The 232,925-nt window shown below is 50.4% G+C and overlaps 2 protein-coding genes across 12 annotated transcripts in view; both read right to left on the minus strand.

The window, feature by feature from the left end:
• Positions 1–14,376, minus strand: part of RBL1 (RB transcriptional corepressor like 1) — a 73,017-nt gene extending 58,641 nt beyond the window's left edge. For 2 of the 5 annotated variants that reach the window (XR_004647813.1, XM_034787101.1), the window contains exons 1-3: positions 10,199–10,894; positions 6,140–6,273; positions 3,408–3,608 (exon numbers count right to left, since the gene is read on the minus strand). Coding sequence is in view for 4 of the 5 variants with exons in the window: in XM_034787101.1 (XP_034642992.1) it covers positions 3,408–3,608; positions 6,140–6,273; positions 10,199–10,462 (599 nt within the window). In the remaining variant the exon portion in view is untranslated. Of the gene's footprint in view, positions 1–3,407; positions 3,609–3,842; positions 3,987–6,139; positions 6,274–10,198; positions 10,895–14,094 lie in introns of those variants that run through there. The other 3 variants (XM_034787098.1, XM_034787100.1, XM_034787099.1) reach the window with 3 other exon arrangements.
• Positions 14,377–22,383: 8,007 nt separating this feature from the next.
• On the minus strand, positions 22,384–217,738 carry CHD6 (chromodomain helicase DNA binding protein 6). 7 transcript variants are annotated; one of them, XM_034787626.1, is made up of 39 exons: positions 217,656–217,703; positions 184,738–184,791; positions 143,453–143,508; positions 120,153–120,643; positions 106,314–106,461; positions 105,009–105,158; positions 102,114–102,179; positions 101,117–101,175; positions 100,316–100,433; positions 98,243–98,329; positions 97,291–97,425; positions 96,477–96,598; positions 91,304–91,547; positions 88,776–88,952; positions 86,878–87,021; positions 85,066–85,321; positions 84,486–84,696; positions 81,657–81,852; positions 80,746–80,910; positions 79,163–79,342; positions 76,851–76,961; positions 64,475–64,677; positions 63,809–64,008; positions 61,154–61,313; positions 59,427–59,516; positions 57,766–57,869; positions 56,725–56,854; positions 55,892–55,952; positions 52,897–52,951; positions 51,958–52,177; positions 50,118–50,326; positions 46,544–48,085; positions 45,678–45,826; positions 44,937–45,143; positions 43,483–43,929; positions 40,900–41,091; positions 37,234–37,353; positions 28,058–28,162; positions 22,384–25,900 (listed from the first exon to the last, which is right to left on the minus strand). In XM_034787626.1, the coding sequence occupies exons 3-39, from the start codon at positions 143,483–143,485 to the stop codon at positions 25,007–25,009; spliced, it is 8,181 nt and encodes a 2,726-aa protein (XP_034643517.1). In that variant the 5' UTR covers positions 143,486–143,508; positions 184,738–184,791; positions 217,656–217,703; the 3' UTR covers positions 22,384–25,006. The 7 variants fall into 7 exon arrangements, with proteins under 7 accessions (XP_034643517.1, XP_034643516.1, XP_034643518.1 ...); XM_034787625.1 differs by lacking the exon at positions 217,656–217,703 and adding an exon at positions 188,122–188,292; XM_034787627.1 differs by lacking the exon at positions 184,738–184,791 and having other exon boundaries at positions 44,946–45,143; positions 217,656–217,734.
• Positions 217,739–232,925: the final 15,187 nt, after the last annotated feature.

Below are 232,925 nucleotides of genomic sequence, written 5' to 3' on the forward strand. Positions count from 1 at the left end.
CCCCAAAAAAAAAAAAAAAAACAGAAATGCTCCCTCCCCCCCCCCCCCCCCCCCCCCCCCCCCCCCCCCCACACCGGACTTGATCTCTCATATTTCTAATGTAAAACAATCAGAAAACTTTTTTTAAAATGAGTATTTTTGTACATCAGGAAGAAGCACATAAACCCAATTAAAAAAAGAACTATGTAGGATACTTGACAATGCATAACATTACGCACCAATTCAGAAAAGTAAAACAATACTGTAGCCATCTGAATCTAAAGGAATCATTTCAGAAAGACTAATTACAAGAGATAGTATTTGACCAGGACACTGAGGCCAATACCCCTGCTCTTGAAAAAAGTGCTATGGGATTTTTGTTGAACACAAGTAATCAGAACTTTAGCTTTAGGTTTCATCTGAAGAATGGTATCTTCTGCATCACAGCACTTAATGCTCACCCAAACAAGGGACTAGAGTTGGCCAAAGTCCTAGTATCTTGCAACCAATTGCATGCAGGATGACCAGGGACTTATGCAGAGCCCCACTGACATCAGTGGAACTTCACAGGGGCATACATGCGACTAAGTGCATCTCATTGCAGAACTGAACCCAAAAGTGACATCATCTATCAAGTCAACACTTTTTCAAAGTATAAATCATGGCCTTACCATTGCTTAAACCGAAGTTTTCAGAAGGGCTGTCAAGGGATTAAAAAAATTAATCACGATTTATCGCACCGTTAAACAACAGAATACCATTCATTTAAATATTTTTGGACGTTTACTACATTTTCAAATATATTTACTTTAATTACAACACAGAATAGAAAGTGTACAGTGCCCACTTTATATTTATTTTTGATTACAAACATTTGCACTGTAAAATAAATAGTATTTTCAATTCACCAAATACAAGTACTGTAGTGCAATCTCTTGACATTTTTAAGTTCAACTTTCATGATAATTACGTACAAAAAATAACTGCATTCAAAAATAAAACAAAGTCCACTCAGTCCTATTTCAGCCAATCGCTCAGACAAGCAAGTTTGGTTACATTTGTAGGCGATAAGGCTGCCAGCTTGTTTACAATGTCACCTGAAAGTGAGAATAGGCATTCACATAGCACTGCTGTAACTGTAAAAATGCGGCCTCTGGCAAGACACAAACTGAGAGTATCAATTCAGGACAAACTGCTTAGAGCAGGGCACTTACAGCCAAAGGCTGGGTTTCCTCACACCAAACCATCCAAACAGAGAAGACTTCGGTTTTACCCCATTGGCTAACCAGAAGTCATACAAGCAATTCCCTTAGATACTCCAGTTCCCTTCTACCACCACTAGCACCGCTTCTTATGGAGATGAATGGTTATGAAAACCAATACCCCAGTAAAAGAAAAAAGGTTCTCCCATCCCAAAGGGCCAACCCCCAGACCCAGGTCAGTATACAAGTCAGATCTTACCCACAAATCACGCTGTTGCCAATCCTTTAGATTTTTGATTCTAAAGGTTTATTCATAAAAAGAAAGAAATATAGATGAGAGTTAGAATTGGTTAAATGGAATCAAATACATACAACAATTGCAAAGTTTAGTTCAGGCTTGATGGAATTACTGCTGATGTAAACCAATCAAGTCTCTGGAGTACAAACATCCCAGCTTGGATGGGTCATGTAGTCCTTTGTTTAGAGCTTCAGTTTCAAGCAAAGTTCCTCCAGAGGTAAAAAGCGGGACTGAAGACAAAATGGAGAGGTTTCCAGGGCCCTTTATATCCTCTCTTGTGTGGAAGGTAACCCCTTTTTTCTCCTGTGCAAAATCAGAGCAACAAGATGGAGTTTGTAGCCACCTGGGCACGTCACATGTCCATGAATGATTCGGCCTTTTGCAGGCCGACGCCATTGTTTACATGTTAGTTTGAACGTTCCCAGGAAAGCTCAGATGTGAATTGGTGTCTCCCAAAGTCCATTGTCATTTAAGTGTTTCTTGACTGGGTACTTACTGAGAATAGTCCTTTCTCAAGAAACTGACCAAATGCTTCACGGAGGTTACTTGTATCTCAGTGTGTTTGATTCTAAGTACATAGCCAATATTCATAACTTCAAATACAAAAATGATACACACATATAGACGGCATAATCATAACCAGCAAACTACAACCTTTTCATAGAAACCCCACTTGACCTCCTCTGTACAATATTTGCTGCAAATACATAACACTGGTTGCAACAATTATCCATAGGGTCACAGTTCATGTCAACAACATCACAACAATGTCGCAAGATCTTTATGGGCCAGATGCGCTAACCACCATTCCAGAGGATATGCATGCATGCTGATGACGGGTTCTGCTTGATAACTATCCAAAGCAGAGCGGACTGATGCACGTTCATTTTCATCATCAGAGTCCAATGCCACCAACAGAAGGTTGATTTTCTTTTTTGGTGGTTCGGGTTCTGTAGTTTCCACCTCAGAGTGTTGCTCTTTTAAGTCTTCTGAAAGCATGCTCCACACCTCGTCCCTCTCAGATTTTGGACGGCACTTCAGATTCTTAAACCTTCGGTTGAGTGCTGAGGCTATCTTTAGAAATCTCACACTGGTACCTTCTTTGCATTTTTTCAGATCTGCAGTGACAGTGTTCGTAAATCAAACAACATGTGCTGGGTCATCATCCGAGACTGCTATAACATGAAATATATGGCAAAAAGTGGGTAAGACAGAGCAGAGGACATACAATTTTCCCCCAAGGAGTTCAGTCATAAAAAAATAGTATGTTAATTAAATTTAACGAACATCAGCAGCATGGAAGCATGTCTTCCGGAATGGTGGCTGAAGAATAAAAGGGGCATACGAAGGTTTAGCATATCTGGCATGTAAATACCTTGCAATGCCGGCTACAAAAGTGCAATGCGAACGCCTGTTCTCACTTTCAGGTGATATCGTAAATGAGAAGCAGGCAACACTGTCTCCCGTAAAAGTAAACAAACTTGTTTGTCTTAGCAAATGGCTGAACAAGAAGTAGGACTGAGTGGACTTGTAGGCTCTAAAGTTTTACATAGTTTTGTTTTTGAGTGCAGTTATGTAACAAAAAACAAATCTACATTTGTAAGTTACACTTTCAAGATAGACTACAGTACTTGTATAAGGTGAACTGAAAAATATTTTTAAATCATTTTTACAGTGCAAATTTGTCAAAAATATAAAGTAAGCACTGTACACTTTGTATTCTGTGTTGTAATAGAGATTAAAATATTTGAAAATGTAGAAAATCAAATATTTAATAAATTTCAATTAGTATTCTATTGTTTAACAGTGCAGTTAACTGCTATTATTTTTTTTAATAGCAGTCAATTTTTTTGAGTTAACCACACGAGTTAACGCAATTAATCGACAGCTTTACTTTTCAGTAAAATCATTTAAATCTCTCAATATACCTCTGTTTTCTGCTCCTTTGTGGTTTAGGTGTTTCTTCGTAAGGGTTTTGAAATACATCCAAAAATATTGGTTCAAACTTTCTGAAAATGACAGTCGATACTTCAAAGTTTCTCTCTAGCCTCTCCATTCGCTCCCGAAATTCCTGCGGCAGGTCTGACATGTCCATCCACTTCTTCATTTTACTAAAAAACTGAATTAAACTTAAAAAGAGCAACATTTGATTATAATTTAATCTCCAGCCATGAAACAGATCAAATAGTTTAGACTAAGATTCCCCCGCCCCCACATTCTTGATCTTTTCTTAAAAAGATGGACTTTTGATGAAAACCAAATCTGATTAATTTATTGCTTAGTAACTGCTTTAATTCCAGAAAAGGATAAACACACTTTGCTAGACTCTAGTGCTGAGTATGTTTCACACAGTTAACTCTTACTTGTGGATTTCCTTTGGTTTCCACACCCTTACATGGATTAATTCAGATCAGAGAAGGTGGCTCTCTTTGGTGGGGTCAGAGAAACAGAAGAGTTGAGGGGCAGGGAAAATGTAATTTTCACAACTGGGTGCTTAACCAGGACACCTGTATTGAAGAATTAGGTGTTGAATTAATACTGAAGTGCATAAATACTTATGTAATTATACATCTCTAAGCACCCAAGCATTCATCTGAGTTTCATTGTGAAATGGTCAGCACTTTCAATTTTGAATCCAACAATATGACTTCAAAACTCAGTAAAAAAATGCCATGTATTTAGTTTAATGAAGAAAGATGACTTGATTCATGGTCTGTAAATATCTATACGGGGAAAATAATAAATACTAGTTGGCTATTCAATCTATACAAAGGTATAACATGATCCAATGGCCAGAGACTGTAGTTGGCAAAATTAAAGCTGGAAATAAGATTACTGGAAATTTTTAAATCGTGAGGGTGGTTAACCATTAGAACAGATTATCAAAGGAAGTGGTTAATTTTCTATCACTCGGAGTCTTTAGATCAAGATTGGATCTCTTTCTAAAACATAAGATCTAGTTCAAACAGAAGTCACTGGATTTGATGTAGAAATCACTGGATTCTCTGGCCTAGGGATGTAAACAGGGTGGATAAAAATCAATGATTTAAAATAATATTATATATAAAAAAATCATTTTTTAAAATTTAAATCAGATTTTTTTGATAAAAATGCTTTGAGGAAAAAACCTATCTAAAGATAGTTTTAATTAAGATAAGATATTTTTGAGCTATAATGTATCATGGAATAGGGATTATAAATTCTAATTCTATAGTATGAGACAATATATTCATGTAATGTTTAAGAAAATTTTGTAAATGAGTTCCAATAGTTCATGGATTAGGGACCCAATCTTAAAGGGTTCCAGGGGCTTCTGTATAGATTATTTGGGTTAATCTTTCTATCTATCCAATGGGAATCAGTGCTCAGTCTAGAAAATACCATCAGAGATGCTTAGTTTTGCAGTTCTCAAACTGGATTTGTGTCTCCAGAGGTAACGTGCTTGTTAACAGCAAAAATGTTTATAAATAAATAAATAAATAAATAAATAAATAAAGAAAGAAAGAAAGAAAGAAAGAGGTGAGAAATAACAGACTTCAACTCTATTGTCCCTCTGTAAATTTGTGTACACAGAGTCAATCCCTTATCTCTCTCTAAAAGTGCAAAGTTTCAAAAAGTTAAATGAATAGAAGATTGTTGGGGGTGGAATAGATCTGGACAAGGAGCAGAAGTCTGGAGATAAATGTGAGAAGTGAAGGACATATGCTTGTTTTGTTATAATATTATATGCTTGCTGTTGAAGAAAAAAATTCAGAATACTTAATGATGTTGTTTTAGTTAAATAAAATAATTTAAATGTCTGTCTGGTGATACAGCATGGGAAGAAAATCCTCCAAATATTAACCTGTTGAATTGGAAAGAGTTCACCTCTCAATGACTTCATAAATATCTGCTTCAGTTACCTTTGGTAAATGAAACAACCAAACAATCATTCATTTTCTGGTATAGCTGTAAAACGAATCTGAAAAGTTTTCAAAATAAATCACTGTTTAAAAATGTATAGGGTGTACCTTCTAAAAATGAAACCTACATCTGTCTCTGAGTTGCGAAGAATATGTATTAAGGTTATAACAAACAAAAATGCACTTTTATGTAGATAGCCATCTAGTCTTCCTGAGTAGTGATTTAAAATCATTATTTAAATCAAATCCACCCTGGATGTAAATATTGTTTAAAAAAAGTTAACCGTTTAACCATTTAAATGAAATATTTTTAAAGGGCCGGCCCGGGCCCAGCCAGCGCAGGGCCAGACTGGGGTTAACGGTTAAGGCAGGTTGAGTGGGGCCGGCTGGCACGGGGCCGGACTGGGGATTAATGGTTAACGCTTACCTGTTTAACTGGTAAGCAATAGTGTTACCGGTTAATAGGTTAACATCCCTACTCTGGCCTACGTTATGCAGGAAATAAGACTAGAGGATCTTAACAGTCCCTTCTGGCCTTAATATCTGTGAAAACTGGATAATGTGCTGGATTTTATATTTGTGCAATATCAATGATGCCCTTCTTCCACCACTATGAGGAAGGTGCCATTCTGCTTTCAGTTAAAATGTAAGCAAAACAGCAGTTAAAAGAGACCAGATCTAGAATAAGGAAAAGAAGCTGTGACTACACACAGATGTTTAGATCTCTAGAAAAAAGCAAAAAACAAAACACAAAGTACCTTAGTTTGGCTGACCGTAGTATCCTAGTCAGTGAAACGCAGTTTCCTTCCATAAGACCGCTTCCAACAGTGGGAAGTATGCTTTTACGACAAGCAACATATAGAGCACAAGCCAACCAATGCACCACTTCTCCCTGTCAAACCAGAAGTAAACAAATCAATGGACAAACTTTTCCAGGGCAACAATGCTCAATTTGCGGTCTCAGCTTTTCATCTACTTCAAGTATCTCTAAAATCCTTTGGGACAGTAACAAGAACCAACATTTACTCAGGGTTGGATGATTATTTTTTTTAAAATCTATCTGGAACAAGGGAACCAAAACTACTTCATAGGAGTGGAGGACTATCCTTAATTTGCATGGAACAGAGCAGACTGCAGCTGATTGCTCCTTTAAAAACAGACACTACGAGGCCTGCAATATGATTTGGCCACTTAGTTCACAATAAACCATTGCAGCTTGCAGAGCCCTGAGGTCTCCGCTGTCTGCACCTCTGTATTAAAGATAACTATATGGTAGTAACTCCACGAGGCCACAATCTGGCCACTGATCAGCTAGAAACCCATTATCTTTTTTGCAACATCAGTGAAGCCAGCCCTGTCTATTTTATGCCCCTACTATCACCTTCACACAGAAGTTCTTCCATGCTTCCTTACGGTTGGAATGCCCTCTCCAAACTATTGTTAAAGCCCATGGGAGCCAGTTGCATAGTTTTTGGTGGTTCCCAGAATGGGTCCAAGCAGAGCCAGGGCAACCGCCCTGGCCCTGCGCTTCAGGGGGACACGGGGTCCGGGGGGGCCTGTCGCCGGCAGCAGTGAGCAACCCAGCCCCAGCCCGAGCCCGCCCTGCTGGCTCCCGGTATCACTCAGGGGAGGGGGCGGAAGCCGGAAAGAGGGCTGGGGGGGGGGAAAAAAAGAGGTGGAATGGGGGCAGGGAAGGGGCAGAGCACGGGTGGGGTGGGGGCATATTCAAAAGAGCTGTGTCATTATCATGTATAGACAGGAACAAATGTACTTAAACACAGTATGTCATACGTAATTAGTACTAATAAAGTTGATACTTAGTTAAATAAATTTCTTACGATAGCGATATTGTGCAATATAGAGAAACTGTTAAATGCTTAATATTTCCAGTCCATTTTTATTTTATATATATATATTTTTTTAAAATATCGGCTTACAAGGCAGGTATGGGGGCGGGACTTGGACCCAGGGCCATCCCTAGGGAGGTGTGGGGCCCAGGATAACCCTTCCCTCCACCCCAGGCCATGCCCACACTCCACTCCTTCCCCCAACCCCCCACCCCTTTCCAGCTTCCACCTCCTCCCCCAAGCAATGCTGGGAGCCAGTGGGGTGTGGCTGAGCAGGCTGGGGCCAGGTCACTCACTGCTGCCAGCAACAGGCCCCCCGCTAACCCTTCAGGCCACCCTGGACCCCACGTCCCCGTGAAACACGGGGCCCAGAGCAGTTGCTCTATGGACGGGATGGCTCTGAAAATATAAGCCCAAACTTTGGTGGAGCTGGGCCCACATTCCTGAATATTGGTAAAGCATGGGCACCACAGACCCATATAATTCACCGCCTATGTTAAAGCCACTTGGTCCTCCTTTAGATCTCCCAAGACCCTCTTCTACTGAGACACCTGTGGTCAATTGCCAGCTTCTACACTGATTTACCAGAAGAGCTTCAGTACATACAACCCTTCAGAAACTGCCTTTCATAAGTTATTTCTGAATTGCATAAGCAAATCTTTTCAAAATAGAAGAATCACGATCCTAAAAATCTAAGCATTGCCTCTATCTTATTGCCAAGACACAGATTAATCAGGTCTAAATATAATTTATTTCTTTTAAAAGTCCTATTTAAACTGTATCTTGACAAGCTCCTCAAACTCAGTAGCTCCAAGCTTCCCATAGCTTAAATCAGGACAAGTATTAAACAATCCCTCTAGTCTGTCCTGCAAGTAGTAGGTGGTGTCAGTAAGCCAGCAGACCTGTCCAAAGCAGACATTATCTCACTGTGGTGGTATCTGGATTCCTAAAGGTTTTTGCTGTCTGGCAAAGGAGAAATCCCAGAAGCATATGATGATTTCTTCCTCTACTTCACCTCTAGCATTCCATACCTAAGGGTCTTCCCTCCTCTCTTTCCAGGGGGTAGGTGTTTTGCTTGTATAGTAAACCTCATCTACATGGGAAAGTTACACTGGTTTAACCGAAGGTGTGAATTTAAATTAGTATAGCTTGGACCCCAGAAAAAGTATGTCAGAAACTCTCTTAGCTAGCAGTGTTTGCGCAAACTAAAGGCCGGGTCTACAATACAAAGTAAGGTCAATGCAAGGCAGCTTACATTGACCTACTTTTGCATGTATCTACATTTAAATTAGTCTCCTACCCATGTAAATGCATCATTACACCAACATAGAAACACCACCTCCCTAAGCAGCACAAAGCCATGGTTGATGTACTTTGATTGACGCAGTGTGAGTGTAGATACTGTATTAGGGTATGTCTACATTGGAAACTTCAAAGCACTGCCATGGGAAGTCTGTGTGGTCACATGCTCTCCCAGCGCTCCTGGTAATCGACCTCCATGGGGGGGTGGGAGGGGATTAGCTGCGAGTGCGGCTCCCAACATTCGGAGCCTATCTACACTAGCGCTTTAAAGCACTCAGACTTGCTGCGCTCAGGGGGGTGATTTTTCACCGCCCTGAGCCAGCAAGTTAGAACGCTATAAAATGTAAGTGTAGACAAGTTATGTTGACCCTAACTATCCCCCAGCAACCATCCCACAATGCCCCACACTGATCGCTCTGGTCATCATAGTGAACTCCCCTGCCCAGGGGTCAGAAAGACTGGAAGCCACCCTCTCGCCTTTAAAGCCCTACGAACATTTGAGATTCCTTTTTTCTGATTGCCCGGCTTGGTGAGCAAACTAGCAGCTCTCCATTGTTGATTGCAACTGCCTAGTTAACTATGCCATCCACACACTCCAGATGTGCTCCTGCTTGGAGTAGACTGGAGCTATTGGCTCTCCTGGGCTTGTGGGAGAAGAGACTGTTAAGGCACAGCTCTGATCCAGCTGTAGAAACATTGCCCTCTACGAGCAGATTATTCAGGGGATGTAGGAGAAGCGGTATGACAGGGACCAGCAGCAGTGCCATGTGAAAGCCAAGAAGCTGCAACAGCATACCAGGCCAGGGAGGCTAACAACCAATTTGGTGCCAAGCCACAAACCTGCCGCTTTTACAAAGAGCTGCATGCCATCCTCAGCGGAGATTGCACCACCACCCTCAACAGCACCATGAATACCTCGAAGGAGCCTAAGTCACAAGCCCCTGCCATGAACAGCAGAGAGAAGGAGATGTTGGACAAAGAGGAGGATGGGGGACAAGTGACCAAGGGATCCAGCTGTGCAGTGAGCCAGGACCTATTTTTTACCCCACCGCAGTCCAGCACAAGCAAGCCCAATGCAGGGGAAGGAACCTCGGTTACCAGTGTACATAAATTTTCAATTACAGAGTTGTTCCCACCCCCAAAAGCAGCAGGACACAATCTTTTCACTTTTCATTAATTTACCCCTGCTAGAAGACGTAGTGGTACAATCAAGAGAGGTAGAGCTGCTATCTGATTTTCATTCCCCTCTAGAGCTAGGGACCATGCATAGCAGTTTGTTTATGTACACAGGGATGTCCCTTGAATCCTCCTGAGAGATCTCAATGAAACTTTCATGGAAGTACTCTGCAATCCTCTGACGGTTTCTAGGAAGGGCTGCCTTGTTTCTTCCTCCAAGGTTGGACACTTTCCCATGCCACTCAGTGATAACTTCAGCAGGTACCATTGCAGTACACAGGCTAGCAGCACACGGGCCCGGGTGGCTTTGGCATGCCTGCAGCAGCTGCGTGAGAGCCTTTTTGTTACCCTTAGAGTGAGATATCAGCTAAAATCACCATCTACTGTGGAAAGGGTGCCAGTATTCATTGTCATTGTCCTATATACTATTAGAATCATGCAACCAAGCAATTCCCTCCTCATTCCCCTTATCCCCCAGTAGGCCATACTCACCATGGCTGGTGCAGTGATTGGTGCCAGGCACAAGAAATCCCAAGCAGAAGTGAGACTGTAGTGCTTAAAACTTTTGGGGAGCAAGTTCAACATTGTTTCACTTTCTGTAATGAATGCACCAGCAATAGTACCTCGGTGTGTTTTATCTTCAGCTGTTGCCATTGTGGCCCTCCACACCTGCGGAGCCACATAAGGTGGAGGAAGAAGAGGACTCGGGATAACATGTTCCAGGACATCCTGCAAGCCAGTGCTGCATCGGACCATAAGCACAGGGCCTGGAGGATGAACACTGCAGACAGTCTGGAAAAGGAAAGAGTGGAGAGGAGAAAGGCCCAGGAGTCCCAGCAGGAAAAGGGAGGAAGATGCACCAGGGTACAGTGGAGCTTCTCAGGCAGCAAACAGATGCAGCAAACTCTGGTGGACTTTCAGATTCAACAATCCCAGGCTAGCCTCCTTTTGCAGCCCATTGAGAACTCCATATTGAGACATCTCATAATCACCACCATCCCCCCAACATTCTACATGGCTTCCGGAGTTGTTACAGTACCCTTAATGTCCATCGGAGTAGATTGATAAGGACAATCACAGCTTCACATACTAACTCTGACTTTCACAGATCTGTATCTGTGTAGCTGAAATGGTCATGAAAATTCTTTCACTCTTCATAACTAAATTTATTAAGTTTTTAATGTATTTGTTGTGAAGTTACAATTTTTTGCACTGATTTTGTTTCAATAGAATTTTATTTTGTAACACAATTCATCTTTATTAGTTCACAAGATATGCTACCTACTACTCAGCAGTTCTGAAAGCAACAATTTACCTGTTACTTCACGTCACACAACCCCCACATGACCATTCACAAAACAAATAGGTGAATTAATGTTATATTCCTACATGTACAGCAATCACCACACAATTCCTACCAGGCCACAAAAGAGCACACTACAACACCACACATTACTCTGGCTCACTATTAAAATGGTCATTCAAAGCCTTCCTGAGACATATAGCTCTGCCTTGAGCCCTTGTATCTGGATGTTCAAATTCAGAAGACAGCCACGCCACCTCTGCCATCCACCTCGGCAGAAGCTTTTCCCCCTCCGCCATACATACATTATGCAGGCCAGAGCAGACAGTTATAATCATTGGGATATTTTTCCTCACTGAGGTCCTATCTTGTGAGTTAACAACGCCAGCGACCCTTCACAACAAAAAGCACATTCAACTGTCATTCCACACTGGCTGAGCCAGTAGTTAAATTGTTCCTTGGTGCAGTTGGGGTGGCCAGTGTATGGCTAGGTGAAAAAGGTGTAGGCTGGGTCCCCCAGAATCACTACTGGCATTTCAACATCCCAACAGTAATCCGCCAGTTGGGAAAGAAATTCCCTGCTTGTAGCTCTATGAACAGCCCTCGGTTCTTAAAGATGCGAGCGTCACGCACGTTCCCTGAACAGCCCACACTGATGTCAGTGAAGTGTCCCTGGCGATCCGCCAATGCTTACATAACCACAGAAAAGTAGCCCTTTCTGTTGATGTACTCAGTAGCATGGTGGCCTGGTGCCAAAATAGGGATGTGCGTGTCATCCATTGCTCCACTGCAGTTTGGGAATCCCATTGCTGCAAATCCACCCCCTACGTCCTGCACACTGCGAGAGCAGGAAGCAATTAATGGCCCCGCACATTTCCATGACAACGGCCCCCTTGGTAGATTTCCCAACTCTGAATTGATTCCCGACTGACAAGTAGCAATCGGGTTGAAACTTTCCACAGTGTGATTGCCACTCACTTCTCCACTATCAGTAAAGCTCTCATTTTGGTGTCCCAGTACTGGAGGGCAGGTGCAAGCTCGGCACACGAATCCAGGAATGTGGACTTGCACAAAGTAGGGATGGAAATATTGATTAAAAAAGTTAACCAGTTAAACGATTAAAATTATTTCGGTTAACCAAGGTAGCTGGGGGGGGGGGGGGGGCCGGGGGGCCAATCTGGCTGGGGTCCAGCACAGGCAGGGCTGGGGTCGGGACAGCCAGGTTCGGGTCCCTCCCACCGGCCCAACGCAGGGCTGCCGGGGTTAATAGTTAACTTTGGTCAACTGGTAAGCCTAATGCTTACTGGTTAACCTTTTATATCCCTAGCTGAAAGATCTGCAGCCACTGCTCATCATTCCAAACCTGCATTAGAATGAGATCCCACCAGTCAGCGCTTGTTTCTCGAGGCCAGAAGAGCACTCCAACATCTGCAGCTATTCTATGAACGCCACCGACAACCTTGAATTGATTCTCATGATGTAGCACAGCAATGTGTCAAAAAATCATCATGTTCCCCACTGATTTGGTTTTTCAAGCACTTCTGCAAATATTCCAGGATCACGCACCCTGTGCTTTCAATGTTTGTGAAAATAATGCAAAGCTATGCAGTCTCCATGCTTCTGTCAGAGAAGACAGACAGCGAGGAGGGTCACGTGGGTTTGTGGAGTTTTGAAATAAAGGCACAAAAATTATGGGATACAGATAACTTTATGAGATGTAGACAGTTGCAAACTGGGATGTGGACCCCATGCTCCCAGTCACTCCTGCGAGACTCATTTTGGCCCTATCATGCACTGCCAAAACTTCCTAAGACAGTGCACTAGAGGGGCAAGTTGCATTGCCAATGTAACTTGAGTCAACATAAATTTGTAGTGTAGGCATGGCCAAAGTACCTCCGGCTCCATCCAACTATCAATAACAGATTCTCTGCCCCAAACCAGGTTAGATCAAACTTGGGGGCTGCTCTAACTTGTGCAAGGGAACTAGGGATCATATGGCTCTAGCTCTGGAGTGGGCAAACTACGGCCTGCGGGACCGTCCTACCTGGCCCCCAAGCTTCTGGCCCGGGAGGCTAGCCCCCGGCCCCTCCCCTGCTGTCCCCCCACCCCTACAGCCTCGGCTCGCACACTGCACTGCAGGCACAATGCTCTGGGCAGCGGGGGGTGTGAGCGCCTTGTTGTTTTTGTTCCAGAACAAGGCACTCTTGTTCCAGAATAAAAGTGTCACATGTGGACTCCAGCCCTGAATAGTTTGGCCTGGTCTTAATGCTTATATTGGCATAACTATATCCACCAAGAGTGTGAATAAATGACACCCCCCCCCCCACACACACACACCTACCAACCAAGCAACATAGCTATGCTGACTAAACCTCCAGGGTGGATACAGTTGTGAAGCCAGACGAAGGCTTTCGAGGGCATAGCTAATATTGTTTGGGGAGGTGGTGTTCTGGCACCAGAAGTCCTCCTGTCTGTCTCTGTACACTACACCTGCACCGGGGGCCGTACATGGCACTCTGCGAGGGAGACACAGCCTTCATGTCACCCTAACAAGTCACCCTTTACGGAACCTGAAACGCGTTTGGCCAACTCCCATTGGCAGAGCATTCATCTCCGGCCCGGCGGAGTACCAGCCCGGGCAGTCCGATCCGCGCAGCCGGACAGGAGCCCTGGGAACACAGGCACACAGCTGAGCGGGGGTCTGCGCCAGGCCTCCTGCGGGCGCTCCACGTCTGGGTACAGCCTGCAGCCCCTCCGGCAGGTCCCCGCCCGGCGCAGCGCTGACCGGTCTCCCACGGAGCCGAGTCTGCCAGCACGAGCGCTCGCTCACGCCTCCGCCCCAGAGCCAGCGGGCACCCCGGGCCCTGCAGGGCCGCGGGCGGCCCAGGAGCTACCTCAGCAGCCCGGCCCCAGGGGCGCCCCGGCCGGCACGCAGCCCGCTTGCTCGGACACCGGGGCGGAGCGGCGTTTGCCGGCACCCTGGAGCCTCCTTGGGGTGGATCCCGGGGCAAAGCCAGCTGGGCCCGGCGCCTGCCCCCTGCCCCGTCGGGCTCCGGGCGGAGCCGGCCACGGCCCTGCCGCTCACCTCCAGGCTGTACGTGCCACGCAGCGCCGTGAAGTCCCGCAGAGCCTCCGCGGCACTGGCCGCGTCCAAGTTGAGGTCCTGGCAGAGGCGGTCGATGGCGGCGCGGGCAGAGCCCTCCCCGGCCGGGGGCTCCTCCCGGGACATGGCGGCTCCGCAGCCTCCAGCGGCTCCGTGGGCCGAGCCCACAAGCCCCTGCGCCCTGCGCGCCAAAACCGTTTCACCCGGCCGGGCCCCGTATCCCTCCGCCCGGCGGGGCCCCGCTGCCGCTCTTCCCTCGGAAGTGCCCTGCAGGAGGAGGAGAAGATCGCCCCCCCCCCCTTTCCCCCGCTCTGCGGCTGTTGCCGCTTCCCCGGACCCCGCGAGCGGCGCTGACAGCGGGCCGGCCGCGGAGGACTATGGGGCAGCGGCGGGTGCAGCACTTCTCCGCGTGACACGGCCGGGGAGCGGTTTGTGCCAGGTGTAGTGCGAACTGCTCCTGGTACAGGGAGAGCAGATTGTAACGGGTAGCAGGGACTGGTCGGTAAGTGGGGGTGGGTGTTATTTGCTGCCTTGTCCTAATTTGCTAAATCTTGACAGTGGTGTGGGATGGAAGCATAAAGTCTTCAGCTTCCAAAGGTCCCTCCACGCGGGTGTGTGTGTGTGTGTGTAGCTCTCGCTCTAAATTACCTTTTACTAGAGTGAGGTAATTTAAACATCATTTGTTTTGCAGCTTCATTTACTGTGCTAACAATGTAGCATCCGGCCATTGATACTTCTGCCCCAATGATCATTTCCTCCTCAGGATAAGTCCATCAGCTATTAGCCATAATCAGGGATGTATCCCTACCTCTGACTGCCAGACGCTAGGAGTGGATGGTGAGATGGTTCACTCAGTGATTGCCTGTTCTGTTCATTGCCTCTGAAGCCCCTTGCACTGGCCCCTGTCAGAAGACAGGATACTGGGCTACAGGAACTATTGGTCTGACCCACTATGGCAGTTCTTATGTTCAGCAAAAATTACAATGGGTTTTATTGAATATTTGAGACTCTAGTTCTCTACACAAGCAATGGCTTGTGGAAAAACACTACAGGCTAGATTGAGAGGCAAAATAACAGTTGCAAAAGGCAATCACCATTGGTGGATTGAATGAAAACAAAAGTTTTGAGACAGGGCTAGAAAAGTCAGACTGGAAGTCACATGATCTAACAGAATAAAACTTGTGCTCTAAAAATAAGAAAAAAGTTATAATTAAAAATTCCAAATTAGAAATCACAATACTAGAAAGAGATGCCATTGCTAAAACTACAAGCAAGTACTATGCTACTTGGGCTTTGCTGGCCACATAGGACAACCAGGGCCCTGTGACTAGCTCCCTATCTCATCCTGGTCCCATGGCTACCTGCTCAAAAGTGCCTAGGAAGGCATTGGGGTCTCTGCAGGGCCCATCTTACAGAGTCCCAAGCCCAGTGCCCAAATGCCATCCCCACCATGGCACTCACCATCTTCTGGAGGAGCTGCTACTGGATGCTGGCCTGCTCTCGTATAAAGTCCTGCAGACTCTTCCCCTGCTCTGCTTGCCAGCTAAGCAAGGCCTGCCTCTCCAGCTGGTGGGACTTCTGAAAGGTTTGCATCACTTTTTGCGCCTCTTCCTGCTGCTTTACCAGTCACTGCAGGGTCTCCTCCCTCTGTGGGCTGCCATAGTCTTCCTCTGGCACAAAATCCCAGCCAAGCCCCCAGGTGTAGCAGTTTATGGCAGGTCCTCTTTGCTCCTGCCCCCGCTATGCTGACAAAGTCACTTGGAGATCTTGGGGTGTGGTAACCACTGGTGCTTTTTATTTACAGGTTGTGCTCCCACCACCTTTTCACCATACACAGCTTGCTTCTAGTGTCTGCTCCCAGGAGGGAAGAGCTATCACTCTGCTTCCTTCCCTGCAGTCTTTATATAGCCCCAGGCTAACTGGGCAGGCAGGTGTCTCCTATTTACCCATTAGGTGCAGGTTTTCTCTAGCCAGCTCCAATTTGCTTCCCATAATGGGGGCTGCTTTGACAGAGGGCCAAGTCAGCAGTTCTTGCCCAGCAACCTGTCACACATATATAAATAAAATGGGGTTCAGATATGAAAGACTCAAGATCAAGTCCCTGTTCTAAATCAGTTAGAGAAGGATTTGAAAACAGGTCTCCTACATTCTACACAAGCTCCTGAACTGCTGGGCTATTGGCTACAGTGGGATAGGAGGTGGTCTTTATCTCTGTGCACATGAGAGAGAAGACTGACTTGGTTTAGGCACCTAATTCCAGGACAGGATCCATGGCTGTGAATCCCAACTGGAGATTCATAGATTCTAAGGCCAGAAAGGATTGCTCCAGTATGGCACAAGCCATAGAACTTCCACATCAGAATTTCTAGAGCAGATATTTCAGAAAACAATCACATCATAATTTTAAAAAATTGTCAGTGATGGTGAATCTACCATGACCCTTGGTAAATTGTTCAAATGGTTAATTACTCTCAACTATTGAAAAGTTATGCCTTTTTTCCAGTCTGAATTTGTCTAGCTTCAGCTTCTAGCGATTGGATCATGTTAGACTTTTCTCTGCTAGAAAGAAGAGCCCATTGTTAAATATTAATAGTTGGGGTTGGTCCTGCTTTGAGCAGGGGGTTGGACTAGATGACCTCCTGAGGTCTCTTCCAACCCTAATCTTCTATGATTCATTCCCTATGTAGGTACTTCTACACTAATCAAGTGATCCCCTTAACCTCCTTCTCTTTATTAAGATAAATAGACTGAACTCCTTGAGTCACATTCTGGTGTGCAATACAGACCAGTGAGAAGTTGTGTCATCACCTGCCCTGTAATCCTGAGTGCCTTAAAATGCTCTGGTGCTGCAACTTCCTTGCCTGGACATTCCCAGCCAGCATACAAACATGCACTGAGTGTCTGTGTGATATTCAGCCATGAACCAGCAGCTCTGCTTGTTACACCACAGCCACACTCTGCCTCCACCAGCCATGGTTACACCAGGCAAAATGACTTCAATACCACTCAGGCCTGAATCTTCCCAAAACCATGTGCTCTGAAATGTCCAGATCTTTTCCGGACCATTCAGAGGAATAAGGTTTGTTTGCTCCTCTAAAAAGACAACCTGCACAGTTTATCACCAAAAATGGAGTTAGCGATCACTTCAGTTCAAGCACAGCACTGAGTTGTTTTAGATCCGTGGTTCCCAGACTTTAAAAATCTGTGAATCCCCCTCGCGAACCTCCTCCTAAAAAAGAATATTTCCAGGGATTTTCTCCTTTACCTGAATATAAATTATAGAAGCGGTGATCTTGAAAATAAAAAAATTGTTTATGACATGCTTATTACACACTAATTATTAATTATTTATCATTACAGTATTTTTATTATATTATGAAAACGGCAACACTCTTTCAAGATCTCACTTTCGTAGCTTGTATCACTTTGAATAAGCTTGTTATAAGACAAGGCTCCTATGTTTCATCAAGAAGTATCAGATGTGAAACAGCATGAAGGTATCTAAGAAGCCAACTCAAAGATTTCCTCTTATACAAGCATTCAGGTCTTGAGCAGTTCAGGCAAACAACACACGTTACAATAAAGCTTAAACTTGTTCTTCATAATAATGTTAAAACCAATACTAGCTGCCTATTTAATTTTAAAAACAGCAAAAAATATCTACCTCCCTTTCCATTTCTTATAATGAGTCTTGAAGTTTAAATCTCCTCAATGTGATAGATAGGCTTGCTTTGATCTGCTTAGCTCTGGGAAGTCCAGGGGCTCTGGGCTGCTGGTCCATGCTGCCCGGGGTTCCTAGGGACAGCTCTGTCTGCCATTAGGGAATTTTTTCCCCCAAGAACCCCCTGTAACATTTCACAAACCCCAGTTTGGGAACCATTGTTTTAGATTAAAAGTAAAACAAGGTTATTAATAAAAGGAGATAGGATTTTAAGCAAGTTCAGGTACAGAGGGTAGAGTTAGAAATGGTTCCAAGCAAATAAAAGTGAAAAATGCTTTCTAGAGACTCAGACTTTAACAAAACTACAGTCTTGGTTCAAGGTAAGATTCTTATAATACTACCTTCCAGCAAGATGGTTGACCACCCCTCTTCTCAGGATCTCCCACAAAGTCCAAAGTGCTCTGTTCCTTTGTCTTCATAGGTGAAAGATAACTTGGGATTCCTTGTCTCTCTTTTATAGCCCAGTGAATCTTTGAAATGGATTTTTCCGAAGGTAACCCCCAAAGTAAAGTTCATTCATGCTGTGTGCAAGGAGACCTGGCATTTCTTGGTGAAGGCAATTCCATGCTGGTTTCTTCTACTGCTGGTGTTAGATTGCTATTCAACTGTGATGACACCTGCCTGGAGGTGTCGGCCTGTCCCTTTTCTGAGGGAAATTTGTTTACCTGACAAGTCTGGGGCATGGGTAAACACATCAGTGTGTTATTAGTTTTCCAATGATACCTTATATGGCACATCAGAGAGTTTATGACGTTAATGAATTGGGGCACAGTGAACTGCTTACACCAGCTGAAACTCATTACCAGATACCATTGAGCCCCTTGCCCTGTGACACTAGGATGCTGTTAGGACTGAACACTCTAAGGCATGTTTTCTAATCCTTTAGTCATTCTCGTGGCACTTCTCTGAACGGTCTCCAATTTATCAACATCCTTCCTGAATTGTAGGCACCAGAACTGGACACAATATTTGGGCAGCAGTCGCACCAGTGCCAAATACAGAGGTAAAGTAAACCTCTCTGCTCCTACTTGTGATTCCCCTGTTTATGGATCCCAGGATCTTTTTGGCCATAGCATCATGCTAGCTCAGATTCAGCTGATTATTCACCATGCCTCCACCCCCCGAATTTTTTTTGCAGCAAGAGTTGCCGCTCTCAATCCTGGAGTTAATAACTTAAGCTTTGAGGGGCAGGGCTTAGACCCCCTTCCTCTCCTTAGCATTTCCTACTGGCTAGCTTAGGCAGCTCAGCAGACTGGCACCTGTGGATCCCATTCTTAGGCATCTAACTCTCCCCGTGTCTTGTATAGGGAACTGGGTACCTAACTCAGGGCTTGGAGGATTCCACTGGGTAGCAGGGCACATAAAAATTGTTGTGCTGCCTACATCCCTTTGTGGAGCTTGCCCCAAGACAATTTTTGTAAGTCAATTGGACTTGGGCATTTTGAAAAATGCCCACTGCCTACAGATAGCTCTAGGTGGCTAACATTAGACCTCTATATTTAACATTTTGGGGCTTTTTCTTTTCTAGATCTCAGTTTTCCCACTTACAAATTGTAACTAGCACCTCCCTGCTAGGGGTGTTTGTAAAGTGATTTGAGCTTGTCTAGAGAAGGGAAAAGTGGAGGTGGGAGAAATGAAGCTCCAGGATGAGTAAGAAATGTGTTTAGTGGTTCAATAAATAGGACACACCCAGTCAAGTAAAAACAAAAATCCCACAAAGGGTTTTAGTTATTCCTCCAGTTCCCAAGATTTGCGCTTTATAACCTTTTGCTTTTCCTCACAGTAGGAGTTTTTTCAGTCATACCATCCACCACTGTGACCCCAATAGATCAAGCTAAGTAGGTAAGGCTGAGTCAGTATTTGGGTGCAAGATGCCTAGAAAATACCTTGTTTGCTGCAGGAAGTGGGGGTGGTATTTTGTAACTAGTGCTCTTCTCTCTAACTTGGTATGGATCCAATGCCCCAGGATAATATTGAGGAACAAGAAGGTGCCTTCTTTCTGAAGAGACATAAAACACATGTGAAGATGTCACAGAACTTTTGTCAGGGAGGGTGTTAGCCCAGATGACCTGATCAAATTTCATTTCAGGAAATTACACTCTACCCCCTGCAGTTTGAACTGGTGTGATGGGATGCAACTCACCAGTGCAGCACCTCCTGCTGGCTGTCCCAGGGATTAGCTCTACTAGCCAGTGCACCCTCTTCTGGTAGTGTCTTGCTACCATCACTTCTGCTCCAGGACCCCATCACTCCCAGGACCATGGCATGCTCTCCATGACACAGCCCTATGGCTGTGCCACGCTCTGTTCTCCCCCTTTTGGGGGAACTGCAGTCCACTGTCCAGCCACTTCCTTCAGTGGCTACTTCCTCAGTGGCAGGGGGACAGGGGGAAGAGACAGTCTGCCTACTATTCCAGTCCCAGCCCAGGGACCCTGTAGATGGCCACCACTTGCTGTGTCCCCTCTAACTCCTCAGTTAATTTCCCTAGGCCACTTCCCCTTGGCCCCCAGCACCTTTTTTGCCCTTACCTCAGGGCTTCACCCCGCCAGTCTTAGCAGCTAACCAGGAGCTCTCTCTAGCTTCCTCCATCCCTGCTGGCAGCACTGTTCTGTCCAGGGTGCTAGCACTGCCTTCTCCTGCTAGGAACCTGATTTTGCCTCCTCAAGCTCCTCTGCCTTGCAGCCCTTCTTAGAGGGGCCTGCCCAGCCCCATTGGCTGCTCCTCACAGCCCCTCTCCTATTGGCTGCTTTCTGTGCCACGTCCCTAGGGCTCCATTAACCCCTTACAAGCCAGTGTAAGGTGGATGCCCCATCACAGCTGGACACAAAAATCTTATTCACTGCTTTTCCTACTTGTGTGCTGCTGTTATATTGGGGGGAGGGATAGCTCAGTGGTTTGAACATTGACCTGCTAAAGCCAGGATTGAGAGTTCAATCCTTGAGGGGGCCACTTAGGGATCTGGGGCAAAATCAGTACTTGGTCCTGCTAGTGAAGGCAGGGGGCTGGACTCAATGACCTTTCAAGGTCCCTTCTAGTTCTAGGAGATAAGTTAATGGAGATATCCTATGTCCTACTTCAGTGCAATGGGGGAATTTATACCGGTATGTATAAATCCTGTTAGCATCTGTGAAAGTCATTTGTGTAAATTTCCATCTGCTGTGTGGAGAGAATACACCCTTTAACCTGGGAAGCACTGGTGCTTACACACTGTAAAATAAAATTTAAAAAAGCAACACTAACACCAATGGCCAAACTTTGTTCAATAGCTGTATGCGTTAGCTCAGGCAAACCTGGGTGTTAGCTTACTCCTAATCTGCATAAAACAGGGCGGATTGCACCCATCCTCAGCTTTACTATGAAGGTTCAGTCCATGGTGAGTATAGGTTCCAGCTCACAAAGCTTCATCTTATGTCTAGTAACAGTCTGGCATTACCTGTAGCTGTTGTGGTAAAAATTCTGTATGAAAAATTAATACAGCTGCAGGCTGTACTGTCAAATTCCATTTGCTGTATTTAGCCACCCCAAACTTAAAGGGACTCTCAAGAACAGATGTAAAATGTGATGTAACTTGAGTTTTTTTCTTAAGGCCATGTTCAAACTTCATGCTATTCCTTGGAGGTAGGCTCTTTTTCCTCTACCACTTTGATACTTTTTGTCCCTGTGCTTCCCAAAATAAACCTACATCAAAACAATGGCTGCAACTGAGTCCTGGAGAGCAGCTCTATTACACCACCCCAAGGTATGTTCATATTCCAGGGAACCATGATCAGAAAACGGCTTTAAAATTTCAAGATTCCAAAGAATGGAGTGTGTCCAATGGTTAGGGCAGGGCCTGGGAACTAGGACTCCTCTACTTGTTGCCAATGCTGTTGCTGGACTTGTTTATGACTGTTGATAAATCACCTTAGTTTTTCAGTCCATCTATTTACCTAGCTGCAAAATGGAAATTCCACTATCTTTCTAAAGCATAATGAGATCCTTTGATTAATTACAAGCATTTATTTGGCACCTACTAACATGGCTGTGGAAGCAGACATGATACAAAGTTTAAATGGAGACACTTAAGATCTCTAGTTTCTCCTATTAACACTGCTCCTCTTCTGCGGAAAGGTGGTGCTGTGCAAGTGCAAAGGATTTATTACTGGTTCTTTGGATTTTATGAACAGTTCTCTTGGCTCCCACTGATTATCTTAATGAAGCACCTCAGTGTAGAGACTCTGTGTACCACCAACTGCCTGTCTGCCATTCAGTTGGGTGCATTTAAGCCTGCTATGTAACTTGGGCTGCTCCACTGCACTAGTTGTTCAAGCAGCATGGCAGGTTAATGTGTGCAAAATTTAAGAGGAAGCAGCAAACACTCACTGACACAGCTGAGGACGTAGTTGGTAAACTAGCTAATTTTCTTGAAAAGTCTGAATCAACAGCAATTAGTCAACCCCTCCCCGCCCCCCACAGTAAGCACATGAAGGATGATCTGACAAAGAGGGTGTGCTGTATATAACAACCATGGATATTGTTCATGCTGAGAAAAAAAGCAAGTAACGTTTAGCACTGAGTCAAGTGAATCAAACATTCACATATATTTGCTGAAAAAATTATATACATCTGTGGCAAGGCTCTGCCAAGTTTGAAAGATAAGCATCATCTAGTCACTAAATTAAAAAAATAAAAATTTGACTTTTAAATCTTTTTCTTTTTATCCATGTTCAAGAGCACAGACAGTTTATTTTGTTAGCACATTTGGTGGAAAATGTATGTTTGTGTGAGTGTCCATGAAAGTGGTGAAAACTGGGTATTTGTTCTAGGATATGATGATGGAAAGTAATAAGAAGCCACTTATGCCTTACAATGTAAATAATCCACAGAGTTTCTCTATCAGATTTCAAAAAGGGTCACACAATAGCAGCCAAAGAGAAGCCTAAACACCCAGAGACTTAACATACATGTTTGATAAGTAAGAACATGCTGGCTAGTTAAATACATTTCATTTTGAACCCTGTTCCTTATGAGTGCAACCCTGGAAAAACAACCATCCCATATAAGAAATGGACTCTGCAGAGATTTCTATACCCATTCACAGTAAGGCTTTGAAGATATATGAAGTTTTATAGCATTTGTATTTTAAGGATTTAGGGCAAGTACATGTTCTACTGAATAAAAAGAAAGTTAGTACTTAAAAGGTTCAAAAATATATCAATCAAGTGATTTTTTTACATAAATAAATTATATTGATTTTGGATTTAACAGCTGAAAAAACCCTTTCTGCTTCCACTGGAGGCAAAACTGAACAAACTGTTAGTTAAATAGAGATAGCAGCATTTCTAAGAAATCTGTCGATAATGATACAGTATCTATGCTACAAGGGTGTTATTAAATAGAACACATTTAATGATCTGACTTTTGTATTATGATCAGTTACATAATTTTTTTTTAAAATCACATCCAATTCAATAAAGTGGGAATAAATTCCTTGAAAATATAATTTTTTAGGTCATGGGTAACAGACTTCTTTGAGATGCTAATTGTAACATGTACATAATTTATAATCCCAAATGTATAAAAGACAGTGACAAAAAGCATCATAAATAAATAATGCAAACTGAAATAGTTATGTCAAAACATTTGGACCATCTGATAAATTAGGAAAACTGTAACAGAAAATAAGTAAAAAATACAGTAAATGGTGACAATCAAATGCAAAACTGATTACTAGCACACTTCAGCTCCCTCAAACAGTCTGCCATTTCACTGCTGCACCACTAAGTGTTTATTTCAAGTCTCAAACCATGAGCTGCAAATAAGAACAAGCCCAAGTGAAAGAAAAACTAAACAGGAGCAGTGAGGAGAGAGGACGACATGGAGTTTACCTGTGGAAGTGTCTCAAGACACAGAGTTTGGGGGACTGATCACATTAAAAACCCGTTAATTTAAAATGCATACTGTAGAATTATTTGCCAACGGGACTGCTGGGAAACACTGTTCAACAGCAAATAGAACAAAGAGGAATGGAAAGAAGAAGCAAAAATAATCTCTTCACAGTCTAACCCTAGAAAAGGAAGATGAACACAAGCTTTGAAAACCTCAACAATCCTTCTCAAAGGACTCACAATTGTAAAGCCAGCCCAACAGCTTTCTGTCTGTTTATTTTGTTTTGTTTTCAGAAAATATGTCACTTATGGGGGGAGGAGGAGAACTGTAAAAAAAAAAAATTAAAAACTCAAAAGCCTCAGTATTCATATAAGAGCATTATATGAGTGGCCTGTTCATTGTTGGAAAAACAACTCTTTACAGGACTTCTGATGCCATAGATGAGAACTGAATACTAGCAGACCGGTGAAGTAACTGGTAGCTTTAGGTACAAGAACCTCAATGAAAGACATGCAGATGTGCAAAACCTTTTCAGCACAAGCTGGAAAAGTTCTTGTAACTAACAAGGAAAGGGCAACTGAAAGTCCACTAAACATAAAAAAAACCTTTGGTTTAAAAAAAAATATAAAATAAAGTCTACGTAATCTTTTCACTTACTGCAGTTTGTCTCCAAAACTCCGAGGAGTGAAAGGGGGGGAAATTATATCACTACCAGTTATGCTTTTTTAAAAAGAAATTAATATATGCATTTTCAATCATTAGTTATATACTTCTGTCTATACTACTATTCTAGTAACCATGATAAAATAGGGAAATACTTTAAATCAAAAATACACATTAGCACTTACTATAGCTGTGCTTTTTACCCCAAAATACAGTTTTATTCATTCAGTGTCACTGTAAAAAGGAATATCCTTGTCTGCTTTGAGATCAAGAGATGAAAGTACTTTCTTTTGCTCCGGTTCTGCTTTTTTCTTTTTCCCCAGATAAATGAGCAATTTTGGGGGTGACCAAGTGCTGGATTTACTATTGTTGGTTGGGATGAACAACTGGATAACAGAAGAAGAATTCTGTGCCTCCCATACTAACTAGACAACACTGTTTATCTAATAAAGTGGCAAGACCCTGCAACTATTAACATATAATATGTCACCATAGTTTTCTTACAGGGAATTAGGTAGATAATATTACTCATGGAAACACAGGTTTTATGAAGGTGAAGAGGGGGCAGGAGGGTAAGTAACAAATATTTATGGGATAAGAAACTTACAAGCCACAATCTTTTTTCTTAATGAAACAAAAATTCTAATTGGTATTGTTAATTTCTTTTAACTCCTTCTCTTCCACTTGTAGGTCATGTTCTTTCTCTGATGACAAAGATTGGGTTTGCTCTGTACAGTTTTGACTGTTTGCAGCTTCTTTTTCAGACAGTGAGATAGTTTCTGGTTCTGGATTTGTTGGTTCCCCTTTAGCTTTCTTTCTCTTCCGCTTCTGGCTTTCTAGATTTGTTGCCTCAGAGTGTCTGGTTTGTTGTATGCCTGGCAATGTCATGCCAATACCAGGGGAAAGAAACATAGATGGATAGAGCAGTCCAGGGGACATTCCTGGGATAAGAAATGGATTAAAAGCTACAGGACTACTGGTAGTTATTGCAGATTCTGTCTGATCAGAAAATGAACTAGGACCAGGTTTGTCTTCAGACAGAGGTTCATTTTTCACATCCTGGCTACTTTGTTTGTCCTCAGTAGCTTTTTCCATATTTGATGTACCACTTTTAGTTGTGCTTGTTAATGAAGCTGGAGCAGTTGAAGTACAAGTAGTTGTCATTGGTGGGTTGAGAAGTCCTCCAACACCAAACATCTGCGGTACAGTAGCCATGCCTGGCAGCATCATAGGCAACATACTTAGGGTGCTTTTGACATCCTCACCAGCAGGCACTGCTGCAAATCCAGCAGGAAACCCAACCAGCCCAGTTAAAGGGATGCCTTGCATGTTTCTCATGTTCTGAAGTCCCACTAGATCCATTCCAGCAATAAGTCCATTCATGAATAACGGTCCCATTCCAGAAGAAGAATCCGATACAACACCAGGGGCTTTAATAAGTTCGCTTCTTGGCCTCCTCCCTCTTCGACGGGGCCCGGTGTCTCGGAGCACAGGCTCAGTTAGGATACGATTGAACTTGCTTTCTGGGAGGAATCCCTGAAAGTGACAAACAAAACAGAAAAAGCCCAAAGGTTATTGTAGCCCCAAAGAAAACTCAGCTTGTTGTCATGTGCTTACACCTGTGTTCCCAAAGGTAGCAACACACAAGCCCCTGTTGGTATGGTTCTGAAGATGGGATTTGAAAGGGACAGAGAACTTTCACCAAAGGGATGCTGTCAGTGCAAAACACCTCCCGCCCTGCCCCTGGCATGACGCTGCAGAGAAGTCCAAAAGCTCACGGGGAGGAGAGGAGAAAGCACTTTTTGCTCTGTCTAGACAGTACAATTTCTGCTTTTCCTGAGCTTCCTGGGTGGGTGAGTTCTGTTGCTGAGAACTGACATCTTTAATAACATCAAAAGCACAGGGGCAGCCCAGAGTCAGTGACGCTAAATCAGTTCCCATCCCAGCTTGAATTCTGGCTGCATCACCAGGTGAAAAACATTATTTTTTAGACTTTAAGGGACAAATTTTCAAAGCCCTGCACAACAGCAAAGCTGCAAAAAATGCACATGCAAACAGTGTGTGCTTATTTTCTGGAGCTCACCCATTACTTAGAGCTTTAATGTATGGCTCAAACCGTTTTGTATAGATATTAAACAATAAGGGTCTTCTGGACCCCCAGACATAGGGCTAACCTACACACACAGACTGGTGTGACTGTGTTTGTTTAAATTACAAAATAACCTAGGAGCATCAACAGAATAGAATTAAAACCTGTTATCCAGCATTCTTAGCACAAACATTTTAGTATCTTTCCTCTTACACTTAATTCTTGGGGTTTCAGGATAGCAAATAGGTTGCAAATGATGCATATTTAAATGGAAACATTTTGCATTTAGACTTGAAAAGGGTAGGAGCTCCATGCACTGCATGTGTCCTGCAGGCTGGATCAAAATATGCTGGAGGTTCACATGGAACAACTACTGCACATAAAAGGGTAAATTTTCTACTCAGCCTCCACCTGTGCTTGTGGCAAACTGTGTGCGCACATGTGTGTGCCTGGACTTGGGAGGTGCAAACATCGCCCCATGCTAACGCTTGCTTGTGGGAGTGCAGATGCTAACAGACATGCAAGTGTTAAGCTAACTGAAAGGATGCACACAACAGTTAGCAGGCATGAAGGCCTTGGCATCAGCAAAGTGTGGGCACAAGTGGAGGTTGTCTCTTGAAAATGTATACAATAAATGCCAAACCCAGCCCCTGAAGGAAGCCTAATGACTCAGTGTGAGATAGATGTTGCACTGGAGGCTTGCTCTCTGGGCTGGTGGAGCTGGCACCATCCTTGCCTGGCTGCTCTTTGTTTCTTGAGGGAATGGGTCAGTCTATCACTCTCTAGTGCCAATTGTAGAGCAGCATAAACCTTCAAACTGCCCATGCTCTCCTCCCACCTCCCAACCCAGCATGAGTGCCACACACAACTCCACAACCAAGAAGGGGGGGGGGGAAGAGAGAATGGGGCCACATGAAAATGGAGTAACCCCACCCAAACACCAGCTGAATCTCCTTGCGATCCCTGTCCAAGGGAAGTAAGAGCTCCCACCCATGGCAGTTTGTTGCTCACTGGGGCAGTGACTCAGAGATTAGGAACAGAAAAAATAGTGGGGCAAATTTTGAAAAGTGCCTCCCTGCACATAAGGCCTGTTTGGCCATGAGACTTGCATGTTCCTTAGCAAATGTGGGATTTGCAGGAGTCAATACAGAAGCTGAGCTGAGGCCACTTTGAAAATCTGACCCATTTGGTCACATTTTGTCCGTTTCCCGTCCCAGTACAGTCCCATACACGAGTGTTCCCTCTACAACATCTCTAGTGCCTTGTCTAGTCATTTCTAAACATCCCAAGTTTTAAATCTCTCTGTCAAGTAGATTTTCTTGATATTTAGCCTAAACTTGCCTCCTCCCGTTCCCATCACTGCTAAATATTTCCTCTTCCACTTTTCCTATCCACCCATCACCAATCTGCAGGGTGCTAAGCTCCTCCCTGAGTTGTCACTTGGCCACACCAGGCAGAGTTGGTCCTGTAGATATTCCCTCCCATGTGTGTAATTGAGGCCCTGCCTTCCAATTCAGGGACCCTCCTCGGAAAAAAGGGGGTGGGGATGGGGAGGAGAAAGAAAAGATGACATGATACAGATTTCTCCAAAAGCTCTAACTTACTGAAAGCTTAACAATGTCAGCCCAGTCTGCTGCAACAGCATACTCCAAGTTTGCATCAAGCCACCTTGGCAATTCCTTCAATGCTGGTGCCATGGCTCCCCCTAACTATAAAACACAGTAAAAGGATGACCTCTGTTCCAGAAAGAGTTATGCAAAGTTACATAAGAAATATGATTAACCTTCTAGGAGTACACATAGGTGAAGTGCAGCTGGCCTCCCTGTTTGGGGGCATTACCACTGCTCCCCAACACTCGACAGCTGTGATCATTTCTTAAAACCAAACAGCCTGGAGTTTTGTGGCATCAGCAACCCAAGTTTCACCCGCAGACAGTGCGTGGTGTGCAGTGAGGTGCACAGCCTGGGCCTACTCCCGTCTACATCACTGAGAATTTTGTCACTGGGAGGAAGGATCTCATGCCGAAGGCTCTGTACTAGCACTCAGCCAGGAACGGAAGCCAGTGCTCCTCTGCCAGCGACTCACTGAGACCTGGCACAAGTCACTTTTTCTCTGTGTCTTTGTCCCCCATTTGGCAAACAGGGATAAGAGCATTTGCTTCTTCTATTTATCTGGACTGTCAGCTCTTTGGGGCAGGGCCCGTCTGACTCTGTGTTTGTAGTGGCCAGTGCAGTGAATGTCTGTATTGGTGCTGACTGCAAGCTTCCTCTGTGCTGCTCCCAGCCACTGTGGCTCAGCCCTGACCTGTGGAGAGAGGGAAGTTCAGTCTTGAGGGCCTGTTCCATCTCTGGCTTCCCTGCTAAGCCTGCCAATGAGAGGACAAGTTGTGGTGATAGTGACTTTTGTGAGGGGGATGCTCAGGAGCTGGCCTGAAACTCACCAGCTCTGTCTGATGGTAGTCTCGCTGCTGCAGCACAGGGAAGCACAAGGGGAGCTGAGCCAATGTCTTTCTAACTCACCAGTTTGTTTGATTTTTAATTAAATGATTATTTTTAAAGTCACCTGCCCCAATCACATGGGTTTGTTTTAAATGGAATTTTGAGGGCAAGTTAAAGTCCTTCCTCACTGTAAGGAGAAGATACAAGAACTCAGCTGCCCGAGACTCGCCTTCTCCTGTCACACTGGGGTTTGCACTGCAGAGAAAAAACCATGATCTTGACTCAGATTTTGTGCTACTTTCTCAACATTTTTGCAACAAGTGAGAGAACGCGCTTGAGAACCTGCCCACTGCTTGCACGCAGCATGGCTCTGCCCAGGACTTGGAAGAGGATTTACATGCTGTTCCTGCACTTCTCAATCAGGGACAAAACAAAGACATTTGCACCACATCAAAAAATTACAGTTTTTGAAATAACCCCAGGAAATTGACAGGTAAGGATCAAATTAGCCCCTGCAGCCAACAGCAGGCATTACTTTGATCCTGAAGCTTTAAGCTGAATGCTGAATTGCTTTCCTGTTGTGAGACCCATGTGCCTCGGTGAGTGTGTGTATCTAGAAAAGATGGTTACTAACCTTTCTGTAACCGTTGTTCTTTGAGAAGTGTTGCTCATGTCCATTCCAATATAGACTTTTTTTCCCCTAGTGGTATCTGTCAGGTTGACTCTGGTGCCCCCTGGAGTGGTGCCTTCATGTCATAGTATATAGGTACCTACCAACCTGCTTCCTCCTCAGTTCCTTCTTGCCAGTAAATCTGACAGAAGGGCAGGAGGATGGGCTGTTGAATAGACATGAGCAACACATCTTGAAGAACAGTTATGGAAAGGTTGGTAACTGTCTTTTCTTCTCTGAGTGTTTGCTCATGTCCGTTACAATATAGGTGATTCCCAAGCAATCAGTCAGGTGGTGGGATTGGAGTTTTCTGCAAGACATGGACTGGAGGACCGCAGTACTGAAGGCTGCATCGCTTCTTGCCTATTGAGTGATGGTGTAGTGCGTAGTGGATGGAAGACCAGGTCACTGCCTTGTAGATATCTACGACTCGGACATGAGCCAGGAATTCCGCTGATGAGGCCTGTGATCTCATGGAGTGCGTTAAGTGTGGGGAAATGTGACAGAGTGCTAGGTATGAAAGCCTGAGTCAGCACTCGGTTCACAGCAGCTCCTATCAGGCAAAGCAGATTGGAGCTGACTAAGCAGAGCTCTGCCTAATTTGTGGGCGGGGCGGGGCAGGGCAGAAAAGCTTATTAAGCCATTAGTCAGAGCCCACAAATAGGCACAGGAAGGAAGTAAAAAGGTGGGAAGCAGGCAGGAAAAGAGAGAGATAGAGATTGCTCTCCCCTGCTTGTTAAAGGGGCTATGCATGTTGTGAAGGTGGTGGGCCTCCTTTATAAATAAACAGCACAAGGTGTTGGACCAGCACAAGGGTCTCTGAGTAGTTTGTCAACTGAGACAGAAACAGGACCAAGGAGGCCCTTTTACACATGGGGCCTTGTCTGGGATCTGAGCCAGCGCAAGGGTTTGGTGGCCTGGGCAAAGGAGGAGACCCTGCAATGGCTGGTAAAACAACAAGAGGAGATGCAGAAGGCCCAACAAGGTTTTCAACAATCCCACCACATGGAGAGACAGGCTTTGCTTGCCTGGCAGGCAGAGCAGCAGAAAAGCCTGCAGGACTTCATAAGGGAATAAGCCAGCTTCCAGCAACAGCTCCTACAGAAGATGGTAATTTCCCCGGTGGGAGATGTTGCCCGAACACAGAACCTTGAACTGTGTAAAATGGGCCCTGCAGATGACCCAGACTCATTCCTGGACACTTTTGAGAGGGGAGGGTAGCTGTCAGTGCAGGTTGGGCTAGAGCAACTTGGGCCCTGTGGTTTGCTCCCTATCTGTCAGGAGAAATCCAAGCGGCCTATATGGCCGAATGAGGAGCAGGCCAAAAAATATGAGACAGTGAGGGAAGCCATCCTGGATCGGGAGTGGCTGTCTATTGGGAAGTACTGCCAAAAGTTCAGATCAGCAAGGTTGACGGATGTTTATGGCCCCTAGCATTTGCCCAAAGGCTGATGGACTGGGCCACCCACTGGTTGAGACCAGATACCCAAATGGTGGTGGAAATAATGGACACTCTGGTATTAGAACAGTTCCTTCAGGGCCTCCCCGAGTACATATGAGTGTGGGTGAGGCAACATCCACTGAGCACCGTGGCTGCTGCCATGAAACTGACAGAGGAGTACGCTGAGGCAGACTCTCCCAGGAAAGATGGGCAACCATATAAGGATCCAGAGCTGGGGAGAAAGACTGAAGAACCCACAGCAGGAAGGGGCATGGACAGGAAGAACCCCGGAGTTCCAGCTGGGACTCGACCCATTATTCGCAATGTGGACAATCTGGACAGATGAAAGGGGCCTGCCTGTACATGGATTTTGCCAACTTTTGTGGCTGGGCCAGGGCGGGAGGAAAGAAAAAAGGGCAAAAACTGTTCACCATTTCTGAAGGAAACTCAAGAAGGGCCTTGTGGATATGGCCTCAGCTTGCTTTCTTGTCCAGAGGGAGCTGGTGAAGCCTCACTGGATAATTCCAGGAGCAACTATGGACACAGAGTGTGTCCATGGGGATAAGAGGAATTGCCCCATAGCCCAGGTGCCCCTGTAGGTCCCGGGAAGATTTTGGTGGAAACAAGTTGGGGTAATGGAGGGACTGCCTTATCCGGTTGTTTTGGGCATGGATTAGAGTCCCTTCCCCATTGGGAAGCAAGGTGGTGGGAGGAATCCCACATTAGCAAAAGGAGAACCAGGGGAGGGAGGGAGAGGAAGAACCCCAAAAAAGAAGCAGGAGCAATCCCTAGACAACAAAGTCTGAATCTGGAGACGAGATATCCCCAGGGAAGTAAGGAAGGAGGTACGGGGGGACAGACAGCCCAAACTCCTTAGTAGAGGTCACGGGGTCAATGGAGCTCCCTGCGACAGAACCCCCAAGAGAAGAAACCCAGGCACAGTTTGGAGACTTGAGGGAACCTGGTGCCCTGGGTGATCCAGGGGATGAGGGGAGTAACCTTGATCCCCTGCCAGATGCAAAGAGAGAGAATGAGAGGAGTAACCTCCTGGGATGCCCCTAGTGTGAAGACCAATGGGCTGCTATAGAGCTATGGGGGGTATTCGCCCCCCACATGGTGAGAGGTCTGTGGGTGGGGGATGAACAAACCCCACAAGGGAAACCCAGATGATTGCCCTGGAGATAGAGAGGGTGGCCCCTCCGGTAAGGGAGGCAGAACACAGGGAAAGAAGAACCTTGTGGTTAGATAAGGGGGGAAGGTGTGTGACAGAGTGCTAGGTATGAAAGCCTGAGTCAGCACTCTGTTCACAGCAGGTCCAATCAGGCATAGCAGATTGGAGCTGACTAAATAGAGCAGTGCCTAATTCGTGGGTGGGGCAGGGCAGAAAGGCTAATTAAGCCATTAGCCAGAGCCCACAAATGGGAATGGGAGACCACCTTCGGAAGGAAGGACGGGTATGGGCGAAGCCTAACTTTGTCCTTGAAGAAGACCATGTACGGAGGTTAGGCGGTGAGTGCCCGGATCTCTGAAACCCTCTTGGCTGAGGTGATGGACACCAGGAAGGCAGTCTTCCAGGATAAGTAAATCAAGGGACACGTTGCCAATGGCTCAAATGGGGGCCTGTCAACCAAGATAGCACCAGGTTGAGATCCCAGGGGGCCAGAAGCCGGTGCACCTGTGGATACAGGCGATCTAAACCCTTAAGGAACTGAGCATAAATCGGGTTAAAGAAAACCGATCTGCCATTCACCGATGGGTGGAACGCCGAGATTGTAGCTAAGTGGATTTTGATGGAAGATACTGCAAGACCTTCTTTCTTCAGGTAAAGCAAGTAATCCAGGATAAAGGTCAGCGTGGTCTCCATGGGGGAGACCCCTTTCTGAAGTGACCACAGTGAGAACCTTTTCCACTTTGCTAGGTAGGCCATTCTGGTTGACTGCTTTCTACTACCTATAAGGATGACTTGTACTGGCGCCGAGCAGTACTGTTCCATCTCACTCAGCCACGAAGGTTCCAAGCCCTCAGGTGCAGGGACTCTAGATTCGGGTGGAGCATGTGGCCGTGCTCCTGGGAGATCAGATCTGGCCACATTGGAAGGCTGACTGGTGTGTCTATTGAGAGGTCCAGCAATGTGTTGAACCAATGTTGCCTCTATGCTGGCGCTATGAGAATCATGTGAGCCTTGTCCTTTCTGATCTTGAGCAGAACTTTGTGGATGAGGGCTGTGGGAGGAAGCCCCACGTCCGAGGCATCTGTGAGTAGCTCCATCGAAGGTGTGGGCCTTGTGAAGGGAACGCTGGTACACACTGTGTCTTGCTTCAGCCACTACTGAAGGGCTTTGAGTGTCGCTGGTGGAAGTGAGACCACTCTGTCTAGTGGGTGATAACCTGATATGTACACTGATACCAGCCACAGTTGGAGAGGGCGCAGTCTGAAATGTGTATGCTGCACAGTGCAAGAGGCCATGTGCCCCAGGAGCTTCCAATAACTCCTTGCCATGGTGGTGGGGCATGCTTTCAGGCTTTGTATAAGAACTACAATGGCCCTGAAATGGTTCTCCGGCAGGAAGGCCCTCACCTGATTTGCATCAAGAATTGCTCCTATATATTCTATCCTCTTGACGGGCATGAAGTTAGACTTGTGTTCGTTGACCAGGAATCCCAGGTTCCTGAAAGTGAACAGTACGAGGCCCACGCATTGTTCCACAAGTACTCTGGACCAGCCCCTGACCAGCCAGTCGTCTAAGTATGGGTAGACCTGCACCCCTCGTCTCCCGAGGGAAGCCAGACATTTCGTAAATACTCTTGGAGTTGCCGACAGGCCAAAAGGCAGCACTGTGAACTGATAGTGGTTCTGATTTACCACGAATCAAAGATATTTTCTGTGGTCTCAGAAGATAGCAATATGAAAGTATGCGTCTTTCAAGTCGAGGGTGGCATACCAGTCCCCTGGATTTAGGGAAGGAATAATCAAGGCCAGAGAGACCATGTGGAACTTCAGCTTCTTCAAGAACTTTTTTAGGTTCCTGAGGTCTAGGACTCGCCTGAGAACCCCATTGGATTTTGGGATCAGGAAGTAGTGGGAGTAAAACCCCTTGCCTCTTAGCTCCATGGGAACCTCCCCCACTGCCCCCGCTCTTAAGAGTGACTGCATATCCTCGGCCAGAAGATTTTCGTGAGAAGGGTCCTTAAAAAGGGATGGGGAGGAGAGGTGGGAAGGAGGGAAAAAAATAAACTGCATGGTATATCCCACTTCTGCCGTGCAGAGCACCCATCAGTTGGATGTGATGTTGGCCTGTGCCCAGTAAAAATGGGACAAATGGTCCACAAACATAGGGGTAAGATTCAGGTTCTGAACTGGTGCACTGTCCTTGGGTGCATCCTCAAAAGTTTTGTTTATTGCCCGACAGTTGTTTTGTGGGCGCAGATGTCGAGGCTGATGAGGAGTGAAGGGCCTCTCTTTTCCAGAGCCCCTTACTCCTCTTTCATCCGAAGTCTTGCTTCTGCTGGTGATGTGGCAGGTAAAAATGGCCCATGGGCTGAGGCTTACGATGCTTCTGGGATGGGGCAGAGTGTGGAGGCCCAATGACTTCAGGGTCACCCTTGACTCTTTTAGGCTATGAAGCTATTTGTTCTGAGAAGAGGGACTGTCCCTTGAACGGGAGATCATAAGATCATAAAAACAGCCATACTGAGTCAGACTAAAGGTCCATCTAGCCCAGTATCCTGTCTTCTGACAGTGGCCAATGCCAGGGGCTCTAGATGGAATGAACAGAACAGGTAATCACCAAGTGATCCATCCCCTGTCGTCCATTCCCAGCTTCTGGCAAACAGAGGCTAGGGACACCATCCCTACCCTCATAAGGTAGGCCAGACGACTGAAGCCAAGAGCTTCGCCTCAGCACTCCCTGTGACCATTGCTCGGGTTGCTACGTCCACGGCATCCAAGGCTGCCTGGAGGGATGCCTTGGCTATGGCCTTGCCTTTTTCTACCATGACCGCAAACTCTGACCTAGAATCTGATGGCAGGAGCTCTTGGAATTCCTGCATGGCTGACCAGGAATTAAACTCATACTGATTAAATAGGGCCTGGTGATTTGCAATCCTTAACCGAAGACCTTCCACGGAGTAAACTTTTCTCCCTAAGAGGTCCAGTTTCCTGGCCTCTTTTGCCTTGGGCAATAGTCCCTGCTGTCCTTGCCTTTCCCTCTCATAGGCTGCAACAACAACCAGGGAGCCCACCGAGGAGTGGGTGTGCAAATATTCACAGCCATTATGGGGGACGAAATACTTCCTCTTCACCCATTTAGCCATGGGCTGGAGAGAGGCCAGAGTCTGCCACAATGCCCTTATAGGCTGTAAGATGGCTTCATTCAGGGGCAAGGCTACTCTCGCCGGACCCGAGGGAGTCAGAATGTCTACCAAGGCCGGGGCTGATTCAGCAATCTCCTCCAGTTGGAGGTTGAGATTCTGAGCCATCTGACGCAGGAGCTCCTGTGGGCTTTGTAGTCATCCTGCATTGGGGCTATGGCTATATCTGCCATTTCCTCGTCAGGGAAGGATGACGAAGAGGCCTGGACTGCCACCGGGCCTTGTATGTCATCCGGTGCTGACGGGTCTCCCGCAGGTGTGATCTGAGAGTCCTGAACTTCTGCCCCGGGAATGGAACCCCTTTCCGACAAGGATGGAGGGAGCACCCTCATCTCAGAGGGTGCCGAGAGTGAGTGTCCCCTGTGGGAGCCCTAAACCATGTGCAGCCAAGGGGTCAACATCGGCCACTGAGGTGGCATCTGCCATTTGTCCAGGGGCCCATGCTGGCGGAGCAAGTCCCTGGGCCATGTCAGCTGGGCATCTATGGTCCGCCCAGAGTCTGCTCCCTCGTCAGGCGTACGACTCTGCCTGCAATTCGGAGCTCAAGGACCCATTCCCTAGGCGACCAGGGTGGTGCCTTGCTCCTTGGCGCCGAATAACTGTACCATGATGGAGAGCGGCATCATGGTAGAGAATGGTGCTGCAACGGAAAGTGGTGCTGTGATTTGGAGCGGCACCGAGACCGTGACTGGTGTTGGGGCAAGGTGCAGTGTCACTGTGGCGAGCGTGTCTGTGGTGTCGAGTCTCTTGATGATGAGTGGGAGAGAGGGCAGTGCCTCACCATCATTGCAGGCTTGCCCAGGACTGGTGCTTGCTCTCTTAGAACTGGGCCTTGCGGTGGCTGCATTGTCCCTTGCGGACCTCAGCTTGGGGGGGATGGCAGTGCTGGGAGAGTTAGAAGGTTCCACGCTGCCTCATATGCCTCTGGCGTCGATGGTGCTGCCAGGGTCGTGTCCCCTTCTTGGCTCATCCTTTGTGAGGAGTCCATTGGTATTCGACTCCACGGGTTCCTCCCCTGGGGCCGGAGTCAACAGAGCTGGTTGGATTGCAACTGATTGAGAGTGGCTCCCCACAGATCTCACTCTATGATCTTTCTCACAGGGGAACGCCACCATTCCAACTTTTCTGTCCTCTTCTTTGGCACTGGTGACGGAGAACAGTGTCGTGCTGTTGGTGCCGACCTCTTGGGTGCCAAAGAAGCGTGCTGGGAGGAGGTCAGCACCAGGGAGCCTGGTCCATGCTGGGTTTCCCTAATGGATGCCAGGACACTCCTGGTCAAGGAAGTGCTTGGTGCTAGGTCAGGCTGCAGCTCCGAAGCGGGGCAAAATGCCCCCTCCAAGAGGAGGAATTTCAATGGATTGTTTCTCTTTTTTGTTCTTGGTTTGAAATTCCTACAAATCCAGCACTTTCCTTGGATGTGCCCCTCCCAGGTATTTCAAACAGCTGTCATGGGGGTCACTTATTGGCATAAAGCAACAAAGAGTCCTGTGGCACCTTATAGACTAACAGATGTATTGGAGCATAAGCTTTCGTGGGTGAATACCCACTTCGTCAGGAGGGAAAAAAGTCTTCCAGCGACAGTGCACGCGACGCACACACACCTATACTAGAATGGACATGAGGAAGCACTCAAAGAACAGTCTATATCTACTCTGCTAAGTCAGTTAATTATTGTCAGTAGGTTGGTATCCCCCCGGCACACTTGTGGCTCTGAGAGTGGTACAGATCCATGTGTGTATTACAGACTTTGGTTATCACCCTACCTACTTCTTAGGATTTAAAATCCAGGTGGGACAGCTGGGTCTCTGCTAACTATTTCTATGCAGATCAAGGACCAAGCACAGCAAATGTCTTTGCTTACCCTCCGTCCTGTACCCTTATGGACCACAGGTACCCGCTCCTCTCCCGTGAGTGAGTTTATGTCCAGTTTGCTGGGGTCCTTGCATCGCTGCCTCCTCTGCTTGGGCTTGTCTGAAAAACTCTAGAAGGCAAATAAGAGAGCATTAATGAGAATGGGTGGCTAGAAACTTGGAGGGAAAATGGCCAAGCCAAGCTGATGGTGTGAGGGAGGGGCATCTGTGCAGGCCCCACTGCACAGCTCTGCTTTTTGGATGAGGGCAAATCTATTTTGATAGGTCTGAAGATACTTTTGCTGTGCCTCAGCCTAGACTAACTACTCCATCTCTGACTGATGTCTCTGCACACCTAGAATTGCTGCCTGTTACTAAATTCACAGCAGAGAGACTATGCTGGATCTCCTTAAAAAGTCCCAGCCATAATTCAGAAAGGAAGAGCACAGCAGTATGTGCCACAGTGTGGCAGCATCTCACATGCCTGGCCATCTGGCTGTGACCAGCTGGTGTCTCTTGTCTTACTTATCCTTAGATTGGAAGCTCTTTGGGCCACGGACCTTCTTTTGGTTCTGTGCTTGGTCCAAAACTAGGACACCTCACCACTATGGTAATACAAGTAATTAATAGTCATGCTTGTCCTACCAGACGTACTCCAGATACAAACCCTAACCCTGATCTCCTACTCTCAGAGTGCAAGTCTAGGGGAGCGAGTGTGGACCCATGGTTAATGCATAGGACTGGGAGTCAAGATTCCAGGATTCTAGTCGGACTCTGCCCCAACTTCCTGAGTGACCGTCGTAAAGTCCCTTAATCTCTTTGTGCTTCTGTTTCCACATCTAGCAGGTGGATAAGACTTGTAAGTTTTGCAGTTTCCCCATTTCCTGAGTCAGTTTGATTGTGACCAATCTCTTCTCTGCATTATGGCTTTTGGGCTAACAGGGCACCAGTCTCAGACCCCTAATCATAGAGGAGTGGATCAGGGACATTAATACAGGTGTCAGTGTCCATGGACCCTTGTTTATTATCTGCCCATCAGCCGATCCCACCTCAGACACTCAGAGAGGGAAATGCCCTACTTGGTCCCTTTTAGGGAGCTCCCCCCAGAGCCAGGACCGCTCTTCACAGACTAGTCACCAGCCTTGTTTTAAATGTCCCATGAGAGGCGCCTCCACCCCTTCCCTTGCAAGTTGATTCCAGAATTTGCTGTCTGGAAGGTTTTCCTGTTATTCAGCCTACATTTTCCTTTGCTTAATTTCATCTCATTCTCTTGCCTGCTGATATTCCAGCTTTACCCGCTGCAAACCCACCGAGCCATGTGAACTCTAGATCACTGCTCTTCAGGAGTGCAAGCTGCACAGCTGCAGTAAGCCAATGCACATGTATGGAAGGAAAAGGAAAAACATGCAGCTGCCTAAATCAGAGTCAGAAACCAGGGTTTTTCTACAAAGAAAAGGCTCTAGGCCCAGTCCTGGCCTTCAGTGAAGCCAGTCTGTACTGTCAAAGGAGCACAAAGCACATTAAAGCTGCCCTTACCAGACAGGTGAGGATTGCCCCCACATGGGGAATCCCACAGAGCCGGCATTACACCAGCGCAGGCACAGGGATGACGGGGATGCACAATGCTCCAGTAGTACTCACTGGCAGAACAGCCCCTTAGGGTGCAGTTTAGAACTTCTGGCTGCTTCCAAGACAGGACCGGGAGAGTGGCAAGGTAGCAGAAGGCCCCCCACACTCACATGTGTTGAGTGCCACTGCTTCAGGACTCCTGAGAATCTCGCCTGGTGAGGTTTCTTTGGGCTATGACTAGAGCCCCACTGCTCTGCCTGCAAATTCTGGGTTTCTCAGGTCTAAGCAGCTGGTCATGCTAATGTACCCATCCGCCTCAGGAGCCACTCACTGCCTGTGTTCTGAGTTCTAAGGGAATCTTTACACACCTCAGGCTGCAGTTCCAGGTGCACAATCCCTCGGCACTAAGACACGGCTTTTTTATAGACATCATCAGTATCTCTCTTGATTCCCTTTCCATAATGTTTCATGGTCTGCGTTCAGATTAGTGAACTACTTTATAGGCTAAATGAGCCAAAATATGAATAACCAGCCTGTTGGAAGAAGAGTTGGGTGTTTATGAGCTTCTGAGAACAGGTCTGGCGTGTTCTGAACACATGCTCCTCTCCTGTCTGTCCTCCCATAGATCCTGGATAACAGAAATAGACACACAAGTGGGGATGGGTGATCAGAGGAGCTTTCCTCAGACACTCAGAGCACGACGGTTTCAAATTTCATGTTCATTTCACTTTGAAAGGCAAGAAATTATGTTCTCTCCCCTCTTGGTTTTTGCTTGTGGTTTTGTGGCTAGCCCAATTCATAGATTCCAAGGCCAGAAGGGACCATCATGATCATCTAGTTTGACCTCCACAACACAAGCCAGAGACCTGCCAAACAATAATTCCTGGAGCAGGTCTGTTAGAAAAACAGCCCATCTTGATTTAAAAGCTGTCACTGATGGAGAATCCACCACAACACTTGACAAATTGTTCTCACTGTTAAAAATGTACACCTTATTTCCAGGCTGAATGTGTCTAGCTTCAACTTCCAGCCACTGGCTCAGGTTTAGACTTTTTTCTGCTAGACAGAAGAGCCCAATATTAAATATTTGTTCCCATGTAGGTACTTGCAGTCTGTGATCAACTCACCCCTTAACCTTCTCAATTGAGCTCTTGGAGTCTCTCTCTATAAGGCTGGTTTTCTCCTCCTTTAATCATTCTGGTGGCTCTTCTCTGAACCCTCTTCAATTTATCAATATCCTTAAATTGTGGGCACCAGAACTGGACACAGTATTCCAGCAGGGGTCACACCAGTGCCAAATATGAAGATAAAATAACCTCTTTTCTCTCCATATAATTATCTATATGAGCTCATGTGCTAGTGCAGGGAACAGAGAGAAGCTATCAGAGCTGAACACCAGGCCTGGCTACTGAATGATGGGTAAGGATCAGATACTGGGACAAGCTCAAGCTGTGCTCAGCCTAGGATCTGAAAGATTAAGCCTGTGGAGGTTCGTGCTGGTCGGGTCCAGGAGCGACTGTGCCTGGTGTTGGTGCTGTCTGCTAATCTAGGCACTGTTCCCTGGGAAAGTGACACACCCAAACCTCGGGCACTGTGATTTTGCCCTCATGGGCTGTCTGGCTTGAGACTTGCAAATTCCTCCTACTTCAATGCCCTTGAGGTTCATTAGCAGCTCACAGGGCTGAGTAGGGCCATGCCTGCTGCCTTCTGCTCTGTTACAGGAAGTCTCCTTTGACTTAGCTGTGCTTTGTCATCCACAGTGACCCAGATGAGATGGGAGCTGCAGGCACAATTTCGGGGGGAACCTAGATTCACAGCTCTGCCCATTCCCCACCCATTTTTTGAGGTGTTGACCTAGTCCCTCAACATCACTGAGCAGCAAATCCTTGTGGCAGGAGCCAGCAAACAGACCGCGGGTGTCAATGCCATCTACCAGGAATGTGCAGCTATTCAAGTGTCTTTGCCCTGGGTGTGCAAAGAAGTACATTAGCCCTGTAGCTCTGGAGACCAGCCCCACCCCTTGCATCTGGATCTAAGGCAGACAGGAAGGAGGCAGCATCTAGACCTGCTGTACTGAAGCCTGAGACCCCCCAGAGGGTCACTCTTACTGTGCTGAAGCCGGGGACATCGAGTGTGTAGTCCGACTGCTGTCTTAACCAGTCCAGGAGACTCTTGTTTGGAACAGCCTTCTCTGTCCGGATGCTTGTGGCTGTGACCGTATGCGGAGTTGAGGTAGCGGTGACCGGCCCGTCCGGGTGCGGGCTGCTCTGTGCAGGCTGGGTCTGATCTTCCTGAACATCCTGAAGTGAAGGGAGAAGGGAGAGCCCATGTGGGGAACACCATCATACTGCTAGTTCTCTCACCCCGATGTCACCCAGGCATACACAGAGCACCCAGGCAGAACCTGCCCCTGCAGACACCCAGGCAGGGCTTGGCAAGCCGGAGCCCAGGACGTCCTGGTGTCCTTCACTTGGATCACCAAGAGCCACCAGGAGAAACATTCAGCCTCACAGGCACCCTGTTTGCACTAGGGATGAGAGAGCTGGGAGATGTGGGACCAGTCTGTGTTTTCTGGGCGTCACCTGGAAAATGCCCTAATTGCCACAAGGCACAATGTGCTACCAGCAAACGCAGCCCAGATCCTGGTTCTTGTGGAGAGGCTTTGCCCCACATCCTCTCTGGGGAGAAGAGGCTCCCACCAGCTGCATCTAGAGAGGGCATGGCACTACCTTAGGCAACAGGCTCTTTGCACCCCTGGTTTGCTGACAGTACCCAGACTGTGGGAAATCCACCCTGAGCAGGGTTTGCAATGGTACAAGTAACCCACAAATTCTGCTCTGCCAGGTGGCCTGGAGCTGGCTCCACCCAGAGCGGGTGTGATTCATTCCTCACCTAGCCAGCCTCCTCTGGAGTCCCAGAAGGAACCTAAAGCTTCCTTGTTCCAAGAGCCTGCTGCCCTTTCCAGGGCGAATCTCCTGGGGCATGAGGAGGGGGCAGGGCCCTGCCTTGTGCTGGGGTGGGGGAATTCAGCCCAATACCTTCCCTGGGCTCTCCATCCCTGTGAAGCCCTGTTGTGGTAACTGGGCCTACGAATTTACCCTCATTGGGAGTCCAGCTGTGAAGTGAATGAGAGTTCATGGATTGTCATAATAAACTATAATAGCAAATGGTGAGTGGAAAAAAGGGACAGGCTGACTTAGTCCAACCCAAAGGTCTCCTGATAGATCTCAAGGATTGCGTGAAGATCATGCAGTAACCGAGAGCAGCGTGAGCCTGGAAATCAATGAACCAAAATTGGTGTGTTGGAAATTAGGCCTGTTGGTGGACAAAATATTGAGAGGATGGGACCAGGATGGGCTATTGTGCCCATCGCCCCCTTCAGAGGGACTGAGAGAGACAAACTGGCTGTGAGGAAGTGAAGGAGAACAATTGCTGACCGACAGAGGCGAACCCTGGCTGACTGACGGTGGCGGGAGCTGGCTACCGCAGCACTGAGAGAAGGGGAAGGAGGGTGCTTCACCATCATGGCTGCCACCCCTATCATCTCCTTCTTCACCCGGATCCTTAGAGATGTCCTGTCCAGACCAGGTCAGTCATCACCACCTCCACTGGCTCCAGCTAAGTGCTGAATATGCCGCCCCCCTGGTCTCCCTTCCATGCCCCCAATATACTCTGTTCCTTCCCACCATATTTCTTGTTTTTCCTCTCTCTTTCTGCCTTCTGTTTAATAGGAGTCTGGATTAGCCAGCCAAGATAGTATATTTTGCAACACTGCTGTGAGACTGTGACCCAAGAGGCAGCTAAATGCAAGGCCCTCAGCAGCCCGATGTGGGTATGAGTTTGCCAGCTCTCAGACCATGTGTGGAGCCAGCAGTGAGACTGCAAGGAGGAATTAACCTGAAGTTGCATTTTCTACCTTTGCTGGTCTTTTCTCTCCCCCTTTTGTCTTGTCTGGTCTCTAGGAAATGGGATTAGACTTTAGCAGCAGCACTGACGACAGCTCCCCCCATCTCCACTCACTTCTCTTTCCCCCACAGGAGTTCTTACCATCTTTCGTGCCATGTAAGAGACTGTTGACCAAGGGGTTTGTCTTCTAAAGACTCTCCAGCTCAAGGGAAAGGGAGCTGTTACAGTGAAAGTCTGAAATGACACACTGCATTTCAAATGCTTCAACTGTTTTCCCTTCTTTTCTGTACCTTCACTAGAAGGTTAAAAGGATGTTTAATGGCATGTTTGCCATGGGACTATGCAGGCTGAGGTCTCTGTATACCAAACCTTGAACCTTGTTTACCGCTTTCTCCTCTTGGACAGTGACTGAGTCATGTTAACACCTTTGATTTTCTGAGCCCCTTCATTCCATCTACATAAATACAGTAGCCCCCACGTGGGAGGTCAGGTTTTAATGCTTAGCAGTACTCAAGCACTCAGGGAAGAGTGCCCTGATCGGGGGCTGGGGAAGCTCTGCAAGCCCCCACCTCCCTCCTCACCAAGAGACAGGGCCTGCCTCTCTGGGGTTGAGTCTGCTTCTCCTGCTCCAGGGGTTTGCCTCAGGCAGGCAATGAGGGGGCAGTTGTCCAGCCCTGCCCTGCCCTGTCCTGGGATGAACAGCAGAGCTCAGCAGTCATTGAGTGAACAGCTGGATCCACGTGAGCATTCGCTGCCTGCTTTGGGAGGGGGAATCATTTACCCACCTGCAGCCCGGTTTGAAGGCTCCTCTCCTTCAAGAAGATAAGGTCCATCCCTTCCACATTTTTTCTCCTGCCCCGTCGTCTCCTCAAGGCAGCATCATCTCTCCGGAGGCTTCCATTGACAATCTGCCCCGTGACCGGATGGATTAGCCCTGCCTGAAGGATGCCAGACAAGTCCATGCCCAGGGACCCCTGCAGGGAGTGCACCGTCCCTAACTTGGGCAGGTTGCTGTTCAGGGGGAAAGGAGAGGGGTTTCCTGGCGATCCATCGGATACTCTGGCCAGGTTCCCTGAAGAGTCCCGCCAGCCGTTGAGCACTACAGGTGGACGGGAGTGCGATGCAGCTAACTGTTCGAGACGTCTAGGTTTGGCGTCTCTCTCCAGCTCAAACTCATAGGGCTGCCTGTGCTTTTGTTCATCCTTCGTAAAGGCGGGAGCCAGGAAGCTTTCCTGTGTGCAGCAAAGACAGAGAAATGGTCACAGCTATGGCCTACATCGCACAGGCCTTACAACACTCAGAAGCAACTTTTAAATCCAGCGCACACTAGAATCATAGAACTATAGGGTGAGAAGGGACTGCAAGGGCTAAAACACTGGCACGAGAGAGGTTTCATGGGGCTAGGACTGGGGGAGGGGAGTGTATGGAGACGGGTGGCTATCGAGACTGGACAGAGCTCCTTAATCTCTCTGCTGGAGCCCTCCACGACCCTTTTCCCCCGGCCCAGCAGACAGCCACCACTTCCCAGCTAAAGGGATGGATGGAGTGGGACTTCCTGCAGAGCCCCATACTGCAGCAGGTGTGCTGCAGCTCAGTGAGCTGTAGGAGGGGCTCCTCCCAGCAGCAAGCATGCCCCTGGTTCCCACACCCTGCCAGCAGCTGTTGGCCTCAGAACCAGAGCCCAGCCACCGCTCATTCAGCAGGGACGGCGCATAAGCGGGGGTCTCTGTAGTGGGGAGACAGAGCACTCTACTCAGAGCGCTGGCCCCAGGGCGGTGCCTCTGTTACACCCCTGCTGGGGCATAGGGAGAGCACTGTGTTCTCGGCTAAACTGAGTGCGGGAGGAGGGATTTTGGAAGCACCTCTCCCTCCGAAGGAAGACGAGCTGAGTCGCTCACAGAAATGCATCGAGTCGTTCGTCTGGGACCTCCAGCTGCCGTTCTCATGTCAGTAAATAAAGGGGCACCCCTAGGCTGAGATTATACATGTTGCCACAGGGGTTGCTGTGACTCGTCCCCCACAGTGACCTAACTCTATCCACCCACCTGGCACCTGGGTGAATGCCAGCACCGGGTTGGGGGGAAGGGTCTCCAAGCTGCCCTGGGACTATACAATACACTTCAAATTGCAGAACAGCGAGAGCCAGAGAGGAGGGAAAGCTGCAGAGTTTCCCGGGCTGGGAAGCCCTGAACACCAGGGAGATGGAACTCCTAAGGGGCCACGTGCCCTGACCCCTCACCTTTTGTACCTGTGCAACTAACACTCCGTTGTTGAAGCTGGGGTCCGGGGCTTCTGGCTCGGCAAAGCTGTTCCTAGTGCCTGCGTTGCTGGCTAACACTGATGTGGGCATCAGGGTTTGTGTTTCAAACTGCTGGCTAGAAGAGGGCCACTTGCCCTTTAAGATGGCGTGACAGATATTATCTATGCGGTTAATGATCACTCGGTCCTGCAAGCAGAAGCAGACAGCTCAGTGGCATGGCAAACCCAGGGCCATGGCATGCAAAGGATAGTGTGGACGCACAGGCCCTTGAGCCCCAAGGGAAATGCAGAGAGCCCGTGGGAGTGAAAATGGAACCCCCTCTCTTTTCACAAATGTTGCAGGGACCGATGCTTTCTGAAGACCCTGTGAACTTGTGTCTGGGTGCACACCCATGCACATGGACATGTGTGCCATGGGACACTGAGTATGGAAGGGGAAATTCAGCCCAGGCAGAGGGCCTGCGCTAAGTCTGTGCTTCGCTTCCATCCCACTGGGCCCCCCGCTCGGCCTCCCCGTGGTACCCCCAAATCCTGCTCGCAGCAGTGGGATTTCTGTGCATTCAGTCCCTTGCTTGCTCACTAACATGGACCAGGGCCATAGAGGTGGGTGGCTGGGAGTTTTGCCCAGGAATAAGCTTAGTGAAGGGTGGCAAGGCAGAGAAGCTGGGCCAGGGCGGCTGCAATTTGTGAATGATTCAGACAGGTGCAGAACTGAAACCACCTTAGGCCACTCCGAGAAGGAATAGAGCGTCTTCTCCTGCAGCAGCTGGGCGATGGTGGGCGCACGGGCATCCTGCAGCTCGTCCATCTCTCCAGGCTGGGCACAGGGAGAGCTCTTGCTCTCCTCTTCCGAATACTTCTCTGGACAATCTAGGTAAAGTGACAAACAGAAGGGGCCATCGTAACCCTGGAGCCCCCCACGGCGTAGTTGGTGCCGCCAGAACCCCACTCTCTAGCCATCATTTGGGACTATTTTTCTTTTCAAAAAGTGAACCCGTTGGCTGTGAGTGGGCTGAGCGGCTGGTCAGTAGCAGCTGGGGGAGCCCTGGGTCCATGAGGGCTTTGGGCAGCCAAGGCCTGGGGCCAGTGAGGCCAGTGGGAATTCTGTTACTGACCTCAAGGGAGCAGGGCTTGGCCCAAAACCACTGAACAATGAACCAGCCGAACGCCAAGGCCAGCCAAGTTGGCAGGAACAGACACAGCCCTGCCTGCCAGTCTGTGCCACCCAGTCCTGGGTGGGCAGGGCGAGCCCCGTGCCACAGGGCAGTGCCCAGTCCTGGGTGGGGGCAGGGAGGGAAGGGCAAGTCCCCCGTCACGGGGCAGTGCCCAGTGCTGGCGGGGGCAGGGAGGGCACAGAATGACACACACACACACACACACACACACACACACCCCGAAGGCCTCCTGGAAGCCCCAGTACAGTCTGTGTTTGCTCCTCTCATCCCAGCAAGAATATTATTGCTCAGAAAGCCACATGCCCCCACCCACAAGGCAGGTGCAGCTGCCACTTGATGCTGCAGGCTGGCACACACACAGGCTCGCTGCACAGGGTGCATGGGCATGCCTGCCAGACGGACACTGCCGTACCTCGGCTCTGGCCAGTGCCCTCTTTCTCTTCCTCGTCTTTGTTCTCACATTCATCGTCTTCCTGCTTCGGCTTGTGCCCTTCCAGGTGCCAGGACACACCGCCCGCCATCTGCGCAGCAGAGCCAGCTTCCCAGCGCTCCCCTCCCATGCTGGCGGGCCCAGCGTTCGGGAGCTTCGGCTGAGCAGCTGCAGCTGGGCTGGGTGCTGGGGGGAGGCTCTTGGGCCAGTCTGGCAAGTGCTCTGCAGCGCTCTTGTGGTCGGCCTCCCCATCCCCTGCCCCACTGTTACACTGCGATGCCACCTGTCCTGAAAGCTCTGCCTCACCATTCACTTCTGGGCAAGTGTTCTTGGGAGCAGGAAGGCTAGAACCAGGTTCCTCCCCCGCAAGCGCATTAGCTTTGGGGTCCTCATCAGTCCTGGCCTCCGGGGTGCCCCTCAATCCTTCTATAGCATCTGCTGCCATCTCAGAATTCTCCTCCTCCTCCTCTTCCTCACTGTGGCTCTGACTTGGCACTGATTTATCCTCCAAGCCTTTCTCGTGTAACAGGCCCATGAACCTCTGCTCCGGTGGGATCTTTATCTCCAAGTTATGGAGACTGGGCCCATACAGGCCTAGGCTGATCACCCCCTCCGCACTGGTGAGCTCAGGTGACCCAGGCCCTGGGCTGGCCCGCTGCAAGGCATCACTGATCTCGGTGGGGACACTCCTGGAGGGCTGGCTGGCTGGGGCTGAGGGCCAAAGCTCCCTGCCTTCATTGGGACTATCCATTTGGTCACAGCCCATCTGCAAGCTCTCCAGGAAGGAGGTCTCTCTGATGGCCTCAGCCTCACAGCTGGATGGGTCCTCATCCCCATCTAGTTTGCCCTCAGCAAATTTAGCAGCACTGTTGCTGACATGTGTGCAGCTGGGGCTGTCACGGGCGAGAGAGCTGTGCTCACTGGGACACGCCTTCTCCTCATACATCATGCACATCAGAGAGTCCGGCAAGGAGCTCTCATCACAGTTCATGGAAATGATGTCCCGCACTGTCGACAGGAATGTGTCGCAGCTCGTGTCCTGAGGACTGCCCTCCGCCCGGGAGAGCACATCCTCCAGGTTTTCAAGCTTGATCTGGCACTCAGCTTCATTCTCCAGGGACTCACAGGTCCTTTCCATCTGGCAGTACAAAGGGGAACTGTAGAGTTTGGAGTTCATCTGATGGAGACAGCACAGATTCTCTGGGCCTGGGGCACCTGCTCTTTTGTGCTGAGCATAGTTTCTATACGCGTCCAAAAATGACAGCTCAGGATCGTTCATGATGTAGTAGTCAGTGCGGTTCAGTCCGTGCTTGGCTGTGCCAAGCAGCAGGTCTCGGTCATGCTTGCCACACTCCCACCAGACAGGAAGGTAGAGGCTGGGCCTGCACAGCGTGAGCCGCTCATGGAGCTGCGGGTACTTGAGCACTTGCTCCCGGACCTTCCTTAGAAGTTCAATCCGGTACAGCGTTCTTGCAGCACGTTCCTCAGTGATTGGCTCAACATAGATGCTGGGATCAGGTGGACCTACAATGGGAAGAGAGAGGCAGAGACCCCATTACTAATTAGACAGAGCTCAGAAGGGTATATGGCCAAACCTTGCTACTACGCTGTACATTGGGGGTTACTGTTTGGCTGAGGTTCACAGCTGTGAGAAGAACTGTCGGGGTGACAGCAACAGCAGCTTCGGAAATTTATCACCGCCATCTAGTGGTTACCAGTCAGTGTTGTCTCTGCTGCAAATTGCACCATGGAGAAGCAACAAGTTAGAAATTGGTGGGGCTGCTTGTCTAGTTTGTGTCTCCATAGTTCAAGAGTCATTTGGAGAGGAGCTGGGAACAATGTGAAGTTCCTGATTCTTGGGTATTGACCCTGGAATCACATGTAACTAAACTGGCCAGGGTTTGGTTTCTAAGTTTTCTCTCTAACCAGCCAGAATGAAGAAGAGTTTCTCACCTTCACCAACTGTCCCAAGGGTAGCAATTCACCAGTGGGTATTTCAGAGCCCTCCCATCAACTCCAGTCTGTGCTGCCTTGATTTGGCAAGCAGGACCAGAGCAGGCTCTTGTGGTACCTTGGGAGGTCCATGGTAACTGATGCACCATGGGAGTTTCTCAAACATGTATGGTTTCTTCTGAGCAGGGATCCCACCACGCACAGAATCATAGAAATGTAGGACTGGAGGGACCTCAAGAGTCCAGTCCATTAGACCATCACTGACAGGGGTTTGTCTAGCCTGTTCTTAAAAACCTCCAGCGACGGAGATTCCACAACCTCCCTGGGCAATTTGTTCCAGTGCTTAACTACCCTGACAGTTAGGAAGTTTTTCTAACCTAAATCTCCCTTGCTGCAATTTAAGCCCATTGCCTCTTGTCCTGTCCTCAGTGGATAAGGAGAAAAATGTATCACCTTCCTCCTTATAACAACCTTTTACATACTTGGAGACTGTTCTCTCGTCTCTTCTCCAGACAGAACAAACCCAACTTTTTCAATCTTTCCTCAGAGGTCATGTTTTCTAGACCTTTAATCATTTCTGTTGCTCTTCTCTGGACCTTCTCCAATTTGTCCACATCTTTCCCAAAGTGTGGTGCCCAGAACTAGACTCAATGCTCTAGATGAGGCCTTACCAGCATGGAGTAGAGGAAGAATTACTCCTTGTGTCTTGCTTACAACACTCCTGCTGACACATTGGTTTACACAGGGCATTTCCTGAGGCTCAATGACTGCGAGGAATTGTGCTGGAGGTGGGCACTCCAGGAACTGCTCAGGGTTGAGACTGCTGCTGCTATTCTTGAAAGCAAATCATTGTATGTTCAATAATCCCCTGTGGGTAGTTTTTCTATCTCTGATTTTTTCAGTGCCATGTGGCGGCTAGTCTGGCAACACAGGGAGCATCTAGAGGGCTGGTGCCATGTGTGTTAGCTGGCCACGTCGTCCCCAAGCCCACTGTAGACTTCCAGGATGGCTCAGCCTGTGATAACTCATCCCTAACAGAAAGTCCTGCAGTGACTGGGACATGGCCGTGCTCTGGATTGCAGTTGGCCTGTATCAGCACAAGTGACAGGAAGGGAAGGTGGGCTACATGGCTACACTACGAGCAGGGCAGGGCATCTGTATCAGACAGTGGCCATGTTCAGTTTTGAAGACGTCTGTTTGGGGCTGTCTGGTTCCCTCCACTGCTGCTGGAGGTTCCTGTCTCAGGTCAGGACTCGTTTTATTCTTACTTCTTTTTCTGGAATATCCAGGGAGGGCTGGCAAAATGCCAGGGACATGCTGGCCATGGTGAGGTAAGCGCTGTGCAAGCTCCGCCAAGGCTATCAGGAAGGAAAGGTCTCCAGCCAGAGCCTGTGGCACTGGAAAGAGCCTACTGCTTGATCAGGTGTAAAGAGTCACATGACAGGCAGCCAATCGGCAAAGATATGAGCAGGTCACTAGAATTCGTCGTCCCCACTTTCCTTTCCCCCCAACGGCACCAGTTCCAGCCCTTCCCAGGGCATTCCTGGTCCAAGAGGGCCTCCCGACCATTGCCCCACGTGCTGGCAGTGTCCCCTCCACTCACCGTCCTCTTTCCAGAGGGGGAGACGGCAGACGTTCCTGCACATGGCCACAAAGCTGTAGAAGTATTTCTCCAGGCTCTCATCTGTCTTCTTCTCCAAGCGGGAAATGGCTCGGAACTGGGTCCAGTCAAAGGCCTTCTTCTCCTGGTCATAAATGACCCCGAAGGAGGAGACAGTGCGGTAGAAATCTGCCTGCTCCCTTCTCGTCCATCTGCAGGGCAGGGAGAGATGCGCATATTCATGAGACATATTTGTTTATAGTCTTGTGCTTTCCCACTGTGTCTGGTGCCAGTGAGAGGCACTAGCTGGAGAGCCCCGGGGAGCAGAGTGCTCCCCCACCCCCAGAACAGGCTCTGCACACACTTCCCTACAATGGCCTCAGGGACTTCCTCGGGGCCAGCCAGTTGTTGCCCTCTTGGCTCAGACATGAATAAGGGGCCCACTTGGTACCATTGTGGCAATAGTGGCTTTTGTGATGTGGACACTTGGCCAACAGGAACTGGGCTGACTCAGGCTGCAGAACCACCACCAGAGGTAGTGGCTTAGTCTGGGACATGCTCACCCCAGTGATGTAGAGCAGCCAGCCCCAGTCCCAGACAGCCATACAGTCTGTAGTTGTCAGGTACAGACAGCTGGATGAAAAGTTCAGTAGAGCTCTCTTGATCTGCAAAGCTTCCCAAAGAACTTCTCCAATCTGCAACTTCTTAGACATACTGTACAACTGGGTATCAGGCTGAAGCACCTGCAGGTGCAGAGCTCTTCTCCTGACTCACCCGTGGAGCTAGACTAAGTGGGTCTCATTAAACTCCACTTAGGCTCAGTCTCCCTGGCAGGAGATACAGAAGGAAAGGTAGAAGGCCCTGCAGGGAGAAATCCTGATCAGTCTGTCCATGAAGGAGTCTCAAGGATGGGCGCATGTTTGCAAGGGCAGCACTGCCTTGCTGAGAATGGCAGCAGCCCTTGCCAGACGAAGGGCTGGAGTTTGGGTGAGTGCCCCGTTCAAGGATTTGCAATTTCACCCTGGGTTTCTGTCTGAGCAGCACGAGAGCAAAGGCATTTGATTGGGGCATTTAATTTTACAGATGGTTTGTCACTGTGCCCCAGTCTCTGCTTTCCTGTCATAGGGGAACAAGAGGCTTGCCTGATTAAATTAAACAGCAGCATACTTAGACCCAGTGCAAGGAAATGCTCCTCTACCCAGTGACCCTGTGCCTCCTGCTGTGCCAGCCAGTGCCATAGAGGGCAGTCAATGTAGCTAGATTTCAAAAGCAGTGGGTAACTCCTGGGCATTGGGCACACTAGTGACACAGGTTCAGGCTGTGAGGATGGTAATCCAACCTCATGCTTCTGGGTCCAGGTGGAGGGGCAGGAAGGATCCCCAGCCCCTCACACATGGCATGGCCCAAGCTGGTGTGTCCTGGCAGCACGGGGCAGTAGCCCCTGCAGGAGGTAGGAAGCCAGACTAGATGGCCCAGTCTGGCCCAGCAGTGTAACCCAGGCCACCAGAAATCCCCCTCATTCCTCCTTTCAAACAGCTGTTAGCTGGAACAGCTCCTGAAGGAGGCTGAGTCTTGGTACAGCCTACATGAAATGAGGTCCAGACCCAGCCCATACTGGTGCCTGCCTGGGGGCTTGGGACCTGCCCTGCAGGTATTACCCCAGGCACCTGATTTCCGACTGGGAGAGTGAAGGCGCTTTCCGGCCACAGGGGCAGGGCATGTGCCTGAGAGGAGATGTTGAGCCAGCTTGTCTTGGCTGCCTTGGGTCAGGGGTAAACGCAGGAGCCAGTGACTCTCAGAAAGGGCCTGCTCAGCTGCTCTGTCAGCCAATCCCCTCTGTTACCTTTTCTGCATTTCCTTGTTCACCGGGTCCATCTCAGCAGCTCTCCTGAACATCTCCTCCTGCAGCCAGTAGCCATGGTTACTGGGCACCAGCATCTCGGCTCGGGGGGGCAGCTCCTTGCGGTTGCAGCGCTGGTAGACGGTGACGAGCCGCCGCAGTCTGGCTGTGAGGGCGGACGAGACAGGCCAGCAGGATCTGTCTGAGTCGGAGCCATCCTGGGCTTCAAACATCAGCAAGGACATTAATATTTAACACACACAGCCAGAGGCAGATGGGCGGGCGGGCTCGGGGCTCATTAAACAGCTCCCTACCCCTCACACAGAGGGGCCAGAGGATCAGGGCCAGGCCACGGCTGCCTCCATTCCCCAGGGCAGCAGGTGAGGGTGCCAGGGGCTGGCTGGCTATCCGTGAGCCCTTCCTTCTGGACCCCTGCATCACAGCTCAGCTTGGCTTGTGGTCCTTTCAAACTGAGCCTAGTTTTGGGGAAAGGGGCTGGAACAAGAGCCGGCTCCATGTCACCCTGAAGCATGCCCAGCTCTCATGCGAGAGGGCGGCGTGGCCAATTGCTCATTCGGCCAGGCTCCATTCTGCAAGGGGGCTGCTAGCACTGGCCCTGCTTGCTGCCTTCTGTAACAGGGGGTAATTCCTTCCCTGGGGCTGGGTGTGATCAGTGCTTCCAGAAGGCACAGTTCAGCTCCCTACTGTTGTTACCCAGGGCTCCCCAGCTGTCCTCTGTGCCCCAGAGAGGTACATGCCGGCTGTTTAAGAACACACTGTCATTGTTGGACAGTTTGACGTTAACAGCACAGATGCCTTGCATAGCGCTGCCTTCCTGCTGCCTTCTGTTACTACAGCGCCTAGTAACCCCAGCTTTGGGCAGGGGCCCCCACGCGGAGTGCCACACACACAGAGCAAGCCGTCCAGAAGGCACAGCCTCACCTGCCACATTGTCATCCTGCTTCTCGGCAGCTTCTCCACACAAATTCCCAGAGTCCTGCAGGAAAAGTAAGACCCAGGCCATCAAAATCCACCTTGAGAGGAGAGCATCTGCCCACCCGGCCAGGAGCAGGTGTCAAAAGGATCCAAGCAGCCACACACGCCCGTCCGCTCCCAATTCCTAGCTGCAGGGTTTGCAGGCAGCCCCTGTCAAGCAATGGGAGCTCCTCACTCTCTGGCTGGAGGGAGCCGCTCTCACGTCCCAGTCCAGACGCTCCCCCATGTTGGCCCTTGCCTGGGAGGGCCACATGAACATTAATGCTCTTGTGTCGCTCTGAGGCGTTACAGTGGACTCCCTGGTCGGGGAGAACCGCTGACCCCGCAACATGTGCTCTGCCCTAGATGGAGAGCAGCCCAGAAGAGTGCAGAGCTCAGCTGCTGCTGAAGGGCCCAGTGCTCCCAGGGAGCCACTGGAAAGAGAGGGTGTGGCCCTAGCCCCTGCCAGCCCAGAGAGGGCAGAGCCGGGCCCAGGACGCTGTGCTGGGCCTGCACCTTGCTCTGGGGCCCAGCTACCCTGCACTAAGGTGGGGGACAGTCCATATAACTCTTGGCATCATCGAAGGGTCTGGCAGGATAGGGTGTCCCTGCAGGCCCTGGGAAGAGGCATGGAGCCAGGGTGACTTAGGTGCTGTCTCAGAGCCCTCTGGAAGAAGGCGAATCCTGCAGATGGATGGATCCATGGTGCAGGGAAGAAGCTTTAGGACTCGCGAGGGGCAGAGGCAGGAGTGGGACAAACAAGGCAGACGGGCCACTAGCCCGTGGCTGAGCTCTCCTGGAGGCAGCACCGGAGGAAGCGATAGTGGGACAGTGAGGCGTGTTATCCAGGGTTGTCTGGCCAGACCCTGACAGGCAGGACGGCTCAAACTCTGTCACACTGTCTGCCTGCGGGCTGCCCCTGCTGGAGCTGCACCCGCCCTAGCCAAGCTAGGGCCTTCTAGAGAAAGAGCAAGCACCACCCCATGGGCAGGGGGAGAGCCATCTCTAGGGGCCCTGGCAATCCCACCCTCCATTCTGGGCACCTTGACGCCAGGGCAACAGGTGCAAACTGGGGGCTCAGATGTGAGCAGTGAACACACTCAGCGCCTGCAAGGGCTGTTTCCTGGAGAGACGGACGGCTCACTCCTGCCTGGCTCAGTGATGTCGAAGGTGACAGCAGTGGGCCACAGCTGGGAGTGGTGCAGCCCAAGTGGTACAAGGGGGTAGCTCGGAAGAGAAGAAGTCTCAGGGAAAGCTGGCTGGGTGTAAGCTGTCCCAGGCTGGGGGATTATTGACCAGGGCAGGGGGCAGTGACATCACTTGGGCCTTTTATGACCAGTCTGCACTGGACAGGGAAAAGGGGCTGTGGGAAGGGTCCTGTGCGGGAATACTGGACAATCCCACTTGGCATGAGTCCCATTTCCCAGGGAGTTGGGGGCGCAGGGGGTCGAGTTACCTGGAGAAAGGCAGACCCAGCAGCATGGATCTAAAGCTACAGAGGGAGAGCACAGCACGGCTAATGCAGATACTGGGGAGAGTGGAGGGCTGCTGCCCCAGGTCCTTTTAAGAGGAAGCGTCTCAATGTGCCACAAGCTGCAGCCTCTGTGGAGCCAAGTCAAACAAGTGGCATGTGCATTGCTGCAGCGTCTGCTGGGCTTCGGAAGCCGCCTGTTCTCCCTGTGCAGCTCAGTCTGCTGCCCCCAGGAAGGCGCCTGGACAGAGAACATGTCAGTTCCCCCCAGACACAGAGGCTGCTGGAGACAGAGTGGACAGCCTTTCCTCAGCCCCGCAGGCTCTCAGATGAGAAGCAGTTGCTGCTCAGGGCTGAGTGATTTGCAGGGGCAGCACATGGCAGGGGTGGGGCTCTGCTGGGGCCCTTCCCTCTGCCAGCCTAAGGGTGGTAAGTGGGGATCCCAGCTGTGAGGATCAGCAGCTGAACAGAGGGTTTGTGCTGCCCTCCTCGTCAGAATGAACCCGGACAGCACAGGGTGGGGCTGATGATGCTGGCCCCTCTTCACTGCTGGCCGGCCCAGGCCCCATCACTGCACTCACTACCCTGCAGCTCCAGACTCGCTCCTTCTAAATCCTTCCCTGCTGAGCCTTGCCTCATCTCGCACTCTGCACCCTCCCCTCAGTGCCTCCCCTCCTCTGCTCTCCTCCCCTGGGTGCTAGGTGTGGGGGCTGGGCTGTCCTGGGCCAGGCTAGGCACCAGGCGGGGGGCAGGGGGCTGAGCTAGATACCAGGCTGGGGTTCCCTAGGCCATGGTGCCAGGCTGGGGGAGGTGAGCTGGGCTGGGGGGGGTGGGGGGGGGGTTAGGCTGCCCTGGGCCGAGCTAGGTGCCAGGCTGGGGAAAGGGGGCATGGGCAGGCTGCCCTGGCACCCAGCATGTTGGCCCTAGTGGAGGTACTGCAGGGCTGGGGGGGGTGGAGGAGGTGCCCAAGCACTCTGAGATCCTACTGATCATCAGGCTCCTGCCTGGGGCTGGTCCTAGCCCAGCCCCATGGGAAGAGCCGGTCTTGGCATTTATGGTAACAGTCCTCAGCCAAACAGGGTAGGGCTCTGCTTGGCAGTGAGATGGTGAGATCTCTGCTGACTGGCCGGCCTGGGCACATCCAGGAATCAGCTGACTGGAGACCAACACCCAGGATCCCACAGTGGGGGGATTTCCAAAGGATAGCGACCCGTCCCGTGCAGCAACGTCACTCACTCGCACGCTCCGTCCCAGCAGCCACGGTGCTCCTGGGAGCAGTCACAGACAGCCTGGGCACCAGGCACCCTCCCAACAGCTGTCCCTGCTGAGCCCCACTAACAGCAAACTGTCTCTGCCATGGGGGAAAGGTGGGTGTCCAGCCTATTGCTCTTTCCTTAGCCACAGCAGAACACCAGGTGTCTCCCGAGCCAGCAGGGAGCAGGCCTGGCTGGGGCAGAGGAGCTGTTCTCATCTGCGGGGAGCCCCACTCACCTCCTGCTGTGGCAGCCCCTCCACTCTGTCTCCGCTGTTCTCTTCTTTCTCAACGTTTCCTCTAGACAAAACAACCCGATAGAGCATTAGCTTTTGCCCACCCCAGCAATGCCCCAGCGCCTGCAAGGTGAGAGCCAGCTCCCTCACTTTCACACTGCCTGGGCACCCTTGTTGGCTGCCCTCCTGTCATATGCCCGAGCATGGACCTGCTTCCTGATCTCCACCTGCAGGAGGGAACTGACATTCAGGACATTCTCAACCTTTATGTTTGCAAAGCTGGCAAAGAACCCAGCACCAGTCCCAGCTCTGGGCTCAGTTCTGGGATTCTCTGGTGACACACATCGCTGCTCACCCACCTGCTAGAGCACGCCAGCCAGCACTTCTTTCCCCATTTCCTGCAATCGGGGGCTGTGAACTCTCTGATCAGCCCCTCACCCCCGCAGCCAATGTGCTGCTCCCCAAAGCACAGCACAGCATCTAAAGGGCTTGCGTGTGTCAGTACCCCTAGCTGGGTGGGAGAACCTGCGTCTAGGTGAGTGTGAGTGGCACATGCACCTCCCTGGCCCATTGAGGGAATTCACCCAGGGGAGCAGCTCCCACACACCTGGTACCCTGCCTGCCCTCTCCCACTATGATACACAGTCATGCCCAGCAAACACTGGCATTCCCCTGTTGCCCTGCATGCACAGGCACCCTGCTGGGCTGCTGGCTTACCCTCCTCTCTGCTCTCACTCCGTTCTGATGCTCACCCCCAGAGAACAGCATGACGCTGGACCTGCTTCTTCTGCCCTGAGGAGCCAGCCAGACCCCTGCCTCCTCCTGCCCCCACCCACCTTTCTGCAGTATCCTGTGCCCCATCGCTGACGCCCTGCTCCGCAGACAGCAGCTTCTCGTCTGGCATGCCCACCTTCTCCAGGAAGCACAGTGCTGGGTCTGCTCGCATGGCGTTGTACCTCTCGTAACCTGCCAACACCACAGCTGACATTAAACGGAATACTGTCCTAGCCAGGGGCCAGGCCACCCGGGACCGGCTTTGGCTAAACTCTGGCTGTGCCAGTGGGGCCTGCCTGAGTGCACCTGTCTCCAGAGTTAGGACCTTGTTGTCTGGCCCACAGCTGACATGGCCTCTCAATAGCAAGTTTCACCCAAAGCATCCAAAGCCAAACAAACGGCAGCTGTTTAATCCACAGCCCTTCTGTCTGGGAGACAGAGACACAGGAATCAACCTGTCTGCCCCAGAGATATAGCCACTTCTGGGATGGAACGCAGCACCAGGGTAACAGTTTAGGACAGGCAGTACAGACTCCTGTCTCCAATGGAAATTGCAAGAGGAGTTTCAAGAGGCAGAATGTATTGAGCTGAGATAGAATTTGGCCAGGAATGTGGATGCTCCCCCCAGGTCCCTGAGTCAGGCGCTTGGTTTGATATGGCCACGCTCTGCAACAGCCCAGCGCCTGCTAGCCCCACTCTGCCCCCTTTATCAGGGCGAACACAGGTGTTCGAATGTCTCTACTGAGTCACATGGGGCGAGGCCCAACTCCTTGCAACTTGGGAGAGCTAATGGAGCTACAGCCCCAGGCGCTTTGGCTCAGCCCGGCCCCCACGTGAGCTGGCCTGGAGTGGATGTCCGGGACTTGAGTGCTCAGCACTGCCAGGTCATGGCAGCACAAACATGCAGCTTCCTGGGGCTCCTCGCTGGAGCACCCAGGATGGGGTGGGGCCCCGTGTGCGACATTCCACTAGCTTCTCCCTGGGGAGGGGTCTGGAACATTGGCATGGTGCGCTGAACTCAGCAGCCACTCCTGGCTCCTGGCTAGGGCAGTGGGAGTACCCCAGCACACCGGGGCGGGGAGCAGCACTTGGCAGGTCAATACCGTGTTTGAAAACTCCAATAAGCAGCGATTTATCGGCCTCTGCATTCCACCAGTCCACTGGGATCTCCACGTAGTCGATGTCCGGCAGCAGCACGTCCAGCTCCCTGAGAGGGACAGGCCATGAATGCACCCTGCTCTGGACTCCCCGGGAACCCCTGCTTCTGAAGACAGCTGAGTGGGCGATACTGGGGGAGCTGGGAACTAGCCTTCTGCCTTGATAGCGCTCTGGTGATTGCTTCTCCAGAGACACTGGGGTCAGGTCCTGCCTTTCGCTGTGTGCGAGCTCCCCAGACGCCAAGGGGACCAGTCATGGTCCCAATCTGGACTGATACTGCGCTAGCTGAATCCTGCTGTTGGCTTCCCCTACACACACACACGTGTCACAGGACCCTCCTGTGTGACAGGGATGGTGGGCGTGGCCCGGCCCCACCCATCCTACTCAGCCTGGCTGGCCCATGAGCTCCCAGGGCTCATTTGAATCGTATTTGCTTTAAGGCTGGGGAAAGTTTTCACTAAAGATACCAGCCACCGACAGAGCAAGAGCAAGGGAAAGCAGCAATCTGCTGGAGTGCACCGAGCCTTCAGAGTGGCAGGCAGCACCCTCCCTGGCCTCCCTCCAGTGAGCTCCTGGGACACGGACTGACTGCACCTGTGCTGGGCACAGGAGCACCCTGGGAAAGCAGCAGCGTCTGCTGAGACAGGAAAGCGGAGGGTTTCAATAAAGGATCAGGCTCAGTGAGCTCAGCAAACCTTGCTCTCCTCTACCATCCTGGTGGCTCCCTCTGCCACTGCTCGTTATGTGATGCCAGGGCAATTACCAGGCTTTGCCCAACCCAGCATCCCTTTGGGGACTTCAGGAGCCAGAGGGCTGCAGCCATTTCAGTCCCCCATGCTCCCTGCAGAGCAGAGGGAGGAAATGCAGGTCCCAGCAGGCAATGCTCCACTACGGTCTGAGCCACCTGGCTTGGGTGCCCAGGCTAGGTCAGGATTGACTGGGGGCTACAGCTTCATATTAGAAGTGAATTTGTTGGGCTGCACTGTGGGGAATCCTGATTCCCAGCACGCTGGGGCTGGCAGGGTTAGCCGCAGGCCTCTGCACTAGGTAAAGTCATTCCAGCCAATCAAGCTTCAAATTAACGCGCACATGCACACGTGTGTGCATCTCTGGGGAGTGCATGAGCGTAGGGGGTCTGCATGTGCCTCAGCATGCACACCCATGTGTACATGTGTATGCATGTAGCCCAGCGCAGTTCTGAATGGTGTTATTTCACAGGAGCAGTGGTCCTGTCCCCTGACCAAAGGAGCCCGCTGTCCCTGCTCAGCTCCGCTGCAGAGGGAGCTCTCTAAGCTGCAGGGCCAGCCTCTAGGGCTCAATCCTGCAGTCCCTACTCAGGCAGAGCCGCCACCAATGGCAACAGGAGTTTTGCTTGAGTGAGAACTGCAGGATTTGGCTTCAGACACTGTGAGGTGACTGACCCCTCTCATGCTGGCACAGTGCTGCTGGTGACTTCAGCTAGACAGCAGCTGGGCAGCTCCCCCATGCCAGCGCAGAGCAGGCAGGGAGCGCCTCATGCAGCAGGGGCGCTGCAGCCAAAGATATCTGTCGCTGTAACTCCGCAGCTGGGCATGCAAACCGATCCAGGCTGCTGAGAGCATCATACCTGGCCGGGATCCCTTCGAAGGCTTTGTCAGCCACCTCTCCCAGCACTTCAGCTTTCAGATAGTAGAGCATTCGCACCCGCAGCAGCACCCTGCCAAGGGAAAGGGGCAGGTCAATACAGACAGAGCACTGGGCTAGGATCCAGCATAGCACAGCCCCTACACACAGCGTTTATGAGCCAGCTGGTCTGTATGGCGGCATGGGGCAGTGGGGATCGCTGCCCAGGCCTGCAGCGTGTGCGGTTATATACCAGGACAGACATGGTGGGAAGCCACTCCCCTTCTCATGACACCACCCCCAAGGCTGAGCGCAGGCATGGCAGCAGCTTCGCCCGTCCTTAGCTGCCCCTCACACTGTGACACAGCAGGACATCCAGCCCCTGGGGCTCAAGAGGGAAGGCCTGAAGAAGCTGGAACATGGGGACTAGAGAGCAGGCCCCGTCCACATGGGAAAACAGCTCAGGCTGGCAGGGAACAGGCTCCTTAATCAGCTCAGTGGGCTGTGGGCCTGATCCCCACCATCTGGGCATCAGAGATCTCACCTCACTAACCCTGTAATCAAGCAGGCTTAAAACACTCATGAAGGAGCTCACCAGGAGAGGGGAGGTGCCAGGCTGGGTACCCGCCTCCCCAGCAATGGCAGCGACACACCTCACTCCTAACCCAGTGAGGGAGGGGGCTGCGCTACTTACAGTGCTCATGGCTAGGAGAGCTCTTGCTGGGAGCTGGGATGCAGCATCCTCTGAGTGGGTGAGGAAACAGCTCTGGGTTACTGATTTGTTAAAATAATGTCTCTCAGTTCTCCCTGCAAAGAGCTGTACCTGCTGGGCCCCACTCTCCAGGACCCAAGAGCTGGCCACCACCCTACAGGGCCCCAAGAGCCATCCCCCTCCAGGCTCCACCTCCCCAGCCCACAAGAGCAGCTCCCCCCAGGCCACAAGAGTCGTCCCACTCCAGACTCTGCCCCTCTGGTCCCAAGAGCTGCCCCCCACCAGGTCCCAAGAGCCGTCCCCCTCCAGGCTCAGCCCCCGGGTCCCAAAAGCAGTCCCACTCCAGGCTCTGCGCCCCCCCCCGAGGTCCCAAGAGCCGTCCCCCTCAAGACTTTGCCCCTCTGGTCCCAAGAGCCATCCCCCTCCAGGCTCCGCCCTCTCCCACCCCTCCCCCTGGTCCCAAAAACCGTCCCACTACAGGCTCCGCCCCCCCGGCCCCCAAGAGCCATCCCACTCCAGGCTCTGCCCCCGGGTCCAAAGAGCCATCCCCCTCCAGGCACCACCCCCAGGTCCCAGGAGCCATCCCCCTCCAGCTACCACTAATGCACAAGTCTGCACCATGGGGTGCTCAGGTATTTGACCAGCCCTGCTTCCCAAGTCCCTGACCGCGGACAGCTGTGACAATAAGGAAGTATCCTGAATGCCAGCTGAGCTGTGGGGAGTGCCCTGCACCTACCGGCAGGAAGATGAGAATTCCGTAGGGCTGCAGCTTCACAGCACTTTACAGCATGGCAAAAACTATCCAAGGTCTGACGACCCAGTGGGCACCGACCCAACATCCCCACTGGCCTCTCCATACTGACTGCCCAGGTCCGTCCTGCCCCTTCCTCTCCAGACTCTGCGCTGCAGCCCAGTGGCACGACGCCAGCTGGGGGCATATGGCCTCGCTCTGGGCCCAGGGCGGGACGCACAGCATGGAGTGTGCGCTGCAGTCCCCCAGGGCAGGGGCTCATACTCACTTGTTGCAGTGCTGTTTCAGGTGCTTTTTGTAGCTGTCATCGTGCAGGACTATCTCGGGGTTGCAGCTGGCCAGCCAGTCCGCGTTCTTTATCTCAGGGAGCAGCATCTGGTTCTTCATCTTCTTCCCCTTCCTGCCCCTGGGCACTGGGGCTGACAGCCCTGCAACAGCGAGAGGGAGTGCATTAGCGGCACTGCTGCAGGCCACACACCACCCTGATGGGCACCTGATAAATGCGCTGGATCAGACAGGACACAGACACTGGCTGGCAGGAGCAGTGCAGCTGGAAGGACTGAAAGCCAGCCCTTGTAATGCTCTTTAACCCTCATGCCACAGCTCAGGTGGGAGTGGGGGAGCCAGAGAAAAGGCAGGCAGCATACCCAGTGTGTCTGTCCAGGCACAATCCCATAGCAGAGCCATGCGTACCTGGTGCCCTAGTTAGACCAGGTCAGGCCATGCCACATCCACACCTTCCCAGCAGCCTAAATGCATGGGACAGTACTGAGAGCAGGAGGTGGCTTGGCAGGACAGGCTGCTGGACGCCGCTGCTGGCAACCCCGTCCACAGAACGGAAGCAAGCTGGCCCAGGCTCTCGGCAGCCTGACTTCGACGTTGTCAGATACAGGCCCGTGGAAAGATGTCAGGTTGAGTGCTGGGACAGGAAGGAGGTGCTCCAACACCTGCACTCTGCCTCACACAACCCACCTCCCCACTCCACACCAGCAGGCCCAGACCAGCCACGGCTCTCCCCAATACACTCTGACCCGCACCCTCTGCAGTGCCATTGCACATCCACATCTCCCCGCACTGCTGCGCACAGCCAATGCTCAGCGCTTCCCTAACACGCAAAGCAGACCCAGCTCAGGCTCTAAACTCAGCTCCACTGTAGCCCCACCAAAGCTACTCCAGCTTTCTCTGGATGGAGGTGACAGCAGAACCCAGCACAGACATCAGGGCCAGACACCCCTGATGAGATGGCATCCAAGCAGATCTGTACCCACGGCACCTGCCAGTCAGAATCATCACCTCTTCTATACAGCAGAGCCAGCCTTATGCCACGCAGGTGGGGGCGGAGTCGTCCTTGGAGTCTATTCCCTGGATTGGTTCCCTGGCCACGTTTCCCTGTGTTTTCATTCCAACCAGCTATTGCCGTTTCGCTACTTGCATGAATCCCTCTAACCCTGGACAGGCCCAACTCACACACTCCTCCTCTCAGGACAGGACCAGTTCCCCTTCAGCAGCTCTCCAGACCTTTCCCTGCTGTGGCTGCCATTGCACAGGGTCGGGGCCTGGGCTGGAATTCAGTCCTGTATTGCCCGCCACACACCCAGACTCATGGAAGCAGAGGCCTCCCCAGGAGCTGACTGAGAGGTTCCGAGGCTTCCCCTTGCTAGGGATCCAGCTGGGTTACATTCAGTGCTGCAACTGCAGTGCAGCGTTCATGACCCTCAACGGACCATGCCCCTTGCTCGTTGCATTACTGAAATGTGAGCCCATAAGTGCCACCCTATCAGTTTTACTATTTCTCCATTCCATGCTCGTGCACTGGTGTACGCCCAGTGACGCAGCTCTGCCAGCGTCCCAGGTGTGTGCCATGGTTCCTTTGGTCTGACCAGCACACACCTGATCCCCCAGCCCCGGACCATCCTACTGAGATGGCTCGAGTGCTGGACGAAATGGTGATATTAACTCAGAACAGTAGGCGATGGCGTCATTCACGCCCAGGGAGAGATGCAATGGACGTGAACGTAACCCAACAGCACCAGGCATGGGGGGATTCCAGACTGGACCTGGGACTTCAAATCCACCCCAGAGCCCGGCTGCCTTCTCCTGCACCGCATGGGAGAGCCTCACACTTTACACTGCTAACAGCCTCTGGTATGCCCTGTGGAGCGGTAACGGGAGCAGCTGCCTCAGCTTTCAGCATGGCTCACCTGTGACAAACTACTGAAAGGCAGCGCTGGGAGCCAGCCGGAATGAGCTGCCAAACTTAAAGAACATTATGCCATGGATCGGGGTACCCACACAGTGCCCGCCAAGGGGTGCAGCCAGGTGCCAGGCCTCATTTGTATTAGATCTCAGTACCCCAGATGAGGATTCCCCCGACCCTTTGTGAAGCGCTGGGGGATCTACAGACAAGCAGTGTCCCACAGGGGATGGCGACTACAGAATGGAGTGGAGTCATCTTTAACATAGTGTGGCTGCCTGCAGAGACCACAGGTCCAAGCATGCAGCCAGCACTGGCCACACCTCCATAGTTCTGAGAATAAAGGCCACTATGGGCTGCACTCTGCAGGCGACATTTGCCCCCCATCCCTGATGGACCCAAGCCTGTTCACTGGTCTAAGTAACAATCTAGGCCTCAGGATAAGACAGCTCAGGTTGGTCTGGTGCCCTAACTCTCCAGCCCAAGGTTCCCTCTCAGCTGGGCCAGGGCTGGCCAACTCCTGTATCAGAGAGCCCCTCTGCCATTGCCTCCAGGGTCTGGATGCAAGTCAGTTCTGTGACCCCCTGGCCCCGACACAGTGGTTCCTTGTTGCCCAGCTCTGGCTCTTTGTGTGGCTTCTGGGACCCGCTCTAGTTTAACTCTCTAGTCCTGGGCACTGAAAGCTGGGCGTGCTGGCAGCTGAGCAATAACTGGCGGGAGAGAGAGTACCTGAGTGATTTTGCAGGGCCTGGTTCTGGCCGTCCTTCGTCGGAGTGATCAGATCCCAGATAAAACTCTTAATCTTCTCATCTCCCTTGTAGTGTTTGACGCAATAGACCAGGAGGGCCCGGCAAATCATCTCCATGTCCTTCTCATTCAGGTGCCATTTGAACCGTCCGTGGGTCAGGATATCCTTCCAGCGCCCCCAGCTGGAGGAGCAGAAACACACACCATAAACACTGCAAATGACTGCACTTTTCTAGTGCCCTCCATTGGGGAGCTCACAACGCTGCATGGGACACTAATGGACAAAGCCTGGCCAGTTCCTGGGGAAGTAGGGAAACTGAGGCACAGAAAGGGGTGGGATTCATCAGCATCACACACTGGGTCAATGGCAGAGGCAGGAAAAGAACCTAGGAGTCCTGACTCCCAGCCTATGCTCTAGCCACAAACCACACTTCCTCCCATAGACGTGGGGTTTGGGCACGCAGCAGGTCCCCCCGGCAGGGCACTAGCTCTGCAGCTCCCTGCCAGGTTCATGCCCTCCTGTGCAGCAGCCTGTGACAGGCACAGACAGACAATAGCAAACATGTGACACCAAACCACCCGAGAGCCACAGCTGCGCTTGGGGTCAGCCCAGCCTCACATGGCATGCAGATCCCAGATGAGACCCACCCGAATATGAGTAGGTTCTTCTCCACGCGGAAGCACTCGGCCCGCAAGTAGCGCCGCGTCTTCTCATTGAGGCGCCGCGAGCGCGTGGGCCGCTCGTCGGAGTCACTGTCCAGCTCCGAGAACTCCATCAGCTCATCCTCCTCGAAGGAGTTGTAGTGCTTGGTCTGCTTGCGGACACGGGGCCTGTCGATCACTAAGCTCTCCTGCAGGGGGAGATAGTGAGAGGCTAGTGCGCCCAGAACCACCCGGCAGACCCTTCCCTCTGCACGGTGCCCCCCTTGGCCACTCGCACGAGGTGTGGGGATGCTTCCCTCCTCTGTGCTGCCTTCTGGCCTCAGCAACTCCTAGCACCACCCAGCTCTCTCCAAGCCTAGCATCACACCCAGCATCTGGTACCAGACCCAGATGGCCTGTTCAACGCCCAGCCACTATGGACTGCCACCCACAATTAACTGTGGGTGCAAAAAATGGAGGTTACTTACTGTACCTGGAGGCTCTTTCAGACTCCACATGTGAGTAGGCAAGTACCCCATGCGCCCGAGTCCAAAAATTCTTCCAAGCAGTGTCCATTGGCCCCTACACACGCCATAGATCTCCTTATGCTCCCAACCAAGGGTATAAGAGACAGTGCAGGCTGACGTCATTCCTCCTCTTATTGCAAATCCAACAGGATCTGAAGCAGAGGGGAGGGAGGACGGGTAGTGAATACAGATAGGGACATATATCTTGAAGAACCTCCAGTTACAGTAAGTAACTTCCATTTCTTCTTAGAGTGCTGGTCCCTGTGTGTATTTTACATGTGGATGATTGGCAAGCAGTGCTCAGACTGCAAGTGGGTGCTTGGAAGCTGGTAGCAAAGATGCTTGCAGCACTGCATATCCCACTGCTGCGTCCGCAGCATGAACTAAAGCGCAGTGCATTGTGAACAAGTGGACAGAACTCCAGGTGGTCGCTTTGCAAATGTCTTGTAGTGGGACATCATGTAGGGATGCTGTGGAGGTGGCCTGCGCTCTCGTGGAATGAACTGTGACACCCACAGGGGGAGGGATCTTTGCTTCCTGATAGCACTCTAGGATGCATCCTGAAACCCACTTAGAAATCCTCTGGTTTGCCCACGCGATCTGCCTGAAATGGCAATAAAAAGTCTTGATGATTTCCTAATGGGTTTCGTTCTTTGCAGGTAGAACACCAGGGCACGTCAAACACAGAGGCAGTGAAGTCTCTTGTCTTCAGCAGAAGCATGAGGTTTTGGGAAAAGTACAGATAAGCGAATACTTTGGTTGATGTAGAATTCAGAAACAACCCTGGGGAGAAACTTAGGATGTAGGCGAAGGGAAACCTTTTCTTTGTGAAAAACTGTAATAAGGAGGGTCCGCAATGATGGCTCCCAGCTTGCTGACCCTCCTGGCTGAAATGATAGCTACTAAAAATGCCATCTTCCTGGATAGGCAGGTAGGTCATGGAACATGTTGCCATGGTCTCGAAGGGCGAATTAGTGAGCGTCGACAGTCCCACTGTGGTGTGCCCACTGCGTGAATATCTCGCTTAGGACTGAATTGTTCATCTCCCACGCATGGTCCATTGAGAAGTGACTGCTCAGTTTGGAGCTGTGGATACCTGGAAGGTAAGTGGCCTGCATCATGATGTGATTCCAGATGCACCAGTCTCAAAGTTTGATGGCTTCCAGCTTTAACTCTGGCAGGTGATGTCCACATGCATTCCATCATCTCAATGGTCTGGACTGTTCACAAGTAAGGAGATTGATGCAGTCATTGCAGCCATGAAATTGGGCAAAGCAGTGGGAAAAGACAGTGTCTGTCCTGAGTCCCTATATAACCTGAGTTCACTGGCATGGAAATGGGTGAGAAGTTCTTCACCTACATTTTGGAGACCATTGAAATTTCCTGTGTGTAGCAAGAAGCCAAGGTCATTGCACTTCTAAAGTCTGTGAAACCTGTGGATCACCCTTCTAGTTCTAGGCCAGTCTCTCTTGAGCACCACCTACAAGGTGATGGAGCGTATGATTGTGAACCAAATCGGGTCCACAGTGGACAGTAGCCTACCCAAGAAGCAAGCTGGTTTTCGACCGCACAGAAGTTGCTGTGACCAGGTCCTGGCTTTCACTACAAACATTAAGGCTGAATTCCAACAAAAACTCAAGATTGGTAATGCTTTCATTGATCTGTCAGCAGCACGTGACGTAGTCTAGAAGGATGGTCTGCTACTGAAACTGGCCAAAGTGAACCTGTGTGTGGATTCTCAGGCTACCGAACACCATGCTTAGTGGCCAAACGATGTTCGTATACCTCAGAGGCAAACCAGCAAGCTGCACACTTTAAATAATGGGCTACCACAAGGCTCTGTACTTGCTCCGACCCTCTTCAATGCATATGTGAGCGATATACCTGAAATGATAGTGCAGAATTTTGAGTATGCTGATGATATGGCACTTACAACTCAGGGTCATAGCTTTAAAGAACTTGAAGTGACCCTTACATCCGACCTTAAGATCACAGAGGAGTACTTCGAAAAGTGGCATCTGAGACCAAATTCGGGCAAATTGGTAGTCTCTACTTTCCACCTTGACAAGAGAATCACACAAAACACTCTGTTGAGTTTTGTGGTGAAACTGTGTATTAAGACCCAAAGCCAACATATTTTGGCATCATTCTTGACCACACACTGACCTTGCATGACCACCTCAAGACAGTAGCCTCCAAAGCAAAGACTTGCATCAACATAATTCGAAAGTTAGCAGGAACAAGCTGGAGATCAACTGCCTCAGTGCTACAAACATCGGCCTTGGCCTTGGTGTACTCAGTTGCAGAATACTGTACACCGATGAGGACAAAAAGCTGCCATACCCAACTTGTGGATAGGCAGCTGAATTAGACCATGCAATTCATCATGGGACCTTTAAAATCAACACCTCTACTGTGGCTTTCTGTATTAGCAAACACCGAATCCCCAGCTATCCATTGAGATATAGCCACAGCATGAGAACTTAAACACACCAGACTACCCAGAACTTCCCATCTGGCAGGTTATGGATAACATACCCCAACAATGCCTGAAATTGTGAAAACCACTTTGGACCACACGTGACCATCTCATGTCTCTGGATCTGGGCAGGGAATGGTGAAGTGTCTGGACCTCATCTACCATTCCAAACAAGCACATTATTGCTGATACAACAAAATGCCCACCCAGTTTTGTCCTGCCACAGATACTTTGGACCACACTGAACTGCATTTGAATAAACCACAGAAGATGTGGCTACTTGATGTACAAGTGGAAAATCAAAGACTCACCTTTGCGTGACTGCAGTGAGAGCATCCAAACATCGAACACATCATAACACAGTGTCCCAAATCTGGATTCAAAGGTGAATTGGATGATAACCATGTCACAGAGAAGGCCTTGAAATGGCTTATAGCTCTACAACTGCATCTATAGAATGTTGCTTTGCAGATGTCATACGTACAATAGAGAGACAGAGAGAGCCAGTTTCCAAGGAAAGGGGACGAGACCTTGATCTGCCCTGTTTGCATCATGGTGGTGATATTGTCTGACATCACTTGTATATGGAAGGAGCGAATTACCAGAAGGAAAGCCTTGCATGCAAGGCGGACTACCCACACTTCTCCTACGTTTATACGTAGCCTGGCCTCTCGTGGGATCCAGGTTTCCTGAGCAGTGTAGTTATTCAGGTGAACGCCCCAACCTAGAAGGGAGGCATCAATCACAATGGTGGCTTTGAGGGTGGGCAGGTTGAAGGCAACACCCACCATGACCTTTTTTGGGTTCTACCACCAGGCGAGGTGGGCAATAACTCCAGTTGATGTGGTCCTTGTTTGGTGGATAGATCGAGTGGATCCAAGCTTGTAGGTATCGCAAGTGAAGCCTGGTGAACAGTGTCACGTAAATATGTGTGGGCATGTGGCCTAACAGTGAAAGGGACATGTGCACTGTAGTTCTTGGTTTGCAGGTAATGCGTGAAACCAGATTGCTCATTATGTGAAACCTGTCTGCGGGGAGAAATGCTCTCACTGAAACCAAGTCCAATGTTGCTCCTATAAAGTTTATCATCCTTGTGGGTAACAAAACAGACCTTTTTCTATTTTTGCAACACCTAGAGCTACCAGAAGTTTTATGAGAAACTCTGTTGCTGACCTGACCTCCGCCAGGTGATAATAATAAATTGCATGAGGAGGGGGTGGCCTTGGCCTAAAAGGCTGTCTCTAGTGTTTCCTCCAGGGAGCTGGAGAGTAAATTTCCAGGGAACACGGAGTGTCCTTTAATGAATGCAGGGACTTGAGTCCTTTAATGAATACAGTTAGACAAACACCTATGATGGATGGTCTACATAATACTTAGTTCTGTCCTAAGTGCAGGGGACTGGATTAAGTGACCTCTCGAGGTCCCTTCCAGTCCTACGATTCTAGGATTCTATGACTCATCTGTTCTCTCACTGAAGAGATTTGATTCATCAAAGGGGAAGTGCTAGATGGCGTTCTGGACCTCCCTAGGAAACCCTGATGATTGCAGACAAGAATTCCTCCTCATGACTAAGCCAGAGGCCAGATTCTGGCAGCTGTATCCACTACTTCCACTATGGCCTGGAAAGCTGTTTTTGCCATTAGCTTTCCCTCATTTATAAAGGACCGACATTGGGCTCTATCCTCTGTGGGAAGCTTATCTATGAAATTCGCAAGCCCGGAATAGTTATTGAAGTCATATTTCACTAACAGAGCTTGGTAGTTAGCAACATGAAATTGCAGGCCTTGGAGGAGAAGACCTTTCTTCCAAGGGGATCCAGTCTCTTAGAGCACTTGTCTGTTGGGGTGATCCTTTGATAGTGTACCACGCTTTTTCTGTAGCTACTTGTACCAGTGAGATGGGGGCAAGGTGGGAGAACAAAAATTCAGCTCCCTTAGTGGGAATGAAATATCTCCTCTCAGCTGTCTTCAGAGTAGGGGTACAAGATGCTGGATTGAGCCATATACTGTGGCTGGTTCTAGGCTGGCTTCATTAACCAGGAGGGCCATCTTGCTTGGTCCCTGAGGTTTCAAAATATCCAGAAGCTGGTGTTGAGGGTCCTGGGCTTCCTCCAGTGGGATCTGGAGGTCACTGGCAACTCTTTGCAGTAGCTCATGGTACCGCCCATTGTCATCCAGCAGAGACAGAGAGGAAAAAGTGACCATTTCATCCAGGGATGATGAAGAGACACCCATCAGAACTGTCACTATCTGCGGATCTGGGTCAACTTATTCCTCCTCGTACACTGACAGATCCAGTTGGCAGACGGGAGAGGTGCAGTACGATTCTTGAGAAGGGCCCAGATGCTTAGCATACGGATCCACGACCCCCAACAAAGCCAGAAGAAGGGCATCGATTGGTTGTGGGGGACCTCAAGGAAATCGGTACCAGAGGTGCCTCAGGAGGTCATACCCTGAGAAGTAGTAAGCGTGACACTTAGACTGTCTGTCAGGGCTCGACTGTCTCCAGGGAGATAATGGAGCAGCTACCACCTCCAACACATCCGAGTCCGAAAACTGCTCCACCGGTAGTGGCTGGGCCATCGGTACTGGAGTGCTCCTGCCAGAGGGGTGGAGGTGAGATAGCTCCTGAGACACCGACACAGACTCCTCCTCTGGTGCAATATCCCTTAAGAGGGCTGGGCGGGAGAGAAGGAGAGACTTTGGAGAAGCGAGGAAAATATCCTGTAATGTTATGTAAGTCTCTATACGCCCCAGTGTCCAAGGAGTTCCAGAGGCCAAGTCCAACGGACCCAGTGTGCCCACAGCTGAAAAGCTAGGAGGTAGAGATGATGGATCCAGACCAGCACTCGCAGATGGAACCAGTGAATGTTGGTCCTTACACTTTGGTACTGAGATAGCCGACAAAACTGGGGGATCTTTTTCTTCCACACTTTGCCCTCCAACCTGGGGGTCTTTAGCTGAGCTGGTCCTTAGTTTCTGTTTGTTTTAAGCCTCACCTGACCTGGACAAGCTCAGGGAGGGAGCACATCTCTCTCCTTATGCCCATGAGTGCCCTCTACTCTCAAGGGAAGCCCCTGAAGAGGAGTCTTTAGGCTTAGGTACTGGAGGCTCCGCTCCTAGGCACGTGCTTGGAGGAGCACTGCTCATAAGTTGAGGCCTATGTACAGAGGTCTCCCTGGCCCAGATCGGAGAGGGGCCTCATAGCCTTCTCCATCAGGTACTTCCTCAGGCGAAGCTCACGAGCTCCTCGGTTCCTGGGAGGGAAGGAGCGATAAGATACAGCACTTTGCAGGGATAGGTGCCTCACCGTTGATGTTCGCTGCTGACAGAGAAGGAGAACTGGCAAGACATGCAATTCTTGAAACGTGGGCATAGTCCCAGACCTGGGGAAGGATTTCCCAACTAAGGAAAAAAACCACACTTACTATGAACTTTAACTAACTAGCGACAAAGAGTCCGATGGCACCTTATAGACTAACAGACATATCAGAGCATAAGCACCCAAGAAAGCTTATGCTCCAATACGTCTGTTAGTCTATAAGGTGCCACAGACGTATTGGAGCATAAGCTTTCTTGGGTGCTTATGCTCTGATATGTCGCTTTTTACAGATCCAGACTAACATGGCTACCCCTCTGATACTTTAACTAACTAGTAAGCTAAGAAAAATAGCAATTTACAAACGTCTTTATAGGTGTTATAACAGCTGCAGGAAGACACAGAATTCCGACTCAGGCCAGGTGGTAGTAAGAAGGAATTGGAGAGGTGTCGGCCTGCACTGTCTCTTATACCCTTAGTTGGGAGCACGAGGAGATCTATGGAGCAGGCCAACAGACACTGCTTAGAAGAATTTCCGGACTCGGGCGCATGGCACGCATGCATTCCCATGTGTGGAATACACATCGGGACCAGCATTCCATGAAGAATGAGTGTGTGTATGCGTGGCAGGGCTGGGGAATGACAATCATTTGCAAGCACAAAATAGTGCCTGAGATACCACAGGTGAAAATTAGGCCCAACAGCTACAAAACTACTTACGCGTAGTAGCTGACTCATGCCCCACCACTCCCAGGCAACACAAATGGTGGGGTAAATGCTGTGCTTCATGGAGGAATAATTTACTTTTAGAGGGGGTGGAGGGATAGGGCTGTGACAAGAGAATCAGACGATGGAAAGGTGCATGAAGGTGTAGGATACAACAGCACAAAAGCACCCCGCACCAACTGGAGTCACACCATACCCATATTAGTTGCTGGTCCTGCTGAATCCCATCTCTCAGTAACACAAAGTCAGAGTCAGGCGCACAGAGTCTCACACAGACACAGACACACACAGTCAAGCACACAAAAAGTCAGGCACGCAGACACACAGTCAGGCACAGGCATGCAGTCAGGCACACAGACACATACACACAGGCACACAGTCACACACACCTCTTTTCCTGTTAGAACAGTGAAATCTGAAGAGCTTCTGTGAAATGTTGCCCACTAAGCCTCCCCTTTGCTACCATCTAAGTCCATCTGCTGTTGCTGCCCTAGCTGGAATTTCAGAAGCCAGAACCCCTCGGGAGGCACTGAAGCTGGCTGCACAGTAGTTTGCACTTGCCAAAGAAAGCTGGGAGAGGCCCAGCTGTTTGGCTAAGCATGCAGGCCCGGCAGGACACACTCCGAGAGCAGGATCAGAGGACTAGACTCCATCTGTTCACTCTTTCTTCCAAGCAGGCAAAGCCCTCATTCTTTGTGTTTAATTTTTCTCTTCTAGAAACATCTTCTACCACATACGGGGCAGGCAGGTGCCACAGGGAGCTGGGGCTGGGGTGGCTGGTACTGGCTAGGAGATGTTCCCAAAGGCTATGCTGTGAACGTTCCTGAGGCTCTGCTGCTGGAGAAAAGGCCGACTAGCAAGTGTCAGGAAATAGCCTGGCCTCTCAGGGTACTCCAGCTGCCATATTTACCCACTATTACTGCTGGGTAAAGGGCAGTTTACAGGTGTGGGCAGCACGGCAGCAGCCAAAGCAGAACCACTTGCAAACACTCAGTTATCCCAGTGACCCACCCAAGCGCAGGACAGCTGAGAGGATTCCCTGGCTGTGCATTTACTGTCTGCATTTCTCTTATCTTGGACAACAGCAACAGGCTAGTCAGTTTCACTTCCCAGTTCCCCTGCACTAGCTCAATGCTGTGATGTTGGATTGCAAACATCTCCAGCCAACATTTTTAATTCACAGCAATGTCCCCGTTGTTTTATCAATGAGGTTTCTGTTCATATTAGGTTCAATAGAGGGGTTTTCTTTTAGCAGACAAAGCCCAACGGTTGGGCCTGACCAGTGCGCTCTGGGAAACAAACCCAGACAATACAAAGCCAAGCAGAGGGCACCAATATACACAGGCTTTACGGGGCAACACAGGCATGATCAGAACAGCGTGAATCCTACAGCCTGGGGATTCCAACCTCCACCCCCATAGCAATATGTCATGCACCCTGACTCCACTGCACTCCCCAGGCACTTTAAAGTTAATTAAGTAACCCTCTCCTCACGGGAATTATTAGTCACTTTCATTCACAAAAACAGACCAGGAGAGAAAGACGCTGTGCTGCTGCTGTCGCCTTGCAAACCCCCTAGCACGACATCAGCTCACCCACAGAAGCTTCCTTTCAGCAGGAAAGTGTCCCCAAATTCTGCCCTGTCAATGCAATAGGCTCCGAGGTACAGGGCTCCTCTCACTACACCATGCTCTGACAGCAATGGCTGCAGCCTAACCAGGTCCAACTTCTGCAGGACCAAAGTGTGTATACAAGTGGGCGTGTGTACATGTGTGTGTAAACGTGTGCACATATAGGGAAGGGAAGAGAAGGAATTTGGGTCAAACAGATGCAAACCAAGGAATTTAAGTATAATTCTTCCATTCCCTTTTACAAAGCTGATGTACAAATCACCAGCTCCTCCCCCATGGACATGCTAGGGCAGTGGTCACTAACCTGTAGATCGTCCTGGACACTTTCCCAGCCGATCGCGATCTCTGGGCGCTAAAAGTCCGGTGGTGCAGCAGGGCTGTCACTAAGGCAGGCTCCCTGCCTGCCTGGCCCCACACCGCCCCCAGAAGTGGCCAGCACACTCCCACAGCCCCAGGAGGAGTAGAGGGAAGAGAGGGGTCTCCATATGCTGCTCCTGCCTGCAAACACCATACCTGCAGCTCCCATTGGCCGGGAAAGTGGAACTGCGGCCAATGGGAGCTGCGGTGGGTGGTGCCTGCAGAGAGGGGCAGTGCGTGGAGCCATGTAACCCCCCCGCCCCCAAGGTTGCAGGGGCATGTTGGCCCCTACTGGGAGTGGCATGGGGCTGAGGCAGGCAGGGAGCCTGAATTAGCCCTGCTGCACTGCGGACTGGGAGCCGCCTGAGGTAATGCTGCCTGGCGGGAGCCCAGACCCCAACCCCCAGTGCTAAGCCCCCTCCCAGAGCCAACAACCCATACCCCCTCCTGCATCCTGAACCCCCTCCTGTACCCCAACCCCCCGCCCCAGCCCTGACCCTGCTCCCAGAGCCAGCACCCCACACCCCCTCCTGTACCCCAACCTCTGTCCCAGGCTCAGCCCGGAGCCCCTCCCACACTCCGAACCCCTCGACCCCAGCCCAGAGCCTGCACATCCTCCCAAACCTCCACCCTCTGCCCCAGCCCAGTGAAAGTGTGTGTGTGGGGGGAGAGCGAGCAACAGAAGGGGGGGGTGGAATGAGTGGGGTGGGGCTTTGGGGACAGGACAGGGCAGATCCTGGGTTGTACTTAAATTCAAAAAATGATCTTGTGCGCAAAAAGGTTGGAGACCACTATGCTAGGGTGAGCCATGAGGACTTTCAGCCTGCAGCAATAGCAGTGCTGTCTTGCAGTGATGCCCCTCGAGCAGAGCACGTATACTGCATCTCACACACAGACCCATATTTCCACAGGATTCCCTCCCTATTAACCAGGGACATGGCCTCTGGGTGCAGCCCAGGCTGCCAGGGCCTTCCACAGCCAGCAAGCCACACGTGGCAGCTCCTGGTTAGCAACAGCTTTTTAAAATTCCTCCGTGTGGCCACTGGGATGGGCAAGCAGCACATTAAGAATAGCCTGGGCCCAAAGGGATAAGTACACTGCTTTGGAATTAAACAGGGCTGCGTGAGGCACAATAGACCCCTGGCACCCTGGCCTCTCTGATGAGAGCTGCTCCTCACAGAGTCGCCTAATCGCCATTCAGATGGATTTCTGGTTTAATGCATACACTAAATGATAGAAAAAAGACTGCTGGAGGTCTGGGGTTAGCGCCTCAGCCGCGGAGGGATCAGGGCCAGGCAGCGGCTTCGGTGACTCCTGGTAAATGCTCAGTCCTGCTGGTGGGGCAATGAGAGCCCCGAGTATAGTAACTCCTCACTTAAAGTCGTCCTGGTTAACGTTGTTTCGTTGTTAAGTTGCTGATCAATTAGGGAACATGCTCGTTTAAAGCTGTGCAATGCTCCCTTCTAACGTTGTTTGGCAGCCGCCTGCATTGTCCACTGCTTGCAGGAAGAGCAGCCCGTTGCAGCTAGCTGGTGGGGGCTTGGAACCAGGGTGGATCGGCAGCCCCCGTATCAGCTCCCCACTCCCCTAAGTTCCCTGTGCTGCAGCTGCCCAGCAGGCTAACAATTGCCATTCAGCTGTCTCTCCCCCCCACTGCCATGTGCTGCTCCTGCCCTCTGCCTTGGAGCTACTCCCAGAGACTCCTGCTTGCTGTACAGGGGGAAGGGGGGACCCGCTTACCCCATTTCCATAGGGGGGACACACGAGAGGGTTCAGGACGGAGGGAGCTTCCAGGCAGCAGCTGAGTCTCAGCAAGCTGATCTAATTAACAAGGCAGTGTACTTAAGATTGGGGTTAGCTACTTAAAGGGGAAATGCACATCTCTCTCTCTCTGACACACAGGGTGTGTGTCTCTGTCTGCTATGCTCTCTCCCCTCCCTCCATGCCTGCTGCCTTGTAGAGTGTGAGGCTACATTAACAACGAATTAACCCTTGAGGGCTCAGCCAAATGCTAGTTCATCATTTAGCAGTAACGCATTACCTGCGAAATATCCCACCCTCTGACTCCACCACCTCAACCAAGCTTCACAATCATCATCTCTGTGTACCAGTATTAAATTATTTGTTTAAAACTTATACCGTGTGTGTGTGTGTGTATATATAGTCTTTTGTCTGGTGAAAAAAAATTCCCTGGAACCTAACCCCCCCATTTACATTATATCTTATGGGGAAATTGGATTCGCTTAACATCGTTTTGCTTAAAGTCGCATTTTTCAGGAACATAACTACAATGTTAAGTGAGGAGTTACTGTACTAACGAGGTCAGTGGTGCAGAGAGAACTGCTCCCATGAGAACCCTGGCTAGGTACTGTCTTGTACACAGAGCAGCCTGTCCTTGTTATGGCAACCCCCTGCCCCTGCCCACCCACTGAGCACCTCTTAGCACTCTGAGGCTTAAGTGAATAAAATAGCCAGGATCCCTGGTGCAAAGCTACCTGGCCAGCCCCACTATGACATGGCGCCCACCCCTCCTCCCCACAGAACTAGAGGGGCCGAATCCACCTCCAGGGTTGCTGGGTCAAGAAGGGCCCCAGGGCAGATGGACAGGGCCCCAGGCTGTGCTAAAACACGTGTCTTCCTGAGTGCTGGGAGCTGCAGCCAGCCACAGTCCATCACCCGCATGGCAGCAAAGCCAGGAGAACCCAAGTACACAGCACCAGGCGACAAATGCAGCTGGGGACCCATGTGCTCCCTCCAGGACAAGGCTTTCTTGGATGGGCATGACCGTAAGAACTGCCAGACTGGGTCAGACTAAGGGTCCATCTAGCCCAGTATCCTGTTTTCCAACAGTGGCCAATGATGCTTCAGAGGGAATGAACAGAACAGGGCAATTATTAAGTGATCCCCTGTTGTCCATTCCCATCTTCTGGCAGTCAGAGGCTTAGGGACACCCAGAGCATGGGGTTGCATCCCTGACCATCTTGGCCAATAGCCATTGACGGACCTGTCCTCCATGAACTTATCTCATTCTTTTTTTAACTCTGTTATAGTTTTGGCCTTCACAATGTCCCCTGGCAACGAGCTACTGGACACTTGGGCTCTGCACTTGCACCGACCGCAGCCCTGGGAGCGCAGCACTGCAGCACACCTGTCCTGTCTAAGGGGGAGGGCTTAGAATCCACACAGCCTGCAGCTGGGTTTGTTAGCAATGGAGACGTGTGCATGTGCGGCCATCCAGAGGAGCGTGGAGGAGTGTGCGGATGCACAGAGGAGCATGCGAGCGTGTGGAGGAGCGTGCATGTCCATGGAGGAGCATGGCTGCCCGTTTTCAGGCAGTACTCTACCTTTTCATTCTTCGCATCTGTGTCCAGCTCTGCTATCTTAGCCCACTTCTGCCAGAAGTTGGGGTCATCCAAGGAAATGTCGGTTCTGTTCCCTGAAGCGACAAAGCTGGCCTGGGGGTGAAGGAAGAGCCAGTTAACAGTCTGCAATCCATCCTCAGCAACAGCAAGAGAGGCTGTGTGCTCCCACCTGCCCCCTGTCTGTACGGAGAAGGGATCACTACCAGCCACCTCTTCATTTGCTAAGGGGGGTCAGGAGCCAGGATTGTTTCCAGCCCCCTGGAAATTCAGCCCTGGCAATGGATAAGAGGTGGGACAGTCCCACCCAATCCAGCAGTGCCCAGATTGCCAGCTTTGGGAGCACAATGCAGTACTGTTTTCATGGGCTCCCTCCTCTATAGCAGGCACCTCAGCAGGTGGTTACAGCTGAGCTCTGATGCCACTGATGGGAGCGCACAGCAGAGCCAGCCATTGCCCCTGTGCTTCAGGGCGACACCCCCCAGAGTCAGGTCCTATGCAGCAGCAGGGAGGAGGCAGAATTAGGCCGCTGGGGTCCAAGAATGGACATTGAGCTAGTGTCTCTGCTCCAGAGGCACAGGGAGGGCAGCACGGCAAGAATAACGGCCCTGCACCTCCAGACTGCTTGCAACCCCGGCTATCAAGCATGAGTGCGCTGTTGCTCTGGCAGCAGGGGTTCCATGGGGCGGAGAGACCCACAGATGCTGCACACATGGCAGCAGTGGTTCCATGGGGCGGACAGACCCATACGTGTTGTGCAGATGGCAGCAGGGGTTCCATGGGGCAGACAGACCCACACGTGTTGTGAAGATGGCAGCAGGGGTTCCATAGGGTGGACAGACCCACAGACACTGTGCACATGGCAGCAGGGGTTCCATGGGGCAGACAGACCCACTGACGCTGCGCAGATAGCAGTAGGGGTTCCATGGGGCAGACAAACCCACAGACGCTGCGCACATGGCAGTAGGGGTTCCATGGGGCAGGGGCTGGACAGACTTTGGATAAATGTGCTCAGGCCCCCAGGACAAGGCCAACCCTGCAAATTCCCCTGGGATCTGTGAGAGAAGCTCAGCTCTTTCCTTCTCACACTTCCTCCTCACAACAGAGGGCGCAGGCCTGGCTCAGCCCTGAGGGATCCATGACAATGGATCTAGCAGGGGGGCGGGGGGAACACACAGCCGGCCCTGCCATTGGGATGCAGCTGGCAATCACTAGAAGGAGCAGACTCCAGCTCCCTCCCCAGGGCCATGGGGCCTCCAATGGTCCCTGTTGAACAGGTTCTGGACCGGGCAAGGTCTCTGTGCAACCAATCAGTATCGCTGGGGCCTTTGTGACAGCCCATTGTGCAGTTGCGGTGCAAGGCAGACGATCACGCACACTGTCGAGGACTGCGCCTGCTGACTAGGTTCAGCAGTGGCCTAGAATTGTATCACAGCACTGGAGATGCCATCGCGTGGCTAGACGACTATGCACACGCTAAATAAATAAACTGATGGTGAGTGAGCAAATCTGCAGAGTACAAGGGATCTCCTCAGAACAGAGCAGCATCTCCTGGAGGTTCCTGAGGTGGGGGAAGGGATCTCTTCCAGAGCTGAGAACAGAACCCCCGTCTCACTCTAACCCAGTGGTTCTCAAACGTTTGTACTGGTGACCCCTTTCACATAGCAAGCCTTCAAGTGTGACCCCCTTTATAAATTAAAAACACTTTTTAATATATTTAACACCATTATAAATGCTGGATGCAAAGCGGGCTTTGGGGTGGAGGCTGACAGCTCGCGACCCCCCATGTAATAACCCCACGACCCCGAGGGGTCCCAACCACCAGTTTGAGAATCCCTTCTTTATCCCTTCTCCCCCGCACAGTATGGATCGTCCAGACACCGTGAGGAACGCAAAAGCCTGGGAAAGGCTCCATAAGAGACATCCATCCTGGGTGAACTGGACAGAAGCCACGCTGAGCTGCTCACATGGCCACTGCTCGCTGCCACAGGCCGGCCGGCATTCCCTCCTACTCTGGTTGGTGTTCCCATCCGGCACCCTCCCGCGCTGCCCCGCTTTCTGTACCACCTGGACTCAGCTCATGACCTCAGCCTGCCTTTGGAGTACCAGTGAGTCCGTGCAGGGCAATGGCTCAGCAGGGGTGGGACGCAGGCTGCACTGACACACACAGGGGAGCTCAGAAAGCAACAGGCCAAGCCAAGAGCAGGGAAACGAAGTCTGTGTCCCATCTGCCCAGTGCACCCCGGCCTCGCCCATCCAAAGCAGGCAGGCAGCCCCCCAGGCAGCACGCGCGGCACCTTAGCAAAGGTGGAGCCCTTCCCCTCCGACTGGATAGTGATTGTTTGGGTTCTGCGCTGCAGGATCTGATCGATATCTTCCTCACAGAACTTGGAGCCTTCATCTTCCTCGTCCATTAAAGCCCCATACGCTCCTTTCCGTAGCAAGTCCTCGACCTCCATCTTTGAGAGCTGCTGCACCTGCAGAAGATACAGGATGTCAGCACTGTGCTAGCTGCCCGAGAGCCGGGGCTGGCCTGGGAGTGCAGGCATGGGGGACGGAGGCTCCCTCCCCGAGCCAGCCCTTGAAGGCAGAGGCATCTAACAGCCCCAGAGCCATGGTGCTAACTGGAACCGCAGCACCCATCCCTGCAGATGGTGCCTGTGGAGCTGCAAGTGCCTGCAATGACTGTGCTAGACTGCAGCTGAATGCCTCCAGACACAGCCTGCTCCTGACCCCAGAGTGGACGGGGAGGGATCTGGGTGAGATCAAACAAACACTCAGAGGGAAAGTGAGACAAAGGGCTGGGTAAAACCACAGCCCCTCTGCTGGGCTGCCCCCTGGAACTCCTGTTAATGCAGCTGCCCTTCCCGGCAGGGGACCTGCCCACACACTCCCAGCAGGGCTCTGCAGCTTCCTCTGGGCTAGGAATAATCCAGTCAAGCTACGAGACTTCACCTTCTCCACGCTGGTACCTGGCCCTTCTCCTACCCCCACCCCTCCCTGGGAGTCAGGGCTGTCACACAGGTGTGCTGGATCTTTAAGCTATCTTGTTTATGATGCCATGGCAACTGGCCACCGCTGCTGGTCAGAGTGCTAGGAAAGTTCGGAATCCGAGATGGAAGAGCCCTACCGGCCCCGGCCCCCAAGACCCAGGCCCCAGCTCTGTTACTGGAAACTGTTCGTGTGCTTTCATGCCTCCTGCTAAGTTGTCACCTCGTCCAGCTGGCAGCGCCGCCTGGGCACAGCATGCACCACCACGTGCCCTCTGCTCTCTCGCAGGCAGCTCCCATCCGTGGTGGTTAGTCTCGACAGCCAGGGGACAAGGCACCTTTGGGTACACTCAGTTCCATCAATGTGGGATCTCAGCGCCCCTGGGATAGGCTCAAAACTCAGTCCTTAGCGGACATTCATCCATCCAGAGCCACAATAAACCTAGCGGGGTCGGAAACCTCTGCTCAGGGCAAGTCAATGGCTAGACAAGCAAGCATGGCATGGAGAACAACTGTGGAGGCTCTAGGGCTGGGATAGCAGGGGCTGCAGGTCAGGCCTGAGGGACATTGGCAGTGCTGGGGGGCTGCAGGACAGGACTGACGTCCATGCCAAAGGTGCCTGAAATCTGCTCTGTCAGGGGCACGGATCCTCCTCAGGATCTGCATGAATCCTTTGCTCCACACACTCACCCGTGCTGTGCAGGCAAGCGAGTGGGATCTGTCCTATACTATGGACCACGGGCCTACTCCGGCGGCTCACCCCTGCACCCCGCTGCACAGCCATGGGCACTGGGGGGCACACACAGACGCAGCCACTCAGGGGAACGCTGCAAGGAGCAGCAGAGGCACAGAGCCTTCCCATGGCCCCAGCCCCCAGCCGGGCAGCCTACCCCATTGGTGCTGCCCTTGCGGTTGATGTCCTGCAGCACAGCCTTGTCCAGGCCCAGCTTGAGGCTGGCCTTGTCGAACATCTCGCGCTCGTAGGAGTTCCTGGTGATGAGGCGATAGACCTTCACGGCCTTGCTCTGCCCGATCCGGTGGCAGCGTGCCTGCGCCTGGGATAGCAAAGGCCACAGTGTCAAATACAGCATGCGGGCAGCATAGGCACGGCTCTGCCTGGAGCAGCCAGTACAGGAGCCCTAGGACACAATGGGCAGAGCCCAGCCCCCACCCCTGCCCGGAGCACAACGGGCAGAGCCCAGCCTCCGCCTCCACAAGGTGTCCTAGAGCTGACCTGAAGGACCCACCCCTAAGGAGCCTCCCTGCTGGGCTGGCCAGCAAGGGGCAGTGAGCGCCACGTGGATGTGATGCAGAGGCCTGTGCTGGACTCAGCCCACCCTGCACCTGAGCTGCCCTCCTCTGGGGCTTCCATTCACTGCAGTGCAGGCCACGCTGAAGCCAGGGAGGTCTCAGCGATCAACTACACACACACACACGCACGCCCCCCCCCGGGCCATGCTGGAGTAGGCACCCGAGGGGGGCAAGGTTCTGCCCTGTGCCCGACCACCCAGCACAGCTGCTCCTTACTATGCGGCACTTCCAGCACCACTCTGCTCTGACTGCCTGGGCTGGCATTCTTTAACTGGCCCCAGCAGTGGGTGGTATCTCATCCCGTGGTCCCATTGGCTGTCCCCAGCAATGGGCGGGGCCCTGTCCCATGGTTCCATTGGCTGTTCCCAAGGGTGGGGCCCCATCCCATGGTCCCATTGGCTGGCACACAATTCCTCTGTTCTAATCAGCACCATTATTCATGCAACCCCTGGTGCCCCACCAACACCATCACGGCCTTGCTCTGCAATACCTGGAGGTCGTTCTGTGGGTTCCAGTCCGAATCAAAGATGATGCAGGTGTCGGCAGCTGTGAGGTTAATGCCCAGGCCTCCTGCCCTGGTGCACAAGAGGAAGACGAAGCGGTCTGAGTCTGGTTTGCAGAAGCGATCGATGGCAGCCTGGCGCAAGTTCCCACGCACCCGCCCGTCAATGCGCTCGTAGGTGTATCTGTTCAGACAGGGAACGGGGGACACGGCCGGGTCACCATACAGCCTGCACCATGCGGAATAGGGCGCCTCGTCTCTGCAGACCCAGCTCCTGGAGCTGCGGGGTGCCAGCCGCCAGACTCACAGCTGCTCTGGCAGCTCCAGGACACCCATTCCATGCAGGCACAAGGACCCTGGCTCCCCTGCTCCTGGGGCCAAGGGCAGCAAAGCTGAGCGATGTGGGCAGCCAACCCCACATGGCACAAGGGCCTATGGGCTGTGCAGCACCTGAGGGCAGGAAGCTCTACCATTCTGGAGCAGAGACAGGGCCAGGGGCTGCTCCCTGTCAGAAACCCATGTAGGGGCCTGCGCTGCTCAAAGCTCTGTGCCTTCATTTCCAGGAGCCACACTGCAAAAGAGGGGGCCATGGACCTGGCCAGCAGACCCTGCGGCCTTGCCACTGCCTGACCCTGGGGGCAGCGTCCTGCAGGGTTCCCCCTCCCTGAGGCTCCCCCACAGGAAGACAGTGCAGCCTGCACCTGCTAGCTCCAGCCCCAGTACACAGTGGGTGATTGCGTGCTGGGGACATTCTGCTCTACTGGTCAAGATGGACGGGGCCTCTTGTATCAGTGCTGCCTGACGGGCATCCTGTGGGTTAAGCAGCCTGCACAGCCTGGGCTCCCCTGGGGCCAGCCAGCGCTGGCTGTTGATTCCCCACCAGGAACTAGACTCCTCTCTGTGGTGACAGGGCCACTGAACAGCATGCCAGCTCAGCACTCAGCCACGAGGCTCCTATGGGCCCTGGGGAAGGAGCGACAGGCACAGGGGAGCCTTAGCCCACAAGGTCCTGTCTCCACCCGGACACTCCCAAGATGGGCCGACAGACAGGCCACGGTGTGCCCAGGGAATGATGCTCTAAGATCTCTGGGGGAGCCAGCACTGGGCAGCTCTCCGGACAAGACGCTCCGTACTCCATAAGAACAGGCCTCCATACTCACCACTGGGGCAGATGGTAGTGAGGCTCCCTGGGAATATTGGATAGGTGGGGCCAGATCCACCCCCATCCCCACCCCCACTCCGCACACGCTGAGGGCACAAAGCCCATGTGAATCTGCCCCAAGAGGCAGACATATTCCCGCAGGGTAAAAACAGAACAAGAGAGTCACCCCCTTTCTGGCACAGCAGGCACAGGCATGGTCTTGAGGCTGCTCTAATATGTGCTGGGGGAAGCACACAGGGGTGTGCAGGGGCCTTTCTCCACAGCCTGCACTGAACACAGCTCGGCTGCCCCCCGGCTTGGGACCGTCACTCATTGCAAACTGACCTCCATGCTCACTGGCAGTGGGCGTGACAGAGCATGGCACAGGGTGGGTAAGCAGCGCTGATGTAAGGATCCAGGAACTAGAGCCCAGGTCTGCAGAGCCTCAGATGGCTGACGTTCCCACAGTGCACTGGGAGGCCACGCAGAGCCCCAGCCATGGGGCAGTGTAGGGAGCAGGTGTCGCAGAGACCCCAGAGTGACAGCCCTCTGACTGGATTCGCCCTATTGAACCCTGGAGGGTGCCCCAGGAAGTTGACTGTGCACTACACGGACTTTGGGTCTGCTGCGACTCAAGAACTCACCTCGTCTCCTGGTCTTGGCCTCTGACCCTGGCCTGTCTGACCCTGATTCCTGCCTCCCGCCTGGTTCCTCTGATCTCTGATCTCCCACCCCGGCCTGACTTTGACCCTGACTCTTGCTAATTGAACCCAGCTCTAGCTCACTGACTGCCGTCCCTGATGTGTGGACCCCAGCCCAGCTGTGACCGCTAGGTCCCTTACATTGGACAGGGCAGGGTGGGTGAAGGGTGTGGGCAAGGCAGGTGAGGGTGAGGGGCAGGGCAAGAGGGGCTGGATGGGCTGATCCATGTAAATAACAGAGCAGCATCTCTAAGCCGTTTTCCTGCCACTTCCTCTGGCCACTTCTCATCTCCCAGCTGCAGCCCAGCGTGAAAGTAACTGAAGGGAATACGGCCGTGGCAGCTGCGTGTGTGTATGTGGAGATGGGCAGAGAGCGGGGCCAGGAGCAGGAGTCTATGCAGTTACCAGGACACCCAGGATCTCCCCCAGAGCACCTAGGAATGGCCCTGACACTCAAGCATCACCCCGATCTACCACCACCCTCTGTGGTCTCCCATGCAGCTCTTGCCTGGAGCGCTCCACCCTAGCCAAGGGGGAGTGGGCCAGACTGAGTGCTGACTCAGCAGTGCTGGGAGCACACCAGTGACCCCTACCCTGCATACCCGGCCAGGCTAAGCCCCTGCAGGCTTAGCACAGAGGGGGAGCCCCAACTGGTTGGGCTGCATGAAGGGGCCAAGAGTCCAGGGTGGGCGAGTAGAGAATGGAGTGAGGAAGAGGAGGCTGCTGAGGGCCAAGTGAGCAGCTGCTGTGACCTGGCTGCAGCTAGCTGGGGCCTCCCAAGCCCAGATGGCAGTGCTGCATTGAGAGCAGGGCCTGGCCACGCTCACCTGCACTGCACACCAGGGCACAGCCTGAGTTTGTCACCCTGCCCGTTCTGTGTGGGCAGGGAGGGCCGAGAGGGCACGTGCCCGATGACTGGCACATACAGCAGGGCGGGGGGAGTGGGGAGTGCCAGGCAGCGCAGGCTGTACTGACCGCCTCTGGATGAGATAGTCCTCCAGGATGTCCAGGCAGCGCACCATCTGGGAGAAGATCAGCACCTTGTGCCCACCGGCGATCAGCTTGGGCAGCAGCTTGTCAATCAGCACCAGCTTGCCAGCCGCCTGGATCATGGCCTGCAGCTGGAAGTCCAGCGCCTCTGGGCTGTGCGACTTACGGAAATCTTCCAGGATTTTCTCCTCCGCCCCTGCAAAGCAGGAGGGGAAATCAGCCCTGGCTACAGCTGTGGCCTGCCTGTGCTGCCCGGGCACAGCTGCCCTAGCCCTGCTCTCCACTGTCAACACCATGGGGTAGCAGGCCCCAGCTGCTGCCAGAGCCAGGCCCGACACCCAAACCAGATGGTCTAGGAAGCTGGTAAGTGGCCAGAACTACAGAGAGTAATGACTACACCTCACTCAATGCCCCTGGATGGGAGCTGCTGAAAAGCACCCATCCTGGGCGGAGCGCCTCACCGCCAGGAGGCAGAGTGGCGGCAGCACTGGCGCAGCTCATAGTGCTGATGAGGTTGGGCATGTTGGTGTGTCCTGCCCCTGGTGCCCCATGCCCCATGGCTCACCATTGATGAGATAGGGGTGGTTGCAGCACTTGCGCAGCTCCATCATGGTGTTGATGAGGTTGGGCATGTTGTGCTGGTTGGCGCCCTTGGACAGGAAGGAGAAGTTCTTCTCTAGGATGGCCCGGTAGTATTTCTTCTGGATGTTGGTCAACTCCACCTCAATGATGGTCTCCTGCTTGGGCGCTAGGTTCTTTTCCACATCATCCTTCAGCCGCCGCAGCATCATGGGCTTCAGGATTGACTGCAGCTTCTTCACCTGCCCAGGACAAGCGCAGACGCACTGTCCCTCCCTGCCACATGCATGGCAGGCACTGAAGACAAGTGCAGAGCTCTCCTGGGGCAGCCACCATGTGTGTGAGGGCTCTGTGCTAATCGCCTCCCAGGGACACCAGGGCAAGCCTGTTCTGCTAACACCGAGAGAGGACTTCTCCAGCTGCCAGCCTGCAAACTGTGCTGGGGTCTGAGAGCCGGGCTGGGCGGGACTAGCCTTGGTTACACCTGTGCAGCCCCACTGCTTTCACCCGGGCAGGTGTGTGACTACCTGGCCTTGTGCCCAGAGTTCATAAACACTTCTGCCTGTGAGCCTAGCTTCCTCCCCAGAGCAGAGCTCATTCCCAGGAGCAGGCAGTCCAGGGAGCAGGTGGTCTGAGAGACGCCTGCTGAGCAGAGGCCCGTGTGAACCCTCACTGCACAGTTCATTGCCTCTCTCTGAGCACCCAGTTTATATCCAGCTCCTGCCTAAAGTGAGCCTTCCCTGTATGCCCCAGTGCGATTCCTCCCCTTGTGGGCACAAAAAGTGTTGCTGGCACAATGCAGGCAGCTGCTCTGAACTGGGCCTGTTGTGAGCAGAAGGGAGGTCCAGGGCTCCAGTCTCACCGGGACGCTGCTTGCTCTATGGCTCCATGGGCTGCACAGTGAGGAGGGGCAGACTCTGCAAGCTCCACCCAGGCTCTCAAAGAGCAGCAGTAGAGTCCTCCAGATGGACCCAACACCAGGGATTCCAGAGGGGGTGTGCAGAACCAGCTGACTGCGCATGACAAGAACCTGCCCCAAAGGGCACAACTTTTCTAGAGCAGAGCCACTGACACACTCATTTAACTGCCCCCTTTGCATCTTTACATTTGGGAATGGGCGCTGGAGGGGCTGTGGAGGTGCCGGGCACGTAGTGGGGCTGTGGAGGTGCCGGGCGCTGGAGGGGCTGTGGAGGTGCCAGGAGCGTGGTGGGGCTGTGGAGGTGCTGGGCGCGTGGTGGGGTGTGGAGGTGCCGGGCGTGTGGTGGGGCTATGGGTGTGCTGGGCGCGTGGTGGGGTTGTGGAGGTGTTGGGCACGTGGTGGGGCTGTGGGTGTGCTGGGCGCATGGTGGGGCTATGGAGGTGCCAGGCACTGGAGGGGCTGTGGAGGTGCCGGGCGCGTGGAGGGGCTGTGGGTGTGCTGGGAATATGTGCAGACAGGCCCAAGGTGGGGACCCAAGTAGCAGCGTGGGGAGTCAGCCCACTCTGGCTAGGGCCATGGCTTGAGCCCATCTCCATTTTCTGTCTCCCAAGCAGCTCCCTTCTCTAGAGCTTTGCTCGCCCCCGGCAGAGCCGGCCCTGTCTCCAGGGCTGGGCCCAGGGCACTCTCAGGCAGGGTCTTAGCTTGCAGCGAGGAGGAGCCCTATTGCCTTCGCTGGGATTAAAGTTAAGTGCATGCTCAACTGTGTTTCTGGATTGGGGACCAGGTGTCCTGGGCCCCGCCTCCACAGCTCCTGGGCCCCACCCCCACGGCCCTGGGCCCCGCCAGCCCCTGTGCCTCACCCCTGGGCCCGGCTGGTACCTGCTCCTCTGTCTTCAGGTCCCCAAACTCCTCCAGGAACGCCGTCTCCGAGGGGAACTGCTGGGGCTCCAGGAAGTTCAGCAGGCTGAAGAGCTCCTCCACTGAGTTCTGCAGGGGCGTCCCGGTCAGCAGCACCTTGTGTTCCTGAGTAGAGCAGGGTCAGGGCTTCAGTGCCAGGGGGCAATGCTCGTGCAGCCGGAGCCAGAGCAACGGGTTCAAAGGGGCTGGCAGGCTCACCCCAGGGACACTAACTTGCCCTTGCTATGACTTCACTCCTGGGGCAGGAGGCCAGGGCAGCGATGCAGCTGACTGCAAACCCCAAGGGTCTGAAGGGCCAACGCTGGCCCAGGGCACTGGTACCAATCTGCTCCAGGTCAGCAGGCCCCCATGCTATCCCTGGTCAAGACACAATGGCCATGCACTGGAAGGTCTCAGTCCAGCCCTTACTAGCCCCCGAGTCACTGGATCAGCAGCGACACCAAGGCCAGAGTGGTGCCAGGGCAGGGCTGCGGTAGCTCAGCAGCAACACCACGTGGGAAGCTCATGCTGCCCCTGGCTGCGTGCCTGTTCTCTCTGGGGAGGAGCTCTCCTGAGTGCTGCTGGGCCAGGCCCTGTGCCCCCACAAGAAGGACCATGGCCCAGCAGTAAGATCAGTAGACTGGGAGGCAGAACTCCGGGGTTCTATTCCCAGCTCCACTGCTGGCAAGTCTCAGGACCGCTCTGGGCCTGCGTTGCCCCCTCCCACCCCCATAAAAGGGGGCTGACAGTAGCGACCTGCTGGCGGGCCCATGTCTCTACAGTGGCAGGCTGGGGCAGAGCAGAGCAGGGCAGTTAGCAGTCACTGCCTGTACTTGTTCCTTTAACAGGAGGCACTGGCCCAGCAGGGGCCTGGAGCTGAGTGAGCCCAACGGGGCTAGCCCCTCTGGAGGGAAATGGCACCCCGGACTTTGGGAGGGCAATGGACAGTCGATTACACCCAGCCTCAGGAGCAAGCGTGAGCTTGAGGCGAGCTCATGCTGCTCCCCGGGCACTGCGTTAAATGCTCACATTTATCCCCGGGTCACTCCACACACGGGGAGCAGCTCCAAGAGCTGCCAGTGGAGAGAACGGACGAAAGCCGGGGGTGCTGGGAGGCTGCAGCTTTCCAAGGGCATCGTGCAGAGGGTGAGGAGCCAGTGAGCAGCGCGGGAGCGGGGCCAGTTTGAAAGGCAGAATCCCATTAGCCTTGTACTGCCCACACCCGCAGGGCGGCTGTGTGGGCAACTCCCACCCCCACCCCATCATGGGGAATGAGAGAGTCAGAGTCACTGAATACCAAGAAAAGAGCTTGTTTCTAGAGCACCTTTCATCCCAGAGCCCTTTACTTACCATTGCTAATACATGGTCTTTGTGCCATCCATCACTGGAAAGCAGCTGCCTCTAGGGTAGAACACAGCAGCTGTGCAGAACACAGTACCACTGCAGGACAGATGGGGCAGGGAGTGCTGGAGAATAGCAGCTCCCTCTGAGAGTGCAGGGGATGTAATTAGCCACGGTGGTCTGGCCAGGAGCAGAGGTTGATGTCCCCGCTCTAGTGAACTGGGCCACAAGATTTGTAATGAGCACTAGTGGTCAGAGCCCCTCTGCTAATGCCCTTCTGGCAGCACCTCACGCTGGGTCAGCAGCATCTGACACTGCCTTGGAGGGCCCCAGCCGATCACCAACCAGGCCCCACAGCCTGAACTGGGGAAATTACAGCTCAGGATGCAAAGGCTGAGGGCATCTTCCCAAGGACAGCCATGCCAGTTGACAGTGAGGGCTCGTTCCCCTTCACAGCCCAGCCCTGGCTGTGCCGGAACAGCACTAAGATGTGGCTGAGTCCAGCCCGCTCTGCGCTCTCGTGAGCATCCAGTTCTCACCAGAGCCATGAGCTTCAGCCCCTCCAGCAGCTTGCAGTTCCTGTTCTTCAGCCGATGGGCCTCATCGATGACCACGCAGCGCCACTGTATCTTCTTCAGCTCGGGGCAGTCGGCCAGGATCATCTCGAAGGTGGTGATGACCACATGGAATTTGAAGATCCCTGGAAGAGGGTTACCCTGAGGAGACACAAGCCAGGCAGTGCTGTACTCATGCCGGGCAGTGGGACACCCCAGACAGGCAGGCCGGTTGGACACAGCTACTGGGCAGCCCAGCACTGATCAGCGGCAGCTCTCCGGAGAGCCATGGGCTTCATCAGAGAGGCATTTTGGAGAGTGTGCTCTAATGTATCTGTGCAAGGGGAAGGCACTGCCATCCCAGGCCACAGTGACCCCACAATGCCAGCCATAGGCCTTGCGCAGGGCCAGCGGGGGGACTGGTAAGCTGAGGGGTTCCAGCAGCCAGAGGGTGACACAGCTGGAAGTGCTGGTCTTGGGAAGACGCCCTTGGGGACACTGGGGCAGGGCTGCAAAGGGGTCCTGACAGGCCGTACCTCACATGCACTTTAGAAACTTGCTCTGACTGCAAACCCCCCCGAGACCATCTCCCCTCACACAGCAGGCTGCAATGTGCATCCTGCCAGGCCTCTCAGGACCCCTCCCTGCAAATACAGGGGGCTCCCAAAAGGCCTGTATCCCACAGATGGGGTGCCTCCCTACCCCTCAGACTGGGTGCTCCTGACACTCCAAACCTGCAGGCTGGGTGCCCCCCCCAGCCCTCTGCGCCTCAAGATTGGGTGCCTCCCAGTCCACCGCGTCCCTCAGGCTGGGGCCCCCCCAGCCTACCACATCCCTTAGGCTGGGTGCCCCATAGAGATTGGGTGCTCTCAACACTCTGCACCCCAGGCTGGGTGTCCCCCAGTCCTCCACGCCCCACAGACCAGGTGCCTTCCCAACACACCACATCCCACACAGACAGCGTGCCCTCTGACCTGTCGCTTTCCGGAATCAAAAAAGCAGGCTCCTGCCATGGAGGGGGCGAGACCATTCTCATCAGGGGAAGGGACCCGTGGCATTCCCAACCTCCTGCATGTCTTGGTTCAAGAACACCTTCCCCGCAACTAGGGCAGCCCCGCGCGCTGGCCACACCCAGGCCAGTCGCTTCATGAACAACATTCCCCGTGATGCAGAGCTAGGCAGGGAGCTAGGCTGCAAGGGTGACCCCAGGGGATCTGTGACACTACACCACATATTCATCCTGGGGGTATGATTATGACATAATTATGATGCAATTTGTACAAAATGAGTCATGTGAGGTGTCTAAGGAAAAGTTAGGATTTGCTGAATATGATTACCTTATTTGTGTGCATATTTCATTTTTGTATCTAAAGTTATGAATGTTCACTATGTATCTGTATTTCAAATGTAGTTACACCTGAGGGACCACATCTATAGGCAAGACACTTCCAGTCTAGACAGCTGGTTGGGAAGGACCTATTCAAGGGACATCAGGGGAAACAACAGGCCTTAGGAGAAGCTTATCCTCCACCTGGTGAGCCTTCCTGAGAACGCTCCAGACAGCCTGCAGGTACTGGCAGCTATGGCTCAGCAAGGACATGTGACCAGACCACATGACACTAATCTCCATTTTGGGTACCTATATTTTTCCATAAACAGGATTTTGGAACAAAGGGTTCCCACCACAAGTTAAAGCTATATAAGGTGGGGTGTGACATCACCTAGGGGCCTCACTCCCCAAACAAGGACATTCCTGGAAGCACCCGAGGAACGAAGACTGGACGCCGGGAAGTGTTAGTCCCAAGCTAAAAGGATTTCTAGCCTGTGTATGGAAACCCGGTGAACTGCTTGTATCAGAAGCCAGGGTGAGAGATTGCTAATTCGTATCCAATCTATCTAGTATGTTAGGCTTAGTTTGCAGTTTTGTTTATTTGCTAGGTAATCTGCTTTGATCTGTTTGCTATTATAATCACTTAAAATCTATGTTTTTGTAGCTAATAAACTTGTTTTATGTTTTAATCTAAACCAGCATGTCTCTGAAGTGTCTGGGGAAAATCTCAGCTTGGTTTAACACAAGCATATTGTGCATATTCCTCTCCACATTGAGGGAGAGGCAAACTGAATAATAAATTCAAATTGGTCAGGGTTTCCATCAGGGCAGGATGATACAGCTCTGGGGTCCTAGGCTGGGGGGCTGGAGGTTGGCTGTAGCCTCTCTATTGTTGGTTCATGCAGTGGCTGGTCAGCCTGCATGTAACTGCAGCTGGGTGTGTCCCTGCCTGTGCAAATGCTGGTGGGAGGGTAGGACTGGGAGCAGTCTACAGTTTGTCACAGCAGCACAGTGTGAGCGGGAGCCCAAGCTGGTGAGTCAAAGGGCTCAGTGGTACCCCAGTTCCAGGTAGTACTCCAGGGGGAACCCGTCAAAGTATCCATCCCGGGAGCCACAACAGCAGTGGCCAAGGTGGAGAGACCCGAGGGTCACTGGGCCATGGGGAGCTGAGAGCAGCAGGCACCTGTGCGTCCCTGTACACCATCTCGTACTGCTGGATCATCTGCCTGCTGATCTGGCTCCCGTGGTACACGATGGCATTCATCTCCGTCCAGGTGCGGAACTCCCGCTCCCAGTTGGTGATGGTGGAGAGCGGCGCAATGATGAGGAAGGGACCATGAATGTCCATCAGGAAGATCTCAGAAAGGAAGGTGATTGACTGGATCGTCTTCCCCAAGCCCATCTCATCCGCCAGGATGCAGTTCTTCCTGCAGATGCAGCACAACACACATGGGGACACATTATGCCTGGGGACCCATTTAATGGGCAGCAGGTTTAAAACAAACACAAGGAAGTCTTTCTTCACACAAGGCACAGACAACCTGTGAAACTCTTTGCCAGAGAATGTTGTGAAGGCCAAGACTATAACAGGGTTAAAAAAAGAACTAGATAAAATTAAGAACTCAATAATAGTGGGGGATTTCAATTATCCCCATATTGACTGGGAACATTTCACTTCAGGACGAAATGCAGAGATAAAATTTCTCGATACTTTAAATGACTGCTTCATGGAGCAGCTGGTACGGGAACCCACAAGGGGAGAGGCAACTCTAGATTTAGTCCTGAGTGGAGTGCAGGAGCTGGTCCAAGAGGTAACTATAGCAGGTCCGCTTGGAAATAGTGACCATAATACAATAGCATTCAACATCCCTGTGGTGGGAAGACCATCTCAACAGCCCAACACTGTGGCATTTAATTTCAAAAAGGGGAACTATGCAAAAATGAGGGGGTTAATTAAACAGAAGTTAGAAGGTACAGTGACTAAAGTGAAATCCCTGCAAGCTGCATGGGCACTTTTTAAAGACACCATAATAGAGGCCCAACTTCAATGTATAACCCAAATTAAGAAACACAGTAAAAGAACTAAAAAAGAGCCACCGTGGCTTAACTACCATGTAAAAGAAGCAGTGAGAGATAAAAAGACTTCCTTTAAAAAGTGGAAGTCAAATCCTAGTGAGGCAAATAGAAAGGAGCATAAACGCTGCCAAATTAAGTGCAAGAATGTAATAAGAAAAGCCAAAGAGGAGTTTGACGAACGGCTAGCCAAAAACTCCAAAGGTAATAACAAAATGTTTTTTTAAGTACATCAGAAGCAGGAAGCCTGCTAAACAACCAGTGGGGCCCTTTGATGATCGAGATACAAAAGGAGCGCTTAAAGACGATAAAGTCATTGTGGAGAAACTAAATGGATTCTTTGCTTCAGTCTTCACGGCTGAGGATGTTAGGGGGATTCCCAAACCTGAGCTCGCTTTTGTAGGTGACAAATCTGAGGAACTTTCACGGATTGAAGTGTCACAAGAGGAGGTTTTGGAATTAATTGATAAACTTAACATTAACAAGTCACCGGGACCAGATGGCATTCACCCAAGAGTTCTGAAAGAACTCAAATGTGAAGTTGCGGAACTGTTAACTAAGGTTTGTAACCTGTCCTTTAAATCGGCTTCTGTACCCAATGACTGGAAGTTAGCTAATGTAACGCCAATATTTAAAAAGGGCTCTAGAGGTGATCCCGGCAATTACAGACCGGTAAGTCTAACGTCTGTACCGGGCAAATTAGTCGAAACAATAGTTAAGAATAAAATTGTCAGACACATAGAAAAACATAAACTGTTGAGCAATAGTCAACATGGTTTCTGTAAAGGGAAATCGTGTCTTACTAATCTATTAGAATTCTTTGAAGGGGTCAACAAACATGTGGACAAGGGGGATCCAGTGGACATAGTGTACTTAGATTTCCAGAAAGCCTTTGACAAGGTCCCTCACCAAAGGCTCTTATGTAAATTAAGCTGCCATGGGATAAAAGGGAAGGTCCTTTCATGGATTGAGAACTGGTTAAAAGACAGGGAACAAAGGGTAGGAATAAATGGTAAATTCTGAGAATGGAGAGGGGTAACTAGTGGTGTTCCCCAAGAGTCAGTCCTCAGACCGATCCTATTCAACTTATTCATAAATGATCTGGAGAAAGGGGTAAACAGTGAGGTGGCAAAGTTTGCAGATGATACTAAACTGCTAAAGATAGTTAAGTCCAAAGCAGACTGTGAAAAACTTTAAAAAGATCTCACAAAACTAAGTCATTGGGCAACAAAATGGCAAATGAAATTTAATGTGGATAAATGTAAAGCACATTGGAAAAAATAACCCAAACTATACATACAATATGATGGGGGCTAATTTAGCTACAACAAGTCAGGAAAAAGATCTTGGAGTCATCGTGGATAGTTCTCTGAAAATGTCCACACAGTGTGCAGAGGCGGTCAAAAAAGCAAACAGGATGTTAGGAATCATTAAAAAGGGGATAGAGAATAAGACTGAGAATATATTATTGCCCTTATATAAATCGATGGTACGCCCTCATCTCGAATACTGCATACAGATGTGGTCTCCTCATCTCAAAAAAGATATACTGGCACTAGAAAAGGTTCAGAAAAGGGCAACTAAAATGATTAAGGGTTTGGAACGGGTCCCATATAAGGAGAGATTAAAGAGGCTAGGACTACTAAGGGGGGATATGATAGAGGTATATAAAATCATGAGTGATGTGGAGAAAGTGGATAAGGAAAAGTTATTTACTTATTCCCATAATACAAGAACTAGGGGTCATCAAATGAAATTAATAGGCAGCAAGTTTAAAACAAATAAAAGGAAGTTCTTCTTCACTCAGCGCACAGTCAACTTGTGGAACTCCTTACCTGAGAAGGTTGTGAAGGCTAGGACTATAACAGAGTTTAAAAGAGAACTGGATAAATTCATGGTGGTTAAGTCCATTAATGGCTATTAGCCAGGACGGGTAAGGAATGGTGTCCCTAGCCTCTGTCTGACAGAGGATGGAGATGGATGGCAGGAGAGAGATCACTTGATCATTGCCTGTTAGGTTCACTCCCTCTGGGGCACCTGGCATTGGCCACTGTCGGTAGACAGGATACTGGGATAGATGGACCTTTGGTCTGACCCGGTACAGTCTTTCTTATGTTCTTATGTTCTTATAAATTCATGGAGGATAGGTCCATCAATGGCTATTAGCAGGATGGGCAGGGGTGGTGTCCCTAGCCTCTGTTTGCCAGAAGCTGGGAATGGGCAACAGAGAATAGATCACTCAATGATTACCTGTTGTGTTCATTCCCTCTGAGCACCTGGCATTAGCCACTGTCAGAAGACAGGATACTGGGCTAGATGGACCTTTGGTCTGACCCAGTACGGCCATTCTTATGTTCTTATGTACACAGCATGTTGAGGAACCCACAGCACTGAGACTGGCTGCCTTGCCACCTTGGGCAGGTCACGCCACCTCTCTGAGCCTGGGAGCACTGCAGACAGACTTGCTTACCGGGGGAGTTCAGAGGGGGAACTCAGGGCCTCTAAAGCACTATGTGATGCTCACATTAAAGGTGGTCCAGGGCCGGCCACGCAAATATCTGCAAATTACAGGCCCCAAGTTCCCAGGTCAGTGGGAAAATGCTCACACAATTGCTGTGGGTGCACACACAAATCAGGCTACTGTGCATGCAAAGGCCTCACCATCTGCATGTCCATCTGCTCCAGCTCCTTGTGCATGGGTCAGTGCACAGCCCTGTGCACATTTCTGTCTCTTAAGGGCATCTGTGTCCCTGCCATTGGGAGGGGCACATCAGCACCAACCAACCAACTACCCACGGGATACCCAGTGGAGTCCTCATTCTCCTGAGGCCTAACCAGCCCCAGGAATGCACCACCACCCAGAACACATTTCATGCCAGCTGGGAGGAGCCGACTTCATTGGTATTAAACAATCATAAAGGTAAAATTACAAAGAACAAAGCTATATTGGTTGCTGCTGACATGTACCCTGACAGCAGGGGGAGCAGTGACATATTAGCCCATGGGAGTGGTGAGCCCATTACTCCTGGGGGAATTCTGCACCACTGTGCCCATGTAGAATTTATGTTCCCAGCAGATTTTTTTTCCCCTCACAGAAAACATATTCTATCAGGGAGGCACTGCAATTACACCTTTCACCCACCAGGGGCTGCTGTGGCACCAGAAAAGAGGGCAGCTAACTCAGGGCCAGAGCAGCCAGCTGCAGTGGAGAGGGAGGGGGAAGACTGCCTTCCTCACAGCATCCTGCCTGTGGGGCCAAGTGAGGAGGAATGGGATATGGGGGGGGGGCAGCCACAGCAGGACACATGGGGCTGCTGGGGGGTCATACAGACTGGGGTTCAGAAGGGCTAGTGGGGGGCATAGACTGGGGTGGGGCACAGGAGCTAGTGGGGTGATAGCATTGAGCCAGGGGCTGATGGGAGTGGGGGTGCAGGGTTACATGGGGATGGGGGGAGGAGCGGTGACTGAGTTGGGATGTAGAGACACATGGGGATTGGGGAAGCATGGCTGAGTGAGGGTGCAGGGACACTTGGGAACAGGAGGAGAAGGGTGGCTGAGTGGGGTGGCTGGATGGGGGTACAGGAACACATGGGGAGGGAGATGCGGGGATGGGGGAAGGGTAGCTGAGTGGGTGTGCAGGGGTGGACAGGAGGAGGGGCAGATGTCCCTAACTGAATGAGAACGGCTAAGAGTCAGCCAGGGTCTGCATGGGGGAGGCTCCCTAACAATCCCTCCTCCCCTCCCCAAAAACACACTGTTCCATACCCTCCCACCCACACCCAACAATCCTCCAGGCTCACTCCCAGGTGCCCGCCCAGCAATTACTTCCCTCTCCCTCAGCTCCTCTGTTACCCCAACTCCCCCAAACCTTTGTACTGTTTCTGAAGGGTGCGGGAAATATGTTTCTGTATTGTAGTTTAAAGGAATTATTACTCAGAGTTCTGTATTAATGCGCCTAGTAAGGAATCTATTTGTCAAAACACATTTCCTGAATATTTTTTTGTTGTCCATATGGTTACAGACATACTTGCTGACAGGTATTTTGAAATAAATTACCAAAATAATTGAAACTGGCATGCTTATATAGTGTTATTTTGACAAATAAAATATGCAGAATTTTAGAATATTGTGCACAGAATTGCTAATGTTTTGGCGCAGAATTCCCCTAGGCATTGCTCATGCATCTGCCTTCCCCTCCAACGGCACAACACTCCCCACGGCCACTGACGTGTGAAACACCAGCAGTGCTCCTTGTGGTAGGGCCTGCTCCGGCCCCTGCTCACCTGTTGTACCAGTTAAAGAGCAGCCAGTTCATCCCCTCCAACTGGTACTCCCGCAGCTGGTTGCTATTCTTATAGTCCCGTGACTTCTCCAGTTTCTGCCAGAACTCGGAAGCAGGGCGCTCCTAGGAGGGAGAGCAGAGAGCATGACCCATGGAGAGGAACAGGCTAGTGCTCAGCGAGGTGTAGCCACAGACTAGGGACAAGGGACAATGCTGGGCTCAGGCTGAAAAGGGAAAACTTGGGAAAGAGGTTTCAAAATTATTAGCAAGCATCAGCTGATCAACAGCAAGGTCTTAGCTCCTAGATCCCAGCAACTGATTTTCCCCACCCCTAATGTGGGGGATGCGGGGGATCTGGGTCTCAGGATCAGAACTGCAGGGGGCTGCAGATCAGGACCAAGGGGCATCGGTAGCACTGTGGCGGGGGCTCAGGATCAGAACAACAGGGGGCTGCAGGTCAGGACTGAGGGGCATGGTAGCACTGTGGACGGGGCTCAGCACCGGAACTGCAGGGAACTGCAGGTCAGGACAGGGGCATCAGCAGCGCTGTGGAGGGGGCTCAGGATCACAACTGCAGGGAGCTGCAGGCCAGGACTGCGGGGCATCGGTAGCACTATGGAGGGGGCTCAGGATCAGAACAGCAGGGAGCTGCAGGTCAGGACTGAGGGGGCATTGGCAGCGCTGTGGAGGGGGCTCAGGATCAGAACAGCAGGGGTGGCAGGCCAGGATCAAGGGACATCAGAAGCACTGAACCAGCACTGGTGCTAACAGGCAACCCTCTCCCTGCGTCACAGAGAAGCCGAGGGGTGCTTTACCACGTGTTTGATCTCTGGTGGGATCTGCAAAGACTCGAACTCTTTGATTTTTCCAGGGTCAACGTCTTCCTCCAGCTCCCAGGTGCTCTCCTCGTATGGCAGCGAGCACCACTTGACCAGGTAGTGGGTCACCTCCTGCAGCGCAAGGAGAGGTGCTTCGGGATCAGGGAGGGGGACAAGTTCTGGAAGGTGAGGCCCAGGGGCCACACACTCTCTTGCCCCATGGGGTGTAAGCCCCCAGCACACATATTCCATTAGCGTGCACACGCATGCGTGCCAGCCCATCTGCCTGCACATACTGCACACACAAAGACATGCATGCACACACGTGCATATGCGCCTGCCTGCACGCACACACACACACACACACACAAAGACATTCACGCACACATGCGCCTGCCTGCACGTACAGATACGAAGACATGCACACGCACATGCGCCTGCCTGCCTGCGCGCACACACGTGAAGACATGCACACGCAGGCCATGCAGGGATGTGCAGATCCAGATCTCTGCTCAATCAAAACCCGGCCCAAATATCCCCCTGCACGGGCGGGGCTGTCAGGGTTCAAGGTCTCCCCAGGCCCCAGATGCCAGCTGACAAGGAACACAACACACCATTCTCTGCAGGCTAGGGAGCTGAAGGATCAGTCAGGGACTCAGCGCCAGCCTCAGGGGGTCTCTGCATTTCTAGCCCCCTGCTCCCAGCACTTCTCCCCTCTGGGTTTGCTGAGTCAGCCTGACATGCTGAGTAGTACTTGGTGATAAATACACTGGAACCAGCACTCCTGAAACCCTCAGCTCCCGGCAGGTCCCATATACAGGCAAATAAACTTGCCTCCCCAGGGCACTTCCATTGAGCTCCCCCTGGGCACAGCCTCTGCCCTCCTCACTGTGCCTTGCTCCCCCCATGTCCAGATGAGGAGCAGTTGCATGCCAGGGGTGGCACTCACCTCCCCGGTGTCAGAGTCCTTAGTGTGAGCCACTTCCAGGATCCGATCCACCTCCACGTAGTCTGGGTTGAACAAATCCTCATCAGGCTGGTGCAGCGGGAGGAGAGAGAGCGACACATTCAGTTTGCCTGCTGGGCCGAACAGGTGAGGGTGCAAGGGCTATGGTCCCAGGGCTCCACAGTGCAGGGAGCACATATCGGAGCTGGCCCCTTCATCTGTCTCCAGGGAGCCCAGGGATGTGTCGGGAGGGCAGACCCCTTGCTGCCCTAGAACGCATGAGGATGCTGGCTCTGTGCTGCCGCTGATGGGAAGGAATCTGCCTGAGCTCAGCTAGCAAGGAGCTCACACCCAGGGCACAAGCTAGCTCAGGGCCTGGCCCTGTGTGCTAGTGCGTCCAAGGGCTCCCGCCGACGAGCAGCCTGATACAGCCCCAAGCAGGCCTTCGCACCCCTCCCTGTCCTGGCAAACCTCAGCAACCCGGGTCACCTGCCAGACACAGCCCCTCCTGACTCTCCTCTGCCAGCTCAACACAGCCAACAGCCCGGGGCTGGCACCAGGCTGTAGGGGCCCTCACCTCCCCTGGGTCCCTCCACCCTTCCTGGCAGGAGCAAGCTGCAGAGGTGTCACTGCCACTCTGGCAGGCTGGGGGGAGGGAGGGGAAGGAGATCAGTTTCCTTGCTGTGCAGCTCAGAGCCGAGGCAGAGCATGGCTTGCACCCTGCCCGGGGTTAGGGGCACGATGCTCTCCAGTAGGGGCACTGCGTCTGCACACTGGACAAGGGCTGGGAGTCGGAGCCCCTGAGGGTTTACAGCCATGCTTACAAAGACATGGCCATTTCCTCGAGGCTGATTTACACTCGCCAGGACATGGCGCAGGAGCCGCCGGCAAATATCTCTGGAGCGAATGGTAAATGCTAGAAAACAGCTTCCAATCTGCTCACAAAGCGGAGGGGGAGGGAGCAGCCCAGCGGGGCCTGGATGTTTATGGCTCGTTCTCTCCCTGCAACATCCCTGTGCCAGGAGATCTTGCTCACCCGCGCCATGAACAGGCACATTGCACAGATGAGTGCGTAATGCCAGAGGGCTCTCCAACGAGCCACGCTGCCCCCACTCCTGCAGCAGAGATATATCACGGGCTGCAAGAGGAGTGCAGATGCAGATGCCGCCCCATGTTATACATCTCCTGCCCCACTACATACTGCCCTGGCACAACGATGCCATACTCCCCTGCTCACACTACCCCACTACACACTGCCCTGGCACGATGGTGCCACACACCCCTGCTCATACTGCCCCGGCACATGCCGCATGCCCCTGCTCCCACTGCCCCACTACACACTGCCCTGGCACAATGGTGCCACACACCCCTGCTCATACTGCCCCACTGCACACTGCCCTGGCAAGATGGCGCCATACACCCTCTGATCAAAGTGACCGTGACCTGCTAATTGAGGCACGAGGTGCCCATGCCAGGGAGAAGCCACAGCGGGTTGGGTTAGCTCAAATGTGGACAAATGCTGTCCTGAGCCCTAAGTCTTTCCTTAGACAAACGTGGACTGTCAGTGTGATCCCCCATAGCCATAGTGGGTTGCGGGCAACAGGGCTGACAGCTTGCAGTCATATCTGGCACTGTGGGGGGTGTCACTGGCCCAGCAGGCACTGCTGAATACCTCTCCCCCCGACCTGCCCCCCGTGTGCCTGGGCTGCTTTGAGGCTCCTCCTGATCATACACACCTGAGCCAAGGAGCAGAGCCCATCCAGTCTCCCCTTCACCCTGCTGGCACTGGGCTGGAGCTGACAGCCAGCCCCAGGACTAGGATAAAGGCTGCCTGTCCACCTCCAGCTGGCCACTGTGCCTGCTCCAGGTGATGCATTGCTCAGAATGGAGCTGGGGCAGGTCGGGGTGAGCCAGCTGTCAAGCTGCAGCTCCTGCACTGTAACTGGGGACAGCTGGGTAGAGAGCATGGCAGGCGGCAGCGCCTAGCCGGGGCTCACGGGCAGCACCAAGACAGCTCGACTGGCCCAGCTCTCCAGAGAGGAGACAGAAGTGCCAGCCGCCCAGCCATGGCCTCACCTCTGTGAAGATATGCTTCATCTGGGCCTGCTTGTTCCGAAAGCGCTTTATCTTCTGAGAGATCCTGGGGTCCTTCTCCAGCTCTTCCAGCGTCGCCCACTTGCAGTGCAGGTAGGAGCTGCGGAACAACAGGAAGCCAAACATGAAAGCCTGTTGGGTCGTGATCCCGTCCCCCTCCCAGCGTGGAAGGAGCCCTCAGTGACCCCCCACTGCCCTGGTTTGTAACACAAGGCCAGAGGCTGGGGAAACAAATGGCTCCGGTACAGCTGAGACTGAGCTCCATGGCCAAGGATCAGGGCTGCAGTGGCAGTGACTGTCTGTTCCTAACATCCTGCCAGGCGCATGGGCTTAGAGGGAAGCCCGGGGGAGAGGTTCCAAGCACCTAGCCAGAGCTAGCACGGGCTGGTTTTGCAGCAAGCTGGCAGCCATCCCAGCAAGGTGGATGCTAGTGCGAGGGGAGCAGCATGGGGCACACACGTGCACACACACCTCTACACACAGTGCCTGGGTGCACACATTTCTGCACACAGCATGTGCTCATACACACTCTCCACCCAGTGTACGCCCACACACGCTTGAATATGTGTACACACACCTCTGCACACAGTGCATGTGCACATCTCTCTCCACACACCAAGAGCATGTGCACATCTGCACAGCGTGTGCACACACACATCTCTGCGCACCCCATGTGCATGCACACGCATACACTGCTCCACACAGCACTTGTATACACACAAGCACACACACACCTCTGCACACAGCACATGTGCCAATACAGAACATAAACGTGGCACGTACAAGTTCCTGTACTTGACGTAGAATTCCTCCATCTCATAGGCCAGGCCGCCTGGGTGAACCTGAAACCAAGAGTGAGCGGGTTAGCACCAGCCAGCGCAGGGAAAGGGTGCGGGGCCAGGGACCTCTCCCCTGGTCAGGGCTCCGACTTCGCTCCTCTGGCCTGTGTATGAGCTGGAGGCAGAACTGGAGCGCAGGAGACAGCAAAGAGGGGAGCTGAGCAGCATGAGGCTCGGGAAGGTGACGAGCGCTGCCCCAGCTCTAACTCGAGGTTTCAGTGGCCCTGGAGGGCCAGGAAGGTAACACAGGGACAGAACTTCCTCCACGCGCTGCCCCAGAATGTGCTTCTGCAAGGGCAGCCACATGCCAACAGCTCACCGGAACCAGGCTCCCACCCGGCTCGACTCACTGCCTGACTGATGGGCGATGGCCTTCCCCTGCCCGAGGCTGGGTGGGCATCACGTTAGCCCCACCCCTGGGTAGCGCTGGGATCTACCACACCCCAGAAGTGTGGGATCCAGTAGAAGTTGCACACAGCTGGCACTGGGGACCCAGTACCTGCCCCTTTGGGATGTGCGGGCTCTGCCAGACCCCTCTGCACACACCGTGTCCCACCCCCGCAGTCCAACCCCCTTCTCCAGAAAGGGCAGTGTTCCCATCTCTGCCCTTCATGGAGATGCTCTGTTGTGAGGCTCCTCTGCTGGCCTCACCCAGGCCCAGCAATGGCCATGGTCAGCCAGTCAGAGCCCTCCTCTCATCATGCCCACTGTATCCTGGGAGAGCCCAGAGCAGATGCTCATGGGAGGTGACAGGGGCTGACTCCTGGAGAAGGGGGACTCCTGGTCAATGGGCTATGCCTCTTCCTTGGGGATGTCCAACCCCATCACAGTGCCTCAACGCCTGGCGAGGTGGCCATGGGCAGCCATAGGGCCATGTCAGTATGCCCGAGCTGTGCCCAGGTGCCTCCCCTTTCTAGACACAGGAGGGGAGGGACACTCACCTCCTTCTGCACCAGTCTGGAGGCAAGGATCTTCTCAATGATGTTGGCATCATCCTCAGGGGGCTCCTGAGGGCACCGAAGGGAAGGCAGAGTCAATACCCTGGCCTGGTAGCACCCCCAGCCCTGTCACACAGAGCTCGCTGGCCGCTCTCCTCCCCTTCCTCCCTCTGGGCTCACAGCAGTGCGGGAGCCTGGAGTTGGCAAACAATGGGGGGGGGCACCCCCGGAATGTTCTTCATGGTCCCAGGTCAGGGGGATGAGAGAAGCGCCATCCATTGCTCTTCAGCCAGGCCAGGAGTAGCTTCAGGGGCCCCTGGATGGGGCTGCGATTTCCAGGGCTGCGTTTGGGACCAGGAGAGGGGATGCATCATCTCGGCACCCTGGCTCCTCCCGGTGGCCCAGCCTTAGCCCCAGCAATGCCCAGCACCAAGGCACTATCTACTCCCGGCCACACACACGCAGGCAATGGCACCAGCAGTACAGGGGACGGGGAAGGCGCTCTGCACTGGGGGTTGGACAGAGCCTCAGGGCCAGCGTCTGCCTGTCGGTGCACCAGCTCCAGCCTCTCCTGCTGTCTCTCCCGGGGGCACGAGGGAGCCAGCAGCGCACACACACGCACAATGGGGGGCACCCAGGGGACACCAAGGCTACACAGGCACGATACATGTCCTCTCCCACCCTGCAGTATCACTGGGCCAGAGTGTCCCAAGGCAGGGCATGACTCCCCCTCTCCACGGGGAGGGGCTTGTGCTCTGCAGCAAGGCTGGAGCAAGTACAGAAGCAGACAGCCAGGGAAGGGGCTTGAGGGAGGGTGTGGAAATACAGGTCACAAACTCCTGAGAGCAGGGCAGGTGGGGCACACAACTACACCGGGGTGAGCCCCACATAGACGCGCCCAGCTACACCGGGGTAAGCCCCACACAGGTACACCCAGCTACACCGGGGTGAGCCCCACACAGGTACACCCAGCTACACCGGGGTGAGCCCCACACAGAGGTGCACAACTACACCGGGGTAAGCCCCACACAGGCGCACCCAGCTACACCAGGGTGAGCCCCACACAGAGGTGCACAGCTACACCGGGGTGAGCCCCACACAGGCGCGCCCAGCTACACCGGCGTGAGCTGCACACAGGCGCGCCCAGCTACACCGGGGTGAGCCCCACACCTCAGGGCTGGCTGCATCACTATCTGTGCCACTCACAAACTCCCCATCTCCATCCCTGGGGGCACCATTGGGTGCAGCCATGCCCACTGCCTGCACACGGGTGTTGTAAGAGCCTTGTGGGTGGGTTTTGTTCCTAGCCTGGGAAGGGCCAAGGTGCCAGTGGGTTTCCCTAGCCACAGTTGCCATGGTCACCTCTAAAATGCTGGATGTCAGATGGAGGCAATGAATGCAGCCAGCCCCAGTGGCCACAGCTCATCGGACCTGCTGGCATAATGCCGCAGGGGCGCTGGAGGCTTTGAGCCATTGCACATAGCAACCCACCCGGAGTGGGGTTTCCTCTGGGGTATGCTGGGGTCAGGCCACATTTGCCCTGCTCAGAGGGAAGCAGATGCCAGGTGGGACCAATGGGCAGCAGGAGCTTGGGCCTGTCAAGGCCACTTCCCTTTCCCGTTTGGATTTCAGCAAAGGATTTGCCAGAGTCTCTCAGGAAATCTCACTTGCAAGATCATTTCCATGGGCCAGACTAGGATCACAGGCCTGTGACAGTGGCCAAAGGAGAATCAGCAACAGAGAGAAAGGGCCGCACATCTCCCCTGGGAAGAGCAGCAGGGTCGCGTTGAATAGCTCAGTAAAGGGGATGACTAATATTCACGCGGCAGCTTGGCTGAGAGCTGACTAAGGGGCACCTGACAACGGTACACAAAGAGAGGCTGTAATCAATATTGAACAGCTTTGCTAAGGGCTGGAGCAGGGAACGAGCAGCCAGTGCTTGACACTCACAGCAGAGACCCGGCCAGGAGAAGCTGTCAGCGTCAGCCAGGACAGAACACTGACACAGAGGGACCTGGAGAGAGTAGAGACATGGGCACCGAGAGAGAGTGGAGACAGGCACATCCGAAATGCCTCAGGACTCACCATGAGTGGGCAGCGTGCCAGACACAAGGTGATGGGGCTACAAAGATGGCGAGCACAGTGCAGGGCTGCAAACAGACCCCATACTCTGGAGCAGGGAAGCGACTGCCCAGTGCCGCATGGGTGGGCTGTGATCACATCCCCCACGCGGGGCACTGCATTGCCAGAGATGCCAAGAAACTGGAGAGGAGTCAAAGATACCAGCAGGCGGAGACACTAATTTCCGCAGCCTCAGTCCTGACAGTTCAGTGTGGCTGGGGATGCGGAAGGAGGGACATGGCAGCAGCCCACAGACACCCCAAGGGCATTAATGCCAAGCAGGGAGGGGATCACTGAGTGTGGTGCCGGGGGCAGAGCTGGGAGGGTCAGGAAGACAGCCTCCCCTGGGAATAGTCTCCCAGAGAAGGGGCAGGGCAGGGCCTGCAGAAACAAGAGGGAGCTCAGGCCCCAGACCATGGGCTGGGAAAAGGCCCTTGCTGACCTGGCAGACCGACATGCTGGGGCTCTGGATGGTCCTTCCCATCTCTCAGCGCTAGGAGGTGCTGGGGTTGAACGCTTCACTTCCTGAGAGCCCCACGCACACTCTGCAAGGAGACATGCTGAGCGCAGCTGGATGATGCTCTGGGCAGCTCTCACCCATCCTCCTAGGCACATGCACTGCTCCACACAGCCGGCTCCCCCTCGGACCCACACGCTCCTGCTTGCTTTCAGTACACAGCCAGCATCCCATGTGTCCCCCTCCCCCAATCCAGCAGAGCCCCACCCCCTCTCTACAGGGAGGGCTGGTGCAAGACAGGCTAGCGGGCCCTCCCATACCTCTGCTTGCCATGCCAGCGTAGACGCGGAGAGCGCGGAGGCTCGCCCAGCTCCCAGCACTGCTATCGTCTCGCCATCGTCATCCACCACTTTGAAATCCAGGTCCTCGTTGTACTTCCTCCGCTTCACCTGGCGGCCTGAACGGCGCTTCTGTGCAGTAGACAACACAGGCAGTCAGAGGGCTGGTGGACAACACCACTTCTCCCTCCCCATGGCCACGGGGACTCACAGGGGAGGAGAAGGTGCAGGAGGGGAGACAGCCCAGCCGCACCGGGGAGAATCCCATCCCCACCCAGGCCTGTGGGACAACGGTGCCTTATGCAGCAGACACTGCCAGGGTGCAAAGCTATTCTCACAGTGATTTGCGTCTCCGTTTCTCTTGGCTCTCACACGGGGAACTACCAGATATCAGATCCCGCCTCCCCAGGCCAAAACGCACAGCTGCTCACACACTCCCTGTGAACCCGCAACACGGAGCACGGTGTTTGCACCCAGCATTCCAGCCCTGGGGTTCAGGAGCATCCATTTCGGGCCCATCCTGGTAGGTGCCCAGGGACCTCAATCCTCAGAAGCCTGGTACCTCTCAGGATTGGTTTATGCCACATGTTTTTCTAGCCTGGCTCAGAGGTGGCGGGGGAGCACCGAACACAGGCCAGTGCTCAGGCTGGGGAGAGCACCGAACACAGGCCAGGGCTCAGGCTGGGGAGAGCACCAGACACAGGCCAGGGCTCAGGCTGGGGTGAGCACCAGACACAGGCCAGGGCTCAGGCTGGGGAGAGCACCGAACACAGGCCAGGGCTCAGGCAGGGGTGAGCACCAGACACAGGCCGGGGCTCAGGTTGCGGTGAGCACCAGACACCGGCCAGGGCTAAAGGATGCTGGGGGATGGTGAATCCCCTGTCCAAATCACATGGGCCATCTCTTAGGGGACCCCAATGGAGAGCTGTGCCACTGCTGGACTGCAGAGGGAGGTTCTCAACATGACCTGTGCTCAGCACACCCTCCCGCTGGTCTGAGGAGCAAGGCGCTCCCAGTCCCACTGAGCTGGGGAGCAAGGGGTCAGTGGGGAACATAGCCAAGTGATATGCAAGGGCAGCGTGCTGGCATTAAACCTTACATTACCAGCCACAAACCTGGCCGAGGCGACTATCCACTGACCAACTGCTACCTGGATGCACTGAGCTCAACGCACAGGCACCCAGATGTAAGAAATCAGCTGTAGGAAGTCAAAGCTGTGTTAGAACCCCAGGACATACAACAGACTATAGCCAGCTGAACCCACTGAGGCCAGGGCCCTGCACATACCTGGCTGTCGGCCGACTCAGCAGACTCCTCGGGGCTCTGCAGAGATGGGCTCAGGAGGCCTTGATCCGATTCCAAACTCTCCACTGGGATCTCGTTTTTCCTTTTCCCTTTCTTCTTCTTCTCCACGGGGGTTGGTCCTTGCTCCTTGCTGCCAGGAGAGACTGACAGTTAATCCCTTCTCCAGAGATGTCAGAGCTCAGCATCCAGGGAGAGGCCAGCAAAACCATTTGCTTTCAGTTCTTTAATCCCACTTTGGGGAGCTTCTGCATCAGGTCACCAGGATGCACAGAAGCCAGTGGGGAGAGCTCCCCTTGGGAGTGACTCTAGACTGTGCGCAAGGCACCTGGCCCCACAGTCACAGCATTCTGACCACGGGCCTGGCCCCGTGGTCAGAGCGCTGCATGGACGTGGTCAGGGCGCCTGGCCCCGTGGTCAGAGCGCCACACAGACGTGGTCAAGACGCCTGACCCTGTGGTCAGAGAGCCGCACGGACGTGGCCAGGACGCCTGGCCCCGTGGTCAGAGCGCCGCACGGACGTGGCCAGGACGCCTGGCCCTGTGGTCAGAGCGCCGCACAGATGTGGCCAGGATGCCTGGCCCCATGGTCAGCCCTGTCAGGGAGTGTGGTCCACTGGTCAGAGCAGGAATCTGGGAGTGATAAGAGGAGGTTGCCCATCCGTAACTGAAGGCTCTTTGAGATGCATGGAATACCCTACCTGTATTCCACTGAAGGTTCTGCGCATGTGCCCGGAGCTGGAGCTTTTAAAAGTAGCAGTGTCCGTGTCTGCACACACGCCCTTGGTTTCGTCCGAGGTGATAAAGAGCGGAGCGGACTGACCGTGCCCGTAGCTCCTTCTCCACCACAAATCAATCGAATCCGCAGCAGAGGGAAAGGACGGCGGGACTGGAATACAGATCAGGACCACACATCTCGAAGAACCACCCTCTTCTTTGCGTGACAGTCCCTATGGTATTCCACTGAGGGTGATTAACAAGCAGTACCTTAGGTAGGAGGAGGGTGTGAGGATGATGACGATGAAACCAGGAAGAGGAGGACGGCTGCACCAAAGGAGGCATCCGTAGAAGAGTCCCACACCAAGGTGTAATGGGAAGAGAAGGTATGTACTGAACTCCACGTGGCTGTCCTACAGATGTCCATAAGGGGCACATCGTGAAGCACAGTTGCAGTTGATGCTTGAGCTCACGTGGAATGGGCCTGTATCCCACGCAATAGAGACAGCCCTGATAACTGGTAGCAGAGCATAATGCATCCCGAAACCCACATAGAGATCCTCTTAGCAAAAATCATTTGTCCCTTAATGCATTCAGTTACAGTAATAAACAGCCTAGGGGACTTCCTGAAGGGTTTTGTCCTCTGCAGGTAGAAGGCCAGGACCCTGGGGATGTCGAGGGAGTGAAGGTGTTGTTCCTCCACTGAAGCATGAGGCTTTGGAAAGAAGGTAGTAAGTGTATAGGTTGGTTGATATGGAAACAAGGGACAACCTTAGGCAGGAACTTGGGGTGCAAGTGTAGGGAAACCTTGACTTTGTGAAAAGTGGTAAAGGGGCGATCAGTCATCATGACCCCAAGTTTGCCCACCAATCTTGCAGAAGTGATAGCCACCAGGAAGGCAACCTTCATGGAGTGAAGAGAGAGAGCATGAGGCCATAGGTTCAAAGGGTGACTTTGTCAATGTCGTTAGGACAAGGTTGAGGTCCCATTGGGGAGCGATGGACTGAACAGGAGGATAGGTTCATAGGAGACCTTTCCAAAACCTGGAAGTCAATGGATGAGTAAAGACAGCGGCCCCTCAAATGGAGGGGGGAAGGCATTGATAGCAGCACTTGATGGAACTGAGAGCGAGGCTGGATGCCTTCAGAGAGAGGAAATAATCCAGAATAAGAGAGATGTCCACATTTTCAGGGACAAGGCTCCTGCTTTGGGACCAAGAAGTGAAATGCTTCCACTTGGCCCCACAGGAACATCTCATGGACTCCTTCAAGCTCCTCGAGAGAATGCCCTGCACTGCCAACAAGCATTCCCACTTTAATAAAGTTGCCCATCCAAAAGCTCTGAGGTGAAGAGTCTAGAGATTGGGGTGCTGGATCCATCTGCCCTGTTGCATGACCAGTCCCAGGAGAGGTTGTAGTGGGGAGCGCACTGACATGCAGAGAAGCAGGAGAAACCAGAACTGTCGAGGCCAGAAGGGGACAATCAGAATAACTGTCACTCTCCCACCTGACCTTGTGCAGGACTCACTGTAGGAGCAGTAGGGGAGGAAAGGCGTAATTGAACCGATCAGACCAACAAAGGACTACTAGAGCATCGCCCTGGTACCGGACACCAAGACGGCCTCTGGACCACTATTAGGTGCACTTGCTGTTGGCCTGGGAGGCAAAAAGGTCCCTGATTGGAGTTCCTCAGCAACTGAAAATGCTGGTGACTACAGTGTTGTGAAGATCCCATTCATGAACCTTCTGCTGAGAGAGTCCATGATTATGTTTTGAATTCTGGGAAGGTACGCCACCGAGAACAGGATCTTGCAGATGATGCGCCAATCCCAAAGGCCTCCACCCAGAGTACAGGAGATCTCGTGCCCCCTTGCTTCTTGATGCAGTAGACAGTGGTATTTTCTGACATGATAAGGACATGACAGGAATGGATGGATGGGAGAAACGCCCAACATGCTCTCCTCACTGCTCTAAGTTCTAGGATGTTGATGTGCATCCAGGACTCCCGAGCAGTCCAAGTGCCTTGAGTCATGCACTTGCTCATGTGGGCCCCCCATCTAACGAACAGTGCACCCGTGATAATTGTCATTGAAGGGGAGGATGGGAGGAACAGTATCCCAGTGCACACCTGAGCCAGATCCGTCACGACTGGAGAAGGAAGAGGACTTCATGAGGAAAAGTGGGGACAAGGTCCATATAAAGGTGCTGTGACGAAGTTGGGGATTTTTGTAGTGTTTTACATGACTAGTGTGTGCACACCTCAGTTTCCCTGTGTGCTGCATGTTTAACAAGGTGGTGAGAGAGGGTTTGTTGGTGCAGAGAAATAGGTGTGACCTTGCCTAGCAGCTGGGACCCCTGGATAATGGCCTGGAGATGGGGTACCCTAACAACTGGTGACCTGGTGACTAAGAGGTCCACCCCAACTTAGCAGTCAGTCGGTTCTGGCCAGTGGGAGGACCCTGGTGACCTGTTTACCTAGGACGGAAGACAAAGGACAGGGGAGGAGCTGTTGGGGAAGATGATATCGGATAATTGGCTGGAAGGAGGGGGCTGCTGGACTGGAGAGAGGGAGCAGCCAGAGCCCACCTGGATACAGGAGAGACCTAGATGTATGGTGCTGACTAGGCCTGAGTGCCTGAAGAGTTTCCTGTGCTAGGTTCAGATGCTCAATAAACCTTTCTGTTTTACGCTGGCTGAGAGTCACTCCAGTCTAGAGATCAGGGTTGCAATATTCCCTCTGGGAGTGGAGGCCCCGGGGGTCCAGAGCAAGTGGATTCCCTGCGGCGAGAGACAGCATGCTGAGGGCTCAGAGAGGTGGGGTTCCAGGAGCCAGAGGAGCCTACGGCTTAACCGCTGAGAGAGAGTGGACCCCCGAAAAGGGCTGTCACACTGAAGTGGATTCCTCCCAGGGACCGCACAGAGCCGAGAAAGAGCATGAGTCCTGTGAGTCCATGACAGGTGTGTAGGGGAATAGACCCTCTGGAGCCATAAGTGTAGGCAGCGAAACCGCAGATGAGCAAATGCAATCACACAAGTGCAAGTTGGAAAGAAGAGAAAGGCAAGTTCTGGCTGGGAAAAAAGGATTGAACAACACCCTGAAAATTAGGTCCTGAAGGGTCTGGAACCTGTCCTCCAGCAGTTCTGGACAAGCCGAGACCGTGTCGGTGCGTGCCCCAATGAACTCTAGCAATTACCTGGGGTCCAAAGTTCATTTTTCAATGTTTATGCTCACCCCCAGGGAGGAGAGGAGCATGAGCAGCATGGAAATCGAAGCTCAAGCTTCCCTTCTTGATCGTGTCACCAGCAGCCTATCATCTAGATAAGGGAATAGAAGGATCCTTCAACAGCAGAGGTGGGCCACCACAACTGAGAAAACTTTGGTGAATACATGAGGAGCAGTGGAGAGTCTGAACGGGAGAATGTGTACTGAAATTGATGATGATCTGCCATGAATATCACGAATCATCTGTGGGCAGGATGGTTGTCCACATGAAAGTAAGAGCCGTAAACCATATATTTCTTTCTAGGGAAGGAATGATAGCCGCCAGAGTGGCCATACAAAGTTTTGGCTTTCCTACTAAATGGTTGAGATGACACAGGTCTAGGATCGGTTGCCACCCGCCTGTCTTCTTGGGGACTAGGAAATAAGTGGAATAGAACCCTGCTCCCTGATGGGCTGCGGCAACAGGTTCTATCGTGCCTATCTGAAGAAGGAAGTCCACTTCACGGTGAGGATACTGTTGTGAGAACGATTCCTGAAGCGGAGGTCGGGGATGTGGACGAGGTAGTGTTTGGAACTTAATCGTATAGCCATGTTGAATGACATCCAGGATTCACTTGACCACTGTTATTGCACTTCAAAAGGGCAAGAAGAGAGCTAGGCACCCACTGAAAGGGGTGGGCCGGGAGCACGCCATGAGGCACAGAGGTTGGCGGCTCTCTGAGTGTTCTCAGAAATAGCACTTCTGAGATGTTTGAGGGCAGGAGGTTGTGATGACGATTAACTGGAAGGATAGGACTGCTGGGTCCTCTGCTGTTTGTGAGAAGGCTCATAGGACCGTTGGAAAAGTTGGGGAGCTTTGAACCGCTGGGTTGGAGGTGGACAGTAGAATTTGAGCTTGGGTGCTGGTGTGTAGATGACCAGAGACCGGAGGGTGGCTCTAGAGTCCTTGAGGGAGTAAAGAGAGTCATCAGTCTTCTGATCGAAGAGGTGAGACTTGTCAAAGGAAGATCTTCTATGGTGGTCTGGATCTCCTTCGGGAAGTCGGAGGAATGTAACCAGGACTCTCTGTGCAGAGCTATGATTCTATGACAATCCCCGTAGCCATCGTATGCGAGAAGTGTCTGCTGCATCTGCGACCGGCAGCGTCGTCCTCGCCACCAGTTTCCCTTCCTCTAGGATAGCTTGGAATCGGGCCTGATCCTGCAGGGGCAGTTTATCAGTGAAATCCATAGGTTTGCCATAGGTAAGGAAGTTGTATTTCACAAACAGAGCCAAGTAGTTCAAAATGCAAAATTGTAGGTTGATAGAGGAAAAAACCTTGTGGCCCAAAAGGTCCAGGTGCTTGCCCTCCTTATCTGCCGGGATGGATCGCAGGTGCTGTTGGTGGGTCCATTTGGTAGCTGCCTGAATCACAAGAGAGTTGGTGGAGGATGGGAGAAGAGAAACTCAGATGGCCTCATTGATTGGTAGGGCCACCTTGGCTGGTACTGAGGATGTAAGATGTTGAGCAGTTTGTGCTGCTTATCTTGCACTTCCTCCAGTGGGATGCTGAGGGCACCAGCCACCCTACGAAGCAGCTCCTGAAATTGTTGCAAGTCATCCGGTGGCGAGGGAGGAGTAGAAGACACTGCGGCATCCGGTGATGTAGAGGGGAACTGCTTCGGATCTAGTGGTACCGTCAGAGTTGCACTCAGCATTACCTAACAGTGAGTCTGAATGCCTGCTGGACGATGGTCGGAGAGGGGAGAAGGCATTCCTCACGGGGGGAGAGCAGAAAGGATCCAATGGTGGGATTCTGAAGCCACGAGCCCCAGTATGGCCATCCCGGCGTGGATCTGACTGCAGATGTTGAGGAGGGCCCCATAGAGCAGGGTACCAAAGACACCACTGCTGGGTAAATGGAGGCTACTACCATGAACCTGACGGGGCCTTGAAGTACTCACACCAGCGGTATGGAAGGGGAAGGCCTCAGTCCCTGAAGAAATCTTCCGAATCCAAGAAATCAGAAGCTAGTTCAAATGGTGGTGCCATCAGAACTGAAGAAACTGTAGAAGGCTCTGGGGAGTGGGCGGGAATACGGTCCAAAGAAGGCAAGTCCAACTTTGGGAAGCGCACTCTCTGAAGAGGTGATAGCACCAGAGGGCAAGAAGACCTCTCCTCAGAGAAAGCAAACAGCTCATGCGGCTCCGGAGGTTGACCCAAGTCTCCCCAGCATGAGTGGCATGCGCTCTTCAGCTGGAACCGGAAATGGAGAGGAGGACTGCTAAGGATCCAAAGGTTCCCTGGACCTTGGCAGTGCCGATCTGGAAGGAGTATGAGTTTCAGTGGATGGGGCTGACAGACACAATGGTCTGTGCAGCTTCTTGTTGTGCTTGTGCGCCTTGGAACGCACTGCTTCTCTGTGGCCGGAACTCATGGATGGGGCAGTGTTATTCTTGGACATAGAGTAAGACTTACTGCCATGCTTATGTGCAGGCTTCCTTGCCTCACAGCTAGGCCCCAATGCGGGTCCACAGCACTGGTACTGGCGGAAATAGACTGGAGGTTTGTGGTAGGAGACATTTTCTTAGCTTGCTCAGGCCAATGTACAGGGATGTTCCCTGGCCTGGATCCAACTGCAGTCTCATGGTGACCTCAATGAGGTGCTTCTTGAAGTGAAGAGCCCAGCCTTTCCGCGTACGTGCAGGGAAGGAGAGACAGATACTGCACCTGGATGCAACTTGTGCCTCCCCCAAGTAATAAGGGCAGCATTGGTACTTGTCACTGACTGAGAATGAGTGATGACAGGAAGCGCAGATCTTGAACCCTGGAGTCTTCAGCATAATCCAATATCAGGCCTGGGTGCTGGGAAGATGGAGAGGGGGAAGGGGAGAGATCGGGACGACCAGTTAAAATGGCGTCCCCGCTCCTTAAAATCCTAAGAACTACCACTGAAACAACTACAAAAATAACAAAACTATTAACTATGTACAAGAATAAGAGTCTTTTTTCTCAGTTTGCAGAAATGCGTCACAAGAGACAAGAGAAACAAAGAGGCTCCAATTCTGACCACGCGGTGGTGAGAAGGAAGTGAGTGCATGGTCAGTCTGTCCTGCCCTTTATCGCCTCAGTCGTAACCATGAGGCGGACCAAGGGGGCATGCGTGGACCAACAGACACTACTATCAAAAGCTCCAGCTCCAGGCGCACGCACAGAACCCTCAGTTGAATACAAGAGGGACCATCACTTGAAGAAGACGACCTTGCTCTGTGATACATTGGCTGTACCCTCTGCACTCCTGTTTCCCCATGATAAGCATGGAGGCGACACTTTCCCACCTCTGAGATCCACAGGCTGAAGATGCTACAAAGTACAGTTATTATTGCAGACCTCAGAGTGCAAAGTGCAACCCTGGCTTCCTGGCCCACATGCCCTATGGACTGCTCCCCTGGAAGCTCTATTTGAAACAGTTCAGTCCTCTGCAGAAGGAAATGAACATGAGAAATCTGATCAGTTACCTCATGTCTTGCCCCACTTTGGTTCTGATACCCCAGTCTGTCAGCTCCGTGTGGGCAAAGTGGAAGGAGTTGTGAGTCTTCCCTGAGCCAGTAATACTGCTAGCTCGCACTGGGCCGTCTGAGACAGAGCCCTCTCGTTTCTAAGGGTATCAAACCCAAGTGCTTGGCAAACAGATTGGGGAAAGACATCTATTATCCCGGTGCCTGCTAAAGAGATGATGATATAACCAGGCCCTGCAGTCAGCTGGCAAGAGGAGACACCAGTTTTGAGAGGAGAGGACTATCACCTCCTCTCCCACCTCCCACCTGGAGAGCTCAAAGCTCCTTTCAGACATTAATGAACTGATCCTCATAAAATGCCTGCTTGATGCCAGGAACACCATTACTCTGGGACACTCACTGCCTGCAGGGTAACACTCAGTGCAGTGCTTCCCATTGTAGGTGTGGGACCTGCCTGTTTCCTAACAACACCCTTGGGGGTAGTATCTCTAGCTCACAGAGGGAAGGAGAGCTGAACTGACTGCCCGGGGCTCGCACAGCATGTCAGTGGCAGAGTCAGCAGCAGAACCCACATTTCTGGATTCCCGGTCCCATGCTTTACCCAAAACATCATCCTTCGCCAGGAGCGATTGCTCCAAGCACATTACCCTGCGGCAAACTGTGGAATCCTATCTGCAGCGCTGCCACGGTCCCCATCAGTAAGGCACCGCTTCAGAGAGGGAGGCAGGCTCGGGGGGCACACAATGGGTGAGGGATGACAGCCTAAAGCCTGGCAGAAGATATTCTCTCTGTTCATCTGCATTCTCCCCAGAACGCTAGCTCCCCCTGGAAGTCAGTGTTGGGCTCTCTCTTCAAGAGAGGGATGCAGCTGGCACAGCCTCCCCAGCAACCTACGCCAGAGCAACATACTGCATCTGAAACAGGTAGTGGGAAGACGCGCTGCCCCTCATTGTGAAACAGGCCATGAGCAACAAGCAAGAGCAGGGAGTCCTGCGCCACTGCAGCGCCCTCAACATGGGAGCTGGGAACTGGCGCAGCATTGCCAACGCGGGAGCGGGGAGCCCTGTGCCACCGCAGCGCCACCACCGCGGGAGCGGGGAGCCCTGTGCCACCAACTCAGGAGCAGGGGTCCTGCGCCACCACAGCACCACCACAGCGCCACCAACGTGGGAGCTGGTAGCCCTGCGCCACCGCAGCGCCACCAACCAGGGCCGGCCTTAGGAAGTGCAGAGCCCGATTCGAATACCCGGCGGCGGCCTGGGTCTTTGGCAGCACTTTGGCGGCGGGTCCTTCACTCACTCTGGGTCTTCCGTGGCACTGAAGGACGTGCCGCCGAAGTGCTACTGAAGACCCGGACCACCGCCGGGTGAGTAAAAATTAAAAAGGCGCCTAAGTTAGGCGCTCTTCTTTAGGACACGGGGCCCTCTTAGGCGCAGGGCCCGATTCAGGGGAATTGGGGGACTTGGCCTAAAGCCAGCCCTGCCACCAACGCAGGAGCAGGGAGCCCTGCGCCACCGCAGCACCACCAACGCGGGAGCAGGGAGTCCTGCACGACAAGAGTGCCACCACCGCAGATGCAGGGAGTCCTGCGCCACCACACCGCCGCCAGTGCGGGAGCAGGGAGCCCTGAGCCGCTGCAGCGCTGCCACCGTGGAAGCAGGGAGCCCTGAGCCGCTGCAGTGCTGCCACCGCGGAAGCAGGGAGCCCTGAGCCGCTGCAGCGCTGCCACCGCGGAAGCAGGGAGCTCTGAGCTGCTGCAGCGCTGCCACGACGTGAGCAGGACATGGGCAGATGTGGGAACGCAGGGGTGCTGGATGGATTCACACAGTTGTGGGGAGATGACCGGGCCACCTTCTCCTCGGGACCGGGGCTGTCTCATCTCTCTCTCTCTTAAATGTATAAAGGCCCCAGCACAAAGTCTGGGGGAAGCGAGCTGTGAGCAACAGAGACTCCTCATTGGGAATGCCATGTCCAGCGCTCCAATAGGGCTCTCCAGACCAGCGTCAACACCTTGAACTGCAGCTGAAAGCAATGGGAGGGGAGTGCAGGCTCTGGACCCTCCTGCTGTCACCACACCACACACAGAGGCGACCCCAACAGGGAGAAGTCAGAGCAAGTCACAAAGCCTGGAGCAGAGAGGAAAGGCCTGGAGGATCAAAGGGCTTCAGGCCAATGAAGCCACTCAGGAATCCTTTCACAGTTGGGGGCCAGGAGCACCAAGCTGCAAACCGGCTGGAAAAACCACAGGCCACCCTCCTCCATACCCAGAGCAGCCCCCCCTGATGCGCCTGCATCACCCCTGGCTGGTCTGCTCTGAGCTTTACCCAGCTCCCTCTCCTTCAAGCCCCAGAATCCCTGCACCATCTTGGTCCAATGAAGAAGAGGCCTAGGGCTGCGTGTCACCTACATACTGATGGCACTGCATCCAAACTGTCTCACTAGCGCCTCCAGCAGCCTCACACGCAGGTGACAGCCCATGCTACAGAACTGCCTGTGGAAGAGTCCTCAGATCCACGGTGCAGGCATAAGCTGTCCTAGCACATCTAAGAGCTCACTGAGCTACACCAGACTTCGACTCAGTCAGATTTTATTTCACTTTGATGTCTAATTGTTTCAATCTTTTCAGCGTCGAGCAGGGCAAAAGGGGCACAGGACAGCAACTCTGGGCTTGTGCTCAGTGCTCTGGGACTGGGCAGTTCCTGGCTCACAGCTCCGTGTGACCTAGGGCAAGTCACTGACTCTCTCTGGGCCTCAGTCCCCTGCCTCGCTCCTAGATATTCCCCCATTGAACAGAGGGGAACTGAGGCCCAGAGAGATGCAGTGCCTGGCCCAAGGTTTCGCAGGCAGTCTGTGGCAGAGCAGGGACTTGAACCCAGTACTCACAGTCCCAGGGGAGTACCCTAACCACTGGGCCAGCCTCTCCCCACCTCAGCTGTTCAGAGTGCAAACTCTCTGGGGCAAAGACTCTCTCTCCCCAGCCCATAGGGGCCCTGAGCTCAGCTGGGGCCACTCGGCAGTACTGGCACACAAACAACAAAGAGTAACGAACAGGGTAATGACCCAGAGGAGGGAGGCACCAGCTTGTTAAATTAAAATTAATGGAGATATCCTATCTCCTAGAACTAGAAGGGACCTTGAAAGGTCATCGAGTCCAGCCCCCTGCCTTCACTAGCAAGACCAAGTACTGATTTTGCCCCAGAACCCTAAGTGGCCCCCTCAAGGATTGAACTCACAACCCTGGGTTTACCAGCCCAATGTTCAAACCACTGAGCTACCCCTCCCTTCCTGCGGGAAGCAGCATGGGACGAGGGATGTGCTGGCTGCCGCGTCCCGCCACCCCCATTGGCCTGGAGCGGCGAACCGCGGCCAGTGGGAGCCGCGATCGGCCGAACCTGCAGACACAGCAGGTAAACATACCGGCCCAGCCCGCCAGGGTGCTTACCCTGGCAGACCGCGTGCCAAAGGTTGCCAATCCCTGCACTAGGTCATGCCGCAATGTCTGCCAGGCTGCAGAGGAAGGGTTGTTGAACACAAGATGCATCTGTTGGATTGTGCCCCCCAGGTTCATGGGTCGGCCAGGGTTTGTAAAAAGTGATTGAGACAAATGTGACATTTAGGCCAAAAGTGGCTTAGCCTTGCACCCATAATACAATTAAAGCCTGAAAACGCACTGCCTGTGTAACTTCCACCCAAGAGACTGACTGGTGTGTCACAATTAACAAACCTTCCATTCATGAACCCATGTGTTAGAAATCATTTACAGGAGACTGTGCCACTATGCTCAGGTCTTTAGAGAGAGTGTGGCAATCTTACCATCTGCATCCAGAGATGGCTGCGTAGTGCTGCCTGGCCTGACCAGGCCCTCCCTCTCCTAGTAAAGAACCACCTATTCCATCCCAGGCCCAGGTTGACCCTGCCTTCCCCAAGCAGATTATTCATATCACTCCCACATTAGCCAGAACTGTGTGCGTGATGGAGGGGCCACCAGAAATAACCACAACCTGCTCTTCACCCTCCCCGGCAGGGCTGGTAGAAGCTGCCTCTGCAGTGCAGCCAGCCTGGAGAGCATGAGCCCCAAACTCAGATGCCCACCCTGCAGGGAAAGGGGCCGGGACAAGCGCCAGCAGCAAATAGAATGCAGGAGCTGTTCATGAAAAGCAGCATGGCCTAGTGGAGAGTGCGTGGTGCTAAACCTGGGGCCTCAGGCAGGGTAGCGAGGCTCTCGCCCGCCTGCAGGGTGGGGACAGATGAGCTGGTCTCCTCCTTGCAGGGCATGAGCAGCAGGTAGGGAACCAGCATGCTGAGAATGGGAAGGGCCAGGCAGGTGCTGAGGGCAGGGGCCTGCCTCCCCTTGGCCCGGGCCTGGCATGTTAGCTTCCCACCCTGCCCAGCACTGGGAGAACAGGGCTGCTGGTTCACTCTGACACAGGAGGAACAAACTCCCCTCTTCACCTCTGTCCAGCCCACCTCTCTGCTGCCCCTTTGCCCCACTCCCTCCTCTGACCCTTGTCTGCAGCCCCCACCCCTAGCCCAGGCAAAACACTGGTGCTAAACTCCCCTTCCTTCCTGGCTGTTCTGCCCTGCTGTCACTTCCCACCTTCGAGCCCCTCCCCGCTTCCCTCCCCACTTCCCTAGCCAGCACTGGCCTCTGCCCAGCCCGCTTGCCTACATCGCAATGCCATCTCTGTCTGCCCTCCCCATGCCTTCACTGCCCTCCCTCTTCCTGCTCTCCTCCTCATTGTCCACTCAACTCCTCCTCAAGCTTTGCTTGGCCCTGCCCCTGCCCCTGCGCTCAGAGGCACTGCTTGTGCCTCTTGGTTTGTCCAGAGCTGCCCTGGCTTGAAGACCCATGCAGCCAGAGCGGCTTTTCCTAGGTGCTTGTAATGCACTGAGCTTGAGGAACACCACACACTGAGGGCAGGGTGTAGACCTGTCTGCAGGGGGCTCCACTGCACAGACCAGGGCAGCTGCCGGCTGCCCCATTTCACACAAAGTTGGTAGCTCCAGCTCCTGTTGAGCTGCAAACGCAGGCCTTGCATAGGCAAAGTTTGGGAGCGCTCGGGGATGTTTGTCTCTTGCCAGCACTGCACTCCCACAGGTACTTACATCATAGAAATGCTCTCAGCATATGGATTATGCATAGCATGCCACAGCACCCAGACGCCAATCAATAAGTGTGTGTGTTACAGAACCCTCCAAAAACATTTATTTTAGCCAGCCGGACAGATAGTAAATCAAATGCAGCTGGAGCTGCAGAGACCCGATCCATTATCTGTGCATATTACCAATTAACCAGCTTTCCCCAGGAATGGGAGCTTCTCTACTGGCCCATCACCTCGTTAATTAAAGGGAGGAGAGACAAGCAAAGGCAGCAGTGTTACATTATGCAACACAAAAGAACTCACAGGCCCTCTTAGAGCTACACTACCTTTAGCTGACTCTTCCCCTCTCCCTCTGTTGCAGTGTATCATGCATTCTATTGGGAGCTTAAGGCAACCTAAAATTTAGTTCTAGGGAGATAGTGGGATCTAGTGGTTAGAGCAGGGAAGTCACAGATGGGATTCGTGGATTCTGTTTCTAACACTCACTCCTTTCTCGGTCGGTGTTTTCGTCTGTAAAGCTGGGCTAAAACTTACCTTCCTTATTCGGGCTGGGAGGGTTTACAAAGTGCTTTGAGATCCTTGTGTGACAGGCCTGCCAGAGGAAGAGCCTCACCCTAGTGCTGTTATTAACATCCTTGCTATTCCCACACTCATGCAAAGGGTTCCAGGCACTATTCAAACCCCCAAGTCTGGCTGGAGTGCATGTGGCCCGCTTCCCCCATTTGTTGAAATGCTCTGGACAGATTTACTCTCCTATACCCCGACTACTTCTACAACTGCCTTGGAATGGGAACAGCAGCCTCCTTGTCAAACAGACTGAAAGGCCCGTCTTGTGTCACCACCATTTCAGTAAGTGCCTCAATACAAACCTGCCCCATTCCGGAATGACTCCCACCTGATGCCCCCATGCGGTGACAATACACCCAGCGCAGGGGCCAGGGAGGGGAGGACACAGGATCGTGCACAGCATGGTGCTAACAGGGCTGGGTGTTGTGTTGCCCAACCACTAGATACCGCAGTGGTCTACACACATGTTGTAGGTCAATCTCAGTGAGAGCCCTGCAGACAGGAGTGCCCAAAGGGTGCTGCCCACACAGTTCACTCCAGTATGCCAGCGGCCATCCTGCCTCCAATAGAGGGAGCCCCCTAGTCCCACCACACAATGCCCTTCTGGACTAAAGGGAAAGGTGGCCCTGGTCTGCTCCTAGAAGCTACCACCCTGCCCTGGCCTGGTTGCAGTGTGGTTGAGGCAGGACCCCGCAGCACGGAACACACAACAAGACCCACCTGGCCTTTCTGGGCTTTGCCTTGGGGGCCGGCTCAGTGCTGCTCTTCTTTTCTTTAGGCTCCTTGGGGGCTTTGGCCTCCCGGGGTTTCCTGGGTTTCTTGGCTGCCTCCTTCTGCCTGGGCTCCCTGGGTTTCTTGGGCTCTCTGGGTTTCTTGGGCTCCTTTGGCTCTTTGGGCTCTCTCTTCCTCTTTGGTTTCATTTCTCTCTCCAAGGCTCCTTTCTCCCCCACTTCCAACTCCCCCAGGGCCTTTTTCTTCCGTTTCTTCTTCACCCCGGTGCCCCCACCCCCACTGTCCTGCATGCCATTCTGGGATGGCGTCCTCTTCTGTACAGCCTCGCCAGGCTCCTCCTCCGGGCGCTGGTAGTGACTGGCCAAGTCTGCAATGTTCATGTGGGGACACAGGTCCTCCCGATCGGCGCTGCTGGCAAAGGGGGCCTGGGGCTTGTACTCGCAAGGGAGTGAGGCGCCAGACATCAGGGAATGAGACAGCTGCAAAGAGAGTAGAAAGGAGGAGCATTAGCAAATGGCCCCTACAGACATGGCAGGTGGGGGCTGCCAGGGCCCTGTCAGTCTCCAGACCCTATGGATCTTTACAAGTCTAGGGGTGGTGTTACACATAGACCATGATGCTTACAACACAGCCTGACTGTTCTGCCGAGGTTGCCCGGTGCAGTGTCATGCACAGGACTGCACTGGGTACCAGACTGTTCGAGCAGGACAGCGTTCAGTGTGGTGTTGCTGCACGCTGCTAAGCAGATGGATGTTTGGCATAAAACTATCAATAAACAATAACAATCATCACTTCTGTAGTTTTGCAACCATCCAGCGGAGAGCACTGTACAGAAGTGTAAGTCTCACTCCTCCCTTTGACAGAGGGGAAGCTGAGCCCAGCAAGGTCAGTAGCAGAGCTGGGAGCTGAATGCAGGCCTTCTGGATCCCAACCCAGTGCCCCCCAGGAGCAGAACCCACTTCCTGCTGGTGCCGGGGCAGAGAGGGGGAAGTTTGCACCTCCCCTATTCAGGGACTGTGGGGGCCTAGCACCTCTGCCTCAGTGGCCTCATAGGGCTTTGCAGGGTTTCGGAGTTGCCACCTCCTGCTTGACCTCTACACACACAGTGCACTCAGACCTGCTGTGGAGGTAACATAGAGCTGGCTCCATGGCCAGGCAGGCGTTCCCAGGAATTATGCCTGCCCTGCAACCTCTTTACAGCTGCCTCGCTGTCCTAGAGAGGGCATAGGGAAACCCCAAATGGGATGCTGGTTATCCCTGGGGAGTGTGCAGTGTGTTTCATTCAGCATGCAGACAGGAGGCTGCCGCCCAGCCAGACACAGTGCTGGGCAGTGCGATCACAGGGTCACTGGTGCTTCCTTCTAAAGGATCAGACACACCCAGGCCACTCCTGACACCACGGGCTGGGCAAACCCGAAGCAGTTTGGCATATTCTCTGCTTCGTCCTGCTTCTGGTGTTTGTTTATTTTTGCAATTTCTTCAACACTAACCACTGAAAGAAGTCAATCCCCTCCTCCCACTGCTCCCAGCCTCAGGCAGACAGGGTTAAAACCAGCACAGCAACCTCCAAAGCTGGCAAAACAGGCCATGATAAGGGGAACAATAAAGTGACCAGACAGCTCTGGGGCTAGACTAGGGCACCCTGGCTTAATGGGGTTTACTTTCCCCTGAAGAGAGGACTGTTTTGTAGGACTCTCACTGGGATTGGGGCTGTGGGAGACCCTGAGCTCCATGTGGTGTTTCAAACCGGGACAGGATGTATTATAGGAAATACATAGACTTGCATCTGAAGAAGTGAGGTTCTTACCCATGAAAGCTTATGCTCCCAATACTTCTGTTAGTCTCAAAGGTGCCACAGGACCCTCTGTTGCTTTTTATAGGAAATGTTTCTCAGAAAAGCTACCAGAGATAGACAGTGACTGAGGGATGCTCACAAGTCAGCCAAAAACATGACTCTTTCTTTGCAAGTAATAAACAGGATGAAATTACAATGAGCATGGGGAAAGGGGTGGCCAGGCTCCTTTTCAGCTTCCCAGTCTCACGAGCCTGTGAGAAGTGGGAGCAGTGTGCCTTTCGATCTGGATGCTTTCAGCCTGGCCATTCCAGTGTGAAAGGGAAGGAAGAGATCAAAAATCTCAGGGCTAGCACAGCACGTACGGATCACTGGCTGTCCCTGCACTGCTAGGGACTGGACAGCCCCCACTGCCTGCTGACACTCACCAGGAGAGAGACCAAAGAGGGAGGGTGGTGCAAGAAGTAATGAGGAACATGCTTCCTTTCCTAGACAGATTTCCTGCCTGACCCTGCCTCCTGCAGCCGCTCTCACCGGCACATGTCGAGACAGGCAGAGCAAGCGCCATGGGCAACTACAGTTTCTCAGGATCAGAGACTTGGGAGGCCACAGGAATGAATGGTGAGCAAGTGGGGGAGAGAGGCCACAGGAGACTCCCACCCCTCAGAATCCAGGGCCCATGAGCTCATTGCTTCTGGGTCGCAGAGGGGGTGTGTTGACCCCAGCTGTGGAGTGAAGTGCTGGCCCAGTGAGTGGCCTGGCTGAGAGCAGGGCTCAGTGGTGGATCTGGAGGCTCAGACCACTGCTCTGTAACACCCAGAACGGCCTGCAACACCCGGATACCATGGTTGCTGAACACCCACAGATATATAAGACGTTCCAAGTGCCCAAGCTTTGGGAAGGGGAATAAAAGTGATCAATAATCTAAAAAGGTCTGTGCACAAGTTTTCAGTGAGTGACAACTCTACGGAGGGCTGAAGAGCCTGCACTATTCCATTATTAAGATAATTCTTAATAACAAAAATGGAATTCAAATCTATTAATGAATTGGAAATTCTCAGAAGCCTCCTTCTGTTCCAAACCACAGGGCTGTAGTTTGGGGAGGACACAGTGTATTTTTCATATATACCAAAGCAGCTGAATCCCCTCTTTGAAGTACAAATCCCAACTCAAGACACAGCTCTGGAGCAAGGAGCAGCCCCTCCATAATCTCTCTCTGAGACCCCTCTGATGTCAGCACTTGCTGCAGGATCCAGTGCCTCAGGACATAGCTGATGGGTTACACAGCCTTTCCCCGTATGGCACCAGATTGAATCTAGCCCCGCTCAATTGGGACTGAAGAGTTTGGTAGGTCTCAGTTCCAGGTCCCACATTACACACTCCTCTCCATGCTTAGCACTAAATGGCAGCCCTCTGATGACCCAGGCTTATGGCAGGCAGAGTGGTGTGTTGGAGAAGTGTGTCCTGCTGCCGCCCTGTAGATAAATAAGGGACCTCCATTCACTTGGGTTCTCAGGCCAATGCCTTCACCAGCACTAAAGCCACATTCCATTTTTTGATTATTGGAATATCTATGCAAATTATCTGCAATATGCAAAATAGCTAAATGAATACTTGGTATTAATGATACAATAGTGACTAAGTGCCACTAATTTCCCCTGAAAAGCTGGCAAAGAAGTTGAATCCTTGCTTTAGTGGGAAAACTCAACTCTAGAGCCAGAGCCAGCATCTCTGTAACGCCTGCTGCTGAGGCTGGAGTTCAGGGTTTGCCTTGCAGATCACACTGTGCGAGTACAAGTGCTCTCCCTAGGAGTGCAGTGTGTCCCTGACACTGTGCAATGGGATATCCAGGTGCCAAGGGACATTGGAGGCTTTTCCCTTCCCTTGGCACTTCTTTGATTTGCAGGGGCTGGGGCAAGCCCTGAAGGAAACCTGACCTGCCTGCGAACAAAGCTTTGGTTTTAGGAATCATCAAGGAGGTAGAATTCTTTGGAAATTCTATAACCATGGGACAAGCATGTAACCATTTATGCTCCTATGTACTGAAAGGCTGAATTCTGCACACATCTGGGCATGCTATGGATGTGAGCCAAATTGGTCAGAAGAGGGCACTCAGAGTTGGCTCCTATTTCCACATTTAAGCTGGTACTTCCAACAATGGCCACACATTGGACAAGTGGCTCAGTCCCCAGCTCTGCCGCCCCCATGCCTCTCAGAATGGTTCAGTGACCTGTGATTACTGGTCCAAAGTGCCACAACACAAGCCACTGGGCAGGGTTCCGCTTGTGTTCTGGAGGCCTGTGAATTCCAGAGTGGGGTCCCCACGCTGGGCGTTAACCAAGCACAGCCAGACAGCACATCCGCTGCGCACCAAGGGCCTCCGTACACACAGGAGAGTCACATTTCAAGGCCTCACAAAGGACCTACTTCCTGAAGTTTGCTTTGTGTGTTTGCAGAGTCCATGGCGTTCCTTAGATCAGTTTGAAAGGGTGCTTCAGTGACCACTTGCAAACACAAGCCAGCACATGCAGCCCAATGACCACAAGGGACCCTACAATAACAAACAAGAGTGCACAGCCCAGTGCCCATGAAAGATCCTATAACAATAAACTAGCACATGGCCCAGCGCTCAAGAAGAAACCTACAATAACAAACCAGCTCAGCATCTGCAAGGGACCCTACAATAACAAACTAGCCTAGCATCTGTAAGGGACCCTACAATAACAAACCAGAGTGCATTGCCCAGTGCCTATGAGAGATCCTACAATAAGAAACCAGTAGTGTAAGGAAACTTCAACAAGCTTCCCAAGGGGTTATAAGAGAGCAAGAGGGGAAGGTAAAGTGCTAAAAAAGCCCCTTCTTTCTCCTCTTAGACCTTCCCCCTGCGGCCAGCACACCTGGGGAAGTGTCTGAGCAGGCATTACCAGCAGCAGTTCTAAAGGAGAAAGCACATAAAGGCAGGGTCCCTTGCAGACCAGACTGCTCTGAGGGTCCCTGGTGACACTAGAGGTCACAGTCTGTTTTAGTGCCAGGTGTTTGAGAGCAGCCACCACCACCCTACACAAACAGACTCTAACTCAGCCCAGCATCTCAGTGAGTCACTGTCGGGCCAACCAGCAGGCTGCCAGGGGGGCTGTGTAACAGGTGACTTGCCCCTTCTGAGCTGGAAGCCTGGGGCCAACCAACCCTGGTTACTGAGGGGCACAGCTGAGAGAGATCAGTGGGTCCCCTACAAAGAGCATCAGGAAGCTACAGAGGAGGAAGCTCGGGGAAGCAAAATGGAGTACAGAGGCTGCTAAGAGCGACTCCAGCACGGGAACCTGGGTCTGGAGAGTGAGACTCAGGCAGGGAAGGCCTGGCAGTGACCTGATAAGAGGGGAAATGGATGGACTAGAGTTGACTTTATTTTGAACATTTGTTAATAAAACTAGACCCCAAGAAGGGGTGGTACTGGATGGAAAGCCTGGGTGTAGAATTTATTTAAGGAGCCCCTTGAAAGGGGAAACTGAGGCAGCCAGCCTATAGGGCCACCTCAGGCCATAAGGGGTGCTCAAGAGGGGGTTTGTCCTATATGTGCTTGGGAAAGGGCCCATCCAGCACCAGGCCGTTGGATCCCAGTGTCTGACCTTGCAGGTCTCAATTCCCATCCAACCCCAACTCAGGCAATGCCTCTTTGCACACTCCAACCCTGTCAGCACATCCCCCAGCCACCCATAGAGCCCAATACAGCCTGTTCTGGGCCCTAGTAACACCCCAGGACCTAGCTCTTCAGTGGCTGACATTCCTGCTTCACCCTCATGCCCCTTGCTCCCCCTCTTCTCTCCATAAGCCAACCTCCAGGCTGCTCATGCTCACGTTCCTCCAAGCCCTTGCCCCAAGGACATGCTCCTTCCCCCTGTATGAAAGGCTGAAAGTTTGCCCCAAATGCCCATGTGTTCATTGTTCCCCAACTGTTAGGCCACTTCTCTTGGTGTCAAACAAACCCCTCTTATTAACTCTTTACAGCCAGGGCAGGTGTATGTGCTGCTCCCACCAATTAAGCTGTCGCACTCAGCTGGGCAGCACCATCTGAGTAGCACTGGGTAGCCCCTTGTGTGCCCAGGCCTCTCCCTGCACAGTGCAGCTAGGCTGTCCTCTGCCACTGCTCCTACTCCCTGGCCCTAGAGGGTTTGGCTGTGCAGCCATCAGCAATGTACACTGTGCAGCTCTGGGACCTGCTTTACACTTAAAACATGTCACCAGCACACCTGGTGGTGAGGGTTGTGATTCCTTACTGCCACAGCCATACCAGTAACACCCTAGAGCAGATGCACTTGTCGGTACATGGCACTTTGGCCATGTCTACACTACCACTTACGTTGGCAAAACTTTTGTCGCTCGGGGTGTGAAAAAACACACACCCACCCAAGTTTCACCGGCATAAGTGGTAGTGTTCACAGCACAATGTCAGTGGGAGAGCTACCCTCGTTGGGGGTGGTTTATTTACGTCAATGGGAGAGCTCCCTCTCGTCAGCATAGAGCGGCTACATGAGAGATCTTACAGCAGCACAGCTGCAGTGGTACAGCAGTGCTGCTGTGAGCTTGCTAATGTAGACATGGCCTGAATAGCTGTACAGCTCATCCTGCTCCACCCACTGGAATAAGCTGCACCCGTCTAAGCACACTCATACTAGTATAACTGCAGCTACACTAGCGAGGAGAGGTTGCCACTTTGCTGGCACAGGTAGAGCAGTAAAGCCCAGATCCAAAAAGGTATTTAGGTGTCTAGCTCCCTTTCATTTTCATGGGAGTTATGCACCAAAATACCTTTGTGAGTGAGCCAAAACTTTTGAAGTGCGGACAAAGCCTTTGTTTCCTCTCCATCAGCCCAACCGGGCACAGAGCTGGGCTGTGAATTGACTAGTCTGAAGTGATGCCAAGGAGGCAGTGGAAGGATCCTGCGCTTACATGGGGAAGAGCTCCTGCCTTACTAGTGATGGACCTGACCCAGCACCTAGCCAAGAGGTTCATAAAGTGAGGATGCTCCTGGAGCCCCAACTGCTGCTGGGCTTGTAGGTGGGAGCTCTACCAGAAGTGCCTTTTTCCATCTGTGGAAGTGGCAGGGGTTTGTGACTGTGTCTTCAGATCCAGACCTCACCCAGCCAGCCCAGGTCTTGAAACACTACACAAGTCTGCATGCAGCTGCCTGGCCCTATTAACTGTAGGGAGCACATTACCCAAGCTGATCTTTGCAGAGCACTGGCTTTCTAATCATCCGCAAGAATGTTGCCAGAGAGCCCTTTAAATCCATGGCCCAGCATGAAAAGGCACTAGAGACACTAGTTTAAACCAGCCAATCAGTCCCTTCCCCACTGTGATGGGCTAACTCACACAACTGCTAGTAAAACAGCAGAGAGACAAGGTAGGTGAGGTAATATCTTTTATTGGACCAACTTCTTTTGGTGCAAGCTTTCGAGCTACACAGAGCTCCTCCTCAGATCTGGAGAAAGAAGCAGTGTCTGAGCTAAATACAAGTTGGAATTAAGCAGAAGGGGTAATGCATGTGGGGGGGGAAGTCCCTTAAAAAGAAGTGGGCAATTGGAAGCTAGATTGTTACACACAGAGGGTTTCAAGAGGGCAATTAAGGATAGCAGGAAGTGTAAGGTGTTACAAATTGTAATGAGACATAAAACCAGTGTTCCTGTTATGTCCATGGTTTTTGGTATCTAGCAGAGTTATGAATTTAAGTTCCCAGGCACATTTTTTGAAGGTGTTGTGCAGGTTTCCTTTGAGGACAAGTACTGAAAGATCAGCTATGGAGTGAGATCACTTTGTGAAAAGCGTTCACTCACGGGAGATACAGTGTTTTTGTCTTATTGTTTTTCTGTGTGAGTTCAGTCGGAAGCATTGTGATTGTCTGGTTTCACACACATATTTGTTATTGGGGTATGTGATGCGCTGAATGAGGCACAACATGTGTTGTGATAAAGCATCTGTAGGACCCATGAATCTTGAAAGGTGTGGTGTAGGGAGTACTGGTTATCGTAACAGAGGTGATTTGGCTCCAGGTTTTGTATCTATTGCTCTGGCAGGGTCTAGTGCTGCTTTGAGTTGGAGGTTTTTTGAAGCCAGAAGAGAGGTTGGGGAATGATTTCTTTCTGATGTGGTGTTCATCAAATAAGGGTTATTATTATTTGATGATCCCCCATATGGGTTCCAGTGTGGGTTGACAGATGACAGCTAGGGGTGTGCAGTCTGTGGGTTTTTTTTGTTTTTTTCTGTACTGAAACAGGATCTCCTAGAGTATTTGGGTGGCCCATTCCACGATGTGGTGTACTTCTCTGGTGGAGTGTCCTTGTTTAGTGAAGGTGGTTTTAAGTATGTTTAATTTTGTCTCCCTTTCTCTTCAGAGAAAATTCTGTGATATTTGAGTGCCTGGCTGTAGATAACTGATTTTTTGGTGTGTATGGGGTGGTTGCTGGATTTGTGGAGGTAGATGTGGTGATTACCGGTTTTCTTGTATATAGCTGTTTGGGGGCTTCTATTGTTGAAGCTAATCCAGGTGTCCAGGAAGTTGATGCTGGTGTGGGAGTGTTCTAGGGAGTTTGATGGATGGGTGGTGGTTGTTGAAGTTGTGGTGGAAATCTATGAGGGAGTTTAGGTCATCTGTCCAGAGGATGGAAATAACAATGTAGCTCAGGTATATCATTGGTTTTGTGGTGCAAAACAGGATCAGATTGAGTTTAGAACATTTACCAGCTGGGCAAATGGCAGGGCCTGACCAGCCAGGACGGGCTTTGTGACAGCGCTAATGCCCATCAGAAGCATCTGCAAGAACATATCCAGAGAGCTGTTTCCAGTCCTGGCCCAGCCACAGGAAAAGGCACTGGAGACCAGGGGTTGGGCTGGCCAGAGACATCACCCCACTGTTCACAAAAGGATGGCCAGGGAGAGCAGCATTCCTCTAAGCAGTAACCATGAGAAGCCAGAGAGCTACCTCCCCACTGCTCCAGGACATTCCTGAAGGCCAAATCTTCTGCCTGGATTTGCTCCAATGGAAAAGGCCTTTGTGATGATAAAGCAGCTGCCAGGAACCGGGGTCCTTGTATGCAGAATCACACTAGGTTAGCTAAAAGTCTGATTTCCAACCTATTTATTTCAACCAGTACAAAACCACATGGAAGCGCTGATTTCTATTTAAAGCAATCCCTAACTGACCTAAACTCAGTGGAAATTAGCCTGGTTACCCAGAACCAGAGCGTCCATGGCGCCTCTGTCCTGGTGTAAATGGTTTAAAAATTACATCTGTGACTTAACCACTGTCACTCCTCATGCCGGCCTGCATGAGCCACAGAGCCCTCCCCAGCCGTGCGCGAGCCAGAGGCCACCCTGCAGCAGCTCTCCCAGCGCACAGCTCAGATTCATTAGCTGCCATCTCAGCTACAGAGGAAACTCCTGCCTCCCTTCCATAGTAACAATGAAGTGAGTGACCCATGAAATGAGACTGACGGGGAACATCTTGCATAGACTGGTGTCACATTCCCAGCTTTGCTGGCATAGCTGCATTGAGCACTTACCACGCTGGCAAGGAAACCCAAGCACATGATTGGCTGGAGGTTCCGTCCCCTCCCCCCCCCCCTTTCCAAGCTCACCAGTTGCATCACCTGCCCTCATAGCAACACCCCCAGGAAAGGATCACCAAGTCAAGCTTTCCCAGCTCACATTGTTCTCTTCACTGTGCTGATGAGAGCTTTAGGAGCATAAGCCAGGCACAGGATTTCAGCTGAAGGGCAGACAGGAACAGAAGAATTATGAGCCCAGTGGGTCCTTCTAGCCCATTTCTCTCAGAGCAGCCAGTGCCAGCTACTGCAGGAGAAGGTGAAAGATACCTTGTGTGGACAGTTAGGGGGAAGCTTCTTCCTAGTATGTGTCCTGAGCAATGGAGTTGGTATTCTGTCTCATTTTATCATCATGGAGGCACCAGCCATGACGACATGGTTAAGGCTGAGCTGAGTTTTACACTTGAACCAAGCCTTCCACTGCTTCACTATGCATGAAGAATGCACATGCCCTCCCAAATTCCGGCACTTACACTTTGGTACAGAATTCATCCTCTGAGAATTTACAAGTGAATCAATTGGTTTGTTAGCTCAAATTGATTTGAAAATGGGTCTTTTAAGAAATTTATTCCCTGGTGTCAGCCCTTCTCCACCCCCCTCTCTCAGAATGATCTTAATAATGGAATAATACAGATTCTTCAAACTTTCCACCAAATTAAAACTCACTTAAATCCTAAGCACTGGTTATGTGTGAAGAAATAATTGAAGATTAATGGTAATTTCTTGTAATTATTTTTCATAACTGAAAATTTATCCTTCAGTAGAGGCTGGGGCAGAAAATCTTCTCCTGCACCGTAGCACCACCAGGAGAAAAAAGGCATAAAAATAATCTAGTATGTCTTTAAAAATCCAATTACTCTAATCTGGGACTACAAACACTCCTAGGGATCAATCGTAGGTAGCTGGATGGCATCACTAGAGGGCAGAGGTGAGGCTGACTGAGTTGCCCTAAATGTGCATTTCCTTAACTTAACATGTTTGGATTGCTTTTAAAGTTTAACCTTGACTCTGAATTTTCTGAGTTTATAACACTTGGTTTGGGATAATTACAAAATCCATGTAACATTTTTACCCTAAACTGCCAGCATGCGCTTTCAACCTTATCTCCACCTCAATGTAGCTTCGATTTGGGAACACTGATGTAACTGGAGATGTTTACATTCTCCATACAAATGGTGATTCCTTTTTTCAATCCCCCAGTCTCTCAGGCATCTCTTGTGGCAGTGAGGTCCCTGGGTTGTGTGGGGGGATTTGATTAATTATTTACATTTACTTTGCACCTTCATCCCAAAGCATTTCACAAACTATGAAGAGGAATCAATCTCTCAGCACAAAGCTATGTTATGTAGCAGGGATTGAGGAAGAATCCCAGCTCCGGGGGAGGGGGGGGGGCACGATGACAGAGACTGCAGCTAGGCAACCTGGAATCTGAGCAGGCCCTTGTGGAAACACCCCAGTGCTTGCAAATCATTTGAATGATCCCAAGAGGCCCAGAAATTAGCCATGAGGGAGAGGAAGCATCATTTTCCTGGTTCAGAGGCAGGGGTAGGGAGGTGCTGGCAGCACAGAACCCCCGAGCTATACACTGACCACTTGTTCAGTCCTGAGCACCTGCTTAACCATGATGACCACTTCCAGCTGCACACAGGGCTTTCCCATTCATGTGTTCTCTCTGCAATCCTCTGTACCAGGGAGAGACAATGTCCTCAGCCAGAGCTAGACTGTGAAAAGTAAGATCTGCCAGCAACTAGGTGAAAGCCCATCTCCACAGAACTTGATGTCTGGCGAGTGTTGTCAGCCCCAGGGCAGGGCCCAGGGTGCAGAGTTATGCCAGCAGGATGAGTCGGATGCAAAGCAGACAGAATGCACAGCTGATGGGAAGCTCCTCATGGACAATACTTACTTGTAGCATTACAAAAGCAGCTCAAAGTGAGATTCCACTGCTCTTTCTCCCCCCAGACAGGACAGTCCTTCCAAACAACAGCCTCATCAGATATCATCCAAGCGGCTGCCTCGGCCTCCCACAACAGAGTGACAAAACTACAGCTCAGAGCTGGCCCTGGGGGACACCTTATGGAAGCCAATTGGGTTACAGCCAGGATAAATTTGGACCACAGGCCCTAAACATAACAAGCTTAGGACCCTTCATGATGGCAGTGTCCCTCCCCTGCCCATGCTGTGAGCGCCTTGGTAAAGCCAGTCCTCTGCACAGCAACAGCAGGCAGGTGTCAGCTGCAGCTAGTAACCAAGCAGACCAACCTAGAGGCTTCATTCTTCCAGAGCTTATAGCCATTGCCTTAAAATCAGGGATTTTCCTCTCCCCCGCTGGGTGAGGTGAGGTGGGGTACAGTGCAAGGATGTGGTATGATGCCATAGTCATCCTGCCTCACAGACACTAACTCTCCGGTCAAAGAGGACAGCATGGGACTCTCTTCTCCCTTCCTCCATACCAGAGCTCAACACTGCTCCTTAAAGGTGACCACCAAGGAGTAAAAATCAGGTCATGCCCTTTCCTCCTCCTCTCCAAGCAAGGCCAGGACGGGCTCTTCAAAGTTCTTATCCTTCTTGCTTTCTCCCTGTTAGAAATCAGATCTTGTCTACCCTGTTTTTTCCTGGAAAACCCTCTGGACAACTGGAGAGCTAGTAGGTTCATGACCCCACAGGCAACGAGGACAAGGCATGATTGCGAAAGGAAGGGATTTCTATTGTTCAAAACACTGAGATTTTTGCTTTTGTTCACATCTCAAATTCCTGACAAAAAGAGTTGGAAGAAAAGGTCTCTAGTTAAAGACTCAACTCCTCTCCACTACAGAGTGAGAAAGCACTTCCTCCAGCTCTCTGGCTCCTCCATTGAGACCTCCAGCAAAAAACAAGATGTGCTCTTCCTGAGATTTCTAAGGTACATAACAAACACTTCTTTAAACAAACGTCTGGCCTGTTCACCTCAAAGCAGCCAAAGGGGAACCCTCCATTTCTGCCTTGGAGGCTGAGGCAGTGCAGCTCTCCATCTCCCTCTAGTTGTCGGATTACATGGTATGGTTTATAAACCTCCTTTTGCTCAGGTAGCAGATTCTCAAGGGTTCATTCCCCGCAGATAACCCAACCAGCGGACTCGCTATACACCTCATCTTTAAATTATACTGGTGCATAGCAGAGGAGTTACACAAGCTGCCAAACCCCCCTGGACCCACATGTGCTGCTGTTGGTGCACATCAAGACCATAAACCATAAAACCTTAAACCATAAAATGATCAGACTCTTCTGGTACCAGCCCCTGACTCGGGCTGTGACATTCTGGCTTCCCTCTACTCACGGAGCTCCAAGACACGCTCCGGTATAACCATACTGAGCCTTGAGTTCCTTTGTTTCACAAGCAATGTGGGGGCCTGCAGCTGAGTGCTCTGGCTTCGCCATGTCGTTTGCTCATGGCCCAGATTGGGAACTGTGCCAAGTACGTCTGAATTCACATTGCATGTGGCGTGTTCCAACAATTACTAAATTAGTTTGACAATTTCATAATCAGCCCCAGCCACAGGAACAAGCCCATATGAATGATGCTGTGTGAGGCCACCTGTCAGCAGCAGCTCCTGCACCATGGCACAGCAAGTCAATGCTGCATTGGCTAAAACACCAAAAGTTGCTTTTAAACTCCTAGCCCCTTGCAAATACTGTTAAAGCACAAGACAGCCTCCACTCAGCCCCATGCTCCCAAAAAGAGGGCAGGCCTTGCCTGTATCCTTGATGGCCCAGAGCGGCTGCTTGGCAGGATCACCCTCTGCCATGCCAACTTCACCGTTGGGCAGCTGAATAGTGATTGTGAGAAGGAGAAAACATGCATCAACCTACTGGAGAGCTTGGTGCAGATAGGCTCCAGCCCATGCTCCCAGGCTGCTGCCATTATAACCCAACTCCGCAGAGGCACAGTCTTTATTGAGCAGAGGAATAACACAACTTGTGCAAGTCACAGCTAGGCAACACCACAACCTGGCACCCTAACCACACACAAACTTGGTGCAACTCCAACACTGGTTAACTTTTAATTCCGCAATCAAACTTTCAAAGGGAAAACAAAGAGAGTGGAGGAGACTGGGAGTTTAGATGGTAAAATTAGGACTTGCCAGGCAAGAAGACTAGGACAGGGATGAGAAGAGCAAGCAAGTCTGGGACTTTGTAGGCAAGGAGAAAGGGATGAGAACTCAGGTGTATAGAAGAAACAAGACAGGGACAGGGCAGAAAAGTCTGCACCTCCTAGAGAATACTCCCATCCAAAGGCTGGAATGGAACCCCACACTCTGGAGTCTCAACATACCACTGTCAGCGAATGTCTGTGAAACCCTCTGGCAAAGTGTGTTTTATCCCACTCCAGTGCTGGTCCACACAGAGCACGGCAGCCTGCTACTGCTATCTGTTATTCCCTTAGCTTGAGTGACAGAGAGCTGTGTGATGGATCTAAAGGTCCCAACTCTGCTGATGACCCATGGGGTGCCAATATGATACCATGTGAGGGAATTTCTGTTTTTTCAGTTTGCTTTTTTAAAAACCCAGGAAATTACATACAGAAAACTACATTGAAAGAACATTATTAAGATTGCAAAGTCAATCACACAAATGTCAGGAAATGCCAGTATTAAGGTGGCCTGTGCAACTTTCATTCAGCCCCCTTGGGCATATGTATTATGATACTGTCTTCAATTACATGATCACATACTATTTTTTCCCACGGTATCCTGATCTCATTCAATGCACAAGCTGGACCTTGTCTGGGGATTACTCAGGGCTGGGTAGAGATGAAGGCTATTATCTATGGAACCCCTGCCTCAATTGTTGCAGAAGTTGGAAGGTCTGTACAGCATGGGCAGGTGATTGCAGGAAGGGAAAGAATGGTCTCATGGTTAAGAGAGTTAAATGCTGCCCTGGAGAACTGGATTCTATCCCTGCCTCTGCCACAGAGTTCCTGTGGGATGTTAGTCGAGTCATTTAACCCAACTCTATACAGGGGGTCATTAATTGTGTGATTTTCATTTTCTGGATGCCTGACTTGGAGCTATAAGTGCTGAGTAAAGGTAGTCAGAACAATCATCTCAGTGAAATGTGCTATTTGGTCAAAGTTGAAACATTTGGCAGAGACACATCAGTTTCCAAATAAATATTCATTGGGAAGGTTCCTGGACTTCTGGTGAGGCACGAAAGACAAATTCTATAGCTGGGTGAGGATGGTATTGGTCTGGGAGACCCATATTAAAGTCCCAGCTGTGTCTGATTTGGAGTGGCCTGAGATGTCCTGCTGCTCTGAATCAGACAGGACAGGGACTTGAACATGGCTTTCCCATGGTCCTGACAAGCATGAAGATATTTCTTGCAAAAATGTTCAAAAGGTTTTGTTTTCGTTCCACTGAGGAACAAAAACAAATGTTAAAACCTTGAAAGTTCCCAAGAAATGTAATTGTCCTCCCAGTAGGTCTAGCGCTGAGCACTCACAGCTGCAACAGAAGTCAGTGGGAGCTGTGCTCTGAATGTATAAACTGCTATAGACCAGGGATCGGCAACCTTTGACCCACGGCCCGCGAGGGAAAGCCCCGGCGGGCCAGGCCGATTTGTTTACCTGCTGCATCCACAGGTTCAGCTGATCGCAGCTCCCACTGGCCGCAGTTCACTGTTCCAGGCCAATGGGGGTTGCAGGAAGCAGCGCGGGCCGAGGGATGTGCTGGCTGCCCTTCCCGCAGCCCCCATTGGCCTGAGACGGAGAACCGCAGCCAGTGGGAGCTGCGATCGGCCAAACCTGCGGACACAGCAGATAAACAAACCATCCCGGCCCGCCAGTGGCTTTCCCGGACGGGAAGCCTGCATGCCAAAGGTTGCCGATCCCTGCTATAGACTGTTATGAAGGCATGACAAATTAGGCACCCAAAATCAATGGAAACTTTGGACTTAAATCTCGCCGTGCCTCAGTTTCCCATCTGTAATACAGGGATAATACCTCTGAACCTCACAGGGTTAATCTGAAACACTCAGGTACTACAGTGAAGAGTGCCACAAAAAAAGCCCATGTGAAAATACATAATTCTACCTTCAGAACAAGGTTTGAATAGAGTGCAGTACATGATGCCTGGGGCTGCCCACTGAAGAATGAGAAGAAACCAAAATATATAATAGCTGCTCATTCAGTGAGTATTGTTAATCCTGTGCACTGAATGAGGCAGGGTTCCTGTGAAAAAATAGTATGTGATCATGTAATTATCAACTATTATAATTACAGCTGGTTGAAATGCAGAATTTCCATTTCAGGGAAAATAACATTTCAAAATTTGTTTTTGTTCCAAATCACTGTGAAAACCAGTATTTTCAAATTTGCCTGCAAAATAAATCCCCAATCATTTCAAAATGTATTTTTCTGGTATTTTTTAAATTACTATTATCTTTGTATTATTCCATGACATGCCAATAGCAGTAGATAATATGACGTCATACCATGTCAAGTTATGTCACAATGACATTTTATTCTATGCTACTACTACTGGCATGTCATGGAATAACATAAAAACAACAGTAATGTAAAACTAAAAACAATATAAAATAAATTTCAAAATGAAAATTTCAGTTTAAAATGAAATTTCAATTTTTATCCAAAACAAAAAATTTCAGCTTATTTAAAACAGCATTTGCGGACAGAAACCCATTTTGACAAAAGTTTTCTGACCAGCTGTAATCATAAAGCAGCCATCTCCCAAAGGAGCTCCGTGCTGGATGGAGTCATACCTGACTAACCGCATCACAGCTCCCTTCATTCCCCCTTCAGTTACAATTGGACTCTCGTCTTCACTTCCTGTCCCAGGTCCCAGCAGCCTTACATTGCTGAGCCATGTGAAACAGATTCCATTTCCCACCCAGAGATGGATACACTGCCGTTACCAGAGAGGAGTCTCCTGTATATTCTCTGTCACTGTACAGGTCTCTGAGCTCCTTCACAATATAAGAAGCTATGAAGCAATTGCTCCAGTAGAATTACACCAGGGATGAATTTGTCTCATTAGGTTTTAGCTCCAGAAATAAAAGCATCTTTACTAATGTACAAGCAGCTACTTCTGAATCCCAGCTTGTCCCGCTCCTTGCGCTGTGAGGCCTGCAGGTCCCAGCCCCAGCACTACGCCACTGGGACTTGTGCCTCTGGACTCCTTTGGCAGTAAGTGCTCACACAAAGGCTCCTTCCTTAACCTCAGGCTGAGCGCAGTCGGATACTCAAGGAAGCCCTGTGTTCAGACAGCAGCATGGAAGTGACACCAGAAGGGAATGGCAGATGGGACTTGCTGCCACAAAAATGGACCAACATATCCTGCAAACTCAGCATGAGGAGATGGAGAACTCCAGTGACTGGGAGTCTGGAGACAGGCAGGCACCACCAGTCATTACCAAAGGGTACCCTAGGGAGTTGAAAAAAGAATGAGGAGTTCATGGAGGATAGGTTCATCAATGGCTATTGGCCAACATGGTCAGGGATGCAACCCCATGCTCTGGGTGTCCCCTAGCCTCTGACTGCCAGAAGCTGGGAGTGGACGACGGGGAATGGATCACTAGATGATTGCCTGGTTCTGTTCATTCCCTCTGAAGCATCCGGCACTGGCCACTGTTAGAAGACAGGACACTAGGTTAGATGGACCATTCGTCTGACCCAGTATGGCTGTTCTTAGGTTCTTATGAGTTACCCCTAGAGGTTCCAGCCAAGATCAAGGCCTCATCGCAGGGAGTCTGGACAAGGCAGCTCTCACAGACAGAAGGGCTGGTCTCACCGTATAGGAGCTGCTAGGAGGACACAGCTGTGCATCCGTTACCCAGCTCTACGCACAGGGGAACATGAAGTGCTTGTGTCTTTATCACTACAATGTGTTTGGCAGGACAGAGGCGGGGGCTGAAGAGAGCAGTGAGCAAACTGAGGACAGAAAAGCTGATACCCATGTTCTGGGGCAGACCCAGTGCCCTCAAAGAGGATCTGTGAATGGAGACCTCATCCATCTGTCAATGGTATTTCAACGGTGCCCATCACCTTGGTATTTAGCTAAGCACCACAGATAAGAGACCCTAGCAATGCAGAGACTCTAGCAATGTTTAGGAGTTACCAATGGTATCATGTGTTAGTTAACAACTCTAACAGGACCTGGCCAGGCAAGGTATCAAGGCTGGGATGGACCATGGGGCTGGATTATGGGATTTGTTACAATCAGCCAGCACTCAGCAGAGGGAAATTTCAACAATAGGGTCTAGCCCATGTCCCTGGGGTCTGTTGCAATGTTCCCTCTAATTTTTTCCATCCACATGCAGAATAAATTTTATGTGCGCCACCACTAGAAACAAAAAACCTAGGTATAATATATATTTTTTAAAAGTTACCATAGGAATAATTATTCCAGCCAGGACTTGCTGCTGGGGAAAGCCGTGTGCTGTCTCTTTAAAACACTCACTGAAAGCTCTCCTGCTCTGTCCTGAGCCCTGTTGTCTCCCCTCCCCCACTCTGCAGAGATGGGGTACATGGACAGGGGGAGTGGGAGAGAGAGACTGTGTGAACTAGCTGCTGGGGAAATCTCTGAAACAGCACTGTCTCTTTAAGAAAGGCACTCAGCCACTCACCATTCACACCTCAGAAGCTCCAAGTCCTCCTGAGCCAGGCTGTCCCCTCTGCCCTGCTCTGCAGAGATGGGATACAGGGGTGGGGGAAGGGGGACACCCTGACATCAGCACCTGCCTCCCTTCCCCCCTCTCCCGCTCTGCACAACCAGCAGGAGGGTCGCCCGGCTCCTGGGAGCAGCTGCAGGACAGACCAACGTGATGGGAGGAGGAGCACCTGAACACATGCAGCCGGCTGTGCCTGCTCTCCTAATCAGCTCGGTGGCACCTGAATCTCTCCTGCGAGGCCGCCCAAGTGCGCAGCTTACAGGGAACACAGGTCTATTGTAATAACTGGACCTACAAATTTACCCTAACTGTGAGCTCAACTGTGAAAAACATTGTCATGAATTGTCACAGTAATCAGTTATATAAAACTGTTTAAGAAAAGATGCGAGGAGACAGAAAGACTGAATTAATTTAAACAGAAAGGGTCTACTGACACCATTCAAGGACTGTGTTAAGATTATGACTGGTAAACAAGAGTACCAGAGGACTGGAAATCAATGGACCAAAAATTAGGAAATTACAAAATTTGGAAATTAGGCCTAATTGGTGGGAAAAAATAATGAGAAGATGAATTATTCCACCCGTCACCTTTTTGGGGCCCTTAAAAAGAGACTTTTGTGCTCCCTTCCATTATGCGGGTGCAGACCAGTGACCACTGCTTGCTAAAAATCTCCAGACTTAGGCGTATCATGTACATATGTGTATGTACATGTGGAATACACATCAGGACCATCATTTGAAGAACCACCCTGAGACACCTCTGGTGTCCTCTTCATGGTTCTCACTGCATAAAGACATACATCATAATACCCTTATATCTGCTTGTCCTAGACAAGTTACCCACTGTAGAGCACCCACCAGATCCATCAGTTGGCACCACCCAGGGGGTAGGCAATTCACAGCTTTGGCATCTCCATTTCTGAGACATGGAGTGAAACCCTCAGATTAAAGCAGAAGCGAAGAAACCTGTCCCCTTCCCATCGCTTCTCCTTCTGATGGACAAGTAATGCTGCTTAGAGCTCTGAAAATTCAGATGTGCTTGAGCTCAGGCTCCTAATATAAGGGACGAGTCTAGTTATTTCCATATCTATAGGATAAGGAAATTTGCAGGCTCTGTGGAATAACTCAATTTGCTTTATTTCTGCAGTTCTCACATTATTCAATAAGTCAGGACTTGGCAAAAAGAAAGCCAGCGGTAGAGGGAGCCACTCGATGCCCTAGGGAGAGCAGAGCACAGACTTCCATGTGTCCTTCCCATTAAGAAACCATGAGGGGAGGGAGGGAAAACAAGCTGCTGGAGCCTTAAACCCAGCAAATAAATCTGTTCCCCACCCCCAAAGCAGTAACATGCATAAATCAGATTCTAAACCCTCACCCCACTCCCACCCCACCAGGACAAGGGCCTCCAGGTTGGGCGTCCCACAAATCACATGGAAAGGTGACAGATTTCAAAGGTTACTCACAGCAGCTGACAAATACTCATTTCTCCTGCATTAACAGGGAAGGAAGGAGACGCAAACACAGCACTAACAAATGATCCACGGATATCAGACCACTTAGTAATATAAATAGTGAGAACAGGTCTGTGTGCAAGGCCTGGCATTTCTAGCCCCCAACCACAACAGGCAAAACAAACCAAGATGACAAAACCTGACTCCTCAAGGAGAAAGGAATCCTATACCAAGAGATCCAGATGACCGAGGAAGACTTTGGAATGCTAAGTCAGGCCTTGCAGTCAACAACTGATAATGTTAACAGCACACCAAGCTTTTCAAATGCACTGGCCAGCAAAGTAATTTGAGATGGGATTTCCAAAGGAAGCAAGCAGTTAGCGAATCCATCTCCAAAGGGAGAAAGCGGCATCTCCTCACCTCAGAGCCTGCAACACATCTGAGCTCAACGTTCTGCCTAACATGTCTCTTTCACGGGCACATGCACACACACCCTGAGACGACAAAGGGGAAAACAGATGTGGATGGGGGACATGTGCAGAAGTGAATGCAGCCCCTGAGCCACACACAGGGCCTGTTAAAACTCTGTGAGTGCCACATCCTCTCCAGAGTCCACATAGAGAAGGCTGCCAGGAGCAATGGCCCTGAGGCTCTACTGGGATGCCACACTGACAGGCGTCTCTATTAGGAGGAGTCTGGTCCACTTGAAAGTGGAAGCTCAGTCAGCTTGAAGGTGTTCCAGCTCAGGGATCCAGCCCCAGGGAGGGGAGGAGAGGAGTGCCGCTGCGCTTTCATCCAGGACTCCCAGCCCCAAAGGCTACACAGGGACCTTCCCTGCAGCCTCACTACCTAGCCCGGGTTTCTTCCAGCCCTGTAGAAATCCCTAAGGCATTTCTGGCTAACAGCTGGACGAGCTGACAGTGCCATGAGACTGGCTGTTCCACACACAGACAGCCCCTTGTATGGCAGAGAGCTGATTGTCTCCCACCCAGGCCATGCTCACCCACAGCCACACCTGGCCCTGGCCTGGCAGACTCTTGGCATTTACTTACTGGCAGAAATGGCTTCTGTTCATGAATTATTTGTGCAGACGAGGATGGAGGGGCTGGGGCCAGCCTGGGCAGCAGGGAACGCTCCTCAGAAGGAGAAGGCCCACCAGCCTAGCACTCCAGGCCAGGCAAGGTATGCCCAGAGAGTGCAGCGCATCCCCCCTGCTTGGCACCACTCAGGCTGCCTCACACTAACAGGCTCTCTGGTTCTCTCTGGCTCTCTGACTAACAGAGCCAAGTGCTGAAGTCTGTAATACTTCGGCCTGATTTCGGTTGTTGGGTTCATATATGGGTGCTGCTAGGGTTGGTGGCCCGTGCTATACAAAGGTCAGACTAGATCAGGGATTCTCAAACTTCATTGCACCCTGACCCATTTCAGACAACAAAAATTACTACACGACCCCAGGAGGAGGGACCAAAGTCTGAGCCTGTCTGAGCCCCACCACCCTGGGTGGGGGACCAAAGCCAGAGGCCCCCCGCCCCGTGCAGGGGGGCCAAAGCCAAAGCTCAAGGGCTTCAGCCCTAGGCAAGGGGCTGTAACCCGTGCTCCACAACCCAAGGCTGAAGCCCTCGGGTTTCAACTTTGGCCTCGAGCGGTGGGGCTCGGGCCCCAGCTTTGGCCCCGGGCCCCAGCAAGTCTAACGGCAGCCCTAGCGACCTTATTAAAACAGGGTCCCGACCCACTTTGGGGTCCCAACCCACAGTTTGAGAACAGCTGGACTAGATGATCTGGTGCTCTCTTCTGGCCTTAAACTCTGGCTGCTGACCACACTATGCCATCCATCCTCATTCTCTGGACTGCTCCTTCCTAGCTAAGGCACAGACGCACTGGGGGGAAAGAGGTGCTTTCCAACACTAGGGTGGTACACCAGCCTCACCCACAGGAACGGGAGCTGTAAGAGATTCACCTCATTCTGGAGAAGCCCCACTGGCTCCCCCACTCCCTCTGGAAGCACCAGCTCCTGCAACACTTTTGTTTGTCCTGGTCTACACTACACCCCTACCCCACACAGAAGCGAAGCTGCCTGCTGCTCTCCATTCTATCTCCATGCACACTCGGGAGCAGTGTCTGGAGGCAGGAAAGCAGGTAGGGCTGTGGGAAGGGCACCCTGCTGCCGTGATTTTCCAGGACAGACAGTAGAAACTTCTCCCTTCTCTGGTACAATAGCAGAGCAGCCCACTCCAAAGCAGAGAGAGCACAGGTCCAGGAGTGGCAATGGGCAGCTCTTGAATGAGAAGATTCTGAGGCAAGTTGCTGTGGAATTACACCAGGAAAAGTAAGGTCAGAACCTGGCCCAATGTCTCTTTGCCTTTGCTCCGGTTGTTCAGGACCCATCACTACAGAAATCCCATCTGATGCTACTGTTTCAAGGGAACACCCACCAGCAATCTGCAAGCTAACCAAACCTGGGAAAAGGCTGCCAACGAGGAAGCATTTTTACCAGGCTCCCTTCCCTTGGTACACATTAAATCTTGCTGGCAGCATGCACTCTGCTGGGAAAGGGCTGAGTGGGCTTTGCTGACTCCATGGGGTGGGTGGTTCACTATCCAAACCAGATACAGTGCACTCCATTTATAAAAATCACTGATATAAGAATCAAACAAATACCATGATCAAAGCCACTGGAACAAAATTATTCCTATACTAACTAAAATACTCCGCTTGTAAGAATCAAATCATCCAGAGCAGATGTGATTCTTACAAAAGGAGTGCACGGTAAAAGGGGGATGGCAGTGGCTGCTTGGAGAGAGAGAGAGGATCTAGCGTGTGGGCTGAGCCGTCCTGAGAGAAGAGCACTAGAAGCAGTGAAGGTGGCTTGAGCTGAGCTTTGTTATTATTCATTTCTTTGTCGTTAAGGCCAGACCCCAGAAAGGGGTTAGCTGCTGCCCTGTGGGCTTTGCTTCTGAGTAGGCTGAAAGAGGCTCCCACTCCCTTTTAGAGATTTATCCCGTTGTTAGATGCTCACTTTAATGGTTTCCCATTAAAAACAGCATGGACACAAATCCATGAAGGGCAGACTGACTTGTTTTACACCCTACAAACACCTTTCACCCCAGAGGCAGAGTCTCTGCACATTGAACAGGTTCTATCCCTTTATCACAGAGCCCAGGGGCAGCTTCTCCCTGTGCAAATAGCAGAGACAATGACCAGCAGCTCATAAATCTCCTCCAGTAGCAGATTTATTCATTCAATTTGTATCGTAGTACCAGATGCAGCAGGTCAGAGTCAAGGGTCAGAGGCTTGGTGGCCAGGATTATTTCTGAACTGGGCAGGGTTCCTGAGCTGGCACTGCAGGCCTCCCCTCCCCCTGCCCCAACCCCTCTCCACTTCCAGCTTTATCTGGGACGGTTATTTATTAGCACTTATTGTAACAACTTTACCGTTTTTTCTAAATCACAGTGATTGTGGAGCCAGACAAGCTGGAATGGTAGGAGCTTCGCTACCCAGGCTAACACAAACAATTAAGTGTGTCTTGTTTATTAAATGGAAAATAAATCCCACTCTCTGCCCTTGCCCCAAGCAGAGATATATATGCCCCAAGCCCCAGTTACATTTCAAAGCACAGGTCCGTGGCCCTGACAAGAGGGGCTGAAAGCTGGAAATGCACACACACCTCTTGGCTACACAACAAACACAGGCTGTAGGTGGGCTTGCTGCAGCCACCACTCTCACACATGACGAGGCACTGAAGCCTCACAGACTGATTTAGGTGAAGGAGAGGGGGTCACAAACCTGCTTTTCTTTCTTCTGTATTTTCATTATCATCAACTTGAGGATGAATGTTACTTCTGCAAAACACAACACAAACACTCACAGTAAAGATCAGTGTAGCATCAGTGCTGGAAGCCTTTCAGCGTAACGCCCCCTGACTGACTGCATGAACCCTAGTGAAACGGGCAGGACAAACCTTAGCCATGCTGGAATATTATTAGCAGGGATGGGGAATAGTATTTACGGTCTACATCTCCTGATAAACAGGCATCCACCAACTTGTCACAGACATAATAGTCACTGTTTACCAGACCTTGACAAAACACAGAGCTTTAGGCCTTGCCCACACACACACATTGTACAGTCAAACCTACGTGAGTTAAATGGTGCAAACAATTCTACGGGTTTGATGCTGGTTACAGCACTTCAGTTTGTGCCTGTAAATTTACCGAAGCAAGCTAAGCAGACATGAATGTCCACATACACACTGGCAACTGTTTAACTAAATCAGCTTAAAATCACACCTCCAGTGAAAGCAGGGCAGTGCTGTGTGTCAAGCAGGACTTCTGCTCAGATGCTCAAAGCCAGCAGAGAGAAGGCAAGTTAACACAGACACCTTCTCAGTTACCGTAGAGACCAGTGCACTACCCACAGAGTGAACCACAGACAGGTGTCATCCACACCAACTTCACTGGAAAGGAAGAACAATTAAAAACCTTGCCAAACGGGGAAAACAAAAGGGAAAGAATCAGAGAGGGCAAGCATGAGTTATAAACCAAGGAGAAACCTCTTCCCCTGTTGTTTCAACAGCCCTTCAGCTCCTTCCTTCTGGTGTGTGTGTTCGTAACCATGCTTTGGAAACCTGGGCTTGAAATTGTTTCCTTATTGAACAGTGCTTGCCTGTTCCTCCCCTCATGCACACGCACACACACACACATTTGTCACTGAAGGGCAGCCCATCAGCAATGGGCTGCCACGATCATGGGCGCTGGACTCCAGATGCTGAGTTAGGAGCAGTGAAGCATTTATTTTGGAAAAAAATATTCAAACCCCAAACCTTCAGCATCGCAGCACAGACTGTGACCCACGCTAGCTGGTGGTAACAGAATTGAGGGGAATGGGGACCAGCCCCATGTCATGACCCCAGAGGAGGAGGAGGAGGAAGGGCCATTAGGGCCATTGACAGGTCCAGGGGAGTAAGCCCAGCCCAGGTCTCTTCCACCCTGTTGCTCAGACAGCTCTCAGACATTTCCAGTGCCGTGTTTGCTGCTGCTGTGGTGGTAGCATGGGCCCTGCCGTAGAATGTTCCTTGTTCAGTGATTCTGGCAACTCTCCCCAGAAGAACACCATCACAGAAAGGAACACCACCACAGCTGTTTGTAACAGTTCACATCTCAGCAAAAGCTGAACAGAATTTCATGGGATTTGGGTCTGTTCTACACGGGGAAAATTACCAGCATAACTATACTGGTATAATTATATTGCTCTTCTTGTTCTGGACTAAGAGTTATACCAGTATAACTGGAGTGGTATAATTAATTATACTGGCAAATTTCTCCACGTAGATAAGCCCAAAGAACAGACACTTCTGTGGCCTGAGGGCCTTTCCCCTGCTGAACATCAAATGCCAGCTGTAAACAATAGTGAGACGAACATTTCTCAAAGAAAAGGTTGCAAGAATCCTTTGTAATGGAAAATATTAGACAACTTGAATATAGGGGTTGCTACCAGCTCTCTCCTTCTCTACTCTAGAGCATTTTGGCATTGCCAGCCCCAAAGCAACCTCCTAATGCACCAGTAACACATCTCCCATCCACAAAGTGCCCACAGCTGTGCACAAATGTGGTGTTTGCACCACGCCTTTAAGTGATTGCACTTGCTCTGAGCACCACTAAGCAACGTGCCCTGCACCATAGGGTAGCACCAGACAGACAGCAAGCGCTGATGTAGTTGTTACTCCTGCTCCCCCTTCTGTGACAGCTCAGAATGCTGGCTCCATCATCCCACCAGCCACTCCCCTGCTAGGGCCATTCACACCCAGGAAAAGCCAAGGTAGTCCCTGGTCACCCCTGAATCTGCCTGTCCCTCCTACCCTGACACTCCCACTGCTGCATAGAATGAACATAAACAAACTGACAAAACTTATTAACAGCTTGAAACAGAACTTTCTAAAATATTTTTGGTCTCAGAGATTCATCTGCAAAACAAGAGACAAAACTCAAAGGCGAGCGGCAGAAACACAGATACAAGAACACACGGACAGGCCCCTTCCCCAGTGGACACATTTTGGTGCCTTGGAAGCCCCACATCCATAAGACTGCGTAAAAGGGGATGTCAGTTGCACACAAGGTTCCCAAACCCCCACCCCAAAGCAATCAGTTATCTCCCTATTGGGCACTGCCTAGTCAGCCCTGTCCCCCTCCCCTGCAGAGATCAATATACCTCTGGGGTCACTGCCTTAGGCAGAGGAGGAGTGATTGAGGGAACTTGATGAACTGCAAGGAGGGGTCTAGAAGGATGTTCTCACTCCAGAACCAGGCCCAGACCATTCCAGGCTCTGGAACCTGGGGCAGAGTAGGAAGGGGAAGACACAAAGGAGAAGGAAATGGTCCATGCAGCTGCCAATAAGGGGGGGGGGGGGGGAATCAAAGCCTAGCAGCCTAACAGAAAGCCAATCTCTGTTCCTCCTGCAGCACTGGCCAGCAGCACCCCTCCAGCCTGGCACTCGGCTGCCAGTGTGAGTAGGGACTCTCCATCTCAGCATTTGCATCACCAATGAAGGGATGTAGCAAGGCCCCTCCCCTGCTCCTCATGCTGCAGAGCAGATCCACATGGAGAAGTGTCCCGTTCACATGCTGGAATACACCAAAACAGGGGGCAGGTGCAGAAGAAAGAGGGCTCAGAAAGTGCCTCTGAAACCTCTGAGTAAGCAACTGTAACCAATGTAGAGTGTTGGGCAGCAACACTGCTTGACAGTGTCAGCTAGCCAGGTCAACTCCTCCTCCTGCAACATGCTCCAGGACACGTCCTGGTCCCTCCAGCCTCCTGGATGTGGTGGGACCAGCACAGTTCTACTTTGCAGGAGGAGGCAGGATTCGTGGAACCCACTGAGCACAGGGTTACAGCCCTGTGCACCATAGAGCTCAGCTCGATGGCAGCTCCCTGCAGCCTAGCACACAGGGGGAAAGGCTGGGAAAGAGCAGGACTAGTAGGTGCTATGTGAATCCACCAGCCATTGCCCACGTGTACAATGTCACCCCCCCAGGAGCTCCACCTTCTGAAGAGCCCTTTGCCAGGCTCATGTATAGGGCTTGGTACAGGCTTTGGGCAGAGGTGTTTTGCTGCTAGACTCACAGGAGTCACTAAGAGGTTTCAGAGTAGCAGCCGTGTTAGTCTGTATCCGCAAAAAGAACAGGAGTACTTGTGGCACCTTAGAGACTAACAAATTTATTAGAGCATAAGCTTTCGTGGACTACAGCCCACTTCTTCGGATGCATAGAATGGAACATATATTGAGGAGATATATATACACACATACAGAGAGCATGAATAGGTGGGAGTTGTCTTACCAACTCTGAGAGGCCAATTAAGTAAGTGAAAAAAAACTTTTGAAGTGATAATCAAGCTAGACCAGTACAGACAGTTTGATAAGAAGTGTGAGAATACTTACAAGGGGAGATAGATTCAATGTTTGTAATGGCTCAGCCATTCCCAGTCCTTATTCAATCCTAAATTGATTGTATCAATTTGCATATCAATTCCAGCTCAGCAGTCTCTCGTTGGAGTCTGTTTTTGAAGTTTTTCTGTTGTAAAATAGCCACCCGCAGGTCTATCATTGAATGACCAGACAGGTTAAAGTGTTCTCCCACTGGTTTTTGAGTATTATGATTCCTGATGTCAGATTTGTGTCCATTAATTCTTTTGCGTAGAGACTGTCCGGTTTAGCCAATGTACATGTCAGAGGGGCATTGCTGGCACATGATGGCATATATCACATTGGTAGATGTGTAGGTGAATGAGCCCCTGATGGTATGGCTGATGTGATTAGGTCCTATGATGATGTCACTTGAATAGATAGGTGGACAGAGTTGGCATCGGGCTTTGTTACAAGGATAGGTTCCTGGGTCAGTGTTTTTGTTCAGTGATGTGTGGTTGCTGGTGAGTATTTGCTTTAGGTTGGGGGGGTTGTCTGTAAGCGAGGACAGGTCTGTCTCCCAAGATCTGTGAGAGTGAGGGATCATCTTTCAGGATAGGTCGTAGATCTTTGATGATGCGCTGGAGAGGTTTTAGTTGGGGGCTGAAGATGACAGCTAGTGGTGTTCTGTTATTTTCTTTGTTAGGCCTGTCTTGTAGGAGGTGACTTCTGGGTACTCGTCTGGCTCTGTCAATCTGTTTTTTCACTTCAGCAGGTGGGTATTGTAGTTTTAAGAATGCTTGATAGAGATCTTGTAGGTGCTTGTCTCTGTCTGAGGGACTGGAGCAAATGCGGTTATATCTTAGAGCTTGGCTGTAGACAATGGATCGTGTGGTGTGTCCTGGATGGAAGCTGGAGGCATGTAGGTAAGTGTAGCGGTCAGTAAGTTTCCGGTATAGGGTGGTATTTATGTGACCATCGCTTATTAGCACAGTAGTGTCCAGGAAATGGACTGCTTGTGTGGATTGATCTAGGCTGAAGTTGATGGTGGGATGGAAATTATTGAAATCATGGTGGAATTCCTCAAGGGCTTCTTTTCCATGGGTCCAGATGATGAAGATGTCATCAATGTAGCGCAAGTAGAGTAGGGGCGTTAGGGGATGAGAGCTAAGGAAGCGTTGTTCTAAGTCAGCCACTTAAGTTAGGAGTCACTAAGGGCTCCTTCGTGGTCTCAGGTTTCTCAGCCCAAACTGGTTCTGCATTCCTCAGCTGAGTACCTGTGCCAGACAAAGCCCCAGGATCAAGAACTTCCCACATGACAAGCAGTGCAGGCGCAGGCATTATGGACTGGCTAGCACAGAGACAAGAAGCAGCTTAACATGCTGGAAGCTCTCTGCTGCTACCTGCCCCAGGCATGTGAGATAAGGGGCTCATTGTTTCTCATTTCCTGGCATCCTAATGAGAAAACACAGCTGTGGCAATAGCTCTGCCCTGGGCACAGCTGGTGAAGAGATGGGTTCAGGGTGCCAGTAGGACAGGCGTGAGCTGGTCTATTTCCATACATCTGCCTGCAAGGCTGTGAGATCTCACTGGGCAATGCCACTTTCCCAATGCGCTCTGCTAGAGCTGGGAATTCAGTCTGCCAGATCCAGTGGGTGAAGCCAGACTCCAGTGCACCACCACTAGCCCAGAGTCCTGTTGCACTGCTAGCAGGGTTAATCTCGCCTCAGAGCGCCAGCGCGGCTTTGGAGAGAGGGAGCTGCCAGGGTAATGGTTCCCCCTCCCTCACAGAGGAGGTGCCCTAAAGCCATTTGAGGGAGTGGCAGGGCTTAACTCTCCTTGGGGTGCGGTCAAGAAGGCGGTCTTGGCCCCTAATTTAAGGCCAGTCCTTGTCCTGCCTGGCTCTCTCCTCCTCCCCTTGTATTGGTGCTTCCCACCCCATCTCCATTCCCCAGTCTTTCCCCATCCCCTGGTTATTCTGGAGATCTCCTCATTCCATGTTTTCCTGCTCCCCAGCCCCCATTCTTGATAGGATGGGGAGTGGGGCTCAGCTGGGCGATAGTTCTTTCCAGATATGAGGAGCCACAGGTTTCCCCTGCACCCTCTCCCATGTGCAGAGGCTCCTATGCTTGAGGCTGGGGACACTGAGCAGGCCTGAGCCTCTTCTCACCCAGGTGTCTTCTCCCACATACGCTCTGTGGGGAGACACAGCTATACTTCCCCAGTAGCCATGGCCATGCCAGAAGTCAGGTGATAACTGGCAACAGGAAAATCATAAACAAACCAGCAAGCCAGATCCTGCTCTGATAACCAGCGGGGGAGGAATCCTCCTCTGAAGAGCAGCCTCCAGACTAGCCTCAGTAGCAGAGAGCTCTTGCATGGATCTTGCTGTCAGATCCGTCTGTTCACCTTGTGGCCACCTGCTGCAAACCCTCCTTCCATTGCATTAGGTTTTCTTTTGCCCATCCCCAGTCCCCCATCCCTGCCGGGGATTTAGTTACAGAAAGAGAACACAGGGCCACCACCTCCTCCTCCCACGCTGCAGCACATCCCCACCCCATCGGCCTTCACCTCCTCCTCCCCCTCCCTCTCTACAAAGGATATGGGAAGCCAATGGGCCCTGCAAGTTGATTCGCTGCTGGCTGCAGGGCACTGGCCTAGTCCGACTCTTACATACCTCGGCATTAACACTAATGCCCCCACGCAGCATGTGGCTGCCAGGCAACCGAACCCTTCCACTAGTCATGCACGGAAGTTCAGACTAAGACCTCAGAGTGAACAAGTCCCATGTTCCCTCCAGGGGGCTAAACCGTGCTCTGGAGGCTCAGGTATTCCCTATTCATACTATTCAAACAGCCTGGGAAAGCGAGCCATGGCTGTGGAGGGCAGCAAGCACAGGGCTCCAGCTGGCAGCATGTACCCCAAACATGAGCCAAACCCTATGCCAGGCAAGCCCACACCTGATCCAGGCACCCTATGCAACATCTGGGGAAGAGAATTTTAACTGTACTTTTGGACAGGAAGCTCACTAACCTCTGCTCCCTGCCTTTTAAGCAAGCCTCCCTTCCCCATGAACATGTGAGTCCCCAGTGGGAGGGATCTTGGGCTGCAAGATGAGCACACCACTGAAGCTGGATGTGTCTGCTAACACAATCAGCAACAAAGCTGACATTCACGTTGCCATCGTTATGTTCCAGAGTTAACTGTCATTCGATTAACTGTTTTTTTCAGGCTCCCTGTAGACAGCACTGCACCTGTTCACACTCAGATGAGCTTTTGAAGATTCATGGATTCCAAGGCCAGAAGAGACCACAGTGATCACAGAGTGTGACCTCCCATCTAACACATGTCAGGGACCTCCCGCAAAATAATTCCTAGAGCAGAGCATTTAGAAGAACATCCCATCTTGAGTGTAGCCTTGTAACCAGAAGTGCTAGAAATCTGTCTGGGTTATGGTTTGTTTTTAAGTGAAAACTTTGGTCCACAGCCATGGAGTGCGTGGTAGGAAATGCACTGGTGTCAATCCACCCCATGCCACAAAGCAGCACGTAACCAATCACTAGCTCTCCAAGCCATTAGCTCTCACAGTGGACAGTGAAACCCAGAGGCCCAGGGCTGATAGTACTATTCTATCTATGACACACACTGGATTGAATGGCATCCCCATGTCTCCTTCCAGCACTGTGCAGATAGTCCTGTGTCTTGCTTTGCCCAGGCACCCAGCAGCAACAAAGCACCCAAGTGATTCCTGCGAATGGAAGAAATATTTTCAACACATGGCAGCATGAGGCCAGGGCACAGTGAGGTGGGTGTGGCATGATTCCCCTCCCATCTTTGGAAAATGGAGCTTTTCCTAAAGTCAGACATATTCCCCTTCCAGAGTCTGTATCACTCCACCAACGCTTCTCCTCCTGCAAGGTCCCTCCAAGCCAGGAGGGAGCTCCTGCCCACCCTCATTAGAGGGTTCCACCCTAGGGCCCCACACCATGAAGTGGGCATCCAGTCCTGTCCCACTCCACCTTCTCTAAAGCTACACCCAGCAGCTTTTCCCTTGGGCTTCTCTGTCTAACTCACTGGCTAACCAACCCGCACCTCCTCAGTGTCCTTGACCCTCCCTTCTTCCATAGCCCCTCTTCAGCTCTTCCATTGAGTCTCTACATGGAGAAACCCACAGCTCTGTCCTCTTCACTGGTCTCCAACCTGAACAGCCCTAGGAGCAGCTCCTGCTCCATCCAGGCACTCTGCTCAGAGGGAAGGAGACGGTTTTATCCCCAGTTCCATTTCCCAGCGTTACTTGCCAGCACCTAATTCCAAGACTTCCCTCTAGATTACAAGTCCCAGCATGCTTTGCTGCAGGGACAGAGCAGTGCTTGATTGTCAGTCTACCTCAAAGGGCCAGCACATCCACTTGTTACAGTACACAGTATGGGAGCAAATCTAGGTGCTCCTAGACCCAGGGAACTGGAGCCCAAGCTCAAAATCTCATAGCTGATGCCTACATTGCGCTGCCAGCACAATATCTCCCCCATGGGTCACCACCGGACCCTCAGACAGCTGGGAATGGTGTTTTAGTCTGGGTAGAGTGCAGCAGCACCAACAGGAGGCTTGAACTATTTCTTTCCCATCATGAAGTGGGATATAATCACTAGTTCTGCTGCAGCTCAGCAACCTGCAGCCCTTCCCATCCACAGTCCCACCAGGCTGTATTGCCCCAGAACTGTATTTTGGGGGTTTGCTCCCCTTCACCTGACTCTGAAGTTGAAGAATGGTGTTTTAACCCTTTGTTAAGTTCCCTGCATCCCTCTGGCAAGGAGTATTTGCCATCCCTGGAATGGAGCTGAAACGAGATGAATGCAGCTGCCAGTTTGACACATTCAGCTAACGGTGTACTGACTTTATCACAGCAAGACATCTGTGTGTAGTTGCACCAGCCAATTCCAGCTCTGGGAACAGCATGTGGCATGTGTCTGCACAGAACAGCCTGCAGGGGGAGCACAGGATGAGATGCTCACTACAAGATCTCGCACCAATGGAATGAATTTGAACAGAACAACAAACAAGACATTGGCAGTCCCTGTGGGTCCTCCCTCCCCTCCCCCATCCCTCACGGTGCAGAATGGAGGAGAGGGTTAGCATCACCTTCCACATTTCATTAGCAGAACTTCTCACTGTCTCACTCCAAAGCCAAGTACGAGAGCCCCCCTGTAAATCTGTAAGGGCTTCAGTAACCCAGCCCTAAATTCTGACCCAGCTTGACTCCTAGAAGCGAGAATACACAAAGCAGGTTCCTCCAGGAGTTCCGCTGCAAGCTCAGGAGCTTCAAGGGAAGCAGAAGGACTCTGAAGCCATCTGCTTTTGCTAGGCATCTGCTTGCAAGGTGGCACTTCAGCAATGCTTCCTGCAAGTAAACACAGATGCATTGCTACGAGCCCCTCAGCTGCCAGCCTAGTCAAGGCTGAGAATATCAGTACTCAGCAATCCAGTGGGCTACTAAGAAACTAAATGGGGTAGTGTTTAGGCTTGTTTTGGTGCAAGAACTATGCTAGATGCCAGTCTGGGTCAGACATGGTTCAACAACCAATGCAGAGGTCCCACCCATCCTCCATTACCCCTCTGTTCAGTCTCTTTTTAACTTCAGCAGCTGCTAGAAGACAAGATAGGGATGTTAAAGGAGAAAGGTTTCCAGAATGCTGTGTGCAGCAAGGAGCTAGCAGACAGCAGTGCAGTGACTGTGAAGGCAACCCCTGCAGCATTTACATGCCCTCAAGGCCAAGGACATTATACCAGCATGGCTTTGCTTCAGTGCCCTTGTCTCACTGCTCCCCTACCAACTCATCTGGCACCTATCTCCACTCTGTCACCCACAAGCGCTGGGTGCTGCTGGTGCCAGAGCCTTCTCCTCTGTAGGTCTCACCTACTTCATCCAGCTCATTTCAGATTGGAGCTGAAACTACCTCTCTTTCCAATGCAGAAATCCCTCAATGTCCCCTCCTGCTCCACTGTCCCCTCCTCACCACATTCAGATTTCTGCAAAGCATGCTTGGAAGGGAAGGGGTTTGCATGAAAGAGCACCACATGATCGTCGAGACCCACCAGCACACCCAGAGGGAACAGAAAGAACTTCAGCTCCTCTCATCAGCAAAGGAAAATCCCCTAACACAGGGGTGAGCCCACGGGTTGGATCCGGCCCGTCAGAGCTTTGGATCCGGCTTGCGGGATAGCCATCCCCGTGACGCACGAGCCCCGCACCACTCCCAGAAGCGGCCAGCACCATGTTCCTGTGGCCCCGGGGAAGGGGATGGGCACAGGGGGCTCAGTGCGCTGCCCTCGCCTGCAGGCACCGCCCCACACAGCTCCCAGTGGCCGGGAACGGGGAACTGCACCCAATGGGAACTTCAGGGGAGGTACAGCATGCAAGGGCAGCACGCGGAACCCTCTCCCCCCTCTCCCCCAGGGGCCACAAGCATCCCAGGTGCCAACCACTTCCAGGAGTGGTGTGGGGCCAGGGCAGGCAGGGAGCCTGCCTGAGCCGCTGCCACCCCGGAGCCCCTCAAGGTAAGCAGCACTGGGCCATAGCCCGCACCCAGAATCCCTCCTGCACCCCACACCCCAGGCCCTGAGCCCCCTAACCCCCTGCCTTGAGCCCCTCCTGCACCCAACCCCCTGCCCTGAGCCCCCTCCCGCACTCTGCACCCCTCCCTGCACCGAATCCCCTGCCCTGAGCCCCCTCATACAGCCCACACCCCTCCTGCACCCCAACCCCTTGTCCTGAGCACCTTCCTGTGCACCACACCCCCTCCCACATCCTCCCGCTCCCCAACCCCCTGCCCCAGCCCTACATTCATGGCCCTGCATGCAATTTCCCCATCCAGATGTGGCCCTCTGGCCAAAAAGTTTGCCCACCCATGCCCTAACAGCACATCAGTTCCCCAGTGCTACTGGGCTGGGTCAGCACTAGGTATGAGCCCAAGCCTCAGGAGGAGACTTCAGAGTGCTAACTGGTGAGCCACAAGGACACCCGAGGAGGATGGCTCCAATGGTGCTGGGAATTGTGGTAATGGACCAAAATCAAGATACTGTGTGGCTAAGGCAGGGGTGGGCAAACTTTCTGGCCTGAGGGCCACATTGGGGTTGCAAAACTGTATGGAGGGCTGGGTAGGGAAGGCTGTGCCTCCCCAAACAGCCTGGCCCCTGCTCCCTATCTGCCCCCTCCCACTTCCTGCCCCCTGACTGCCCCTCTCAGGACCCCTGACCCATCCAACCCCCCTGCTCCCAGTCCCGACTGCCCCGCCCCCAGCCACACCCCCACACCCTGACAGATCCCCAGGACCCCATACCTATCCAACCCCCCCGTTCCCTGTCTCCTGACCCTATCCACACTCCCGACCCTGACCCTGTCCCCTTAGTGTCCCCCGGGACCACCCGCCCCTTAGCCAACCCCCCCTGGCCCCAGCTCCCTTACCATGCTGCTCAGAGCAGCATGTCTGGCAGCCAGAGGTAGACACGCTGCTGCTCTGCTCAGCAGGAGTGCACCACTCCGCCGCCCAGGAGGGACAGCAGGGGAGGGGCCGGGGGCTAGCCTCCCCAGCTGGGAGCTCAAGGGCCAGGCAGGATGGTCCCGCGGGCCGTAGTTTGCCCACCTCTGGGCTAAGGGGAAGGAATCATTCAGGGAAGCACTACCTGCAATCTGATGTCAGCAGAACTGTCACTACAGGGTGTCTCCCGTTCAAACTTATTCAGATGGAGCAGACTGAACAAACAGGGTAGATCTAAATCTTAAGAGCCACAATATTCACGCAGGTTTCCTGGCCAAATTCCATCAGGACAATTGCAGCTGCAACTGGATGTGGTATTTTTCTTCACAGCCCATTCTAAGATCCTGGGTGGCACTCTGTGCACTTTTAAACAGCTGCCATGTTCCACCACAGAGGTAGCAGCAGTCCAGCAGTGAGTGGAGGGATTGCAGTTTCTGTACAGAGATACCTTGTCTCCGGTATGCCCTTATGGTTTTGCAGTTCTTAAGCATAACTGGTTATTGCTGTTTTGAACAGCATTTTTTTAAATTAACAAAACGATTGCATTGAGGTTTGCTGTACACATAACATATAAGCTCCCTGGGATGTTTAAACTGTTATGTCTCTAAGAGAAGATTAGCTAATGCTGTGAGCCCAAAGGAAAACATATCTGTGTTTGGGGGCAGCAGGGAGGAGAAGACAAAAAAGCCCCTCTCTCCACAGTAAACATTTACCCAAATGGGTATTCAATTCAATTCCAATGTCTAATCTATCCTATTTCCCCTTCTCATTCCCACCTCTTCCTCTGACAGTCCTCCCCAGAGTTCACTCAAGATGAAGCAAGTTCAGACATGGTCACCATGCAGGTTCTTGTTGATTAAAGTGTCACTCCATTCTGTGAGCCAACGCTACACTCAGATGAGAAATCCTTTTGCTAGGAGAAATATCTCTATAAGAATCATGAGAATCATCTGGCTGCTCAGCCTTCCACTTGCTGCCAAAACTACTGGAAAGACATGTATGGATTACACACAAATGGCTGGAAATCATCATCATCATCATCAGGTTCAGTGAAGAGAATTCTCTTGCAGCCAATTCCCACACAGATATGGAGAAATGGATGAGGGATTGGCCCATATCCTCCCACTACACACATTGCATGCACTGTGACGCTTACAAGGTCTAAGAGACTAAGAAGCAAAGTATTAGTGCAAATAAATATGGCTTTACGCCAGGAAGATCAACAACAGAGGCTCTTTTTGCACTGAGTCAGCTAGTGGAAAAAGAAAAAAATATTCACATGGTTCCACAAGTTCCAAAGGAAATCATCTAATGGTACATGCGGGAGAAAACGGGTACCAGAACTTGTTCAAGGCACATATGTAGAAGTAACATTAGTAGTCAGAACTTCTAGTGGTGAAACAGATGAACTATCAATAAAGGTGGGAGTATGTCAGGAATCAGCACTGAGCCCTCTCTTGTTTATCCTCATCTTGGATACCCTCATAAAGAACATACAGAAGGAGGTACCTTCGTACATGTTGTTTGCAAATTATATTCTATTCAGTGAGAAGAAAGACAGGCTAGAAGAGCATCTTGATAAATGGAGAGATGTGCTGGAGAGACATAGGCTCAAAATAAGCCAAGGAAAAAGATTATTATAATTATAATTATAATTTCAAAAATGTGAATGCTGAAGAATTATCCATGAAACTAGATGGGCAGACAATACTGAAAATGCAGAGTACCTGGATTCCCAAATCCAGGAAAATGGGGAAATAAAGAACAAAAGTAGAGGTAGGATAATAAATGCTTGGCTCAAATGGAGAGAGATAAGTAGTGTAATATTTGACAGGAAGATACCAGTTATAGTAAACGGGTAAGTCTATAAAACGATGGTCCATCTAGTTTTGATGTATGGCGCTGAGTGTTGGGGAACAAAGAAGAAACATGACCAAATGATCTGTTCCACAGAAATGCAGATGTTGAGAAGGATGAGTAGCAGTAAGCAAGAAAGACCACCTGAGGAATGTGTACGTTACTGACAGGCTCAAAGTAACGCCCTAAATGAAAAACTGAGGGAGCGTAGGTTCAGATGGTTTAGTCATATACAGTAAAAGCAGTCCTGACAACTATGCAAGAGTCCAACAGATCAAGTCTGAAAGAAAAACACAGAGAGAATGACCCAAGAAGAAGTGATGGGATGTCATAAAGGAAAACATGTTGGCATGTGTTTTGATAGACAGTATGGCACTGAACAATGCATTTTGGAGGGAGAGGACTCATAGAGCAGACCCCATTTGATGGGATTAATGCAAGGAAGAGTGACATTTACACAGTATGGGTGTAAATTAGTAGCAACGTATATGCGCCACTTGCACTGATAATGATTCTCCAAGCACAGGGCATGTGTGCACTATATCACACAGAAATTCCTCCTTTCCCCAGGGAACAAAGCTGGGCACACATGTGTAAACACTAAGCCTACTCCTTTGTCCACTGAAGTCACTGACAAAACTTCTACTGACTGAAGCAAGACCAAGGCTAGACATCAGACTGCCATGAGCTACAAGGAAAACTGGTTCTGCTCATCGAGGACGAGGGGGTGATGTGTCAATTTATTCACAATTTATATGGCATGGGCAAATCAGATGGAAATTACATGTAGGTCACAAGTTTATGCCAACATACCATAAGCTGCTCATGCAGTGAATTAACATCTCCTCCTAACTACAGCCAGTGCTTACTTTGGCATCAAAACAGAAAGACAAGACCAGAGATGTATGGTGCCTGCTGGAGGATGACAAGATGGGGGGAGGGGGGAAGAGAGAGAATACATGAGGACAGCTGGTTCCATAATTCTGTTTGTATTCTAGTATTTCTTCAATTTTGGCTCTATGCCAGAAAGCTGAGTTACAAAAGGGAAGAGTGAAGGCTACTTACCAAAGCCTGCTGAGAGCTTGTTTAAACCTGTGTCATTCAGGGTCATGGCACTGAGAGGCGGTGAGAGAACAACCCACTACTTTTCCTCTTTAAACCATTACATATGCACCCTCTTCTTGCGGTGCTGTAGCCATGGAAGGCCACACAAGTTATGTGTCCCAACTTCAGTCATTTCAAAATGACCTCACTCTGGGATCTGCCTCCTTGGCTCTGGGAGCATCTGAACTAGGGTCAAGGGCAGCTTCTCTCCTAACTTTGCTCTTCCCACCTCTCCACCTGCAGTCAGTCAGTAGAACAGTGGTTCTCAAACTTTTGTACTGGTGACCCCTTTCACATAGCAAGCCTCTGAGTGTGCCCCTCCTTATAAATTAAAAACACTTTTTTATATATTTAAAACCATTATAAATGCTGGAGGGAAAGCAGGGTTTGGGGTGGAGGCTGACAGCTCGCGACCCCCCCATGTAATAACCTTGCAACCCCCAGTTTGAGAACCCCTGCAATAGAAAGTGTCACTCCTTTGTTACATGACCATCAGTACTGGGATACCCAGAGCATGTGGAGAACGGAATTCACCCTGAAAAACCCTTTATGAGCAGAGCTAGAGAATATCCCATTTGTCTTCAGGTTGCAGATAGTAACCTGCATGCAAGCAAACAGGCATGCATCTTAATGCAGCCAAATGCTCTGTAGGAACAGAGCAGTTAGACCACCTTTACAGACTCCTGAGGGAATTCTGTGCCAAAAAATTAAAAATTCTGCACACAATATTTTCAAATTTTGCAAAATTCTGCATATTTTATTTGTCAAAATAACACAATATAATCACACCAGTTTCAATTATTTTTGGTAATTTATTTCCAAATACCTGTCAGTAAGTATGTCTGTAACAATACAGACAATAAAAAAGATTCAGGAAATGTTTTGTGACAAATAGATTCCTTACTAGGCATATTAACACAGAACTCTGAGTAATAATTCATTTAAACTACAATACAGAAACATGTTTCCCACACCCCTCAGAAGCAGTGCAAAGGCTTGCCGGAGTCAGGGGTAATGGAAGAGCTGAGGGAGAGGGAAGTAATTGCTGGGAAGGAGCCTAGGTGTCAACTTGGAGGATTGTTAGGAATGGGTGGGAAAAGTATGGAACAGGATTTTGGGGGGTTGGCGAGGAATTGTTAGGGAGTTTCCCCTAGGCAGGCACTAGCTGACCCCTAGCATCTCCCAGTCAGGCACATCTGCCCCCGTACCCGTGTGTTCCTCCACCCCCCCCCCTCAGCCACCTCCTCCCCATCCTCATGTGTCTCTGTGCCCCCACTCAGCCACCCCTTCCCCCATCCGACCCTGCACCTCCACTCCTATTCAGCACCTGCCCAGTCTGTCCTCCCCTACTAGCCCTTATGAGCCATTGACTGACCCCCCCCAGCAGCCCCACGCTGTCTCCCCATATCCCCTGACCTGGCTCAACAGGTCCTGTGAAGAAGGTAGGCTCTTTCTCTTCCCTAGCTGGCCGGGAGCTGCTGCTCTGTTCTAGTACCATAGGGCCCTCTGGTGGGCAAAAGGCAGAACTGCAGCAACTTTCCAGCAGAAGCTTTTTTCTGTGCAAATAATTTAAAATATGCACAGTTCTTTAATTATGAACATATGCAGTGGTGCAGAATTCCCCCAGGAGTACTTTACAGGACAGAAAGTAGGAAAGCAGCAACTCTAAAAAGGACTCAGGGACCACAGTGGAAGCCAATTGAACATGAACTCCCAGTCCGATGTCAGGGCCAAAAGGGCTAATATGATCCTTGGCTACATACACAGGAGATTACGGAGCAGGACCAGAGAAGGAATATTATCTGTTTACAATATTGGTGAAACCATTATCAGGCTACAGTTCTGTTGTTTCCTCTATATGTGTACGTGCCTATACAGATGCTGAGAATACATGTGTAGATTTTCCCTTGGTAAAGACTAAGTGCAAAAAGTTCTTGCATTTAGCTCTGAGCACATCGAGTGCCGTGATGTAGGACTAACCCCTATGTTAGTTCTGTCTCCCACACAGCAGAGCCTCCCTTGCTGGTTGGCAGCTTCCTTACTCCAGGGGAACATGGCTGTAGTTGGAGGCCCTGGTGACAGAGGAAAGGTGAGTGCTCAGGTAGCAAGGACCAGTCCCATGGATGGCTTTGAATAACCAGAGAGAGGCCTTAAGCTGGACTCAATTTGGGGGGGACCCAGTGCAAAGCAGAGGCCTGGATGATGTACATACAGCTACCTGTGCTCCTAAGCACATGGCCTACTTGTTTTGTACCAGCTGGAGTTTTTTGGGGGACATGGGGCTTCATTCCTACTCAGATATGGCTTAATTACCAAGATAAAAGTCACCATGAGATAGCAGTGTGGGGATGGGCAGGCATGGGTCTTAGTCCAGCCCCTAGTGCACATGGGCTCACACAATGTGTCATCACCACAGCTGGACTAACTGCCAGCCTAGCCAGCTGCCTCAGCAGAGTGGCCCAGGAATCTGAATGACCCTCTTCTTCCTTCCAGAGCAAAGGAGAGCTGAGGCAGGGCAACATCAGGGGGCTAAACAGGGCAACTCAGGGGAAGCCTACCCTTGAGGTGACCACACTGACACTAAGGCGCTCTCTCTCTTAACCGTGCTGTAGGGTATTCCTGGCCTCCTGAATAAATCCACAGCTAACCAGGCCTTGCCCACTGACATAATCACCCCCACACCCCCAGGATTCTGTACTCTGGAGGCAAGAGCCTCTCCAGGTGCTTGCTCAGGTGGAGCTGTTGCTACGTGATCTTTGCATTAACACACCATCATGCATGCAGTTTTGGCAGCCTATGTTAAATACCCAGTGGAGAAGGAGAATTACAGTGCTGCCACTTAAGCAGTTTGCTAACCTGATCATTTCAGAACTGTGTAATAATTACACATTATGTCATTAATTACACACATCAGTGGGACACACCAGGCTGGAATGATTTAAAAATCAAAAGGTATTTAAGTCAGAGTTGAAGCATGACTTAGAATCAGCAAGCAGAAACCTTGATTTTAAATCATGTTTACATTTGCACTTTTTATTTTTTTCCAAGAAAGGTTGAATTTCTGTTGGTTGGTACCCATTAAAACATGGTGATTTACAACTAAATATAGCATTTATGCTAAATTTAGTGCTTCTTTGTGCTAACTATAGCTATACACATTTACTTAACCAAGTATATAATTTAACTTACATTTATCCAGATTCTTAATTTTTACATTTTTCTATAATGGCAGAAAATGGGGAATGATGCATTTCTTGTTTAACAGATCAATTTTTTACCTGTGATTTGTATCAAGCTTTATCTAAATGGAAATCCAAATTCAATTAAAAATACACAAAAATAGCATTTTCCTTTATTTTTATTAAATAAAATTACCTTAAATGTGAGGGTGCACAAGAAAAAGTTTAACATGTTTAATAAATTAATAAGTTTTTAAATGCAAAAACAACAATAGTATTATTTGTATTTTGTGAAAAGATTGTTTCTGGTCACCACACCCTTGGAGATGTTAGAACTAGTAGATTTCAACTTCTCACACCCAGTTTTTATTGATAGATTAAAAAAGGAAAACAAGCTTTCCTCTTTTTCAACTCCCACCTGGTTCCTTAACTTATGAATTGGTCATTGAACTTCTTCTGGCATATGGTTTCTGACAGCACCAAACAATACATTAGCAGTTGGGTAAGTGACACAGCCACTCTATCACAGCAGCCTCATCCAGAATGCATCCATTCACCATCAAGATGATAAAAAGAACAGTCCATAACCAGATGCAGTTTGTTCTTGAGCTCCAGAGGCAGGACAGGAAGTTCAAGAAGCCCCAACAGTAAAGATACAAGTTAAATCACCTGTGACCACAACGTATCCTGTTGTAACAAGGAAGGCTTTTTCAGTTCATAGGGTTGTTCCAAGGGGCATACGAGAGCTCATCCAGAGAGACTAGGAAACACAGATCTGAGTTGTCTATGTTCCCACAAATGTGCCATTGATCTAAAAATATAGTCCCATACCACATCTTGCCACTGTATCTTAGAAAGGCCCTGTCTGATGAACTATCTGAGAAACTCAATTATTTCAGAAAAGGGGCATCTTGACTTTAGCTAGCGTTTTTGATGTGGCTTTGAGATGGAACTGTGAAGTAAACTTTCGTGATAGATGTCTGGGCATAGTAATGTGGCCAGAGCCCTACCTTCTTACTTAAGCATGAGGGGAGCAATGACAGCCAGTACCAGTCATTGAACTGAACTCACTGAATAAACTGAAATGAAGAAAATATTCTCTCTGTAGCTGCAAAAGTCCACCGCTGTGAAAAGCTTCAAACAACTCTGGTTCCAGATGCTTAGTCAGTGACTTCCATGAGTTCAGGAAGTTGACTTTGTTTAAAAATTGGCAGCAAACATGTACTGCTTAATAGTTTATTACTTAATTGATATTTTAATAGATTATAAGTAGTTTAGGTCTTAACATATGTTGTCAATTTCAAATGTCATTTTAAATGTTTATTTAAAAAAAATAAACATTCAATTTAAATAAAAAGAATCAAATCAGATTTTTTAAAAAAGCACTGTTTTTTATCCACCCTGGGACCCATTCTGTCAATCACCTGATATGTTACAAATACGCCCAAGGGTGGGCGGGGAGAAGGACCTCTGGAGCATGCAGAGCATATGAACCATCTCCACATCTGCCCTTTGTTCTGAGAGTGTCATGTTTCCTATTGCCCCAGGGCCTCAGCCCCATGCTTGCCTCATGGGTTGGTACCCTTTTGCTAACACAGCATCTCCCGTTGGGGAACACGAATGTGCACCCTCTTTGAGAGTACCTCCATGCTGGCATGCAACTATATTGAGATCCTCACTTAATTAGCCAGGAAATAGCTAGTTAAATATGTGCAGATTAACCAGAGACTCTAATCTCAAATGAGACAGCCCAATTTTCTAAATGAGCTTACGGTTTTCATATAGAGATCAACATGTTCTCGCTACTGCATCATGTAAGGGCACCTGAGTTGTTTGAGTCAGCTTTATTGCCACTGGCACAAATAAGGAGTTTTATGCTCCATTCTCAAGTTCTTATGTCTTTTTAACCCAATGTAATTTATGTATTTCATGCTAGTATTGCCAGCCTGCATGACCCTAGTGCCAACCAGTCACCAATGCACAAGGCCAGTGCAGCAATCCTCCCCCCTTTGGTTTATTATTATTGTCCTGAAAACATGACACATCCCTGCACCAGGGTGAAGCTCACATTTCCCATCATTTCCACTGAGGCCCTCATGGCCGTTTGAGGGGAGCTGTACACATGTATGTACATACATGTGCACGCGCACACACAAATTCCATTTAACTCTACCTCTGAACAAAATGTCACCCAAGCTCCCACAGTGAGCGACTAGGAAACCCAGAGACCACAGATGCCTTAGGAGACGTCCAGGCTCATTTCTGACAACTCTGCTCTGCTGCTGAGGGATTCCTTTGCCATGTTCCTTTGAAACGTTGCTCACAGGCTATTATCTGCTCTAGGAATTTTGTAGCGTCACAAAGAGCTAACATTGAGTAGCGAATCAGATTGCCACAATTATGCATGCAAACCACACACACACACACACACACACACACCCACCCCAACTTGTGCATAGAATCACAGATATACCTGGTAAATAACCATTAAGCACAGCCATCTGCATGTGCAACTCCAGAGGCACATGCACGCTTCATGTCACCTGTGAATGAGAGAAGTTAAGATGGACTGATTTGCACATACAATTTGATGGAGAAAAGGCGGCTAGTTTTGGTGTCCGAAAAGGCACCTTTTGCGGCAGATACTCAATGGGAGCACAGAAACCCTAGGAAAAAGGAATGCAGAAAGTGACTTTGCTAGCAGAGGAGCAACTCAGGAGATGGCAAACTCTAGCAGAGAACCCTTAAGAGAGATGGAAAAATATCAGCAAGGGAATTGTAGTGTCTAAACTGGACTATAGCCCCCCAGTGCTATATGGAGCACATGCACCCGACAGCTATATGGAACGGACTGGAGAAGAGCATATATGCAAGATACGTTCCTGCTGCTTGCCTAGGATTTGCCATGGACAAAACTAAAATATATACAACTGCTCTTTTTAAGAGCCTTCCGGATAAAGGAATGATCAAGCAGAAGATAAATTGCCTTCTATTTAAAATTATCATCAATGACCTAGAAGAAAACATAAAATCACTGATAAAGTTTGCAGAGGATATAAACATTAGGGGAATAGTAAATAATGAAGAGGACAAGTCACTAATTCAGAGTGGTAAACTGGGCACAAGCAAACAAACAATGTGTGTTTTAATATGATTACATGTAAATGCATACATCTGGGGCAAAGAATGTAGGCAATACTTACATTATGGGGGACACTATTCTGGGAAGCATAGATTCGGAAAAAGATTTGGGAGTTGTGGCAAATAAGCAGCTGAACATGACCTCACAGTGTGATGCTGTGGCCAAAAGAGCTAATACATGGGATGCATAAACAAGGGAATCTTGGGTAGAAATAGAGAGGTAATTTTACTTCTGTATTTGGCACTGATGTGACTGCTGCTGGAATACTGGGTCCACGGTTCAAGAAGGATGTTGATAAATTGAAAAGGGTTCAGACAAAAGCCACAAGAATGACTGAAGGATTAGAAAACATGCCTTTTACAGTGATAGACTCAGAGCTCAATCTGCTTAGCTTGAAGAGAAGGTTATGGGGTGAATGGATCACAGTCTAAAGCAGGGGTGGGCAACCTTTCAGTAGTGGTGTGCCGAGTCTTCATTTATTCACTCTAATTTAAGGTTTTGCATGCCAGTAATACATTTTAACGTTTTTAGAAGGTCTCTCTCTATAAACTATTGTATGTAAAGTAAACAAGTTTTTTAAAATGTTTAAGAAGCTTCATTTAAAATTAAATTAAAATGCACATCAGTTTAGTGCAGTGGTTCTTAACCTGAGGTGCACGCATCCCCTGGGACAGGATATTTTGTGCCCTAGGCGAAACTTCCACCTTGCACCCCCCCCCCTTGCACATTGGTTCATTGAGGGGCAAATCCCAACAAATCTTTATAGACCCCAGGGGCCAGCCGTGCTCAGGGGCTGCTCCCCAGACCAGGTTCCTCCCTCCCCGCCCCTGAATGCCTCTGGAGGGTGCACAGCCCCCCCGCGAGTCCTCCCCACCCTACCCCAGTGGGCCCCGCCTCGAGTCCACTCACTGGCTTCCGGAGGCACCAGAGAGCCAGAGCGTCCCGCTTGCGGCAGCAGCGAGCCCCAGCCATGGAGGAGCCAGCGCAGTGCAAGGGGGCAGGCGCCCTGCCAAGGCGGTGGAACCCCCGCGGGGGCTCCTGAAGGCTGCAGTGGATGTATGCGGGCGCCAGCCCCCATGCGCTCCCCCGGCTCCCACCTCGCCTAGGGTTACCATATTTCAACAATCAAAAAAAAAAAAAAAAAAAAAGAGAGGAGAGCCCTGCCCTAGCCCCGCCCCCATCCACTCCCTCCCACTTCCCCCCCCGCCTGCCCCCCGGGGGCCCCGCCACCCCCCCCCCCCCCCCGCTCCTTGTCCCCGACTGCCCCCTCCTGGGACCCCTGCCCCTGACTGCCCCCCAGAGCTCCCTACCTAAGCCTCCCTGTTCCTTGTCCCCTGACTGTGCCCTCCTGAGACTCCGCCCATCCTAACTGCCCCCCTAGGAACCCACCGCCTACCTGTCCAAACTGCCCCAACCTTTATTCAGACCCCCGCCCCCAGACAGACCCCCAGGATTCCCACACCCCATCCAACCACTCCCCACCCCCTGACAGGACCCCCAGAACTCCCAACCCATCCAACTCTCCCCCTGCTCCCTGACTGCCCCCCGGGACTCCCCTTACCATGCCAGTCAGACTCTGGTTCCATGTGGAGGCAAAACACGCTGCCGGGCTGCCACGCACACAGCTCCTCCCCCACAGGGTGCTGAGGCAGTGGGAGAGGGGGAGCTCCAGGAGGGGCAGCGGGGGGAGCTCCAGGAGGGGCAGCNGGCAGTGGGAGAGGGGGAGCTCCAGGAGGGGCAGCGGGGGGAGCTCCAGGAGGGGCAGCGGGGGGAGCTCACGCTCCCGGGAGCCACAGAACCCAAGCACGGTGAGGGGGGAGCCAGGAGTGCGCCTGCCTGGGCTGCGGCCCGGTGCCCCCCCCCCCTTCGGGGGCTCCTGCAGCGGATGCATGCGGGCAGTGGTCCCTGTGCGCCCCCCGGCTCCTCCCTTGCCACGCTCGGGCTCTGCGGCTCCTGGGAGTGTGAGCCACCACCGTCGCCCCTCCCACAGCAGGCTCAGGGCCCCGCGCCCCAGCGGCTCACACTCCCGGGAGCCGCAGAACCTAAGTGGGGTGAAGGGGGAGCCAGGGGCGCGCCTGCCGCCGGTCTGGGATCCCGGCCGTCGGCCCCGCTTAGCCTCCTGCCGGCCTAGGGTTCCATTCACTCAGCCGGCAGCGGGCTGAGCGGGGCCGACGGCCGGGACCCCGGCTAACAGCTGCGTGTCAGGCAAAAATCGGCACACGTGCCGTCGGTTGCCAACCCCTGGTCTAAAGAATCTACATGAGGAACAAATCTTTAACATTGGACCCTTCAATCTAGCACAGGAAGGTCTAACATGATCCAATGATTGGAAGTTGAAACTAGACAATTCAGACTGGAAATAAGACATGAATTTTTAACTGTGAGGGTAATTAACCACTGGAAAAACGTACCAAGGGTCGTGATGTGATTCTCCATCACCGACCATTTTTAAAACAAGATTGGATGTTTTTTCCCCCCCAAGATCTGCTCTAGGAATTATTGTGGGAAGTTCCATGGCCTGTGCTAGAAAGGAGGTCAGACAAGATGCTCACAAAAACCTGTAGAACACTTCAACCTCCCTAGCCACACAAGAGCAGATGTAAAGGTAGCCATCTTACAGCAAAAAAACTTCAGGACCAGACTTCAAAGAGAAACTGCTGAGCTCCAGTTCAATTTGCAAATTTGACACCATCAGATTAGGATTAAACAAAGACTGTGAATGGCTATCCAACTACAAAAGCAGTTTCTCCTCCCTTGGTGTTCACACCTCAACTGCTAGCAGAGCACCTCACCCTCCCTGATTGAACTAACCTCGTTATCTCCATACTGATTTATACCTGCCTCTGGAAATTTCCATTACTTGCGTCTGATGAAGTGGGCATTCACCCACGAAAGCTTATGCTCCAATACTTCTGTTAGTCTTAAAGGTGCCACAGGACCCTCTGTTGCTTTTTAATGATGCTCACAGTGGTCCCCACTCCTGGCCTTGGAATCTGTGAACCTATGCCACTGCAACAGAGAGTCAGCATGTCTGTGGGAGAGGAGGAGTCCTGGCAAGAGGGGCAATGTGCATTTTCAAAACTTTCTATCATGCAGCATGGCAGCCTCCCATTATCCAGCTCCTCGCTCCCAGCACACACCGTTTGAAAATCTAGCTCGTTTCTCCAAATGAGTAAGGTGCATATTTGGATGCCCAGGTTTCATGTATGGCTTCTATAACTGAATGTGCAAATTGCATCATTATGAGCACAAATGGCCTAACTGTCCATTTGCAAATACAGTTACCTCAACTGCGCATACAATGATGTTGACTACACAAATGAATTGGGCATGTAAATACACACACATTTCTGCATCCAAACTACTGGAATAGCAGCAACCCTTTCACACTAAGGCAGATCAGTTTCTACTGTAAGCAGAGGCTGGAGACTTGTTGAGGTATGTCTACTCTGCAAAAATGACCTGCAGCAGCAAGTCTCAGACCTTAGGTCAACAGACTCAGTCTCACGGGGCTTGTGCTACAAGGCTCAAAATAGCAGCATAGATGTTTGGGCTCTGAGACCCACCTCCCTCTCCAAGTTTCAGAGCCTGAACATCTGCATTGTTATTTTTAGCCCTGTAGCACAAGCCTGAGTGTGACTGTCTGTACACCCCTATGCTCACCCTTTTTACAGAACTAGGATAAATTTTGTACAAAGTATGCTGAGGTATCATTTGAAAACTCCTATTTTGCTGATTATTGTCCTGGTATGTGTGGCAACACTGCATGTAAAGTTATAAGATTCCTCTGTGTGGTATTACTAAAACATCTTCCAAATCTGGGGGAGCAGCCACAAACCAGTTCCCCAGAGACAGAAGGCTAGCCAATGCCTCAGCCAGACGTCAACAAAATCAAATGGACTATCACCGGTGTAAGGTGGCCATTCTTTGGCAGGAAAGATGTTGTGGCGAAAAATCTACATCCTGACAGAGAAACAGCTGGGGGTTCCCGTCCACACAGACTTTCGGTCTCCTTTGAGAATCATCTCCACTGAGGTTCAGAAGAGAAAGAACTATAAAAGGAGAGAACAGACACCCCAGATTATTGCTTTCTTTCTCACTACCTATGCCATACACAACCACCTGAAGAACAAAGGAAGCAACACTGGACTGAAGGAGGGATCCAGACAGCTGCAGCAGCACAGGAGCCAGCAAACACAGCTGTAAACAGAGGAGTTTGCAAGGGGAATACTATGAGAACCAGGCAGAGGAACAGAAAGGCTAGTGAAGGGACTGTGTGCTGTTCAGGCAGTGTTGTGGTGCTCATTGTGGGTTTGTTTTGCTGTGAGTGGAGGAGTTTTGGTTTGGTTTGTGTTTCCCGGACTAACAGAACTTAGGTGGGAAGGCTATGACAGATACCAAGGGAGCAGTGGTAGTGACCCGAGCAGTGGAAGACGCGATGAAAATGACTGGATATGGAAGCTGCGGTATGTACATAATCCTGGAGGGGATACCTGAAAAGAGTTTCATCTGCATGAAGTGCCGCCTGATAGAGCTGATGGATGAAAAGATCCGAGGATTGGAGATGCAGGTGGAAACTCTGGTTGAGTTTAGAAGGGGGTTTGAGCAGATGATGGAGCAAACACATGAGGAGTCTGAAGGGAAAAGCTCAGACTTTCAGATGGAAGCAGGACCAAAGAACTCTGAAGGGAGACTGATGGGTGAGGAAAGTGGACAGTGGAAGCATGTGTCTAAGAACCAGGCAGAGGAAAAGACAGGTTAGTGAAGGAGAAATAGAGCTCAGGAACAGGTTTGCGGAGTTGGAAAATGAAGAAGGGGCACAGCAGGTGGTTGCTGAAGGTGGGAGGGCAAGGAAGAAAAGAGCAGCTAGTCCTATAGGAAGAAGGGAAGAGTCAATGGAGATAACACCAAATATGAGCCCCAGGAGAATACGGGATGGGTTGCGGAGGATTGCAAGGGAGAATAGGAATCGAGAGGACTTGCAGCCAGAAGGAACGGGATAGACGAGAGAATCGCACCGTCACCAGGAAAAGGCAAGTCTACATGATTGGGGACTCCTTACTGAGACGAATAGACAGGCCTGTAACCAGAGCTGATCCAGAGAACAGAAGGGTGTGCTGTCTGCCGGATGCTAAGATGCTGGATGTGGACCTGAGGCTGAAGAGGATCATAACGAGAGCGGGAAAGAATCCACTGACTGACCTTCATGTGGGAACAAATGATACGGCTAGATTCTCGCTGGAACGTATCAAGAAATAAGAAGGGATGGAATAGACAAGACAGAGTCTGTCTGGCAAAAATCACATTGGGGAAGAAAGCTACTGGAGCCTCCTCTGAGATAGTGCTTGGGGTGTGCTATAGACTGCTGGGATCTGATTTGGATATGGATAGAAACCTCTTTAATGAAGTAAATACTAATGGGAATTGCGTGATCATGGGAGACTTTAACTTCCCAGATATAGACTGGAGGACAAGTGCTAGTAATAGTAATAGGGCTCAGATTTTCCTAGATGCAATAGCTGATGGATTCCTTCACCAATTAATTGCTGAACCAACAAGAGGGGATGCCATTTTAGATTTGGTTTTGGTGAGTAGTGAAGACCTCATAGAAGAAATAGTTGTAGGGGACAACCTTGGTTCGAGTGATCATGAGCTAATTCAGTTTAAACTAAGTGGAAGGATAAACAAAAAGATCTGTGACTAGGGTTTTTGATTTCAAAAGGGCTATGTAATGGGGTGGTTACCTGCTCCTGCCCTGAGGGGTTTAAAACAGCCCTGAGGAGGGCTGTGGAAGGGAAAGATGCCTGGGCTGATTGGGAGGAAGCAGGCTCAGCTGGGGCCATGCCCCCATCAGGGCCCAGGTGGCCCTATAAAGGCTTGAGCCAGAAGCTCAAGCAGACAGTCTCTCTCTGCGTTCAGAGAGAGAAGGGCCTGGCTGCAGGGAGCTTAACCAGGTATCTGGAGTGGAGCAGGGCTGGGGAAAGGCCAAGGGAGCTGGGGAGTTTCGGCCTAGGAAAGCCCCAGGCTCTAGGCCTGGTAAGGCCCATTAGGTACTGGGTTGCGGGGGGCAGCCCACGGGTAGCCAGAGGCAGAAGGTCCAAACCCCTTTGCCTGTGATGTGTGGCCTATACACTGCAGCCCGCCCCAGTGAGTGGGGGCTAGATGAGGACTGGCAGTAGCCAAGACTGAGGGCAGTAGCCAAGACTCATTTTCCAGTCAGGAGCGCCCTCTGCAGGCCAGTGATCTGCCTTACCGCTGGCCCCCGTGTCCCTCCCAGACCCGGTGCCACTTTCTCTGGGTGCTGCCCCCTTGGCAGTAACCCCTCAGTCTCAGGGTCTCCCCACCCAGGGGAACCCCCACCCACTATCCCCACTTTGCCAAACTCGAACAGCTTAATGGGACTAAATCGGGGGGTCCAGATAATCTTCATCCAAGAATATTAAAGGAACTGGCACATGAAATTGCAAGCCCATTAGCAAGAATTTAATGAATCTGTAAACTCAGGGGTTGTTCTGTATGATTGGAGAATGGCTAACATAGTTCCTATTTTTAAGAAAGGAAAAAAAGGTGATCAGGGTAACTACAGGCCTGTTAGTTTGACATCTGTAGTATGCAAGGTCTTGGAAAAATTTTTGAAGGAGAAAAGTAGTTAAGGACATTGAGGTCAAGGGTAATTGGGACAAAATACAACATGGTTTTACAAAAGGTAGATCGTGCCAAACCAACCTGATCTCCTTCTTTGAGAAGGTAACAGATTTTTTAGACAAAGGAAACGCAGTGGATCTAACTTACCTCAATTTCAGTAAGGCATTTGATATGGTTCCACATGGGGGAATTATTAGTTAAATTGGAAAAGATGGGGATCAATATGAAAATTGAAATGTGGATAAGGAACTGGTTTAAAAGGGAGACAACGGGTCATATTGAAAGGTGAACTGTCAGGCTGGAGGGAGGTTACTAGTGGAGTTCCTCAGGGATCGGTTTAGGGACCAGTCTTATTTAATCTTTTTATTATTGACCTTGGCACAAAAAGTGGGAGTGTGCTAATAAAGTTCACAGATGACACAAAGCTGGGAGGTATTGCCAATACAGAGAAGGACCGGCCTATCATACAGGAAAATCTGGATGACCTTGTAAACTAGAGTAACAGTAATATAATGAAATTTAACAGTGAAAAGTGCAAACCATGCATTTAGGGATTAACAACAAGAATTTTTGTTATAAGCTGAGGACTCGTCAGTTGGAAGTAACAGAGGAGGAGAAGAACCTCGAAGTATTGGTTGATCACAGGATGACTGAGCCGCCGATGTGATATGGCAGTGAAAAAAGCTAATGCAGTCTTGGGATGCATCAGGCGAGGTGTTTCCAGTTGAGATAGGGAGGTGCTAGTACCATTATACAAGGCACTGGTGAGACCTCATCTGGAATACTTTGTGCAGTTCTGGTCTCCCATGTTTAGGAAGGATAAATTCAAACTGGAACAAATACAGAGAAGGGCTACTAGGATGATCCAAGGAATGGAAAACCTGTCTTATGAAAGGAGAATCAAAGAGCTTGGCTTGTTTAGCCTAACCAAAAGAAGACTATGGGGAAATAGGATTGCTCTCTATAAATATGAGAGGGATAAATACCAGGGAGGGAGAGGAATTATTTAAACTCAGTACCAATGTGGACACAAACGGATATAAACTGGCCGTCAGGAAGTTTAGACTTGAAATTAGACGAAGGTTTCGAACCATCAGAGGATTTAAGTTCTGGAACAGCCTTCCAAGGCGAGCAGTGAGGGCAAAAGACATATCCGGCTTCAAGACTAAGCTTGATAAGTTTTATGGAGGGAATGGTATGATGGAATAGCCTAATTTTGGCAATTAACTGATCTTTGACTATTAGCAGTAAATATGCCCAATGGCCTATGATGGGATGGGATCGGAGTTACTACAGAGAATTCTTTCCTGGGTGTCTGGCTGGTGAGTCTTGCCCACATACTCAGGGTTTAGCTGATCACCATATTTGGGGTCAGGAAGGAATTTTCCTCCAGGGCAGATTGGCAGAGGCCCTGGGGTTTTTTCGCCTTCCTCTGCAGCATGGGGCACAGGTTATGTGGGATCCTCTGCACCTTGAAGTCTTTAAACCATGATCTGAGGACTTCAATAGCTCAGACATAGGTTAGGGGTTTATTACAGGAGTATGTGGGTGAGATTCTGTGTCCTGTGTTGTGCAGGAGGTCAGACTTCTGACCTTGAAGTCTAGGAGTCTATGAAATTCAGCCTGCAAGACTGCTGTAACATGGGGTGAGAGAGACCTTTGCTTTGAATTCACTTAGCTTAAGTTAGATATTATTTGGGTTTTACTTTTATTTTCTTGTAACTAATTCTGACTTTCATGCCTCATGGATAATCAATTAAAATCTATCTTTTGTAGTTAATAAATTTGTTTTGTTATCTAAACTAGCGTGTTTGCACTGGAGAGTTTGGGAAACTCCATTTGGGATAACATGATTTGTGCAAATCATTTTCTATTAATAAAATGACAGACTTTATATGAGCTTGTATTGTCCAGAAGTAAGCAGGGCAGTACAAGACATACATTTCTGGGGGAAGTCTGGGACTGGAAATTTGCTGGTGTTGCTCTGCAGCGTAATTCAAGGTGGCTGACTACAGCACTCATATACTATAAATTAAATTAAATAAATTAATGGAGATATCCCATCTCCTAGAGCTGGAAGGGACCTTGAAAGGTCATCGAGTCCAGCCCCCTGCCTTCACTAGCAGGACCAAGTACTGATTTTGCCCCAGATCCCTAAGTGGCCCCCTCAAGGATTGAACTCACAACCCTGGGTTTAGCAGGCCAATGCTCAAACCACTGAGCTATCCCTCCCCCACAATGGCTGGGAGTAACTTACCTGCTGGAGGCTTTGTGGGGGCAACCAGGAGAGGTAAGCTCCCACAGCAAAGCAGTACAAAAGGCACCCCAGGGTGGAGAACTGAGGGGACACAGCTGTTCATCAGTCCAGATTGTACCCTGGGTAATGTCACACAACTGACCTAGGCTCTAAGACTTGCTGTGGCAGGTCTTTTTCTTGCAGTGTAGATGTCCCCTGGAGGCAGCAGTTATTCCTCTCAAGGATTGTGATAGGGCCGCTTAACACATGCGTCTCACCAGGGAAGGGTGGCACCCCACAGAAACTTCACAGCACTGGAGACGGATGCAGTTACAGAAGGGTGTGAGGGTCTGACCTGGGTGCCAAGGGAAAGCCATATGCACCACATTAGATCTCAGCAAGCAGAAAAAACAGTTACTCACCTTCTCGTAACTGTTGTTCTTCGAGATGTGTTGTTCATGTCCATTCCAAGCAGGTATGTGCGCGCTGCGTACGCCAGCCGGAAGATTTTACTATAGCAGTGTCTGTAGGGTCAGCTTTGGCACCCCCTGGAGTGGCGCCTTCATGGCGCTGTATATAGGAGCCAGCCGATCCTCCACCCCCTCAGTTCCTTCTTGCTGACACTCCGACAGAGGGGCAGGAGAGCGGGTATTGGAATGGACATGAACAACACATCTCGAAGAACAGTTACGAGGTGAGTAACCGTTTTTTCTTCGAGTGATTGTTCATGTCCATTCCAAGCAGGTGACTCACAAGCCTGAACCTAGGCAGTGGGGTCGGAGGTCACTGCAGAATGGAGTACTGCGCGGCCAAAGGCAACACCATCTTTGGCCTGGTGCGTGATGGCACAGTGTGCTGTAAAGGTGTGGATTGAGGACCAGGTGGCCACTCTACAAATTTCCTGCGTCAGGACCTGGGCCAGGAACGCAGCAGAAGAGGCCTGCGCTCTTGTGGAGTGGGCAGTAATAGGTGGGGCTGGTATATCGGCCCGACTGTAGCACTCCCGGATGCGGATTCTGATCCAAGCCGAGATTCGCTGTGACGAGACCGGGAGCCCTTTCATCCTGTCGGCCACGGCACAAAAAGTTGGGTTGATTTCCTGAAGGATCTTGTCCTTTCGATACAGAATGAGAGAGCCCTGCGAACGTCCAGGGAATGCAGCCTAAGCTCCTTCGCACAGGAGTGCAGTTTCGGATAAAACACCGAGAGAAAAGTGTCTTGACCCATGTGAAATGGGGAAACCACCTTAGGGAGGAACGCTGGGTGCGGCCCGAGTTGGACCTTGTCCTTGTGGAAGACGGTGTATGGAGGTTCAGATGTTAGAGCTCTGAGTTCCGACAACCTCCGGGCTGATGTGATAGCCACCAAGAATGCGACCTTATATGAAAGATAACAGCAAGCACGAAGCCAGCGGCTCGAAGGGGGGGGGCCTGTGAGGACAGACAGGACTACATTGAGGTCCCAAGCAGGGACGGGTTGACAAATGTGCGGGAACAACCTGTCAAGGCCCTTGAGGAAGCGACCAACAAGTGGGTTTGCAAACCCTGAGGTACCCCCCACTCGAGGGTGGAACACCGAGATGGCAGCAAGGTGTACTCAAACCGAAGAGAGAGTCAGTCCCAGGAGTCTGAGATATAGTAAATAGTCCAGGATAAGAGGGATCGGGGCAAGCAAGAGAGCATGACCCCATTGTGTGGCCCAAAGCGAGAAGCGCTTCCACTTGACCAAGTACGTGGTCCTTGTTGAAGGCTTCCTGCTGCCAAGAAGGACCTGCCTGACCTGATGAAAGCATTGCATCTCCACGGGGTTTAGCCATGGAGCATCCAGGCTGTCAGGTGGAGTGACTACAGGTTCGGGTGAAGGAGGCGACCGCGATCCTGTGTGATCAAGTCCGGTAGTAGGGACAACCTGAGGAGCACCCGCATAGACATGTGCAGGAGAGACATGTACCAGTGCTGGCGTGGCCACACAGGCGCTATCAGGATGAGCCGAGCGTGATCTCTGCGGGCCTTGAGGATTACTCTGTGAACCATGGGAATCGGGGGAAAGGAGTAAAATAGCCCGTCTGCCCAAGAGAAGAGAAAGGCATCTGTTAGAGACCCCGGACTGCGTCCCATGAGGGAGCAGAATTGACGACACTTCCTGTTCTCGCTGGAGGCAAACAGGTCCACCTGGGGATGACCCCAGAGCCAGAAAATTGAGAGCACTATATCCCAGCGGATAGACCATTCGTGACCCTGGAACGAGCGGCTGAGGGTGTCCGCAAGCCCGTTGTGCGTCCCCGGGAGGTAGGACGCTGTCAGGTGAATTATGTTCTGTACGCAAAAGTCCCATAATGCAAGGGCCTCCCGGCACAGGGGAGAGGAGCGAGCACCACCCTGTTTGTTGATATAGAACTTCATTGGAGTGTTGTCCATGAGGACAGAAACACACCTGCCTGCCAGCTGGGATTTGAAGGCTATGCATGCGAGGCGCAGCGCTCGTAATTCCCTGACATTGATGTGCAACGAAAGATCCTCTCGTGACCAAAGGCCTTGGGTTCTGAGGCCGCCCAGATGTGCACCCCATCCCCAAACCGATGCGTCCGTTACCATGGATAGGGAGGGTTCGGGGTCTAGGAAAGGCACTCCCGCGCAGACCTCCCGTGGGTCGAGCCACCATTGAAGGGAATCCAACACCGGTCAAGGTAACGTCACCACTGATTCTAGGGAGTCCCTGACCGGCCGACAAACCCCTGCCAACCAGGACTGGAGTGGGCGCAGTCTGAGTCTGGCATGTCTCACCACGTAGGTACATGCCGCCATGTGCCCTAGTAATTTGAGGCAGTTTCTTGCTGTGGTGGTTGGGTAACGTTGGAGGCAGAGAATAATGTTGGACATAGTCCGGAATCTGGCCTCTGGGAGATATGTCCTGGCGTGTGTCGTGTCCAGAACTGCCCCTATGAATTCCATTTTTGGGGTTGGAGATAGTGTGGACTTGGCCTCGTTGAGTAAGAGGCCAAGCTCGAGGAAGGTCTGCCTGCTAAAGACCACCTGAGCCTCCACCTGCACCTTGGTCCTGCCCTTGATGAGCCAATCGTCCAGGTAGGGAAACACCTGAATCCCCTGCCTGCGCAGGAAGGCTGCCACGACTGCCATACACTTTGTGAAGACCCTTGGGGCTGCTGACAGACCAAAGGGCAGAACTGTAAATTGTAGATGAGCACTGCCCACGAGAAACCTGATGTAATGCCTGTGCTGAGGGATTATCGCAATGTGAAAGTATGCGTCCTTTAAGTCGAGAGCGGCATACCAGTCTCCTGGATCCATGGAAGGAATGATGGAGGACAGGGAGACCATGCGGAACTTGAGCTTCTTTACAAACTTGTTGAGACACCGCAAGTCCAGAATAGGTCTGAAGCCCCCTTTCGCTTTCGGTATTAGGAAATAGCGAGAATAGAAGCCCCTGCCCCGTAGCTCCTGAGGAACCTCCTCTACTGCTCCTGATGTGAGGAGGGACTGAACTTCTTGAAGTAGAAGTTGCTCGTGAGAGGGGTCCCTGAAGAGGGACAGGGAGGGGGGCTGGTGGGGCGGGAGGGAGGAGAACTGGATAGAATATCCCCTCTCTACCGTGCAAAGCACCCAAGCGTCCGATGTGATCCGGGCCCATGCACGATAGAAGGGGGACAGACGTGACGAGAAGGTAAGGTTGGACAGATCCAGGGTTCTGACTGTGAGGTCGCCCTCAACCAAGCCATCAAAATGATGGTCTAGGCCCCTGTGTAGGCCTTGGTTGGGCAGATGACTGGCCGAAGGGCTGCTGTTGTTGCCTCCTCCTGCCCGACCTTGCCCTTCTGCGCAAGGCATCCCCTCGATTTTGAGGCTGGTACGGCCATGGGGCCTGTGGTGGCCTGAACTGCCTACGCTGGGTGACCGGGGTGCGTAGGCCTAATGAACGGAGGATGGTCCGTGAATCCTTTAGGCTATGAAGCCTCTTATCAGTCTTCTCCGAGAAGAGCGTGGGCCCTTCGAAGGGGAGGCCTTGGATCGTTTGTTGGACCTCATGAGGGAGGCCGGAAACTTGAAGCGTCTCATGACCAGACCAGTCGCCAACATGCATGAGGCTGAATCGGCCGCGTCCAAGGCCACCTGGAGGGAAGCCCGGGTAATCAATCTCCCCTCTTCAACCAGGGCTGAAAACTCGGTTCGCAACTCCTGTGGAAGGAGGTCCGCGAACCTAGACAAAGCCGAGCACGTGTTGTGTCCATACTGGCTCACTATGGCTTGCTGATTGACAATGTGCAACTGCAGGCCCCCCGTTGAATATAGCTTGCGCCCGAACAGGTCCAAGTTTTTGGCCTCTCTGTTTTTGGGGGTAGCTCCCTGAAACCCTTGGCGTTCCCTCTGGTTGGTCGCATCTACCACTAGGGAGTCTGGGGGAGGGTGTATATAAAGATGTTCATAGCCCTTGGATGGAACAAAATATCGCCTCTCAGTCCTTTTAGCTGTAGGGGCCAATGAGGCTGGAGTTTGCCACAAGGTGCGGGTTGTGTCCGTAATGGTCTTTATGAGAGGTAGGGCTACCCTGGATGGGCCCGATGGGGTCAGGATGTCCACCACTGGATCTGTATCCACCTCGATCTCCTCTGTCTGGATCGAGAGGCTTTGGGCTGCTCGAGTAAGCAGCTGTTGGAGGATCCTATTGTCCTCTAGGGCCAGTGCCGCTGAAGTTCCCGCTACTGCCTCATCTGGAGATGAGGAGGAAGAGATCCCCTGAAGAGGGCCTTCATCTACCCCCTCTCCCTCTACGAGGGCCTGCAGCACACGGTATCAGGCTGCGCGGCCAGTGCAGGCTCAGGATGCGGCGCCGCGGCCGGTACCGGGGTCGACACCGAGCGACGAGGTGTGCTGGACGGTGCCTGCGGCGTTGGGAGCAAGATCCTCGTCGGTGCCGTTGTCTAGCTAGGCGGTGCCGTGTCCCTTTGTGGCACACTCCTATCAGACGGCGGTGCCGGTGGTGGTGACGGCATCAGCAGCAGGGCCGCGGACGTCGAAGAGACAGATGCAGCTCGTGAGCAGGGTCCATACGCCTGACCCACTGACTAGTGGTAGGCCCACGGCATCCAGAACAGCCACTGGTGGGGCTGTTGCCACTGCAGTGGGTACGGTTGGGTACTCGTACGCGAGGACGATCGCCTACTCCACGATCTGTTAGAGCGGTATGAGTCCACCTCCGCATCCGAAGTCTCTGAGAAGGAGGACATAGGAAGCGTGATACCCACTGTCGCCGGAGAGGGTGTTGTCTGCACCAGTCCTCCTAGAGTGCCGCGGCGCAGGGAGCGCGGCGAGAGCATTGCCGGTTTGCCCCTAGATCGATAATGGGGTCGAGTGGTAGCCGGAGGTTCTCTGCACCGGTGCGGCAATGCCGGCACAGGGAGGCTCAAGAGGTCTGAGGTGGCCTCAAACGCCTCTGGCGTTGATGGGAGGCGCACTTTCTCCATCACATCCAGGGATCTAGGCCTGTCCGGACTCGACCGTACCCTCTCCGGGGCGGGAGTCAAAGGGATGGCCGAATGGGTCTGCGGCGCGGACTGTCCTGTAGCACTCGTGGACGGCGCCGTCCCTTTAGAGTTCCGGTGGGGGGAGTGTTCCCTCACAGGCCTCTTCTTTTTAACCGGCACTGGCGATGGGGAACGATGTCTCATTGAGGTTGGTTTCTTGTGTGCCAACTCTCTCCGGTGCCGGGGTTTGGGGGCCTTGGCCTCACGACTCATCTCCGGTGCCGGAGCACTGCGCACCTAGGATGAAGTGCTGGGTGCCGGCTCACTAGGCCTGGGATCTGATTGCGGCCGCAGGGCCGCCTCCATTAGGAGGACTTTAAGTCTCTGCTCTCTATCTTTGAGAGTCCTGGGGCGAAAAGCCCTGTAGATATTGCACCTATCTCTTTGGTGGCTCTCCCCTAGGCACCTTAAGCACGAAGAGTGCGGGTCACTCTTCAGCATGAATTTCCTGCAGTCCCGGCAGGGTTTGAACCCTGGGGACCCAGGCATGCCCCAGCGGGGCGACGAAAACTTGGGGAAAACCCCCCCAACTACTATCTAACTAAGCTAACACTAAACAACAAACTAACTATTTACAACAACGACGGAACACTGCCACGATTGCTGAAGAGCAAGCGAAGTTCCAGCTAGCCGTCACCGGCGGTAAGAAGGAACTGAGGGGGTGGAGGGTCAGCTGGCCCCTATATACAGCGCCATGAAGGCGCCACTCCAGGGGGCGCTGAAGCTGACCCTACGGACGCTGCTATAGTAAAATCTTCCAGCTGGCGTGCACGCAGCACGCACACACCTGCTTGGAATGGACATGAACAATCACTCGAGGAAGAACTGCTGTGTCATCAACAGTAGCTGGGGGGGCCCATATGGAGCGCTTCACCCCAGCCCACCAGGATACTGCTTTGTCTGTTTTTATTCTGAGGGCCCCAGTTTCTCTCCAGTCACCTCTTTCCCCCCCCCCCCCCCCCCCACACACACCCTGTGATGGGGAGAAGAGGCATGACCTGTCCTGTCCCTGGCAAGGAGTGCTGCTGCTGCTTTGGGGCCCCGTCATTGGTCCCAGACCAGCTACCATGGGAAACCACTGCCCTAGGGACTATGCAGTAGCCTTTCAGAAAGCAGTGGGGGAACCTCAGCCCAGAAGCCACCACCAGAGCGGGCAATAACTGTCCCTTTGTCCGGAGCAGAGACAACTGAGTGTGCGGGGCCAGCAAGCCAACCCCCATGCACACCAAGGGCCTGGCTCAGCTCTCCCAGCAGTTGTTCTGTACCTGCCAGCCCAATGCCTTTCACTAGCATTGCATTCACTTAAGGCTAAAATAGTCTGACCTCTCATAAGCCAGTGGAATGACTCCAGCCAGAACCAGCCCCATTGCTATTCATCAAGCAAGTCCCCTCAAACAAGAAGAGTTTGCTGTGGCATAAGATTATAGAGGACAAGTACAGCAGCTTGCTTCATGCTCACAGGTGAAGTCTTGATGCTGACAAACCCAGTCTGCCTGACACAGAGCAACACCCCACCTTGCCAGCAGGTGCTGGGAAAGAATGCAGTAGGTTCTGCTGAGTCATTGGTGCACGCAGCTTGCAAACCAGCTAGCTACCAGGGAGGTGCGAGCAGCTCTCCAGAGAGAAAAAAGATCTGGGGTGTGGGCAGAGCAGCCCTGAGTGTGGGAGAACAGCAGAGCAGAACAGCTCAGCTGATGTCCTCTTATGGCCAATAAAGCCAGACTCCAGAAAGGAGATAAGTTTATAACTAGAGACCTACCAAATTCACGTCCATTTTGGTCAATTTCATGATAATAGGATTTTTTAAAACATCAATTTCATGATTTCAGCTATTTAAATCTGAAATTTCACAATGTTGTAATTGTAGAGGTCTTGACCCAAAAAGGAGTTGTGGGAGGGTCACAAGGTTACTGTAGGGGGGTTGCAGCACTGCTACCCTTACTTCTGCGTTGTTGCTGGCGGCAGTGCTGACTTCAGAGCCGGGCAGCTGGAGAGTGGTGGCTGCTAGCCAGAAGCCCAGCTCTGAAAACAGAGCTGCCGCCAGCAGCAGTGTAGAAGTAAGGATGGCATGGTATGGTACTGCCACCCTTACTTCTGCACTGCTGCCTACAGAGCTGGGCCCTCAGTCAGCAGCTGCCACTCTCCGGCTGCCCAGCTCTGAAGGCAGCAGCACAGAAGTAAGGGTGGCAGTACCCTACCATCCTTAGAGCTGGGCGCCCAGCCAACCGCTGCCGCTCTCCAGCCACCCAGGTCTGAAGGCAGCACAAAAGTATGTGTGGCAACACCGTGACCCCCTAAAATAACCTTACGACCCCCTGCAACTCCTTTTTGGGTCAGGACCCCCAATTTGAGAAATACTGATCTCCCCCATGAAATGTGCGTTTACCCTATGCTATACAGATTTCATGGGGGAAGACCAGATTTCACAGTCTGTGATGCGTTTTTCATGACCGTGAATTTGTTAGGGCCCTATTTATAACTCTTCCCAGCATGTGGACTCAGTTTTGGACTAGGCTGGAAAAGGCACCTGCTCATAGGTTGTTACAGGGGGGTTACATTATTTTTAATCTGACCAACAGAAAAATTTCTGGAGTGGAGCGGGACTGATTGAGAGCTGCCCAACAGGGCATAAAGCTGCATGTGGGCTTACAAAATCCTAACAGGATCAATTCATCTCAAAACAACAGAGTTAACACTTAGAAAGGACTTTACTTCCCATCACAGATGTTTTTAAACTGTAAGCTCTTGAAATTCTTTGTTGATGTTACATATTGAACTGGGGTTGTCTCCCACAGACATGAGGTCCCTCCCCTCTACCCCATCACAGACCCTGCTCTCCACACAAAGGGAAGACACCATGACTTGGCCATAGATGAATTCAAGATAAAAAAATACTGCCGGAGACATCCATATGTCACAAAACATGCTCCTGCTTTTCCACACCAGTGGCTCCATCCTCCCCACCCTGGTGCACAGGCCAGGCCCAACATTCACATTAAAAAAAAAAAAAAAAAAAAAAATCTGAAAAAAAAAACCTTGATTTTAAAAAACCAAACAAACCAGTCTGACACAATGGCTGAGGACAGGCCCTGGACATGGCTCAAATAACTTTCCAGTGCCAGCCACGCACGGCTCTGCAAAACCAGATGGAATGCTGCACCGAGTTGGATTCCAGAGCTATTTCAGCAGCCTCAGTGCAGCATGGCTTCAGCAGCTACTCAGCATTCCTGGGGTGCCTGGGGTTGGGGTTTAATGAATGCAAGACTGAAGCCAGAGAGAGGGCTGGGTATGAAAATAACATAGTACTATCCTTGCATCCACCCCACCCTGAGAAAAACAAGCAAGAATCACAGCCAAGAACTGCACTATGATAAGAAACAGCCTGTGATTCCATGGAATATCAGATGCTCACTTGGTGCCAGCATGGCTGCCTGACAGCAAGCCGTGCAAACTCTGGGGGACGGGCACAGCTGATGGGCACAAATAGGTTCATGCTAGCCAGCCAATAAGGAGCTGCTTTTCCCCAGATCTGGCTGTACAATGAACAAGAAAGCAGAAAGAGAGAGAGAGAGAGAGAGAAGCAGAACACAGCCAACCATAGGAGAGAAAACATACTACAACTCATCCACTAAGCCAGGGAAGAGAAGGACCAGAGAGAGGGAAGAGACTTTGGGAAGGCATGACAGAATCAGGGAGCAACCAGCCTTCCAGAACACTAAACACCAGTGCAGGCTAAAGTCTCCCCTATGGAAACTTGTCCATCAACTCCTGGAATGATGCATGTCCAGATACAAAGACTGGCTTCAGATTGAGCAGTACGAAATAGAGAGTCGCTCACTCCAACTCAGTCTCCAGCAAGCTATTACAACCTCAAGAAAGGCATATCAAGCCCTACCTACCTCTTCCTTGCTCCCCAAAGGGCATTCTTTTCACCCCTTACAAAGACCTGAGAATCATGCCTCCAACGCCAAAGGCTGGATGGGGCAACCCTCAAAGCCCCTTTGGGCCACTCAACTTCCCAGAAGGGGTTGCAATGCTAGGCTCACACCAAGTAGGGACACTGACTGCCCCCGAACTCCCCGGCCTGCCAGCCCTAGAAGCAAGAGGCAATGGCCCCAGCCCTGAATTGAACCCAGCTTTCTCAAGTCCCATCCCTCCCTAGCACAGAGGTTCTCAGGCTCCAGTCAAGCACAGTTACATGCTGGGCATCCCAACCTGGAAAGAGACACTGGGGCACTCAGCACCCCAAACACACTTTAGGGGCAGTAGTTCAGTTACAGAATCTACCTGTATATTTCAACAGTACCAATTAATTGTTAATGAAGGTAAGAGCTCTAATTATTTTAAACCAACAGGTCCAGGAACCCAAGCTGGGCTAGTGCACTAGAGATGAGACCTGACACTAACTAGGCAGAGGAAGAGGGCTCTCTGGTATCGCTCCCTGATGAGCACAGGCAAAGAGCAAACAGAGCCTCAACAGGGAAAAGGTACACAAGGCCTTGCTACACTTTCACAGTTCCATTCATTCAATGCAATTAGCAGCACAGGACGGAAAGGGGCTTTCAAACCAGGGATTTCAGCCTGACACTTACCCTTGTAAAGCAATTTTAAAAATAAAGTCTGGTGCCCCCAAATTCACACTAGGGAAATATGGATTCTGAACATCTGATACCCAAAAGGCAAATGCACACAAGTCACTGCCTTTTCAACAACACACAAACACAAATGATTCTTCCCAGGCCCCTGCAGGCCAGCTCCATAGTGCAGGGAATAGAATGGGGAATACGGTCTTGTGTAGATGGGGCAGGGGAAGAGGAAAAGTTGACATTTAAAGTAACTAAGGCTGGTTTAAGACAGCTCTGCCAATTAGTCCTGGGGGAATTCTGCACCACTGCGCAAGAGCGGAATTAATGTCCCCTGCAGATTTCGCCCCCCCACACACACACACACAAGATTCTAAATGGGGGAAGCAAAGGGAATCTGCAATTACACCTTTCTCTCACCAGGTGGTGACAGAAGAGAAGGCAGTGGGCTTATGGGCCAGCCAGCCACCACAGAGAAGGAGGGGGAAAGGCTGCCTTCCTCACAGCACCTTACCCACGGGGCCAGGTGAGGAGGGACGGGATATGTGGGAGGATGGATAGAGTGGGTCACACAAGGCTGGGGTTCAGAAGGGCTAGGAGGGCACAGACTGGGGCGGGGGCACAGGAGCTAATGAGGTGACAGCACTGAGCCAAAGGCTGAATGGGAGCAGGGATGCAGGGCCACATGGGGACAGGAGTGAGAGGTGGTGAAGGGAAACATGGGGAGGGGGGGGGGGCCCCCGGAGGGGGGGGGGGGGGGGCAGGGTCACAAGGGGACAGAGGCAGCTAGGCCTGGCTGAATGGGAGAGACTAGGGGTCAGCCACAGTCTGCACAGGGGAGGCTCCCCAACTCCTTAACACCCCCCCCTCAAAAAACAAAAACTGTTCCCTACTTCTCCCACCCACATCCAACAACCCCCCAGGTTCACCCCTAGACTCCTTCCCAGCAATTATTTCCATCTCCCTCAGCTCCTCTGTTACCCCTGACTCCCTGAAGCCTTTGCACTGCTTCTGAGAGGTGCGGAAAATACATTTGTATATTATAGTTTAAAGGAATTAGTACTCAAAGATCAGTATTAATATACCTAGTAAGGAATCTATTGGTCAAAACATATTTCCTGAATTTTTTTGTTGTCTGTATGGTTACAGACATACTTGCTGACTGGTATTTTGACAAAAATTATCAAAATAATTGGAACTGGAATGATTATATTATGTTATTTGACACATTTTATTTGTCATAATTTTGCAAAATTTTAAAATATTGTGCACATCATTTTCAGGTGCAGAATTCCCTCACGAGTAGCCATTGTTCCTTGTCCTAGGCTTTCCACACAGAACCTTGTTCTTGGCTTATTTCTGATTAAATCTTTGCAGGTCACCTTTAAAACCCTCATGAGAGCTTTAAAACTACTTTACAGGCTGCAAAATTAGTTGTGCCCATAAAGCTGTTGATGTGCTTTATGGCAACATTTAAATGCCAATTCAGAAATCTTACTTCTTCAGTGTCCAACCAGTGACAAGGAGCATCCATTCTCAGACACCACCGAGCACCCTGTCCTTCCCTTAGCTACTCAGGGACACTTGAGTATTACAGTGCTGATTAGCTCCAATCATTTCCACTGCTACCCCTCACTTCCACTTCACAAGATTTTAGAAGAACGTGAAAGTTGCAAAGCCAAGCACTCAGAAGCCAGGAAAAAAGTCAGATTTAAAGTTTCCCGTGCACTCTTAACTCTGCCCCCTCTGTGCCTGTGTTTTATGAAACAGTCTTGCCTTCAATAACACTGAAAGCCTGTAGCAGTTCTAGAAATAGAACCCATCTCTCGTGGGTTTAAGTCCAGTTCCTTACCCACAAGAACACCCCTTCTTTTCTTGCGATCCTCTGCTTTTTTCACTGTCCATCCTGTGGATAGAATGAGGCAGGGGTGTTTATGTGAGGAAAGACCGTTCTGTTCTACACATGCAGACAAGGGCTGCATTAGGACTGCAAGAACATTTCCTAACCTTTGAGTGCTTGACTTTGCAACATTAATATTCCCTTAACATATTATGTTATTTCCTAATTTTTTTAAAAAGCAAACTGGAAAAAAAAATTGTCCTGTAGAACCAGAATGACCTCCTACACAGATCATTAGCAAGGTGGGAACCAAGGACCTGTAGAGCAACAGTACAACTCTCTACTGATCAAGCTAAAAGAATAACTGATAGCAGTAGTAGACTACCCTTTTGAGGACCAGCTACTTGAGGGGAACACAACATGCAAATTTTAAACAGCAAACTTCTTTAAAAGCTTGATTGAGCATGTGTGAATGTTGATTTTCAGAGGCTTATAGCATGGACAAATATGGATGAATTTTCATAAGGACAGCAAAAGGCACCTCCCTGACCCCAGGGACAACCCCTCTGCCACATATTGTGTTTTCCCCTAATCTTGGTCTCAGAAATGACAACCATTTTTGTTAAAACCTTACAAAAACCAAAACAAAATCAACAGTCTGAAGAAGAGCAAACATGGACATTTTCAGCCCAAAACAATTAAAGCTAGGAAAACTTATAATTAGGGCTCTCGATTAATCGCAGTTAACAAACAAAAAAAAATTAATCGCAATTTTACTCTCACTGTTAAACAATAGAATACCAATTGAAATTAAATATTTTTGGATATTTTTCTACATTTTCAAATATATTGACTTCAATTACAACACAGAATACAAAGTGTACAGTGCTCACTTTATATTATTATTGATTACAAATATTTGCATTGTAAAAATGATAAACAAAAGAAATAGTATCTTTTAATTCACCTCATATAAGTACCATAGTGCAATCTCTTTATTGTAAAAGTGCAACTTACAAATTTAGTTGTTTTTTGTTACATAATTACACTCAAAAACAGAACAATGTAAAAATTTAGAGACTACAAGTCCATTCAGTCCTACTTCTTGTTCAGTCAACCGCTTAGACAAACAAGTTTGTTTACATTTACGGAAGATAATGCTGCCCGCTTCTTATTTACGATGTCACCTGAAAGTGAGAACAAGCATTCGCATGGCACTTTTGTAGCAGGCATTGCAAGGTATTTACGTGCCAGATATGCTAAACATTTGTATGCCCCTTCATGCTTCGGCCAACATTCCAGAGGACATGCTTCCATGCTGATGACGCTCATTAAAAAAAAGTGTTAATTAAATTTGTGAATTAACTCCTTGGGGGGAGAATTGCATGCCCCCTGCTCTTTTACCTGCATTCTGCTATATATTTCATGTTATAGCAGTCTCAGCTGATGACCCAGCACATGTTGTTCATTTTAAGAACACTTTCACTGCAGATTTGACAAAACGCAAAGAAGGTACCAATGTGAGATTTCTAAGGATAGATACACAACTCAACCTAACGTTTAAGAATCTGAAGTGCCTTCCAAAATCTGAGAGGGTCAAGATGTGGAGCATGCTTTCAGATATCTTAAAAGAACAACACTCGGAGGCGGAAACTACTGAACCCGAACCACCAAAAAAGAAAATCAACCTTCTGCTGTGGCATCTGACTCAAATGATGAAAATGAACATGCATCAGTCCGCACTGTTTTGAATCATTATCAAGGTGAACCTGTCATCAGCATGAACGCATGTCCTCTGGAATGGTGGCTGAAGCATGAAGGGACATATGAATCGTTAGCACATCTGGCACGTAAATATCTTGCGATGCCGGCTACGACAGTGCCATGCAAATACCTGTTCTCACTTTCAGGTGACATTGTAAACAAGCAGCAGGCAGCATTATCTCCTGCAAATGTAAACAAACGTTTTTATCTCAGCGATTGGCTGAACAAGAAGTAGGACTGAGTAGACTTGTAGGCTCTACATTTTTGCATTGTTTTATTTTTGAATGCAAGTTTTTTGTACATACAAATGTACAATTAAGTTCAACTTTCATGATAAAGAGATTGCACTACAGTATTTTTAATGGGGGAATTGAAAAATACTATTTATTTTGGTTTTTTAATCAAAAATCTAAAGTGAGCATTGTACATTTTGTATTGTGTTGTAACTGAAATCAATATATTTGAAAATGTAGAAAACATCCAAAATATTTAATACATGGTATACTATTGTTTAACAGCATGATTAATCGCACGATTAATTTTTTTAATTGCTTGGCAGCCCTAGTTATAACAACTGAAAAGAGGGGTTTATAATGGGAAGTATTGTGCATGTTGCCAACTCCACTCATAATGAAATTATTTTAAGAACAGGTAGGAAGAGGGACAGCACTTAGACTGTCCCAACTGCTACAGGTGACCAGCTTGAGATATATTAATCATTAAAAAGCAGTGGGAAATCACCCCGGATTACATGCCCCTGAAGAAGGTTTGACAGCTAAGGAGGTGATGGGACACACCAGCTCCAGTCCAGCATAAACCAAGTCATACCCATCTGATGGCTGTCTAGAACAAATAATCTGGTAGGTTCTCAAGTTTAATTCCTAGAGGGTATCACAGAAATCTCCATTACAACTGGCAGTCTCAGCAAGATAGGCATCACACAGCTAACTTTTACTTCACCTTAGGCCTCTGAGTAGCCTGGATAGTTGCCAAAATAAATACCCAGCAGAAGGAACCCTCTGCCAGGTAATGACAGTGGAGTGGAAAACAGCAGAACACACCTACATATAAGTTTCAGAGTAACAGCCGTGTTAGTCTGTATCCGCAAAAAGAAGAACAGGAGTACTTGTGGCACCTTAGAGACTAACAAATTTATTAGAGCATAAGCTTTCGTGGACTACAGCCCACTTCTTCGGATGCATATAGAATGGAACATATATTGAGGAGATATATATACACACATATAAAAAGTTTTTTTTCCCTTAATTAATTGGCCTCTCAGAGTTGGTAAGACAACTCCCACCTGTTTATGCTCTCTGTATGTGTGTATATATATCTCCTCAATATATGTTCCATTCTATATGCATCCGAAGAAGTGGGCTGTAGTCCACGAAAGCTTATGCTCTAATAAATTTGTTAGTCTCTAAGGTGCCACAAGTACTCCTGTTCTTCTTTCTACATATAAGTGACAGCCCTGCTGCTTTAGAGTCCCTGGGGGATAACAGCCTGGGATCTCTCACCCAGTCTCTGCCCTGCGTAAGTATTTATACATCAACAAGGTCCTAAAACAAAGGTGACCAAAGTGCAGCTCATGCGCCCACAGTCACACAGGATCCACGGTGCAGCTCTCACCTGGAGACACAGCCAGTCCCAAATTTGACTCTGAGCAACCTCCACTAGGAGCTCCGCATAGTATACATCTTCAAGTTAGTCATGAGGGCAGATTCAAGACATTTTAGTCTCTGCAGCTTGGGCCCAGTCCTTGATGTTGATAAATTGGAGTGGATTCAGAGAAGAGCTAATACAATGATTAAAGGATTAGAAAACATATCTTATCTTCACACAGTCGAGGAGTTCAATTTACTTAGCTTAACAAAGAGAAGGTTAAGGGGTGATTTGATTACAGCCTACAAATACCTACATTGGATAAAATGTTTAATAACGGGATCTCCAATCTAGCAGAGAAAGGTCTAACATGACCCAATGGCTGGAAGTTAAAGCTAGACAAATAAAAACTGGAAATAAGGAAATGGTGAGAGTTCACCGATCCCTGGATCAATTTAGCAAGCGTTGTGGTGGATTCTCCATCATTGATGATTTTTAAAATCAAGATTGGATGTTTTTCTAAAAGATCTGCTCTTAGAATTATTGTGGGGAAATTCTATGGCATGTACTATACAGGAGGTCAGACTAGATGATCACAGTGGTCCATTCTGAATGAAATGGTTCCTTATGCTTGAATAAGCAAAGAGTTGGTAACCAACCACTAGACCAGGATGGGGACAGTGATTGTAAAATGCTGGGGGAGATTAGAGAGGCTACAAAAACAGAAAACTCAATAATAAGGGGATAATTGAAATACCCCAATGTTGACTAGGAACATTTCATGTCAGGATGGGATGCAGACATAACATTTCTAGACACCATTAATGACTACTTCTTGATTTAGTCCTGAGTGGAGCATAGGTTCTGGTCCAAGAGGTGACTATAGATGAACTGCTTGGTAAGAGCAACCATAATGTAGTTAAATTTAACATCCTTGTAACTGGGAAAATATCAAAGAAGCTCACCAGAGTAGCATTTAACTTCAAAAAGGAGAACCACACAAAAATGAGGAAGCTAGTTAAATGAAAATTAAAAGGAACAGTCACAAGAGTGAAATGCCTGCAAGCTGCATGGAAACTTTTTAAACACACCATAGTAGAGGTTCAAACTAAGAGGACCAAAAGAAAGCCACAACCATGGCAAAAAGAAAAGAGGTACTTAGAGGCAAAAAGGCATCCCTTTAAAAACTGGAAGTCAAATCCTACTGAGAAAAACAGAAAGCAGCATAAACTCTGGCAAGTCAAGTATAATTAGGCAGGCCAAAAAAGAAGAACAGGCCGAGGCAGAGTGTTGGGCTCTGGGCCAGAAATGAGGGGTTCAAGATGCCGGAGAGGGCCCCTGGCTGTTGCAGAGGGGTTCGGAGTGCAGGAGGGGGCTCTGGGCTGGGACTGAGGGAGTGAGCTCTGGGATGGGGCTAGGGATGAGAGGTTTGGGGTGCAGAAGTATGGTCTGGGTTGGGAGGGGGATCCGGCTGGGGCAGGGGGTTGGGGCCTGGGAGTGGGGCAGGTGTGCAGGCTCCGGGTGGCACTTACCTCAAGCAGCTCCCAGAAGCAGCTGCATGTCCTCCCTCTGGCTCCTATGTGGTTCCTGGCCAATGGGAGCTGCAGGGTGGCGTTTGGGGCAGGGGCAGGGGCAACGTGCGGAGCCCCCTGGCTTCCCCTCCACGTAGGAGCCAGAAGGGGACATGCCAGCTGCTTCCCGGGAGCCATGTAACGCGGAGGCCAGCAGTGAGCCTGCCAGCCTTGCTGTGTGGCACCATAAACTGGACAGTCAATGGCCCGGTCAGAGCCGCCAGGACTGCTTTTCAACTGGGTGTTCTAGTCCAAAACTGGACACTCACTCAGTCACTCTAGTCCCAGATTGAGGTGGCAATAGAGGAGATTTTGGAACAAATTGATAAACTAAACAATAGTAAGTCACCAGCACCACATGGAATTCATCCAAGAGTTTTGAAGAAACTCAAATATAAAATTGCAGAACTACTGTATTATATAAACCTAGGGCTAAAATCAGCCTGTGATTCAAGGATAGCTAATGTGACACCAATTTTTAAAAAAAGGCTCCTGAGGCGATTCTAGCAATTAGAGGCTGGTAAACTTAAAATTTTAGTACCAAGCAAACTGATTGAAACTATAAGAACAGAACAGAACATGATCTGTTGAGGACAAAAAGTCAACACAGCTTTTGTAAAGAGAGTTCATACCTCACCAATCTATTGGATTTCTTTGAGGGTGTCAACAAGCATGTGGATACGAGTGAACTAGTGGACTTGGACTTTCAGAAAGCCTTTGACAAAGTCCTTCACCAAAAGCTCTCAACCAAGTAAGCAGTCACAGAATAAAAGGAAAAATTCTCTCATAGATCAGTAACTGATTAAAAGATAAGAAACAAAGAACAAGATTAAATGGTCAGTTTTCACAATGGAAAAAGAAACAGCAGGGTCCCCCAAAGATTTGTACTGGGATCTGTGCTTGTTCAACATATTCATAAATGATCCGGAAAAGGAGATGAAGAGGGAGGTGGGAAAATTTGCAGATAATACTAAATGACTGAAGATAAGTAAGTCAAAAGCTGACTACAAAGAGTCACAAAGGGATCTCACAAAACTGGGTGACTGAGCAATAAAATGGCAGATAAAATTCAATGTTGGTAAGTGCCAAGTAATGCACATTGGCAAACATTATTCAAACTATACATACAAAATGATGGGGTCCAGATTAGTTGATCTTGGCAGATAGTTCTCTGAAAACATCTGCTCAATATGCAGCAGCTGTCAAAAAAAAAAAAAAAAAAAAAAAGCTAACGGAATGTTAGGAACCATTAGGAAAGGGATAGATAAGACAGTAAATATAATGCCATGGTATGCCCACATCTTAAATACTGCATGCAGTTCTGGTCACCCCATCTCAAAGATGATATATTAATTAGAATTGCAAAATGTACAGAGAATAGCAAAGAAAATGATTAGGGATATGGAACAGCTTCCACGTGAGAAGAGATTAAAAACAGGGTTTTTTCAACCTCTCTCTTTCTGAGGCCCCCCTGCCCCAATATGCTATAAAAGTTCCACAGCCTACCTGTGCCACAACAACTGTTTTTCTGCATATCCAGTACATTAAAAGCCAGAGCCAGCATTAGAGGGTAAGAAGCAGCAACTGCCTGGGGCCCCACGCCACAGGGGCCCCATGAAGCTAAGTTGCTTTGGCTTCAGCTTTCTGCAAGTCTAACACCGGCCCTGCTCTCTGGTTTATTTTGGTGGATCACCTGAAATCTGCTTGCAGCCTACAAGGGGACCCTGAGCCCTTGGTTGAGAGCTGCTGATTAAAAAGACTGGGACTGTTCAGTTTAGAAGAGAGACAACTAAGGCGGGGTATGATAGAGGTCTAGAACATTAAGAATAGTGTGGAATTCAAAAAAAAAAAGTGTTATTTACCCCTTCATATAACACAAGAACCAGAGGTCATCCAATGAAATTAACAGGCAGCACATTTAAAATATAAGGAAATACTTTGTCACACAACACAGTCCACCTGTGGACCTCACTGCCATGGGATGTTGTGCAGGCCAGAAGTAAAACTGTGTTAAAAGAAGAATTAGATAAGTTCACAGAGGATAGGTTCATCAATGGTTACTAACCAACCAAGATGGTCAGGGACGCAACCCCGTGCTCTGGGTGTCCCTAAACCTGACAGCCAGAAACTGGGATTGGACAACATGGGACAAATCACTCAAACTGCCCTGCTGTATTCATTCCCTCTGAAGCATCTGGTACTGGCCACTGTCAGAAGACAGGATACTGGCTCGATGGACCATTGGTATGACCCAGTATGGCCATTCTTATGTTCTTAGAATATGAGGGTTGGAAGGGACCTCAGGAGGTCATCTAGTCCAACCTCCTGCTCAAAGCAGGACCAATCCCCAACTAAATCATCCCAGCCAGGGCTTTGTCAAGCTTGACCTTAAAAACCTCTAAGGATGGAAAAAGAAGAACAGGAGTACTTGTGGCACCTAATAAATTTGTTAGTCTCTAAGAGCATAAGCTTTCGGGGACTACAGCCCACTTCTTCGGATGCATATCTAAGGATGGAGATTCCACTACCTCCCTAGGTAACCCATTCCAGTGCTTCACCACCCTCCTAGGGAAAAAGTTTTTCCTAATATCCAACCTAAACCTCCCCCACTGCAACTTGAGACCATTACTCCTTGTTTTGTCATCTGCTACCACTGAGAAATAGTCTAGACCCATCCTCTTTGGAACCCCCTTTCAGGTAGTTGAAAGCAGCTATCAAATCCCCCCTCATTCTTCTCTTCTGCAGACTAAACAATCTCAGTTCCCTCAGCCTCTCCTCATAAGTTATGTGCTCCAGCCCCCTAATCATTTTTTATGCCCTCTGCTGGACTCTTTCCAATTTTTCCACATCTTTCTTGTAGTGTAGGGCCCAAAACTGGACACAGTACTCCAGATGAGGTTTCACCAATGCCAAATAGAGGGGAATAATCACATCCCCTCGATCTGCTGGAAATGCTCCTACTTATACAGCCCAAAATGCCATTAGCCTTCTTGGCAACAAGGGCACACTGTTGACTCATATCCAGCTTCTCGTCCACTGTAACCCCTAGGTCCTTTTCTGCAGAAACTGCTGTCTAGCCACTTTGTCCCTAGTCTGTAGGGGTGCATGGGATTCTTCCATCCTAAGTGCAGGACTCTGCACTTGTCCTTGTTGAACCTCATCAGATTTCTTTTGGCCCAACCCTCTAATTTGTCTAGGACCCTCTGTATCCTATCCCTACCCTCCAGCGTATCTACCACTCCTCCCAGTTTAGAGTCATCTGCAAACTTGCTGAGGGTGCAATCCATGCCATCCTCCAGATCATTAAATGAAGATATTGAACAAACTGGCCCCAGCACCGACCCTTGGGGCACTCCACTTGATACCAGCTGCCAACTAGACATGGAAGCATTACTACCTGTTGAGCCCGATGATGTAGCCAGCTTTCTATCCATCTTATAGTCCATTCATCCAGCCCATACTACTTTAACTTGCTGGCAAGAATACTGTGGGAGACCGTATCAAAATCTTTGCTAAAGTCAAGGAATAACACGTCCACTGCTTTCCCCTCACCCACAGAGCCAGTTATCTCATCATAGACGGCAATTAGGTTAGTCAGGCATGGCTTGCCCTTGGTGAATCCATGCTGACTGTTCCTGATCACTTTCCTCTCCTCTAAGTGCTTCAGAATTGATTCCTTGAGGACCTGCTCCATGATTTTTCTAGGGACTGAGATGAGGCTGTCTGGCCTGTAGTTCCCCAGATCCTCCTCCTTGCCTTTTTAAAAGATGGGCACTACATTAGCCTTTTTCCAGTCATCCAGGTCCTCCCCAGATTGCCATGAGTTTTCAAAGATAATGGCTAATGGCTCTGCCATCACATCCACCAACTCCTTTAGCACCCTCAGATGCAGTGCATCCAGCCCCATAGACTTGTGCCCGTCCAGCTTTTTTAAGTAGTCCTGAACCACTTCTTTCTCCACAGAGGGCTGGTCACCTCCTCCCCATACTGTGATGCCCAGTGCAGTAGTCTGGAGCTGACCTTGTTCATGAAGACAGAGGCAAAAAAAGGATTGAGTACATTAACTTTTTCCACATCCTCAGTCACTAGGTTGCCTCCCCCATTCAGTAAGGGCGCCCCATACTTTCCTTGACCTTCTTGTTGCTAACATACCTGAAGAACCCCTTCTTGTTACTCTTAACATCCCTTGCTAGCTGCAACTCCCAGTGTGATTTGGCCTTCCTGATTTCACTCCTGCATGGCTGAGAAATATTTTTATACTCCTCCCTGGTCATTTGTCCAATCTTCCACTTCTTGTAAGCTTCTTTTTTGTGTTTTAAGATCAGCAAGGATTTCACTGTTAAACCAAGCTGGTCGCCTGCCATATTTACTATTCTTTCTATACTATTCTTTCTTCTGGCCTTAGAATCTATGAATCTCGCATGCTTGGCAAGTTGCCCCTGACCTACCATCTCCCAACTACAGATTTTCACTGCTGTCCCCTTTAAAGGCTTTCTGACCCAGATGCTATAACCAGGAGCAGGTGCATCAGTGGGCTCTACAGTACTGGACACAGCACAGACTCTAGAAGGAAAGTTTTACTCTCAGTCTCTGTCCAAACAGCAGGTTTCATTTCCTGAAGGGAAATCACACAGCATCACCAGAGAAAAGCCAGAGATTTAGAGAAGGCACCCTGCTCTGAATGCAGTCTTGCAGAAATGCAAGCATATTGTACACACAGCTCCTACATGCTATGTTTGGGTCTGGAAATCAATGTGGGGAGAACCTCACTTGGCACATTCCAAGCAGGAAGCCCAAAACCAAGAGCAGTTCATGCACAATAGTGGCCAATCCCATTCCTGCTGCAATAAATTAGTTTTTTTTTGCATTTATTTTTTTATAGGGGAACCCCATATGGAAAAGCATAAGCACCCCTGGAATAAAACAATTACACCCACTTTATTATGTGCTGTATTAAACTGCAACATTGTCAGCCAACTTTCTATTTAATCCATCATCTCTTGCATTTGTTTCGCTCTTCCGCTTCTCTAACTATTGTGCTAAGGGCATGCATTCTCATTGCTCTAACCCACCTTCAACCTTCTGGCTGCTTTGGAAGTGCTGGAGTCCTGGGCCCCAGAGAAAAGCTCCATGGCCTGTCTCAGTCACTGCTTAGAACTTCCCCAAGCAGCTGCAGACTGAAACAGACCAGGCAGTAAAAACTGACAAGACTCCAGTAAGTCTTTATTCTGCAGCTGCTTGGCCAAGCAGCAGCATAGGTACTGGGGTGAGCTGGGTGTAGACTCCGGTAGAGCCTGCCTCAGCTACATTCCATTCAGAACTGGAAGGGTTTTATTCACACCATGAGGGCTACAAGATTTTTAAAACAGCTTAGTGCCTGCAGTAGTTGATAGCATGTGACCAAGAACACTCCTCCTTTAGCATGGAGGGGGGGCAGAATGGGTTCAAGCCTTAAGCTGAGCACCCTCATTAGTTAATGTAGGATCCCACGCTTCCATTTTGTGCTCTTTAGAAGAGACAGCTGGCTTGTTTTTTCAAGGGGGAAAAAAGAACATTTTTGTCTGGCGAAATGAAACTACAGCTAGGAAACCCCATGGGTCAATGCAAGTGACTAAGAAAAATGAAGGAGCCCCAACTGTGCCTCTGCAGACACGGCTGAGGGCCCTTACTTCAAAGCTTATGCCAATCTCTGTCTCTGAGAGATCAGGGTGAGCCCTAACGTGGGGAAAGATCTCCCATTGTGGGATTCCTACACTTTCCTCTAGAGCATCCAGCACTGGGCCACTGTCAGACGCAGGACATCGGCTAGACCAGAGTTTCTCAAACCCCTTTAACATGGCAAGCCTCTGAGTGCCACCCCTCCTTATCAATTACAAAACACTTTTTTATGTATTTAACACCATTAATGCTGGAAGCAAAGCAAGGTTTGGGATGGAGGCTGACAGCTCATGACCCCCCATGTAATAACCTAGTGACCCCAAGAGGTCCCAACCCCCAGTTTGAGAACCCCTGGGGTAAACAGACCTGGGTCTGTGCCAGTCTGGCTACTGCTATGTTTCCAAGACATCACAGCTAGATGGGTAGGAGTCCTCCCCTGTCCAGACACAGGAGCAGAGTTGATACACTAATACTCAGTGCTAACCACTGAGTCATGACACTGTGCACCCCCTCCCTCTCCAAAGTGCCTCCTGCAGTTTCCACCCCAGAGAAGTGATTTTGTGAAGGCATAGCAACACAGATGTGCACAGCACTTCAGAGACACTCAGCAGACCCAGTTCAAGCCCCAAAGAGGGGACAGATTAGACTCCACAGACAAGAGGGGCAGATAAAGAAGGGACAAGGACTGTACAAAAAAGGGCATGAGGGTACTGATTTTGAAAGAAACAAGCTGTGTCTTGGCTCGCACTCCAGAAAGAGCTGCAGTTTAAGAGTGAAGTCTCATTTCATACCTGGATTGCTCCAGTGTATGTAGCAACAGACCCTCCACACAACAGAGTACCGTGAGCAGTGTCTACGCGGGAGAGACCCAGCACTGAAATGGCCGAGGGAGCTGCAGGTCAGAATGGAGGTGGGCTGGCAGAATGGTGTGCTGCAACTAGCCTAAGACGCTTGGGATGCTGAAAGCATCCTGCTCTGCCCGGTAAACAGTCTGTACTTGTGCTTATTGCCCCCGTGAATGCAGGCCAGGAACTACAACTTAGGCCCAGAAAACACGCTGCGAAGGACAATTATAACGCTGTCACTTTAAGCCTCTGGCCTGTTTCTGGACAGCAGGAGCCCAAGGGACTGAGGGGCTGAGTCTGCATCAAGCGCCCCGCAGGCTCTGATCAGTCCACACATATACAGCAGGGAGAAATCAACCTCAGATAGGAGCCTCTTCAAGCAGCACATACCCCTCAGGCCACTGCCAGGTTGGCTGCAGCAGGCTCCCTGGGCTGGGGGAGCAAGAAAAGAGTCCCTTCCCCCAGAACTCCAAACCACTCCCTTCCTGTTTAATCACTCACCTTGCTGCTCTTTAACCGGGCCAGCTCCTAGCCTGGCCCTCCCTGCCGGAGCTGTTACACTAGGCCATGGCAAAGAAACAGCACCTCTTATCTCCACATTGACCAGGAACACAGGACTGGCGCTCTCAGGACTCCCCATTATATGGGCTGGGAAACCTCATCCAACCAGACTCTTCAGTGCCCATTGTATAGCACCCCAAAGTGTGCCAGGGCCCTCACCCCAATCTAAAGAGACAACAGGGGATTGGACCCATACAAAGCAAGTGAATACAGGAGTTAAGTGTCATTGGAAGTGAGGTGAGGGACAAAGAATCTCAGCTGTGGTCTGCTTCAAGGATGGGTCCAGGGCAGGAATAGCAGGGGAGTGCAGCTAAGAATCAGTAACGTGGGCCCAGCTCTGGGACATCAGGAGCTACAGGTCAGAGTTTGCGGGGGGATCAGCAGAGCTGTGTGCTGGATCCCATCTGACAGAATGGTGTACGTGTAGGGAAACACAGATTCCCAGACCACTAATACCTACCCATCGGGAGGGATGCTCCCACTGCCATCGACTGCTCCATGCCATGGCAGCTGTTCTGTCAGAGATGTCAGTTAGAAAAGCTAACTGCAACCAAACACAATGAGGCTGGGCCCTAAGCACAAATACAACATAGATAATAAAGAACTGCCATCTGAACCTAACACACATGCCTGGCAAGGCTGTCAGCAAGAGCTGCTGGTGCAAACCAGGTGTTAGTGGACATGTAGCGGGCCCTGGGTACCTGCCTTGTCAGTCTGCTTGGCTTCTCTAAGACCCTCTTTGATTCACTGAACAACAAAAGGAAAGGCCCACACAGACTCCTGGGGCTGTTTTGTTCCTGCTACCTTATCAGCTCTTGTTCTCAGGCAGGACTGCCCAGCTGGACATGTCTCAGCCAGCAAAGCCGTTGGAGCTTGAAGCCAGGGTACCTCTGGTGCAATCCAGTGGGAGGAACTCAAAAAACTACATTCCTGTGGTTTGAGTGGTGAGAGGGACTCTGCTAAGGAAGATGCATTGGAGGAGATCGCTCAGTGTCTGCAAATAGCAATGGGGCACAGCTAAGATGGATGGCTATTTCCCTCCCTCCTTCCCCCTCCCCACTTAACCAATGCAGCATATCAACATGCCAGGAGGGCAGCAGGGCCCTGCAAAGCCTCTCCTTAAGGGGAAGCAATGCCCCCCACAGCCGTTACGGTACTGCAGGGTTCTCAAACTTCACTGCACCATGATCCCCTTCTGACAACAAAAATTACTACATGACCCCAGGAGGGGGGACTGAGCTTGCCCAAGCCCTGCTGCCCCAAGTGGGAGGGGCCAAAGCCCGAGCCCTGCTGCCCCAGGAGGGGAAGAGAAGGGTCAAAGCTGAAACCCAAGGGCTGAAGCCCCAGGCAGGGGGTCTGTAACCTGCCCCGGGCAGTTGGCTTGGGCTTCAGCTTCAGCCCTGGATAGTGGGTCTCGGGCTTTGGTTCCAGCAAGTCTAAGCCAGCCCCAGTGACCCCATTAAAATAGGATCACAACCCATTTTGGGGTCCCGACCCACAGTTGGAGAAGCACTGCACTACTGCATACTCGCCATTCTACAGGACGCTGGAGCCTGGCAGAGGCATCTGTTCACCATTAGGAGTTATTCCGTTTGCAGGCTGTCCATTTATGCATCCCTGGCAGCAGCAGAACCTGCCTCTCCCCACAGTTTCTTTCTGCAGCAGAATTTGTTTATGTATCTGCAGCTGCTCAGTGCATTCACTGTGGGAATCCAAGCTAAAACTCCAGCCTTGTGCAGCAGAGAAGTAGCCCCACTGCATTCCCATTGCACTGCCTGAGGAATCAAAGGGGGCCCAGACCCCCTAGAAATGGCCAATCTGGAGCAAAGACTTGAATTCCCAGCACCAGGGCTCTGCAGTCCCCTCCCCCAGACCCGGTTTCATTCCTAAATTTGGGTGGAGAAGGGATGGGATTATTTGGTTGCAACTTTTTCAAGTGAAAAATAACCCAGCAGTCCAGTGAAAGGAAGGGGCAGCATTGCTAGGCAGAGGGCTGGGAGCCTGTAACCTCACTACAAGGTCAAGGCAGAAGAATCTCCCTCTCCAGTGAGCAGGATGTGGAGATAGAACCTCTTGGGGCAGATGTCCACACATACACACTCCCAGTGCAGCCAGGCCCCCGCTACATCCCCAATTCCTGGGAGTTGTAGGCATGCACTTTAGCTTCTCAGTGAGCCGAGCGCTCCTCTTTTCATTGCTGGCCTCTTCATCCCAGCAGCCGCTCTTACAGTGCATATTCTCTGCTTCCTGGATCAATGCCACCAGCAGAAACCTGGTAGGAATAAGTCCACTGGCCCAGCCAATATTATACCAGGGATGGGGGTGGGGAACTGCAGCATGTGTTCTGAGCAACCCAATCGACTGACAAAGGAGGAGTCGGAGTTCAGAAGCAAAGAGATCCCTTTTCTGGGGAGCAAATGCCCCTCGGAGCTCCATGAGCGCAGCCTGGGCCGGGGTCTCTCAGAGTGCTGTGCAAACGCACAGAAATGGGGAAAATGACATTTAATGCTTCAGGGTTGTTGTTGTTGTCTCCTAAAATATTCTGATCTTAAATCTGGAGATACTTCACAGCACTGCCTGCAGCTGAACATTCAGGCTTGGCATTCTAGGTCGTTTGAGAAAAACAGGATCTTGGCTACACCATGCACTGTCCCCTGCTGGCCAACCCATGCAGCAGCACTGACATCATCCCTGGGACCCAGCTCTCGACCAGCATCTGCTGGGAAAGGAAGCAGCAGCATGGCACAATGCAGATGAGAAACAGTACTCACAACAGACAGGCAAGAAATAACCACACATTCCCTCTCAATTTGGTGACTGCAAACCCTGCAGAACACAGGACATTCGACTTTAGAAAATACTGCTAAACCACCCTCCAAAAGAGCCTTTCCATCTTAAAAATGATAGTCTCAAGCCCTATGCTCTTTCCTACCTCTGAGCTCCTACTGAGGAACAATACCTTTACTCCAAGCAGAGTTATGACCCTGAAAAGGGAAACACACCTGAGACTCCAGGGCATCCACTAGACTATGCTGTTGATTTTACATGGAAGGTATCCAGATACTATGGTGATGAGCCACAGTAGGAAATTGATAAATTAGGTGTTTCTCACCCCAACACCACAAGCTGTGTTAACTAATCTACCGTTATCTGAGCCTCACAACTCTCCCACCAGGTCCACGCAACAGAAATGTTCATCCTGCTATTTGCAGTGTCTCTGAATACAGTGCCTTAACTGGGTTTCTGCTCTACTGCCTTAATACACCAGTTATTTTAGAACAGGATAATAGCATAAACCTTCCTGGGAACCTTCCTCACCTCACAGTGAAAACTGCAATGAGCCAGGAGTCTGAGCAGGACATCTCAGCTCAAGGGAGAGGAAAACCACCAAACAAGGAAGAGGGTTAGACCTAGGTCTTCACACGACAAGGCACGCAGCAATGAGTACCAAGCCTACTGGATAACCTGACAATTGGAGAGGGGACATAGATAGTGTACCTCACCCTGGGAATGGGTAGGAAAGCTGATCTGTAGGCTTGCGGTAAATTAAGTTCTATTATTTGGTTAAGAAGCTACTCAAATGAAAGCAACAGCCCTGAAAATCTTCATCCCCCCATTGTTCACTTCTTGTGCCCTGCACTGCTGCACTTCCCAGGCTGAGGGGACCTCACGGCATCTCCCAGGGCGGGGATGGACACCAGCGCTAGTCACCAGGGAGGTGAGAATGACAGCAGGGTTTCTGAAACCTACTCGCAGTAACTGTGCTGCACACCCAGCTTTTGGAAGGAATCACTCCTCTTCTCCTATGTTACAGTGAGTCCTCCGCCACGGTAACACTGAACCAACCCAAACACTGCCCCCCCACAACACACACACCGCCTGTATCCTAGCTTAGTGCCAGCTACATTTCTCTCCCCTCGCCCACCCTCAGCATCTCCTACTCAGCTGCCCTTCTGGTGGGGAGCAGCCAAGTATGTCACAGGTTTCTCCTTCAACCGAACCCAACTCTAGTGTCTTTAAATCAACTGGCCAAGAATCAGGCTCCAGACAATGGCTTGTGGGTCCCAGGCAGTTTAATCAGGTGTGGATTTTAATCCTCAGCAGCAGCAAGGGAAAACTGAAAAAGCAGCTCTGTGCAGCCCAGCAGCTGTGCTGACAGTAAAAGGGAGCTGGCAGGTGAGAGACAGCCAATCGCAGCCCCTGCCCTGCAGCTGGGGCACTGCAGCTTTGAGCCACCTATTCCAAGCAGGCCTGGATGGCACGGTGGCAAGAACGCCAGCAGGCAGGCTCCAGCAGCAAGTGATGACAGACAACCCTGAACCTGAGAGGAGGCTTGGTCCCGAGGTCCACGGGCCACCATCTCAGTCCTTCTATGAGAGAACTACCTAGCATATGGCAGTTTCTTTGCTTCCCCTCTGACTTCTCACAATCAGCAGTCACAGGATCGTGAAATTATGGTTGTTTGAAATCACCATTTGATGCATGCTCATAAAAATGCCCACCTTCTCCCAATGCAGAGTTACAGCAGGTGGGGCTGCACCCACATCTCTCCATGATGGTACAAATGAAATGAAGTCCCAGAGGAGCAATCTAGCACCCAAATGTCAGGAGGCGCCACAAATTCATTTTCTGTTCCAGCATTAGCACAGCCATGTTGCACAGATGTAGCATTTTCTCTGACTGCTCTCCTCCTTAAGTATGAATGCATTCCATTGTGGGAGTTCATCTATGTCACCATGTAGACAGGCTGCCTTAACCCTTCATGTTCTCAGCAACCAAATTCTGATATGCGCTGTTTCTGAATGTTACGTTGAACGTAGTCCATGCAAAGTTGGCAGAAAACACACAGGGGAGTGCCTCTCCTCCAGCACAACAAGCAGGGAGGAGTCTAAGCATGTGTAACTGGTGACAGGGGTGGGGGAAAGTGGCTGTTAAATCTGTTCCTCCCTCTCTGGGAGCCCACCCAGCCCCTTGCAGCAAGGTGGGAGGAGCCATCAATCCCACATTTTACTCTCCTTGGAACCCAAAGGTTTCCACTGAGCAAGTCCTCTAGGAGCCAAGGGTTCTCAAACTGGGGGTCATGACCCCTCGGGGGTCACAAGGTGGTTGCGTGGAGGTCACAAGCTATCAGCCCCACAGGGCCAACAGGCTGGAGCCTGGCCATGCATGCGGCTGATGGGCCCAAGCCCTGTTTAATTAAATTAAATTATTCCTCCCCCTATTTTTAATTTTAAAAAGGGGGGGGGGGTGTCACACCAAGATGCTTGCTGTATGGGACACCAATACAAAGAGTTTGAGTATCACTGAGCTAGATCCAACACTTAATAGTGCACATGTTGCTCCCAAACCGAGGGCAGCGCAGAGACAGGCCATCGATGGAAACATCCCGGATCTACAGAGTTACAGGCAGGGCCGGCTCTACCATTTTTGCCGCCCCAAGCAGGAAAAAAAAAAAAGCCGCTCGGACTGTGCCGCTCCAAGAATGGACGGAATGCCGCCCCAGGCATGTGCTTCCTCCGCTGGTGCCTGGAGCCGGCCCTGGTTACAGGCTGTTGCCCCCCAATCCACACTGCCTCTAAGTGGAAGGGAAGGCCGCAGCTGCACTCAGGACGAACCTTGCAGAGCTTTCCCTGGGGGAGCAGAAGAGAAACGCATGCACCCTCTGCAGACAGTAAGTCCACATTCCCGGATATGGGTGATTTTAGCATCTCATTTCCTACCTTTAATTTTTTTTTTTTTTTAAATATATAAATTGTAGCTGACTCTTGCAAAGATAGAAACTTCCTGCATGCAGTGGGAGGGCAGAACATCTTGGGAGCACCCACTTCTGTGACCATGCCATTAACACATGCCCTGGCACAGCATTTATAGGACCTACACAGGACCTCCATGAAGGCAGCAGGGCTGTGGAATGTGCTAGGAGCTGGTGGAAGTGAAATTGGAGCTCCTCAGATAGGGAGCCAGAGAATGACCAGCTCACCTGCCAAGATAAGACAGCCAAAGAGAAGCCTGGACCCTGATTTCCACCTTCTCCTCATTGTCCTGGGAATCCACACCCCACTCAGCTGCTTTGAGCGCCTGGGGCTTGTGTCCCAGAGAGCCCAGAGGCCTCCCCATGCCAGCAGGGGGTAGGTGCTGCACACATGGAGAAGGAAGAGCACTTCCAAGCTAAGTTCCCGGTAAGTTGCGCAGCCACAAGGCAGGCAGGAGAGGGGAGCCCCTGCCCCAACCCTGCCAGATTTGCCACGGCCAGGGAGAGGCACCTCTCACCCAGCCGTGAGCTGCTGCAGTGAGAGGGCTGAGGGGTGGGTGGGGAGTCCTCTCTCCCCACTGCAGCCCTGGGGCAGTCTGCACCCCAAACCCCTCAGACCCAGACCCACCCCAGAGCCTGCACCCCAACCCTCTGCCCCAGCCCTGAGCCCACTCCTGCACCCTGAACCTCTCATCCCTGGCCCCACCCCAGAGCCTTCACCCCTAGCCAGAGCCCTCACTCCCTGCAACCAACCCTCTGCCCCAGCCCTGAGCCCCCTCCCGCACCCCAAAACCCTCATCCCCCCACACTCCAATCCTCTGCCCCAGCCCTGAGCCCCCTCCCACACTCCAAACCCCTCAGCCCCACCCCCACCACACATCACCTCCATATTGATGCACATAATTTTTTACATCCATGTGCAGAATAAATTTTGTTAGAGGGAACACTGCTCCCAGGTTCAGGGGCTAGGGCACTCTGAGCCAGAAGTCAGATTCAGCATGGGCACTAATGCACTCATAAAGCACAAAGGGTCGGGAGGGGCTAGGTTAGGAAGCAGGCTCAGGGCAAGCTGTGTAGGGTGACAGCATTCTTGCCAGGATACCCATGCACGCACACACATGCGGTCTCCCACAAAGCACAGCTTCCCAGGTTTGAAGTGCCTTTCCACTCTGAGTCGTCTATAAAAACAACACCTCCTTACTGCACAGATCTGCTGCCTGGGTATGCTGGGGCAGAGCTGCAATGCTAGCTACCCAATAAATAATTTTATGCTGCTTTTAACTTCTGTCATCCCTGCAGCATCAACAGCTCTAGAGACTTTCCAGCTCATGCATCGTGGGAAATGTTAAATGAACTCCAATCTCTGGGCCACCGGCACAACCCCACTGAAGGCCTTGCCCAGGTGTCACCAACAGCATCATTCAGCTCAGAGAACCTTTATTACTGGCAATGGTGCACAAGCAGGGCAGTATTCAGCTTGGATCGCAGACCCTCAGTGGAGTTTACAGAGCTTGCTGGTAAAACTCCTTTTGTACACCCAGGAAATCTGACTGGGAGTCATAATGAATGTGGAGCCCCACAGTGCCATGTTGTCACTTTTCAGAACAGAACCACAAGGTAACAATTACACTGCTATAAGACCCACAGCACAGCCTTGTCTGGCCAGGTCAGCTGACCCGGCCTTGCAGGGCTTAGGCCACAGGACTAAAAACTGCAGTGTAGACATTCGGATTCAGGCTGGCGCCCAGGCTCCAGTCAAAGCCAAAACATCTATACTGCAAATTTTAGTCCCATAAACCCAAACCTGAGTCATTTGACCCAGGATCCGACACCCAGTGCCACAGGTTTTTTGTTGCAATGTAGACATAGTCAAGATGGTTTACTGAGCATGTGTGGTATTACTAGTTTCAATCGACCATTACTTCAAATTACAATTACTTAAATCCATTTTCCTCACACTCCACAAAGGCTCCACTCCCTATGGAGGGACAATAATAGCCACAATTCAACCTTCAAACTTCAGCTACTTTTGATACAGCTTTATCACAAAATAGAGTGACAACAACATTTTGTTGTTGTTTGAAAGGAAAAGGATTGTATTTCTGCTGGCCTGATGCACAGCCCTGAGCCTTAACCTGAGAGGTTGGACAGCAATGCCACACTCCTGCTGAAGCAGGGTGCAAACTTAGGTGTCTTGACTTCTATTTCCATCTCCACCACGAATTCAGTGTGTGGTCTTATGTATGTTACTTAGACCAAAGTTTTCCACTTGAGACACATGCTTTCCAGAGGTGCTGAGCACCTGCAGCTCCCCTGAAGATTATTAGTCAAGGGCACAGCACCTCTGAAAAAAATCAAGCATTACATGTCCCAAGTTGGGCACCCACAGACTGGAACAGCCCAAATCACAGGCCACTTTTGAAAATGTTGGCCCTCCCCTCCCAGGTCCTATCGTCCACTCAGTACAGCGGATGTCAGGTGCCAGAAAGGAGAAAATTCTCATGTGGCTGCACTCAGCACCCAGTTTCCACAATAAATGATGCAACAAAGCACAGCAGGGGAGAAGCACCCTCTGTTCCTCAATTCCCTCATCTGTAAAATGGGGATAAAAATACCTTACCTCATGGGAGGCTGAGGAATTGAACTAACGTTTCTAGCATGCATTGAGATTCTTGGCTATAGACATCAGTATCCTCCCTGTCTCTGACACTGCAGAAGAGTGCAACCCCTGCTGGGAGATCTGGATAGGGATGACCTTACCCCCACAAGTGAATCACAGAAATAGTTATTCCATATTTTACTGCCCAGATTCTCCTCTAGTAAATATTTACCAGGTTGCACAAGTGATCATGGCAGACAGCCTTTAAATCGGTCTACATTAAGGCCATTTAGCTGGTTTTTAGACTGTAAACTCTGCAGGGCAGAGACATTCTTTCTGTTAGATGTGTACACAGTGCCTAGCAAAATAGGAACCCTGCTCTCTGATGTGTCACTGCAGTACAGACAGCATAGTGAGTACAAGCCTTGTTCTGCTTTTGTGGAGTGCACTACACACCAGAGACTCGCACAGTGGAACTGCAGGAGGAATTCTTTCTAAGAGCACTCTCTCCATTCTCCTCCCCTGTACCTCTCTGGGCTCTATGCAGCATGCTCTTATGATGGGGCAATGTGCTTTGCGCACACAGTATGTTATCTGCAGAATGTGTGCTGTGCATTTTGAATTGTTATTGATAACCATGTTAAAGTAGCCTTGAGAAGTGAGGGCACTTTATGCAAGGCAGGGTCAATGCTGCCACTGTAAGCTCCTGTTCCCAGGGGCCTAGATTATAGCCTGGACATTAAATTTCAGCCCTGAGCAGAATTATACGTATAGGCTCACATGCAGGAATTTGGGGGTTAGAGGAGGCAGGAAAAGTTATGATGATGCCAGGAACACAAGGACACCTGCCATGGCACTAGCCACCCCAAATAAGGAGACAGGTGGCAGCAGCACTATGGCCCCACCCCCTCTGCATCCACCTGCACACCTGGCTCCCAGGACAGGAAGCCCACTTCGTTCCCTCTCCTGCACTCAGGGAGGTGCTTTGTCTAACTTGGGTAGCTTTTCTCCAGGAGCCTGTTCTGGTGGTGCTCTTCATGCTTCCCCCTACTGGGGGTGTAGCTCACAGACACCACACAGCCTGATGACATTCATTACCAGGCATACTGTCCATGTGACAGCAGAGGGGCAGGCAACCACTGTAGAGACCCAGGATTTGAAATAGTCAATCTTACATAGATGTACCACAGTCTGTGCCATGTTTGAGGGGCTTCCTGACTCTCTGCTGCTTTTTAGCCTCCCTTGTACTAGGTAAAACACAAAAAAACATGAGATGAAGAGAAGCTAGCACGGAAGAATTAATCCAAGATGGCAGCAGCTGCTCTGTGCCCAGAGCCTCACACTGGCGCACTCAGCCTGCCCCTGAGGCTCTCTAGAAACATGGGCAGTTGAGAACATTGAAGTAAAATCTATTGTCCCCTGGGTTTAACAAGTGCCCTTCACAGAGCAATGGTTCCCATCTCCAGCTGCAGCCATTGCAGCCCCTCAGAAGTGATGTTTCCACCCCTCGGGCAATAACGTTATCCTACCATATAATCCTTCACCCTGTAGGCCTGCTAGGGACCCAGCCATCTCGCTGGCAAGGCACTTCCCGGCCAGACCCAGACTTCCAGGGGCTCCGAACTGATTTTTGAAGTTACTCTTTGGGAAGAGTTCTTACTGTTCTCATCCCACAAGCACTGGAACATCCTGGAACTACTGGGAGAGAATCCCTGCAGCCAGAAATGCTGTGAGGAAATGCTCTGTGGCAACTGTCCTCATGCCTCTGTGTGTCATGTATTCTAGCATGTTTTAAGAGTCACTTGAGCTGGTGTCCCTCGCTACCAAACAGAGGGTACTGCTAGCAGGTTGCTGTCTGGACGGCAGGAATCCTTCATTTTGGAACCTCTCCCCCACTCCCCTTATTGTCTCATCCTTCCAAGCACTCTGCAAAGCTTGTTCAGGCTGTTGAGGAAGATGTGGGTCAGGGGCACACATTCATGGGCAGGCCTGTGTGTATGTTTAGGTTGTAATTTGTAATGTGTGGGCTACACACCAAGAGCTCTGGATAGACACCTATCATAGCACTTCAAACCTTTGAAGAGATAAGTGAAATGTTCTGAAGAGTGGTTACTGAGAAGCAGCCCCTTCTCACTCTAGACCTGCCCCAATGTGCATCAAAGTCAGATGACTTTATTAAAAGTAAAGTTTTACTGCTTTTAACTCCTGTCAGACCTGCAGAGCCAACAACGCTGCTCCAGGAGAGGCAGCTGGATTCCTTGGCAACTAATTCTGTTGAAGATGCCTAAGTTCCAGTTGGTGAGACCTGTACAAACCCAAGGAAGGCTAATGGGAATGCACAGGTGTCACAAAGGCAGACTGCAGTACTTTCATTACTGGAGAAAGGGCGAGCCTGGATTGGGGAAGTATGCAGAACCGGGGGAGGGGGGGGGGTACATCTTTTCAATCATAAAACCGAGCACATGTGATCTGCAGCTAGTGACAAAGGGATGATAAACATGGAGCCCCAAGAGGCCATTTTTACAGAATCCCCTTTCCAACAGAACCTAGCCCATTGCAAGCCCTGAATCCCTCAACAGGAAGCATTATGCCCTCACATTCCTCTCCGCTGCAGCATAGCTGCCAGGAGAGGCACAGCAAAGAGGTGCACAGCACACTGGCCATGCTTTGGATCCAGGGGGAACCCCACAACTCACCCCAACACCTCAGCCCCCCAATCCAAAGCATATGTGGCAGAAACATCCACAGGTAATGCCAGTTACCACCTAGAATACTGATCATTAGAGACACCTGCAGCCAGTCCACAGGCTCCCAGAGGTGAACAGACAGCCATCTGACCAGCTCCTGCTAATCAGTGCAAGAGGAGTGGGCAGGCAGCACTAGTCACTGACAACCTCTATTTAGATGCTCTGTGGTTCCCATCACCATAGGATCCCCCCTCCCCACAGCCCTGGGGGGAGGGGGGGCAGACAAGTTATCCCCATTTTACAAATGGGGAATGACACCCAGAGAGGTACAGTGACTTGCCCAGATCTCTTTGCCCAGCATCGCAACCACAAGTCCTTGGCACATCCCACTCAGAGATGGGACAGGCTTAGCAGGATCGAACCAAGATGGCTTCCATGGCTCCCCTCAGGCCTCACCCAGTCAAGATGGTCACCTGTTGCTCCATTACCCCAGCCCTTATCTCACTGGGATCCATCTTCTCCCCCATGTGGCTCTCCTCTATTTGATGTCCCCAGTGACTTCAGGACAGCAAGGACTATTGGCTGGCCATGCTCAGATGACCATCCCCCTTCATATCAGACACGAGCAGCACCATCTCCATGAACAGTGACTGGATAAAGAGCGGCAACTGAAGCCAGGAAAATCAAGGACAGGCTGGTGGGGAGAGTGAAGCACTAAGAGCTTAGCACCTCTCTAACATCACCCTCAGCTCAGCAAGGGAGCTTGCAGCCCCAGTGTCTGCCTGCATTTCATAAAGCAACTGGACGCACAGCCACAGAACTCCCTTTCCAGAGATAGGAGGGAGAGTGTAGTGCTCTGGGCAGCTGTCAGACTTAGGCATAGCACTCAGGGCCTGCAGGCCTCATTACTGTAATCCGTTACACCTGGGTATGAAACCATCATCCTTGAAAAAGCTACATTTAATTAAACATGCAGCCATCCGCACAGCACCACAGGCAGCAGAAAGCCACTTTATATGCTGGCTTCCTGTGGGATACCAGGGCAAATTCAAGAGCTCAGTCTTCATCTCCCAAACACTTCATGGAACTGGCCCAAGCTACCTCCAAGAGTAGCCAAGCCAGCTACATTCCAGTGAAGCGAGGTAACCATTGCCCTCAAGAACTAGGCTTGTATGTGTGTAGGAAATACTTTCTCGATGACTGGCCCACGAATCTGTAACTGTCTATCGAAAGATCAGGGTGACCACAAACCTCAGTGTCTTCACAGCTAACTGCGAGCGCTGCTCCCGTCAGCCTGCCCACAATAACACCACACCAAGAACAAACAGCGCCAGGCCTGACTGGCTGGAGCAGGGAGAGTGAAACATATATGGCTTCATGTGCTCATACATGCATTCTGGGAAGTGCTCAAACCCCCCCCCCCCCCCCCCCCCCCCCGTGAAGGGCACCACACAGGAACCAAGACAGATCAATAAGAAATGTAAGTTTTCTAAATCTTTAAAAGAGAAACTAAAAAAAGAGCAGCATACTGTACACACAGATACCGTATTTTCCTTCCTGGCTTAAGCGAGCACTGAGTATTGAATCCAGACAGTTACCTGGGAATCTCAGAAAGAACTCCATTCTTCTCTCTTTTCGGGTATTTAACAAATACACACAATGCACTTAATCACTATTTTATTTTGTAAAAAGACCAAGAACATTAAATTTAAAACCCACGTTAATGCAGCATTATGTTTCAGGTGTTTATATGCACAAAAGCCAGGAAACTCAAGGCTATGGTTTCCATAGGAATAGAAGTGCTAACTCCTCATAAGTAGCAAAGCACTGATTTTATTTCTGTAGGTAGGGTTAACCTTAACGACCTATGTATGTGCAAAGAGCAGAGTTAAGAGTTCTTGTAAGAACCATCACTTGGAATTTCCTGACTTCTGGGCAGGTAAAACTTCACCCAGAACTTAGTGCTGGCCTCATTTTGGGATGGAATGTACATTGTGTGGGTTTGTGTGTGCCTACTGGCTGTACTTAAGAAATTCACTCTGGTTTCAGAGAGACTACCTGTTTGAGCAAAACTATCAATATGTAATAAGGGGAACACACCTGGAACCAGTCACATTGTTATGCTGATACCATAAATAGTTTTTAAAGTGAGCTCATTGTGTATATTCACTCAAATGGGCACACACAAGTGGAGGAGAGGCCATAGAACCTCCTGTGTAAATGAGAGTGAGTGACCCCAATTTTTCAGTTTCCTCCATGGCTTGCGAAGAGAGAGGTTTAATACAACAAAGGACAATTTGCTTCCTGAATCCTCACGTCAAATGTAGGTTTTTAATAAATACACGTGTCAAAATTCTTGAAAGTAGCCACTGGTTTTGGGTGCCCAACTATAGACACCTTGAGTCTAAAATTCAGGGAGGTTCCCATCAACTTCAGCCGGAGCTGGGAGTGCTCACCACTTCAGAGTCTGATCCAAGGTGTCTCAAGTCAGGCACCAAAGATAAGGCACCCAAAATTTCCAAGAGACCCTCTCAAGTTAGGGTGTTTTTGTTTTTTGTTTGTTTTTTTTTCACACCCACACCCCCTCCCTGTTTGTGTCACAGTGTTTTCTCCTGAGCTAGAGTGGTGTCCCAGCACACCTGCCCCATGTCCCCTCACAGCATATCCCAGGGCAGCTGCCTCACACTCACTTATCTAGCATATTGGAAATAAGACATTTTTAACTAGGATATAGAAGCAGGTCAGACCAGATGATCTAATGGTCCATTCCAGACTTAATCTACTGTCCCTCTCTACTTTCTTCTCTTTTGCTGGAGGAGTCTAGCACCCTCTAGAATAAGCAGAGATGTCTGCATTGTGCTAGTAGTGCTCCAAGTATGGAAGCTTCCATTGCATGTCCATTTTGGACACTCAGAACAACTCTCCTTTGGAGTGAAGCTTTCCCAGTCTGGGCTCAGTCCTAAGAGTCGTTGGTTGGTTGGTTTTTTAACTTGAGCAAATTGGGCTCCAAAACTCTCAGGACTTTGGGGGGGTCTCGGAAATTTGCTATACCCTCATACATTCCTCACTTCCATCTGGAAAAAGACATTTCCGTGGCAAGGATGCAGCCACCCAAAAGTGACTCAAGAAGCTGCTGTTCTGTAATCCCAACCTGGCTGAGAGCTGTCTCAAGGTAGACATCCGAGAGAGTTCCAGCCTCTGGCCCCATCCGAGTCCATCCCTCCCAGCGAGCTACTGGCTGGAGAGGGTTACATCTTAACATCACAGAATTAAAAAAATAAAAATTAAAAGCTAAAAACTGTTAATGCAACAATAAGACTGTGCAGTCAAAGCTAGGGAGAAAGGTAGACTGTGGAAATTAGGAATCCTACAGCAACTGTAATATACTAAATATCAACAAAAATAAATTGAAGTACACAAAGAACGAGAGATAAGAATGGCAAATACAACTTGCATGCAGCAGGGACCAGATAACGCCACCGTGAGATGCTTATGGTTGGCTGTGCAACTGTCACTGTGCAACCTGAATGTTGCACGTACTCACACTAGGAACATAAACTGGGACTAGTGGGCCGCTCTGCACAACTTTTAGAAACAGCACATTGATTAAAAACAAACTCCATTGGTGTGCAGCCTTCTCCACACACATTATTGAACTCAGACCCCTCACTAGCCTCCATATTTAGAACGGCTAGGCAGGTTTGCTCCTCCCATTATTCCTGGTTTCACAGTGTGGTTTACACCCATTGCAAACCAGGTATTCTCTAGTCTAGAGGCAATAATACAACTCCCCAAGCAGTAAGGAAACAGCATCTGGCTGAAGCACAACGACCAACTGCATCACTTCCTCCATGGAAAGGGGCCTTACAGTGGTGAAGGGGTGAACATCCCTAGATGCTATTAACTAATAATGTCATTTAAGTGCCTACCTCTCCTTGAAGCTTTTGGGGCTCAATCCCAACAAGTGAGGTATGCCTCCTACCAAAGGCACAGTACCCTCGATTCTCACTGACTTCCCAGGGAGCTCACAAACCTGCTGGAATAGCCCCCAGGAAACATTCTCCTACCTGACCATCAAGTGCCTGTCTTGAGCATTAAAACCCAAGAGCAGAGTTGAAGGCAGTTCCTCTGGGCACAACCACAACATCAATATTAAATAAATAATAATAGCCGCATACTGTCCGATTGCTAGACTGCATGCTAGATAATCCCATATAAGGGAAGATTCTGATCGTCGGATGCATTGTCCTGGATACATAGAAAGAAAATATTCTACCAGCCTGAAATATTAGGGGAATCTGGGATTTTTTGATTTTGGAGGTCTTTTTATATCATGAGCTTACACACACAAGTTTTCTGTACACCGCTACCCTGATAGAACGTGACTGGATATAACACGAACTCTGATATAACACGGAAAAGCAGTGCTCCGGGGGGGCGGGGCTGCGCACTCTGGCAGATCAAAGCAAGTTCAATATAACGCGGTTTCACCTATAACGCGGTAAGATTTTTTGGCTCCCGAGGACAGCGTTATATCAAGGTAGAGGTTTATTTCTCTGAAGACTCATTGTTAGAAAAGAATGTCAGCAAGATTGTCCCCAAGTCTCTCACTCAGTTAGCCATCTAGAAATTCCACTGCAAGCTCTTTAGGGCAGGCATTGTCTATCCCCAGGAGCCTGTAGAGACTTGGCACACTGGGACCCCCATGCCAATCGGGACCTTGGGGCAACCACCAATATACTAACAGATTGCAATAATATCTAGTGTACAGTACCATCGCTTTGGGGGCAAAGATAACTCTGATTTTCTATTATTTATCAAGGTACCTAGAGGAATATTTTTGAGGTGGCTTAAATCAAAATAAACCACCGTTGTATCCATGTGTGGTTGTTACTAAACGCCCACAGGTTACTCCCTTTGTGGAGTTTGCTTTCTGCACTTCACCCAGCTTGGACACTGGGCACTTCCACTTCCTGGCAGCAGCTCTATCTCTGCTTCCACCTGGTAGCGCAATGCTGCAGTATTTGCCTTTCAAACATTTCAGTGGAGGGTTAAAAATCTACTTCCCTGAAAGCAAAAAGAGCTTTCATTCTTAATTAAAGTAATAATTAAAAATCTCTTCTACTCCTGTAAGGTTCTGTTGACCTCTGGACAGAATCTAAGTTTAGGGCTCACAGGACTCAGCAGTGTTCCTTTAAGACAACTTCAGAGAATGTCTTAGGGTACATCTACACTACAGCGGGGAGTCGATTTAAGATACGCAAATTCAGCTACGTGAATAGCGTAGCTGAATTCGATGTATTGCAGCCGACTTACCCCGTTGTGAGGACGGCGGCAAAATCGACTTCTGCGGCTTTTTGTCGGCGGCGCTTACTACCACCTCCGCTGGTGGAGTTAGAGCGCCGATTCGGGGATCGATTGTCGCGTCCCGACGGGATGCGATAAATCGATCCCCGAGAGGTCGATTTCTACCCGCCGATTCAGGCGGGTAGTATAGACCAGACCTAAGAAACCTGCCTGCTTTCCCTGTACTCAACACACCAAATCCACATTCCTTTATTAATGGATCACCAGGAACAGGAGCCTGATCAATCCTTCCCTCTCTCCTTTTCAAGAGCAAATCCCCTCCTGCAAATCGATGTGCAAGATACTAGCTCTTATTTCCAAGAACTCAGGCCAGAACGCCACAAGTTCATACAAAAGCACAAAAGCCCCTGAGCCAACAGTCTCGCTGCTCTGCAAGGCCAAAAGTTTAGCTGCTAGCCTCTTTAAAATGAGTTAGTTTGCATGAGCAAATGACTTTAGAAATAAGACACACCATTAAATAAAATACTTTGCATCATCTACCTGTAAAACTTTATGTCCCTGGAGAAGTTATTATGGAGAAAATATTAAGACTCCCTTGAGATATTAATCTTAAAAATTATGAAACCACAATTCTAGGGAAAGAAATTTAGGTGTTGGTTTCTCATTCAGAGATGCAATAGTGCAACATAAGGAACATCTCCTCCATTTCTGAACACCAACAATTCACTGAGTCACTAAAAATCAGTGGATCGCAAAAAGATATGCATTATTGGATCTAGCAACATTGACAAAGGGCCCAGAAAACTACTGAAACGAACTACTAATAGAGACTGGTAGCACAGAAAGGGCCAACTTCCTAATTCTGATATATAAGAGAGAGAATGGAAAGAAGGGTTAATGTAACTAGTTAAATAAGGCACAGTTCTCTCCACCTAGCAAACTGCTATAACACACCAAAATAGATGGTGACAAAGCTTAATGACACCCTCCAAAAAGGACATACTTTAGTCACACACCACAGAAAAATGGTGCAAAAAGTTTGCTAATTTCAGAGGGTCAAGCTAGTTAATTGTTAATGCAGGTGCAGTGACCCCTGAAAACAAAGGGCTACTTTCTGAGAAATAGTGCAATCCATGGCTGTGTTTATATTCTTTGGATGTTAAGAAAAAAAAGACAGCAACAGTTTCAAGACATTGTCCGCAGATCCCAATGAGTGAAGAACCAAGCTTGCACTGTCAGTCAGTTTAAAATATTACTTTTTATTTTGCAACATTTTAAATGCCACTATACAAGGCAGGAGTTGGCAACCTTCAGCACGCAGCCCATCAGAGTAATCCACTGGCAGGCCGCAAGACATTTTGTTTACATTGACCATCCACAGGCATGGCCGCCCGCAGCTCCCATTGGCTGCGGTTTGCCGTTCCCACCCAATGGGAGCTGCAGGGGTCTGTGCCTGCGGACAGTCAATGTACACAAAATGTCTCGCGGCCTGCCAGTGGATTACTCTGATGGGCCGCGTGCCGAAGGTTGCCGACCCCTGACATAAAGGTGTCCACAGATGTTTTGCTGGGATGTAATCCTAATAATATTGCATACTATATCATCATACTTTACACCTTCAAACTGTTATAGAGACATCATTCATTAACTTTCAACACATCTCTGCTATGTGCACACACACCCCTCACAGAAGGGGAAACTAAGGCACAGATTATTCAAGTGACACATCCAAGACCCCAGAGGGAGTTGCTGACCTTTCCTTGGCAGGTGATTTTAAAAGGTTGCTCATTTACTCAAATTTATTTAACCTTTAACGTCTCAAAACTAAAGAGAAGACAGTATTAAGAGTCAGTACTGGAAGAACAATAATTTCTCTACCAAGTCAGTGAGGAGGACACCTGGGTATGGCAGCTCCAAACAGAACTAGAGCAGAAGGGGTAGCATCTATAAGTGAACCAGCCAATTTTCTCCAAGAGGAATTTATTTCTTGTGCAAAAGCATAAAGTCTGAAGCATTTATGATGCTGGGTGGTCCAAAATTAATTCCCCTCTGGAGAAGAGCATGACAGAGATGCCACCTGAATGAAGTAAACAAGAGACCAAAGACAGCACTGGAGCACCTGCTTTCCTACCTATAACATGGATAGGATTGTGGGAACAATGTTAACGTGCTGCAGTGAGATCACATGAGCACTGCTCAACTTTCCCTCTCATTTGGCTATATTCTAACCAACCTGACACTGACAATTCAGCAATATGAGCAGTGCCACCTGCCAAGCATCTGTAAACCTGTAAATGAAAGGCTTTGAAATGAGAGCCAGTCTGGGAGTACTACTCTAACAGTCAGGCCATTCCCAAAGACACCATTTCAATGAGGCCAGCAATTACAGAGAAAGGAATCAGAGCCTTCTATATAGATGCATGGGATAATCTAACCCTTATGGATCACCATTCAATATGTTCTGCTACTCTACTCTACTGACCTAATAATAGGAACCCAACATTCTTTAGCCCCAGAAAGCATCTGCCATGCTTCCTAAAGAGGAGGTGAGGGGAAGGAGGAGACTGTTTTTGCAAGAAGTGTCTCAACTCACTCAAGAAATAAACCGAGCACTTTCCATATCAAAGTTAGTAAAAGGATCTCCCACATCAAAGGCCAGCAGCCATCCCAGCAAGACCAGCTCCCTGTGCACCTACAAAGAGTCTGTGTACTCATCCTCCTCAGCTACTAACTTTACTGTGAGTTTAGCACAATAGTCAGGAAAGTAAATTGATAAACAGAGAAAACCTTAGCTGTTAAGTGTGCCACTAGCCAGTGATATCAGCTGATGATTTGTCTTCATCTCTATATTGTTTGTCTGTCTCTTGCTGACTTCTCAGAACGTTTACCCTAAGAATCCTACTGATCAACACCAAGAAATCTATTCTGATGATCAGTAAAGTCACTGGTAAGGATACAGATAATTCCACAAAGCAATCATCAAAATGATTAGGATTAAAGCTTTGTAACATAACTGCTAGCTAACCCTCAGATGACTGCAGCATGAATGAGATGGGACTCTAATGTGCCAGTGATGCCATTCTATTGTGACATGGCTGCAATGTCACAATAGATTTGTGTCTGCTTTGCATACAGCAAGAGAGGCAGAACAGATTAGATGGTTCTGTAGGAAGGGTTGCTCCTTAATAGCATTCATTTATTTCTCCTAATCAATACAAGGTGGAAGATGACCTTGCTTGCCATAGGTCAGTTGGCAGGAAGCCCTTAAAGATGGTACCCTAGCCTTTGAAGGGGTTTGTTTGCTAGCCTTAAAGTTTAAAGACTTAATTATGAATTTACTTTGCTATAATTCTAACCAAAATACAGACTAGACAGCCAGAAATGTTGCACCGCCGATCCTCTTCTGACACAGCTATTAAATAGCTTTGCCATAGGAGCGTGTAGAATCCATACATATGTTCAAGGCAGCCCTCTTCACCATCCTACTCAGGCAGCATGGTACCCAACATCTGGTAGCATATCTGATTTCTAACTACTCGTTGGTAAACAAAGATCCTAAATCCCATCAAAAGCAACAGAGGGTCCTGTGGCACCTTTAAGACTAACAGAAGTATTGGGAGCATAAGCTTTCGTGGGTAAGAACCTCACTTCTTCAGATGCAAGATGTTAGTCTTAAAGGTGCCACAGGACCCTCTGTTGCTTTTCACAGATTCAGACTAACACAGCTACCCCTCAGATACCTAAATCCCATCAGTTGCCCTAGACCCATACAGACAACCACAGCAGATACTTTACATAAGACTGCATTGACTCTGGACACCACCTGGCTTCACCTCCAACTGTAGCATACTTCCTTCGGGGGTTACTGGCTCACAGTGGCAATGGTTCGTCACTGGCTCCGATGTTCTGTATGATGCCATCCGGGCCCGCAGTGCCCCGTGTCATTACAAACGGGCTCACTTTGGAGGTACTGCCCAGTGCCATGGTATCAGGCTGGTTTCACATCGCACTATGCCAGCCACAGAGCCCCCGTGGGTGCGAGGAGCACTCGCAGGGGCACACGTCGGGCCCGCACACTGCCGGAGTATTGCAGCCCCCCCAAACGGCCAGCAAGGGATGCCCGCACCTGGCGGCCCGCGGGCAGCGCGCAGGTGAGCGCGCAAAGCTCCGCGGCAGGAGGGCGGGCTGCCCCCCCAAGCTCGACCCAGCTCCGGCCAGGGACGGTCCCGGGCGGCGAGAGGGCGGAGCGCTGGACGCGGGCCACAACTTCTCCGGGGCAGACGGTCCCGCCCCCCTCACAGCAACCGCGGCCGGGGGGAGGGGAACAGCCCCTGCCCGCGGGGAGCCCGGCCCCGGGGAGCGCCCGCAACGCGCCGGGCCGCGCCGCCCCCACAGGTGTGACCCGTCGGGCCGGGCCGCAGCCCAAGGACGGAGTCCCCGCCATGGCCGGGCCGGCCCCCCCGCCGCCGGCCCCGCGCGGGCCCCGGCCGCCGAGTTCATTCATCGGGCGGCGCCCCGCGCCCAGGCCGGCCCCAGCAGCGCCGGGCAGCCGCCGCAGCCGAAGTTGGGCGCAGAACTTACCTAAAATGGCTCCTGCAGCAGCCAAAGCCCAGCCAGCTATTATTTGGTGAAGTTTAGCCAGCCGCCCCGCGCGCGCAGCCTAGCCTGGCCCGGCCCGCCCCCGCGCCGTCGCCACTGGCCCCTGGCCGGCCCGCCCGCCTGCCATTGGCCGGCCTGCCCGTCAGCCACGCGCATCCCCTCTCAAGCTTGGCTGCAGCGCGCTTATTGCTAGCTCCATTGTGCTCCTATTTGCATTGATGTGATCGCTGCTGGGATTGGCTGGGCCGGGGCCGTGCAGCCCCCCCACCCCGCCCTCAGCCCCTCGAGCCACCCGGCTCTGCAGCCCCTGCCCCCCTCGGCGCTGCTTCTCGCCCCCTCTCGGCTTCCAGCTCTGCCGCACAGGGCAACGGCGGCTGCAAGTTCTCGGGGCTTGAGGCGGGGGGCAACCCCGAATTTCCATTGCATCCTCCAATCAAGGGGGGTTTTACTTGCTCCAACCAGAAAAATAAAAAAAACCTCTCCCCTTTGCATTCCACGTCTTTGCTCGCCTTTCATTTCCCGGATGTGAAATTTCCTGCACAAAAACACAATGTGTAAAGCTGGAATGTGCAGGGCTTTGCAGTGCATCCTCGCTCGCCGCGGGAGAGGAGGAGAAAGCAGGGCACAGGCAGGGATGCCAGTTGCCTGGGGCTGCAGCTCTTGGATGTTAAACTGCTAGGTACCACCTCTAACCCGTGCTGCTTCCCCACAAAATATCTATCGCCTGGTGACTGCAATGAGAGTTAATAAAATGTAAACGGAGCCCTTTATTTTCTAATTGATTTATTTACCCCGGGTATTTAATAGGGGGCCAGCCATTTATGGGGCAAATGCGTGTAACTAAAACAACACTTAGGTTCCTTGGAACCTTAATTTATGCTGTAAAAAAGGTAGAAATAAGAAGCATGATATAGAGGGCCAAAGGCTCTCAGAGCCTCCATCTCTTTCTGCAAATATACTCCAACTAGGGCACTGCTCTTTGTTAGACTTGTTGCAGGGATGGTCCAAAGTACTCAGCTGCAGAGTGATGAAATCTTATCAAGCGCCACTCAGAGTGCTGTGAAATCCTGCCTTCCACGAGAGAAGTGACAACAACAAACATAAGGGTTAGGTTCTGCCCTTGACCCCCTATAGTGATCAGATATACTGCAGGGGTCTTTGGAACAGAGTGTGCCAGAGTCTGCGATAGCCTGGCCCAGCAGAACAGAGGTTGGAGATGGCAGACGGGTCTTCTGGTCTCCTGTCTTTTCACCTTCTTTTCACCTCCTTGTTCTCATGAGATGCAGCAGTTTTTCACTCAGCCCCTCTGTGATCTTAAATACCACATTAGTTCCTCTGGCCCCCCACCTCCTGGGAGCTGCTGCAGTTCCTGGTAGCCACTACAATCTCTGTTCTCCAACTCACTCCCAACATTGTCCACCTTCTGCTGGTTTCTCTCTCTCTGGGACATCCTTTCCAAGTGGGATTAATGTCTCCCAGTGAAGTGCCCAGAACTCATCAATTTCGATCTTTTTTTTTTTCCCTAGGGAAAAACCATCCTGATTTTCAGATTCAGTCAATGAAAGCTCAGCACCACTGAGAGCCAGGCCAATAGATGCGTTTAACACCCTGTTCCAGCACCCACTTGGCTTTCCTTTGTGTCAGAGAAGCTCCCATACCATTACTTTACAGATGTGACTGTACCTTGTCCAGCGCTGCCACAAGCCACTCTTCATACCAGTGTGTCACAACTGGCCCTAATGTCTAAATCTCACTGACTCCCTCTATGTGCTGCAGAATCTGATATTCTCTCCTTGGTAAATCATACTATACAACATGTTGCTTCTTTTCAGCATGATTAAACTAGTGCTGTTCCAGTTTCTCTTATCAGCCTTGATTTTCCCCAGCTATTCCCATGCTCTGGTGTTGCCAAACAGTTGAGAATCCAGTCACTTGTTTCACTTATTACTGACGTTCATATTAACTGTTTATTTGCTCAATAGATATCTTGTAAATATGTATATTTTAAAAATCTTACCACCAATTATTAAAATAGTGGCTCAGATATTCAAAATGAGGCTGGGAAAGCACCAGAAAATAGAATTTAGGGAATGATCCCGCATTGTCTGGGAGCTAAGCTAGATAACTTTTGAAGAGCTGATCTTTGGAATAGCTCCATTGAAGGCACCTGGCTTTGAGTTACTCTGTCCTTAGAATAGCATAGTAAGAAGTTGTAGCCACCTTTCTTAATTATATACCCAAGGCAGTCTCTTGCTTTAGAGCAAGATTCAGATGCCCTTGCTCATGCTGAGTAGCACCTTAATCTTCACAAATTCCCACTGGATCCTTTGATGTAGGAATGTCGACTAGATCGCTGTATATACCAGGGTTCGGCAACCTTTCAGAAGTGGTGTGCCGAGTCTTCATTTATTCACTCTAATTTAAGGTTTTGCGTGCCAGTAATACATTTTAACGTTTTTAGAAGGTCTCTTTCTATAAGTCAAATATATAACTAAACTATTGTTGTATGTAAAATAAATAAGGTTTTTAAAATCTTTAAGAAGCTTCATTAAAATTAAATTAAAATGCAGAGCCCTCCGGACAGGTGGCCAGGACCCGGGCAGTGTGAGTGCCACTGAAAATCAGCTCATGTGCCGCATTCGGCACGCATGCCATAGGTTGCCTACCCCTGGTATATACCATTGATGAGATCACTGCTAGATTATTACTGTGTCCGGTTCTGGTATCTGCACTTTAGAGAGGATGCTGAAAATTTGAAGATGCTTTAAAGAAGAGTCACCAGAATGACTTAAGATCTGGAAAACCTGCCTTACAATGAGCGATTTAAGGCGCTCCATCTCTTCAGTTTATCAAAGAGAAGGATTAGAGGTGACTTGATTATAGTCTTTTAGTACCTACGGCAGGAAAACTATTTCTGGAAAGAGAGAGCTCATCAATCTAGCCGACAAAGATATAAGAACCAGTTGCTGGAAATGTTAAACCATTGGAACAGATTGACAAGGGATGTGGTGGAGTCTTTTCAGCAAGACTGGATGTCTTTCTAAGAGATCTGCTCTAGTTCAAACAGAAATTATAAACTCATGCAGGGATCACTAGGTGTTATTCTCTGGCTTGTGCAATGTAGGTCATACTGGTCCTTGCTGACCTTACAAGCTAGGAATCTATTAAAGTCTTATTAAACATGAGCCTACCCCATAGAAAGCAGGGGTCCTAATCTCCTCCCACAGTAATTCCTTGGGCATCAATAGGAGCTAGTTGTATCCAGAGGGAGGGGAATAGGGCTCCAGCCTGGGATCACCCCAGTCCCTCTCACTTCTTTGCCCATCTCCAAATCAATTCCAATGTGACCTATTGGTTCTCAAAACCCACATTGCCAGGCTGCACTCTGCTGGACCTCCTGAGAGCTTTATGTATTCTAGCATCCAGCTCCTCTTGGCTATGCACTCCCCCTGCACACTCACTCCACTCTAGACCTCTTGCTGAGCAGTTGGGATCCCCCACCCTTCCTGCAAGCCAGACAGATGCTTCCTCTCTTCAAATCTCACTTTGAAAACTTCTCACTTTGAATCTATAAAACAACCCTAAAACTCTCCTTGCCTCCTTCCCCCCTTGCTGCCTCCTGCTATTCCACTCTACATGGAGCTGATCTGTCTCTACTATGTCCACTGGAATCTTTACCCTATCCCTATTCTGGGCATCACTTTCCCCCCTCTGACTAGATGAGATCTACTAGACTGGACAAAGCTCTGGAGAACACACTGTGGGGAACAATCCTGAACTGGCCTCGGAGGGGGAAGTACTAGGTGGCCTGTATTATCTGTGCATGCTGGGAACCAGGCCTCAGGTGATAATGAAAGCCTCTGTGTAAGAAGAGCTGCTTGAGTCCATCAGGGGATGGAGCTGATAGAGACACCAGCTAGAGGGAAGAGCTGTCTGGAGAGCCAGCTGAGAGAATTAAGAACGGCCAGATGAAAGAACTGCAGGGAGCAGGAAGGCTGCTGCAGAAGACCGGGGTCAGGAGACAGGATCTAGCAGCCTGGGCTGGTTGAAAACTTTCTGGAAAAAAACTGTTTTTTGATGGAGAGTTGGGTTTTGCTTAAAAAAGTGAGAAGAACCCCAAGTGTAATAGAATGCTAAACTGTATTATAATGTTCAACCACTAGGTAACGCCATATGTAACATACCTTATATGAACATACAACAGCTATCTTTGGCAGGCATTAAAGGATTTATAGTGATCACATCTATAGTAACTTCTTCTACAATGGAAGCTGGGTAGCCAGTCCATATTTGGTACAAACTGACCTGCAACCTCCAGTGTACAAGCAGTTATGGCATGGTGTCAGAAGTAAAGGTAGCCTAAACGATGCCAGAGGACAGCAGAACCAGAAGTAAAACAACAGCAAGAGTTGCAAACAGAAGGCACAAAGCAACAAAAGGTTGCAGGATCTCATCAACATTCTACCTTCAATGCCCCAGAGAACGTGAGCTTTGATAGACCTTCAGAATGAACAGACTGGAAGCTATGTTTTGCATTGCTACAAAATTCCACCAGCAAACTGGAGATATTCAGATATCTTCTTTAATTTATGCTATGTGGAAGCAAGCAGAGCATATCTTTAAATCCATTGACTTTACTGAAGACAGTCACAAAGATGACTAGGAAAGAGTTATGGCTATGTTCGATGCGTACTTTATACCTCAGACAAATGTGATTTATGAAAGAGCAGCAAACAGAGCTGTAAACAGGGGAGTTTGAGTGGCTGTAAACAGGGGAGTTTGAGTGGGAGTTTACAGGGGGAGTTTAGGGGAAGACCAAGAGAGGCAGGCAGAGGAACAGACAGTCTACGGAAGGGAGTGTGCGGTGTTCTAGCAGTGTTTTGGTGCTTGTTGGGGGTTTGTTTTGCTGTGGGTGGTGGAGTTTTGGGTTGGTTTGTGTTTCCCAGATTTACAGGATTTAGGTGGGAAGCCTATGACAGACACAGAGGCAGCAGTTGTAGTGACCCAAGCAGTGGAAGATACAATGAAAATGACTGGATGTGGAAGCTGCGGAATGTACATGATCCTGGAGGGGGTACCTGATAGAAGTTTCATCTGAATGAAGTGCTGCCTAATAGAGCTGATGGACTAAAAGATCCGAAGACTGGAAATGCAGGTGGAAACTCTGGTTGAGTTTAGAAGGGGGTTGGAGCAGATGATAGAGCAAAGACATGAGGTGTCTGAATGGAAAAGCTCAGACTTGCAGATGGAAGCAGGACCAAAGAACTCTGAGGGGAGACTGCTGGGTGAGGAAAATGGCCGGTGGAAGCATGTGACTAAGAGAACCAGGCAGAGGAAAAGACTGGCTAGTGAAGGAGAGCTCAGGAACAGGTTTGTGGAGTTGGAAAATGAAGAAGGGGCACAGCAGGTGGTCACTGAAGGTGAGAGGGCAAGGAAGAAGAGAAGAGCAGCTAGTCCATTAAGAGGGGAAGAGTCAATGGAGATAGCAACACCAAATATGAGCCCCAGGAGGATACGGGATGGGTTGTGGAGGATTGCAAGATGGACTTCACCTGAGTAGGGAGGGAAATAGACTTCTAGGATGGAGGCTGGCACAACTGATTAAGAGAGCTTTAAACTAGGAATTAGGGGGAGATGGTTGGGAGATGTCCAGTTAATCTCCATGCCGGATTTTAACATTGAGAGGGAAGAAAACAAAGTAAGAAAGGATACAGTCATGGGTAGGAGAATGGACATAAGGAGGAAGGGTAGTGTAGATACCAGTCTAATAGGTGATATTGGCGGTAGAATGTCTGGGCCTAATCGGCCTCGGGTAAAGAATGTGAGCGAAGCCAAACAGCAAGAATTAAGATGGTTTGTACACCAATGCAAGGAGCCTAGGTAACAAAATGGAAGTGAAACCAGATATTATAGGGATAACAGAAACATGCTGGAATAGTAGTCATGACTAGAGAACAGGTATTGAAGGGTATGTGCTGTTTAGGAAAGACAGAAATAAAGGCAAAGGTGGTGGAGTAGCATTGTATATCAATGATGAGGTAGACTATAAAGAAATAAGAAGGGATGGAATGTATAAGACAGAGTCTGTCTGGGCAAAAATCACATTGGGGAAGAAAGCTACTAGAGCCTCCTCTGAGATAGTGCTTGGGGTGTGCTATAGACCGCTGGGATCTGATTTGGATATGGATAGAGACCTCTTTAATGTTTTTAATGAAGTAAATACTAATGGGAATTGTGTGATCATGGGAGACTTTAACTTCCCAGATATAGACTGGAGGACAAGTGCTAGTAATAGTAATAGGGCTCAGATTTTCCTAGATGCAATAGCTGATGGATTCCTTCACCAATTAATTGCTGAACCAACAAGAGGGGATGCCATTTTAGATTTGGTTTTGGTGAGTAGTGAGGACCTCATAGAAGAAATGGTTGTAGGGGACAAGCTTGGTTTGAGCGATCATGAGCTAATTCAGTTTAAACTAAATGGAAGGATAAACAAAAATAGATCTGTGACTTGGGTTTTTGATTTCAAAAGGGCTAACGTTAAAAAATTAAGGAAATTAGTTAGGGAAGTGGATTGGACTGAAGAACTTGTGGATCTAAAGGCGGAGGAGGCCTGGCATTACTTCAAGTCAAAGTTGCAGAAACTATCAGAAGCCTGCATCCCAAGAAAGGGGGAAAAAATCATAGGCAGGAGTTGTAGACCAAGCTGGATGAGCAAGCATCTGAGAAAGGTGATTAAGAAAAAGCAGAAAGCCTACAAGGAGTGGAAGATGAGAGTGATCAGCAAGGAAAGCTACCTTATTAAGGTCAGAATATGTAGGGATAAAGTGAGAAAGGCCAAAAGCCATGTAGAGTTGGACCTTGCAAAGGGAATTAAAACCAATAGTAAAAGGTTCTATAGCCACATAAATAAGAAGAAAACAAAGAAAAAATAAGTGGGACCGCTAAACACGGAGAATGGAGTGGAGGTTAAGGATAATCTAGGCATGGCCCAATATCTAAACAAATAATTGCCTCAGTCTTTAATGAGGCTAATGAGGAGCTTAGGGATAATGGTAGAATGACAAATGGGAATGAGGATATGACGGTAGATATTACCACATCCGAGGTAGAAGCCAAACATGAACAGCTTAATGGGACTAAATCGGGGGGCCCAGATAATCTTCATCCAAGAATATTAAAGGAACTGGCACATGAAATTGCAAGCCCATTAGCAAGAATTTTTAATGAATCTGTAAACTCAGGGGTTGTACTGTATGACTGGAGAATTGCTAACATAGTTCCTATCTTGAAGAAAGGGAAAAAAGGGTGATCTGGGCAACTACAGGCCTGTTAGTTTGACATCTGTAGTATGCAAGGTCTTGGAAAAATTTTTTGAAGGAGAAAGTAGTTAAGGACATTGAGGTCAATGGTAATTGGGACAAAATACAACATGGTTTTACAAAAGGTAGATCGTGCCGAACCAACCTGATCTCCTTCTTTGAGAAGGTAATAGATTTTTTAGACAAAGGAAACACAGTGGATCTAATTTACCTTGATTTCAGTAAGGCATTTGCTACGGTTCCACATGGGGAATTATTAGCTAAATTGGAAAAGATGGGGATCAATATAAAAATTGAAGGGTGGATAAGGAACTGGTTAAAGGGGAGACTACAACGGGTTGTACTGAAAGGTGAACTGTCAGGCTGGAGGGAGGTTACTAGTGGAATTCCTCAGGGATCGGTTTTGGGACCAATCTTATTTAATCTTTTTATTACTGACCTTGGCACAAAAAGTGTGAATGTACTAATAAAGTTTGCAGATGACACGAAGCTGGGAGGTATTGCCAATACAGAGAAGGACCGGGATATCATACAGGAAGATCTGGATGACTTTGTAAACTGGAGTAATAGTAATAGGATGAAATTTAATAGTGAAAAGTGCAAGGTCATGCATTTAGGGATTTATAACAAGAATTATTGTTATAAGCTGGGGACGGATCAGTTGGAAGTAACAGAGGAGGAAAAGGACCTCGGATCACAGGATGACTATGAGCCGCCAATGGGATATGGCTGTGAAAAAAGCTAATTCGGTCTTGGGATGCATCAGGCGAGGTATTTCCAGTAGAGATAAGTAGGTGTTAGTACCATTATACAAGGCACTGGTGAGACCTCATCTGGAATACTTTGTGCAGTTCTAGTCTCCCATGTTTAAGAAGGATGAATTCAAACTGGAACAGGTACAGAGAAGGGCTACTAGGATGATCGGAGGAATGGAAAACCTGTCTTATGAAAGGAGACTCAAAGAGCTTAGCCTAATCAAAAGAAGACTGAGGGGAGATATGATTCCCCTATATAAATATATCAGAGGAATAAATACCAGGGAGGGAGAGGAATTATTTAAGCTCAGTACCAATGTGGACACAAGAACAAATGGATATAAACTGACCATCAGGAAGTTTAGATTTGAAATTAGACGAAGGTTTCTAACCATCAGAGGAGTGAAGTTCTGGAACAGCCTTCCAAGGGGAGTAGTGGAGGCAAAAGACATATCTGGCTTCAAGACTAAGCTTGATAAGTTTATGGGGGGGGGGGGTGGTATAATGGGATAGCCTAATTTTGACAATTAATTGGTCTTTGACTATTAGCGGTAAATATGCCCCATGGCTTGTGATGGGATGTTAGATGAGGTGGGATCTGAGTTACTACAGAGAATTCTTTCCTGGGTGTCTGGCTGGTGAGTCTTGCCCACATGCTCAGGGTTTAGCTGATCGCCATATTTGGGTCAGGAAGGAATTTTCCTCAAGGGCATATTGGCAGAGGCCCTGGGTTTTTTTCGCCTTCCTCTGCAGCGTGGGGCATGGGTCATTTGCTGGAAGATTCTTTCCATCTTGGTCTTTTAAACCATTATTTGAGGACTTCAATGGCTCAGACACAGGTTATACAGGAGTGGGTGGGTGAGATTCTGTGGCCTGCATTGTGCAGGAGGTCAGACTAGATGATCATAATGGTCCCTTCTGATCTTAAAGTCTATGATTCTATGATTCTATGTTTTCACCAGAGAATTCAGGAACCAGAGGAAAATGTTGAATCTTTTTAAGAGCTTTGCATACACTGACCAAAAGCTGTGATTTTGGAACTGCAAAACATGAAAATATCACAGACAGGCTGGTTATTGGGTACAGACTGATTATTAAGTTATCAGATAAGAACCTTTCAAAACAGGTATAATTAAAGACAGACTTACATTTATCCACACGTACGCAGATAGCAAAGCAGACTGAAATAGTCAAACAGCAAAAGAAAAGACAGGAGCAATCTGAAACCCCTGAAACTAGCCTAGAAGCTGTAAACTGACATAACATAAATGTTAAGAGTCATTACCATAAAAGCCCTGAGGCTATGAAAAAGTCCAAGTCTAACTACACAGCATTTCAGAGTAAATGCACAAGATGTGGAAAATTTCAAGACGTGTGTCCGGCTAAAGGTGAAATATATAATAAATGCACAAAATATGGACATTTTGCAGCTGTTTTCTGTACCAAAGCAGTCAGGGAGTTGACTAATATTACAGACAATCAAGAGCCATTGTTTCTTGGATCTATCACGTGTGATGACACAGAACCTTCCTGGCGAGTGAAACTGAATATTCATGGAAAGACTACTGACTTTAAAAATAACCTCAAGAGACAATGCTGAACACCTTTATCAGACAGACCTTGAAAGAGAGTAGTTGCAGATTTATGTGAATTCAGAAGACATCAGTTCCTAGTTGTTGTGGACTATTTTTCCAGGTATATAGAAATAATGTACTTGAAAGATATAACATGTAACAGTGTTATAGAGAAACTGAAGTGCACTTTTGTTAATTTTGGTATTTCTGAACAACCAGTGATGGACAACAGACCACAATTCAATGCAGCAGAATTTAAATAGTTCTGAACAAAATATGATTCTGATCATATTACTAGCATATTACTAACATTATCCACAAGCAAATGGTGAGGCTAGAAAGCTGTACAAACAGCCAAGAAAATCCAATGGCAGCAAAATCCATTCCTTGGTCTTCTTAGTAGAGATCAACACCAATAGCAGCTACTGAATATAGTCTAGAACAAGCCTTGATAGGACGATAACTAAGAACTACTGTTCCAACTTTGGAAAATAATCTGTCTCCAGAGTGGCCAGACATGAAGAGTAGCCAAATCAGATAAAACAGCAAAAAAAAAAGCTTACAAACACCGCTAGAACAGACATCACTCAGTTACAGAACTGCTGGGTCTTATGACCACATTTGTGTCGAACTAGATGGAGAAAAAGGATGGACAACTCTAGTTGTTGTAAAGAAAAAGAATTAATTGCCCAGATTATATGTGACTAGAGCCGACAGAGGAGAGTTCAATAGAAACCATTTATTTCTCAGAAAGAACAATCGACAGATCAAACTCTACAGATGGTGGATACAGAACTCAAAGATTCCAAACCAACCAGAGCAGTCATTGCAAATAATGGACAGTCAGATGGCCAAGTAATTATGAGTTTGGGTCATATAATTAGAAAAACAGTACCATTTAGAGACACTTAACAGACTGATCCATACTGAACTTTAAAGATAGTGTAAATTTTGTAAATGGTAGGAATGTAAAACTTAAAGGGGGAGATATAATGGAATACTAAACTGTATTGCACTATTCAGCTACTAGGTGGTGACATGTGTAACATAACTTATCTGAGCATACAACAGCTATACCTGGCAATGCATTAAAGGATCTTATAGAGAACAAACTGTAGTATCTCTCCCTACAATGGAAGCTTGGTAGCCAGACCGTATCTGGTACAAGAGTCTGACCTGAAACCTACCAGGTACGAGCAGTGCATGACACAGGGAGGGGTGAAAGAGAGAAGGAAAAGGCCTGAGCAATATGGCTTTGGTGTGGGCTGGGGGCTCAGTGTCAGAGTCAGCTGTTAGGGGCCTCAGGTCAGGGGCTTTTAGTGAAGGAGGAAATAAGGAGCCCCCCTGTCCCACTTGGTGCCCTCAGGGTAAAAACTGGTGAGTCCCGTGAAGGGCTAAAGGAGATTGAGTATGCCTACAGAGAGAGAAGAAACAGAGAAGCTCAGGAGGGACAAATGTCCCACCAGGGGAAATAGAGGAAGGGATGGGGAAGGCCCTACTTGGGATTGAGCTGGGCTTGCACCAACAGAGGAGCCAAATAACTGCACCCAGGGAAGGCCAGATGGTTGCTTGGCTGCACTGGACTCTCCAGAAGGGATGGACCCATCTTAGCTAGCTAGAGGGCTATGACACTCAGTGATCCATCCATGCTGGGAGCCAGAGGGCCACAAGGGGGAGACAGTGAGTTGAGATGAGAGGGGAAATTGAGGCAGATACATGACTGGAAGCCATGGAAGGCAAAGCCATCATGTCACAGGGCCCATTTACAATACAATGGAGTTCTCTGGCCTATTTGGAGTCCTGTCTGCAAACTGCACCTGGGACAGGAGTTTCTATGACACTCATCACTACAGTGGGTGAATGCTCCATGAACACTCATGAGTTTATTTTCACAATGCCCCTATGACGGGAGGGGGTCTGACCCCATTTTACACATGGGGCACTGGGGCAAACAGGCCCGGATCCACAAAGAGGCTTTGGCATTGTGATGCTCAGCATTGCAGTGCCCAGCTTGTAGGCAGCTAAACAATCACAGGGACACACTGCGATCCACAAAGCTGAGTTTGGCACCCAGGGTCCCTATACAGTGAAGCCAGCACACTAGGCTGGAAGCCACCAAAACTAGCCAATTAGAGGTGCCAAACAGAGAGGTGTGTGCTAAGCCCCTCCCCACTCGTGGAGGTAGGTGCCTACCTCTGCTAGTGCTCCACACCCAGGAACCCCTCTCCTGAAGTCGTACAGCTCAGGTGCCGAAGTAGTTCTTTATGAAAATGAGTTAGGGACCTGCCTCACTTCACACAAAATGGTAGGAGATGGCAATGCTCCATCCCTCATGCTTCTCATCCCAATCTCTTTGCCCAACCAGTCCCAGTCCCATCTCCTGCCCCGGCTTCTTGCTCAATCAATCTCTTACCCCTCCCCATCTCAAATCATCTGCCCCTGTTCTCCATCCCCGTTCCCCCAGTTATGTTGTAGCTCTGCCCTGAGGAAGTGACCATAGTCTATTGATTACCTGTTCCTGGAATCTGAAGATCAAAGGCCCAGATTGTCTACAGGAAAGACTGACCTATGCATGGGGGGCTGGTTCTGCAGTGAAGCTGTTATGAACTAGCAACCACAGACAAACTCCTTGGTGTGATTTCAAGGAGCGACTCCTGCTGCAGCCCCTGCTGGAGTTCGGGATGATCTCTGATCAGCTTCTTAGCATGCATGTAGGTTCTTTTATTGTTTTTAAAATGTTTTCTCTGTGATGCTTTCACCTTAAGAACAAATGTGCTTGCTTAGAAAGAGCTGAGTGGTAACATATATCTTTGACAATCACGCTGTTTATAGGCTCTGGAGAGACAGCCAAGCACAAACACTGGCCTGTTCAGGCCATCTGACTTGCTGGGAATACAATAGTATAGGCAGGGAACTGTGCAGCCCGGAAAAACCCCAGTCGAGAGTGGGAGAGAGACAGGTCTCATCCAAGAGAGGTGATAGCTGAGAGCCAGAAGCCTAGAGTGGGTGCCCTGGCTGGACCACAGAGGGGAATACAGGTGCACCTGCCTTGAGCTGTGATACCCCCATCCTGGCCCCCCATCTCCATTCCCAGATCTTAGTTCCAGCTTACCTGCCCCCCACCAGCCAACAGTCCCAGTTTCCATCCGTGCACTGGTTCCAGCTTTTGTTTTCTCTGCATTGAAGTCAGGCAGCTTCCTTCTCCATGCTGCTTTGGCCCAGCAGGGAGAGCATTGAGAGCACTAGAGAAATGATCTCCTGGCTCTCCAGTGCCCAGCTCCATCCTGGCCTGCAGTATCAATAAGCAGCAATTACAGGGAAAGTCCTTCATAGTCCTGCATCTTTGGGCTGGCGAATCTTCAGATAATGTAGTTGCAAAGTTCTAAGTCTCTACTGAAGTTAAAAGACAGTGTTGGCACAAGAACATATGCGTATAAACTGGCCACGAACAAATTCAGGCTGGAAACTAGAAGAAGGTTTCTAGCCATCGGAGGGGTGAGGTTCTGGAAAAGCCTCCCCACAGGAGTTGTGGGGGCAAACAACTGAATTAGTTTTAAGAGAGAGCTGGACAAATTTATGAGTGGGATTGTTTAACCCCATTGCTTGTGACGGTGGGGGGCAGAACTCAGCAGCCTTGGGGTCCCTTCCAGTTTATGTCTTATGTGCCTCAAGCTCATGCTTCAGGGCTTTAGCCAGTTGTCTGCAGGGGTCAGGAAGTGTTCCGCCCCTCAATGTATTTGGTTTGTATGTTTTTGTCTCTTTCCTCTGAAGCATCAGAGATGGTTATAGCTGGAGATGGAACTCTGGATGGGGTGGTCCAGGGCTCTGAGGCGGCACTGAGTATTCTCTCTCTCAGGTGCTTGGCTGGCTGCTTCTTGCTCACATGTTCAGGGTCTAACTGATCCCCATATGTGGAGTCAGGAAGGAATTTCACCCAGGTCAGATTGGCAGTGTTTCACCTTCCTTTGCAACATGGAGTCCTGGTCACTTGCTAGTATATTCTGCATATCTCCAGGGTCACCCAGAGGGGGGGGCAAGTGGGGCAATTTGCCCGAGGCCCCGGGCCTCGCAGGGGCCCCATGAGCCCTGACCGAGAATCCCTTCCCTGGCTACTCACCTAGCGGTGGTCCGGGTCCTTCGGCGGCACTTCGGTGGCGGGCCCATCAGTCGCTCCAGGTCTTTGGCGGCACTTCGGCGGCGGGTCTTTCAGTGCTGCTGAAGACACGGAGCAAGTGAAGGACCCGCCACCACCGTAGACTCGGAGCGCCGCCCGGTGAATACAAGCGCCTCAGCGGGTGGCGCCTTTTTTTATGTCCGCTTCCCCACTTTGCCCCAGGCCCCCTGAATCCCCTGGGCGGCCCTGCATATCTTTCAGGTAATCTTTTCCCTGCCATTGCGGGGGCCTCAGGTCCTGGTGCACCTCGTTTCCTCCTGTTCTCTGCATGTGGCACAACATAGCCTAGCCTCCTTTCTGCTGTGACACTTTGGTCTCATGTAGGTTGTTGGGTTTAGTGTGCAGGTGTTGGTAGCCTGTGCTATAGAGGCAGGGGTGGCCCTTCCATATAGGTGAACTAGGCAGTCATCTAGGGTGCCAAGTTAAATGGGGTGCCAAATTTGAGGAAAAAAATCAAATAAAAAAAAAAATCAAATGAAAAAAAATGAAAAAGAAAAAAAATACAAATAAAATAACAATGTTATTATTTCAATTCTCGTGCGCAAACGGAGGGAATATGAATTATAATTCATTTCTCTACATTTCCAAGAATTTATTAATATGTCAACTTTTTAATTTACTGCAAAAATAAATAATATTTTAGCAAATTTTTTTTCCAATTTGCGACATAGGGTCAAGATGATCCACTCCGCCATTTTGATAAGCAATAACTCAGCCACAATGAAACACATCCGCCAGCGGCAAGAACTGCAATACTAATGACACCTAACTTTAATATACATCAAAGTCGCATAGCCGTAAATTCATGTAGAGCAGAGATATTATGCGCTGATACATGTCAAACGGTCATTTTAACACACATTGCAGGTAGATGGTTAAGAATCGAGCGAATACTGTGAAAATTGTGTTTCTTGGGTGCCAAAGAATAAAGAATAACATCTTTCAGCATTATAAATCCAAAATGTGAGTATCTTAAAGCTAGGGTTACCATATTTTGTGCCTCCAAATGGAGGACACTCCACGGCCCCACGGCCCCGCCCCCAGCCCCGCCCACACACCCCGCCCCAACCCCGCCCCCTCCCCAAAGTCTCCGCCCCCTCCCCTGCTTCCCGCAAATATTTGATTCGCGGGAAGCCTGAAGCAGGTAAGGGGGGGTGTGGGGGGAGGAGGCGCGGCCCAGGCTGGCCCCCCGGCGTTTCCAGCCTGGGTCGGCTCGGGCCCTGGGGTGCCGGCCCCAGACGACCACCCCCGGCCCGCCCAGCACTGCCGGCCCCCGGCGGCCCAGCGCACCTCCCGGCCCCGCGGGCTCGGCTCCCCGGCTCCCGGCCCGGCTCCCGGCTCCCCGGCTCCCGGCCCCGCGGCCCCGGCTGACCGACTCCCCGGCCCCGGCTGACCGGCTCCCCGGACCCCGGCCCGGCACCGCGCCC

Source organism: Trachemys scripta, chromosome 12, assembly GCF_013100865.1.
Source record: "Trachemys scripta elegans isolate TJP31775 chromosome 12, CAS_Tse_1.0, whole genome shotgun sequence".
Classification (NCBI taxonomy): domain Eukaryota; kingdom Metazoa; phylum Chordata; order Testudines; family Emydidae; genus Trachemys; species Trachemys scripta.

Excerpts from the sequence above, each read along its gene's own strand:
- CHD6 (XM_034787624.1), bottom strand. The coding sequence starts at position 143,485 with ATGATAATGAAAATACAGAAGAAAGAAAAGCAG. Across the intron at positions 101,176-102,113 it reads CCAGACTGGTGCAGAAGGAG|GTTCACCCAGGCGGCCTGGC; the intron begins GTGAGTGTCCCT and ends TCTTGGTTTCAG. Across the intron at positions 48,086-50,117 it reads CCCCCTCTGGAAAGAGGACG|GTCCACCTGATCCCAGCATC; the intron begins GTGAGTGGAGGG and ends TTCCCATTGTAG.